At 51.4% G+C, this 288,358-nt stretch overlaps 2 protein-coding genes and 1 long non-coding RNA gene across 9 annotated transcripts; 1 reads left to right on the top strand and 2 right to left on the bottom strand.

Moving 5' to 3' along the window:
- Positions 1 to 24,974: 24,974 nt before the first annotated feature.
- AEBP2 (AE binding protein 2) lies at positions 24,975 to 60,801 on the bottom strand. 2 transcript variants are annotated; one of them, XM_069762761.1, is made up of 9 exons: positions 60,260 to 60,801; positions 46,526 to 46,733; positions 40,077 to 40,184; positions 39,076 to 39,262; positions 38,947 to 38,997; positions 37,515 to 37,639; positions 34,848 to 34,915; positions 27,835 to 27,948; positions 24,975 to 26,763 (listed from the first exon to the last, which is right to left on the bottom strand). In XM_069762761.1, the coding sequence occupies exons 1-9, from the start codon at positions 60,664 to 60,666 to the stop codon at positions 26,751 to 26,753; spliced, it is 1,281 nt and encodes a 426-aa protein (XP_069618862.1). In that variant the 5' UTR covers positions 60,667 to 60,801; the 3' UTR covers positions 24,975 to 26,750. The 2 variants fall into 2 exon arrangements, with proteins under 2 accessions (XP_069618862.1, XP_069618861.1); XM_069762760.1 differs by lacking the exon at positions 38,947 to 38,997 and having other exon boundaries at positions 60,260 to 60,778.
- A 5,110-nt stretch (positions 60,802 to 65,911) lies between these two features.
- PLEKHA5 (pleckstrin homology domain containing A5) lies at positions 65,912 to 205,590 on the bottom strand. 6 transcript variants are annotated; one of them, XM_069762759.1, is made up of 30 exons: positions 205,440 to 205,590; positions 205,287 to 205,363; positions 177,326 to 177,383; positions 150,937 to 151,020; positions 150,626 to 150,734; positions 149,360 to 149,464; positions 149,022 to 149,094; positions 147,353 to 147,453; positions 146,960 to 147,075; positions 128,891 to 129,367; positions 128,239 to 128,713; positions 117,236 to 117,319; positions 111,854 to 111,970; positions 107,892 to 107,945; positions 105,130 to 105,210; positions 101,120 to 101,182; positions 91,544 to 91,624; positions 91,321 to 91,470; positions 91,006 to 91,107; positions 90,783 to 90,888; positions 90,664 to 90,704; positions 80,955 to 81,146; positions 70,720 to 70,840; positions 70,530 to 70,645; positions 69,496 to 69,705; positions 69,271 to 69,417; positions 67,048 to 67,139; positions 66,800 to 66,936; positions 66,624 to 66,732; positions 65,912 to 66,196 (listed from the first exon to the last, which is right to left on the bottom strand). In XM_069762759.1, exons 1-29 carry the CDS (start codon positions 205,529 to 205,531, stop codon positions 66,644 to 66,646), a joined length of 3,750 nt encoding a protein of 1,249 aa, XP_069618860.1. In that variant the 5' UTR covers positions 205,532 to 205,590; the 3' UTR covers positions 65,912 to 66,196; positions 66,624 to 66,643. The 6 variants fall into 6 exon arrangements, with proteins under 6 accessions (XP_069618860.1, XP_069618855.1, XP_069618856.1 ...); XM_069762754.1 differs by lacking the exons at positions 105,130 to 105,210; positions 107,892 to 107,945; positions 111,854 to 111,970; XM_069762755.1 differs by lacking the exons at positions 80,955 to 81,146; positions 105,130 to 105,210; positions 107,892 to 107,945; positions 111,854 to 111,970.
- On the top strand, positions 185,493 to 186,166 carry LOC138674926 (uncharacterized). Its single transcript, XR_011320618.1, has 3 exons — positions 185,493 to 185,626; positions 185,853 to 185,963; positions 186,081 to 186,166. It is a non-coding gene; the product is annotated as an uncharacterized lncRNA (long non-coding RNA).
- Positions 205,591 to 288,358: the final 82,768 nt, after the last annotated feature.

The raw sequence follows: 288,358 nt of genomic DNA, 5'->3' as shown, positions 1-288,358 counted from the left end.
GTGCTGTATACTACGTGGACATGCATATTCTAGAATACCCGATGAGTTAGAATCGGGCCACCATCTAGTGTGTGTGTGTGTGTGTGTGTGTGTGTGTATATGTACATAGATATATACTGCGACTATACACAGCAGTGTCGCCTATATAACGTATATGCAGTAGTCTACACATTATATAGGCGATACTGCTACTGCTGTATATGATAGTATCACCTATATAGTGTATATACAGCAGTCTATATACATTATATAGGCAATACTGCTACTGGTGTGTATATACATTATATATAGGTGATACTGCTGTGTATATATGTACGTGTGTGTATATATACACACACACACACACACACACCAGTATCGCCTATATAACGATATACAGTATATACACAGCAGTATCACCTATATAATGTATATACACATCAGTAGCAGTATTGCCTATATATAGACTGCTGTATATACATTATATAGGTGATATTGTGATTATATACAGCAGTAGCAGCCAGTATCACCTATATAATGTATATATAGCAGTCTGTTTCTTATATGTGGGCAATACTGCTACTGATGTGTATATACGTTATATAGGTGATACTGCTGTGTATACAGTGGTGTGATATATACACACACACACACCCCAGTGTCACCTATATAAGGTATATACGCATCAGTAGCAGAGTGTCACCTATATAACATATAGACTGCTATACGTACATTACATAGGTGGTATAGTGATTATATACAGCAGTATCACCTATATAATGTATATATAGCAGTCTATACACATTATATAGGTGCAACTGCTGTATATAATCACTGTACCACCTATATAATTTACGTATAGCAGTCTATATGTTATATAGGCAATACTGCTACTGATGTACAGTATATATGTTATATAGATGATACTGCTGTTGTGTATACATGTACATATATATATATATACACACACATAAACACAACAGCAGTATCATCTATATAAGGTATATATGCATCAGTAGCTGTCACCTATATAAGATATAGATTGCTATATATACATTATATAGGTAGTATAGTGATTATACACAGCAGTATCACCTATATAATGTATATATAGCAGTCTATACACATTATATAGGTGCAACTGCTGTATATACATAAAAAAAATTCATCTTGGGACTCACTCAGGTCCCTGGTGAGGTCGGGAGGATGAAGGGCTGAGGTGGGACGGGTCCTGTCCAGCGTGACAGCGTCGGCGGTGAAGAGGATCCCAGGCATTGGTGAGCAGTTTTCTCTGACGCTGGTGCAGGCCGGCCAGCGTCAGACACACACACAGTCAGGTGGAGGCGCCGGACATTTCAAATCTTTCAATGCACGCGCGTGGTCTGATCTCCTGCGTGCCCACGCTGGCACAGGCAGCAGACGAGCACGCGCAGGACCTAGGAACGCGGCCGTGCTCGTGCACTAGCACGGCCGCAGCGGCGCTTCTCAGCGCCGGCAATGCGCGTGCACACACAGGACCTGACTTTACAAGATTTAAAGGGCCGGCTGGCGGAATGCGCTACGTATTAAAATCGCTGCCGGTCCTCCAGCGGCCCTGTCCAGCTGCTCAGGCACCGGCCCGGGGGGCATATGCATTCCTGCCACCCGGCCCAGTCCGCCCCTGACAGGAGGACTGGCCAGAGCTCAGCCTGCGATCGAACAAACACACACGGAGTATATATATATATACACACACACACACACACGGAGTATATACAGTGGGGCAAAAAAGTATTTAGTCAGTCAGCAATAGTGCAAGTTCCACCACTTAAAAAGATGAGAGGCGTCTGTAATTTACATCATAGGTAGACCTCAACTATGGGAGACAAACTGAGAAAAAAAAATCCAGAAAATCACATTGTCTGTTTTTTTAACAATTTATTTGCATATTATGGTGGAAAATAAGTATTTGGTCAGAAACAAACAATCAAGATTTCTGGCTGTCACAGACCTGTAACTTCTTCTTTAAGAGTCTCCTCTTTCCTCCACTCATTACCTGTAGTAATGGCACCTGTTTAAACTTGTTATCAGTATAAAAAGACACCTGTGCACACCCTCAAACAGTCTGACTCCAAACTCCACTATGGTGAAGACCAAAGAGCTGTCAAAGGACACCAGAAACAAAATTGTAGCCCTGCACCAGGCTGGGAAGACTGAATCTGCAATAGCCAACCAGCTTGGAGTGAAGAAATCAACAGTGGGAGCAATAATTAGAAAATGGAAGACATACAAGACCACTGATAATCTCCCTCGATCTGGGGCTCCACGCAAAATCCCACCCCGTGGGGTCAAAATGATCACAAGAACGGTGAGCAAAAATCCCAGAACCACGCGGGGGGACCTAGTGAATGAACTGCAGAGAGCTGGGACCAATGTAACAAGGCCTGCCATAAGTAACACACTACGCCACCATGGACTCAGATCCTGCAGTGCCAGACGTGTCCCACTGCTTAAGCCAGTACATGTCCGGGCCCGTCTGAAGTTTGCTAGAGAGCATTTGGATGATCCAGAGGAGTTTTGGGAGAATGTCCTATGGTCTGATGAAACCAAACTGGAACTGTTTGGTAGAAACACAACTTGTCGTGTTTGGAGGAAAAAGAATACTGAGTTGCATCCATCAAACACCATACCTACTGTAAAGCATGGTGGTGGAAACATCATGCTTTGGGGCTGTTTCTCTGCAAAGGGGCCAGGACGACTGATCCGGGTACATGAAAGAATGAATGGGGCCATGTATCGTGAGATTTTGAGTGCAAACCTCCTTCCATCAGCAAGGGCATTGAAGATGAAACGTGGCTGGGTCTTTCAACATGACAATGATCCAAAGCACACCGCCAGGGCAACGAAGGAGTGGCTTCGTAAGAAGCATTTCAAGGTCCTGGAGTGGCCTAGCCAGTCTCCAGATCTCAACCCTATAGAAAACCTTTGGAGGGAGTTGAAAGTCCGTGTTGCCAAGCGAAAAGCCAAAAACATCACTGCTCTAGAGGAGATCTGCATGGAGGAATGGGCCAACATACCAACAACAGTGTGTGGCAACCTTGTGAAGACTTACAGAAAACGTTTGACCTCTGTCACTGCCAACAAAGGATATATTACAAAGTATTAAGATGAAATTTTGTTTCTGACCAAATACTTATTTTCCAACATAATACGCAAAAAAAAGATAAAAAAACAGACAATGTGATTTTCTGTATTTTTTTTTCTCAGTTTGTCTCCCATAGTTGAGGTCTACCTATGATGTAAATTACAGACGCCTCTCATCTTTTTAAGTGGTGGAACTTGCACTATTGCTGACTGACTAAATACTTTTTTGCCCCACTGTATATACATACACACACACACACATACACAGGGAGAATATATATATATATATATACACATACACACACACACGGAGAATATATATACACACACACATATATACACAGGGAGAATATACATATATATATATACACACACGCATGCACACACACGGAGTATATATATATACATACACAGGGAGAATATATATATATATACACACACATGGAGTATATATACACACACACACATACATACACAGGGAGAATATATATATACTAGATGGTGGCCCGATTCTAACGCATTGGGTATTCTAGAATATGCATGTCCCCGTAGTATATGAACAATGATGATTCCAGAATTCGCGGCAGACTGTGCCCGTCGCTGATTGGTCGAGGCAACCTTTATGACATCATCGTCGCCATGGCAACCATTATGACATCATTGTCGCTGTGCCCGTTGCTGATTGGTCGAGGCCTGGCGGCCTCGACCAATCAGAGACGCGGGATTTCCAGGACAGACAGACAGACAGACAGAAAGACAGACAGACACATTGAGTATATATATACACACACATACATACACCGGGAGAATATATATATACATACACACGGAGTATATATATATATACACACACATACATAGACCGGGAGAATATATATATACACACACACGGACACACTCACAGGGAATATATATATACTAGATTGTGGCCCGATTCTAACGCATCGGGTATTCTAGAATATGCATGTCCCCGTAGTATATGGACAATGATGATTCCAGAATTCGCGGCAGACTGTGCCCGTCGCTGATTGGTCGAGGCAACCTTTATGACATCATCGTCGCCATGGCAACCATTATGACATCTACGTCGATACTGTGCCCGTCGCTGAATCAGAAAGTGAGATGTCTACGTCCTTTATGACATCATCGTCGCTGTGCCCGTTGCTGATTGGTCGAGGCCGCCAGAGACGTGGGATTTCTACGTTGATGCTGTGCCGGTCTCTGATTGGTCGAGGCCTGGCGGCCTCGACCAATCAGAGATGCGGGATTTCCAGGACAGACAGACAGACGGAAAAACCCTTAGACAATTATATATATAGATATATATATACACACACATACATACACACGGAGTATATATATACATACACACACATACATACACAGGGAGAATATATATATACACACACACGGAGAATATATATATACAAACACAGACATACACAGGGAGAATATATATATACACACACACACGGAGTATATATATATATACACACACATACATACACAGGGAGAATATATATATATACACACACACACACATACACATACATACACAGGGAGAATATATATATATACACACACACGGAGTATATATACACACACACACATACATACACAGTGAGAATATATATATACACACACACGGAGTATATATACATATACACACACATACATACACAGGGAGAATATATATATATATACACACACACACTGAGTATATATACACACACACACACACATACATACACCGGGAGAATATATATATACACACACATACATACACCGGGAGAATATATATATATACACACACACGGAGTATATATATATACACACACATACATACACCGGGAGAATATATATATTCACACACACGGAGTATATATATATACACACACATACATAGACCGGGAGAATATATATATATATACACACACACATACACTCACACGGAGTATATATGTTGATGGGAGCTATGTGTCGCAGAGATGGTTGCGCTCTGTGATGTAACCCGCGGTATTTTCTTCAGTGCACATTAGCACTAAGAGGTTCGTTTGTTGCACCTGGGTCCGGGTTGCGGGGAGCTCTGAAGTGGTCGGGTCTGGCTACCCACATCCCTCACCCCTGGGTGCGGTTACAGCCTATATAATGGAGGCTGTCGTTTGTTGCACCTGGGTCCGGGTTGCAGGTAGCTATGAGAGATCGGCGGGTCTGGCTACCCACATACCTCACCCCTGGGTGCGGTTACAGCCTATATAATGGAGGCTGTCGTTTGTTGCACCTGGGTCCGGGTTGCGGGGAGCTATGAAGTGGTCGGGTCTGGCTACCCACATCCCTCACCCCTGGGTGCGGTTACAGCCTATATAATGGAGGCTGTCGTTTGTTGCACCTGGGTCCGGGTTGCGGGGAGCTATGAAGTGGTCGGGTCTGGCTACCCACATCCCTCACCCCTGGGTGCGGTTACAGCCTATATAATGGAGGCTGTCGTTTGTTGCACCTGGGTCCGGGTTGCGGGGAGCTATGAAGTGGTCGGGTCTGGCTACCCACATCCCTCACCCCTGGGTGCGGTTACAGCCTATATAATGGAGGCTGTCGTTTGTTGCACCTGGGTCCGGGTTGCGGGGAGCTATGAAGTGGTCGGGTCTGGCTACCCACATCCCTCACCCCTGGGTGTGGTTACAGCCTATATAATGGAGGCTGTCGTTTGTTGCACCTGGGTCCGGGTTGCGGGGAGCTATGAAGTGGTCGGGTCTGGCTACCCACATCCCTCACCCCTGGGTGCGGTTACAGCCTATATAATGGAGGCTGTCGTTTGTTGCACCTGGGTCCGGGTTGCGGGGAGCTATGAAGTGGTCGGGTCTGGCTACCCACATCCCTCACCCCTGGGTGTGGTTACAGCCTATATAATGGAGGCTGTCGTTTGTTGCACCTGGGTCCGGGTTGCGGGGAGCTATGAAGTGGTCGGGTCTGGCTACCCACATCCCTCACCCCTGGGTGTGGTTACAGCCTATATAATGGAGGCTGTCGTTTGTTGCACCTGGGTCCGGGTTGCGGGGAGCTCTGAAGTGGTCGAGTCTGGCTACCCACATCCCTCACCCCTGGGTGCGGTTACAGCCTATATAATGGAGGCTGTCGTTTGTTGCACCTGGGTCCGGGTTGCGGGGAGCTATGAAGTGGTCGGGTCTGGCTACCCACATCCCTCACCCCTGGGTGCGGTTACAGCCTATATAATGGAGGCTGTCGTTTGTTGCACCTGGGTCCGGGTTGCGGGGAGCTATGAAGTGGTCGGGTCTGGCTACCCACATCCCTCACCCCTGGGTGCGGTTACAGCCTATATAATGGAGGCTGTCGTTTGTTGCACCTGGGTCCGGGTTGCGGGGAGCTATGAAGTGGTCGGGTCTGGCTACCCACATCCCTCACCCCTGGGTGCGGTTACAGCCTATATAATGGAGGCTGTCGTTTGTTGCACCTGGGTCCGGGTTGCGGGGAGCTCTGAAGTGGTCGAGTCTGGCTACCCACATCCCTCACCCCTGGGTGCGGTTACAGCCTATATAATGGAGGCTGTCGTTTGTTGCACCTGGGTCCGGGTTGCGGGGAGCTATGAAGTGGTCGGGTCTGGCTACCCACATCCCTCACCCCTGGGTGTGGTTACAGCCTATATAATGGAGGCTGTCGTTTGTTGCACCTGGGTCCGGGTTGCGGGGAGCTCTGAAGTGGTCGAGTCTGGCTACCCACATCCCTCACCCCTGGGTGCGGTTACAGCCTATATAATGGAGGCTGTCGTTTGTTGCACCTGGGTCCGGGTTGCGGGGAGCTCTGAAGTGGTCGAGTCTGGCTACCCACATCCCTCACCCCTGGGTGTGGTTACAGCCTATATAATGGAGGCTGTCGTTTGTTGCACCTGGGTCCGGGTTGCGGGGAGCTCTGAAGTGGTCGGGTCTGGCTACCCACATCCCTCACCCCTGGGTGCGGTTACGTTACAGCCTATATAATGGAGGCTGTCGTTTGTTGCACCTGGGTCCGGGTTGTGGGGAGCTATGAAGTGGTCGGGTCTGGCTACCCACATCCCTCATCCCTGGGTGCGGTTACAGCCTATATAATGGAGGCTGTCGTTTGTTGCACCTGGGTCCGGGTTGCGGGGAGCTCTGAAGTGGTCGGGTCTGGCTACCCACATCCCTCACCCCTGGGTGCGGTTACAGCCTATATAATGGAGGCTGTCGTTTGTTGCACCTGGGTCCGGGTTGCGGGGAGCTATGAAGTGGTCGGGTCTGGCTACCCACATCCCTCACCCCTGGGTGCGGTTACAGCTTGTATAATGGAGGCTGTTTGGCACATGGTCTGTGTGTCGGGAGGGTGAAGGCCTCCTGTGTGTTTGGCTCCAGAGCCTGAGGACCGGACATCACCCCAGCCTGTGTGCCCTCAGGCCTGGCGGAGCAGAGCCCTGCTATGGACATTTGTATTTAATTTGCCTGACCTGAAGGCTGTTTGTTTTCTGTTTGGCTTCTGGGGTTTATGAAGGAATAAACCCACATGAACTTTTAATGGAAAAGCCTCCTGTCTTCCTCTTGTTGCACCCAAGTGAGTACAACCCCTACAACTGGTGTTAGACCTGCGACTGCTACACGAAAGACTGTATGTCCTGGCTTAAGTCTGTTACAAACCAGCAAGCTCCACCACCAGGCAATATGGAGAACCTGCTGAAACACCTGGTCCAGTCACAGCAGCAACAGGAGACCAACAGGCTGTTATTACAGTAGAGCCAGCAGGAACAGCGGCAGCTCCTGGCAACCGCCATCCAGGGCAGGACGAGTACCCCAACCCCAAGTCCGGCTGATGATGCCCACGTCCGGAAGGCGATAAGACAGGCCTTGCAGAAAATGACTCCCGGGGATGATGTCGAGGCCTTCCTGACGGTGTTCGAAAGGGTTGTGGAGAGGGTGAAACTCCCGCCATAGCAGTGGGCAGAAGTACTGGCACCATACTTGATGGGAGAACCTCAGAAAGCGCACTGTGACTTATATTTGTAGGACGTCAAAGAGTATGGAAAGCTAAAAAGAGATTCTTGCATGCTTGGGGATGACAATAACTCTCAGGGCACAGCGGGTTCACTGCTGATCGTATCACCAAGACAAATCACCGGGCTCCCAAATGTTTGACCTGTTGCACCTGGTCCAGAAGTGGCTGTAGCCAGAGTCCTGTACGCCTGCGCAGATGGTACAACGGGTGGTGATGGACCGGTTGTGCACTCTCTGCCAAGCCCAGTACAGACTTGGGTTACCCAGAGTGATGCCAGGAATGCCGATGGACTGGTCGAGAGATACCAGATGGTTGAAGATTCCTTGGGAGGCAGCTAGATGCCTAGAACCTTCTATCATTACTAATGCTGCCTAGAACCTTCTCTCATTGCTAGTGCAGACTAGTGCCTTCTCTCATTACTAGTGATGCCTAGAACCTTCCATCATTACTAATGCTGCCTAGAACCTTCTCTCATTACTAGTGACGCCTAGAACCTTCTCGCATTGCTAGTGATGCCTAGAACATTCTCTCACTACTAGTGACGCCTAGAACCTTCTCTCATTGCTAGTGCAGCCTAGCGCCTTCTCTCATTACTAGTGATGCCTAGAACCTTCTATCATTACTAGTGATGCCTAGAACCTTCTATCATTACTAGTGATGCCTAGAACCTTCTATCATTACTAGTGATGCCTAGAACCTTCTATCATTACTAGTGATGCCTAGAACCTTCTCTCATTACTAGTGACGCCTAGAACCTTCTTGCATTGCTAGTGATGCCTAGAACCTTCTATCATTACTAGTGATGCCTAGAACCTTCTCTCATTACTAGTGACACCTAGAACCTTCTCTCATTACTAGTGACACCTAGAACCTTCTCGCATTGCTAGTGATGCCTAGAACCTTCTATCATTACTAGTGATGCCTAGAACATTCTCTCACTACTAGTGATGCCTAGAACCTTCTCTCATTACTAGTGATGCCTAGATCCTTCTCTCACTACTAGTGATGCTTAGAACCTTCTCTTATTACTAGTGACACCTAGAACCTTCTCTCATTACTAGTGACACCTAGAACCTTCTCTCATTACTAGTGACACCTAGAACCTTCTCTCATTACTAGTGATGCCTAGATCCTTCTCTCATTAATGACGTGGTCCTTTTCCTGCAGGTTCCTGTGCACATTTACTGCTCTGTGTATTGTGTGGAGTGGATGGGTTTGAGGGTGACTTGGATAGTGACCTCACATACCAGCGATGACATCACAGCGACCTAGGTCCTATTATGGGCCCTGTGCCCGTGACGCGCTCTCACACATTCCAGCATCCTGCACTCTCAGAATAACTTGCTTCTATAAATGGCACAAAGCTCCCCATCCGCAGTGCGGCCCTGAGAACAGGGGAAAAGACGCCCAATACTCTAGGGACCCCCCAAACCAGCCCACTATATCCACACACAGCAGAAAGCTGCTCGCTGGGCATAGGGTCATCAGAGCCAGGAACTGAGGGAACACTGAGATCATCACACCCAGGATGTCGCCCCCTGCTAGAAGACGGTCCACAGGGGCCGCCAAACTACAAGTCCCAGCCAGTCTGCCACACTGTAGTGCGTATAAAGTAAGCTTGTGAGGCTGCGGGCAGTGAGGGGGAGGGGGATGTGAGGCTGCAGGCAGTGAGGGGGGAGGGGAATGTGAGGCTGCAAGCAGTGAGGGGGGAGCGGGATGTGAGGCTGCAGGCAGTGAGGGGGAGGGGGATGTGAGGCTGCAAGCAGTGAGGGGGGAGGGGGATGTGAGGCTGCAGGCAGTGAGGGGGGAGGGGAATGTGAGGCTGCAAGCAGTGAGGGGGGAGGGGGATGTGAGGCTGCGGGCAGTGAGGGGGGAAAGGAATGTGAGGCTGCAGGCAGTGAGGGGGGAGGGGAATGTGAGGCTGCAAGCAGTGAGGGGGGAGGGGGATGTGAGGCTGCAGGCAGTGAGGGGGAGGGGGATGTGAGGCTGCGGGCAGTGAGGGGGGAGGGGAATGTGAGGCTGCAGGCAGTGAGGGGGGAGGGGAATGTGAGGCTGCAGGCAGTGAGGGGGAGGGGGATGTGAGGCTGCAGGCAGTGAGGGGGGAGGGGAATGTGAGGCTGCAGGCAGTGAGGGGGAGGGGGATGTGAGGCTGCAGACAGGGGGGAGAGGGATGTGAGGGTGCAGGCAGTGAGGGGGAGGGGGATGTGAGGCTGCAAGCAGTGAGGGGGGAGGGGAATGTGAGGCTGCAGGCAGTGAGGGGGAGGGGGATGTGAGGCTGCAGGCAGTGAGGGGGGAGGGGGATGTGAGGCTGCAGGCAGTGAGGGGGAGGGGGATGTGAGGCTGCAAGCAGTGAGGGGGGAGGGGAATGTGAGGCTGCAGGCAGTGAGGGGGAGGGGCATGTGAGGCTGCAGACAGGGGGGAGAGGGATGTGAGGCTGCAGGCAGTGAGGGGGGAGGGGAATGTGAGGCTGCAGGCAGTGAGGGGGGAGGGGAATGTGAGGCTGCAGGCAGTGAGGGGGAGGGGGATGTGAGGCTGCAAGCAGTGAGGGGGGAGGGGAATGTGAGGCTGCAGGCAGTGAGGGGGAGGGGGATGTGAGGCTGCAGACAGGGGGGAGAGGGATGTGAGGCTGCAGGCAGTGAGGGGGGAGGGGAATGTGAGGCTGCAGGCAGTGAGGGGGGAGGGGAATGTGAGGCTGCAGGCAGTGAGGGGGAGGGGGATGTGAGGCTGCAAGCAGTGAGGGGGGAGGGGAATGTGAGGCTGCAGGCAGTGAGGGGGAGGGGGATGTGAGGCTGCAGACAGGGGGGAGAGGGATGTGAGGGTGCAGGCAGTGAGGGGGGAGGGGAATGTGAGGCTGCAGGCAGTGAGGGGGAGGGGGATGTGAGGCTGCAGGCAGTGAGGGGGGAGAGGGATGTGAGGCTGCAGGCAGTGAGGGGGGAGGGGGATGTGAGGCTGCAGGCAGTGAGGGGGAGGGGGATGTGAGGCTGCAGGCAGTGAGGGGGAGGGGAATGTGAGGCTGCAGTCAGTGAGGGGGAGAGGGATGTGAGGCTGCAGGCAGTGAGGGGGAGGGGGATGTGAGGCTGCAGACGGGGAGAGGGATGTGAGGCTGCAGGCAGTGAGGGGGAGGGGGATGTGAGGCTGCAGGCAGTGAGGGGGAGGGGGATGTGAGGCTGCAGGCAGTGAGGGGGAGGGGAATGTGAGGCTGCAAGCAGTGAGGGGGGAGGGGAATGTGAGGCTGCAGGCAGTGAGGGGGAGGGGGATGTGAGGCTGCAGACAGTGAGGGGGGAGAGGGATGTGAGGCTGCAGGCAGTGAGGGGGAGGGGGATGTGAGGCTGCAGGCAGTGAGGGGGAGAGGGATGTGAGGCTGCAGGCAGTGAGGGGGGAGGGGGATGTGAGGCTGCAGGCAGTGAGGGGGAGGGAGATGTGAGGCTGCAGGCAGTGAGGGGGAGGGGGATGTGAGGCTGCAAGCAGTGAGGGGGGAGGGGAATGTGAGGCTGCAGGCAGTGAGGGGAAGGGGGATGTGAGGCTGCAGACAGGGGGGAGAGGGATGTGAGGCTGCAGGCAGTGAGGGGGGAGGGGAATGTGAGGCTGCAGGCAGTGAGGGGGAGGGGGATGTGAGGCTGCAGGCAGTGAGGGGGGAGAGGGATGTGAGGCTGCAGGCAGTGAGGGGGGAGGGGGATGTGAGGCTGCAGGCAGTGAGGGGGAGGGGGATGTGAGGCTGCAGGCAGTGAGGGGGGAGGGGAATGTGAGGCTGCAGGCAGTGAGGGGGAGAGGGATGTGAGGCTGCAGGCAGTGAGGGGGAGGGGGATGTGAGGCTGCAGACAGGGGGGAGAGGGATGTGAGGCTGCAGGCAGTGAGGGGGAGGGGGATGTGAGGCTGCAGGCAGTGAGGGGGAGGGGGATGTGAGGCTGCAGGCAGTGAGGGGGGAGGGGAATGTGAGGCTGCAAGCAGTGAGGGGGGAGGGGAATGTGAGGCTGCAGGCAGTGAGGGGGAGGGGGATGTGAGGCTGCAGACAGTGAGGGGGAGAGGGATGTGAGGCTGCAGGCAGTGAGGGGGGAGAGGGATGTGAGGCTGCAGACAGTGAGGGGGGAGAGGGATGTGAGGCTGCAGGCAGTGAGGGGGAGGGGGATGTGAGGCTGCAGGCAGTGAGGGGGAGGGGGATGTGAGGCTGCAGGCAGTGAGGGGGAGGGGAATGTGAGGCTGCAGGCAGTGAGGGGGGAGAGGGATGTGAGGCTGCAGGCAGGGAGGGGGGAGAGGGATGTGAGGCTGCAGGCAGCGAGGGGGGAGGGGGATGTGAGGCTGCAGGCAGTGAGGGGGAGGGAGATGTGAGGCTGCAGGTAGTGAGGGGGAGGGGAATGTGAGGCTGCAGGCAGTGAGGGGGGAGAGGGATGTGAGGTTGCAGGCAGTGAGGGGGGAGGGGGATGTGAGGCTGCAGGCAGTGAGGGGGAGGGGGATGTGAGGCTGCAGGCAGTGAGGGGGGAGGGGAATGTGAGGCTGCAAGCAGTGAGGGGGAGGGGAATGTGAGGCTGCAGGCAGTGAGGGGGGAGGGGGATGTGAGGCTGCAGACAGTGAGGGGGAGGGGAATGTGAGGCTGCAAGCAGTGAGGGGGAGGGGAATGTGAGGCTGCAGGCAGTGAGGGGGGAGGGGGATGTGAGGCTGCAGGCAGTGAGGGGGGAGGGGAATGTGAGGCTGCAAGCAGTGAGGGGAGGGGAATGTGAGCCTGCAGGCAGTGAGGGGGGAGGGGGATGTGAGGCTGCAGACAGTGAGGGGGAGGGGAATGTGAGGCTGCAAGCAGTGAGGGGGAGGGGAATGTGAGGCTGCAGGCAGTGAGGGGGGAGGGGGATGTGAGGCTGCAGGCAGTGAGGGGGGAGGGGAATGTGAGGCTGCAAGCAGTGAGGGGAGGGGAATGTGAGCCTGCAGGCAGTGAGGGGGGAGGGGGATGTGAGGCTGCAGACAGCGAGGGGGGAGGGGGATGTGAGGCTGCAGGCAGTGAGGGGGAGGGAGATGTGAGGCTGCAGGCAGTGAGGGGGAGGGGAATGTGAGGCTGAAGGCAGTGAGGGGGATGTGAGGCTGCAGGCAGTGAGGGGGGAGGGGGATGTGAGGCTGCAGGCAGTTTAGGAAAAGCAGGATAAGAGGCAGTAGCCGATGGGGGAGAATCGGGCCCAGATGCCGCTGCGTAACAATACAGATCTCACATCAAGGAGAGCCGCAGACTAAGTGTAGTGTAACAATACAAAACTTAGTCAGAATAGTGAGCGCAGCTCTGGAGGCGACTGACGGATAAGACATGATGTACAGTGGGTGCGGAAAGTATTCGGATCCTTGTATATTTTTCACTCTTTGTTTCATTGCAGCCATTTGGTAAATTCTATAAAGTTCATTTGTTCTCATTAATGTTCACTCTGCACCCCATCTTGTCTTACAAAAATTTCTACATTTCTGTTTTTGTTTCAATTTGTTAAAAAAGAGAAACTGAATTATCCCATGACTCTTCTTGGGAATAATGTAACAAGTTTTCCCCCCCCTGGATTTGGGGATCCTCGGCCATTCTTCCTTGCAGATCCTCTCCAGTTCCATCAGGTTGGATGGTGAACGTTGGTGGATGTCATTTTCAGGTCTCCAGAGATGCTCCATTGGGTTTAGGTCAGGGCTCTGGCTGGGCCGGTCAGGAATGGTCACACAGTTGTTCTGAAGCCGCTCCTTTGTTATTTTAGCTGTGTGCTTAGGGTCATTGTCTTGTTGGAAGGTGAACCTTCGGCCAAGTCTGAGGTCCAGAGTCTGGAAGAGGTTTTCATCCAGGATATCTCTGTACTCAACCGCACTTATGTTTTCTTCAATGACAACCAGTCGTCCTGTCCCTGCAGCTGAAGAACACCCCATAGCATGATGCTGCCACCACCATGCTTCACTGTGGGGATTGTATTGGGCAGGTGATGAGCAGTGCCTGGTTTTCTCCACACATACCGCTTAGAATTATCACCATAAAGGTCTATCTTCATCTCATCAGACCAGAGAATCTTATTTCTCATAGTCTGGGAGTCCTTCATGTGTTTTTTAGCAAACTCTATGCGGCCTTTCATATGTCTTGCACTGAGGAGAGGCTTCCTTCGGGTCACTCTGCCATAAAGGCCCGACTGGTGGAGGCTGCAGTGATAGTTGACTTTGTGGAGCTTTCTCCCATCTCCCTACTGCATCTCTGGAGCTCAATCACAGTGATCTTGGGGATCTTCTTTACCTCTCACCAAGGCTCTTCTCCCACGATTGCTCAGTTTGGCTGGACGGCCAGGTCTAGGAAGACTTCTGGTGGTCCCAAACTTCTTCCATTTAAGTACCCATGCCCTGTACACTGTGAGCCCTCGCGGGCAGGGTCCTCCCTCCTTCTGTAATTGTGTGTGCCTTGTTTTACTTATGTTTATTGTACTTGTCTATATTTGCCCCTTTCACATGTAAAGCACCATGGAATAAATGGCGCTATAAAAATATATAAGATTATGGAGGCCACTGTGCTCTTAGGAACCTTGAGCCCTACAGAAATTCTGTTGTAACCTTGGACAGATCTGCGCAATTCTGTCTCTGAGCTTCTTGGCCAGATCCTTTGACCTCATGATTCTCCTTTCATCTGACATGCACTGTGAGCTGTGGGGTCTTAGGCTATGTTCACATTAGCGTTTTGCGCGGTTGCGTCGGGCGCAGCCGCGGCGACGCATGCGTCATGCGCCCCTATATTTAACATGGGGGCGCATGGACATGCGTTGTGCTGCGTTTTGCGACGCGTGCCTTTTTTTTTGCCGCAAGCGTGGGGCGCAGGAAACGCAGCAAGTTGCATTTTCTGGCGTCCAAATTTCGGCAAAAAAGGACGCATGCGTCGCAAAACGCTGCGTTTTAGCGTGCTTTTTTTGCGTTTTTGTTTGCGTTGTGCGTTGCGTCTCCAACGCAACATCGCACAGCGCAAATGTGAACGTCGCCTTATACAGACAGGTGTGCGCCGCTCCAAATCACGTCCTAACAGTTTAATTACACACAGCTGGACTCCAATGAAGGAGGAGAACCGTCTCAAGGAGGATCACAAGAAAATGGACAGCATGGGACTTACATATGAGTGTCTGAGCAAAGGGGCTGAAGACTTATGACCATGGGATATTTCAGATTTTCTTTTTCATTAACTTTGCAAAAATTTCTACATTTCTGTTTTTTTTCAGTCACGATGAGGTGCAGAGTGAACATTAATGAGAAAAAAATGAACTTTATTGAATTTACCAAATGGCTGCAATGAAACAGAGTGAAAAATGTAAAGGGGTCTGAATACTTTCCATACCCACTGAAACAGCAGAATAGTGAGTGCAGCTCTGGAGGTGACTGGAGGATAAGACACCATGTAACAGCAGAATGGTGAAGTGACTGCAGCTCTGGAGGTGACTGGAGGATAAGACACCATGTAACAGCAGAATGGTGAAGTGACTGCAGCTCTGGAGGTGACTGGAGGATAAGACACCATGTAACAGCAGAATGGTGAAGTGACTGCAGCTCTGGAGGTGACTGGAGGATAAGACACCATGTAACAGCAGAATGGTGAAGTGACTGCAGCTCTGGAGGTGACTGGAATGTCAGACTGTCTGTGGGATCAGTAGACAGTTGTTGGACATTTCCTGCTTCTGCTACCTCCTATGAGCTCATGTCTACCATGGTTTTGGGGTCTGGCTGTGGGGGTCCTACCTCCCTAGAGTCTCATTGCACAGCGTCTGAGGAGGTGACGGGAAGCAGAAGTCGTTATCGGAGTTCTGGCCGGATGTGAATTCTACAAATTATCTTATAATAACACAAGCGAAAAATGACGTCTGTGAGGAGTGATGAAATATCTGCGACTGGGGAGGAAATCCTCCAACAGAACATTCCGAAGCCCCCCGATATCAGAGACGATGTCAGCGGGGTCCTCCGATACAAGAGCAGAATTGTGACTGCAGCTCTGGCGGTGAATGGAGGATAAGACATGATGTAACAGCAGAATAGTGACCACAGCTCTGGAGGATAAGACACATGGAGCTGTATACACTGTGTGCTGTGAGCTCCCCCTAGTGGTGACTGCAGGTAGAATGTATAATGTATCTCTATGGGAGCTGTACATATATGCTAGCCACCTTAGGGAGAGACCCAAGTTGGGCTAAATGTAGCGGGACGAAAGAGACCGAAAAGCCCTCTACTTAAGGAAATACATAGTGGATGCTTTCCTGAAACGGAAAGTACTTGCAAGCAGCATAATACAAAGATTCTTTGTATTATGCTGCTTGCAAGTACTTTCCGTTTCAGGAAAGCATCCACTATGGGAGCTGTATACACTGTGTGCTGTGTGCTCCCCCTAGTGGTGACTGCAGGTAGAATGTATAATGTATCTCTATGAGAGCTGTATACACTGTGTGCTGTGAGCTCCCCCTAGTGGTGACTGCAGGTAGAATGTATAATTGTATCTCTATGAGAGCTGTATACACTGTGCTGTGAGCTCCCCCTAGAATGTGCAATGTAGGACAGCACGGTGGTTAGCACTGTAGCCTTGCAGCGCTGGAGTCCTGGGTTCAAACCCCACCAAGGACAACATCTGCAAAGAGGTTGTATGTTCTCTCCGTGTTTGCGTGGGTTTCCTTCCGGTACTCCGGTTTCCTCTCACATTCCAAAGACATACTGATAGGGAATTTAGATTGTGAGCCCCATCGGGGACAGTGATGATAATGTGTGTAAAGCGCTGCGGAATATGTTAGCACTATATAAAAATAAAAGATTAATGTATCTCTATGGAAGCTGTATACACTGTGTACTATGAGCTCCCCCTAGTGGAGACTTCAGGTAGAATGTATAATATATCTCTATGGGAGCTGTATACACTGTGCTGTGAGCTCCTCCTAGTGGTGACTACAGGTAGAATGTATAATGTATCTCTATGAGAGCTGTATACACTGTGTGCTGTGAGCTCCTCCTAGTGGTGACTTCAGGTAGAATGTATAATGTATCTCTATGGGAGCTGTATACACTGTGCTGTGAGCTCACCCTAGTGGTGACTACAGGTAGAATGTATAATGTATCTCTATGAGAGCTGTATACACTGTGCTGTGAGCTCCTCCTAGTGGTGACTTCAGGTAGAATGTATAATGTATCTCTATGGGAGCTGTATACACTGTGCTGTGAGCTACTCCTAGTGGTGACTTCAGGTAGAATGTATAATGTATCTCTATGGGAGCTGTATACACTGTTTGCTGTGAGATCCTCCCAGTGGTGATTGCAGGTAGAATGTATAATGTATCTATGGGAGCTGTATACACTGTGTGCTGTGAGCTCCTCCTAGTGGTAACTGCAGGTAGAATGTATAATGTATCTCTATGGGAGCTGTATACACTGTGTGCTGTGAGCTCCCCCCAGTGGTGACTGCAGGTAGAATGTATAATGTATCTCTATGGGAGCTGTATACATTGTGTGCTCTGAGCTCCTCCTAGTTGTGAGTGCAGGTAGAATGTATAATGTATCTCTATGGGAGCTGTATACACTGTGTGCTCTGAGCTCCTCCTAGTTGTGAGTGCAGGTAGAGTGTATAATGTATCTCTTTGGAAGCTGCATACACTGTGTGCTGTAATAATAATAATCTTTACTAGTTTGCCCATGCAAAATTTTCACACATTGGTTGTCGGGGGCAGGCAATTTCAGGAAAATCAAGCTGGTCAAATGTTAATGTATTTAATGAGATGTTGAACACAGAGGTAGATGTGGTTTGTTTGGCTATTTTCTTGCTAAAGGGGCAAGTTTACCGTTCAAATGGTGTATCATTTGTGTGTGTGGGTGCAGTATGAACGGAGATACAAAGTAATCACCGAAAGTGTTTCGAAATATGTATGCTGTGAGCTCCCCCTTGTGGTGACTGCAGGTAAAATGCATGTCTATGGGAGCTGTATACCTTGTATGCTGTGAGCTCCCCTAGTGATTTCTGCAGGTAGAATGTATAATGTATCTCTATGGGAGCTGAATACACTGTGTGCTGTGAGCTTCTCCTACTGGTGACTGCAGGTAGAATGTTTATTGTATCTCTATGGGAGCTGTATGCACTGTGCTGTTAGCTCACCCTGGTGGTGACTACAGGTAGAATGTATAATGTATCTCTATGAGAGCTGTACACACTGTGTGCTGTGAGCTCCCCCTAGTGGTGACTACAGGTAGAATGTATAATGTATCTCTATGGGAGCTGAATACACTGTGTGCTGTGAGCTTCTCCTACTGGTGACTGCAGGTAGAATGTTTATTGTATCTCTATGGGAGCTGTATGCACTGTGCTGTTAGCTCACCCTGGTGGTGACTACAGGTAGAATGTATAATGTATCTCTATGGGAGCTGTATACACTGTGTGCTCCTCCTAGTGGTGACTGCAGGTAGAATGTATAATGTATCTCTATGAGAGCTGTATACACTGTGTGCTGTGAGCTCCTCCTAGTGGTGACTACAGGTAGAATGTATCTCTATGGGAGCTGTATACACTGTGTGCTGTGAGCTCCCCCTAGTGGCGACTGCAGGTTGAATGTATAATGTATCTCTATGGGAGCTGTATATACAATGTGCTGTGAGCTCACCCTAGTGGTGACTACAGGTAGAAGTGGCTAGCATATATGTATCGCTTGCTCACCGAGCCCCACTCCATACAGCCAACCAATTCCAGCCCTGTGCTGATGAGGGCCTAAAGCCCGAAACACGTGTCCACAGGTAGGAATTGGTTGGCTGTGTAAATTTAGAAACTAATCCGCAGCATTGCACGCTTGGCGGTTCCAAGCGCTGTGGATTAGACTGGGGTGGAAAGAGATGATTTGCATAGCTCCGCCTACTGCAAAGGATTCTGGGTAAACCTGCTATTCTTTGTATTATGCTGCTTGCAAGTACTTTCCATTTCAGGAAAGCATCCACTATGTATTTCCTTTAAGTAGAGGGCTTTTCGGTCTCTTTCGTCCCGCTACATTTAGCCCAACTTGGGTCTCTCCCTAAGGTGGCTAGCATATATGTACAGGTAGAATGTATCTCTATGAGAGCTGTATACAGTGTGTGCTGTGAGCTACTTCAAGTGGTGGCTGCAAGTATAATGTATCTCTATGGGAGCTGTATAGACTGTGTGCTGTGATCTCCTCCTAGTGGTGACTGCAGGTAGAATGTATAATGTATCTCTATGGGAGCTGTATACACTGTGTGCTGTGATCTCCTCCTAGTGGTGACTGCAGGTAGAATGTATAATGTATCTCTATGGGAGCTGTACACACTGTATGCTGTGAGCTTCTCCTAGTGGTGACTGCAGGTAGAATGCATCTCTATGGTAGCTGTATACACTGTGTGCGGTGAGCTCCTCCTAGTGGTGACTGCAGGTAGAATGTATAATGTATCTCTATGAGAGCTGTATACACTGTGTACTGTGAGCTCCTCCTACTGGTGACTACAGGTAGAATGTATAATGCATCTCTATGGTAGCTATACACACTGTGTGCTGAGCTCCTCCTAGTGGTGACTGCAGGTAGAATGTATAATGTATCGCTATGGGAGCTGTATACACTGTATGCTGTGAGCTTCTCCTAGTGGTGACTGCAGGTAGAATGCATCTCTATGGTAGCTGTATACACTGTGTATTGTGAGCTCCTCCTAGTGGTGACTGCAGGTAGAATGTATAATGTATCTCTGAGAGCTGTATACACTGTGTACTGTGAGCTCCTCCTACTGATGACTACAGGTAGAATGTATAATGCATCTCTATGGTAGCTGTATACACTGTGTGCTGAGCTGCTCCTAGTGGTGACTGCAGGTAGAATGTATAATGTATCTCTATGGGAGCTGTATACACGGTGTGCTGTGAGCTCCTCCTAGTGGTGACTGCAGGTAGAATGTATCTCTATGGGAGCTGTATACACTTTGTATTGTGAGCTCCTCCTTGTGGTGACTACAGGTAGAATGTATAATGTATCTCTATGAGAGCTGTATACACTGTGTGCTGTGAGCTCCTCCTAGTGGTGACTGCAGGTAGAATGTATAATGTATCTCTATGGGAGCTGTATACACTGTGTATTGTGAGCTCCTCCTAGTGACTACAGGTAGAATGTATAATGTATCTCTATGAGAGCTGTATACACTGTGAACTGTGAGTTCCTCCTAGTGGTGACTACAGGTAGAATGTATAATGTATCTCTATGGGAGCTATATACACTGTGTGCTGTGACCTCCTCCTAGTGGTGACTGCAAGTAAAATGTATCTCTATGGGAGCTGTATACACTGTGTGCTGTGAGCTCCTCCTAGTGGTGACTGCAGGTAGAATGTATAATATATCTCTATGGGAGCTGTATACACTGTGTGCCGTGAGCTCCTACTAGTGGTGACTACAGGTAGAATGTATAATGTATCTCTATGAGAGCTGTATATACTGTGTGCTGTGAGCTCCTCCTAGTGACTACAGGTAGAATGTATAATGTATCTCTATGGGAGCTGTATACACTGTGTACTGTGAGTTCCTCCTAGTGGTGACTACAGGTAGAATGTATAATGTATCTCTATGGGAGCTGTATACACTGTGTGCTGTGACCTCCTCCTAGTGGTGACTGCAGGGAGAATGTATAATGTATCTCTATGGGAGCTGTATACACTGTGTGCCGTGAGCTCCTCCTAGTGGTGACTACAGGTAGAATGTATAATGTATCTCTATGGGAGCTATATACACTGTGTGCTGTGACCTCCTCCTAGTGGTGACTGCAAGTAAAATGTATCTCTATGGGAGCTGTATACACTGTGTGCTGTGAGCTCCTCCTAGTGGTGACTGCAGGTAGAATGTATAATATATCTCTATGGGAGCTGTATACACTGTGTGCCGTGAGCTCCTCCTAGTGGTGACTACAGGTAGAATGTATAATGTATCTCTATGAGAGCTGTATATACTGTGTGCTGTGAGCTCCTCCTAGTGACTACAGGTAGAATGTATAATGTATCTCTATGGGAGCTGTATACACTGTGTACTGTGAGTTCCTCCTAGTGGTGACTACAGGTAGAATGTATAATGTATCTCTATGGGAGCTGTATACACTGTGTGCTGTGACCTCCTCCTAGTGGTGACTGCAGGTAGAATGTATAATGTATCTCTATGGGAGCTGTATACACTGTGTGCTGTGAGCTACTCCTAGCGGTTACTGCAGGTAGAATGTATAATGTATCTCTATGGGAGCTGTATACACTGTGTGCTCTGAGCTCCCCCTAGTGGTGACTGCAGGTAGAATGTATAATGTATCTATGGGAACTGTATACACTGTGTGCTGTGAGCTCCTCCTAGTGGTAACTGCAGGTAGAATGTATAATGTATCTCTATGGGAGCTGTATACACTGTGTGCTGTGAGCTCCCCCCAGTGGTGACTGCAGGTAGAATGTATAATGTATCTCTATGGGAGCTGTATACATTGTGTGCTCTGAGCTCCTCCTAGTTGTGAGTGCAGGTAGAATGTATAATGTATCTCTATGGGAGCTGTATACACTGTGTGCTCTGAGCTCCTCCTAGTTGTGAGTGCAGGTAGAGTGTATAATGTATCTCTTTGGAAGCTGCATACACTGTGTGCTGTAATAATAATAATCTTTACTAGTTTGCCCATGCAAAATTTTCACACATTGGTTGTCGGGGGCAGGCAATTTCAGGAAAATCAAGCTGGTCAAATGTTAATGTATTTAATGAGATGTTGAACACAGAGGTAGATGTGGTTTGTTTGGCTATTTTCTTGCTAAAGGGGCAAGTTTACCGTTCAAATGGTGTATCATTTGTGTGTGTGGGTGCAGTATGAACGGAGATACAAAGTAATCACCGAAAGTGTTTCGAAATATGTATGCTGTGAGCTCCCCCTTGTGGTGACTGCAGGTAAAATGCATGTCTATGGGAGCGGTATACACGGTGTGCCGTGAGCTCCCCCTAGTGGTGACTGCAGGTAAAATGCATGTCTATGGGAGCTGTATACCTTGTATGCTGTGAGCTCCCCTAGTGATTTCTGCAGGTAGAATGTATAATGTATCTCTATGGGAGCTGAATACACTGTGTGCTGTGAGCTTCTCCTACTGGTGACTGCAGGTAGAATGTTTATTGTATCTCTATGGGAGCTGTATGCACTGTGCTGTTAGCTCACCCTGGTGGTGACTACAGGTAGAATGTATAATGTATCTCTATGAGAGCTGTACACACTGTGTGCTGTGAGCTCCCCCTAGTGGTGACTACAGGTAGAATGTATAATGTATCTCTATGGGAGCTGTATACACTGTGTGCTCCTCCTAGTGGTGACTGCAGGTAGAATGTATAATGTATCTCTATGAGAGCTGTATACACTGTGTGCTGTGAGCTCCTCCTAGTGGTGACTACAGGTAGAATGTATCTCTATGGGAGCTGTATACACTGTGTGCTGTGAGCTCCCCCTAGTGGTGACTGCAGGTTGAATGTATAATGTATCTCTATGGGAGCTGTATATACAATGTGCTGTGAGCTCACCCTAGTGGTGACTACAGGTAGAAGTGGCTAGCATATATGTATCGCTTGCTCACCGAGCCCCACTCCATACAGCCAACCAATTCCAGCCCTGTGCTGATGAGGGCCTAAAGCCCGAAACACGTGTCCACAGGTAGGAATTGGTTGGCTGTGTAAATTTAGAAACTAATCCGCAGCATTGCACGCTTGGCGGTTCCAAGCGCTGTGGATTAGACTGGGGTGGAAAGAGATGATTTGCATAGCTCCGCCTACTGCAAAGGATTCTGGGTAAACCTGCTATTCTTTGTATTATGCTGCTTGCAAGTACTTTCCATTTCAGGAAAGCATCCACTATGTATTTCCTTTAAGTAGAGGGCTTTTCGGTCTCTTTCGTCCCGCTACATTTAGCCCAACTTGGGTCTCTCCCTAAGGTGGCTAGCATATATGTACAGGTAGAATGTATCTCTATGAGAGCTGTATACAGTGTGTGCTGTGAGCTACTTCAAGTGGTGGCTGCAAGTATAATGTATCTCTATGGGAGCTGTATAGACTGTGTGCTGTGAGCTTCTCCTAGTGGTGACTGCAGGTAGAATGCATCTCTATGGTAGCTGTATACACTGTGTGCGGTGAGCTCCTCCTAGTGGTGACTGCAGGTAGAATGTATAATGTATCTCTATGAGAGCTGTATACACTGTGTACTGTGAGCTCCTCCTACTGGTGACTACAGGTAGAATGTATAATGCATCTCTATGGTAGCTATACACACTGTGTGCTGAGCTCCTCCTAGTGGTGACTGCAGGTAGAATGTATAATGTATCGCTATGGGAGCTGTATACACTGTATGCTGTGAGCTTCTCCTAGTGGTGACTGCAGGTAGAATGTATCTCTATGGTAGCTGTATACACTGTGTATTGTGAGCTCCTCCTAGTGGTGACTACAGGTAGAATGTATAATGTATCTCTAGGAGAGCTGTATACACTGTGTGCTGTGAGCTCCTCCTAGTGGTGACTGCAGGTAGAATGTATAATGTATCTCTATGGGAGCTGTATACACTGTGTATTGTGAGCTCCTCCTAGTGACTACAGGTAGAATGTATAATGTATCTCTATGAGAGCTGTATACACTGTGAACTGTGAGTTCCTCCTAGTGGTGACTACAGGTAGAATGTATAATGTATCTCTATGGGAGCTATATACACTGTGTGCTGTGACCTCCTCCTAGTGGTGACTGCAAGTAAAATGTATCTCTATGGGAGCTGTATACACTGTGTGCTGTGAGCTCCTCCTAGTGGTGACTGCAGGTAGAATGTATAATATATCTCTATGGGAGCTGTATACACTGTGTGCCGTGAGCTCCTCCTAGTGGTGACTACAGGTAGAATGTATAATGTATCTCTATGAGAGCTGTATATACTGTGTGCTGTGAGCTCCTCCTAGTGACTACAGGTAGAATGTATAATGTATCTCTATGGGAGCTGTATACACTGTGTACTGTGAGTTCCTCCTAGTGGTGACTACAGGTAGAATGTATAATGTATCTCTATGGGAGCTGTATACACTGTGTGCTGTGACCTCCTCCTAGTGGTGACTGCAGGGAGAATGTATAATGTATCTCTATGGGAGCTGTATACACTGTGTGCCGTGAGCTCCTCCTAGTGGTGACTACAGGTAGAATGTATAATATATCTCTATGGGAGCTGTATACACTGTGTGCCGTGAGCTCCTCCTAGTGGTGACTACAGGTAGAATGTATAATGTATCTCTATGAGAGCTGTATATACTGTGTGCTGTGAGCTCCTCCTAGTGACTACAGGTAGAATGTATAATGTATCTCTATGGGAGCTGTATACACTGTGTACTGTGAGTTCCTCCTAGTGGTGACTACAGGTAGAATGTATAATGTATCTCTATGGGAGCTGTATACACTGTGTGCTGTGACCTCCTCCTAGTGGTGACTGCAGGTAAAATGTATCTCTATGGGAGCTGTATACACTGTGTATTGTGAGCTCCTCCTAGTGACTACAGGTAGAATGTATCTCTATGGGAGCTGTATACACTGTGTGCTGTGGTTTGTTTCTGGTCCTGTATTCTTCTAGTTCTGGCCTCTTGGGTGATGATAGCTTCGCTGGCACACTGTCACAATTCCCCAGTTGCAGGACTGATGATACATTTTTTGGCCCGGGGGCAATTTACGTTCCTTCCATGTTGGTTGGCACAGACGCGGTCTCCTGCTTGGTGTTTTTTGTGTGATCGGTAATTGCTGCTCCTCGCGGTCCAGTCTCCATATTGATTTTTGGGTGGTCACCCAGAACAGAAGGACTGGGCGCCTGTGATCTGCTCAGGTCTCTGCTCCAGACATCGCATTGATTCAAAATTCCAATTTCTGATATTTTATTTTAAAAAATGCACAGAAATAATAAAATATTTTGCGGTCGCTCATGATCAATGCTGAGTACAGCAGACAACAGCCAGGGCGGCCTGCAGGGGCAGTAGCGCTTCCGGCTGTGCCCATTCTATGCACGTCGGCATCACTATGGGGGCTCAGCGGTCACCCCTCCCCTGGTCATTATAGGCAGCAGTCACCATGGGGGAGGGGCTTCTGTGGACTTTGGCTCCTCCCCATCACCTTCATTTCTATTCAAGGTACAAGGGAATTTTCAGAATTCATTGGCGCCGGTGGCTGATCGTCTACATAATTCATATACGGATACAAGGTGCTTGTCGGAGGCATGAAGGACGTTTCTCACCGTTACATTATTTATAGGAATCTCAATACTAAAAGCAAATTTCTATAAGTGACTTCATGATACAAAAATATATTACAAATATGCAGTCCATAGATTGCAGGGCGCTGATGGCTGCATCCTCAGGGGCGGGCCACATCAGCAGGGCGCAGATGGCAGCATACTCAGAGGTGGGCCACATCAGCAGGGCGCAGATGGCGGCATCCTCAGGGGCGGGCCACATCTTCAAGGTGCAAATGGCTGCATCCTCAGAGGCGGGCCACATCGGCAGGGCGCAGATGGCGGCATCCTCAGAGGCGGGCCACATCGGCAGGGCGCAGATGGCGGCATCCTCAGAGGCAAGCCACATCGGCAGGGCACAGATGACGGCATCCTCAGAGGCGGGCCACATTTTCAAGGTGCAAATGGCTGCATCCTCAGGGGCGGGCCACATCGGCAGGGCGCAGATGGCGGCATCCTCAGAGGCGGGCCACATCGGCAGGGCGCAGATGGCGGCATCCTCAGAGGCGGGCCACATCGGCAGGGCGCAGATGGCGGCATCCTCAGAGGCAAGCCACATCGGCAGGGCACAGATGACGGCATCCTCAGAGGCGGGCCACATTTTCAAGGTGCAAATGGCTGCATCCTCAGGGGCGGGCCACATCGGCAGGGCGCAGATGGCGGCATCCTCAGGGGCGGGCCACATCGGCAGGGCGCAGATGGCGGCATCCTCAGGGGCTGGCCACATCGGCAGGGCGCAGATGGCGGCATCCTCAGGGGCGGGCCACATCGGCAGGGCGCAGATGGCGGCATCCTCAGGGGCAAACCACATCGGCAGGGCGCAGATGGCGGCATCCTCAGGGGCAGGCCACATCGGCAGGGCGCAGATGGCATCCTCAGGGGCGGGCCACATCGGTAGGGCGCAGATGGCGGCATCCTCAGGGGCGGGCCACATCGGTAGGGCGCAGATGGCGGCATCCTCAGGGGCGGGCCACATCGGTAGGGCGCAGATGGCGGCATACTCCGGGGCGGGTCACATCGGCAGAGCGCAGATGGCGGCATCCTCAGGGGCGGGCCACATCGGCAGGGCGCAGATGGCGGCATACTCCAGGGCGGGCCACATCGGCAGAGCATTGATTTCAGCATCCTCAGGGGCGGGTCACATTTCACAGCAGTTTCTAACTTTGGCGCAGGTTATGGTTTCCTATAGATCAATTACCATTGATTACAAGGGGGGCAGTCAAGTGACCGAGTCACAGCTACGGTCTGAGCACGTCGCACTTGGACGTTGCGGCACATATTACGGCAGACAGGACACAGAAGTCGCCATGCATGGGAAGCGGACATCACCCTACGAGACACGGACAATCACTGGAGAAGGAGGGGTCAGGGCGCCGCACACTCTCTGCCGCAGTCATCTCCTACTCCTAGGGAACGGCTCTGCAACAAAAGGACACAAAGCGTCAGCACACAACTCTTCCAGCATGCAAAGTGCAGACAACATGGCCTCCACAGCACAAACCCCGACAGTTCAGACGGCACATGCTCGACACTAAGAGTTATCACTGGAAATCTCTGTGTGCCGTCAGCGAAAACAAATATTAATACTAAACTATAAAAGTGCTGCACCCCAGTCCTGCGAAGAGCTGAGGAGCCGTTACTGTGTATATGGCAGAAGATAGTACACCACCACAACCAAGAGTGGTCCTCATGGTGCCCGTCCCAGCGGCCTTCGCTCGCTGTCCCTGCACTGCCGCAGCAGCCTCCGCTCTGCCCCAGCAGCCTCCCCTCTGCCCCAGCAGCCTCCCCTCTGCCCCAGCAGCCTCGCTGTCCCTGCACTGCCCCAGCAGCCTCGCTGTCCCTGCACTGCCCCAGCAGCCTCCGCTCTGCCCCAGCAGCCTCGCCGTCCCTGCACTGCCCCAGCAGCCTCCGCTCTGCCCCAGCAGCCTCCACTCTGCCCCAGCAGCCTCGCTGTCCCTGCACTGCCCCAGCAGCCTCCGCTCTGCCCCAGCAGCCTCGCCGTCCCTGCACTGCCCCAGCAGCCTCCACTCTGCCCCAGCAGCCTCCCCTCTGCTCCAGCAGCCTCCGCTCTGCCCCAGCAGCCTCGCCGTCCCTGCTCTGTCCCAGCAGCTTTCGCTCTGCCCCACTGATTAGTCACATGACAAGAATGCATCATAATACATGTCATACAAACCAGAGGATCCCCAGAAGTGATCCCCGGGGATCTGCTGGGAATAAGAATCTGTGCATTAATGAGAAGACGATCACTTGGGAAATTCCTTGTACTGGACGGCGCCCCCTCCACGCAATGATGCCGGCCGGGGCCCCCTCACTGGGGGTGGTAGCAATGGCCACAGGGAATCATTGAGCCATAAAGAATCTCTCTTTTTCGTGAAGCTGAAATGTTGTCACTTTTCTCTACCAATAAAGGGTCTGGGCCCCGGGGGTCCTGGACTTCTGCAAACACGAGAAATCAGCAACGAGTGAGAGGAGAGCGGCCCCCAAGATTACCTGTAGATGTTGGGGTCCAGCAGCAGGGCCGTGTCTTTAGGGAGCTTGGACAGATGAACAACCTTTGTCTTCAGCTGGTGCCAGTCGCCCTCATTCACCCAGACATCAGGAAGACTGTGGGGAGAAGGGGCACGTGAGGGGTACGCCAACGCAGGACTATGCCCCCCAACACCGGCAGACTCCAGCCCAGCCCCTACCATCCCCAACCCCGATGCCAGCCTCCACACCCCCAGCCCCTCCCTCCCAACCCTGGTACCAGTCTCCACACTCCCAGCCCCACCCCCCTCGGTGCCAGCCTCCACACTCCTAGCTTATCCCCCTGGTGCCAGCCTCCACACTCCTAGCTTATCCCCCTGGTGCCAGCCTCCACACTCCCAGCCCCTCCTCCCGGTGCCAGCCTCTACGCTCCCAGCCCCTCCCCCACCCAGCCTCCACACTCCCAGCCCCTACCCCCCTAACCTGGTGCCAGCCTACACACTCCAAGCCCATCCCCCGGTGCCAGCTGTTGTGAATTCTGTTGTCGAACTCCCTCCTGTGGTCGTGAATGGTACTTCGGTGAGTTCTGTCTATGGACTCCCTCTGGTGGCTATGAGTGAAGCTGCTGCTTCTGAGGTTCCTTACACAGGTGACGTGGTTTATCCTTTGTTTGGCTGCTCTATTTAACTCCTCTCAGATCGTTACTCCATGCCAGCTGTCTATGTTTTTGCATTTGTTCAGTTCGCTCCTGGATCTCTCTGGTGACCTGCCTTCTCCTGCAGAAGCTAAGTTCCTGATAGTCATTAATTGTTCACGGTTTTCTTGTCCAGCTGGTTATCATGATTTTGTCTTGCTAGCTGGAAGCTCTGGGATGCAGAGTGGCATCTCCGCACCGTTAGTCGGTGCGGAGGTCTTTTTGCACACTCTGCGTGGTCTTTTGGAGTTTTTTGTGCTGACCGCAAAGATACCTTTCCTATCCTCAGTCTGTTTAGTAAGTCTGGCCTCCCTTTGCTGAAACCTGTTTCATTTCTGCGTTTGTGACTTTCATCTTTACTCACAGTCAATATATGTGGGGGGCTGCCTTTTCCTTTGGGGAATTTCTTTGAGGTAAGGTAGGCCGGGTGCTCCTAACCACCAGGTCCATAACAGTACAGCTGCCCAAAGTATTAATGCATCTTAATAGAGGGATAAGAGAAGTTCTGAGACCATTTTTTTTCTTTGCACTGTGTTTTGTCTTTCTTTTCCCCTAAACCTTTGGGTGGTTCATGACACAGGTGTAGACATGGACATTCAAGGTCTGTCCTCTTGTGTGGATCATCTCTCTGCAAGGGTACAAAACATTCAAGATTTTGTGGTTCAGAATCCGATGTTAGAGCCTAGAATTCCTATTCCTGATTTGTTTTCTGGGGATAGATCTAAGTTCTTGAATTTCAAAAATAATTGTAAACTGTTACTAGCTTTGAAACCCCGCTCCTCTGGTGACCCCGTTCAACAAGTAAAAATCATTATTTCTTTGTTGCGTGGTGACCCTCAAGACTGGGCATTTTCCCTTGCGCCAGAAGATCCTGCATTGCGTGATGTTGATGCGTTTTTTCTGGCGCTTGGATTGCTTTATGATGAACCAAATTCAGTGGATCAGGCAGAGAAAATCTTGCTGGCTTTGTGTCAGGGTCAGGATGAAGCGGAGGTGTACTGTTAGAAGTTTAGAAAGTGGTCTGTGCTTACTCAGTGGAATGAATGTGCCCTGGCGGCAATTTTCAGAAAGGGTCTTTCTGAAGCCCTTAAGGATGTCATGGTGGGATTTCCCACGCCTGCTGGTCTGAATGAGTCTATGTCCTTGGCCATTCAGATCGATCGGCGCTTGCGTGAGCGTAAAGCTGTGCACCATTTGGCGGTATTCTCTGAGCATAGGCCTGAGCCTATGCAGTGTGATAGGACTTTGACCAGAGCTGAATGGCAAGAACACAGACGTCGGAATGGGCTGTGTTTTTTACTGTGGTGAATCCCCTCATGCTATCTCCGATTGTCCTAAGCGCACTAAGCAGTCCGCTAGGTCTGCCACCATTGGTACGGTACAGTCTAAATTTCTTTTGTCCGTTACTCTGATTTGCTCTCTGTCGTCCTATTCTGTTATGGCATTTGTGGATTCAGGCGCTGCCCTGAATTTGATGGACTTGGAGTTTGCCAGGCGCTGTGGTTTTTTTCTTGGAGCCCTTGCAGTATCCTATTCCATTGAGAGGAATTGATGCTACGCCTTTGGCCAAGAATAAGCCTCAGTACTGGACTCAATTGACCATGTGCATGGAGGATATTCGCTTTTTGGTGTTGCATAACCTGCATGATGTGCTCGTTTTGGGGTTGCCATGGCTACAGGTCCATAATCCAGTGTTGGATTGGAAATCTATGTCTGTGTCCAGCTGGGGTTGCCAGGGGGTACATGGTGATGTTCCATTGTTGTCAATTTCGCCTTCCACTCCTTCTGAAGTCCCTGAGTTTTTGTCAGATTACCGGGATGTATTTGAAGAGCCCAAATCTGGTGCCCTACCTCCTCATAGGGATTGCGATTGTGCAATTAATTTGATTCCTGGTAGTAAGTTTCCTAAGGGCCGACTGTTTAATTTATCTGTGCCAGAGCACGCCGCTATGCGCAGTTATATAAAGGAATCATTGGAGAAGGGTCATATTCGCCCGTCGTCGTCACCATTGGGAGCAGGGTTCTTTTTTGTGGCCAAGAAGGATGGCTCTTTGAGACCTTGTATTGATTACCGCCTTCTTAATAAGATCACAGTCAAATTTCAGTACCCTTTGCCGCTGCTGTCTGATTTGTTTGCTCGGATTAAGGGGGCTAGTTGGTTCACCAAGATAGATCTTCGTGGTGCGTATAATCTTGTGCGAATTAAACAAGGCGATGAATGGAAAACAGCATTTAATACGCCCGAGGGCCATTTTGAGTACCTGGTTATGCCATTTGGGCTTTCTCATGCTCCATCTGTGTTTCAGTCCTTTATGCATGACATCTTCTGAGAGTACCTGGATAAATTCCTGATTGTATACTTGGATGATATTTTGGTCTTTTCGGATGATTGGGAGTCTCATGTGAAGCAGGTCAGAATGGTGTTCCAGGTCCTTCGTGCGAATTCCTTGTTTGTGAAGGGGTCAAAGTGTCTCTTTGGAGTTCAGAAGGTTTCATTTTTGGGTTTCATTTTTTCCCCTTCTACTATCGAGATGGACCCTGTTAAAGTTCAGGCCATTTATAATTGGACTCAGCCGACATCTGTGAAGAGCCTGCAGAAGTTCCTGGGCTTTGCTAATTTTTACCGTCGCTTCACCGCTAATTTTTCTAGTATTGCTAAACCGTTGACTGATTTGACCAAGAAAGGTGCTGATGTGGTCAATTGGTCTTCTGCGGCTGTAGAGGCTTTTCAGGAGTTGAAGCGTCGTTTTTCTTCTGCCCCTGTGTTGTGCCAACCAGATGTTTCGCTCCCGTTTCAGGTCGAGGTTGATGCTTCTGACATTGGAGCAGGGGCTGTTTTGTCGCAAAGAAGTTCTGATGGCTCGGTGATGAAACCATGTGCCTTCTTTTCTAGAAAATTCTCGCCTGCTGAGCGCAATTATGATGTTGGCAATCGAGAGTTGTTGGCCATGAAGTGGGCATTCGAGGAGTGGCGACATTGGCTTGAAGGAGCTAAACATCGCGTGGTGGTCTTGACGGATCACAAGAATTTGACTTATCTCGAGTCTGCCAAACGGTTGAATCCTAGACAGGATCGATGGTCGCTCTTTTTCTCCCGTTTTGATTTTGTGGTTTCATACCTTCCAGGATCTAAGAATGTGAAGGCTGATGCCCTGTCAAGGAGTTTTGTGCCTGACTCTCCGGGTGTTCCGGAGCCAGCGGGTATTCTTAAAGAGGGGGTAATTTTGTCTGCCATCTCCCCTGATTTGCGGCGCGTGCTGCAGAAGTTTCAGGCTGATAGACCTGACCATTGTGCTGCGGAGAAACTGTTTGTCCCTGATAGATGGACTAGTAGAGTTATCTCTGAGGTTCATTGTTCGGTGTTGGCGGGTCATCCTGGAATCTTTGGTACCAGAGATTTGGTCGCTAGATCCTTTTGGTGGCCTTCTTTGTCACGGGATGTGCGTTCTTTTGTGCAGTCCTGTGGGACTTGTGCTCGGGCTAAGCCCTGCTGTTCTCGTGCCAGTGGGTTGCTTTTGCCTTTGCCGGTCCCGAAGAGGCCCTGGACGCATATTTCCATGGATTTTATTTCTGATCTCCCTGTGTCTCAAAGGATGTCGGTCATTTGGGTGGTTTGTGATCGCTTCTCTAAGATGGTCCATTTGGTACCCTTGTCTAAATTGCCTTCCTCCTCTGATTTGGTGCCATTGTTTTTCCAGCATGTGGTTCGTTTGCATGGCATTCCAGAGAACATCGTCTCGGACAGAGGTTCCCAGTTTGTTTCGAGGTTTTGGCGATCCTTTTGTGCCAAGATGGGCATTGATTTGTCTTTTTCTTCGGCTTTCCATCCTCAGACTAATGGCCAAACCGAACGAACTAATCAGACTTTGCAAACATATCTGAGATGCTTTGCTTCTGCTGATCAGGATGATTGGGTGTCCTTCTTGCCTTTGGCTGAGTTCGCCCTTAATAATCGGGCCAGCTCGGCTACTTTAGTTTCTCCTTTTTTCTGTAATTCTGGTTTCCATCCTCGTTTCTCTTCAGGGCAGGTTGAGCCTTCGGACTGTCCTGGTGTGGATACGGTGGTGGACAGGTTGCAGCAGATTTGGACTTATGTGGTGGACAATTTGACATTGTCCCAGGAGAAGGCTCAACGTTTCGCTAACCGCCGGGGCTGTGTTGGTCCCCGACTTCGTGTTGGAGATTTGGTTTGGTTGTCATCTCGTCATGTTCCTATGAAGGTTTCCTCTCCTAAGTTTAAGCCTCGTTTCATTGGGCCATATAAGATTTCTGAAGTTCTTAATCCTGTGTCATTTCGTTTGGACCTTCCAGCTTCTTATGCCATCCATAATGTGTTCCATAGGTCGTTGTTGAGGAGATACGTGGCGCCTATGGTTCCCTCCGTTGATCCTCCTGCCCCGGTGTTGGTCGAGGGGGAGTTGGAGTATGTGGTGGAGAAGATTTTGGATTCTCGTGTTTCAAGATGGAAACTCCAGTACCTGGTCAAGTGGAAGGGTTATGGTCAGGAAGATAATTCCTGGGTTTTTGCCTCTGATGTTCATGCAGCCGATCTAGTTCGTGCCTTTCATTTGGCTCATCCTGATCGGCCTGGGGGATCTGGTGAGGGTTCGGTGACCCCTCCTCAAGGAAGGGGGGGGGGGGTACTGTTGTGAATTCTGTTGTCGAACTCCCTCCTGTGGTCGTGAATGGTACTTCGGCGAGTTCTGTCCATGGACTCCCTCTGGTGGCTGTGAGTGAAGCTGCTGCTTCTGAGGTTCCTTACACAGGTGACGTGGTTTATCCTTTGGTTGGCTGCTCTATTTAACTCCTCTCAGATTGTTACTCCATGCCAGCTGTCAATGTTCCTGCATTGGTTCAGTTCGCTCTTGGATCTTTCTGGTGACCTGTCTTCTCCAGCGGGAGCTAAGTTCCTGATAGTTATTATTTGTTCATTGTTTCCTTGTCCAGCTGGTTCTCATGTTTTTGTCTTGCTAGCTGGAAGCTCTGGGATGCAGAGTGGCATCTCCGCACCGTTAGTCGGTGCGGAGGTCTTTTTGCACACTCTGCGTGGTCTTTTGTAGTTTTTTGTGCTGACCGCAAAGATACCTTTCCTATCCTCTGTCTGTTTAGTAAGTCTGGCCTCCCTTTGCTGAAACCTGTTTCATTTCTGCGTTTGTGACTTTCATCTTTACTCACAGTCAATATATGTGGGGGGCTGCCTTTTCCTTTGGGGAATTTCTCTGAGGAAAGGTAGGCTTTATTTTCTATCTCTAGGGCTAGTTAGCTCTTAAGGTACCGTCACACTAGACGATATCGCTAGCGATCCGTGACGTTGCAGCGTCCTGGATAGCGATATTGTCCAGTGTGACAGGCAGCAGCGATCAGGCCCCTGCTGTGCTGTCGCTGGTCGGGGAAGAAAGTCCAGAACTTTGTTTCGTCGCTGGACTCCCCGCAGACATCGCTGAATCGACGTGTGTGACACCGATTCAGCGATGTCTTCGCTGGTAACCAGGGTAAACATCGGGTAACTAAGCGCAGGGCCGCGCTTAGTAACCCGATGTTTACCCTGGTTACCATCCTAAAAGTAAAAAAAACAACCGCTACATACTTACCTACCGCTGTCTGTCCTCGGCTCTGTGCTTCTCTGTACTGGCTGTGAGCACAGCGGCCGGAAAGCAGAGTGGTGACGTCATCGCTCTGCTTTCCGGCTGCCCGGCGCTCACAGCCAGTACAGAGAAGCAGAGCACCGGGGACAGACAGCGGTAGGTAAGTATGTAGCGTTTGTTTTTTTTACTTTTAGGATGGTAACCAGGGTAAACATCGGGTTACTAAGCGCGGCCCTGCGCTTAGTTACCCGATGTTTACCCTGGTTACCCGGGGACTTCGGGATCGTTGGTCGCTGGAGAGCTGTCTGTGTGACAGCTCTCCAGCGACCAAACAGCGACGCTGCAGCGATCCGGATCGTTGTCGGTATCGCTACAGCGTCGCTTAGTGTGACGGTACCTTTAGGCTGTGAAGAGGCGTCTAGGGAGAGTCAGGAACGCTCCACGGCTATTTCTAGTTGTGTGATAGGATTAGGGGTTGCGGTCAGCAGAGCTCCCACATCTCAGAGCTTGTCCTGTATGAGTTTAACTATCAGGTCGTACCGGGTGCTCCTAACCACCAGGTCATAACAGCCAGCCTCCACACCCCCAGCCCCTCCCCCCCGGTGCCAGCCTCCACACTTTCAGACCCTACCCCACCCCCGATGCCAGCCTCCACACCCCCAGCCCCTCCCCCCGATGCCAGCCTCCACACTTTCAGACCCTACCCAACCCCCGATGCCAGCCTCCACACTCCCAGCCCGTTTCCTCAGGGGTCTTACATGTCCTCTGGAGTCCAGTGCAGCAGAAACTTTATCTTCCCAGAATCCTCCTTTCTCTTCGCAATCACCTAGAAATAATACAGTAATTGGTTACTGAGGTATCACTCCATACACTAAAGCCACAGCAGGACGAAGCGAGGGTGGGGCGACGGCTGTATAAGGCAGAATGAGGGTGGGGAGACGGCTGTATAAGGCAGGATGAGGGCGGGGCGACGGCTGTATAAGGCAGAATGAGGGTGGGGAGACGGCTGTATAAGGCAGGATGAGGGTGGGGTGACGGCTGTATAAGGCAGGATGAGGGCGGGGCGACGGCTGTATAAGGCAGGATGAGGGTGGGGAGACGGCTGTATAAGGCAGGATGAGGGCGGGGCGACGGCTGTATAAGGCAGAATGAGGGTGGGGAGACGGCTGTATAAGGCAGGATGAGGGTGGGGTGACGGCTGTATAAGGCAGGATGAGGGCGGGGCGACGGCTGTATAAGGCAGGATGAGGGTGGGGCGACAGCTGTATAAGGCAGGATGAGGGCGGGGCGACGGCTGTATAAGGCAGAATGAGGGTGGGGAGATGGCTGTATAAGGCAGGATGAGGGTGGGGAGATGGCTGTATAAGGCAGGATGAGGGCGGGGCGACGGCTGCATAAGGCAGGATGAGGGCGGGGCGACGGCTGCATAAGGCAGAATGAGGGTGGGGAGACGGCTGTATAAGGCAGGATGAGGGCGGGGTGACGGCTGTATAAGGCAGGATGAGGGTGGGGCGACGGCTGTATAAGGTGCGACGAGGGTGGTGCGACGGCTGTATAAGACAAGACGAGGGTGGGGCGACGACTGTATAAGGTGTGACGAGGGTGGTGCGACGGCTGGATATGGCAGGATGAGGGAGGGGCAACAGCTCTATGGGGCGGGATAAGGGTGGGGCGACGGCTGTATAAAGCAGGACGAGGGTGGGGTGACGGCGGTATAAGGCAGGATAAGGGAGGGGCAACGGCTCTATGGGTATGGGGCGACGGCTGTATCAGGCAGGATGAGGGTGGGGCGACAGCTGTATAAGGCGGGATGAGGGTGGTGTGACGGCTGTATAAGGTGGGACGAGGGTGGGGTGACGGATCTGAGGAGGGACATGGGTGGGAAGACGGCTATATAAGGCGGGATGAGGGTGGGGCGACGGCTGAATAAGGCAGGACGAGGGTGGGGTGACGGCTGTATAAGGCAGGATGAGGGAGGCGCGACGGCTGTATAAGGTAGGATGAGGGTGGGGAGACGGCTGTATAAGGTAGGATGAGGGTAGGGAGAGGGCTGTATAAGGTGGGACGAGGGTGGTGCAACGGATGTATAAGGTGAGACGAGGGTGGTGCGACGGCTGTATAAGGTGGGACGAGGGTGGGGCAACGGCTGTATAAGGCAAGATGAGGGAGGGGCGAAGGCTCTATGGAGCAGGATAAGGGTGGGGCGACAGCTGTACAAGGCAGGATGAGGGTGGGGCGACGGCTGTATAAGGCGTGATGAGGGTGGGGAGACGGCTGTATAAAGCGGAGCGTGGGTGGGGCGACGGCTGTATAAGGCAGGATGAGGGTGGGGAGACGTCTCTATAGGGCGGGATGAGGGTGGTGCGAAGGCTGTATAAGGTGGGACGAGGGTGAGGGGACGGCTGTATAAGGCGGGATGAGGGTGGGGCGACGACTCTGGGGCGAGATGAGGGTGGGGCGACGGCTGTATAAGGTGAGACGAGGGTGGTGCGACCGCTGTAAAAGGTGGGACGAGGGTGGGGCGATGGCTGTATAAGGTGGGGCGACGACTGTATAAGGTGGGATGAGGGTGGTGCGATGGCTGTATAAGGTGGGACGAGGCTGGAGAGGCGGCTGTATAAGGTGGGACGAGGGTGGAGCGGCGGCTGTATAAGGCGGGACGGGGGTGGGGCGACGGCTGTATAAGGCAGGATGAGGATGAAGCGACGGCTGTATAAGGCGGGACGAGGGTGGAGCGACGGCTGTATAAGGCAGGACGAGGGTGGGGATACAGCTCTATGGGGCGGGATGAGAGTGGTGCGATGGCTGTATAAGGTGGGACGAGGGTGGGGCGACGGCTGTATAAGGTGGGACGATGGCTGTATAAGGCAGGATGAGGGTGGGGTGACGTCTGTATGGGGCGGGTGGACGGCTGTATAAGGTGGGACGAGGGTGGGGCGACGGTTGTATAAGGCAGGATGAGGGTGGGGCGATGGCTGTATGAAGCAGGACGAGGGTGGGGCGATGGCTGTATGAGGCAGGACGAGGGTGGGGCGACGGCTGTATAAGGCAGGACGAGGGTGGGGCGACGGCTGTATAAGGCAGGACGAGGGTGGGGCGACGGCTGTATAAGGCAGGATGAGGGTGGGGTGACATCTGTATGGGGCGGGGCGATGGCTGTATGAAGCAGGACGAGGGTGGGGCGACGGCTGTATGAGGCAGGACGAGGGTGGGGCGACGGCTGTATGAGGCAGGACGAGGGTGGGGCGACGGCTGTATGAGGCAGGACGAGGGTGGGGCGACGGCTGTATGAGGCGGGACGAGGGTGGGGAGACGGCTCTATGGTGGACGTGGAGCACATGGGCCATGGCAGCAGTATGGGGGGAGCACAGGAGCAGTGAAGAGGCTTCGCTAGAGTCCTGCGGCCGCCGTGAGGCCACACTCACCGTGCTGTGGAATACCACACTGTGGCCGTTTCCTAACGACTCGATTTGAGCAGAGAGGTTGAAGCAGATGGCGCGATGGCGGATGGCGTCCAGAGTCTGTGCATCGAAGAAGTCGTGTGGCCGGGCTGTGGTGCAAAATACTGAGCATGAATATCTGCGGAGATGAAAAAGCTGCTGCAGCACCTCTTGTGCCTAAGAAAAGTCACAGCAGCAGCCAATTAGAGCCCCCTACAAACTCAGGTGACTGACATCCAAACTACTGACGCCGTTCCCACCAGGGACACCGCCAAGAGCTCGGACATGTTCCTGGAGGGGCTTCAGCTCTTAAAGAAAAGCGTGAAACTGGAGCAGAGCGTCACCACCATCCACAGAGCGCAGCGTCACCATCTGCAGAACACAGCGTCACCACCATCCGCAGAGCACAGCGTCACCATCCGAGCAGCGCGCACAAGGTGTGAGATGTGGCAGAAGGACATAAGGGAGACCCTAAACCAAACTGATGCCAGAACCCTAGTATCTGATAGAGGGGCAGGTCCCCAACAAACATAAAATCTAAACGAACCAATAGATCTCAGCCATCTGATGACATCATCCATTTACTAATTATTACACAATACAGATCTACACAGGTCGCAAAAAAAAAAAACACAAGACGGGCAAATGCTGTATTATACCCCAGAGCTGCACTCACTATTCTGCTGGTGCAGTCACTGTGTACATACATTACATTACTGATCCTGAGTTACATCCTGTATTATACCCCAGAGCTGCACTCACTATTCTGCTGGTGCAGTCACTGTGTACATAAATTACATTACTGATCCTGAGTTACATCCTGTATTATACTCCAGAGCTGCACTCACTATTCTGCTGGTGCAGTCACTGTGTACATACAGTACATTACTGATCCTGAGTTACATCCTGTATTATACTCCAGAGCTGCACTTACTATTCTGCTGGTGCAGTCACTGTGTACATACATTACATTACTGATCCTGAGTTACATCCTGTATTATACTCCAGAGCTGCACTCATTATTCTGCTGGTGCAGTCACTGTGTATATACATTACAGTGCTGATCCTGCATTATCTACCAGAGCTGCGCTCACTCCTCGCACACACGTCATCTGCAGAGCATTGCACACACATTACTTCCCGTGTTACAGGCCGTCTCTACCTGCTCAGGTCATCACTGCAGATGAAACTACAACTGCCAGCATGCCCCACAGAGCATCCATTATGCTGGGAGCTGTAGTTCTCCTTTGGTGGAGCCGACACTCTTATGTTACAGTCGCAGTGTATGGGGGATTAGACCATCAGTCACATGACCTGGCCTACATGGAGCCATAAGAGGGCGTCTGCTCCACAAAGGGTTAATGGATGGCGGGGCGGCAGATCTGCAGGTTAGAGAGAAGACAGAAGCGGGGTCTACCTTTCATCTGTACAGGGGCGGAGGAATAAGGAGAAGATCCCAGCGCTGCCGCTGAAGACAAGAGAGAAGGCAATTACCATGCGGAAATACCAGGCAGCGCCAGCAGCGCGCACACCACCGGCCACTTACGTAGGGAGCGCTTCCGCTTATTCTTCAGCTTCCGACGCTTGGTCAGACCGGCCTTCGATGGAGACTCCTCCTTGGACTTGGGGTGACCGGACAACTTAGAGGAGTTCTGCTGGCTGAAGTGAGTGGGAACATGACGGGCGAGACCACCCTGAGAGGCGAAGCTGGCGTTACACCCACCGACAACACACTGCGAGACAAGGGGGAGAAGTCAGAGAGTGAAGGCAAAGAGCCAGCGCCCGCAGGGAAACACCGGTCTGACGGGGGGTGTATACACTGTGTGCTTCACCTAGTGGTGACTGCAGGTAGAAAGTATAATGTATCTCTATGGGAGCTGTATACACTGTGTGCTGTGAGCTCCCCTTAGTGGTGACTGCAGGTAGACTGTATCTCTATGGGAGCTGTATACACTGTGTGCTGTGAGCTCCCCTTAGTGGTATCTGCAGGTAGACTGTATCTCTATGGGAGCTGTATACACTGTGTGCTGTGAGCTCCCCCTAGTGGTGGCTGTAGGTAGAATGTATAATGTATCTCTATGGGTGCTGTATAGACTGTGTGCTGTGAGCTCCCCCTAGTGGTGACTGCAGGTAGAATGTATAATGTATCTCTATGGGAGCTGTATACACTGTGTGCTGTGAGCTCCCCCTAGTGGTGACTGCAGGTAGAATGTATAATGTATCTCTATGGGAGCTGTATACACTGTGTGCTGTGAGCTCCCCCTAGTGGTGACTGCAGGTAGAATGTATAATGTGTAATGTATCTCTATGGGAGCTGTATACACTGTGTGCTGTGAGCTCCCCCTAGTGGTGACTGCAGGTAGAATGTATAATGTATCTCTATGGGAGCTGAATACACTGTGTGCTGTGAGCTCCCTCTAACGGTAACTGGAGGAAGATATTATGCATCTCTATGGGAGTTGTATACACTTGTGTAGGATGGAGGGGCACCCGCTAGGATGGAGGGGGTAGGGAGAGGTACCCCTCTAGGATGGGAGATCCCAGTACCTTAAAGGGCTTGTCTCCGCTGTGAGTCAGCATGTGCCGCTGCAGCCAGCTCTGACTGGTAGACGGACGATTATAAACCTTACATCCCTTCCAGAAACAAACAAAAACCTGCAACACACAGAGCGCAATGTAAGAGAAGGGTGAGGGACGGGCGAACACATAGAGGAGAGCGAGGGAGGGGCGAACACACAGAGGAGAACGAGGGACGTGCGAACACACAGAGGAGAGCGAGGGACGTGCGAACACATAGAGGAGAACGAGGGACGTGCGAACACATAGAGGAGAACGAGGGACGTGCGAACACACAGAGGAGAGCGAGGGACGTGCGAACACACAGAGGAGAGCGAGGGACGTGCGAACACACAGAGGAGAGCGAGGGACGTGCGAACACACAGAGGAGAGCGAGGGACGTGCGAACACATAGAGGAGAGCGAGGGAGGGGAGAACACACAGAGGAGAACGAGGGAGGGGCGAACACACAGAGGAGAACGAGGGAGGGGCGAACACACAGAGGAGAGCGAGGGACGAGCGAACACACAGAGGAGAACGAGGGACGTGCGAACACACAGAGGAGAACGAGGGATGTGCGAACACACAGAGGAGAACGAGGGACGGGCGAACACACAGAGGAGAAAGAGGGACGGGCGAACACACAGAGGAGAACGAGGGAGGGGAGAACACACAGAGGAGAGCGAGGGACGGGCGAACACACAGAGGAGAGCGAGGGACGAGCGAACACACAGAGGAGAACGAGGGACGTGCGAACACACAGAGGAGAACGAGGGATGTGCGAACACACAGAGGAGAACGAGGGACGGGCGAACACACAGAGGAGAAAGAGGGACGGGCGAACACACAGAGGAGAACGAGGGAGGGGAGAACACATAGAGGAGAGCGAGGGACGGGCGGACAGAGGAGAGCAAGGGACGGGCGAACACACAGAGGAGAGCGAGGGACGGGCGGACAGAGGAGAGCAAGGGACGGGCGAACACACAGAGGAGAACGAGGGACGTTCGAACACACAGAGGAGAACGAGGGAGGGGCGAACACACAGAGGAGAGCGAGGGACGTGCGAACACACAGAGGAGAACGAGGGACGGGCGAACACACAGAGGAGAGCGAGGGACGGGCGAACACACAGAGGAGAGCGAGGGACGGGCGAACACACAGAGGAGAAAGAGGGACGGGCGAACACACAGAACGAGGGACGGGCGAACACACAGAGGAGAGCGAGAGACGGGCGAACACACAGAGGAGAACGAGGGACGTGCGAACACAGAGGAGAACGAGGGACGGGCGAACACACAGAGGAGAGCGATGGACGGGCGAACACACAGAGGAGAACGAGGGAGGGGCGAACACACAGAGGAGAGCGAGGGACGGGCGAACACACAGAGGAGAGCAAGGGACGGGCGAACACACAGAGGAGAACGAGGGACGTGCGAACACACAGAGGAGAGCGAGGGACGGGCGAACACACAGAGGAGAGCGAGGGACGGGCGAACACACAGAGGAGAGCGAGGGACGTGCGAACACACAGAGGAGAACGAGGGACGTGCGAACACACAGAGGAGAGCGAGGGACGGGCGAACACACAGAGGAGAACGAGGGAGGGGCGAACACACAGAGGAGAGCGAGGGACGGGCGAACACAGAGGAGAGCGAGAGACGGGCGAACACACAGAGGAGAACGAGGGACGTGCGAACACAGAGGAGAACGAGGGACGGGTGAACACACAGAGGAGAGCGATGGACGGGCGAACACACAGAGGAGAACGAGGGAGGGGCGAACACACAGAGGAGAGCGAGGGACGGGCGAACACACAGAGGAGAGCGAGGGACGGGCGAACACACAGAGAACGAGGGACGGGCGAACACACAGTGGAGAGCGAGAGACGGGCGAACACACAGAGGAGAGCGAGGGACGGGCGAACACAGAGGAGAGCGAGGGACGGGCGGACAGAGGAGAGCAAGGGACGGGCGAACACACAGAGGAGAGCGAGGGACGTGCGAACACACAGAGGAGAACGAGGGACGTGCGAACACACAGAGGAGAGCGAGGGACGTGCGAACACATAGAGGAGAGCGAGGGAGGGGAGAACACACAGAGGAGAGCGAGGGAGGGGCGAACACACAGAGGAGAGCGAGGGACGAGCGAACACACCGAGGAGAGCGAGGGACGAGCGAACACACAGAGGAGAACGAGGGACGGGCGAACACACAGAGGAGAACGAGGGACGGGCGAACACACAGAGGAGAACGAGGGAGGGGCGAACACACAGAGGAGAGCGAGGAACGTGCGAACACACAGAGGAGAACGAGGGACGGGCGAACACACAGAGGAGAGCGAGGGACGGGCGAACACACAGAGGAGAGCGAGGGACGGGCGAACACACAGAGGAGAGCGAGGGACGGGCGAACACACAGAGGAGAAAGAGGGACGGGCGGACACACAGAGAACGAGGGACGGGCGAACACACAGAGGAGAACGAGGGAGGGGCGAACACACAGAGGAGAGCGAGGGACGTGCGAACACACAGAGGAGAACGAGGGACGGGCGAACACACAGAGGAGAGCGAGGGACGGGCGAACACACAGAGGAGAGCGAGGGACGGGCGAACACACAGAGGAGAAAGAGGGACGGGCGGACACACAGAGAACGAGGGACGGGCGAACACACAGAGGAGAGCGATGGACGGGCGAACACACAGAGGAGAACGAGGGAGGGGCGAACACACAGAGGAGAACGAGGGACGGGCGAACACACAGAGGAGAGCGAGAGACGGGCGAACACACAGAGGAGAGCGAGGGACGGGCGAACACAGAGGAGAGCGAGGGACGGACGAACACACAGAGGAGAGCAAGGGACTGACGAACACACAGAGGAGAGCGAGAGACAGGCGAACACACAGAGGAGAGCGAGGGACCGGCGGACAGAGGAGAGCGAGGGACGGGCGAACACACAGATGAGAACGAGGGACGGGCAAACACACAGAGGAGAACGAGGGATGGGCAAACACACAGAGAGCGAACAACTGTCATGGGTGTGTCAGAGGCTGTAGACAGTCGCACAGCATCTGGATGCAGAAGTTGTCTGCACTTGAGTTTGGAGACACCTTCATAGTCCTTCTGACTCCTGGACCCAGTGGCAACCTGCCCCCAGCACTAATTGATACACATGGACCTGGGTGTTTATAGACTCCCAGCCTGCTGCTGGGAGTTGCCTGAGATATTTCCATTTTACCTTGTTGAGGCTTGGAGCTACAGCAGTCGGCTTATCTTGTTCTTTGGTGTTTGGACGACGTCTGTGTTACCTCTGAGTCTACTCAACTTAAGTGTTCCCCTTGTTTGTCTATCCCATTTGTCTTTATCGGTAGTGGGGATTGAATAGTATCACCCTTCAGTCCTTCTCTAAGCAGGGCTTATCGCTAGGGTCAGGCAGGGATTAGGTTCCTGCTCGGCGATAGGTGTATGTAGTGAAATATGTATAGATATATTGTGTGACTAGCAGTAATTTAACATCTGTCCTGAAGGCTGCAGGTCTTATAGGGGTCACAGCATATGTTATCCTGAGAAAGCAGTCTACTGTCTTTAATCCCACCAGGGGGCCTTGCTAAGAACCAGGAAGGGGAAACGTTTCACACCTTTGGCTCTTTTGAAGGGAGATGTCAATTACAGCCTGACACTATCTATCTATGAGAAACTTACACAGAGAATTTAAGAGGAAATAATATATTCATTGGGGGAGTGGCCATGGTCCAGTCACAAGCAAGCAATTATAAATATTAACATGAGAGGCTGGTCTAGAAATATGACCTTCAGGGTGACTCTATAAATTAGACCTACACGGGGGTGTGTTCACAGATTGAGGGGCAGCCAACCTGATGTGTTCCAGTCCAGCTAAGCTGATGTGATCCAGTCCATATTCGCCCTTCCCCCCTCAGGGAGCAGAAAGCAGACTACAAAGTTAGTAGTTTCTCCCGTTTACTTTTATAACAGTTTTGCATACTTGTATGTCTTTTTATTACCATATTTTTAGACCCTTTTTATTGTAAGCAATGTACCTTTTATATTAAAGCATAAAACTTAACAAGTTGAACCTTGTATGTTCTAAAGAATCCATAGCCTTAAACTGTGTGATCCTTATGATTGGCGGACAGTAGTAGTCATATTTCCAGGACTCATCGCCCGTGTGTTTGGTGAGTGGTGGCAGCGTGTATGAGCGGGTGTGTGGCCTGGGTGATTTATGCTCCCATTATAGCATAGAACAGAGGTTGAATGCTGGACTGAGAGTGGGGAGATAGATTAACCCTTGCAGGCACAACCCCAAGTCGCGTGCTGAGAGTGGGGACGTGACCGTGTAGAACCTATATAAAGATGTTTAGGGCAGACAGGGTGACTTTAGATCTGCTTAGGGGTCTCCACTTCCCCCTTCGCTAGTGTTGGGATCCCTTCCCCTCATCCCTTTGTGTTGCACTTACTCTTTCCCAGACTGTGCGTGACAGGGACGGGCGACCACACAGAGGAGGGCTTGGGACGGGCGACCACACAGAGGAGGGTGTGAGGTACGAGGGAGACTCCATTTTGGATTTATAAATTCAGGCCACATAGATTATCCAGGATCTCTCTCCACTCCTAAAATGTGGCCCCCACCCTTGGGATAAGTACACATATTCCCAAAAGAGCAGAACTTTTCCATTTGGCCAGGGAATTAGAGGCCATGTGTTAATGAAGGCAGGGAGGAGCAGAGCTGGGACCCCCTGCTGTCTTTGTGCAAGTCTGCCTACTTCAAGGGAAACCTCTAGACTTTGGCACTGACATCTAGAGATGAATTTTGAGAGTACCGTGCATCTCAGGGTTCAATCCAATATAGCACCAGAACCCTGGGAGCCCTCAGCACACACCCCTGCGTCTCATATTTCTCCAGCAGTCCCGGATACTGAGCTATAGAGACTGGCCATCCAGAACAACTTAGCTGACCCAAGTTTGGACTCTCTGTATTGGTCCAGCCCTGACAAACCTGTTGAGATGTCAGTCGCCCCGTTTGGACCTCCCTCTATGGAGTTATGACCCATCCTAAATATTGGGAATTATTTTGGCTAGGAGGTCAAGGGAGAAGAATTCAGCCCAACCCAGAGGGGCGGTGGCAAATATGGGAGGGCACGAGCTAAGGGTTAAAAGCTAGCTACACACTTTTAGCCCGGTCTTTGTTCTGCCAAGGAAGCCATGTCACGTCACGTGTGGAGACGGACCAGGAACTAAGAAGGTTCCTGTGGATACGAGAGCTTCCCTGGATCCACATGCTATAAGGAATGGTAACGTGATACATACCGCTAACTGCTATCCCAACCTGTACCCTCCCTTTATCTGCACCTCTAGCTGTAATATCTGTATATTACCCTGTATATATTTGTATTATCTAGTGCGCCTTTCGGCAATAAAAATACCAATTAATTTTGGGCTGCTCTTTTATCTCGAAATCCGATTTCCCACGTCTGTGAGTCCGGCTAGTACGTACGTAAGCTGGGCTTATATCCAACGAGGAACTGGTGGCAGCACACCGTCCTGGTGTTATTGGGGGATCCTGGCAGTGACGGATCGGATATAGATTATATATATTCCTGGCCTGGGACTGGTGGTATATATACCGCCCTCACTGCAGAGTGCCCAGATAACCAGTACATGACAGGGCAGCCTCTCCGGCAACTACTTATCCTAGGTGCAGTTCCCTGACTGACCTGAAGGTAAGGGGAGCACCAGAGAGCTGCGACTGTGTAAGCTCCGTCACATATTAGTGACAGCGGGGGCATATCCGTATCCCCCGGTCCTCTCGTGTGTGTTGTTTTCATTACAGAGGACGAGGGACGGAAGACCACAGAGGAGGGACACAAATGGGTGGTCACACAGAGGATGGGCACAGACGGCCGGTCACACAGAGCATGGGCACAGACGGCCGGTCACACAGAGCATGGCAACAGTCGGTCACACAGAGGATGGGCACAGACGGGCAGTCACAGAGGATGGCCACAGACGGCCGGTCACACAGAGCATGGGCACAGACGGCCGGTCACACAGAGCATGGCCACAGACAGTCGGTCACACAGAGGATGGGCACAGACGGGCAGTCACAGAGGATGGCCACAGACGGCCGGTCACACAGAGCATGGGCACAGACGGCCGGTCACACATAGGATGGGCACAGACGGCCGGTCACACAGAGCATGGCCACAGACGGTCGGTCACACAGAGCATGGGCACAGACGGCCGGTCACACAGAGCATGGGCACAGACGGCCGGTCACACAGAGCATGGGCACAGACGGCCGGTCACACACAGGATGGGCACAGATGGCAGGTCACATAAAGGATGGGCACAGACGGCCGGTCACACAGAGGATGGCCACAGACGGCCGGTCACACACAGGGCACAGCGTGCTTGCGCAGGCCTCACCCCTCCACGCTGGCCGTCCACGTGCAGGCTGCGGAGGTGCTCGGCCAGGTCGGGGCTGGAGGAGAAGCAGGTCTGGCACTGGTCCCAGCAGCAGCTGTAGGAGAGGCTCTTGCTGGACGTGGCCGATAACCCCTGACCGATCATCATGGCCGGGGTGGAGCGTCCACTGGAGATGGTGCTGTCCACGTCCATCAGGGTGCTGCTGATACTGCGGAGACAGGAGGATAAGGGAGCTGCCAGTGTAGCCCATGTATGAAGAGGCGGAGCCACGGACTAGACATGTAGGCGGAGCCTGGCCCGTTACACAGTGCATTCTCAGGCCGGGTCCACGTGTGGCTCTTGGTGTAACTAGGTGGGACTATTAGTTGGAGGAGTCATCACCTGTCATGGGCATGGCTATAAGTGGAGAGGAGTCAGGGTGATGTGGGCGCTGTTATTAGTGTGGAGGAGTCAGGACCTGTGATGTCGGTGGGGTTATTAGTGGGGAGGAGTCAGGGCCTGTGATGTGACCAGGGTCATTAGTGTGGAGGAGTCAGGGCCTGTAATGTTGGTGGGGTTATTAGTGGGGAGGAGTCAGGACCTGTGATGTGGGGAGGAGTCAGGACCTCTGATGTCGATAGGGTTATTAGTGGGGAGGAGTCAGTGTGTGATGTGGGTGGGGTTATCAGTGGGGAGGAGTCAGGACCTCTGATGTTGGTGGGGTTGAGTCAGGGCCTGTGATGTGGGTGGGGTTATTAGTGGGGAGGAGTCAGTGTGTGATGTGTCTGGGGTTATTAGTGGGGAGGATTCAGGACCTCTGTGAGGGAGACTCCATTTTGGATTTATTAATTCAGGCCCAATATATTATCCAGAGATCTCCTTCTGCTCCCGGAACTGTAGCCCCCACCCACGGGATAGGTACACAAATTCCTAAAAGAACAGGAACATTCCATATGGTCAGAGAATTAGAGGCCACCTGTTAATGAGAGAAGAAACAGAGCTGGGACCCCCTGCCTTCTTTTGTGCAAGGTGGCCAACATCAATCAGCTATCAATTGAAGGGGTAGACAGTTGGGCACTGACACCAAGAGATTAATTATGAGAGTACCGTAAATCTCAGAGTGAAGACCAATATACCACCAGAACCCTGGGAGCCCCCTGCACGCTGTCCCGGATTCTGACCTATTGAGACCGGCTCTCCAGAACCACTTAGCCGACCCATGTTTGGACTCTGTATTGGTCCAGCCCCAACTAACCCGTTGAGATGTCAGTTGTCCCTTACGCTAGGAAGTTATGACCCATCCTAGATATTAGGAATTACTTTAGCTAGGAGGAAAAGGGAGGAGAATTCAGCCCGACGCAGAGGGGCGGTGGGAAATATGGGAGGGGGTGAGTCAAAGGTTAAAAGCTAGCTACACACCTTTAGCCTTTGTCATTGTTCTGCCATGGAAGTCATGTCATGTCAGGTGTGGAGACGGACCAGCAACTAAGAAGGTGCATGTGGACTTGAGCGCTTCTCTGGGCCCACATACTATAAGGAACGGTAACGTGACACATACAGCTAACTGCTATCCCCAACCTGTACCCTCCCTTTATCTGTACCTCTGGCTGTAATCTCTGTATATTACTCTGTATACATGTGTAGTATCTAGTTCGCCTTTCGACAATTTAAATATCAATTAATTTTGGGCTGCTCTTTTATCTCAAATTCCGATTTCCTACGTCTGTGAGTCCGGCTAGTACTTATACACTACCTGGGGTTGGTTTCTGACCCAACATTAGCTTGCTAACAGACCGGGCTTATATCTAACGAGGAACTGATGGCAGCGCACCGTCCTGGTGTTATTGGGGGATCCTGGCAGTGATGGATCGGAGAATATATATATATATATATATATATATATATTCCCGGCCTGGGACTGGTGATCTATATACCGCCCTCACTGCAGAGTGCCCTGATAACCAGTACGTGAAAGGGCAGCCGCTCCGGCAACTACTTATTCTAGGTGCAGTTCTGACTAACCTGTTAGTAAGGGGTGCGCCAGAGAGCTATGACTGTGTAAGCACCGCCACAGATTAGTGACGGTGGGGCAATATTCGTATCCCCCGGTTCTCGTTTCCTTAGTTTGTGATGTGGCAAGGATTATTAGCATGTAGGAGTCCGGGCCTGTGATGTGACCGGGGTTATTAGTGGGGAGGAGTCAGGGTCCATGATGTGACCAGGGTTATTAGTGGGGAGGAGTCTGGGCCTGTGATGTGACAGGGGTTATCAGTGGGGAGGAGTCAGGTCCTGTGATGTGACCGGGGTTATCAGTGGGGAGGAGTCAGGACCTGTGATGTGACCGGGGTTATCAGTGGGGAGGAGTCAGGACCTGTGATGTGACCGGGGTTATTAGGAATCAGCGTGTGATGTGACCGGGGTTATTAGTCAGGAAACTGCACCTAGAATAAGTAGTAGCCGGAGAGGCTGCCTTGTCACGTACTAGTTATCGGGGCACTCTGTAGTGAGGGCGGTATATGTATCACCAGTCCCAGGCCAGGAATATACCGTATTTTTCGGACTATAAGACGAACCAGACCTTAAGACGCACCCAGGTTTTAGAGGAGGAAATTAGGAAAAATTAAACTGAAGCAAAAAATGTGGTCAATTTTGTACTTAAGATGACCTAAATATGGTAAATATGGTCCCCTCATCCCTATCCTGGTATGCATGGATTCATCCTTATTCTGGTATGATTGATTGGCCCCATCCCTGCTGGTATGATTGATTGGCCCCATCCCTGCTGGTATGATTGATTGGCCCCATCCCTCTGCTGGTATGATTGATTGGCCCCATCCCTCTGCTGGTATGATTGATTGGCTCCATCCCCCTGCTGGTATGATTGATTGGCCCCATCCCATTCCTGGTATGATTAATTGGCCTTATCCCCCTTGCTGGTATGATTGATTGGCCCCATCCCAGTCCTGGTATGACTTGATTGGCCCCATTCCCCTGCTGGTATGAATTGGCCCTATCCCGTTCCTGGTATGATTGATTGGCCCCATCCCCCTTGCTGGTATGATTGATTGGCCCCATCCCAGTCCTGGTATGACTTGATTGGCCCCATCCCAGTCCTGGTATGATTGATTGGCCCCATCCCAGTCCTGGTATGATTGATTGGCCCCATCCCGGTCCTGGTATGATTGATTGGCCCCATCCCGGTCCTGGTATGATTGATTGGCCCCATCCCGGTCCTGGTATGATTGATTGGCCCCATCTCCGCTGGTATGATTGATTGGCCCCATCCTTTTCCTGGTATGATTGATTGGCTCCATCCCCCTGCTGGTATGATTGATTGGCCCCATCCCATTCCTGGTATGATTAATTGGCCTTATCCCCCTTGCTGGTATGATTGATTGGCCCCATCCCAGTCCTGGTATGATTGATTGGCCCCATCCCAGTCCTGGTATGATTGATTGGCCCCATCCCAGTCCTGGTATGATTGATTGGCCCCATCCCAGTCCTGGTATGATTGATTGACCCCATCCCAGTCCTGGTATGATTGATTGGCCCCATCCCAGTCCTGGTATGATTGATTGGCCCCATCCCAGTCCTGGTATGATTGATTAGCCCCATCCCAGTCCTGGTATGATTGATTGGCCCCATCCCAGTCCTGGTATGATTGATTGGCCCCATCCCAGTCCTGGTATGATTGATTGGCCCCATCCCAGTCCTGGTATGATTGATTGGCCCCATCCCGGTCCTGGTATGATTGATTGGCCCCATCCCGGTCCTGGTATGACTTGATTGGCCCCATTCCCCTGCTGGTATGAATTGGCCCTATCCCGTTCCTGGTATGATCATGGTTATCATGGGTGGCCGTACACTTCACCAATGTCCCAAGTCACATACAGTGCATACGACACTGGGTGGCGGTCTCTAAACACGCTGAACCTCACTCCGTTCAGTCACCGTGGGAGACCTGTTGTGATTAGGTAATTCAGTACCACAATGGACATAGAAGTCAGAGCACATACAGTGACCTGACAATAACCCAAAAACATAGAACGAGCTCTGAGACGTGGGAACTCTGCTGACCGCAATCCCTAATCCTCTCCAACCACACTAGAAGCAGTCGTGGATTGCGCCTAACGCTCCCTATGCAACTCGGCACAGCCTGAGAAACTAGCTAGCCTGAAGATAGAAAATAAGCCTACCTTGCCTCAGAGAAATACCCCAAAGGAAAAGGCAGCCCCCACATATAATGACTGTGAGTTAAAGGGAACCTGTCACCTGAATTTGGCGGGACTGGTTTTGGGTCATATGGGCGGAGTTTTCGGGTGTTTGATTCACCCTTTCCTTACCCGCTGGCTGCATGCTGGCTGCAATATTGGTTTGAAGTTCATTATCTGTCCTCCATAGTACACGCCTGCATAAGGCAAGATTGCCTTGCGCAGGCATGTACTATGGAGTGTGTGTGGCTAGTTTATCCCGCCCATCTCACACAACTAACCTAGTAAGTCTCCCTTACAACTACACCATACATATACACACTCTTGAGGGACTACAAGTCCCAGAACAACAACATTGCATCAGACTTACCACGCAGACTCCCTCTGCGACACATATCGGCCATTCACAACACAGCCAGTCACTTTCATCACGATTATCACAATAGATATGTCTCCATGCACATCCCAAGGAGCACTCACAGCGCCCCCTAGTGGTCACTGCATCACTAATATATATATATATATATATATATATATATATATATATATATATATATATATATATATATATATATATATATATATATATTGGACTATGTATATACAGTGGGGCAAAAAAGTATTTAGTCAGTCAGCAATAGTGCAAGTTCCACCACTTAAAAAGATGAGAGGCGTCTGTAATTTACATCATAGGTAGACCTCAACTATGGGAGACAAACTGAGAAAAAAAAATCCAGAAAATCACATTGTCTGTTTTTTTAACATTTTATTTGCATATTATGGTGGAAAATAAGTATTTGGTCAGAAACAAAATTTCATCTCAGTACTTTGTAATATATCCTTTGTTGGCAATGACAGAGGTCAAACGTTTTCTGTAAGTCTTCACAAGGTTGCCACACACTGTTGTTGGTATGTTGGCCCATTCCTCCATGCAGATCTCCTCTAGAGCAGTGATGTTTTTGGCTTTTCGCTTGGCAACACGGACTTTCAACTCCCTCCAAAGGTTTTCTATAGGGTTGAGATCTGCAGACTGGCTAGGCCACTCCAGGACCTTGAAATGCTTCTTACGAAGCCACTCCTTCATTGCCCTGGCGGTGTGCTTTGGATCATTGTCATGTTGAAAGACCCAGCCACGTTTCATCTTCAATGCCCTTGCTGATGGAAGGAGGTTTGCACTCAAAATCTCACGATACATGGCCCCATTCATTCTTTCATGTACCCGGATCAGTCGTCCTGGCCCCTTTGCAGAGAAACAGCCCCAAAGCATGATGTTTCCACCACCATGCTTTACAGTAGGTATGGTGTTTGATGGATGCAACTCAGTATTCTTTTTCCTCCAAACACGACAAGTTGTGTTTCTACCAAACAGTTCCAGTTTGGTTTCATCAGACCATAGGACATTCTCCCAAAACTCCTCTGGATCATCCAAATGCTCTCTAGCAAACTTCAGACGGGCCCGGACATGTACTGGCTTAAGCAGTGGGACACGTCTGGCACTGCAGGATCTGAGTCCATGGTGGCGTAGTGTGTTACTTATGGTAGGCCTTGTTACATTGGTCCCAGCTCTCTGAAGTTCATTCACTAGGTCCCCCCGTGTGGTTCTGGGATTTTTGCTCACCGTTCTTGTGATCATTTTGACCCCACGGGGTGGGATTTTGCATGGAGCCCCAGGTCGAGGGAGATTATCAGTGGTCTTGTATGTCTTCCATTTTCTAATTATTGCTCCCACTGTTGATTTCTTCACTCCAAGCTGGTTGGCTATTGCAGATTCAGTCTTCCCAGCCTGGTGCAGGGCTACAATTTTGTTTCTGGTGTCCTTTGACAGCTCTTTGGTCTTCACCATAGTGGAGTTTGGAATCAGACTGTTTGAGGGTGTGCACAGGTGTCTTTTTATACTGATAACAAGTTTAAACAGGTGCCATTACCTTTGGTGAAGACCAAAGAGCTGTCAAAGGACACCAGAAACAAAATTGTAGCTCTGCACCAGGCTGGGAAGACTGAATCTGCAATAGCCAACCAGCTTGGAGTGAAGAAATCAACAGTGGGAGCAATAATTAGAAAATGGAAGACCTACAAGACCACTGATAATCTCCCTCGATCTGGGGCTCCACGCAAAATCCCACCCCGTGGGGTCAAGAACTGTGAGCAAAAATCCCAGAACCACACGGGGGGACCTAGTGAATGAACTTCAGAGAGCTGGGACCAATGTAACAAGGCCTACCATAAGTAACACACTACGCCACCATGGACTCAGATCCTGCAGTGCCAGAAGTGTCCCACTGCTTAAGCCAGTACATGTCCGGGCCCGTCTGAAGTTTGCTAGAGAGCATTTGGATGATCCAGAGGAGTTTTGGGAGAATGTCCTATGGTCTGATGAAACCAAACTGGAACTGTTTGGTAGAAACACAACTTGTCGTGTTTGGAGGAAAAAGAATACTGAGTTGCATCCATCAAACACCATACCTACTGTAAAGCATGGTGGTGGAAACATCATGCTTTGGGGCTGTTTCTCTGCAAAGGGGCCAGGACGACTGATCCGGGTACATGAAAGAATGAATGGGGCCATGTATCGTGAGATTTTGAGTGCAAACCTCCTTCCATCAGCAAGGGCATTGAAGATGAAACGTGGCTGGGTCTTTCAACATGACAATGATCCAAAGCACACCGCCAGGGCAACGAAGGAGTGGCTTCGTAAGAAGCATTTCAAGGTCCTGGAGTGGCCTAGCCAGTCTCCAGATCTCAACCCTATAGAAAACCTTTGGAGGGAGTTGAAAGTCCGTGTTGCCAAGCGAAAAGCCAAAAACATCACTGCTCTAGAGGAGATCTGCATGGAGGAATGGGCCAACATACCAACAACAGTGTGTGGCAACCTTGTGAAGACTTACAGAAAACGTTTGACCTCTGTCATTGCCAACAAAGGATATATTACAAAGTATTGAGATGAAATTTTGTTTCTGACCAAATACTTATTTTCCACCATAATATGCAAATAAAATGTTAAAAAAACAGACAATGTGATTTTCTGGATTTTTTTTTCTCAGTTTGTCTCCCATAGTTGAGGTCTACCTATGATGTAAATTACAGACGCCTCTCATCTTTTTAAGTGGTGGAACTTGCACTATTGCTGACTGACTAAATACTTTTTTGCCCCACTGTATGTATATATATATATATATATATAGACTGGTGATGTATATCCCCCCTCACTGGAAGCGCCTCAATAACTTGTACCTATAAGAGAAGCCTTCCAGAGGCTATTTGCCCTCGGTGCAGTTCCCTGACTGATCTGGGGCAAGTGGTGGCGCTAGAGAGACGATCCCAGCTGCGTCCTTCTCTCCCCAGTGGTGAGTGGAGTCAAAACACCTCTTCCCCTGTGCGATCCGTCACTCCAGCTGTTAACCCTTAGCTCGCCCCCTCCCATATTCGCCACCGCCCCTCTGGGCCGGACTGAATTCTCCTCCCTTTTCCTCCTAGCTGAAATAATTCCCAATATCTAGGATGGGTCATAACTTCCTAGTGGGAGGTCCAAACGGGGCGACTGACATCTCAACGGGTTCGTTGGGGCTGGACCGATATGGAGAGTCCAAACTCGGGTCCGCTAAGTGGTTCTGGAGAGCCGGGCTTGATATATCCGGGACCGCTGGAGAGATATGAGAGGCAGGGGTGCGTGCGGAGGCTCCAGGGTTCTTCACCCTGAGATGGACGGTGCTCTCATAATTCATCTCTAGATGTCGGTGACGCTCTGTCTAGAGATTTCCTATGGTGTGGGCCGCCTTACACACAGGACAGCAGGGGGTCCCAGCGCTGCTCCTCCTCGCCCCCAATAACAGCGGCCTCTAGTTCTCTGGACAGATGGTAAAGTTCTGATCTTTTGGGAATTGGGTACTTATCCCAAGGGTGGGGGCCACTTCAGGAGCAGAGGGAGATCCAGGGTAATCTATGGGGCCTGAATTCAGAAATCTCCCTCACACACACTATATGGGCGGGGTCTGCAGTGGGCGGAGCTCTCCATCCTTGGGGTTATGTGGGTGGAGTCAGCTGTGATTGGTAATATATGGGCGGGGTCTGCAGTGGGCGGAGCTCTCCATCCTTGGGGTTATGTGGGTGGAGTCAGCTGTGATTGGTACTATATGGGCGGGGTCTACAGTGGGCGGAGCTCTCCATCCTTGGGGTTATATGGGCGGAGTCAGCTGTGATAAATCTACTATATAATTGTCTAAGGGTCACTTCCGTCTGTCTGTTTAGGATATTCATTGGTCGCGGCCTCTGTCAGTTATGGAAATCCAAGTCGCTGATTGGTCTCGCAAGCTGCCTGTCATGGCTGCCACGACCAATCAGCGACGGCCACAGTCCGATAAGTCCCTCCCTACTCCCCTGCAGTCAGTGCCCGGCACCTGCTCCATACTCCCCACAGTCAGCGCCCGCTCCATACTCCCCTCCAGTTACCGCTCACACAGGGTTAATGCCAGCGGTAACGGACTGCGTTATGCCGCAGGTAACACACTTCGTTACCGCCGCTATTAACCCTGTGTGACCAAGTTCTTACTATTGAGGCGGCCTATGCAGTGTCAATAGTAAAAACATCTAATGTTAAAAACAATTAAAAAAAACAAAAAACCTGCTATTCTCACCTTCCGTAGTCCGACGATGCGCTCGTGCCTCCCACCATCTTCCGGTCCCAGAGATGCATTGCGAAATTACCCAGAAGACTTAGCGGACGCGCGAAACCGTTAAGTGATCTGGATAATTTCGCAATGCATCCTGGGAACGCAAGATGGCGACAACCGAGTGCATCGCCAGAAGTTCGCTGGATCTACGCTGGATCCCGCCGGAGGGTGAGTATATAACTATTTTTTATTTTAATTATTTTTTTTAACATGGGATATGGTGCCCACACTGCTAAATACTACGTGGGCTGTGTTATATACCGCGTGGCTGCTATATACTACCTAGCCAGTGTTACATACTATGTGGGCTGTGTTATATACCGCGTGGCTGCTATATACTACCTAGCCAGTGTTATATACTATGTGGGCTGTGTTATGTACTGCATGGCCACTGTTAGATACTATGTGGGCTGTGTTATATACTACGTGGCTGTGTTCTATAGTGCGTGCTATATACTACGTGGCCACTGTTAGATACTATGTGGGCTGTGTTATATACTACATGGCTGCAATATAATACGTGTGCAGTGTTATATACTACGTGGCTGTGTTCTATACAGCGTGCTATATACTACGTAACCACTGTTAGATACTATGTGGGCTGTGTTATATACTATGTGGGCTGTGTTATATACTACATGGCTGCAATATACTACGTGGGCAGTGTTATATACTACGTGGCTGTGTTCTATACTGCATGCTATATACTACGTGGCCCCTGTTAGATACTACGTGGGCAGTGTTATATACTACGTGGCTGTGTTCTATACTGCGTGATATATACTACGTGGCCACTGTTAGTTACTATGTGGGCTGTGTTATATACTATGTGGCTGTGTTCTATACTGCGTGCTATATACTACGTGGCCACTGTTAGATACTATGTGGGCTGTGTTATATACTACATGGCTGCAATATAATACGTGTGCAGTGTTATATACTACGTGGCTGTGTTCTATACTGCGTGCTATATACTACGTGGCCACTGTTAGATACTACGTGGGCAGTGTTATATACTACGTGGCTGTGTTCTATACTGCGTGCTATATACTACGTGGCCACTGTTAGATACTATGTGGGCTGTGTTATATACTACATGGCTGCAATATACTACGTGGGCAGTGTTATATACTACGTGGCTGTGTTCTATACTGCGTGCTATATACTACGTGGCCACTGTTAGATACTACGTGGGCAGTGTTATATACTACGTGGCTGTGTTCTATACTGCATGCTATATACTACATGGCCACTGTTAGTTGCTATGTGGGCTGTGTTATATACTACGTGGGCTGTGCTATATACTAAGTGGGCTGTGCTATATACTACGTGGGCTGTGCGATATACTACGTGGGCTGTGCTATATACTACGTGGCCTAACGCATCGGGTATTCTACAATATGTATGTATATAGCAGCCACATGGTATATACCACAGGCCACGTAGTACTCCTCTATACTACGTGGCCTGTGCTATATACTATGTGGCTGCTATATACATACATATTCTAGAATACCCGATGCGTTAGAATCGAGCCACCATCTAGTAATAATATAATAATCTTTATTTTTATATAGCGCTAACATATTCCGCAGCGCTTTACAGTTTGCACACATTATCATCACTGTGCCCGTTGGGGCTCACAATCTAAATTCCCTATCAGTCTCTGGAATGTGGGAGGAAACCGGAGAACCCGGAGGAAACCCACGCAAACATGGAGAGAGCATACAAACTCTTTGCATATGTTGTCCTTGGTGGGGTTGAACCAAGGACCCCAGCGTTGCAAGGCTAGACCACTAACCGCTGAGCCACCGCACAGAGCTAACCGCTGAGCCACCGCACAGAGCTAACCGCTGAGCCACCGCACAGAGCTAACCGCTGAGCCACCGTACAGAGCTAACCACTGAGCCACCGTACAGTGTGAGCCACCGTACAGAGCTAACCACTGAGCCACCGTACAGAGCTAACCACTGAGCCACCGTACAGAGCTAACCACTGAGCCACCGTACAGAGCTAACCACAGAGCCACCGTACAGTGCTAACCACTGAGCCACCGTACAGAGCTAACCACTGAGCCACCGTACAGAGCTAACCACTGAGCCACCGTACAGAGCTAACCACTGAGCCACCATACAGAGCTAACCACTGAGCCACCATACAGAGCTAACCACTGAGCCACCGTACAGAGCTAACCACTGAGCCACCGTACAGAGCTAACCACTGAGCCACCGTACAGAGCTAACCACTGAGCCACCGTACAGAGCTAACCACTGAGCCACCGTACAGAGCTAACCACTGAGCCACCGTACAGAGCTAATCACTGAGCCATCGTACAGAGCTAACCACTGAGCCACCGTACAGAGCTAACCACTGAGCCACCGTACAGAGCTAACCACTGAGCCACCGTACAGAGCTAACCACTGAGCCACCGTACAGAGCTAACCACTGAGCCACCATACAGAGCTAACCACTGAGCCACCGTAGAGCTAACCACTGAGCCACCATACAGAGCTAACCACTGAGCCACCATACAGAGCTAACCACTGAGCCACCATACAGAGCTAACCACTGAGCCACCGTACAGAGCTAACCACTGAACACCGTACAGAGCTAACCACTGAGCCACCGTACAGTGCTAACCACTGAGCCACCGTACAGAGCTAACCACTGAGCCACCATACAGAGCTAACCACTGAGCCACCGTACAGAGCTAACCACTGAACACCGTACAGAGCTAACCACTGAGCCACCGTACAGTGCTAACCACTGAGCCACCGTACAGAGCTAACCACTGAGCCACCATACAGAGCTAACCACTGAGCCACCATACAGAGCTAACCACTGAGCCACCATACAGAGCTAACCACTGAGCCACCATACAGAGCTAACCACTGAGCCACCGTACAGAGCTAACCACTGAGCCACCATACAGAGCTAACCACTGAGCCACCGTACAGAGCTAACCACTGAGCCACCATACAGAGCTAACCACTGAGCCACCATACAGAGCTAATCACTGAGCCACCATACAGAGCTAACCACTGAGCCACCATACAGAGCTAACCACTGAGCCACCATACAGAGCTAACCACTGAGCCACCATACAGAGCTAACCACTGAGCCACCGTGCTGACACGGGGCTCTCTATCCTCGGCGATATAGGGGCGGAGTCTGCAGTGGGCGGGGGCGGGCTCAGTCCTAGCCTTGGAGTTACATGGCCAGTCAGCTGTAATTGGCACTATTTGGGCGGAGTCCCTGGTAGCTGTGGCCAGCAATGGGTGGAGTTAGCCGTGGTTGGCACTATGTGGGCGGTGTTCGCGGTAGGACGAACAGCAGCGATTTCTACTGTGGGCGGAGTCAGCAGTTACACTACATGGGTGGAGTCAGCGGCCAGTAGTAGGCGGAGTCAGTAGTAATATACACTATGTGAGCGGACTCCAGTAGTGGGCGGAGTCAGTCATGATTTGCACAATGTGGGCGGAGTCCAGAAGTGGGCGGAGTCAGTGGTGATCCCCTATGTGGGCGGAGTCCCGCAGTGGGCGGGGCCGGCAGTGATTTCAACGCAGTGGGCGGAGTCAGCGGTGATTCCCCTATGTGGGCGGAGTCCGTTGTGTGGGCGGGGTCAGTGGTGATTTGCACGCAGTGGGCGGAGTCAGCGGTGATTCCCCTATGTGGGCGGAGTCCGTTGTGTGGGCGGGGTCAGCGGTGATCCCCCCACGTGGGCGGAGTCAGTGGTGTGGGCGGGGTCAGCGGTGATTTGAACACAGTGGGCGGAGTCCCGCAGTCAGTGGGCGGCCCCTCTCCTCCCGCTCACCTGTCCTCCGAGTCCATGCGGCTCCCCGTCGCCCTCCCATGTGGGCGGAGTCAGTGGTGTGGGCGGGGTCAGCAGTGATCCCCCCACCGTGTGGGCGGAGTCAGTGGTGTGGGCGGGGTCAGCAGTGATTTTTTCCCCCATGTGGGCGGAGTCAGTGGTGTGGGCGGGGTCAGTGGTGATTTCCCCCCATGTGGGCGGAGTCAGCGGTGTGGGCGGCCCCTCTCCTCCCGCTCACCTGTCCTCCGAGTCCATGCGGCTCAGCGGCTCCCCGTCGCCCTCCCATGTGGGCGGAGTCCCGCAGTCAGTGGGCGGAGTCCCGCAGTCAGCGGGCGGCCCCTCTCCTCCCGCTCACCTGTCCTCCGAGTCCATGCGGCTCCCCGTCGCCCTCCCATGTGGGCGGAGTCAGTGGTGTGGGCGGAGTCCGTGGTGATTTTCCCCCCATGTGGGCGGAGTCCCGCAGTCAGTGGGCGGAGCCCCGCAGTCAGCGGGCGGAGTCCGTGGTGTGGGCGGGGTCAGCGGTGATTTCCCCCCATGTGGGCGGAGTCCCGCAGTCAGTGGGCGGAGTCCCGCAGTCAGTGGGCGGAGTCCGTGGTGTGGGCGGGGTCAGCGGTGATTTCCCCCCATGTGGGCGGAGTCCCGCAGTCAGTGGGCGGAGCCCCGCAGTCAGCGGGCGGCCCTTCTCCTCCCGCTCACCTGTCCTCCGAGTCCATGCGGCTCAGCGGCTCCCCGTCGCCCTCCCATGTGGGCGGAGTCAGTGGTGTGGGTGGGGTCAGCGGTGATTTCCCCCCCATGTGGGCGGAGTCAGTGGTGTGGGCGGGGTCAGCGGTGATTCCCCCCCCCCCCCCCCCATGTGGGCGGAGTCCCGCAGTCAGTGGGCGGAGTCCCGCAGTCAGTGGGCGGAGTCCCGCAGTCAGTGGGCGGAGTCAGTGGTGTGGGCGGAGTCCCGCAGTCAGTGGGCGGAGTCCCGCAGTCAGTGGGCGGAGTCCCGCAGTCAGTGGGCGGAGTCCCGCAGTCAGTGGGCGGAGCCCCGCAGTCAGCGGGCGGCCCCTCTCCTCCCGCTCACCTGTCCTCCGAGTCCATGCGGCTCAGCGGCTCCCCGTCGCCCTCCAGGCTGGTCCTGCGGCCGCTCTGCCCGGCGCTGCTGTAGCCGTCGTCGGCCCCGGAGCTGCTCCCGGCCGTGCTGCTGCCGGCGGTGCTGGGCGCGCTGCTGCCGCTGATGATGCTGCCCCCCGGGCTGGGCCCGTCCTCCGGCCGGCTGCTCCCCCGCTCCCCGTCCAGGCTGCTCCCGGCCGGGCTGTCCGAGCGCTCGGAGCCGCCGCCGCTGCTCTCCTCGTCCTCCTCTTCATCCTCCTCGTCGTCCTCATCCTCCTCCGCACGTCCCGCGGCCTCTTCCTCGGGCGGCTCCGGGGCTGCGGCCTGTGCGGGGCTCCCGGCGGAGGAAGGCTGAGGCTCCGAGCTAGCGGCGGCCATGACTACCGAGCGTGACGTCACAGGGGCGGGGCTGGAGACACTGGCGGCTACGGGGCGTCGGGAGGGACAGAAGAGCAGGAACCGCGAGCGGGGAGGAGCGGAGCACGTGGTGCGGACCGTCTGTGACGTCACAGGGCCGGGGGTGACGTCAGGGTCACGTGGCTCTCTGGGTTTCTGCTGAGAGACGGATGAGCCGGGGCCCCGATGTGTGACGGGGAGAGGGGGCGTCACCGGTCATGGTGGAAAAGGCTCAGAGGGAGGAGTCTGCGTGTGTGCGGGGACCAGAGCCTTGTGCTGGGGGAGGGGCCGGAGGACCAGAGCCTTGTGCTGGGGGAGGGGCCGGAGGACCAGAGCCTTGTGGTGGGGGAGGGGCCGGAGGACCAGAGCCTTGTGCTGGGGGAGGGGCCGGAGGACCAGAGCCTTGTGCTGGGGGAGGGGCCGGAGGACCAGAGCCTTGTGCTGGGGGAGGGGCCGGAGGACCAGAGCCTTGTGCTGGGGGAGGGGCCAGAGCCTTGTGCTGGGGGAGGGGCCAGGGACCAGAGCCTTGTGCTGGGGGAGGGGCCAGGGACCAGAGCCTTGTGCTGGGGGAGGGGCCAGGGACCAGAGCCTTGTGCTGGGGGAGGGGCCGGAGGACCAGAGCCTTGTGCTGGGGGAGGGGCCGGAGGACCAGAGCCTTGTGCTGGGTGAGGGGTTGGGGGACCAGAACCTTGTGCTGGGAGAGGGGCCGGAGGACCAGAGCCTTGTGCTGGGGGAGGGGCCGGAGGACCAGAGCCTTGTGCTGGGGGAGGGGCCGGAGGACCAGAGCCTTGTGCTGGGGGAGGGGCCAGAGCCTTGTGCTGGGGAGGGGCCAGAGGACCAGAGCCTTGTGCTGGGGGAGGGGCCGGAGGACCAGAGCCTTGTGCTGGGGGAGGGGCCAGGGACCAGAGCCTTGTGCTGGGGGAGGGGCCAGGGACCAGAGCCTTGTGCTGGGGGAGGGGCCAGGGACCAGAGCCTTGTGCTGGGGGAGGGGCCAGGGACCAGAGCCTTGTGCTGGGGGAGGGGCCGGAGGACCAGAGCCTTGTGCTGGGGGAGGGGCCGGGGACCAGAACCTTGTGGTGGGGGAGGGGCCGGGGACCATAGCCTTGTGCTGGGGGAGGGGCCAGGGACCAGAGCCTTGTGCTGGGGGAGGGGCCGGAGGACCAGAGCCTTGTGCTGGGGGAGGGGCCGGGGACCAGAGCCTTGTGCTGGGGGAGGGGCCGGGGACCAGAACCTTGTGGTGGGGGAGGGGCCGGGGGACCAGAACCTTGTGGTGGGGGAGGGGCCGGGGACCAGAGCCTTGTGCTCGGGGAGGGGCCAGGGACCAGAGCCTTGTGCTGGGGGAGGGGCCGGAGGACCAGAGCCTTGTGCTGGGGGAGGGGCCAGGGACCAGAGCCTTGTGCTGGGGGAGGGGCCAGAGGACCAGAGCCTTGTGCTGGGGGAGGGGCCGGAGGACCAGAGCCTTGTGGTGGGGGAGGGGCCAGGGACCAGAGCCTTGTGCTGGGGGAGGGGCCAGAGGACCAGAGCCTTGTGCTGGGGGAGGGGCCGGAGGACCAGAGCCTTGTGCTGGGGGAGGGGCCGGAGGACCAGAGCCTTGTGCTGGGGGAGGGGCCGGGGGACCAGAGCCTTGTGCTGGGGGAGGGGCCGGGGGACCAGAACCTTGTGCTGGGGGAGGGGCCGGGGGACCAGAGCTATGTGGTGGGGGAGGGGCCGGGGACCAGAACCTTGTGGTGGGGGAGGAGCCGGGGGACCAGAGCCTTGTGGTGGGGGAGGGGCCGGAGGACCAGAGCCTTGTGCTGGGGGAGGGGCCGGAGGACCAGAGCCTTGTGCTGGGGGAGGGGCCGGAGGACCAGAGCTATGTGCTGGGGGAGGGGCTGGAGGACCAGAGCCTTGTGGGGGAGGGGCCGGGACCAGAGCCTTGTGCTGGGGGAGGGGCCGGGGACCAGAACCTTGTGGTGGGGGAGGGGTTGGGGGACCAGAACCTTGTGGTGGGGGAGGGGCCGGGGGACCAGAGCTATGTGCTGGAGGCGGGACACCAGAGAGGTGCTCGGGGGAGGGGCCAGAACCGCATGCTGGAGAACCACAACCTTGTGCTGGAGGGGCCAGAGCCTTGTGCAGGAGGAGGGGACGGAGGACCAGATCTGTGCGCGGGGGAGGGGTGGCAGGACCAGAGAGGTGCGTGGGGGAGGGGCCAGAACGGTGTGGGGGAGGCTGGGGGACTAGATCTGTGTTCGGGGGAGGGGCCAGAGGACCAGAGCTGTATGCGGGGAGGGGCTGGAGGACTAGAGAGGTGCTTGGGGAGGAGCCAGAGCCATGTGCGTGGAAGGGGACCAGAGCCGTGTTCTGGAGGGGCCAGAGGACCAGAGCTGTGCCTGGGGGAGGGGCTGGAGGACCAGAGCTGTGCACGGGGAGGGGCCGGTGACCAGAGCCACGTGCGGGGGTCTGGACTCTGCAGGGGTCCGTCCTATATTGGAGGACTCCGGCTTTCTTTAAGTCCGTATTGGACCAGACATCACCAGCGCACACTGAACGTCACTTGCGTGGTCGGCTGGAGACAGGTGGGACTATAAACAGGTGAGTAATGCAGGGAGGGAGCGCCACCAATCAGGAGAGGGTTCCACTCTCCTCAGTGCTCCTACGGGAGGGGGAGTGTAGCGGCAGCTCCTGATTGACAGGTTTGATAGGTGACTGCTCGGCTGTGTGTCGCATCAGCCACATTCAGTCATCTGTGTGGCTAAAGAGAAGCTTACCAGTATTCTCTTCTTGTGAGGCGGCCCCCCTACCTTCCTGCCCCGCCTTGTGAGGCGGCCCCCCTACCTTCCTGCCCCGCCTTATGGAGCAGCCCCTCTACCTCCCAGCCCCTATGGAGCAGCCCCTCTACCTCCCCGCCTTATGGAGCAGACCCTCTACCTTCCCGCCCCCACCTTGTGAGGCGGCCCCCCTACCTTCCTGCCCCGCCTTATGGAGCAGCCCCTCTACCTTCCCGCCCCCGCCTTGTGGAGCAGCCCCTCTACCTTCCCGCCTTGTGGAGCAGCCCCTCTACCTTCCCACCCCCACCTTGTGGAGCAGCCCCTCTACCTTCCCACCCCCACCTTGTGGAGCAGCCCCTCTACCTTCCCACCCCCACCTTGTGGAGCAGCCCCTCTACCTTCCCACCCCCACCTTGTGGAGCAGCCCCTCTACCTCCCCACCCCTATGGAGCAGCCCCTCTACCTTCCCGCCCCCACCTTGTGGAGCAGCCCCTCTACCTTCCCACCCCCACCTTGTGGAGCAGCCCCTCTACCTTCCCACCCCCACCTTGTGGAGCAGCCCCTCTACCTTCCCGCCTCTCGCCTTGTGAGGCGGCCCCTCTACCTTCCCACCCCCACCTTGTGGAGCAGCCCCTCTACCTTCCCACCCCCACCTTGTGGAGCAGCCCCTCTACTTCCCCACCCCCACCTTGTGGAGCAGCCCCTCTACCTTCCCGCCTCTCGCCTTGTGAGGCGGCCCCTCTACCTTCCTGCCCCGCCTTATGGAGCAGCCCCTCTACCTTCCCACCCCCACCTTGTGGAGCAGCCTGTTGTGATTTGGTAATTCAGTACCACAATGTACATAGAAGTCAGAGCACATACAGTGACCTGACAAAACCCAAAAACATAGAACGAGCTCTGAGACGTGGGAACTCTGTTGACCGCAATCCCTAATCCTCTCCAAACAACACTAGAGGCAGCCGTGGATTGCGCCTAACGCTCCCTATGCAACTCGGCACAGCCTGAGAAACTAGCTAGCCTGAAGATAGAAAATAAGCCTACCTTGCCTCAGAGAAATACCCCAAAGGAAAAGGCAGCCCCCCACATATAATGACTGAGTTAAGATGAAAAGACAAACGTAGAGATGAAATAGATTTAGCAAAGTGAGGCCCGACTTTCTGAACAGAGCGAGGATAGGAAAGATAACTTTGCGGTCAACACAAAACCCTACAAACAACCACGCAAAGGGGGCAAAAAGACCCTCCGTACCGACTAACGGCACGGAGGTACACCCTCTGCGTCCCAGAGCTTCCAGCAGGCAAGAAAAAACAAAAAAGCAAGCTGGACAGAAAAAACATAACAAAAATAACACAAGCGAAACTTAGCTATGCAGAGCAGCAGGCCACAGGAACACGATCCAGGAGGAAGGAAGTCCAATACTAGAACATTGACTGGAGGCCTGGATCAAAGCACTAGGTGGAGTTAAATAGCAGCACCTAACGACTTCACCACATACCTGAGGAAGGAAACTCAGAAGCAGCAGTACCACTTTCCTCCACCAACGGAAGCTCATAGAGAGAATCAGCCGAAGTACCACTTGTGACCACAGGAGGGAGCTCTGCCACAGAATTCACAACAGCAGCCCCTCTACCTTCCCACCCCTCGCCTTGTGAGGCGGCCCCTCTACCTTCCTGCCCCGCCTTATGGAGCAGCCCCTCTACCTTCCCACCCCCACCTTGTGGAGCAGCCCCTCTACCTTCCCACCCCCACCTTGTGCAGCAGCCCCTCTACCTTCCCGCCTTGTGGAGCAGCCCCTCTACCTTCCCGCCCCTCGCCTTGTGAGGCGGCTCCTCTACTTTCCTGCCCCGCCTTATGGAGCAGCCCCTCTACCTTCCCACCCCCACCTTGTGGAGCAGCCCCTCTACCTTCCCGCCTTGTGGAGCAGCCCCTCTACCTTCCCGCCCCTCGCCTTGTGAGGCGGCCCCTCTACCTTCCTGCCCCGCCTTATGGAGCAGCCCCTCTACCTTCCCGCCCCTCGCCTTGTGAGGCGGCCCCTCTACCTTCCTGCCCCGCCTTATGGAGCAGCCCCTCTACCTTCCCGCCCCCGCCTTGTGGAGCAGCCCCTCTACCTTCCCGCCTTGTGGAGCAGCCCCTCTACCTTCCCGCCCCTCGCCTTGTGAGGCGGCCCCTCTACCTTCCAGCCCCGCCTTATGGAGCAGCCCCTCTACCTTCCCGCCCCTCGCCTTGTGAGGCGGCCCCTCTACCTTCCTGCCCCGCCTTATGGAGCAGCCCCTCTACCTTCCCGCCCCTCGCCTTGTGAGGCGGCCCCTCTACCTTCCTGCCCCGCCTTATGGAGCAGCCCCTCTACCTTCCCGCCCCTCGCCTTGTGAGGCGGCCCCTCTACCTTCCCGCTTTATGGAGCAGCCCCTCTACCTTCCCGCCCCTTAACTTGGGAGGCGACCCCTCCGCCTTCCTGCCCCCCACAGATCAGACAGTCGGGGTAAACAACGCTGATGTTTATTTGCTATAAAAGGCGGGGGTCCGGGCGTCTCATGTACAATGAACATAATTACATTTTTACAGCTCGTTATTGCTGGACGCCCCTGGAAGAATGGCAGCAGACATGGCGGCGGTGAGGGCGAGCGCAGAGGAGAGGAGCGAGGGTGTGCGGACCTCCTCCGCTCTGCCTCTTCATGTGCAAGAAGAATGTAGCAGCAAGCGGGAGTCACATGGGGGCGCCGATCCAGATTTGGTTATAAACTGTACAGTAACGATCATCCTCCGACCTGCAAGAGAGAAAGGAACGGGGGGTCAGAAACGAGACCACCACAACACACTGCGAGGGTGCACCGCATTAGGCCAAGGGCTTGTTACTGTGGATCAGTGCATGCAGAAAGCTTCCAACCTTATACTGAACAATGGTGGCAAACCCTCAGCTGTGCACAGGGCAGCATGATACACTGACAGCAATCAGAGGACCGAGAGCGGAGGGCTGCGGCAGAGCCAGTTTAGGATGGGTCTGTACAATGCGTTATGTGAGGTCATTAAATGGGGCGGAGCTCATGAATCAGGATACTCAGACTCTGCCCCAGCACAGCTGTGATGTCATCAGATGGGGTGGAGCTTATGAATCTGGAGAACCACAGTAGACTCCGCCCCTGCACAGCTGTGATGTCATTGGATGGGGTGGAGCTCATGAATCTGCACACTTACCAGAAAAGGCTGGGTGCCGGTTACACACACATGAAGTGCGAGCCCTCGGTCAGCTGCGCCGGCGGTGCTGGCATCACCTGGGCTTCAGAGTGGGAAGGAATATTTCCACCTGAAAGACGAGAGATCGGTAACTAGTGATCCAGCTGCGGGTGCCGCACTATCAGACGTCCTCCTACCATCCAACGCCGTCTGTCTCCTCAGAGTATCCGCAGAGAAGTCGTAGGAGAAGAGGATGCCGCTGCGCTCCGCCTCCCGCACCGCGCTCTCTCCGCTCTCAACCTTCAGTTTTGGGAGTGAGGATAGAACCTGTAAACTGAGAACCAGAGCCCCTATTACTCAGGGGTCCGGCGTCTGTGCGCAGGGCTCTCGTCTCCACCCATGTGATGCCATATTGTGGAGTCGCTGCATTCTGCTCAGTACTCACCAGCTTGTGCGCGTCTCCAGCACTGGATCTTCTGCTCTCTCATCTTTGGCTTCATGTGCAGGTGACCTCTCAGTAGTGATGGAATCTTCTACCTGCACAGAGAGGACAAGAAGTGTAGAGCATGGCGGCCACCAGTCACCCTCTATTCCTAACTGCACCCTGCTCAGAGCTGTCATTAATTGCAAATATTGTATTAATATTGAATACACCGCCCCTCCCACCACAGACTGCTCACCCCTCCCGCCACCGACTGCTCGTCCCTTACACCACCGACCGCCCCTTCCGCCGACTGCTCGCCCCTTGCACCACAGACCTCCCCTTGCCTCTCCCACCAAAACTGCTAGCCACTTGCCCCTCATATCTCATTGCTTGCTTCTAACACTGACTGCTCAGGCCCTCCTATAACTCACTGCTCGCCCCTTTCACCACTGACTGCTCGCCCCTTGCCGCTCCTATAACTCACTGCTCGTCCCTTGCCCCTCCTATAACTCACTGCTCGCCCCTTGCCGCTCCTATAACTCACTGCTCGCCCCTTGCCGCTCCTATAACTCACTGCTCGTCCCTTGCCCCTCCTATAACTCACTGCTCGTCCCTTGCCCCTCCTATAACTCACTGCTCGTCCCTTGCCGCTCCTATAACTCACTGCTCGCCCCTCCTATAACTCACTGCTCGCCCCTCCTATAACTCACTGCTCGCCCCTCCTATAACTCACTGCTCGCCCCTCCTATAACTCACTGCTCGCCCCTCCTATAACTCACTGCTCGCCCCTTGCCTCTAGTATAACACTGCTCTCCCCTTCTACTACTGACTGCTCGCCCCTTGCCTCTCCTATAACTCACTGCTCTCCCCTTCTACTACTGACTGCTCGCCCCTTGCCTCTCCTATAACTCACTGCTCGCCCCTTCTATAACTCACTGCTCGCCCCTTCTATAACTCACTGCTCGCCCCTTCTATAACTCACTGCTCGCCCCTTCTATAACTCACTGCTCGCCCCTTCTATAACTCACTGCTCGCCCCTTCTATAACTCACTGCTCGCCCCTTCTACCACTGACTGCTCGCCCCTTGCCCCTTCTATAACTCACTGCTCGCCCCTTCTATAACTCACTGCTCGCCCCTTCTATAACTCACTGCTCGCCCCTTCTATAACTCACTGCTCGCCCCTTCTACCACTGACTGCTCGCCCCTTGCCCCTCCTATAACTCACTGCTCGCCCCTTGCCCCTCCTATAACTCACTGCTCGCCCCTTCTACCACTCACTGCTCGCCCCTTGGCCCTCCTATAACTCACTACTCGCCCCTTGCCTCGCCTATAACACTGCTCGCCCGTTCTACCACTCACTGCTCGCCCCTCCTAACTCACTGCTCTCCCCTTCTACCACTGACTGCTCGCCCCTTGCCGCTCCTATAACTCACTGCTCGTCCCTTGCCCCTCCTATAACTCACTGCTCGTCCCTTGCCCCTCCTATAACTCACTGCTCGCCACTTCCACCACTGACTGCTCGCCCCATGCTCCTCCTATAACTCACTGCTCGCCCCTTGCCGCTCCTATAACTCACTGCTCGCCCCTTGCCGCTCCTATAACTCACTGCTCGTCCCTTGCCCCTCCTATAACTCACTGCTCGTCCCTTGCCCCTCCTATAACTCACTGCTCGCCCCTTCCACCACTGACTGTTCGCCCCATGCCCCTCCTATAACTCACTGCTCGCCCCTTCTATAACTCACAGCTCGCCCCTTCTACCACTGACTGCTCGCCCCTTGCCCCTCCTATAACTCACTGCTCTCCCCATATCCCTCCTATAACTCACCGCTCCTCCCTTGCCCCTCCTATACCTCACTGCTCGCCCCTTCTACCACCGACTGCTCGCCCCATGCCCCTCCTATAACTCACTGCTCGCCCCTTCTATAACTCACTGCTCGCCCCTTCTACCACTGACTGCTCGCCCCATGCCCCTCCTATAACTCACTGCTCGCCCCTTCTATAACTCACTGCTCGCCCCTTCTATAACTCACTGCTCGCCCCTTCTACCACTGACTGCTCGCCCCTTGCCCCTCCTATAACTCACTGCTCTCCCCTTCTACCACTGACTGCTCGCCTCTTGGCCCTCCTATAACTCACTACTCGCCCCATATCCCTCCTATAACTCACCGCTCCTCCCTTGCCCCTCCTATACCTCGCCCCTTCTACCACCGACTGCTCGCCCCATGCCACTTGTTTGTGCTTACCTCTTTATCACTGATTGTTGGAGACCCCAGCAGGCAGGTGGACCCCCTGAGTTTGGTGATGTCTGGGGCTGGTGGCTCAGTACCCTGTTCATGTAAGTTTTCGGCATCTCTGTTGTTACTAGAGGGTTTTTCTTCCTTCTTCTGTAGCTGTAATAGCAGAGCGGTGTTATCCGGCAGCTGCAGGCAGCAGTGTGCGGGTGCAGGATGACGATTTACCCCCATTACCTGTTTCAGTTTTATTGAGTTTTCTCTGGAGAAGGATGGAATTCGTGAGGGGGATTGTTCGGTGGACCCCAGGAAACCGAAGCCACGCTTCTTCTCCTTCAGACAAGCAGCCTGATGTCTGCGCATCCTCTCCAGCTGCTCCTCCACAGTCATCCGTGGTCGTGGGCTCTCCATGATGCAGAGATGTTCCACTGCACTGCGTGGCCGCTCCTGACTCCCAGGGAGAGGAAGACGAGGGGTTACTGGGACTGTACAGAGATCCAGGTACTACAACTCTATCTGGAGGAGGCGCAGTTCCAGCCATAACTCAGACCAGAGCCCAGGCTCGCAGCCCCAGGCTCATGAACCCTAACCCTGCTTTTTACTCTTGGTAGCTCCTACTGGGCCCCCTACTCTTGGTGGCCCCTGACTCTCACTGGATTCCTTGCCCTTGGTGGCCCCTGACTCACACTGAGCCCACTGCTCTTGGTGGCCCCTGGCTCACACCGAGCCCCCTGCTCTTGGTGGCCCCTGGCTCACAACGAGCCCCCTGCTCTTGGTGGCCCCTGGCTCACACAGAGCTCCCTGCTCTTGGTGGCCCCTGGCTCACACAGATCTCCCTGCTCTTGGTGGCCTCTGGCTCACACAGAGCTCCCTGCTCTTGGTGGCCCCTGGCTCACACCGAGCCCCCTGCTCTTGGTGGCCCCTGGCTCACAACGAGCCCCCTGCTCTTGGTGGCCCCTGGCTCACACAGAGCTCCCTGCTCTTGGTGGCCCCTGGCTCACACAGATCTCCCTGCTCTTGGTGGCCTCTGGCTCACACAGAGCTCCCTGCTCTTGGTGGCCCCTGGCTCACACAGAGCTCCCTGCTCTTGGTGGCCTCTGGCTCACACAGAGCTCCTTGCTCTTGGTGGCCTCTGGCTCACACAGAGCCCCCTGCCCTTGGTGGCCCCTGGCTTACACTGGCCATTCCGCTCATGCTGGCCCCTGGCTCACATCGAGCTCCCTGGTCTTGGTGGCCTCTGGCTCACACTGAGCCCCTGCTGACGTACTGACCGATTTGCTGTCCGGCTTCTTGCTCTTGCGTAATGTGACGTAGGAGGCGATGGTGCTGGACTCCAGAGGGGGAGATCTGGTCCTTGGGGGAACAACTCCCACAGGAAAGTGTGAACCTGCAGAACAGGAGGTTAGTGGCGCCCATCAGTGGATGCATCAGACACTGCGCAGTCACAGGACAGGTGGGAACCTTTATTCGCCGCAGACTCCACGTCCAGCATCACCTCCGCCTTCTCTTCACCATTGGACTCATCCACCTCGGCCACCGTGGTCAGCTCGGGCTCGCTCTTGTACAATCTGTAGTCAGGTCCCTAGGACACAGAAAAAGTGGGTGAAAAGGGTGAGAATAAAGATGGGGCGAAGCAACAAGGGACGGGCGAGGATGAGAATGGGCGCAGTGATAGACGGGGAAGAATGAGGATGGGTGCAGTGATAGACGGGCATGGAGGAGGATGAGTGCAGTGATAGACAGGAGAGGAGGATGGGCACAGTGATAGGTGAGCGAGGATGACGATGGGCGCAGTGATAGACGGGGAAGAATGAGGATGGGCACGGTGATAGGCAGGTGAGGATGTGCGACGGGTGAGGATGAGGATGGGCGCAGTGATGACAGGCGAGGATGAGCGCAGTGATAGACCGGCGAGGATGGGCGCAGTGCTAGACCGGTGAGGATGGGCGCAGTGATAGAGCGGCGAGGATGAGGATGGGCGCTGTAGTGAAATCTGAATAGGTATGAATGTGTGACTAGCAGTAATTTAACAGCTGTCCTGAGACTGCAGGTCTATCACTGTGCCCATCCTCATCCTCGCCCGCCTATCACTGCACCCATCGTCATCCTCACCCGTCTATCACTGTGCCCATCCTCATCCATCTATCACTGCGCCTGTAGTGAAATATTTATAGGCATGTGTCACGGATCCCTACTCCGTGGTGCCACTAATTCATCACGTGCTCGCTCTCACACGTGACTTGGGGTTGTGCCTGAAAAGGTTAATCTATCTCCTCACTCTCTGTCCAGCACTCAACCTCTGTCCTATGCTGTAATGGGAGCATAAATCACACACCGACCCAGGCCACACACCCGCTCATACACGCTGCCACAACTCACCGAACACACGGCGATGAGTCCCGGACTATTAATACTAATAATGTCTACCATTCATAAGGCTCACACACCTTAGGCTATGGATTCTTTTAGAACATTCAAGGTTCAACTTATTAAAGCTTTATACTTTAATACAAAAAGGTTCAGTGCTTACAATAAGAAAAAAGTATAAAAATATGATATTAAAAATACATACAACTTATGCAAAACAGTATCAGATAAAACAGGAGAAACTTACAGAAATTATCTAACTGGTAGTTTGCTTTCTGCTACCTGAGGGTAGGACAAATGTAGATTGGATCACACCAGCTCGGCCGCCCCATTATGTGAACACAATTCTCTGTATACAGCCATAATTTATAGCTTGGTCTGGAGGTCAGGTTTCTAGGCCAGCCCCCTCAGGTTAATATCATAACTGCTGGCTTTTTGATTGGGCCACGGCCGCGCCCCCCAATGAATATATATTTTTTTCTCTTGAGACACCCTGTGTAAGGCCGGGATCACACATACTCCGAGTCTCGCAGGTGAAATCCCTCCTCTGGCGCGGCACTCCGGAGTGGAGCGTGCAGCCGCACAGCAACACATGGAGCTTCACGCTCCGCTGCAAAGTGCCGGCGCCAGAGGAGGGATTTCGCCTGCGAGACTCGGCCGTATCTCGCGTATGTGTGATCCAGGCCTAAAGGTTTTCATGGATAGATACCCTCAGGTCACAATTAACATCTCCCCTCCAAGACCCAGGAGGTGCCAAATGTTCCCTTTCTTCTTGGCCCTAACTAGACCTGCTGGTGAGATTTGGAGACAGTCTACTTGTCCCAGGATAGATATATATATATATATATATATATTCCTGAGACTGCAGGTCTCACAGGGCTCGCAGCATATGTTATCCTGAGAGGGCAGTCTACTGTCTCCAATCTCGCCAGGGGGTCTGGCTAAAAGCCAGGAAGGGGAAATGTTTCACACCTTCTGGCTCTTTTGAAGAGAGATGCCAATTACAGCCTGACACTATCTGTGAGAAAAGTTACACAAAGAGTTTCAGAGAAAATAATATATTCATTGGTAAAGTGGCCATGGTCCAGTCACAAACCAGCAATTATAATATTAACCTGAGAGGCTGGTCTACAAATTTGACCTCCAGGTTGACTCTATAAATTAGGCCTACACACAAAGAAAGATGTTCACATGTGGGGGCAGCCTGGAAGCGGATGTGATCCAGTCCATATTTCTCCCTCCCCAGGGACAGAGAACCAGAATGCGAAGTTTGATATTTCTGTAAGTTTTCTCCATTTTATTTCGTAACTGTTTTTGCATATTTGTATGTCACTTTTTATATCCATATTTGTATACTCTTTATTGTAAGCACTGTACCTTTTCTATTAAAACTTAAAACTTTAATAAGTCTGAACCTCGTATGCTCCAAATAATCCATAGCCTTAAAGTGTGTGATCCTTATGATTGGCAGACAGTAGTAGTAATATTTCTGGGACACATCGCCCGTGTATTCGGTAACTGGTGGCAGCGTGTATGAGCGGGTGTGTGGCCTGGGTCGGCGGGGGGGGGGGGGGGGGGGGGTGGATTTATGCTCCCATTACAGCATAGGACAGAGGTTGAATGCTGGACTGAGAGTGGGGAGATACATTAACCCTTGCAGGCACAACCCCAAGTCACCTGCGCCACCAATTTGTCACGTACCCGCTTCTCAGCACGTGACTTGGGGTTGCGCCTGCAAGGGATCTATCTCCCCACTCTCTGTCCAGCATTCAACCTCTGTCCTATGCTGTAATGGGAGCATAAACCACACACCAACCCAGGCCACACACCCGTTCATACACGCTGCCTCCACTCACCGAACACACGGGCGATGAGTCCTGGAAATATTACTACTACTGTCTGCCAATCATAAGGATCACACACTGTAAGGCAATGGATTCTTTGGAGCATACAAAGTTCAGACTTATTAAAGTTTTAAAAGCTTTAATAGAAAAGGTACAATGCTTACAATAAAAAGGGTATAAAAATATGGGAATAAAAAGTTATACAAATATGCAAAAACTTTTACAAAGTAAAACTGAGAAAACTTACAGAAATATAAAACTTTGCATTCTCAGGATAACATATGTTGTGACCCCTGTGAGACCTGCAGTCTCAGGACAGATGCTAAATTACTGCTAGTCACACAATATATCTATACATATTTCACTACAGGCGCAGTCATAGACTGATTAGGATGGGCATAGTGATAGACGGGCAAGGATGAGGATGGGCGCATTGCTAGACGGGCAAGGATGAGGATGGGTGCAGCGATAGATGGGCGAGGATGAGGATGGGTGAAGTGAGATTGGTGCAGTGATAGACGGGCGAGAATGAGGATGGGTGAAGTGATAGATTGGTGCAGTGATAGACGGGCGAGGATGAGGATGGGTGAAGTGATAGATTGGTGCAGTGATAGACGGGCGAGGATGGGCGCAGTGATAGACGGGCGAGGATGGGCGCAGTGATAGATGGGCGCAGTGATAGACGGGCGAGGATGGGCGCAGTGATAGACGGGCGAGGGTGGGCGCAGTGATAGACGGGTGAGAGTGGGCGCAGTAATAGACGGGGAAGGATGAAGATGGGCGCAGTGATAGACAGGCGAGGGTTTGGGACAGTGATAGATGGGTGAGGATGGGCGCAGAGATAGGTGGGCGAGGAGGATGGGCGCAGTGAGTCGGGCGAGGATGGGCGGCACTGATGGACAGACAAGGATGGGTGTGGTGATAGACGGGTGAGGATGATCGCATTGATAGGCAGATGAGGATGAGGATGGGTGCAGTGATAGACCGGCGAGGATGAGGATGGGCGGCAGTGATAGACCGGCGAGGATGGGTGAAGTGATAGATGGGCGAAGATGAGGATGGTGAAAAAATAGATTAGCGCAGTGATAGACGGGCGAGGATAGGCGACAATGATAGATGGATGAGGATGGGCGACAGTGATAGACGGGCGAGGATAAGGATGGGAGCAGTGAATGACCATGATGAAGTTATCTGCAGGGAAAACACCACACATTGTCCCTCCCATCATAGATTGTGGAGTCCGCCCATCTCTCGCCTCGTGTGCTCCTCACAACCACCATCATATGTCCTCATCCATGGAGGTACAAGACCCACAGCCAGGAGGTGCCTGCCAGGTGATGAGATGGGGTGGAGCGACAGGCCCAGGGCACTTGAAAGTGGTGCGATGGGGTGAAGTGACAGACCCGGGCGGAGGGAACTACGGACAATGAGATGAGGTGGAGGGAACTTCAAAGTGGTAGGATGCGTTGGGGCGACAGGCCCGGGAAGAGGGAACTGTGGATGATGAGATGGGATGGAGTGACACGCCTGGACGGAGGGAACTGCGGACGATGAAATTTGGTGGAGCGACAGGCCTGGGAGGAGGGCACTGCAGGTAATAAGATGGGGTGGAGGAACAAGCCTGGGCAGAGGGAACTGTGAGCGTTGTATGAGGTGGAGCGACAGGCTGGGCCGAGGGCACTGCGGGTGTTTGGATGGAGCGATAGGCCAGGGACAGGGCAATGCGGGAGATGTGATGGGGTGACAGGCTGGGCCGAGGGCACTGCGGGTGTTTGGATGGAGCGACAGGCTGGGCCGAGGGCACTGCGGGTGTTTGGATGGAGCGACAGGCTGGGCCGAGGGCACTGCGGGTGTTTGGATGGAGCGACAGGCCAGGGACAGGGCAATGCGGGAGATGAGATGGGGTGACAGGCTGGGCCGAGGCCATTGCTGGTGGTTGGATGGAGCGACAGGCTGGGCCGAGGGCACTGCGGGTGTTTGGATGGAGCGACAGGCCAGGGACAGGGCAATGCGGGAGATGAGATGGGGTGACAGGCTGGGCCGAGGCCATTGCTGGTGGTTGAATGGAGCGACAGGCTGGGCCGAGGGCACTGCGGGTGGTTGAACGGAGCGACAGGCTGGGCCGAGGGCACTGCGGGTGGTTGGACGGAGCGACAGGCTGGGCCGAGGGCACTGCGGGTGGTTGGATGGAGCGACAGGCTGGGCCGAGGGCACTGCGGGTGGTTGGATGGAGCGACAGGCTGGGCCGAGGGCACTGCGGGTGGTTGGACGGAGCGACAGGCTGGGCCGAGGGCAATGCGGGAGATGAGATGGAGTGACAGGCTGGGCCGAGGGCACTGCGGGTGTTTGGATGGAGCGACAGGCTGGGCCGAGGGCACTGCGGGTGTTTGGATGGAGCGACAGGCTGGGCCGAGGGCACTGCGGGTGTTTGGATGGAGCGACAGGCTGGGCCGAGGGCAATGCGGGAGATGAGATGGAGTGACAGGCTGGGCCGAGGGCACTGTGGGTGTTTGGATGGAGCAACAGGCTGGGCCGAGGGCACTGCCGGTGGTTGGATGGAGCGACAGGCTGGGCCGAGGGCACTGCCGGTGGTTGGATGGAGCGACAGGCTGGGCCGAGGGCACTGCTGGTGGTTGGATGGAGCGACAGGCTGGGCTGAGGGCACTGCGGGTGTTTTTTGGATGGAGCGATAGGCCAGGGACAGGGCAATGCGGGAGATGAGATGGGGTGACAGGCTGGGCCGAGGGCACTGCCGGTGGTTGGATGGAGCGACAGGCTGGGCCGAGGGCACTGCGGGTGTTTAGATGGAGCGACAGGCTGGGCCGAGGGCACTGCGGGTGTTTGGATGGAGCGACAGGCCAGGGACAGGGCAGTGCGGGAGATGAGATGGGGTGGAGCGACAGGCTTGATCGGAGGAAACTGTGGGCGATAAGATGGCGCGGAGCAAAAGGCCCAACGGAGGGCAGTGCAGGCAATGAGATGAAATTCAGCAAAGGTGAGAATTAAAACATAACTTTTAATATGTACATTAAAAGATACCAAAAATAAAATGTGTCACCCCAAGTGAAATATAAAACAAGGGATGCAGCTCAGCATAGAGTGGCAGGACTATATGTCCCTCTATTTAGCACGTAGGCACTTTGTCTCCTAACACAAGGCAGTCCCCTGATGATTCAGCTTGGAAGAAGCGCGTTGGGACAATCCATGAGGCAGAGTGCAGGGCATGCTTAATACAGGGGTAGCTGTGGACTGCCCTTGTCAGGGCGGGAGTTTTGGGGATAGATTACTGCTAGCCCCATAGGGATTGACAGGGTATTGTCTTCTCCCCGCGTTGGCTGATGGATCATCCTTGACCCAGGAGAATCCTTTCTCCCACACTCAGCTACTGGATTTGGTGAGATGGTTCTTTTTTTTATTCCTCAGTCTCACATATTGCATATTTTGCTAAATCTTTAGGTCTATGATATTCATGTGATATATACAGGTCCTTCTCAAAAAATTAGCATATAGTGTTAAATTTCATTATTTCCCATAATGTAATGATTACAATTAAACTTTCATATATTATAGATTCATTATCCACCAACTGAAATTTGTCAGGTCTTTTATTGTTTTAATACTGATGATTTTGGCATACAACTCCTGATAACCCAAAAAACCTGTCTCAATAAATTAGCATATTTCACCCATCCAATCAAATAAAAGTGTTTTTTAATAACAAACAAAAAAACCATCAAATAATAATGTTCAGTTATGCACTCAATACTTGGTGGGGAATCCTTTGGCAGAAATGACTGCTTCAATGCGGCGTGGCATGGAGGCAATCAGCCTGTGACACTGCTGAGATGTTATGGAGGCCCAGGATGCTTCAATAGCGGCCTTAAGCTCATCCAGAGTGTTGGGTCTTGCGTCTCTCAACTTTCTCTTCACAATATCCCACAGATTCTCTATGGGGTTCAGGTCAGGAGAGTTGGCAGGCCAATTGAGCACAGTAATACCATGGTCAGTAAACCATTTACCAGTGGTTTTGGCACTGTGAGCAGCTGCCAGGTCGTGCTGAAAAATGAAATCTTCATCTCCATAAAGCATTTCAGCCGATGGAAGCATGAAGTGCTCCAAAATCTCCTGATAGCTAGCTGCATTGACCCTGCCCTTGATGAAACACAGTGGACCAACACCAGCAGCTGACATGGCACCCCACACCATCACTGACTGTGGGTACTTGACACTGGACTTCAGGCATTTTGGCATTTCCTTCTCCCCAGTCTTCCTCCAGACTCTGGCACCTTGATTTCCGAATGACATGCAAAATTTGCTTTCATCAGAAAAAAGTACTTGGGACCACTTAGCAACAGTCCAGTGCTGCTTCTCTGTAGCCCAGGTCAGGCGCCTCTGCCGCTGTTTATGGTTCAAAAGTGGCTTTACCTGGGGAATGCGGCACCTGTAGCCCATTTCCTGCACACGCCTGTGCACGGTGGCTCTGGATGTTTCCACACCAGACTCAGTCCACTGCTTCCTCAGGTTCCCCAAGGTCTGGAATCGGTCCTTCTCCACAATCTTCCTCAGGGTCCGGTCTCCTCTTCTCGTTGTACAGCGTTTTCGGCCACATTGTTTCCTTCCAACAGACTTACCATTGAGGTGCCTTGATACAGCACTCTGGGAACAGCCTATTTGTTGAGAAATTTCTTTCTGGGTCTTACCCTCTTGCTTGAGGGTGTCAATGATGGCCTTCTTGACATCTGTCAGGTCGCTAGTCTTACCCATGATGGGGGTTTTGAGTAATGAACCAGGCAGGGAGTTTATAAAAGCCTCAGGTATCTTTTGCATGTGTTTAGAGTTAATTAGTTGATTCAGAAGATTAGGGTAATAGGTCGTTTAGAGAACCTTTTCTTGATATGCTAATTTATTGAGACAGGTTTTTTGGGTTATCAGGAGTTGTATGCCAAAATCATCAGTATTAAAACAATAAAAGACCTGACAAATTTCAGTTGGTGGATAATGAATCTATAATATATGAAAGTTTAATTGTAATCATTACATTATGGTAAATAATGAAATTTAACACTATATGCTAATTTTTTGAGAAGGACCTGTAGATATATATTATATATATATATATATATATATATATATATATATATATATATATATATATATATATATATATATATATATATATATATATATATATAGCCAAGGTGAGAAGGATGTTTTTGTTACCTGCATAGGTTACTTGCATGGACATCTATATCCGGGATCTTACACCTTGGTTTACACCGATTTCTCTGTAGCCTAGAGAGATCGGTTTATCCTGAGGGGGATTGTTTCATAGTCGTTTTCTTACTCATGATTGAAACAATCCCTTGTTTGATATTTCACTTGGGCTGACATTTTCTTTTTGGTATCTTTTAATGTACATATTAAAAGTTATGTTTTAAGTCTCACCTTTGCTGTATTACATTATCGTTTGGTGGGATATTGATAATTAGTGGCATCACATTTTTTGCTTTCTTGGGCAATTAGATGAGAGGATGAGAATGGGCACAAAGACGGGCGAGGATGAGTAATGATAGACGGGTGAGGATGGGCGAGGATGAGGATGGGCGACACTGACAGACGGGCGAGGATGAGAATGGGCGCAAAGACAGACGGGCGAAGATGAGGATGGGTGTAGTGATAGACGGGTGAGGATGAGCGACAGTGATAGATGGGCAAGGATGAGTAATGATAGACGGGTGAGGATGAGCGACAGTGACAGACGGGCGAGGATGAGCGCAAAGACAGACGGGCGAAGATGAGGATGGTGTAGTGATAGACGGGTGAGGATGAGCGACAGTGATAGACGGGTGAGGATGAGGATGGGCGACAGTGATAGATGGGCGAGGAGGATGGGTGACAGTGATAGATGGGCGAGGATGGGCGACAGGGATAGACGGGCGAGGATGAGCGACAGGGATAGATGGGCGAGGATGAGCGACAGTGATAGATGGGCGAAAGTGATAGATGGGCGAGGATGGGCGACAGGGATAGACGGGCGAGGATGAGCGACAGTGATAGATGGGCGAGAAGGAGGATGGGCGACAGTGATAGACGGGCGAGGATGAGGATGGGAGCAGTGAATGACCATGATGAAGTTATCTGCAGGGAAAACACCAAACATTGTCCCTCCCATCATAGATCGTGGAGTCCGCCCATCTCTCGCCCCGTGTGCTCCTCACAACCACTGCCAGAAGTCCTCAAACATGGAGGTACAAGACCCACAGCCAGGAGGTGCCTGCCAGGTGATGAGATGGTGTGGAGCAACAGGCACAGGGCACTGCAAAGTGGTGGGATGGGGTGGAGTGACAGGCCAGGGCGGAGGGAACTACTTACAATAAGATGGTGTGGAGCGACAGACCCAGGCGGAGGGACCTGCGGACAATGACATGAGGTGGAGCGACAGGCCAGGGCGGAGGGACTGCAAAGTGGTGGGATGCGGTGGAGCGACAGGCGCAGCAGGAGGGAACTGTGGATGAGATGGAGTGACACGCCCAGACAGAGGGAACTGCGGACGATGAAATTGGGTGGAGCGACAGGCCAGGGCGGAGGGCACGGGGGACGATGAGATGGGGTGGAGCGACAGGCCTGGGAGGAGGGCACTGCAAAGTGGTGGGATGGGGTGGAACGACAGGCCCGGACGGATGGAACTGAGAACGATGAGATTGTGTGGAGCGACAGGTCCGGGCGGAGGGCACTGTGGACGATGAGATGGGGTGGAGCGACAGGCTCGAGCGGTGGGAAATGCGGACGATGAAATGAGGTGGAGCGACAGGCCCGGGCAGAGGGCACTGTGGACGATGAGATGGGGTGGAGAGACAGGCCAGGTCGGAGCGCACTGCGGGTAGTAAGATGAGGTGGAGCAACAGGCCTGGGCAGAGAGCAGTGTGGACATTATATAGGGTGGAGTGTTAGGCCCAGCGGAGGGCACTGCGGGTGCTGAGATAGGGTGGAGCGACAGGCCCGGGTGGAGGGCACAGCAGTCGATGATTTGGGATGGAGTGACAGGCCTGGGGGGAGGGCACTGCGGGTAATAAGATAGGATGGAGGAACAAGCCTGGGCTGAGGGAACTGAGCGTGTTATATGAGGTGGAGCGAGAGGCTAGGCATATGGCACTGCAGGCGTATGGATGGAGCGATAGGCCAGTGGAGGGTACTGCGGGCAATGAGATGGGGTGGAATGACAGGCTTGGGCAGAGGGCACTGCAGGCGATGAGATGGGGTGTAGTGACAGGCGCAGACAGAGGATACTGCGGGCACTAAGATGGGGTAGAGCGACAGGCCTGGGCGGAGGGGTGTTGCGGGCGCTGAGATGGGGTTGAGCGACAGGCCAGGGGGGAGGGCACTGCGGTAGATTAGATGAGGTTGAGTGACAAGCCCAGGTAGAGGGCACTGTGGGTGAAGAGATGAGATGGAGCGACAGGCCCGGGCGGAGGGCACGGCTCTTACACAGTGGGATCCGTTTCTCTGATAAGCCTGCACGTGATGGGCGGTCTTGTCGTCGGGGAGGTGGACGGGGCCCCTGCTGTAACACAGCAAGGACGAGCTGCTATCACTTGGTACATGGGGAAGAGAGGGAGCTGCATCAGCAAAGTCATAGGAGCGCGGGAGCGGAGGACGCGGAGGAACGCGCTCCTCTTCCTGCAGATTGCAGAACAGGTCATTACAGAGACGAAGGGAATGCGGGCGGCACATCGTCATCTCACCGGAATACAACATGGGCCAACAGGAGACCACACTGCCTGGCCCCACACAACTGCCAAACCCGCACTCAGCGTCCACCACCAAGAGGCACTCGCTACACACAGGGACATGTAATCGAGGCGTCCACCCTCATAGGCACCAGGGCCTGGAGCAGCCCACCATCATGATCACAGACCACCATCATGATCACAGACCACCATCATGATCACAACCCACCATCATGATCACATCCCACTATCATGATCACATCCATTCACGATATTATAACTATGCCATATTATAGTTCTAGAATGTTCCATGGCGCACACACGCTGCAGACTCGACCCCCTTCCTTTTTTCCTATGGCAGACACGCGCTGTGGGCTCTCCGACTCCCCTCTTCAGCTGCATAGGAAACTCTTCTTCTCACTACACACTCTGTGCAACTTGATACCAATGTGCAGCAGCCCCAGTGAGTAGTTTATGGCTTTAAGATGGCTAAAGGCAGCTGTAGTACTATGTGCTCTTTTGTTCATGTAAAGACTTCATAGGAAGGCATTACTTGACCCCAATTAGTGACAGAGATATGAAAGTTATATATTTGGTATGTGCAATAGGGCTACACACCAGTGCGTTTTCTAAGCGCAGCGCCCAGCAGAAACGAAGAAACGGGTTACTGCTCATGTCCACTTCGTTTGGGCTCAAATTAACGCCCAGCTCATGCACTGAAGAATGGTAGTTCCATGGTCACTATACAGGGTGCCATCCGCGAGCTACGATGGCAGAAGAGAGGAGTGCATGTCATACCTCAGTCTACTCAGTGATGCCCCGACCAGAGGGTATATCTTAAACCAGCTGTTATGAGTTAGCTTTTGCCCAGGAAAAGAGCTAACAGCAGCTCTGCAAGCTGCTCTGATGCACTGGGACATATGCTCCTCCCCAGCCGCATGGTCAGCCATGATATGAAAGAACCGCAAGTCTATTTTCTTCCGTTAATCCCTTTTTATTTGTAATCGATCTGTACATATACTGTACAGACCAAAAGTTTGGACACACCTCATTTAAAGATTTTTCTGTATTTTCATAACTATGAAAATTATAAATTCACACTGAAGGCACCAAAACTATGAATTAACACATGTGGAATTAAATACTTAAAAAAAAGTGTGAAACAACTGAAAATATGTCATATTCTAGGTTCTACAAAGTAGCCACCTTTTGCTTTGATGATGGCTTTGCACACTCTTGGCATTCTCTTGATGAGCTTCAAGAGGTAGTCACCGGGAATGGTTTTCACTTCACAGGTATGCCCTGTCAGGTTTAATAAGTGGGATTTCTTGCCTTATAAATGGGGTTGTGACCATCAGTTGTGTTGTGCAGAAGTCTGGTGGATACACAGGTGATAGTCCTACTGAATAGACTGTTAAGAATTTGTATTATGGCAAGAAAAAAGCAGCTAAGTAAAGAAAAACGGGTGGCCATCTTTACTTTAAGAAATGAAGGTCAGTCAGTCCGATAAGTGTCCCCAAGTGCAGTTGCAAAAACCATCAAGCGCTACAAAGAAACTGGCTCACATGAGGACCGCCCCAGGAAAGGAAGACCAAGAGTCACCTCTGCTTCTGAGGATAAGTTTATCTGAGTCACCAGCCTCAGAAATCGCAGGTTAACAGCAGCTCAGATAAGAGACCAGGTCAATGCCACACAGAGTTCTAGCAGCAGACACATCTCTACAACAACTGTTAAGAGGAAACTTTGTGCAGAAGGCATTCATGGTAAAATAGCTGCTAGGAAACCACTGCTAAGGACAGGCAACAAGCAGAAGAGACTTGTTTGGGCTAAAGAGCACAAGGAATAGACATTAGACCAGTGGAAATCTGCTTTGGTCTGATGAGTCCAGATTTGAGATCTTTGGTTCCAACCACAGTGTCTTTGTGCGACGCAGAAAAGGTGAACGGATGGACTCTACATGCCTGGTTCCCACCGTGAAGCATGGACGAGGAGGTGTGAAGGTGCTTTGCTGGTGATACTGTTGGGGATTTATTCAAAAGTGAAGGCATACTGAACCAGCATGGCTACCACAGCATCTTGCAGCGGCATGCTATTCCAATGACCTCAAACACACCTCCAGGCTGTGTAAGGGCTATTTGACCAAGAAGCAGAGTGATGGGGTGCTACACCAGATGACCTGGCCTCCACAGTCACCAAACTGAACCCAATCGGGATGGTTTGGGTGAGCTGGACCGCAGAGTGAAGGCGAAAGGGCCAACAAGTGCTAAGCATCTCTGGGAACTCCTTCAAGATTGGTGGAAGACCATTCCCGGTGACTACCTCTTGAAGCTCATCAAGAGAATGCCAAGAGTGTGCAAAGCCGTCATCAAAGCAAAAGGTGGCTACTTAGAAGAACCTAGAATACAAGACATATTTTCAGTTTGGGGTGAAATATGTGTGTATATATATATGTGTAGGGACATATGTCTAGGGTTCTATGTGTGACTAGTGATAATGTAACATCTGTCCTGAAGACAAGTCGCACCTAGGTGTTAATAGGTACTTCCATGGGACTAGTAGAAATTGTGTCTCCATATCTCCCCAGGAGGTCTAGCTAGGGCCAAGAAGAAGCCAACATTTGGCACCTACTAGGTCTTGGAGGGGAGGTGATAATTTCGGCCTGAGGGAATCTATTCCTGAGAACCTTTTCACAAGAGAAAATAATATATTCATTGGGGGCGCGGCCGTGGCCTAATCAAACAGGCAGCAATTATGATATTAACCTGGGAGGCCGGTTGAGAAACCTGACCTCAGACCAAAGTTATAAATTTAGGCTGCAGACAGAGAATTGTGTTCACATGTGAGGGCAGCCTGAGAAGCTGATGTGTTCCACCAACTCCATTCACCCCCCCTCAGGGAGCAGAAAGCAACTACCAGTTAGATGATTTCTGTAAGTTTTTCTCCTGTTTATTTTGACACTGTTTTGCATAAGTTGTATGTCTTTTTATTATCATATTTTTATACATTTTTCTTATTGTAAGCACTGAACCTTTTGCTATTAAAGTATAAAACTTTAACAAGTTGAACCTTGAATGTTCTAAAAGAATCCATAGCCTAAAGGTGTGTGACCCTTATGAGTGATAGACAGATTTTTATTAGTATTATTATTAGTCCGGGACTCATCGCCCGTGTATTCGATGAGTGGTGGCAGCGCATATGAGCGGGTGTGTGGCCTGGGTCGGTGTGTGATTTATGCTCCCATTACAGCGTAGGACAGAGGTTGAATGCTGGACAGAGTGGGGAGATAGATTAACCCTTGCAGGCACAACCCCAAGTCACGTGTGAGCAGGCACGTGACGAATAAGTGACGCCACGGAGAAGGGATCCGTGACACAGTTTCACACTTTTTTGTTAAGAATATAATTCCACATGTGTTATTTCATAGTTTTGATGCCTTCAGTGTGAATTAGTCATGTCATGTTAGTCATAGTCATGAAAATACAGAAAAATCTTTTAAAGAGAAGGTGTGTCCAAACTTTTTGTCTGTACTGTATATAATTATCTCATTTTATAATATCTTGCACCACTTGTGTAAACACACTAACTTTTGGAGTAAAATAAATAAAATGGCTAGCTTCGTTTCTCCTTGCTCTATAACGTACTGTCACGTCCTCTGAAGTAAATTACGCTACTAATTGGGTTGGCTCCTGACCCATTATTGATTTAGGTATAGGAGCTGGTGGCAGCAGACCGTACTGAGCTTGTTGGGTAAAGCTGGCAGCGACGGAAAGGGGTTTATAAGTGTATTGCTTGGCTGCGGCTAGAAATAATTATATCACCCTCACTGCAGTGTGTGCCCCACAGCCAGTAGATAGGATAATTAGTCGCCAGAAAGGCTGCCTAGGTGCAGTTCCCTGACTGACCTGAGGGTCAGGGGGGCTTCAGAGAGCTGCAAGTTCCAAGCCGGAACTAGCAAGTGGGATATAGATAAATCCCCTTCAGAAAAGAACCGAGGGCAACCAAACAACCCCGGTTCATGAGATATTGGTGTGAGTGGTGGGGATGATAAAAATAGAGAGGATCACGGAGGACACTGTGGGCCCACTAGCCATCCCCAGCAGCTCTGGAAAGCAATATGTCCTCACTGTGGTAGACTACACTACATGGTACCCAGAGGCAGTGGCTCTGTCCTTAACTAGGGCGGATAAGGTGGCGGATGCACTGTTGGCCATCTTTTCACGGGTAGGATTTCCCAAGGGGATGCTTACCGACCAAGGGACCCAATTCATGTCTTGTCTAATGGAGGCTCTCTGTAAGAGAATGCAGGTGAAGCGTCTGGTATTGAGTGCCTATCACCCAAAGACCAATGGTTTGTGTGAGCGCTTCAACGGTACCCTCAAACAGATGCTACGAATGCTGGTTGAGACCCAAGGACGCGACTGGGAGCGGTATCTCCCACACCTGCTATTCGCTTACTGAGAGGTTCCACAGGCCTCAACAGGGTTCTCCCCCTTTGAGCTCCTGTACGGCAGGCGAGTCCGAGGACCCCTTGGGTTGGTAAGGGAATCCTGGGGAGAGGAGCCAAACCCTTCTGAAGTGTCCATCGTAGAGTATGTCATTCGCTTCCGTGACAAATTACAGACCGTGACTCAGTTGGTGCATGACAACATAACAAAGCCTCAGGCTAACCAGAAGCACTTGTATGACCAGAACACCCGGGAGCAGACCTTCCAGGTGGGTCAAAAGGTGTAGGTGCTGGTCCCGTACCAAAGGATAAGCTTCAGGCAGCCTGGGAAGGCCCATACGTCGTCCACCAACAGCTCAACCCAGTCACCTACGTGGTCACACATGACCACGCTCAGGCAGGCCAGAGGCCTTTCACGTCAATATGATGAAGGCTCATAACGGAACCTGAAGCCTACGTCCTACCGGTCTGCAACCTGCCCAAAGACGGGGAGGAAGACCCCTTCCTGGACATGCTGGCCCAAGCCAAGGCAGGTGGGTCCATCGAGGACATGGAGGTAAGTGCCTTGTTAACCGAACCCCAGCGGTCGCAGTTGCGGACAATACTGGAACCCTTCTGGGCACTGTTCTCCAACCGACCTGGACTGAGTTATTGGTCCACGAGGTGGACACTGGGAATCATGCCCCACTACAGCGAACACCCTATTGGATCTCCGACGAGGTGCAGCAGGTTATGCGCCAGGAGATCGACACGATGTTACAGCTGGGGTTGATTCAATGGTCCAAAAACGCGTGGGCCTCACCTGTAGTCCTCGTGCCAAAGAAGGATCGGACCGCCCGGTTCTGTGTGGACTACAGGGGGCTCAACACCATCACAGCCTCTGATGCTCACCCAATGCCACGCATCAAGGAGCTGCTTGAGCGGTTAGCTGGTGGAAAATATCTGTCCATTACGGATTTGAGTCGGGGATACTGGCAGATTTCCCTGAGCCCCGAGGCGCAGGAGAAGTCCGCCTTTATCACTCCCTTCGGACTGTACGAGTCCACGGTCATGCCCTTCGGCATGAAGAATGCCCCTGCCACTTTCCAGCAAATGGTCAACCACCTGCTTCAGGGACTGGAGAGTACGCAGTGGAGTGCTTGGAAAACATTGCCATCTTCAGTTCCTCCTGGGAGGAACACCTGCAGCATCTACAAGAGGTGCTCAGGCGAATTCAACAAGCAGGACTGACCACAAAGCCAGGAAAATGCCAGATGGGCATGAGTGAGGTCCACTACCTGGGGCACCGGGTAGGGAGGGGGGTGGGGGGGGCTCCATGAGGCCAGAGTATGGCAATGCTGACAGATTGTCTCACCGCGGCGAACCTGCCGAAATGCGTATGGAGGAGTACCGAGAGGTCCTGCCTCCGCAGCGCAGTCCAAAATGGGGAGGTGTCACAATACTAAACTATGCCATATTATGAGTATAGTTCTAGAAGGTTCCATGGCGCACACACACGGTGTAGATTTGACCCCCCTCCTTTTTTTCCTATGGCAGACACACGCTGTGGGCTCTCTGACCCCCCTCTTCAGCTGCATAGGAAACTGTCTTCTCACTAGACACGCTGCAACTTGATACCAATGTGCAGCAGCCCCCACTGAGTAGTTTATGGCTTTAAGCTGGCTAAAGGCAGCTATAGTACCATGTGCTTTTTTGTGCATGTAAAGACTTCATAGTTAGGCTGGGTTCCCATTGCGTTATGGGACCGCGTTAAACGGACAGCGTTGCATAGCGAAATTAACGCCGTGCAACGCGTCCGTTAACGCGCCCATTCACGCTAATGGGAACGCGCTACACTAGCGCGTGCAATGATCGGCACGCGCTAGCGACGCGCCGGAGATTCCTGGCGCGCCGCGGACGCTGCTTGCAGTGTCCGAGGCGCGCCCGCGGTCCGTTCCCCGCTCTCGCAGATCGGGGATCTGCGAGAGCGGGGACGTTACCGCGACCCCGAACGCGGCCCCATAAAAAACATTGCGTTAGCGCAATCCGCTAGCGCTAAACGGATTGCACTAACGCAATGTGACCCTAGCCTAAGGCATGACTTGACTCCAATTAGTAACAGAGATATGAAAGCTATATATTTGGTATGATATCACAACCAGAGGGTATATCTTAAACCAGCTGTTATGAGTTACCTTTTGCCCAGGAAAAGAGCTAACAGCAGCTCTGCAAGCTGCTCTGATGCACTGGGACATTTGCTCCTACCCAGCCGCATGGTCAGCCATGATATGAAAGAACTGTAAGTCTATTTTCTTTCGTTAATCCTTTTTAGTTGTAAGAGTTCTGTATGTATGTATGTATATATATATATATATATATATATATATATATATATATATATATATATATATATATATATATATATATATATATACATACATACATATATACATACAGTGGGGCAAAAAAGTATTTAGTCAGTCAGCAATAGTGCAAGTTCCACCACTTAAAAAGATGAGAGGCGTCTGCAATTTACATCATAGGTAGACCTCAACTATGGGAGACAAACTGAGAAAAAAAAATCCAGAAAATCACATTGTCTGTTTTTTTAACATTTTATTTGCATATTATGGTGGAAAATAAGTATTTGGTCAGAAACAAAATTTCATCTTAATACTTTGTAATATATCCTTTGTTGGCAATGACAGAGGTCAAACGTTTTCTGTAAGTCTTCACAAGGTTGCCACACACTGTTGTTGGTATCTTGGCCCATTCCTCCATGCAGATCTCCTCTAGAGCAGTGATGTTTTTGGCTTTTCGCTTGGCAACACGGACTTTCAACTCCCTCCAAAGGTTTTCTATAGGGTTGAGATCTGGAGACTGGCTAGGCCACTCCAGGACCTTGAAATGCTTCTTACGAAGCCACTCCTTCATTGCCCTGGCGGTGTGCTTTGGATCATTGTCATGTTCAAAGACCCAGCCACGTTTCATCTTCAATGCCCTTGCTGATGGAAGGAGGTTTGCACTCAAAATCTCACGATACATGGCCCCATTCATTCTTTCATGTACCCGGATCAGTCGTCCTGGCCCCTTTGCAGAGAAACAGCCCCAAAGCATGATGTTTCCACCACCATGCTTTACAGTAGGTATGGTGTTTGATGGATGCAACTCAGTATTCTTTTTCCTCCAAACACGACAAGTTGTGTTTCTACCAAACAGTTCCAGTTTGGTTTCATCAGACCATAGGACATTCTCCCAAAACTCCTCTGGATCATCCAAATGCTCTCTAGCAAACTTCAGACGGGCCCGGACATGTACTGGCTTAAGCAGTGGGACACGTCTGGCACTGCAGGATCTGAGTCCATGGTGGCGTAGTGTGTTACTTATGGTAGGCCTTGTTACATTGGTCCCAGCTCTCTGCAGTTCATTCACTAGGTCCCCCCGCGTGGTTCTGGGATTTTTGCTCACCGTTCTTGTGATCATTCTGACCCCACGGGGTGGGATTTTGCGTGGAGCCCCAGATCAAGGGAGATTATCAGTGGTCTTGTATGTCTTCCATTTTCTAATTATTGCTCCCACTGTTGATTTCTTCACTCCAAGCTGGTTGGCTATTGCAGATTCAGTCTTCCCAGCCTGGTGCAGGGCTATAATTTTGTTTCTGGTGTCCTTTGACAGCTCTTTGGTCTTCACCATAGTGGAGTTTGGAGTCAGACTGTTTGAGGGTGTGCACAGGTGTCTTTTTATACTGATAACAAGTTTAAACAGGTGCCATTACTACAGGTAATGAGTGGAGGACAGAGGAGACTCTTAAAGAAGAAGTTACAGGTCTGTGACAGCCAGAAATCTTGATTGTTTGTTTCTGACCAAATACTTATTTTCCACCATAATATGCAAATAAAATGTTAAAAAAAACAGACAATGTGATTTTCTGGATTTTTTTTTCTCAGTTTGTCTCCCATAGTTGAGGTCTACCTATGATGTAAATTACAGACGCCTCTCATCTTTTTAAGTGGTGGAACTTGCACTATTGCTGACTGACTAAATACTTTTTTGCGTGTGTGTGTGTGTGTGTGTGTGTGTGTGTGTGTGTGTGTGTGTGTGTGTGTGTGTGTGTGTGTGTGTATATATATATATATATATATATATATATATACACAGTGGGGCAAAAAAGTATTTAGTCAGTCAGCAATAGTGCAAGTTCCACCACTTAAAAAGATGAGTGGCGTCTCATAATTGTTTAATTGTCTCATTTTATAATATCTTGTTCCACTTTTGTAAACCCTGCCTACCTTTTGGAGTAAAATATATAAAATGGCTAGCTTCATTTCTTTTTGCTCTATAACGTACTGTCACGTCCTCTGAAGTAAATTACGCTACTAATTGGATTGGCTCCTGACCCATTATTGATTTAGGAATAGGAGCTGGTGGCAGTGGACCGTACTGAACTTGTTGGGTAAAGCTGGCAGCGACGGAACGGGGTTTTGTAAGTGTATTGCTCGGCTGCGAATAATTATATCACCCTCGCTGCAGTGTGTGCCCAATAGCCAGTAAATAGCAGGCAGCCTTTCTGGCGACTAATTACCCTAGGTGCAGTAGCCTGACTGACCCAAGGGTAAGGGGGGCACTAGAGAGCTGCAAGTTCCAAACCGGAACTGGGAAGTGGGATATAGATAAAACCCCTTCAGAAAAGAACCAGGGGCAACCAAACAACCCCAAATCATGACATTGGTGTGAGTGGTTGGGATGATAAAAATTTCCACCGTGATTCGTTTGACATCCCTCCATCATTACCACATCTCACAATCATGATCACAGCTCACGATCATCATGATCACAGACCGTGCCATCATCATCACCACCAACACCAGACTGCCATCATCACAGCCGATAATTCACACCAAGCATGCAGCAGACGACACGTCTCCGGCTGGAGCACTGACTATGCCACGAGGACCCACGGTCAGGACTGCACAGCCCCCCTACACCGAAATGCTCGCGGACACATGCATCTTGCGGACCCTGCCCCTGAAGGCGCAGCACTCACCTCTCCAGAAGTCAGCCCTGATGACGGCTGCTTGGGGTCTCCTGTAAGACACAGTAAGTTAATCAGCCTGTGGCCGGCCTCCTCCATGCTTTACACTTCGGCTCAGCTCCAGCCCTCACCTGTCTGCAGCCTCCGCTGCTTGTGCTTACTGAGACCCTCCATCACGTCCTGGATCCTCCAGATCTCCTTCTGCATCTGCGCTCGCTGGATGCCGGCGGCCTCCGTCTACAAAGAGAACGAGATAAGCGCAGCCCCATATACTGCTGCTGCCCTCTGGAAGCAGCCAGCAGTACCGCATCCCTTAGGCCACTTCCACCCCGCAGAGGAGGCTGAGGCTCTTACCTGGACCTCCCCCAGACGTTCTAACCGCTCCCGCATCCCGTTTCTCGCGGTGGTGACCTCTCGTTCTAACTTGTCGTACTCCCTCCAGGATTGCTCCAACTCCTGCATTAACGGCAAGAGCCGAACGTTACAGGCGCGACATCCTGCACTGGCTGCGGCCACCACCAGGGGCGACAGCGCCGTACAGATCCCCTAGTGACAGTGATTGGGGATAGGCAGTGACAGCCTGCAGCCACCTTCATGGGGCGACAGCGCCGTACAGTCCCCCTAGTGGCAGCCGCTGGCAGTGCAGGAAGGTCTGTGTGCGGCACTCACCGCCGTGGCCCGGGACACCTCGCGGCAGGTACTCAGCAGTCCGCTCTGCAGATCGTCGCGCTGCAGTACCACACTCTGCACAGCGGTCGGGGTCTCCGTGTTCATCTCAATCTCTTGACTGGCGGACAGCAGCGCTTGCTCCAGTGTGTACTGCAGGAACACAGCAAGTCAGTGACCCGGGGAGGGTGGCAGCAGAGGACGACCACCACCGGGGCGCTCTCACCTTCTCCTTGTGCAGCTGCTGCAGCTTCTGCTCCAGGGCCTGCACCGCCTTGTCCTGCTCACACAGTCTGCTGAGCGTGGCCTAGAGGATAGAAATGCAGTCAGCTGAAAAAGGGGGGGCCGTCAGAAAGGAGGGAAACCGTCAGCAAGGAGGAAAAGAGAGGGAGGCTGAGGGAAAGAGGGAGGCTGTCAGCAAGGAGGGACAGAGGGAGGCTGAGGGAAAGAGGTAGGCCGTGAGCAAGGAGGGACAGAGGGAGACTGAGGGAAAGAGAGGGAGGCCGTCAGCAAGGAGGGACAGAGGGAGGCTGAGGGAAAGAGAGGGAGGCCGTCAGCAAGGAGGGACAGAGGGAGGCTGAGGGAAAGCGGGAGGCCGTCAGCAAGGAGGGACAGAGGGAGGCTGAGGGAAAGAGGGACGCCATCAGCAAGGAGGGAAAGAGAGGGAGGCTGTCAGCAAGGAGGGAAAGAGGGAGACTGAGGGAGGCCGTGAGCAAGGAGGGACAGAGGGAGACTGAGGGAAAGAGAGGGAGGCCGTCAGCAAGGAGGGACAGAGGGAGGCTGAGGGAAAGCGGGAGGCCGTCAGCAAGGAGGGACAGAGGGAGGCTGAGGGAAAGAGAGGGAGGCCGTCAGCAAGGAGGGACAGAGGGAGGCTGAGGGAAAGAGAGGGAGGCCGTCAGCAAGGAGGGACAGAGGGAGGCTGAGGGAAAGCGGGAGGCCGTCAGCAAGGAGGGACAGAGGGAGGCTGAGGGAAAGAGGGACGCCATCAGCAAGGAGGGAAAGAGAGGGAGGCTGTCAGCAAGGAGGGAAAGAGGGAGACTGAGGGAAAGAGAGGGAGGCCATCAGCAAGGAGGGACAGAAGGAGGCTGAGGGAAAGCGGGAGGCCGTCAGCAAGGAGGGAAAGAGAGGGATTCCGTCAGCAAGGAGGAAAAGAGAGGGAGGCTGAGGGAAAGAGAGGGAGGCTGTCAGCAAGGAGGGACAGAGGGAGGTTGAGGGAAAGAGGGAGGCCGTGAGCAAGGAGGGACAGAGGGAGGCTGAGGGAAAGAGGGAGGCCGTGAGCAAGGAGGGACAGAGGGAGACTGAGGGAAAGAGAGGGAGGCTGTCAGCAAGGAGGGACAGAGGGAGGCTGAGGGAAAGAGAGGGAGGCCGTCAGCAAGGAGGGACAGAGGGAGGCTGAGGGAAAGAGAGGGAGGCCGTCAGCAAGGAGGGACAGAGGGAGGCTGAGGGAAAGAGGGACACCATCAGCAAGGAGGGAAAGAGAGGGAGGCTGTCAGCAAGGAGGGAAAGAGGGAAACGCTATACAGTAATCCTGCTGTGCTCGCTGATGGACGCCCGAAGCTTCTTTTCTCGCTCATCTGAGGGTTTGTCACAATGTATGACATTGCCATCTCCGTGTGCGGTTCCACCATTACTCCAAAGCAACATGCCCGCTGCCTTGGGGTCATCCTTGATTCCGAGCTTTCATTCACCCCCTACATCCGATCACTGGTTCGCTCTTATTATCTGCACCTCAAAAACATTTCTAGAATTCGCCCTTTTCTTACTTTCAACTCTGCAAAAACTCTGACTGTTTCACTTATTCATTCTCGTCTGGACTATTGTAACTCTCTACTAATCGGCCTCCCTCTTACCAAACTTTCCCCGCTCCAATCTGTCCTGAATGCTGCTGCCAGGATCATATTCCTCACCAATCGTTACACCGATGCCTCTACCCTGTGCCAGTCATTACACTGGTTACCCATCCACTCCAGAATCCAGTACAAAACTACTACCCTCATCCACAAAGCACTCCATGGCTCAGCACCACCCTACATCTCCTCCCTGGTCTCAGTCTACCACCCTACCCATGCCCTCCATGGCTCAGCACCACCCTACATATCCTCTCTGGTCTCAGTATACCACCCTACCCATGCCCTCCATGGCTCAGCACCACCCTACATCTCCTCCCTGGTCTCAGCCTACCACCCTACCCGTGCTCTCCGTTCTGCTAATGACCTCAGGTTAGCATCCTGAATAATCAGAACCTCCCACTCCCGTCTGCAAGACTTTACACGTGCTGCGCTGATTCTTTGGAATTCACTACCCAGGTTAATACGATTAATCCCCAATCCCCACAGTTTTAAGCGTGCCCTAAAAACTCATTTGTTCAGATAGATTAATGCGTTGAGGCGGTAAGCCAAACTATCCCTGTGTGGCCCAGTCAAAAACCTTAAACCATAATCAGGTTCCTCGCATCATGTTCTCATACACTTTATGCAGTTCTTAGCCCTGTGTGTCTGTACTGTTACATATTTAGGCTGATAACTGGTTCATGCAGCTTTACATGAACACCCGAGCCTTACACTATAGCTGGTCCGAATAACTAAAGCAATTGTTACCATCCACCTCTCGTGTCTCCCCTTTTCCTCATAGTTTGTAGCTTGCGAGCAGCAGGGCCCTCACTCCTCCTGTATCTGGTGATCGGGGCCCTCGCTCCTCCTGTATCTGGTGATCGGGGCCCTCACTCCTCCTGTATCTGGTGATCGGGGTCCTCACTCCTCCTGTATCTGGTGATCGGGGCCCTCACTCCTCCTGTATCTGGTGATCGGGGCCCTCATTCCTCCTGTATCTGGTGATCGGGGCCCTCACTCCTCTTGTATCTGGTGATCGGGGCCCTCGCTCCTCCTGTATCTGGTGATCGGGGCCCTCGCTCCTCCTGTATCTGGTGATCGGGGCCCTCACTCCTCCTGTATCTGGTGATCGGGGCCCTCACTCCTCCTGTATCTGGTGATCGGGGCCCTCACTCCTCCTGTATCTGGTGATCGGGGCCCTCACTCCTCCTGTATCTGGTGATCGGGGCCCTCACTCCTCCTGTATCTGGTGGTCGGGGCCCTCACTCCTCCTGTATCTGGTGATCGGGGCCCTCACTCCTCCTGTATCTGGTGATCGGGGTCCTCACTCCTCCTGTATCTGGTGATCGGGGCCCTCACTCCTCCTGTATCTGGTGATCGGGGTCCTCACTCCTCCTGTATCTGGTGATCGGGGCCCTCACTCCTCCTGTATCTGGTGATCGGGGCCCTCACTCCTCCTGTATCTGGTGATCGGGGCCCTCACTCCTCCTGTATCTGGTGATCGGGGCCCTCACTCCTCCTGTATCTGGTGATCGGGGCCCTCACTCCTCCTGTATCTGGTGATCGGGGTCCTCACTCCTCCTGTATCTGGTGATCGGGGCCCTCATTCCTCCTGTATCTGGTGATCGGGGCCCTCACTCCTCCTGTATCTGGTGATCGGGGCCCTCGCTCCTCCTGTATCTGGTGATCGGGGCCCTCGCTCCTCCTGTATCTGGTGATCGGGGCCCTCATTCCTCCTGTATCTGGTGATCGGGGTCCTCACTCCTCCTGTATCTGGTGATCGGGGCCCTCACTCCTCCTGTATCTGGTGATCGGGGCCCTCACTCCTCCTGTATCTGGTGGTCGGGGCCCTCACTCCTCCTGTATCTGGTGATCGGGGCCCTCACTCCTCCTGTATCTGGTGATCGGGGTCCTCACTCCTCCTGTATCTGGTGATCGGGGCCCTCACTCCTCCTGTATCTGGTGATCGGGGCCCTCACTCCTCCTGTATCTGGTGATCGGGGCCCTCACTCCTCCTGTATCTGGTGATCGGGGCCCTCACTCCTCCTGTATCTGGTGATCGGGGTCCTCACTCCTCCTGTATCTGGTGATCGGGGCCCTCGCTCCTCCTGTATCTGGTGATCGGGGTCCTCACTCCTCCTGTATCTGGTGGTCGGGGCCCTCACTCCTCCTGTATCTGGTGGTCGGGGTCCTCACTCCTGTATCTGGTGATCGGGGCCCTCGCTCCTCCTGTATCTGGTGATCGGGGCCCTCACTCCTCTTGTATCTGGTGATCGGGGCCCTCACTCCTCCTGTATCTGGTGATCGGGGCCCTCACTCCTCCTGTATCTGGTGATCGGGGCCCTCACTCCTCCTGTATCTGGTGATCGGGGCCCTCACTCCTCCTGTATCTGGTGATCGGGGCCCTCACTCCTCCTGTATCTGGTGATCGGGGTCCTCACTCCTCCTGTATCTGGTGATCGGGGCCCTCGCTCCTCCTGTATCTGGTGATCGGGGTCCTCACTCCTCCTGTATCTGGTGGTCGGGGCCCTCACTCCTCCTGTATCTGGTGATCGGGGTCCTCGCTCCTCCTGTATCTGGTGATCGGGGCCCTCACTCCTCCTGTATCTGGTGATCGGGGCCCTCACTCCTCCTGTATCTGGTGATCGGGGACCTCATTCCTCCTGTATCTGGTGATCGGGGCCCTCACTGCTCCTGTATCTGGTGATCGGGGTCCTCGCTCCTCCTGTATCTGGTGATCGGGGCCCTCACTCCTCCTGTATCTGGTGATCGGGGACCTCATTCCTCCTGTATCTGGTGATCGGGGCCCTCACTCCTCCTGTATCTGGTGATCGGGGCCCTCACTCCTCCTGTATCTGGTGATCGGGGCCCTCACTCCTCCTGTATCTGGTGATCGGGGCCCTCACTCCTCCTGTATCTGGTGATCGGGGCCCTCACTCCTCCTGTATCTGGTGATCGGGGCCCTCACTCCTCCTGTATCTGGTGATCGGGGCCCTCACTCCTCCTGTATCTGGTGATCGGGGCCCTCACTCCTCCTGTATCTGGTGATCGGGGTCCTCACTCCTCCTGTATCTGGTGATCGGGGCCCTCGCTCCTCCTGTATCTGGTGATCGGGGTCCTCACTCCTCCTGTATCTGGTGGTCGGGGCCCTCACTCCTCCTGTATCTGGTGATCGGGGTCCTCGCTCCTCCTGTATCTGGTGATCGGGGCCCTCACTCCTCCTGTATCTGGTGATCGGGGCCCTCACTCCTCCTGTATCTGGTGATCGGGGACCTCATTCCTCCTGTATCTGGTGATCGGGGCCCTCACTGCTCCTGTATCTGGTGATCGGGGTCCTCGCTCCTCCTGTATCTGGTGATCGGGGCCCTCACTCCTCCTGTATCTGGTGATCGGGGACCTCATTCCTCCTGTATCTGGTGATCGGGGCCCTCACTCCTCCTGTATCTGGTGATCGGGGCCCTCACTCCTCCTGTATCTGGTGATCGGGGCCCTCACTGCTCCTGTATCTGGTGATCGGGGCCCTCACTCCTCCTGTATCTGGTGGTCGGGGTCCTCGCTCCTCCTGTATCTGGTGATCGGGGCCCTCACTCCTCCTGTATCTGGTGATCGGGGTCCTCACTCCTCCTGTATCTGTTTTGAACTGTATTTCTGTTATGCTGTAATGTCTATTGTCTGTACAAGTCCCCTCTATAATGTAAAGTGCTGCAGAATATGTTGGCAGCGCAACGAGGGGCAGAGACCTCAGTGGCAGCGCAACGAGGGGCAGAGACCTCAGCGGCAGCGCAACGAGGGGCAGAGACCTCAGCAGCAGCGCAACGAGGGGCAGAGACCTCAGAGGCAGCGCGACGAGGGGCAGAGACTTCAGCAGCAGCACGATGAGGGGCAGAGACCTCAGAGGCAGCATAGTAACATAGTAACATAGTTAGTAAGGCCGAAAAAAGACATTTGTCCATCCAGTTCAGCCTATATTCCATCATAATAAATCCCCAGATCTACGTCCTTCTACAGAACCTAATAATTGTATGATACAATATTGTTCTGCTCCAGGAAGACATCCAGGCCTCTCTTGAACCCCTCGGCTGAGTTCACCATCACCACCTCCTCAGGCAAGCAATTCCAGATTCTCACTGCCCTAACAGTAAAGAATCCTCTTCTATGTTGGTGGAAAAACCTTCTCTCCTCCAGACGCAAAGAATGCCCCCTTGTGCCCGTCACCTTCCTTGGTATAAACAGATCCTCAGCGAGATATTTGTATTGTCCCCTTATATACTTATACATGGTTATTAGATCGCCCCTCAGTCGTCTTTTTTCTAGACTAAATAATCCTAATTTCGCTAATCTATCTGGGTATTGTAGTTCTCCCATCCCCTTTATTAATTTTGTTGCCCTCCTTTGTACTCTCTCTAGTTCCATTATATCCTTCCTGAGCACCGGTGCCCAAAACTGGACACAGTACTCCATGTGCGGTCTAACTAGGGATTTGTACAGAGGCAGTATAATGCTCTCATCATGTGTATCCAGACCTCTTTTAATGCACCCCATGATCCTGTTTGCCTTGGCAGCTGCTGCCTGGCACTGGCTGCCCCAGGTAAGTTTATCATTAACTAGGATCCCCAAGTCCTTCTCCCTGTCAGATTTACCCAGTGGTTTCCCGTTCAGTGTGTAATGGTGATATTGATTCCCTCTTCCCATGTGTATAACCTTACATTTATCATTGTTAAACCTCATCTGCCACCTTTCAGCCCAAGTTTCCAACTTATCCAGATCCATCTGTAGCAGAATACTATCTTCTCTTGTATTAACTGCTTTACATAGTTTTGTATCATCTGCAAATATCGATATTTTACTGTGTAAACCTTCTACCAGATCATTAATGAATATGCTGAAGAGAACAGGTCCCAATACTGACCCCTGCGGTACCCCACTGGTCACAGCGACCCAGTTAGAGACTATACCATTTATAACCACCCTCTGCTTTCTATCACTAAGCCAGTTACTAACCCATTTACACACATTTTCCCCCAGACCAAGCATTCTCATTTTGTGTACCAACCTCTTGTGCGGCACGGTATCAAACGCTTTGGAAAAATCGAGATATACCACGTCCAATGACTCACCGTGGTCCAGTCTATAGCTTACCTCTTCATAAAAACTGATTAGATTGGTTTGACAGGAGCGATTTCTCATAAACCCATGCTGATATGGAGTTAAACAGTTATTCTCATTGAGATAATCCAGAATAACATCCCTCAGAAACCCTTCAAATATTTTACCAACAATAGAGGTTAGGCTTACTGGCCTATAATTTCCAGGTTCACTTTTAGAGCCCTTTTTGAATATTGGCACCACATTTGCTATGCGCCAGTCCTGCGGAACAGACCCTGTCGCTATAGAGTCCCTAAAAATAAGAAATAATGGTTTATCTATTACATTACTTAGTTCTCTTAGTACTCGTGGGTGTATGCCATCCGGACCCGGAGATTTATCTATTTTAATCTTATTTAGCCGGTTTCGCACCTCTTCTTGGGTTAGATTGGTGACCCTTAATATAGGGTTTTCATTGTTTCTTGGGATTTCACCTAGCATTTCATTTTCCACCGTGAATACGGTGGAGAAGAAGGTGTTTAATATGTTAGCTTTTTCCTCGTCATCTACAACCATTCTTTCCTCACTATTTTTTAAGGGGCCTACATTTTCAGTTTTTATTCTTTTACTATTGATATAGTTGAAGAACAGTTTGGGATTAGTTTTACTCTCCTTAGCAATGTGCTTCTCTGTTTCCTTTTTGGCAGCTTTAATTAGTTTTTTAGATAAAGTATTTTTCTCCCTATAGTTTTTTAGAGCTTCAATGGTGAGGGGCAGAGACCTCAGAGGCAGCATGACGAGGGGCAGAGACTTCAGCAGCAGCACGATGAGGGGCAGAGACCTCAGAGGCAGCATGACGAGGGGCAGAGACCTCAGAGGCAGCATGACGAGGGGCAGAGACCTCAGAGGCAGCACGACGAGGGGCAGAGACCTCAGCGGTAGTACGATGTGATGCAGAGACCGGGACCCAGGCATGTAACTTACTGGGCACTGCAGATAATCACAGGGGTGCAGCTAAGGACCGGAGGGGCATTTCCCCTGGGGCCAGCACTTGCTCATGCAGGCTCAAGTGGGATTCGTCTGTCCTCTGAGCCACTGGGAGAACATTTATAGAGCCTGCTCCCACTGATTTCCAGAAGCTTTGACCGTCGCTACAGGGGCAAAGGCTACCACTCCTGTGCGGCAGAGGAGGGGGATGATGCAGTCACCTGATCACACCACTGACCACTCCTGTGCCGCAGAGGATACGGCGATGAGGTCACCTGACCACACCACTGACATCACTTCTGTGCCGCAGAGAAGGGCAGTGATGAGGGGAGCGCCACAATGGACCCTTAGAGTTATAATGTGGGTAAGTGTGAGGGGCAGAATAGAGACTGCACAGAAGAAGAGGGCACGGTCTGTAAATGTACCTGGATGTAAATCTTTGTTTTCCTGCCTGTGTCTCGTCAGCACTGTGGTTCCTGTAAGGTCAGCAGTCTCATGATGACTGGCAACAACTCCCAGTATCTTCTTACCATTGTTAATGACATACTGGGAGGGCTGACCTGACAATTGATTGCTGTACTAAGCTCAATTCTTGTATTCGTGTACTGATGGTGGTTCTGGAGATGTATTCATGTATTGATGGTAGTTTTAATGAAATAGTCCTTTACTGATTGAAGTTCTGGTGACGTATCCCTCTACTAATGGCTGTTCGGATGCTGTATCCCGGTAGTGATGGTGGTTCCGATGACATGTCTCTGTACTGATGGTGGTTCCGGTGACACGTCCCTGCACTGATGATGGTTCCAGTGACGTCTCCCTGTACGGGTGGTTTTTGCTATGACAGATCTCAGTACTAATGGGGTTTCCGATACTGTATTCCTGTACTGATAGTGGTTCCGGGAAACTATTCCGGTACTGTCAGGTGATTCCGATGCTGTATTGATGGTGGTTTCGGGTATTTATGTATTAAAGGTGGTTTTCGTGATGTATACACGAACTGATGGGGATGTGTTCATGTACATATGATGTATTCATGTACGTATTTCAGTGCTGATGGTGGTTCTAGTGATGTATAGATGTACTGATGATGGTTCCGGTGCTGTATGATGTACTAATAATGGTTCTGGTTGTGTATTCATGTGCTTTTATTGGTTCTGATCCTGCACACATGAAGTATATAACTTGTCCGATACGCTGTTCCATATCTAAAACTATTGCGTCTGACAAGTTAATGTGAGCAACCATAATTATAAAATTCAGCACTATAGCATGCCAGATCCTAAACAAGTGTAATATACTCAGAGTCGTGCTGATGAGCCTCTCTTCCTGCTCCTCTCAATGAGGCAGCGGTTGTAGTTTTTCCTTGTGAACATTGTGAGCATTAGGAAGATCAGCTCGTCGGCATGTGTGCAGAGCGCATGTGAGCGGTAACTTAACGACTACTCAAACTGCTAAAACAGTGCACAGGAGGGTGCACCAAACAATATTTTCTGCCTATGCACAGTACACAGAGGCGTTAATCAGTGGTGGGGGCAGAGTTCTAACCAAATCAGCATTTAGAACACTGCCAGATCTTCAGCGACATCTTTGGGAACAGGATCTCTGCCCCGACAGCAGGCTGCTCTCAGATGGGGCAGCACAAACCTGCTGACAGACTCCCTGCAGCAGCTCCATCTGGGCGAGGTTCACACTGGGGTTGGAGCCTCATTAAAGACAGAGTGCTGCACGTATTTATCCATTAAAATGGTTTAGCCTGGACATATAATGCCTGAGGCCTGGACACGACGAAGCACTGAACGGCAGTGTGAACCAGTAATGATGAGAGTTGCGTTTGCTTGCCGAGGTCTCGCTCATTGTACGTGGCACTACTACACCCAGCGGCTGGTGGACTGGCTACTCACATCGACGTCCAGCTCCTCAGTCCGGTGCTTATACGTCGACGTCCTGCAGTCGTCCTGAGTCATCTGTAAAGGAAACAACACAATTACATGACTGACAGGCACATCCAGGGCTGAGGGGCGATAATGGAGGCCGGCAGCATCAGGACACACCCTGGAGGGGAGGAGGACCCCCAACGTTCACCACAGGGGCTTACGGTCCTATCGGTGTGTAAGGACAGTAAGCTCCTAGGGTCAGGGCCCCCCAATGTGTACGGCCCGTAGAGTACTAGGGTCAGGGACCACCGGTGTGTAAGGACTGTAAGCTCCTAGGGTCAGTGCCCCCCAATGTGTACGGCCCATAGAGTACTAGGGTCAGGGACCACCGGCGTGTAAGGACTGTAAGCTCCTAGGGTCAGGGCCCCCCAATGTGTACGGCCCGTAGAGTACTAGGTTCAGGGCCCCCCAATGTGTACGGCCCGTAGAGTACTAGGGTCAGTGCCCCCCAATGTGTACGGCCCATAGAGTACTAGGGTCAGGGACCACCGGCGTGTAAGGACTGTAAGCTCCTAGGGTCAGAGCCCCCCAATGTGTACGGCCCATAGAGTACTAGGGTCAGTGCCCCCCAATGTGTACGGCCCATAGAGTACTAGGGTCAGGGACCACCGGTGTGTAAGGACAGTAAGCTCCTAGGGTAAGGGCCCCCCAATGTGTACGGCCCGTAGAGTACTAGGGTCAGTGCCCCCCAATGTGTACGGCCCATAGAGTACTAGGGTCAGGGACCACCGGTGTGTAAGGACAGTAAGCTCCTAGGGTCAGGGCCCCCCAATGTGTACGGCCCATAGAGTACTAGGGTCAGGGACCACCGGTGTGTAAGGACAGTAAGCTCCTAGGGTCAGGGCCCCCCAATGTGTACGGCCCGTAGAGTACTAGGGTCAGTGCCCCCCAATGTGTACGGCCCATAGAGTACTAGGGTCAGGGCCCACCGGTGTGTAAGGACAGTAAGCTCCTAGGGTCAGGGCCCCCCAATGTGTACGGCCCATAGAGTACTAGGGTCAGGGCCCACAGGTGTGTAAGGACAGTAAGCTCCTAGGGTCAGGGCCCCCCAATGTGTACGGCCCGTAGAGTACTAGGGTCAGTGCCCCCCAATGTGTACGGCCCATAGAGTACTAGGGTCAGGGCCCACCGGTGTGTAAGGACAGTAAGCTCCTAGGGTCAGGGCCCCCCAATGTGTACGGCCCATAGAGTACTAGGGTCAGGGCCCACAGGTGTGTAAGGACAGTAAGCTCCTAGGGTCAGGGCCCCCCAATGTGTACGGCCCGTAGAGTACTAGGGTCAGTGCCCCCCAATGTGTACGGCCCATAGAGTACTAGGGTCAGGGCCCACCGGTGTGTAAGGACAGTAAGCTCCTAGGGTCAGGGCCCCCCAATGTGTACGGCCCATAGAGTACTAGGGTCAGGGCCCACAGGTGTGTAAGGACAGTAAGCTCCTAGGGTCAGGGCCCCCCAATGTGTACGGCCCGTAGAGTACTAGGGTCAGGGCCCACAGGTGTGTAAGGACAGTAAGCTCCTAGGGTCAGGGCCCCCCAATGTGTACGGCCCGTAGAGTACTAGGGTCAGGGCCCACAGGTGTGTAAGGACTGTAAGCTTCTAGGTTCACTGTACCCCAATGCATACGAACCATAAAGGCCTAGGGTCAGGGCCCACTGGTGTACACGGACCGCAAGCTCCTAGGTTCATTGCCCCAATGTGTATGGCCCGTAAAGTCAGGCCCCCCCCGCCCACCCCCCATCGATGTGTATGGACCGTAAAGTCAGGCCCCCCCGCCCTTCCCACCGATGTGTATGGACCGTAAGGTCCTAGATTCATTGCCCCCGTTGTGTACGGACCTTAAGCTCCTAGGGTCTCTAAATGAGATATATCAAAGGGAGGAGCCTCTACATGTGATATAGAGGGAGGAGCCTCTACATGTGATATAGTGGAGGGAGGAGTCTCTACATGTGATATAACAAAGGGAGGAGCCTCTATATGTGAGAGGAGGGAGGAGCCTCTACATGTGATATAGTGGAGGGAGGAGTCTCTACATGTGATATAACAAAGGGAGGAGCCTCTATATGTGAGAGGAGGGAGGAGCCTCTACATGTGATATAGCAAAGGGAGGAGTCTCTACATGTGATATAGTGGAGGGAGGAGCCTCTACATGTGATATAGTGGAGGGAGGAGTCTCTACATGTGATATAGTGGAGGGAGGAGTCTCTACATGTGATATAGTGGAGGGAGGAGTCTCTACATGTGATATAGCACATAGACCTTAAATCCAGGTCTAACTGATGCCTTGTAAGGCTGTACAAGCAGAAACACAAGTGTTGTCATGGGGGAAATTGGAAACAGAAAGCAAGCAATTCTTTTGTTATGATGGCAAATGAGCACAGCACTCCCCAATCTGTCAGCTCCCCCCAACCCTGCTCTATGGCAGACCACCAGGCTGGGGTAAGTGTGACATGGGCAGCGGGATCACACAGAGCGCACACCCGGGGAAGAGTGCAACACACAACCATGCAGGGCCAAGCATGAGGTCATGGGGAGGAGCCTTTACATGTGATATAGTGGAGGGAGGAGCCTCTGCATGTGATACAGTGGAGGGAGGAGCCTCTACATGTGAGATAGTGGAGGGAGGAGCCTCTGCATGTGATATAGTGGAGGGAGGAGCCTCTGCATGTGATATAGTGGAGGGAGGAGACTCTACATGTGATACAGTGGAGGGAGGAGACTCCACATGTGATACAGTGGAGGGAGGAGCCTCTACATGTGAGATAGTGGAGGGAGGAGCCTCTACATGTGAGATAGTGGAGGGAGGAGACTCTACATGTGATACAGTGGAGGGAGGAGACTCCACATGTGATACAGTGGAGGGAGGAGCCTCTACATGTGAGATCGTGGAGGGAGGAGCCTCTACATGTGATATAGTGAAGGGAGGAGCCTCTGCATGTGATATAGTGGAGAGAGGAATCTACAAATTATATAGCAGGGAAGGAGCCTTTACTTATGATATAGTGGAAGGAAGAGCTTATACATGTAAATAGAGCAGGGGAAAGGAGCCTCCACATGTGACATAGCAGGGGAGGAGCCTCCACATGTGACATAGCAGGGGAGGAGCCTCCACATGTGACATAGCAGGGGAGGAGCCTCCACATGTGACATAGCAGGGGAGGAGCCTCCACATGTGACATAGCAGGGGAGGAGCCTCCACATGTGACAGGGGGAGGAGCCTCCACATGTGACAGGGGGAGGAGCCTCCACATGTGACAGAGGGAGGAGCCTCCACATGTGACAGAGGGAGTTGCCTCCACATGTGACAGCAGGGGAGGAGCTTCTACATGAGAGAGGGAGGAGCCTCCACATGTGACAGCAGGGGAGGAGCTTCCACATGTGACATGGCAGGGGAGGAGCCTCTACATGTGATATAGGGAGGAGCCTCCATATGTGGCAGCAGGGGAGGAGCCGCCATGTGACATAGCAGGGGAGGAGCCTCCATGTGACATAGCAGGGGAGGAGCCTCCATGTGACATAGCAGGGGAGGAGCCTCCATGTGACATAGCAGGGGAGGAGCCTCCATGTGACATAGCAGGGGAGGAGCCTCCATGTGACATAGCAGGGGTGTCTTTTCTACATGTGAGAGGGAGGAGCCTCTTCATGTGATATAGTGGTGGGATAAACCTATACATGTGATATAGAGGAGCAGGGGAGAAGCCTCTGCATGGCACATAGCATGAGGAGGAGCTTATACATGTAAATCTAGCAGGGGAGAAGCCTCTTCATGTGATGAAAATACATATATCGCAGGGGAGGAGCACGCAACATATGATATAGCGGAGGGAGGAGCCACTGCATATGGTATGGCGAAAGGAGTACACGACACGATATAGTGGGGGGAACAGCCTCTACATATGATATAGCAGAAGGGACACATTGCACATGACGTCACTGTGGGAGAAACACTTGGCGGGTGAGGGTGCAGATGATGACTGAGCTTACTTGCTGAAACAGCTGCGGTCTGAGCGCGGAGTTCTCAATCATGGTGTGAACCATGCTGATTAGCGGCTCATTGTCTTTCATCTATGTCAAACATGGAGGAGCACAAGGTTTAATAGACGGCTGCAAAAATCTCACAGCGACATCACCCCACAAGCCATAACTGCCCCAGGAGACACTTATCTGACCCTGGGCAAAGACTACAGTCACCAGTAACTATGGGGTGGCTAGGTACTGGGAACAACAGCGCAAGTAAGAGGGCAGAGTCTGACAGCGCAGAGCTTAGTGAACTGACAGGAGCCTGGAGGCAACGGAGCGACGGCCAGAGGAGCCCGGAGGCAAAGAAACGACGGCCCGAGGAGCCCGGAGGCAAAGAAACGACGGCCCGAGGAGCCCGGAGGCAAAGGAGCGACAGCCCGAGGAGCCCGGAGGCAAAGGAGCGACTGCCCGAGGAGCCCGGAGGCAACGGAGCGACGGCCCGAGGAGCCCGGAGGCAACGGAGCGACGGCCCGAGGAGCCCGAAGGCAACGGAGCGACGGCCCGAGGAGCCCGAAGGCAAAGGAGCGACGGCCCGAGGAGCCCGGAGGCAACGGAGCGACGGCCCGAGGAGCCCGGAGGCAAAGGAGCGACGGCCCGAGGAGCCCGGAGGCAAAGGAGCGACGGCCCGAGGAGCCCGGAGGCAAAGGAGCGACGGCCCGAGGAGCCCGGAGGCAAAGGAGCGACGGCCCGAGGAGCCCGAAGGCAAAGGAGCGACGGCCCGAGGAGCCCGGAGGCAACGGCCCGAGGAGCCCGAAGGCAACGGCGCGACGGCCAGAGGAGCCCGGAGGCAAAGAAGAGACGGCCCGAGGAGCCCGAAGGCAAAGGAGCGACGGCCCGAGGAGCCCGAAGGCAACGGCCCGAGGAGCCTGAAGGCAACGGCCCGAGGAGCCCGAAGGCAACGGAGCGACGGCCAGACGAGCCCGGAGGCAAAGAACAGACGGCGCGAGGAGCCCAAAGGCAAAGGAGCGACGGCTCGAGGAGCCCGGAGGCAACGGCCCGAGGAGCCCGAAGGCAACGGCCCGAGGAGCCCGAAGGCAACGGAGCGACGGCCAGAGGAGCCCGGAGGCAACGGAGCGACGGCCAGAGGAGCCCGGAGGCAACGGAGCGACGGCCCGAGGAGCCCGAAGGCAACGGAGCGACGGCCCGAGGAGCCCGAAGGCAACGGAGCGACGGCCCGAGGAGCCCGGAGGCAAAGGAGCGACGGCCCGAGGAGCCCGGAGGCAAAGGAGCGACGGCCCGAGGAGCCCGGAGGCAAAGGAGCGACGGCCCGAGGAGCCCGGAGGCAAAGGAGCGACGGCCCGAGGAGCCCGGAGGCAAAGAAGAGACGGCCCGAGGAGCCCGAAGGCAAAGGAGCGACGGCCCGAGGAGCCCGGAGGCAACGGCCCGAGGAGCCCGAAGGCAACGGAGCGACAGCCCGAGGAGCCCGGAGGCAAAGAAGAGACGGCCCGAGGAGCCCGAAGGCAAAGGAGCCCGAAGGCAAAGGAGCGACGGCCCGAGGAGCCCGGAGGCAACGGAGCGACGGCCCGAGGAGCCCGGAGGCAACGGAGCGACGGCCCGAGGAGCCCGGAGGCAGCGGAGCCACGGCCCGAGGAGCCCGGAGGCAACGGAGAGACGGCCCGAGGAGCCCGGAGGCAACGGAACGACGGCCCGAGGAGCCCGGAGGCAACGGAGCGACGGCCCGAAGGCAAAGAAGCGACGGCCCGAGGAGCCCGGAGGCAACGGAGCGACGGCCCGAGGAGCCCGGAGGCAACGGAGCGACGGCCCGAGGAGCGCGGAGGCAACGGAGCGACGGCCCGAGGAGCGCGTAGGCAACGGAGCGACGGTCCGAGGAGCCCGGAGGCAACGGGGCAACAGCCCGAGGAGCCCGGAGGCAACGGCCCGAGGAGCCCGGAGGCAACGGCCTGAGGAGCTCGGAGGCAACGGCCCGAGGAGCCCGGAGGCAACGGCCCGAGGAGCCCGGAGGCAAAGGAGAGACGGCCCAAGGAGCCCGGAGGCAAAGGAGCGACGGCCCGAGGAGCCCGGAGGCAAAGGAGAGACGGCCCGAGGAGCCCAGAGGCAAAGGAGCGACGGCCCGAGGAGCCCCGAGGCAACGGAGCGACGGTCCGAGTAGCCCGGAGGCAAAGGAGCGACGGCCCGAGGAGCCCGGAGGCAAAGGAGCGACAGCCTAAAGATCGGAGGGAGTGCGTGATGGCCCAGAGATCGACAGGGAGGGAGCCAACGCCGGGAGATAGACAGGGAGGGAGGGAACCACCACCGAGAGGCAAGTCATTGCTTGGTGATCAGAGGAAGGCTGATGGCCGGGAGATCAAAGGGAGAAGGGGGGGGATGACCGCCTCGAGATTGGAAGAAGACAAATGATGATAATCGGGAGATCGACAGAAGAGAGGGGGTGAGAACCGGGAGATCGGAGGGAGAAGAGTGGGCGGAGGTGACAATGGAGAGAAGAGGAAGGTGCAGACAACAGTAGGTAGGATTAGTAGAAAGCGCAGTTGATCAAGTCCCGTTCTGGCTTCTCGCCCCTCTGATAACTGCACTCGGCTGGGGCAGGGGTTTCAATAGAAACAGGTGGACAATAGCTAAAGAAAAAAACGTATATTCTGAATCTAGCGAGGCCAAGTCTAGCAGACAGAACGAGCAAGGTGGTAATCATGCTTAGCCGCTGTTCAGCTCCAAGACTCAACGGCGCTAAAATCCTGTAAACACAAAGGAAAATATCCAAATCCCACCTGGCGATCCACACAGACGAGGGTCCTCTGCAGATGATGGGAGAGGATCTCATTCTACCGGCAGCGAGAGAGAAAGAGAGAAAGGAGAGAGCGAGCGAGAGAGCGGTCAGAGAGCAGAAGCATGGTCACACCGCCATCACTCGCGCCGCCATCACTCGCGCCGCCATCACTCACGCCGCCATCACTCACGCCGCCATCACTCACGCCGCCATCGTCAGCGGTGAGGACGCCAGTGTGAACAGGAGCACACTACCCACTATACCAGGCGCTACAGAGATGTAAAGGACTGTGCAGAAGCCAGAGACCCCCAGAGGAATATTACAGACATGCAGAATTATCCTACAAGTGAGTACACCCCTCACATTTTAGGAATTATTTTATATCTTAGCATTTGACCAAACTGAAGATCTGACAATGCACAGTAGTCAGTGCATGGCTTGTATAACGGTGTAAAATGCCCTCTAACACAGACATTAATGTCAAAGTGAGTACACCCCTAAGTGAAAAGGTCCAAATTGTGCCAAAAGCGTGACTATTTTGTGAGGCCACTCTTATTTTCTGCCTCATCTCTCTTGGGCATGGAGGTCACGAGAGCGACATCGGTGGTCCCGGAATCCTCCTCTTTCCTCCGGGACATCATGGAGCCGGTGAATGATGGAGAGCTTGCGCTCCAACACCTTCTGTTAGAGGCTTCCTTCTGGGATGACCGCCAGACAATGTGATGCAGTGTGGAGCTAACAGGTGGACCCCCCACCCGTGTATGGTCTGAGCGCCGATAGGCGGACCCCCCACCTGTGTATGGTCTGAGCGCTGACCGGCGGACCCCCCACCTGTGTATGGTCTGATCGCTGACAGGCGGATCTCCCACCCATGTATGGTCTGATCGCTGACAGGCGGATCTCCCACCCATGTATGGTCTGATCGCCGACAGGCGGATCTCCCACCCATGTGCGGTCTGAGCACTGGCAGGCGGACCCCCCACCAATGTGTATGGTCTGAGCACTGGCAGGCGGACCCCCCCCAATCCTACACCCTCTGCAGCAATGCTGGCAGCACTCATACGTCTCTTCTGACCAGGTGACCTCTGGTTATGATGCTGAGCATGCACACGTCTGTGGTCTTCTATGGTGAGGCCGGTCCTGAGCGGACCCAGTCTCGTTACACCGCTGTCTGGTCGTGGCCCCTGTGCTGCGGCTCAGTGTCAGGGTGTCGGCGGTCTTCTTATAGCCTCGGCCATCTTCATGTACAGTAACAATTCTTTCACTCAGATCCTCAGTTCTTTGCCATGATGACTCCAGTGACAGGTAGGGGAGAACGACAGCGATCACACCAAACCCCTGCACCCCATTCACACCTGACACTGGGGAGGGAAAAGGGCTAATTTTCATAGTGGTGTACTCACTTTTGTTGCCAGAGGTTTAGACATTAATGGCGGTGTTGAGGCATTTACGGGGAACACCACATTTACACTGTCACACAAGCCTTACACTGACTACTGTCCTCCATCACGGTCAGATCTTCAATGCAGTCCCATGAGAAGATAGAAATAAATATTTACAAAAATGTGAGAGGTGTACTCACTTTTGTTAGGTACTTTATGTACAACTCTCATATCCCCTCCACTACTAGACCAGCTGAGGCAGTGGACATTCAGTCCCTAATTTCCTCTACATGCTCCTTCCTTCCCAGCTCTGCTCCTCCAGCAGGCTGGACAGATACTTGTAGACCTAGCGTGAGCTCATCTAAGGCTCAGGTGGTGGACGTCTGGCCTCCAGTTTCCTCTACATGCTCCTTCCTTCCCAACTCTGCTCCTCCAGCAGGCTGGACAGATACTTGTAGACCTAGCGTGAGCTCATCTAAGGCTCAGGTGGTGGACGTCTGGCCTCCAGTTTCCTCTACATGCTCCTTACATCCCAGCTCTGCTTCTCCAGCAGGCTGGACAGTTTATTGTAGACCTGGTGTGAGCTCTTCTATGGCTCAGGTGGTGGACGTCCGGTTCCCGGTTTCCTCTACATGCTCCTTACATCCCAGCTCTGCTCCTCCAGCAGGCTGGACAGTTTCTTGTAGACCTGGTGTGAGCTCTTCTATGGCTCAGGTGGTGTACGTCTGACCTCCAGTTTCCTCTACATGGTCCTTCCTTCCCAACTCCTCCAGCAGGCTGGACAGATACTTGTAGACCTAGCGTGAGCTCATCTAAGGCTCAGGTGGTGGACGTCTGGCCCCCAGTTTCCTCTACATGCTCCTTCCTTCCCAACTCTGCTCCTCCAGAAGGCTGGACAGATACTTGTAGACCTAGCGTGAGCTCATCTAAGGCTCAGGTGGTGGACGTCTGGCCCCCAGTTTCCTCTGCATGCTCCTTCCTTCCCAGCTCTGCTCCTCCAGCAGGCTGGACAGATACTTGTAGACCTAGCGTGAGCTCATCTAAGGCTCAGGTGGTGGACGTCCGGCCCCCAGTTTCCTCTACATGGTCCTTACATCCCAGCTCTGCTCCTCCAGCAGGCTGGACAGATACTTGTAGACCTAGCGTGAGCTCATCTAAGGCTCAGGTGGTGGACGTCTGGCCCCCAGTTTCCTCTACATGCTCCTTCCTTCCCAACTCTGCTCCTCCAGCAGGCTGGACAGATACTTGTAGACCTAGCGTGAGCTCATCTAAGGCTCAGGTGGTGGACGTCTGGCCCCCAGTTTCCTCTACATGCTCCTTCCTTCCCAACTCTGCTCCTCCAGCAGGCTGGACAGATACTTGTAGACCTAGCGTGAGCTCATCTAAGGCTCAGGTGGTGGACGTCTGGCCTCCAGTTTCCTCTACATGCTCCTTACATCCCAGCTCTGCTTCTCCAGCAGGCTGGACAGTTTCTTGTAGACCTGGTGTGAGCTCTTCTATGGCTCAGGTGGTGGACGTCCGGTTCCCGGTTTCCTCTACATGCTCCTTACATCCCAGCTCTGCTCCTCCAGCAGGCTGGACAGTTTCTTGTAGACCTGGTGTGAGCTCTTCTATGGCTCAGGTGGTGTACGTCTGACCTCCAGTTTCCTCTACATGGTCCTTCCTTCCCAGCTCTGCTTCTCCAGCAGGGTGGACAGATACTTTTAGACCTGGTCTGGGCTCTTCTTTGGCTCAGGTGGTGGACGTCCAGCCTCCACTTTCCTTTATATGCTCCTCCTTCTCATCTCTGCTTCTCCAGACTGAACAGATACTTGTAGGCCTGGCATGAGCTCTGCTATGGCTCAGGTGGTGGACGTCTGCCCTCTGGTTGCCTCTACATGCTCTTCCCTTCACAGCTCTGCTTCTCCAGTAGGCTGAACATATACTTGTAGAAAAGACGTGAGCTCTTCTATGGCTAAGGTGGTGGACGTCCGACCTATATGCTCTTTTCTTCCCAGATCTCTTCCTCCAGCAGGCTGGACCAATAATTGCAGACGTGGTGTGACCAGCGGTGGGGGAAAGACGTGTGGCCTGTGGTCACCTCCAGACTACTAACTCCCCTACATCTGCATAGATCAGGAATCCAGTTTCTGCAGCGGACCTTCAGAGAGGTAAAACATGAACAACTCAACATTCATCAAAAGGAATATGGCTCCATCTTCTCAAAAAAATGAAAAGATGACACACAGGAGTGGTCTCCTTTAACCCTCCATGAATAGGCAGTTTGTCCTCATCCTACCCCATTTAGTCACCCCTACTGTAATAAAAGAGCCCTTGGTGCAATGTACAAGACTTGTCCATAACATCTCCATGAGCCCAGGTCTGAGGTCTCCAGCAAACCCCTGGATAAGGCTGGAGCGCCATCTGCACAGACCTGAACCTCACACGGTAGGCCCAGAAACATGTAGGTATGAGAATGTGGTGAAGGGGTGACACACCGGCACACATCCCAGGCAGAAGGAGAGAAACTTCACACATGGAGTCGGATAAATGTAGACAGTGAAGGGTGAGGGCGCCATTACTGACAGCGATCGGTGCTGACCTTGGGGCTGCACGACTGCTGGAAGTGCAGGAGCTGGGACAGTGTGTGCTCCCGGATGCTGCTCAGCTCCGCTTGCTGTCTCCGCAGTTTGATTAGTAAGAGTGTCAGCTCCTCAGGCTGGAGAGCAGCGGAGAGAAGAGAAGATAAGCTTAACATCAGGAAGCTGCCGCAGAGCTCTGGGCAGGAACACACTCCCCCGAAACATGCTCCTTACCGGGTGCATGGAATAACTCCACCAGGGCAGGACGGGTGCAAGGAATAACTCCACCAGGGCAGGACGGGTGCAAGGAATAACTCCATCAGGGCAGGACAGGTGCATGGAATAACTCCACCAGGGCAGGACGGGTGCATGGAATAACTCCACCAGGGCAGGACGGGTGCATGGAATAACTCCACCAGGGCAGGGCGGGTGCATGGAATAACTCCATCAGGGCAGGACAGGTGCATGGAATAACTCCACCAGGGCAGGGCGGGTGCATGGAATAACTCCACCAGGGCAGGACGGGTGCATGGAATAACTCCACCAGGGCAGGACGGGTGCAAGGAATAACTCCACCAGGGCAGGACGGGTGCAAGGAATAACTCCACCAGGGCAGGACGGGTGCAAGGAATAACTCCACCAGGGCAGGACGGGTGCAAGGAATAACTCCATCAGGGCAGGACAGGTGCATGGAATAACTCCACCAGGGCAGGACGGGTGCATGGAATAACTCCACCAGGGCAGGACGGGTGCATGGAATAACTCCACCAGGGCAGGACGGGTGCAAGGAATAACTCCATCAGGGCAGGACAGGTGCATGGAATAACTCCACCAGGGCAGGACGGGTGCATGGAATAACTCCACCAGGGCAGGACGGGTGCATGGAATAACTCCACCAGGGCAGGACGGGTGCAAGGAATAACTCCATCAGGGCAGGACAGGTGCATGGAATAACTCCACCAGGGCAGGACGGGTGCATGGAATAACTCCACCAGGGCAGGACGGGTGCATGGAATAACTCCACCAGGGCAGGGCGGGTGCATGGAATAACTCCATCAGGGCAGGACGGGTGCATGGAATAACTCCACCAGGGCAGGGCGGGTGCATGGAATAACTCCACCAGGGCAGGACGGGTGCATGGAATAACTCCACCAGGGCAGGACGGGTGCAAGGAATAACTCCACCAGGGCAGGACGGGTGCAAGGAATAACGCCACCAGGGCAGGACGGGTGCATGGAATAACTCCACCAGGGCAGGGCGGGTGCATGGAATAACGCCACCAGGGCAGGGCGGGTGCATGGAATAACTCCACCAGGGCAGGGCGGGTGCATGGAATAACTCCACCAGGGCAAGACGGGTGCAAGGAATAACTCCACCAGGGCAGGACGGGTGCAAGGAATAACTCCACCAGGGCAGGACGGGTGCATGGAATAACTCCACCAGGGCAGGGCGGGTGCATGGAATAACTCCACCAGGGCAGGGCGGGTGCATGGAATAACTCCACCAGGGCAGGACGGGTGCAAGGAATAACTCCACCAGGGCAGGACGAGTGCATGGAATAACTCCACCAGGGCAGGACGGGTGCATGGAATAACTCCACCAGGGCAGGACGGGTGCATGGAATAACTCCACCAGGGCAGGGCGGGTGCAAGGAATAACTCCACCAGGGCAGGACGGGTGCATGGAATAACTCCACCAGGGCAGGACGGGTGCAAGGAATAACTCCACCAGGGCAGGACGGGTGCATGGAATAACTCCACCAGGGCAGGGCGGGTGCATGGAATAACTCCACCAGGGCAGGGCGGGTGCATGGAATAACTCCACCAGGGCAGGACGGGTGCAAGGAATAACTCCACCAGGGCAGGACGGGTGCATGGAATAACTCCACCAGGGCAGGGCGGGTGCATGGAATAACTCCACCAGGGCAGGGCGGGTGCATGGAATAACTCCACCAGGGCAGGACGGGTGCAAGGAATAACTCCACCAGGGCAGGACGAGTGCATGGAATAACTCCACCAGGGCAGGACGGGTGCATGGAATAACTCCACCAGGGCAGGTACATGGAATAACTCCACCAGGGCAGGACGGGTGCATGGAATAACTCCACCAGGGCAGGACGGGTGCATGGAATAACTCCACCAGGGCAGGACGGGTGCATGGAATAACTCCACCAGGGCAGGACGGGTGCATGGAATAACGCCACCAGGGAAGGACGGGTGCATGGAATAACGCCACCAGGGCAGGACGGGTGCATGGAATAACGCCACCAGGGAAGGACGGGTGCATGGAATAACTCCACCAGGGCAGGACGGGTGCATGGAATAACGCCACCAGGGCAGGACGGGTGCATGGAATAACGCCACCAGGGCAGGACGGGTGCATGGAATAACGCCACCAGGGCAGGACGGGTGCATGGAATAACTCCACCAGGGCAGGACGGGTGCATGGAATAACTCCACCAGGGCAGGACGAGTGCATGGAATAACTCCACCAGGGCAGGGCGGGTGCATGGAATAACGCCACCAGGGCAGGACGGGTGCATGGAATAACTCCACCAGGGCAGGGCGGGTGCATGGAATAACTCCACCAGGGCAGGACGGGTGCAAGGAATAACGCCACCAGGGCAGGACGGGTGCATGGAATAACTCCACCAGGGCAGGACGGGTGCATGGAATAACTCCACCAGGGGAGGACGGGTGCATGGAATAACTCCACCAGGGCAGGACGGGTGCATGGAATAACTCCACCAGGGCAGGACGGGTGCATGGAATAACGCCACCAGGGCAGGACGGGTGCATGGAATAACTCCACCAGGGCAGGACGGGTGCAAGGAATAACTCCACCAGGGCAGGACGGGTGCATGGAATAACTCCACCAGGGCAGGACGGGTGCATGGAATAACTCCACCAGGGCAGGACGGGTGCATGGAATAACTCCACCAGGGCAGGGCGGGTGCATGGAATAACTCCACCAGGGCAGGACAGGTGCATGGAATAACTCCACCAGGGCAGGACGGGTGCATGGAATAACGCCACCAGGGCAGGACGGGTGCATGGAATAACTCCACCAGGGCAGGGCGGGTGCATGGAATAACTCCACCAGGGCAGGACGGGTGCATGGAATAACTCCACCAGGGCAGGACGGGTGCATGGAATAACGCCACCAGGGCAGGACGGGTGCATGGAATAACTCCACCAGGGCAGGACGGGTGCATGGAATAACTCCACCAGGGCAGGACGGGTGCAAGGAATAACGCTACCAGGGCAGGGCGGGTGCATGGAATAACGCCACCAGGGCAGGACGGGTGCATGGAATAACTCCACCAGGGCAGGACGGGTGCATGGAATAACTCCACCAGGGCAGGACGAGTGCATGGAATAACTCCACCAGGGCAGGACGGGTGCATGGAATAACTCCACCAGGGCAGGGCGGGTGCATGGAATAACTCCACCAGGGCAGGACGGGTACATGGAATAACTCCACCAGGGCAGGACGGGTGCATGGAATAACTCCACCAGGGCAGGACGGGTGCATGGAATAACTCCACCAGGGCAGGACGGGTACATGGAATAACGCCACCAGGGCAGGACGGGTACATGGAATAACGCCACCAGGGCAGGGCGGGTGCATGGAATAACTCCACCAGGGCAGGACGGGTGCAAGGAATAACTCCACCAGGGCAGGACGGGTGCATGGAATAACTCCACCAGGGCAGGACGGGTGCAAGGAATAACTCCACCAGGGCAGGACGGGTGCATGGAATAACTCCACCAGGGCAGGACGGGTGCATGGAATAACTCCACCAGGGCAGGACGGGTACATGGAATAACGCCACCAGGGCAGGACGGGTGCATGGAATAACTCCACCAGGGCAGGACGGGTGCAAGGAATAACTCCACCAGGGCAGGACGGGTGCATGGAATAACTCCACCAGGGTAGGACGGGTGCATGGAATAACTCCACCAGGGCAGGACGGGTGCAAGGAATAACTCCACCAGGGAAGGACGGGTGCAAGGAATAACTCCACCAGGGCAGGACGGGTGCAAGGAATAACTCCACCAGGGCAGGACGGGTGCAAGGAATAACTCCACCAGGGCAGGACGGGTGCATGGAATAACTCCACCAGGGCAGGACGGGTGCATGGAATAACTCCACCAGGGCAGGACGGGTGCAAGGAATAACTCCACCAGGGAAGGACGGGTGCAAGGAATAACTCCACCAGGGCAGGACGGGTACATGGAATAACGCCACCAGGGCAGGGCGGGTGCATGGAATAACTCCACCAGGGCAGGGCGGGTGCATGGAATAACTCCACCAGGGCAGGGCGGGTGCATGGAATAACGCCACCAGGGCAGGACGGGTGCATGGAATAACTCCACCAGGGCAGGACGGGTGCATGGAATAACTCCACCAGGGCAGGGCGGGTGCATGGAATAACTCCACCAGGGCAGGACGGGTGCATGGAATAACTCCACCAGGGCAGGACGGGTGCATGGAATAACTCCACCAGGGCAGGGCGGGTGCATGGAATAACTCCACCAGGGCAGGGCGGGTGCATGGAATAACTCCACCAGGGAAGGACGGGTACATGGAATAACGCCACCAGGGCAGGGCGGGTGCATGGAATAACTCCACCAGGGCAGGGCGGGTGCATGGAATAACTCCACCAGGGCAGGGCGGGTGCATGGAATAACGCCACCAGGGCAGGACGGGTGCATGGAATAACTCCACCAGGGCAGGAGGGGTGCATGGAATAACTCCACCAGGGCAGGGCGGGTGCAAGGAATAACTCCACCAGGGCAGGACGGGTGCATGGAATAACTCCACCAGGGCTGGAGAGACCCACACAGACTAGCGGGTAACCTCCAACACATGTTCCCAGGAGGGTAGAGGAGCGGGAATAATCCTCCTACACAGCCGCTGCCTTCACCTGGGGGGTCGTGCACCTCTCTACCTGGTGGGGGGGGGAGGTTTGCTCACCTCTGTACCTGGGGGTTGCTCACCTCTGTACCTGGGGGGGGGGGGGGGGGGGGGGGTGTTAGGGGTTTAAGGGTCGTTCACCTCTGTACCGGGGGGGGGGGGGGGGGGTTAGTGGGGTCGCTCACCTCTCTACTGGGGAGGATCACGCACCTCTGCATCTCGGGGGGTTGTCACGCACCTCTCTTCCTGGGGGGCTGTGCCAAAACTTTTCTATCTGGCTATCATTTCAGGAAGCGAAGAGGGGACCCCAAGTTCTGATTCTAATGGTGATGATGAGGTGCTAATGCCGACCATTCTGGCGTCAGAACAAGTGGGCAGCCATGTGACTGATCTGTGCCGGTCGCTGCACCCTCTGCAGTCAGTAGGGCTGTGCGGTACGGAGGCCGGGGATCGTGCACAATACAGAGAAATGCAGCACTCACCGTTTTGCCTTGAAGAACTTGCGGTGTAATGGGCGACACAGACAAACTCACCGCCACCGACCGTCTCTCCGGAGCAAAGCCGAGCTGCCGAAACAGAGGACAAGCCATGACTGGATGAGGGGACCCCAAAACAACAAACACAGACGTACTGCAGTATATATACTGTATACCCTGAATGCACGTAGTTGTACATATATTGCATAGCACAAGTCTGCATAGAATTCAGTCTGCAGTGTGATTCCTATACCTGTGTCCTATAAGTGTGAAGATTAATTTAGAATTAAAACCAGAATTGAACCAGAAGGGAACTGAAGGTAACTGGCCAGTCACTGCAATCAATGTTTGTTTGTTTTCACTTTCACCCCTATAATCCTTCACTTTCTGCAAACTCCCCTAATCCCTACTCCTAGTAAAGAACTGTTCATCTCCTCTTCAATCCTCCCCATCCATCTCACCTCCTCCTCAGAACTGTTACTTAACATACAATCCTCTGTCTCCAAGCACAGACAGCCCCTCATGCCCTCTCCTGCTCCCACCTGCTAACACTTTCTCTGCTCCTTCTTACTGCTGGTGATATCTCTCCAAATCCTGGTCCTCCTCACCACATTCCCACAGTCAGTTCTACCTCCCATCCACAATCTATCACAAACTTCCGTAACCCCTCTAACCTTATACCCATTCGCCCAGCCCCCGCTTCCCCAGTCCCACTAACGGGAGCTCTGTGGAACGCTCGCTCTGTCTGCAACAAGCTTTCTTACATCCATGATCTTTTTGTTACTACCAAACTTTCCTTCCTCGCCATCACCGAAACCTGGCTCACCCCTTCTGACACAGCCTCTTCTGCTGCACTTTCGTACGGTGGCTTCCACCTTTCTCACACCCCCCTCCCCAGCAGCAAACATGGCGGAGTAGTTGGTTTTCTCCTGTCAGATAACTGCTCCTTCACCCCAATCCCACTGCCACCTTCTGTTACCCTCCCTTCCTTTGAGGTGCACTCTGTGCACCTCTATGCCCCCACTTACCTCCAACTGGCTGTCATTTACCGCCCCCCAGGGCCAGCCACCACCTTCTTTGACCACTTCACCACCTGGCTACATCCCCACTATCATCATGGGCGACTTCAACATCCCTATTGACACTTCCCTCTCAGCTGCCACTAAACTTCTATCTCTCACTTCCTCCTTCGGCCTCACTCAATTGTCTTCTGCAGCCACTCACAAAGATGGTCACACACTGGACCTTATCTTCACCTGCCTCTGCTCCCTATCTAACCTCTCTAACTCACCTCTTCCTCTTTCTGACCTTAACCTTCTCACATTCTCTTCCCTCTCCACTCCATGTCTACAATCCCCACCCCACAAACTTTCACACCCTCGCAGAAATCTTAAACACCTTGACCTGCACTCATTCTCTGACTCCCTCCTCCCTCTCACAGATACAAGTTCCATACACAATGCGGATGACGCTGCCGCTCTATATAACACCACAATGGCTGTAGCTTTGGAATCTGCTGCCGCACTTACACATACCAAAGCTCGCAAAATCAACAGACAGCCCTGGCACACCAGCCTGACCAAAGAACTGAGGCGAGCTTCCAGGGCTGCTGAGGGCAGATGGAAATGATCCCACTCCAACGAGCACTTTATCGCATTCAAACAGTCCTTCACTACTTTCAAGGCCAGAATAGCCACAGCAAAACAAACCTACTTCTCATCTCTCATATCCTCCCTGTCTCACAACCAAAAACAGTTATTCAACACCTTCAATTCTCTCCTCCGTCCCCCAGTACCTTCTCCCTCCCCACTCATCTCAGCTGAAGACTTTGCCTCATTTTTCAAGCAGAAGATTGATAACATCAGAGACAGTTTTGGTCAACAACCCCCAGAGCCCTTCCTCCCGACTTCCCAGCCCTCCACCTCCAAAAACCAACTTCTCCACCATTACAGAAGATCGACTCTCCACTCTACTCTCAAGATCACATCTCACCACCTGTGCACTTGACCCAATCGCATCCCACTTCATCCCAAACCTCACCACAGTCTTCATCCCAACCCTAACCCATCTCTTCAACCTATCACTTACAACTGGTGTTTTCCCCTCAAGCTTTAAACATGCCTCCATCACACCTATCCTCAAAAAGCCTTCTCTTGACCCATCCTCTGTATCTAGCTATCGCCCTATATCACTTCTCCCCTATGCCTTCAAACTACTGGAACAACACATCTACCTTGAACTGTCCTCCCATCTCTCTTCTTGCTCCCTCTTTGACCGCTTACAATCTGGCATCCGGTCACACCACTCCACTGAAACTGCCCTAACTAAAGTCACCAATGACGGGCGTGGCCTGAACGTCCATGTGAGCGGACGCGTGACAGAGCGCTCCCGCTGCCAAAGTTAATATTATCCTTATAAGCCGCAGCTGAGCGGCGATTCACAGCGCTTACCGACTGCAGGAGAGTCCCGGGAGTGCGGCGGTGAATAGCGGCGGCCCCGAGGTCGGTGAACATGACCAGGAGGAGACAAAGACGCCGGAGCCGGCGAGGCAGGGACCAGCCAAGATGGCGCCGACGCCAGGGAGAAGGCGGAGAAGGACAACGCGGCATGCCAGAAGAGAATGTCGGCGGCGGCAAAGCTCCAGCAGTTTGCTAGAGTGGAAGCCGCAGGGAACACAGGAAAAGCAGAGGAGGACGACGGAGTGGACACAGACACAGAAGGAGAGGAGGAAAGCCCAGCAGAGGAGCAGGAGGTACAACAGGGGAGCAGGGATGGTGACATGGCGGTGGTAGTAGGGGGACCTGAAGATAAGGAGTCAGGAGCAGAGCCCACCCTTAGAGATGTCTTTGCACTGGTATCATCCTGCAAACAATCCCTGACCCAGCAGCTACAGGAGGTTAAAGGGGATACAGCCCAGATAAATGCAGCCCTGCAGAAGATTGACAAACGTGTGGGGGCTGTGGAGGAAAGAGTGAGCACGGCAGAAGACCATATAGTGCAGCTGCAGAAAGCGGAGAGGAAGTTTGCTCAAACAATATCGGAGCTAGCTGCAAAAAATGAGGATCTGGAGAATAGGTCCAGAAGAAATAACATTCGCATAGTGGGTGTCCCTGAAAAAACTGAGGGGAGGAATCCCACGGAGTATATTGAAAGCTGGCTCCTTGAGACTTTTGGTGATGCAGCACTGACAAAAGTATTTGCGGTAGAGAGAGCCCACAGGGTCCCACCGAAACCACCTGTCCCTGGAGCAAGTCCCCGTACCGTGCTTGCCAAAATCCTAAACTACAGAGACAGAGACATTATCCTGAGGAAGGCTAGAGACATGACGGATCTGACAATTGGAGGTCAAAGAATCGCTATTTACCCTGACTATTCCGCCCTGGTACAGAAACAACGGATGATGTTCACGGGTATCAAGAGACGGCTGAGAGAACTGGGAGTGCAATACTCCATGATGTTTCCGGCACGACTGAGAGTGGTAGCGATGGATAAGATTCACTTTTTCCAGACGCCGGAGGACGCTACCCAGTGGATAGATCTTAACGCTAAAAAACTTAAAGGGAAAGGAGATTGAAAATGTGGGGCGGGTTGGTCGGGAGGTATCTTAATTCTTTCAAAAAGGGAAAAAAAGAGATTGACTGACAGTACACTGGTAATTGAAATGTGAAGGTTGAAGGGTGGAGTTGGGTATTACTCAGGGAACGCACTGGGAGAGCTGGTGCGGCGGTGAAATATGAGGGAGGAAGGGTGTGCAGCGTACTAAAAAGTTTATTTAGTTTCTTGCAGTTGTAATATAATACAGGTTTAATTATACTGTTCTTCCAAGAATTGCGCCGAATTCTGTTATAAACGGTAGCGGGAGGCGGAAAGAGAAGGTTTAGCAAGAGTGTTTGCAACGGGTGATGGTGCCCCACTCTTGACAAGAGGCAGAATGTATAATATTGGGGGGTGTGGGGGAGGGGGGGGAGGGGTGAGGGTGGGGAGGGAAGTTAGACAGCTCAGAACCGGGAGTAACGACACAACTAAAGATGATGAGTCACATAATAGGGGACCGCTTTAAGATATTGAGCTGGAATGTGAGAGGCCTGGCGGATAAATCTAGGAGAGCTGCGAGCTTGCAGTATGCGAAGGATCAGCGGGCTTCTATGATATGCTTGCTAGAGACGCACTTGATACAGGAGAAAGTGGACGTACTAAATAGACGTTGGATACAGAAGGGGTATCATTCTACCTTCTCGACGTACTCAAGAGGGGTGTCAGTGTTGGTGCCGGTGGGAGTGCAGTATGAAGAGGTGAAAGTATGCGTGGATGCTGAGGGTCAGTATGTGGTGATACAATGTATATTGTATGGAGTGAGATTGTGTGTTGCGGCAATGTATATTCCACCTCCATATTCAAGTAAGAAGATCAGGGAGGTATTGGAGAGGGTGGAACGATGGGAACCACTGCCACTCTTAATTATTGGGGATTTGAACAATATATGCGATGACTTTTGGGATAAAAATAAGAACACCCAGAACAGGTCGGAGGGGCACACTACAACATTTGGAACCTATGTGCGTGAATTAGGCATGATTGATCTATGGAGAGTCAGACATGTTGGGGAGAGAGGATACTCGTGCTATTCGCCGGCTCAAGCTACGCTATCCAGAATTGATATGGCACTGGGTAACCGCCTGTTGGACACAATGGTGGGGGAGGTGCGTTATCTGCCGAGGGCCCTTTCGGATCATAGTCCAATTGAGGTGGAGGTTAGGTTGTTGGGGACACGGACTACAAGCGGGAGAGAATGGAAGATCCATCCTAACTGGTTACAGAGTATTGACTTGGACGGTATAGGGAAGGAGGTGACGGAATTCTTTGCGTTAAATGATGGGAGTACAGATGCTCTGACTGTTTGGGATGCAATGAAAGCGTACCTGAGAGGGTTACTATTTAGAGACATTAGTAGGTGTAAGAGGAGGACAAGGGAAGCGGAGAGAGTGGCATTGGAAGAGTTGAAAGCCGCGGAGGACGAGATGGTAGTACTGGGGACCTCCGAGGCAGAGAAAAGGTTGAGAACAGCGCAAAATTGTATGGAAAAGATTCTGCTGGGAAAAGCTGAAAGGAAGCGGGAGTTTCAGAGGGTGGCTTATTTTCAGGAGGGAGAAACAGTGGGACACATGCTATCGGTGGTAGCCGCGGCTCAGCGTAGTACCTCATATGTACACTCGTTGGTTTCGGATGGGGGGAGCAGGGTATCTGAAACACCTGATATTATAAAGGTCTTTGCGGACTTTTACGCGGACTTATATTCCTCCAGGGTCAATGAGTCAGCCGGAGATACGGAGACTTTCCTTGAGAGTCTGGGTCTTCCGAAATTGAGTGAGGAGGATAGAGTGAGCCTCGATGCCCCTATCACCGAGGAGGAACTGAGTCGGGCGCTGAAGTCTATGGCCAATGGGAAGGCACCTGGGGTTGATGGGTTACCAGCCGAAATCTATAAAAGTTTGGAGGAAGTGCTGATTCCCAGATTAAAGTTAGTACTGGAGGAGGCTGGATGTAAAGGGTATCTCCCAGCATCTATGAGGGAGGCTATTATAGTGGTTATTCCGAAGGAGGATAAGGATCTGGGGAAGCCTGAGTCATATCGGCCAATCTCTCTGTTAACCATTGATGTCAAACTCTTGGCCAAGGTGTTGGCTACCCGTTTGTCTAGTGTCATTACTAACCTTGTGCATCCGGATCAGTCTGGTTTTATGCCTGACAGATCTACAGCGGTTAATCTGCGGAGGCTGCATATGAACCTGCAGCTGAAGTCTGACAATTGTGGCCGAAGGGTTATTGCATCCTTGGACGCCCATAAGGCGTTTGACAGTGTGGAGTGGGGATATCTCTGGCGGGTGTTGAAATGTATGGGTATTGGCCCGCAATTTGTGGCGTGGACTCAACTGTTATACTCACTACCAACAGCTAGAATTAGAGTGAATGGGGAACTTTCTCAGCCTATAAAGCTGGCCAGAGGTACGAGGCAGGGTTGCCCACTGTCACCCCTTCTGTTTGCCTTAGCTGTGGAGCCATTGGCCGCCAAGATCCGACAGTCGGATGAAGTCCCTGGGTTCAGTTATGGGAGTGTTGAGGAGAAGATTGCGTTATATGCAGACGACATCCTACTGTTCCTAGCGGACCCGGATGAAGCCTTGAATGGGGCTATCGAGATCGTTGGGAAATTTGGAGACTTATCGGGATTGAGGATAAACTGGGATAAATCGGTCCTCTTTGAGGTGGATGGGGTGGAGGAGAGCAGAAGTGAGCCATTGGGAGAGGGGCGGCTTAGGGTAGTATCCCTTTTCAGATACCTGGGAATATGGATCTCGATGCCAGTTACAGAGTATTTGTATAGGAATTTGACACCTCTCGTGGGCGCCCTTAAAGCAAAAGTGGATGCATGGAATAAATTGCACTTATCGGTGGTGGGGAGGGTTAATCTAATTAAAATGGTTCTGATGCCCAAATTACTCTACGTCCTACATAACGCGCCAGTTTGGATTCCACGTGGGAAATTCCGGCAGATTAATGCTCTATTTAGAAGTCTGATATGGGGGAGGCGGTGCCCACGTATTCGCCTGGAGACGCTTCAGCGACCCAAGGAAGATGGAGGATTGGCTTTACCCAATCCTGAGTTATATTTTCTTGCAGCCCAGAGCCAACATTTGAAGGGCTGGGCACGGGAGGTGTCCTCCAGTGCGGTACAGCACTTGATGGAGAGGGTGACAGACCGACGACCGGTAGCGCAGTGTCTGGAGGATGGTTCCTTGGGAGTATTGGGGAAATTATACCCAACTATGTTTTTGATATATAAATTATGGACCAGACTGCGACAGATTCGGGGGGTTACGGGGCTGACTAAATTTACACCGATATGGTTTAATAATAATTTGGTTGAGTTTGCGGCCCTTGGAGTGCTGGCGGAGTGGAGGGCCAAAGGAATCCACTTGGTGGCTCAGATAGTTCAACAACGAGGATTAAAGTCCTTTTCGCAGCTGCAGGGGGAGTTTGGACTGAGACCGACTGGGGAGTATCAATATGCTCAGATGAAACATGCTTTTAAAGCTCAAAACAGGGGCGGTGGTGTTGAGATCCAAGAGGACATAGTTCTGGAATACGTGTGTGGGGAAGGGTCCACAAGGGGAGTCATTACCACCCTTTATAAGGACCTTCTACATGCATATTTGCTAGACTTCCCTTTAAAAGCGAGAGCGAAATGGGAAAGAGATTTAGGCCCAATGGAGGATGAAACCTGGGAGTCGGTGTTGGAGTCGGTTCCACGAGTGTCACTGAGCGAGCCGTATAGACTATCGCAGCTGTACATCTTGCACAGAGTCTATAAATCACCGGAAGTGTTGTGCAGAGCGGGGTTGCGTGCTGACTCTGAATGCCCGAGATGTAAGACTGGGAATGCAGGAATATACCACATGATGTGGACATGTCCAAGACTGGTTGCTTTCTGGTTGGTGGTAATGAGCCGTGTGGAAGGGGCGTATAAATGCAGAGTGCCGAGAGATCCGATAGTGTGTATACTGGGACATGTAGAGGAAATTAGAGTGGATAACATCTGGAAGATAGCAATAGCTAGGCTATTATACATGGCAAGGAAGGTAATAGCAAGGAGCTGGATCAAGGAGGAACCGCCTACAAGGGGAGAATTCCTGAATTATGTTAAACATGGTCTCAATCTGGAAAAGGGGGTCTATAAAAGACGTGGGAAAATAGAAACGTTTGACAAAATGTGGTCTCCGTGGCTCGAGCTGGGATGAGTAGTTATGGAAAATGGGAGAGTGAGAGCCTCTGAAAGGAAGAGAGTGCTAAAGAACAAGCGGACATAAGTGAGTCAAATGGCTCAAGGAACCATCAATACTGGTAACAAAAGTATAACTGGGAAGGAGCTGTCAGGGGAGGGGGAGGTTTGGGTATGGTTGGGATTGTTGGGGGTTTGGAAAATGTTAAAATTTTTGTAAAATACTGGACAGTGCATAAATTGTATTGTGCATGTTTGCTTTCAATAAAAAACTATTTAAACAAAAAAAAAAAGTCACCAATGACCTCTTAACCGCCAAGAGCAAGCGACACTACTCTGTCCTCCTCCTCCTGGACCTGTTGGCTGCCTTTGACACAGTGGACCATTCCCTATTATTACAGACCCTCTCATCCCTTGGCATCACAGACTTGGCCCTATCCTGGATCTCGTCATACCTAACAGACCGGACATTCAGCGTCTCCCACTCACACACCACCTCCTCACCTCGCCCTCTATCTGTCGGAGTCCCACAAGGTTCAGTCCTTGGGCCCTTGCTCTTCTCCATTTACACCTTTGGCCTGGGACAGCTCATAGAATCTCACAGTTTTCAGTATCACCTCTATGCTGATGACACACAGATCTACATCTCTGGACCAGATATCACCTCCCTACTAACCAGAATCCCTCAATGTCTGTCCGCTATTTCATCCTTCTTCTCCACCAATTTTCTGAAACTTAACATGGACAAAACAGAATTCATCATCTTTCCCTCATCTCACGTGACCCCCCCAACGAACCTATCCATTACAGTAAATGGCTGCCCACTCTCCCCAGTCCCACAAGCTCGCTGCCTCGGGGTAATCCTTGACGCTGATCTCTCCTTCAAACCACATATCCAAACCCTTTCCACTTCCTGCCGATATCAACTCAAAAATATTTCACGGATCCGTTCATTCTTCACCCAAGAATCTGCAAAAACCCTAGTCCATGCCCTCATCTCTCGCATTGACTACTGCAACCTCCTACTCTGTGGCCTCCCCTGTAACACTCTCGCACCCTTCTAATCTATTCTAAACTCTGCTGCCCCCGGAAGAAGGCACACGCAGCCGAAACGCGCGTAGGGGACCTGGCACCATCAGACCTGAGGTAATGTAGCTGGATTTGTGTTACTTATATTGCCACTTTAGAGACTCAGTATTGTGGGAATATTGCCAAACATGCCATCTGGCGTAATGATTTGTTATGACAAGGGAGATCTATATATGTGGCAGGAAGGACTATGGTTATAATATGTGCCTCAGGTCTATGGTGTTTTATACTGGTAGACATCACCATCATTGTTGTTTCTTACAATTGTACATCTAATAAAGTTTTGGTATCTCTTTGTACTTTGAGGTCTGATGTGTACATTTTTTTGTAGGTTTGTGCCCGACTAATCCACCTGTCCCCCCGCTATTCCCCGGCCTCTCCCCTCTGTCAATCCCTTCACTGGCTCCCCATTGCCCAGAGACTCCAGTACAAAACCCTAACCATGACATACAAAGCCATCCACAACCTGTCTCCTCCATACATCTGTGACCTCGTCTCCCGGTACTTTCCTGCACGCAACCTCCGATCCTCACAAGATCTCCTGCTCTACTCCCCTCTTATCTCCTCTTCCCACAATCGTATACAAGATTTCTCTCGCGTATCACCCCTACTCTGGAACTCTCTACCACAACACATCAGACTCTCGCCTACCATCGAAACCTTCAAAAAGAGCCTGAAGACCCACCTCTTCCAACAAGCCTACAACCTGCAGTAACCACCGATCGACCATGACCAGCTCTACCCTCACCCAGCCGTTGTAGATTGTGAGCCCTCGCGGGCAGGGTCCTCTCTCCTTTTGTATCCTCACCCATCCCTTGTAGATTGTGAGCCCTCGCGGGCAGGGTCCTCTCTCCTTTTGTATCCTCACCCATCCCTTGTAGATTGTGAGTCTTCGCGGGCAGAGTCCTCTCTCCTCCTGTATCCTCACCCATCCCTTGTAGATTGTGAGCCCTCGCGGGCAGGGTCCTCTCTCCTCCTGTATCCTCACCCATCCCTTGTAGATTGTGAGCCCTCGCGGGCAGGGTCCTCTCTCCTCCTGTATCCTCACCCATCCCTTGTAGATTGTGTGCCCTCGCGGGCAGGGTCCTCTCTCCTCCTGTATCCTCACCCATCCCTTGTAGATTGTGAGCCCTCGCGGGCAGGGTCCTCCATACAGCAGTGACATCACCGCTCCCCAGATATCAGTTATATTATACAGCAGTGACATCACCGCTCCCCAGATATCAGTTATATTATACAGCAGTGACATCACCGCTCCCCAGATATCAGTTATATTATACAGCGGTGACATCACCGCTCCCCAGATATCAGTTATATTATACAGCAGTGACATCACCGCTCCCCAGATATCAGTTATATTATACAGCAGTGACATCACCGCTCCCCAGATATCAGTTATATTATACAGCAGTGACATCACCGCTCTCCAGATATCAGTTATATTATACAGCAGTGACATCACCGCTCCCCAGATATCAGTTATATTATACAGCAGTGACATCACCGCTCCCCAGATATCAGTTATATTATACAGCAGTGACATCACCGCTCCCCAGATATCAGTTATATTATACAGCAGTGACATCACCGCTCCCCAGATATCAGTTATATTATACAGCAGTGACATCACCGCTCCCCAGATATCAGTTATATTATACAGCAGTGACATCACCGTTCTCTAGATATCAGTTATATTATACAGCAGTGACATCACCGCTCCCCACATATCCGTTATATCATACAGCAGTGACATCACCGCTCTCCAGATATCAGTTATATTATACAGCAGTGACATCACCGCTCCCCAGATATCAGTTATATCATACAGCAGTGACATCACCGCTCTCCAGATATCAGTTATATTATACAGCAGTGACATCACCGCTCTCCAGATATCAGTTATATTATACAGCAGTGACATCACCGCTCTCCAGATATCCGTTATATTATACAGCAGTGACATCACCGCTCCCCAGATATCAGTTATATTATACAGCAGTGACATCACCGCTCCCCAGATATCAGTTATATTATACAGCAGTGACATCACCGCTCCCCAGATATCAGTTATATCACACAGCTGGTATAGGTTATACGTAGGTCAGCCCCCCTGGCCAGCGCCACACACCGGAGTCGTTCTCACCTTACTGGACTGTGGCTTCGGCCTTCTCTCTATGGTCAGGTCGCCCCTCTGCACCGGGGAAGACACTTCGGAGCGGTAGGTCCGGTGGGGGGAGTACGTATGGTAACCAGAGATGGAGCCATGGGATGGTGACATTGGGATGGAGTGCAAGGTCTGGTCGGAAAGTTGAACCATGGTCTTGGGGCTGTTCAGAGACGAGTGCCGCCGCAGCGTGCACTGTTTATTGTAGAACTGTCTCTGCTGCCATTCATACAACTGCCACATGGTATCGTCCCGCACGGACCTCCGCTTCTCCTCTGCCGCGGGGGTCACTGGGATCAACGTCCGCTCATACAACATGCCTGTGGTGCTGCACACACTGTCTGGACGTGGCTTCAGGTTCCGTGGCAGCGTCTTGTATCCCTCAGGGTAACGTGGCACCACTGGAGCCCTGTAGCTGGGCATATTCCGGGGTAATGTCTGATAGGACATGACTCTGTGAAGAGAGAAAGTCATGGTAGGAGGTCACACACCAACTCTGGGGCAGGGGGCCACACCGACTCCGGGTGGGGGGAAGTCTCTGATACACCGACTCTGGGTGGGAAGTGAGGGAACACTGACTCCGGGGCGACAGACTCCAGGGTAGGGCTTTAGGGGACCCTCCGACACTCACCCGCCGGGGGCATCCTCCTCCGGGCTCTTCTCTCGCTGGCTCCGGATCCACTGCTCCAGCTGCAGCATGGAGTTGGTTCGCTGGATGACCCGGCTGGCCTCCCCCTGCACTGTCACAGAGACCTGCTGGACCCCCCTGGAGTCGGTCTCTGAGACGTGGCCCTGTCCATCTTGAATTCTGCTCTCAGGGCCATTGAGGTGGGCAGTCCGGCAATGCACGGCGCTGACCGCCAGGATGTCGTAGTTGGACACGCAGGACTGATGCCTGGCGCTGCTTATTTTGGTCAGCGGACGCTCCTGGCCGTCCTTCTGGAAACCGTACATCTCGGCCTCTCTTGTCACCTTCTCCTCCCCCCGGGAGAGAGTCAGCTCCCGATTTTTCTGATTGTTATTGGCCTCCGGTCGGATTAGCAGTCGGTGATTCGCCACGTGATTTATTTCTTGTGGAGGAGGATGATCCAGTCTGGTGACGTCCATTCTGGAGAGAAACAAGAAAAAGGATAATGAAAAGAGCTGAAAAATCACAGGAATCCCCCAACCCGGCCTCAACATCAAGCACCATGAGCCGCCAACCCGACCCCGCCTCAGCATCGCAGACCGCAAGCCGCCAACCCAGCCCCGCCACTGCCTCATCACCAAAAACCACAAACCACTAAACCGGCCTCACCTCAGCACCGGAGCCCCCGTGTCACGTACCCACTTCTCAGCACGTGACTTGGGGTTGTGCCTGCAAGGGTTAATTTATCTCCCCTCTTTCAGTCCAGCATTCAACCTCTGTTCTATGCTATAATGGGAGCATAAATCACACACAGACCCAGACCACACACCCGCTCATACACGCTGCCACCACTCACCGAACAGACGGGCGAGGAGTCCCGGAAATATGACAACTACAGTCTGCAAATCATAAGGCTCACACAGTTTAAGGCTATGGATTCTTTACAACATGCAAGGATCAACTTAAAGTTTTATGCTTTAATAGAAAAGGTACAGTGCTTACAATAAAGAAAAAAGGTATAAAAGTATGGTAATTGTTATTACCTCATAGTGTTTTGCATAATTGTATGTCTTTTTAGCCATACAAATATGCAAAACAGTATGAAAATAAAAGGGAGAAAACTGACAGAAATATCTAACTTTGTAGTTTGCTTTCTGCTCACTGAGGGGGGGGGGGGGTGGAGGGACGAATAAGGACTGGAACATATCAGCTTGGCTGCCCCTCAATCTGTGAACACACCCTTTGTGTATAGCTGTAATTTATAAAGTCACCCTGGAGAAGGACTTGGGGATCCTAGTTAATGATAAACTTACCTGGAGCAGCCAGTGCCAGGCAGCAGCTGCCAAGGCAAACAGGATCATGGGGTGCATTAAAAGAGGTCTGGATACACATGATGAGAGCATTATACTGCCTCTGTACAAATCCCTAGTTAGACCGCACATGGAGTACTGTGTCCAGTTTTGGGCACCGGTGCTCAGGAAGGATATAATGGAACTAGAGAGAGTACAAAGGAGGGCAACAAAATTAATAAAGGGGATGGGAGAACTACAATACCCAGATAGATTAGCGAAATTAGGATTATTTAGTCTAGAAAAAAGACGACTGAGGGGCGATCTAATAACCATGTATAAGTATATAAGGGGACAATACAAATATCTCGCTGAGGATCTGTTTATACCAAGGAAGGTGACGGGCACAAGGGGGCATTCTTTGCGTCTGGAGGAGAGAAGGTTTTTCCACCAACATAGAAGAGGATTCTTTACTGTTAGGGCAGTGAGAATCTGGAATTGCTTGCCTGAGGAGGTGGTGATGGCGAACTCAGTCGAGGGGTTCAAGAGAGGCCTGGATGTCTTCCTGGAGCAGAACAATATTGTATCATACAATTATTAGGTTCTGTAGAAGGACGTAGATCTGGGGATTTATTATGATGGAATATAGGCTGAACTGGATGGACAAATGTCTTTTTTCGGCCTTACTAACTATGTTACTATGTCTAATTTCTAGACCAGCCTCATGTTAAATATTTATAATCACTTGCTTGTGACTGGACCATGGTCACTCCATTAATTAATATATTATTTCCTCTTAAAATCTCTGTGTAAGTTTCTCACAGATATAGACTGTCAGACTGTGATTGACATCTCTCTTCAAAAGAGAAAGAAGGTGTGAAATGTTTCCCCTTCTTGGTTCTTAGCCAGACCCCCTGGCGAGATTGGAGACAGTAGACCGCTATCTCAGGATAACATATGCTGTGACCCCTGTAAGACCTGCAGTCACAGAACAGATTTTAAATTACTGCTAGTCATATTGCCGTAATATCAGACTCCATCTAAGCAATTTCCCGTTGTCCCCAACAACTCTGTTGAGCCAACTCAATGGGTAATGAATGATCTGTGATCACGGTGAAGTTGCGCCCATAGAGGTATGGTTGCAGCTTCTGCAGAGCCCACACAATTGCCAAACATTCCTTCTCAATTGTGGCATAAGCCACCTCTCTGGGCAGGAGTTTCCTTCTTAGGTACAGAATTGGGTGTTCTGTTATGATAAGGTAATTCAGTACCACAATGGACATAGAGGTCAGAGCACATACAGTGATCTGACAATAACCCAAAAACATAGAACGAGCTCTGAGACGTGGAAACTCTGCTGACCCTAATCCTCTCCAACCACACCAGAGGCAGCCGTGGATTGCGCCTAACGCTCCCTATGCAACTCGGCACAGCCTGAGAAACTAGCTAGCCTGAAGATAGAAAATAAGCCTACCTTGCCTCAGAGAAATACCCCAAAGGAAAAGGCAGCCCCCACATATAATGACTGAGTTAAGATGAAAAGACAAACGTAGAGATGAAATAGATTTAGCAAAGTGAGGCCCGACTTTCTGAACAGAGCGAGGATAGGAAAGGTAACTTTGCGGTCAACACAAAACCCTACAAAAACCACGCAAAGGGGGCAAAAAGACCCTCCGTACCGAACTAACGGCACGGAGGTACACCCTCTGCGTCCCAGAGCTACCAGCAAGCAGGAAAAAACAAATAGACAAGCTGGACAGAAAAAAACAGCAAACAAAATAGCAAAGCAGAACTTAGCTATGCAGAGCAGCAGGCCACAGGAACGATCCAGGAGGAAACAGGTCCAATACTAGAACATTGACTGGAGGCCAGGATCAAAGCACTAGGTGGAGTTAAATAGAGCAGCACCTAACGACTTCACCACATCACCTGAGGAAGGAAACTCAGAAGCCGCAGTACCACTTTCCTCCACCAACGGAAGCTCACAGAGAGAATCAGCCGAAGTACCACTTGTGACCACAGGAGGGAGCTCTGCCACAGAATTCACAACAGTGTTCCTCTCCTTGTTGGTTCAGCATCTCCTCTACCTGTTCCCTCATGTGTGCCTTCACCTCTGCTGACACGGTATGCAGACTGCCGTACTGGGGGATTAGTACCTGTGTCCACATGGTGAACTACTAAGTGTGTCCTCCCAGGCTCCCCTGTGAAGACTTCGGTGAACTCGCTGAGCGCCCCCATCAGCTCAGACCTCTGACTGTGGGATAGCTCAGGGTTAAACTCTGCTGACTCCAGGGACTCCATGTAGAGAGTCCCGGCCCCCACAGCCAGTAACAGATCAGCCTCCCCCTCTTCAGGCAGGCTACAGGCAGGTAAGACACAGGCCTCCCTGGCATGATGAGCCTTCAGCATATTTACATGAAACACTTTCTGACGCTTTGCATGCTCATCTAGGGTCACCACATAATTAACATCATTCAGCTGCTTATATACAGTATATGGTCCCTCCCATGTGGCCTGAAATTTATTCTGTAACATAGGGACCAACAGCCAAACCTTCTGTCCTTCCTCGTAGGCCCTTAGTCTGGCATTACGGTCGTACCAGACCTTCTGGTTGGTTTGGGCCTGGGTCACGTTCTCATGGGCCAGGTTGCTCAGTTTTTGCATTCTCTGAGCCGCAGTACATATTCGACCACAGACTCCAGTAGTGCTGGGGTCGTCCTCCCAACAGTCCTTAATCAAATCAAGTGGCCCCCTGACCCTCCTCCCATAGACCAGTTCAAAGGGGGAGAATCCAGTAGACGCCTGGGGTACCTCTCTCTAGGCAAACAGCAGATGGGGGAGGTACCGCTCCCAGTCTCTCCCTTCAGTCTCCACCAGCATTTTGAACATTTGCTTTAATGTTCCATTGAAGCGCTCGCAGAGTCCGTTGGTTTGTGGATGATAGGCGCTGGCCACAAGATGCTGTACTTGTATTCTTTCACAGAGGCTTTCCATCAGATCAGACATGAACAGGGTTACCTGATCGGTCAACATTTCCCTGGGGAAACCCACACGAGAACACAGTCAGTAAAGCATCCGCCACTTTGTCTGCTCGGATGGAGGACAGTGCCACAGCTTCCGGGTATCGTGGAGCATAGTCCACCACTGTGAGGATGTACTTTTTGCCAGAGCTGCTAGGGATTGCAAGTGGCCCTATGATATCCACAGCCCCTCGCTGGAAAGGTTCATCGATCACAGGCAGTGGTATCAATGGAGCTTTCTGTATATTCCCGGACTTCCCAACTCTCTGACAAACTACACATGATCGGCAGTAATTGGCAATATCTGTCCCCATCTTGGGCCAATAGAAGTTATGTGTCAGGCGAGCTTTAGTCTTTTGGATTCCAAGGTGTTCGGCCAAAGGAATTTCATGGGCAATCCTCAATAATTGTTCCCTAAATGGATAAGGGACGATCAGCCGCCGTTCATAGTCCCAAGATTCTGTAGTATCCGTGGGGATAGTCTCTGTATACAGTCTGAGCTGGACCCAGTATACTCTTTGCCAGAAGCAGCAGGGGGTTGGTCTGCAAGACATCTGAGCTCCTCCAGACTGACATCTGTCTGCAGGGCCTCCTGGAAGCTCTGACGGTCAGCCTGCAGGCCCCGGCCTAGTGTGACTGCCAGGCCCTGGTCTGAAGCGGAGTTTCCAGTGTCTGTTATCAGGGACCGTGGTGGGTCTGCCAGGTATGGAGGCTCTGGGACCACAGTATGTGCCTCCTGTTCTGGCAGTTCTGTCTGAGACTCATCCTCTAATCTCTGGGCCTGAGTCTGAGCCGCAGCCTGACTCCGGGTCACAGCTGCCACATAATTACAGTCCTGTGCATTGGGACATTTTCCCTCCTCGCACGGGATCTCAGGTGGGTCACTTTCTTCCACCTTCTCTGCATCATTCACTTGCAAGGGAGGAACATAGTGGGACACCATCCTCCCCAGGTCCGTGCCTAGCAACACATTGGTGGGAATAGCCTCTGATACTCCCACTTCTCTCAGTCCTTTCCCTGCTCCCCTGTCCAGATACACATGGGCCATGGGCACGGCTGACCCCTCCAATCCCGGTTATAGACATAGTCTTTCCTGGTATGATATCGGCAGGGGTTATCATGGCTGGACGCGCCAGGGTCACCTCTGCCCCAGTGTCTGAGACCAATGGTGACTTTATTGCCAACAGTGACAGATTGACAGTTTTCATTAGCCCTCGCATCAGAGCCGGCTACAAAGAGGACTGACGGTGGGGGCACAGTCGGCTTTGTGGTGGTAGTTGGGCGTTTCTCCCTATCAGGGCAGACAGCGCTAACATGTCCCACTTTGTTGCAGGAGAAGCACCGGCGTGCATCACCTAGAGAATGTCTATTCCCCGGGACACCATAGACGGTGGGCTTGGACAGCACTGGTGATCGGCTGGCAGAGGGAGAAAGGTCCCCGTTTGGCTTACCTCCCCTCCAGATGAATCCCGATGGCTTCCGCACCTCAGGCATCCTGTTAGCCACATAGTCCGCAATCCTTGCAGCCTGATCCGCAGTTTGTGGCTCCCGATCACACACAAATTGTCGTACATCCGTGGGGCACATGTGAAGAAATTGATCCTTGACCATAAGATCCGTTAAGTCCTCAAAACTGTTAACAGAAAGTCCCGTAACCCATTGGTGGAACGTGGTCCTCAAGGTGCTCACAACATCTGCATAGCTGTCAGTTGATCCACATTGTAGGTTCCGGAACTTTCTCCAATACACTTCTGGTGTTAGGTTGTATTTCCTGATCAGGGCCTCTTTTATGGCCTCATAGTTCCCATCTAGCTCTGGTGGGAGGCCAGCAAAAACTTCCAGGGCTTTGCCTCTCAACCCTGGGGTTAGATACTGGAGCCCACTGCTCACGGGGTAGATGGTACTGCCTGCAGGTTTCTTCAAATCCCCGAAGGAAAGTATCCAAGTCCGTATCCTTCTCCATCACAGGGAAGTTTTCTAGACGTGGTCTCCTTGGATTTATGTCCTGGCAGGAGGTTATCTGAGGATTGATACCAGTCTCGATTTGAGCCATCTGAAGCTGGAAAGCTCTCTCCTCCCGGCGTTCTGCAGCCTCTCTCTCAGCCTGTCGGTCCCGGCGTTCTGCAGCCTCTCTCTCAGCCTGTCGGTCCCGGCGTTCTGCAGCCTCTCTCTCAGCCTGTCGGTCCCGGCGTTCTGCAGCCTCTCTCTCAGCCTGTCGGTACTGTAGAATCAGCTGCATGCGCAGATTAGGATCACTTGTTCCCAGCCGTTGTAAGTCCATTTGCAAAGTACAGTCCATAGGCTCCTCGCACTGGCATTGCTGGCATTTCCATCAGGCATCTCCGGTGCAAGAGCTGGCATTGCTGGGTCTCTCTGAGGTGGGCTCTCTCCTTGCCCAGATGTTCCAGCACTTTGCTCTATGTCCTGCTCGACCAAGGCGCGTATCAGCAGCTCCTTGGATCTGTCGGCTGTCTCTACTCCTCTCTGCTCACAGAGGTCGGTCAGGGCTTCTTTGCTCGGCTTCTTGTACTGGGCTGCAATATTAATGAACAGCCTTTGCCAAATAAAAGACAGAAAAGAAAAACGGGGAGGGGAAACTGTTTACAAGTATATCTAAGTAAGCACCGAGGTGAACCTTGAAGAACTGGTGCACTCCTCGCAAGGATACCAATTCTTTAGTACAGGGAATAATTGCTTAACCCCTTCATGACCCAGCCTATTTTGACCTTAATGACCTGGCCATTTTTTGTAATTCTGACCACTGTCCCTTTATCAGGTAATAACTCAGGAACGCTTCAGCGGATCCTAGCGATTCTCAGATTGTTTTTTCGTGACAAATTGGCCTTCATGTTAGTAGTAAATTTAGTTCGATAATTTTTGCGTTTGTTTGTGAAAAAAATGGAAATTTGGCAAAAAAATTGAAAAATTAGCAATTTTCAAATTTTGAATTTTTATTCTGTTAAACCAGAGAGTTATGTGACACAAAATAGTTAATAAATAACATTACCCACATGTTTACTTTACATCAGCACAATTTTGGAAACAATTTTTTTTTTGCTAGGAAGTTATAAGGGTTAAAATTTGACCAGCGATTTCTCATTTTTACAACAAAATTTACAAAACCTTTTTTTTCTATTTTTTCAGTGACCACCTCACATTTGAAGTCACTTTGAGGGGTCTATATGGCTGAAAATACCCAAAAGTGACACCATTCTATAAACTGCACCACTCAAGATGCTCAAAACCACATTCAAGAAGTTTGTTAACCCTTCAGGTGCTTCACAGCAGCAGAAGCAATATGGAAGGAAAAAATGAACATTTAACTTTTAAGTCACAAAAATGATCTTTTAGCAACATTTTTTCCCCCCCAAGGGTAAAAGGAGAAACTGGACCCCAAACGTTATTGTACAATTTGTCCTGAGTACGCTGATACCTCATATGTGGGGGGGAACCACTGTTTGGGCGCACGACAGGGCTCTGAAAGGAAGGAGCGCCATTTGACTTTTTCAATGAAAAATTGGCTCCAATCGTTAGCGGACACCATGTCACGTTTGGAGAGCCCCTGTGTGCCTAAACATTGGAGCTCCCCCACAAGTGACCCCATTTTGGAAACTAGACCCCCCAAGGAGCTTATCTAGATGTGCGGTGACCACTTTAAACCCTCAAGGGCTTCACAGAAGTTTATAACGCAGAGCCGTGCAAATAAAAAATAATTTCTCTTTCCTCAAAAATCATTCTGTAGCCCGCAATTTTTTATTTTCCCAAGGGTAACAGGAGAAATTGGACTCCAAAAGCTGTTGTCCAGTTTGTCCTGAGTACGCGGATACCCCATATGTGGGGGTAAACCACTGTTTGGGCGCACGTCGGGGCTCAGAAGTGAAGTCGTGACGTTTTGGAATGCATACTCTGATGGAATGGTCTGCAGGCGTCATGTTACGTTTGCAGAGCCCCTGATGTGCCTAAACAGTAGAAACCCCCCACAAGTGACCCCATTTTGGAAACTAGACCCCCCAAGGAACTTATCTAGATTTGTGGTGAGAACTTTGAACCACCAAGTACTTCACTGAGTGTTATAACGCAGAGCCGTGAAAATAAAAAATTATTTTTCCCACAAAAATAATTTTTTAGCCCCCATTTTTTTATTTTCTCAAGGGTAACAGGAGAAATTAGACTGCCAAAGTTGTTATGCAATTTTTCATGAGTAAGGTTATGCCCCATATGTTTGGGTAAACCACTGTTTGGGCGCACATCGGGGCTCGGAAGTGAGGGAGCACCATTTGACTTTTTGAACGCAAGATTTGCTGCAATCAACGGTGGTGCCATATTGCGTTTGGAGACCCCTGATGTGCATAAACAGTGGAAACCCCTCAATTCTAAAGCCAACACTAACCCCCCCCACACCCCTAACCCCAACTCTAGCCATAACCCAATCACAACCCTAACCCCAACACACCCCTAACCACAACCCTAACCCCAACACACCCCTAACCACAACCCTAACCCCAACACATCCTTAACCCTAGTTCTAACCCTAACCCTAGTTCTAACCCTAACCCTAGTTCTAACCCTAACCCTAGTTCTAACCCTAACCCTAGTTCTCACCCTAACCCTAGTTCTCACCCTAACCCTAGTTCTCACCCTAACCCTAGTTCTCACCCTAACCCTAGTTCTAACCCTAACCCTAGTTCTAACCCTAACCCTAGTTCTAACCCTAACCCTAGTTCTAACCCTAACCCTAGTTCTCACCCTAACCCTAACCCTAGTTCTAACCCTAACCCTAGTTCTAACCCTAACCCTAGTTCTAACCCTAACCCTAGTGGAAAAATAAAAGTATATATATTTTCTTTATTTTATTACTATCCCTACCTATGGGGTGATAAAGTTGGGTTAATTACTATTTTTTCTATTTTAACCCCTTCAAGACCCAGCCTATTTTGACCTTAAAGACCTTGCCGTTTTTTGCAATTCTGACCAGTGTCCCTTTATGAGGTAATAACTCAGGAACGCTTCAACGGATCCTAGCGGTTCTGAGATTGTTTTTTCGTGACATATTGGGCTTCATGTTAGTGGTAAATTTAGGTCAATAAATTCTGCATTTATTTGTGATAAACACGGAAATTTGGCGAAAATTTTGAAAATTTCGCAATTTTCACATTTTGAATTTTTATTCTGTTAAACCAGAGAGATATGTGACACAAAATAGTTAATAAATAACATTTCCCACATGTTTACTTTACATCAGCACAATTTTGGAAACAAAATTTTTTTTTGTTAGGAAGTTATAAGGGTTAAAATTCGACCAGCGATTTGTCATTTTTACAACGAAATTTACAAAACCATTTTTTTTAGGGACCACCTCACATTTGAAGTCAGTTTGAGGGGTCTATATGGCTGAAAATACCCAAAAGTGACACCATTCTAAAAACTGCACCCCTCAAGGTACTCAAAACCACATTCAAGAAGTTTATTAACCCTTCAGGTGCTTCACAGCAGCAGAAGCAACATGGAAGGAAAAAATGAACATTTAACTTTTTAGTCACAAAAATTATCTTTTAGCAACAATTTTTTTATTTTCCCAATGGTAAAAGGAGAAACTGAACCACGAAAGTTGTTGTCCAATTTGTCCTGAGTACGCTGATACCTCATATGTGGGGGTAAACCACTGTTTTGGCGCACGGCAGGGCTTGGAAGGGAAGGAGCGCCATTTGACTTTTTGAATCAAAAATTGGCTCCACTCTTTAGCGGACACCATGTCACGTTTGGAGAGCCCCCGTGTGCCTAAAAATTGGAGCTCCCCCACAAGTGACCCCATTTTGGAAACTAGACGCCCCAAGGAACTTATCTAGATGCATAGTGAGCACTTTGAACCCCCAGGTGCTTCACAAATTGATCCGTAAAAATGAAAAAGTACTTTTTTTTCACAAAAAAATTCTTTTAGCCTCAATTTTTTCATTTTCACATGGGCAACAGGATAAAATGGATCCTAAAATGTGTTGGGCAATTTCTCCTGAGTACACCAATACCTCACATGTGGAGGTAAACCACTGTTTGGGCACATGGTAAGGCTCGGAAGGGAAGGAGCGCCATTTGACTTTTTGAATGAAAAATTATTTCCATCGTTAGCGGACACCATGTCGCGTTTGGATAGCTCCTGTGTGCCTAAACATTGGCGCTCCCCCACAAGTGACCCCATTTTGGAAACTAGACCCCCCAAGGAACTAATTTAGATGCCTAGTGAGCACTTTAAACCCTCAGGTGCTTCACAAATTGATCTGTAAAAATGAAAAAGTACTTTTTTTTCACAAAAAAATTCTTTTCGCCTCAATTTTTTCATTTTCACATGGGCAGTAGGATAAAATGGATCATAAAATTTGTTGGGCAATTTCTCCCGAGTACGCCGATACCTCATATGTGGGGGTAAACCACTGTTTGGGCACTCGGCAGGGCTCGGAAGAGAAGGCGCGCCATTTGACTTTTTGAATGGAAAATTAGCTCCAATTGTTAGCGGACACCATGTCGCGTTTGGAGAGCCCCTGTGTGCCTAAACATTGGAGCTCCCGCACAAGTGACCCCATTTTGGAAACTAGACCCCCCAAGGAACTTATCTAGATGCATATTGAGCACTTTAAACCCCCAGGTGCTTCACAGAAGTTTATAACGCAGAGCCATGAAAATAAAAAATAATTTTTCTTTCCTCAAAAATGATTTTTTAGCCTGGAATTTCCTATTTTGCCAAGGATAATAGGAGAAATTGGACCCCAAATATTGTTGTCCAGTTTGTCCTGAGTACGCTGATACCCCATATGTGGGGGTAAACCACTGTTTGGGCGCACGGCAGGGCTCGGAAGGGATGGCACGCCATTTGGCTTTTTAAATGGAAAATTAGCTCCAATCATTAGCGGACACCATGTCACGTTTGGAGAGCCCCTGTGTGCCTAAACATTGGAGATCCCCCAGAAATGACACCATTTTAGAAACTAGACCCCCAAAGGAACTAATCTAGATGTGTGGTGAGGACTTTGAACCCCCAAGTGCTTCACAGAAGTTTATAACGCAGAGCCATGAAAAAAAAAAAAAAAATTATTTTCTCAAAAATGATCTTTTAGCCTGCAATTTTTTATTTTCCCAAGGGTAACAGGAGAAATTTGACCCCAAAAGTTGTTGTCCAGTTTCTCCTGAGTACGCTGATACCCCATATGTGGGGGTAAATCACTGTTTGGGCACATGCCGGGGCTCGGAAGTGAAGTAGTGACGTTTTGAAATGCAGACTTTGATGGAATGCTCTGTGGGCGTCACGTTGCGTTTGCAGAGCCCCTGATGTGGCTTAACAGTAGAAACCCCCCACAAGTGACCCCATTTTGGAAACTAGACCCCCAAAGGAACTTATCTAGATGTGTGGTGAGCACTTTGAACCCCCAAGTGCTTCATAGAAGTTTATAATGCAGAGCCGTGAAAATAATAAATACGTTTTCTTTCCTCAAAAATAATTATTTAGCCCAGAGTTTTTTATTTTTCCCAAGGGTAACAGGAGAAATTTGACCCCAATATTTGTTGTCCAGTTTCTCCTGAGTACGGTGATACCCCATATGTGGGGGTAAACTACTGTTTGGGCACATGCCGGGGCTTGGAATTGAAGTAGTGACGTTTTGAAATGCAGACTTTGATGGAATGCTCTGCGGGCGTCACGTTGCGTTTGCAGAGCCCCTGATGTGCCTAAACAGTAGAAACCCCCCACAAGTGACCCCATTTTGGAAACTAGACCCTGAAAGGAACTTATCTAGATGTGTGGTGAGCACTTTGAACCCCCAAGTGCTTCATAGAAGTTTATAATGCAGAGCCGTGAAAATAATAAATACGTTTTCTTTCCTCAAAAATAATTATTTAGCCCAGAATTTTTTATTTTCCCAAGGGTTACAGGAGAAATTGGACCCCAAAAGTTGTTGTCCAGTTTCTCCTGAGTACGCTGATACCCCATATGTGGGGGTAAACCACTGTTTGGGCACACGTCGGGGCTCAGAAGGGAAGTAGTGACTTTTGAAATGCAGACTTTGATGGAATGGTCTGCGGGTGTCACGTTGCGTTTGCAGAGCCCCTGGTGTGCCTAAACAGTAGAAACCCCCCACAAGTGACCCCATTTTAGAAACTAGACCCCCCAAGGAACTTATCTAGATATGTGGTGAGCACTTTGAACCCCCAAGTGCTTCACAGACGTTTACAACACAGATCCGTGAAAATAAAAAATCATTTTTCTTTCCTCAAAAATTATGTTTTAGCAAGCATTTTTTTAGATTCACAAGGGTAACAGGAGAAATTGGACCCCAGTAATTGTTGCGCAGTTTGTCCTGAGTATGCTGGTACCCCATATGTGGGGGTAAACCACTGTTTGGGCACACGTCAGGGCTCGGAAGTGAGGGAGCACCATTTGACTTTTTGAATACGAGATTGGCTGGAATCAATGGTGGCGCCATGTTGCGTTTGGAGACCCCTGATGTGCCTAAACAGTGGTAACCCCTCAATTCTAACTCCAACACTAACCCCAACACACCCCTAACCCTAATCCCAACTGTAGCCATAATCCTAATCACAACCCTAACCCCAACACACCCCTAACCACAACACTAATTCCAACCCTAACCCTAAGGCTATGTGCCCACGTTGCGGATTCGTGTGAGATATTTCCGCACCATTTTTGAAAAATCTGCGGGTAAAAGGCACTGTGTTTTACCTGCGGATTTTCCGCGGATTTCCAGTGTTTTTTGTGCGGATTTCACCTGCGGATTCCTATTGAGGAACAGGTGTAAAACGCTGCGGAATCCGCACAAAGAATTCACATGCTGCGGAAAATACAACGCAGCGTTCCCGCGCGGTATTTTCCGCATCACGGGCACAGCGGATTTGGTTTTTCATATGTTTACATGGTACTGTAAACCTGATGGAACACTGCTGCGAATCCGCAGCCAAATCCGCACCGTGTGCACATAGCCTAATTCTAAAGGTATGTGCACACGCTGCGGAAAACGCTGCGGATCCGCAGCAGTTTCCCATGAGTGTACAGTTCAATGTAAACCTATGGGAAACAAAAATCGCTGTACACATGCTGCGGAAAAACTGCACGGAAACGCAGCGGTTTACATTCCGCAGCATGTCACTTCTTTGTGCGGATTCCGCAGCGGTTTTACAACTGCTCCAATAGAAAATCGCAATTGTAAAACCGCAGTGAAATGCGCAGAAAAAAACGCGGTAAATCCGCCATAAATCCGCAGCGGTTTAGCACTGCGGATTTATCAAATCCGCAGCGGAAAAATCCGCAGAGGACCAGAATACGTGTGCACATTCCTAACCCTAACCCTACCCCTAACCCTACCCCTAACCCTAGCCCTAACCCTAACCCTACCCCTAACCCTACCCCTAACCCTAACCCTATTCTAACATTAGTGGAAAAAAAAAAATTTCTTTATTTTTTTATTGTCCCTACCTATGGGGGTGACAAAGGGGGGGGGTCATTTATTATTTTTTTTATTTTGATCACTGAGATAGGTTATATCTCAGTGATCAAAATGCACTTTGGAACGAATCTGCCGGCCGGCAGATTCGGCGGGCGCACTGCACATGCGCCCGCCATTTTGGAAGATGGCGGCGCCCGGGAGAAGACGGACGGGACCACGGCTGGATCGGTAAGTATGATAGGGTGGGGGGGGACCACGGGGGGGGGGATCGGAGCACGGGGGGGGGAATCGGAGCGCGGGAGGGGTGGAACGGAGCGCGGGGGGCGTGGAACGGAGCACGGGGGGGCTGGAATGGAGCACGGGGGGGTGGAACGGAGCACGGGGGGGGGTGGATCGGAGTGCAGGGGGGGTGATTGGAGCACGGGGGGGTGATTGGAGCACGGGGGGAGCGGACACGAGCACGGGGGGGAGCGGAGCACAGGGCGGAGGGGAGCCGGAGCAGTGTACCGGCCAGATCGGGGGGGTGGGGGGGCGATCGGAGGGGTGGGGTGGGGGCACACTAGTATTTCCAGCCATGGCCGATGATATTTCAGCATCGGCCATGGCTGGATTGTAATATTTCACCCGTTATAATGGGTGAAATATTACAAATCGCTCTGATTGGCAGTTTCACTTTCAACAGCCAATCAGAGCGATCGTAGCCACGAGGGGGTGAAGCCACCCCCCCTGGGCTAAACTACCACTCCCCCTGTCCCTGCAGATCGGGTGAAATGGGAGTTAACCCTTTCACCCGATCTGCAGGGACGCGATCTTTCCATGATGCCGCATAGGCGTCATGGGTCGGATTGGCACCGACTTTCATGACGCCTACGTGGCGTCAAAGGTCGGGAAGGGGTTAATCACTGTGATATGTTCTATCACAGTGATCAAAATGTACCTGTAAAGAATCTGCCGGCCGACTCGGCGGACGCACTGCACACGCGCCCGCCATTTTGGAAGATGGGCGCCCATGCAGAAGATGGATTGACACCGGATGTTGGTAAGTATGGGGGGTTGGGATCGGAGCACGGGAGGAGCGGACAGGAGGACAGAGGGGAGCAGAAGACAGGAAGGAGGGGGGGGAGATCTGTGGCGGTGGCAGATCGTGGGCTCCAGCCATGGCCAATGGAAATTGCAGCATCGGCCAATTTTCGTTAGTGAAATATTACGATTGCTCTGATTGAAAGTGAAACAGTCACTTTCAACAACCAATCAGAGCGATCGCAGTCACGGGAGGGGCAAAGCCACCCCCCAGGGCTGAAGTACCACTTTCCCTGTCTCTGCAGGTCAGGTGAAATTACAGTTAACCCTTTCACCCGATCTGCAGGAACGCGATCATTCTGTGACACAGCATATGCATCACAGGTTGGATTGGCACAGACTTTTAGGACGCATACACTGTCACAGGTTAGGAAGGGGTTAAACCATGCACGAATGCTCTAATTGAAATCATTCTATCCCACCGCTCTGCCACCAATATGCCACGTACCCGCTTCTCAGCACGTGACTGGGGGCTGCACCTGCAAGGGTTAATCTAGCTCCTCTCACTCAGTTCAGCATTTAAACTCTGTCTTATGCTGTAATGGGAGCATAAATCACACACTGACCCAGGCCACACACCCGCTCATACACGCTGCCACCACAGCACAGGCCCTTGGGTACACCCTGCTATATACAGCACAGCTCCTTCGGTACACCCCCTTATACACAGCACATCACCCTGGAGACATGGGAGGTCACTGGATGTTTTCGTCCGCTGGCCGGAGACCGCATGGACCAGGGATCATCCCACTGAACGCCTGCTCTTTCCAGTGGGCAGAATACCATTCAGAAAGGGTAACAGTGTGGAAGTACTTTACTGAACCACAAAAAAGGCAGATAACACGTAGAAAGTCCCAGCACAATACCCAAGATGGTGCAAATCAGAGTCTCACCCTTCCGCTGACCCGTTGGGATAAAGCCAGCTGTTACGTCAGAGCTCCCAGGGTCGGTTGCTCCACCTGTGGTACACACACACACAGAGGAGGTAACAATGTCAAGTGTAGGAAGATGACAGGCCACTCGGGTACAAGAGCCAGTTGACCGGAGGGTCACAACCTGGCTTCATCTTCCAGTGCCGATTATCCCACCTGTGGTATACACAGAGATGAGGTAACAATGACAAGCGTAGGAAGAAGACAGTCCACTTGGGGGTAACGGCCAGTTGACCGAAGGGTCACAACCTGGCTACATCTTCCAGGGTCAATTACCGCACCTGTGGCACGCACACAGAGAGGAGGTAACGACAAGAGTAGGAAGATTGCAGTCCATTCAGATAGAAAGCCAGGTGACCGGAGGGTCACAACCTGGATTCTCCAAACGTCAATGGAGCACCTCTGTATTTTTCCAGCCGGGGCCGTGGTCCCTTCAGCTGGCATCTTGTAGAAAGAAAAATCTTTGTTCCTCTTGATGGAGCCATGTTGTCCTGGCTGTGATTTGGTAAAGTATCTCTCTGATTCCATAAAGATAGAAAATCCCTTTTTATACTCATATCTGTGGCTCAGATCATCATCAGCAGGTCAGGGGGGAGATGGGACGAGTTTAACTCTCATCGTTTGACTATTTAATCAATTTGCATAGTTTTTCCTCCTCTGTTATGCAAGTCAACAAACTAGCTTTCCTGGTACAATGTATAAACAACATATTAAACATCTATTGCTCAACTACCCTGTGTCCCTGTCATCCAAGGTAATAACTCAATATGCTGCAACAAACATCAATGTTAAAGGGTCATATGAACAGTGGCCTGTGTTTGAGCATCCAAAGAAAAACACAAATTCAAAAGTCAACAAATTTAAAAGTCTATGCCTCCACATCTACTAAAATTAGATGTCTGGATAATTAATATCACATGCGGTGTTGCCACATACCTCCCTCATCTTAATTAGCCAGACATAATAGGCTTACAATCATCCTTCTCCACTTATCGGGGACAGTCCACCAGCATGTCTAAGCACAGACACTAATGTAAAAGGTCTCACCTTCATGAGAAGTTTGTATCATCCAGTTTCCTCAAAGCATATTCCATGTCTTCCTTGTGAATTAACTCCACAATCACCATGCCATCCTTGTGCACATCAGCATGCATAAGGACAGACATCTCCAGCTTCGCTCATATAAGCTCTGAAATGAGGACTGGCTCCAGGCATGGGGCCCTGTAGATGATCGTTGGCCATGCATACAAGGTGCCCACAAGTATAAGAGCGGCTTGAATTGGGTAAATCAATGGTCCTGTTTGTAAACAGTTGTCCTGGTGGGGTTTCTGTTGGTTAGCTTGACAGTCCTGCTCAAATGACGTTAGGAAGATGACAGTCCACTGAGGTATAAGGCCAGGTGACCGGTGGGTCCAAATCCTGACATATCCATGGTTGAGTGATGATCAATGGAGCAGATCAGCATTCTTTCAGCCAGGGCCATAGTCCCCCAAGATGGCATCCTGTAAAATGTCAAATCCGTGTCCCTCGTGATATCTCACTTATATTATTCACAACTGTTGTCCCTCAAGCCATCATCCAGAGGTCAAGACGAAGATGTGATGAGATTAACAAGCATTGTTTGAGTATTTAATCAATTTGCATGGCTCGTCTTTTGTGGTTTTGCAGGTCACCAAACTAGCTGGCCTGGACAATGTGCATCTATTGTTCAATTAACGTGCATCTCTGTCATCCAGGATAACAGCACAATATGTTACAACAAACGTCAACTTAAAAGTCAATATTACAGGATTATATGAACAATAGTCTGTTTTCTTGAGGAACAAAACAACAAACACAAATTTAAAAGTCAACATATAGAAAGTCTACTCCTCCTGGCTTACTGAGAATAGACTTCTGGATGATTAAGACAAAATGCTGTGTCGTCACACCACCTATATACAGTACAGTTTTTTTTTTTTGAGGGGAAAAATGCATTCAGCTCTGCTAATACTGGCAGGCAATAAAACTCAGCATTCCAATCTGATCATTTTCTTGAAGGGCGGGGGAGGAGGGCTGTGGAAATTCACAAAGCGAAAGAGGGGCTGTATGTGGCATTTGGTCCTACAGAAACCATTGGTGGGTGGAGTAACAGAACAGCTCTGATTGTATCCCCAGAACAATGGAAACTAATTCATATTTTCCTGAGAACACCCAATACATAACAGCACAGTCCCCTGGGTACACCCCCCATACATACAGCACAGCTCCCTGGCTACACACCCCATATACAACGCAGCCCCCTGGGTACACCCCGTACACGCACCGTCTCACAGGCTCGGCGTGCACCAGGGATGCTCCGGTCATCGCTCTCATCCACAGCTCCATCTCCTTTATGGTGTCACAGTAGAAGTAATACGTCCGCATGTTGGAGTGCGCCGCCTGGTGGACACAAAGAGTCATCTGTGGGGAAGAAGAGCGTCCGTCAGTGGATGCCAGAGGGCAAGATATGTAGGTGTTATATTGTGAAGCCCCGAGGTGCGGCTGATGTGGGGCCCCTGAGATGCACATCTTACCAGGATAAAGGTGTTGATCTTCCTCCTCAGATGTGGTGGCACATCGATGCCAAGGAGAGAAGAGACAGAACATGAGACATCGTCAGACAAGGACTACTACCCCCATTATCAGAGCAGAGGCCCGGCGGCCGAGGAGCGTTCACCTTGAAGGCGTGTGCACGGTTAATGTGATCATCTGCCGTCACTGATGATATCTGAAAGCTCGGAAGTAAGATGCTGCCCAGGACGCCCTCCTCCTTGTCATCTGCAGAGAGAGAGAGAAGTCACCGGCAGCCCTCGCCATCACCCCGGGTTGTCTCGTCCCTCATGTATCCTGTCACCCCGGCTTGTCTCACCCCTATCGTGTCCCGTCACCCCGGCATGTCTCACCCCATCGTGTCCTGTCACCCCGGCTTGTCTCAATCCTATCGTGTCCCGTCACCTTGGCTTGTCTCACCCCATCGTGTCCTGTCACCCTGGCTCGTCTCACCCCTATCGTGTTCTGTCACCCTGGCATGTCTCACCCCTATCATGTTCTGTCACCATGGCTTGTCTCACCCCTATCGTATCCAATCACCCCGGGTTGTCTCACCCCTATCATGTTCTGTCACCCTGGCTCGTCTCACCCCTATCATGTCCCGTCACCCCGGCTTGTCTCACCCCTATCGTGTCCCGTCACCCCGGCTTGTCTCACTCCTATCGTGTCCCGTCACCTTGGCTTGTCTCACCCCTATCGTATCCAATCACCCCGGCTTGTCTCACCCCTATCATGTTCTGTCACCCTGGCTCGTCTCACCCCTATCGTATCCAGTTACCCTGGCTCGTCTCACCCCTATCATGTCCCGTCACCCCGGCTTGTCTCACCCCTATCGTGTCCCGTCACCCCGGCTTGTCTCACCCCTATCGTGTCCCGTCACCCCGGCTTGTCTCACTCCTATCGTGTCCCGTCACCTTGGCTTGTCTCACCCCTATCGTGTCCCGTCACCCTGGCTCGTCTCACCCCTATCATGTTCTGTCACCCTGGCTTGTCTCACCCCTATCATGTCCCGTCACCCCGGAATGTCTCACCCCTATCGTATCCAGTTACCCTGGCTCGTCTCACCCCTATCGTATCCAGTTACCCTGGCTCGTCTCACCCCTATCATGTCCCGTCACCCCGGCTTGTCTCACCCCTATCGTGTCCCGTCACCCCGGCTTGTCTCACTCCTATCGTGTCCCGTCACCTTGGCTTGTCTCACCCCTATCATGTTCTGTCACCCTGGCTTGTCTCACCCCTATCGTGTTCCGTCACCCCGGCTCGTCAAACCCCTATCGTGTCCCGTCACGTCACACCCCTATATCATGTCCCATCACCCAGGCTCATCCCACCCCTATCGTGTCCCGTCACCTCGGCTCATTCTCGCCCCTATCATGTCCCATTCTGACCTGTATCGTGTCCTGTCACCCCGGCTCGTCTCACCCCTATCGTGTCCAGTCACCCTGGCTTGTCTCACCCCTTTTGTGTCCAGTCACCCTGGCTTGTCTACTCCCTGTTGTGTCCAGTCACCCCGGCTCATCTCACCCCTATCGTGTCGTCACCCCAGCTCGTTTCACCCCTTCCATGTCCCATTCTCACCCGTATCGTGTCTCGTCACCCCAGCTTGTCTCACCCCTATCATGTCACATCACATCTCATCCCTATTGTGTCCCGTCACACCCACTCGTCTCTTTAGAATCTGCTGACTTCTCACTCAGAAGGCCAGCATGCACAAATCCGCTGGAGTCAGAAGACCACCAGTGAGCGTGGCCCGTGCCTGGTCAGTACGGGGTGGAGCGTGGGGGTCAGTGGCTCACCTCGGTAGTAGAAGAGACACAGGTCGCACAGCACAAACCAGCGTTTCTTCCATAACTTCATCCCCGAATTCGCCTGCAAAAAACATGAACTGGAGCTGAGAGAAGCGGGCGAGAAGCACTGTAAGTCCCAGCTTCTCAATCACATGTACTGGGGCCAGGTAGTGAAGGGGTCAAAGAGTCACGCCCCTTGTCTAGTGTCACAGACACATCGCGGGAACGTCATCACTGTAGACGCTGCTGGATTAACTCCCTCACAGCACCAGAACCTGAGAGTGCAGCAAGGGTCCGGAGCCCGGGGGGCCCTCCACCTACATACAGCAAACAGCAGGGGGACGCACCTTCTTATACAGCCAGCCGCGCATCGACACCGGGGCGTTCGGGTTCCTCTTTATGGAGTTTGATCTCTTCCCAAAGTTGTGCACCTTGCCAGAGGATCTGGAGGGCTGTGGAGGAGAGAGACCCTCAATGGCAACCACCCACGTTACACAGTAACCCCAGATGATTCACGGCCTGGCCGGAGGGCAAGGGGGCCGGGCTGGGGTACACGGCCTTGCCGGAGGGAGAGGGGGCCAGCCGGGGGACAGGACACGGCCTGGCCGGAGGGAGAGGTGGCCAGCCCAGGGGACACACTGACTGGACGGAGGGTGAGGGGACCAGCCGGAGTACAGGACACGGCCTGGCCGGAGGGAGAGAAGGCCAGCCAGGGGGTTGGACCGCCTGGCCGGAGGGAGAGGGGGCCAACCCGGGGGACACACTGCCTGGACGGAGGGTGAGGGGACCAGCCTGGGGGACAGACTGCCTGGACGGAAGGAGAGGGGGCCGGCCGGGGGGGCGGGGGGGAAACGGCCTGGCCTGAAGAGAGGGGGCCAGCCCGGGGGACACATCGCCTGGACGGAGGGTGAGGGGACCAGCCGGGGGACAGGACACGGCCTGGCCGAAGGGAGAGAAGGCCAGCCGGGGGTGGGGGTGGGTGGGTGGGAGAACGGCCTGGCCGGAGGGAGAGGGGGCCAGCCCGGGGGACACACTGCCTGGACGGAGGGTGAAGGGGCCAGCCCGGGGGACACACTGCCTGGACGGAGGGTGAGGGGGCCAGCCAGGGGGACACACTGCCTGGACGGAGGGTGAGGGGGCCAGCCTGGGGGACACACTGCCTGGCCAGAGGGTGAGGGCACCAGCCTGGGGGACACACTGCCTGGACAGAGGGCGAGGGGGCCGGCCTGGGGGACACACTGCCTGGACGGAGGGTGAGGGGACCAGCCCGTGGGACAGACTGCCTGGACAGAGGGAGAGGGGGCCAGCCTGGGGGACACACTGCCTGGCCAGAGGGTGAGGGCACCAGCCTGGGGGACACACTGTCTGGACAGAGGGCGAGGGGGCCGGCCTGGGGGACACACTGCCTGGACGGAGGGTGAGGGGACCAGCCCGTGGGACAGACTGCCTGGACAGAGGGAGAGGGGGCCAGCCTGGGGGACACACTGCCTGGACGGAGGGTGAGGGGACCAGCCTGGGGGATAAGACACGGCCTGGCCGGAGGGAGAGGGGGCCAGCCCAGGGGACACACTGTCTGGACGGAGGGTGAGGGGGCCAGGCTGAGGACCACTTACCCTGGATGGGGGGCTGGTGGGGTTGACAGTGGGCACGGTGTTGGAGCTGTCGCTCGTCACGCTGACCGTTCTGTCCTTTGTCTCCTGAGAGGTCATCGCTGCCGGGGGCCTAGAAGACATGAGACGACCACATGACCCCAATGATAGAGATGCTATAACCATGGGCCGGCTGATGGGATGTGACCCTTGAAATGGCTTTTTCTAGCCCCACACACAGTGGATAGCTGGACTTACAGGGAGTGAACACTTCTGCCCCACCCCATAGTGGCCCCCGCAGCGATGCCCCGGTCTGTGGCCCCCGCGGTACTCACTGGTCATTCACCACAAAGATGCAGTTGTCCTGGGAGGGCTGCCCGCTCACGGGGTGCTTACACGTTACCTTCCGCTCATTGTGACTGCAAGAGAGAACACAAAACAGTCAGAGGGGAGGAGCCAAGTGGGAGGGGGAGCAACATGCGGAGCCAAGGCAGGAGGAAAGGGGGGGGGGTCGCAAAGGGTGGAGGGATATGTGGTGCCAAGGCAGGGATATGTGGTGCCAAGGCAGGGAGAGGTGGAGCGCAAAAGATGGAGCGCAACATGTGGTGCCAAGGGGGGTGCAAAAAGGTGGAGCGCAACATGTGGCGCCAAGGAAGGAGGAAATGGGGGAGCGACAGATGGAGCCAAAGCAGGAGGAAGGGGGACGTGACAGGTGGCGCCAAGGCAGAGCCAAGCAAACCATGCCCAGAATTAATGTAACCACAGAGTAATGAGAACTGCAAGTTGTGGCCCCGCTGCCAGAGATGGGGCCACATCACATCCTATACCGTGGGCGACAAGACCAGCAGCCACGTGGTTTCCGGATGATCGGCCCCTTCGGCGGTCACCGAGGCGTTCGGTGTGAGGAGAAAAATCACGTAATTCTACGGCCTGGGCTCATTATCATCCAACAGGAATGGAGGCCGCCCCCCACCACGAGAGAGAGGGGCCTACGTGGCCCCCAGGGGTCTATGCATCACCTGCTGGACACCACACCCAGGAGACTCCCGCAGAGCGCAGAGGACCATGATGGGGGCCGAGGACCCCAATCCACCCCGCACACCATCATAGGTCCAAATCCACCCCGCACAGTATCGGGGGGCCCCCAGCTCCACCCCGCACACCATCATAGGTCCAAATCCACCCCGCACAGTATCGGGGGCCCCCAGCTCCACTCCCCACAGTATCAAGGGCCCTGGATTCACCCACCACAGTATCGGGGGCTCCCAGCACCACCCCGCACAGTATTGGGGGTCCCCAGCTCCACCCCACACAGTATCGGGGGCCCGAGCTCCACCTCGATGCCAGGAATATGATGCATTTGATTGTATATTATCACGCACACTGAGCTCTGCTACATCCATTAGGTCTGTGTACAGACACACGCCGTGGGCTTTCTGACCCTCCTCTTCCCCAGCTGCCTGTGGGTGAATACACTTCTCTGCCTGCCAGCTCTGTGTAATTCTAAACCATTCCCTCCTGCATGCAGCTGTGAAACCAAAAGTGAAGAGTAGCAACACATGGCAATCCCTTTGTTTAGCTACAGTGGACCAGATTATATCAACACATGATACTCACAGAAATAGGCAGTTCATATTTCTGGAAACCGCAGGGACAGGGCTCCCAGCTGGTGGGTTTGAGGAGCTCAGTGCTTAGCAGAAATTGAGAAACGCATTACTGCTTAACCGAGTCTCATAGCCAAGCCGTGTACGGACTTAAATGAAAGTCCGTTTTGTGCTGAGAAAAACGGTAATTGTGTTGTCCTTCTACGAGATTCATATGCCGATATATGTTTAATAGATTGTTTTCCATACCTTTCAAAAGGGGGTGTATCCAGCTCACCCAGTGATGTCACAATCAGAGGTATAAGTCAGGGAGAGCTGATTTTGAACTAGTTCTTGCCCAGGGAGCCAGCTAAAGAGAGACTCTGTGGTGCATTTTGATGTCACCTCCCACTCCCCCCCACCCAGCCGCATGGTCAGCCATGATATGAGAGAACCAAGTTTCTTTTCTTCCTTTTAATCCCTTTTTATTTTGTAATTGTCTGTATATAGAATTGTCTCATTTTATAATATCTTTTATATACTTTTGTAAACACTTGAAAAGTTCAAAGAGACGAACGGCACCAGGACTCAACATTGCAGTATTGGGAGCGCTGAATCAAACACACCTCTTTAGACCCACAGCGCGCGGTATCCATGCAGCACTGGGGCGTGGTGCTCAGCATCAACAGCCATAACAGCACAGTAAAACTTTGCACAACAAAGTGGAAAAATGCGGCACTCACCCAGGTTGCGAAGTGAATATCTTTAATCTGTCTTTAATCCATGTACAGACTTTGCGTAAAAGACAAGCGGAGACGACGAGGGTGCGGGGAGAGTGAGCTGGTCCAGCTCACTCTCCCCGCACCCTCGTCGTCTCCGCTTGTCTTTTATGCTAAGTCTGTACATGGATTAAAGACAGATTAAAGATATTCACTTCGCAACCTGGGTGAGTGCCGCATTTTTCTACTTTGTTGTGCAAACTTTTGTAAACACTGCCTAATCTTTTTGGAGTAAAAGTTATAATATTTGCTAGCGTTGTTTTCCTTGCTCTAAAACTTACCCTACAGCCTCTGACCTAAGTCATTGCTACTGTTTAGGTAGGCTCCTGACCTGTTATTAAATGAGAAACAGGAGCTGGTGGCAGCAGAAGTGTCCTGAGCTTTTGGGGACACTGGCAGCGACCGACGGCGTTGACAATTATTTTTCCTACCTGAGTGGGAGAAGTTATATTGCCCTGCCGCGTGCCCAATAGCCAGTACATAGCAGGCAGCCTTTCTGGTGACTAATTACCCTAGGTGCAGTACCCTGACCGACCTGAGGGTAAGGGGGCGCCAGAGTACTGCAAGTTCCAAACCGGAACTGGGAAGTGGAATATAGATAAATCCCCTTCAGAATAGAACTTGGCAACCAAACTCCTCTGATACATGACATATTAGTGTGAGCGGTGGGATAAGAAAAATATCCCCCCTGTGATTCTGGACACTCGCACAGTATCGGGGCCCCCAGCACCACCTTGCACAGTAATGGGGGCCCCCAGCTCCACCTTGCACGGTAAAGAGGGCCTCCAGCTCCACCTGGCACTGAGGACACGGTAGCTCTGTACGGTGCAGCACGCTGCGGTATGTAGGTCAGAGCTGCGCTCACTGATCAGCAGCCGCACACGCGTCTCACCGGCCTCGGGCTCTTCTGGGGCCTCAATTAAATTTCACAAAAAAAATAATGAAAATAAAAGGAGAAGGACCCCGAATGTAGGGGCTCCAGACACCGCCACAGCCATCATCGTAGACGTGTCTGGTGAGAGCAGAGGAGGAGCATGATGACGAGGGGCCACAACCACAGACCACCACCACGGAGCCTCAGATGAGCAGGACTTCTGAGCACCAAGTCAATTCACTGACAACAAGCAGAGGACAGAAGCCTTAGGCCGCTTTCACACATCAGTATTTTGCCGTCAGTCTCAATCTGGCGAATTTTGAAAAAAACGGATACGACGAATGTTGTCGCCGGATGTTTTTTCTCATAGACTTGTATTAGCGACAGATCGCCTCACGTTTCATCAGTCGTTCGCCAAATCTGTCGAAACTTGTTGATCCGGCGGCCGGAGAAAACGAACATAGTCTGTAGAAAAAACACTGGTGACGGATTGCGTTTTTTTTTTTTTACTGAGCACGCTCCGATTTTTTTAGGATCCAATTAGCCAAATCAGCTAGTTGGATCCTGCAAAAAAACAAAAACGGATCTGTTAAATCAGTTTTTCACAATCTGCAACGGATCTGTTTTTTTTTTGTTTTTTTCAACATTTGACGGATTGTTACTCACGGCAAAAAACTGATATATGAAAGCAGCCTTAACACATCTGTGTGGGTCGGGACCAGGTCTGCGGGGGTCGGGCCCTGTGCTGCTGATGGCTACCCTCAAGAAGATGACCATAGGACGAGGCGACACGCAGCCACTGCTCTGGACAGCCAAGAGTTAACGCGGCAGAATAACACCAGCTGCTGTGGAGCGATGAGTGGGCGCCTCCTGAGGAGACGAGAGGCATCTGCGCCTCGTTACCGCGCATCTCTGCACAATTAGCATGTCAGGAGCACGCACCACACCACAAGGGCCACGAGGGGCCCACATCCCCCAGTGCACGCACCGCCTCCCCACACCAGCAGCCTGCTCACCACCACAGGGCCCACATCCCCCAGCGCACACCGCCTCCCAGCAGCAGCGGCCTGCTCACCACCACAGGGCCCACATCCCCCCAGTGCACGCACCGCCTCCCCACACCAGCGGCCTGCTCACCACCACAGGGCCCACATCCCCCCCAGTGCACGCACCGCCTCCCCGCAGCAGCGGCCTGCTCACCACCACACCAAGGGCCCACATCCCCCAGTGCACGCACCGCCTCCCCACACCAGCGGCCTGCTCACCACCACAGGGCCCACATCCCCCCAGTGCACGCACCGCCTCCCAGCAGCAGCGGCCTGCTCACCACCACACCAAGGGCCCACATCCCCCCAGTGCACGCACCGCCTCCCCACACCAGCGGCCTGCTCACCACCACAGGGCCCACATCCCCCCAGTGCACGCACCGCCTCCCAGCAGCAGCGGCCTGCTCACCACCACACCAAGGGCCCACATCCCCCCAGTGCACGCACCGCCTCCCCACACCAGCGGCCTGCTCACCACCACAGGGCCCACATCCCCCCCAGTGCACGCACCGCCTCCCCGCAGCAGCGGCCTGCTCACCACCACACCAAGGGCCCACATCCCCCCAGTGCACGCACCGCCTCCCCACACCAGCGGCCTGCTCACCACCACAGGGCCCACATCCCCCCCAGTGCACGCACCGCCTCCCCGCAGCAGCGGCCTGCTCACCACCACACCAAGGGCCCACATCCCCCAGTGCACGCACCGCCTCCCAGCAGCAGCGGCCTGCTCACCACCACAGGGCCCACATCCCCCAGTGCACGCACCGCCTCCCCACACCAGCGGCCTGCTCACCACCACAGGGCCCACATCCCCCCAGTGCACGCACCGCCTCCCAGCAGCAGCGGCCTGCTCACCACCACACCAAGGGCCCACATCCCCCCAGTGCACGCACCGCCTCCCCACACCAGCGGCCTGCTCACCACCACAGGGCCCACATCCCCCCAGTGCACGCACCGCCTCCCAGCAGCAGCGGCCTGCTCACCACCACACCAAGGGCCCACATCCCCCCAGTGCACGCACCGCCTCCCCACACCAGCGGCCTGCTCACCACCACAGGGCCCACATCCCCCCCAGTGCACGCACCGCCTCCCCGCAGCAGCGGCCTGCTCACCACCACACCAAGGGCCCACATCCCCCCAGTGCACGCACCGCCTCCCCACACCAGCGGCCTGCTCACCACCACAGGGCCCACATCCCCCCCAGTGCACGCACCGCCTCCCCGCAGCAGCGGCCTGCTCACCACCACACCAAGGGCCCACATCCCCCAGTGCACGCACCGCCTCCCAGCAGCAGCGGCCTGCTCACCACCACAGGGCCCACATCCCCCAGTGCACGCACCGCCTCCCCACACCAGCGGCCTGCTCACCACCACAGGGCCCACCCCCAGTGCACGCACCGCCTCCCCGCAGCAGCGGCCTGCTCACCACCACACCAAGGGCCCACATCCCCCCCAGTGCACGCACCGCCTCCCCGCAGCAGCGGCCTGCTCACCACCACACCAAGGGCCCACATCCCCCCAGTGCACGCACCGCCTTCCTGCAGCAGCGGCCTGCTCACCACCACAGGGCCCACATCCCCCAGCGCACACCGCCTCCCCGCAGCAGCGGCCTGCTCACCACCACAGGGCCCACATCCCCCCAGTGCACGCACCGCCTCCCCGCAGCAGCGGCCTGCTCACCACCACAGGGCCCACATCCCCCCCCAGTGCACGCACCGCCTCCCCGCAGCAGCGGCCTGCTCACCACCACAGGGCCCACATCCCCCCAGTGCACGCACCGCCTCCCCGCAGCAGCGGCCTGCTCACCACCACACACACACACACACACACACACAGGGGCCCACACACACACACAGGGGGCCCACACACACACACACACACACACAGGGGGCCACACACACACACGGGGCCACACACACACACACAGGGGGCCACACACACACACAGGGGGCCACACACACACACACACAGGGGGCCACACACACACACACACACACACAGGGGGCCACACACACACACACAGGGGGCCACACACACACACACACACAGGGGGCCACACACACGGGGCACAGCGCAGACCGTCACTCACCAGAGATGAGAACATCCAGGCGACCGGCGGTGGCAGCTGCCTCCACTGACTGACAGATCGAGCGGGGAGGAAAGAGCAGAGCATGCTCAGTGCACACCGCTCCGCTCACTGTGCCGCCTCACCCAGCTCCACACCCCCCGAGAGCTGCACAGCACTGCACACTGCCAGATCTGTACTCAGCTCCACAACCCCCAGAGCTGCACACAGCTCCATTCACTGTGCCGCCTCATCCAGCTCCACACACCCCCAGATCTGCACAGCACTGCACACCCCCAGAGCTGCACACAGCTCCATTCACTGTGCCGCCTGCCTCATCCATCTCTACACACCCCCAGATCTGCACAGCACTGCACACCCCCAGAGCTGCACACAGCTCCATTCACTGTGCCGCCTCATCCAGCTCCACACACCCCCAGATCTGCACAGCACTGCACAGCTCCACACAAGCCCCCCCCGGGTAATTTCACTGTGCTATCAGGAGACCTCTGGGCGGTGGACCCTCTAGGTGGCGGCAGACTCTCTGGTTGGCAGCAGCGGACCCTGTGGGTGAAGGATGACCCTCGGTGGCAGCGGTGGACCCTGTGGGCGGTAGCCTCTCAGGGTGGCGGACTCTGGGTGGCAGCGTCGGACCCCGTGGGTGGAGGACCCTCTGGGCGGAGGATGACCCTCTGGGCAGCAGCATCGGACCCTGTGGGCGGTGGCCTCTCTGGGTGGCGGACTCTGGGTGGCAGCGTCAGACCCTGTGGGTGGCAGCGTCTGACTCTGTGGGTGGTGGACCCTCTGGGCGGCAGCATTGGACTCTGTGGGCGGTGGCCTCTCTGGGTGGCAGCATCGGACTCTGTGGGCGGTGGCCTCTCTGGGTGGCGGACTCTGGGCGGCAGCGTCGGACCCTGTGGGCGGCAGCATCGGACCCTGTGGGCGGTGGCCTCTCTGGGTGGCAGCGTCGGATCCTGTGGGCGGTGGCCTCTCTGGGTGGCAGCATTGGACCCTGTGGGCGATGGCCTCTCTGGGTGGCGGACTCTGGGTGGCAGCGTCGGGCCCTGTGGGTGGCGGACCATCTGGGTGGCAGCATCGGACCCTGTGGGTGGCGGACCCTCTGAGCGGCAGCATCGGACCCTGTGGGCGGTGGCAGCGGACCCTCTGGTCGTCCTGGCAGTAATGGCGGATCTCGTTACAGGCACAGGACTCATTGGCTGCGGCACCGGAAGACTAAAAAAGTCCAGAAAGGAGTCATGTGACCGGCTAAAAATAACGAGCACCGGAGGACGCGGCAGAGCCGGCGGGGGACGTGTCATTGGTTGCCATGGCGCCATCGTGGGAAAGAACTATCAGAAACGTGGGGGAGATTTAAAGAGACAGGAGCTCAGGAGACGCAGCAGAGGGAAAGGGCTCATCCACGGGGCGAACACCCGCTTATACCAAGGACTCATCCACGGGGCGAACACCCGCTTATACCAGAGGAGGGGAAGGGCTCATCCACGGGGCGAACACCCGCTTATACCAGAGGAGGGGAAGGGCTCATCCACGGGGCGAACACCCGCTTATACCAGAGGAGGGGAAGGGCTCATCCACGGGGCGAACACCCGCTTATACCAGAGGAGGGGAAGGGCTCATCCACGGGGCGAACACCCGCCTATACCAGAGGATGGGAAGGACTCATCCACGGGGCGAACACCCGCTTATACCAGAGGAGGGAAAGGGCTAATCCACGGGGCGAGCACCCGCTTATACCAGAGGATGGGAAGGACTCATCCACGGGGTGAACACCCGCTTATACCAGAGGAGGGGAAGGGCTCATCCACGGGGCGAACACCCGCTTATACCAGAGGAGGGGAAGGGCTCATCCACGGGGCGAACACCCGCTTATACCAAGGACTCATCCACGGGGCGAACACCCGCTTATACCAGAGGAGGGGAAGGGCTCATCCACGGGGCGAACACCCGCTTATACCAGAGGAGGGGAAGGACTCATTCACGGGGCGAACACCCGCTTATACCAGAGGATGGGAAGGACTCATCCACGGGGCGAACACCCGCTTATACCAGAGGAGGGGAAGGGCTCATCCACGGGGCGAACACCCGCTTATACCAGAGGAGGGGAAGGGCTCATCCACGGGGCGAACACCCGCTTATACCAGCGGAGGGGGGAAAGGACTCATCCACGGGGCGAACACCCGCTTATACCAGAGGAGGGGAAGGGCTCATCCACGGGGCGAACACCCGCTTATACCAGAGGATGGGAAGGACTCATCCACGGGGTGAACACCCGCTTATACCAGAGGAGGGGAAGGGCTCATCCACGGGGCGAACACCCGCTTATACCAGAGGAGGGGAAGGACTCATCCACGGGGCGAACACCCGCTTATACCAGCGGAGGGGGGAATGGACTCATCCACGGGGCGAACACCCGCTTATACCAGAGGATGGGAAGGACTCATCCACGGGGCGAACACCCGCTTATACCAGAGGAGGGAAAGGACTCATCCACGGGGCGAACACCCGCTTATACCAGAGGAGGGGAAGGACTCATTCACGGGGCGAACACCCGCTTATACCAGAGGATGGGAAGGACTCATCCACGGGGCGAACACCCGCTTATACCAGAGGAGGGGAAGGGCTGATTCACGGGGCGAACACCCGCTTATACCAGAGGAGGAGAAGGGCTCATCCACGGGGCGAACACCCGCTTATACCAGAGGATGGGAAGGACTCATCCACGGGTCGAACACCCGCTTATACCAGAGGAGGAGAAGGGCTCATCCACGGGGCGAATACCCGCTTATACCAGAGGAGGTAAAGGGCTCATCCACGGGGCGAACACCCGCTTATACCAGAGGAGGGAAAGGGCTCATCCACGGGGCGAACAACCGCTTATACCAGAGGAGGGAAAGGACTCATCCACGGGGCGAACACCCGCTTATACCAGAGGATGGGAAGGACTCATCCACGGGGCGAACACCCGCTTATACCAGAGGAGGGGAAGGGCTCATTCACGGGGCGAACACCCGCTTATACCAGAGGAGGGGAAGGACTCATCCACGGGGCGAACACCCGCTTATACCAGAGGAGGGAAAGGGCTCATCCACGGGGCGAACACCCGCTTATACCAGAGGAGGGGAAGGGCTCATCCAAGGGGCGAACACCGGCTTATACCAGAGGAGAAGGGCTCATCCACGGGGCGAACACCCGCTTATATGAGGACAGAAGAAGGCTCGCCTTAGTGGGGGTGGTGGGGCGACACGTCGCTGGGATCAGGGTCTCTGCCCCCACACAGGCTGCTGCCAGATGGGGTAACAGATTCCCTCTTTGACGTGTGACTTCCGCACTCAGCAGCAGCCAATGACACTGGGACAAAAAGTAGAATAACTGGGGCGAGGCACACCGAAAAGAACCCCTCCCCAATAACACAGGCCCCGCCCGCATAGCAAATACTCCGCCCACATAGAGGGAAACTCCCTGCTGGCGGTGCCGACATCACTGTAGCGCAACAACTCCTCACTAACAGCACAGAGGTGTCAGACGGCCGCGCACGTCTGTGTGACCGCTGATCCAACATCTACCAGGTCATCACCCCCTTATAACCACGCAGGGTCACAAGATCACAAAGCTCCACTGCCAGAAGCGCCGGGGACGGCAGCGCCAGAAGCGAGCACAGCGGCGCTGGGGACAGCAGCGAATGCAGCGCCAGAGGCGCCGGGGACGGCAGCGAACGCAGCGCCAGAGGCCGATGTATGTACATACAGTGAAAGCAGAATAGCGAGTGCAGCTCTGGAGTATGTCACGATATGGTATGAAATATCATATAAGTTGAGTTTCTCTTGTTAGCCAGGCTGCGGGCTAAAAAAGCCCCCCTTCCCTTTCACTCAGCCAAGAGCTTTCCTTTCCAAGGTATGGGGGAAGAGAGTTTTATTGAGCAAAGGAATTTACGATCGCTTTGGAAGGCTCCAACTCTTCTCCAGCTATAACTGGATTAGAAATCTCTAGAATCCATGGAAGTTCTTTGTTCTGTTTTTGTAAGATATTAGGCAAACCATTTAAAGTTAAGAACACGAAAATATACATTCTTAATCTCCCTCGGTGGATCTATCCACCACAGTAAACCTGAGTTTTTAACTCCATCTGGTAAAGAAGTAGGGATTTCTCTGTAAATATGTATCCCAGATAGGACATATTTGATCTCATTAGAATGCCCACGTTAATCCGAGATGAATGCTGGGTTTGTTATGACTATGACATGTGTGGTAGCGGAGTTATAGAAATTAGATAAAAGTTAGGGTAAAATTAGTTAACTGAAGAGGTAGGAGGGACGAGGTGATCCAACCCCTTTCTGGGATGTCACAGGCTGCAGCTATAACTGTCTGCCCAGATCTCAGCAGTCTCTTCTTGTCTTTTTCCTGGAGAGCCTGGAGCACGTCCAATGAACTGGGACGTATGGAAGCTCCACTAGCCTGGTTGCCTGCAATGCTCTGAGAACATGTGAGTGTTATCTTTTCTCCTGTAATCCCTTTATGTTATAATTACCTTGTACATATTTGCAATTATCTCATTTGTAACATCTTTGTAAAATATTTTGATAAAGCACTGCCTAAATTTTGTGGGGTATATTATTTAATATTAGTTCTTTCTCCATGCTCTAAAAACGTACCCCAAGTCTCCTGAAGGGAATTACGCTACTGTGTTGGGTTAGCTTCGGACCCATTTAATTGAAGCTGGTGGCAGCATACCGTGTGCAGGCTTTTGGGTGATGTTGTAGCGACTGCGGCGTTGATAATTATTGTTCCTGCCTGAGTGGGAGTGGTTTATCGCGTCGCTGCAGCGTGCCCAATAGCCAGTACATAGCAGGCAGCCTTTCTGGCGACTAATTGCCCCAGGTGCAATACCCAATCTGACCTGAAAATAAGAGGGGCGCCAGAGAGCTGCAAGTTTTAAGTGGAACTGTAAGCGGGATATACATAAATCCCTGCAGTTTGTGGTATATTGAAGAGCAGTGGGATACCTAAAATAAGCTCCTGCTGTAAACTAAGAGGTCAATAGCCCTGTGTGTGTTTTTTCATCACATTGTGGAGTGGAGGGATAACTAAGATAAGTCCCCCTGCACATGTGATAGCCGTCTGTTGGGCTAAAGTCACCCCAACCCGTGACGTAGGGGTGACGGTCACGGTGTGAATCGTGACAGAGTATAATACAGAATGTAACTCAGGATCAGTAATGTAATGTATGTACACAGTGACTGCACCAGCAGAATAGTGAGTGCAGCTCTGGGGTATAATACAGGATGTAACTCAGGATCAGTAATGTAATGTATGTACACAGTGACTGCACCAGCAGAATAGCGACTGCAGCTCTGGGGTATAATACAGGATGTAACTCAGGATCAGTATTGGCATGTATGTACACAGTGACTGCACCAGCAGAATAGTGAGTGCAGCTCTGGAGTATAATACAGGATGTAGCTCAGGATCAGTAATGTCATGTATGTACACAGTGACTGCACCAGCAGAATAGTGAGTGCAGCTCTGGGGTATAATACAGGATGTAACCCAGGATCAGTAATGTAATGTATGTACACAGTGACTGCACCAGCAGAATAGTGAGTGCAGCTCTGGGGTATAATACAGGATGTAACTCAGGATCAGTAATGTAATGTATGTACACAGTGACTGCACCAGCAGAATAGTGAGTGCAGCTCTGGAGTAGAATACAGGATGTAACTCAGGATCAGTAATGTAATGTATGTACACAGTGACTGCACCAGCAGAATAGTGAGTGCAGCTCTGGGGTATAATACAGGATATAACTCAGGATCAGTAATGTAATGTATGTACACAGTGACTGCACCAGCAGAATAGTGAGTGCAGCTCTGGGGTATAATACAGGATGTAACTCAGGATCAGTAATGTAATGTACGTACACAGTGACTGCACCAGCAGAATAGTGAGTGCAGCTCTGGAGTATAATACAAGAGGTAGCAATTCTTTGGCTTTCTTTTGCATACTCATATTTTGATAATTGAGCATTTTCTCGCCAGGGTTCAGCTTCTGTCAGCCATTTAACACACAGTACAACTTCATACACCCTGTCAGACTTTCACAACATGCTGGGATTTGTAGTAGTAAAAACAGGTTGAGTATTGGCATAATATGAAAGAGCAGACTGGTCAGGTGCTGTAATATGCCTCCGCTTCCTGTAGATGGCGCCAAGAGCAGAGAAATATGTAGATCCTGAGAGGTCACTGCAGGACAGGAGACAGCTGTGTGCAGACCACACACCCACCAGGGAGAAGGGAGGCAGGGGACTAAGGAAAGAGGGGCCGCAGACCATACACCCACCAGGGAGAAGGGCGGCAGGGGACTAAGGAAAGAGGGGCCGCAGACCACACACCCACCAGGGAGAAGGGAGGCAGGGGACTAAGGAAAGAGGGGCCGCAGACCATACACCCACCAGGGAGAAGGGCGGCAGGGGACTAAGGAAAGAGGGGCCGCAGACCACACACCCACCAGGGAGAAGGGAGGCAGGGGACTAAGGAAAGAGGGGCCGCAGACCATACACCCACCAGGGAGAAGGGCGGCAGGGGACTAAGGAAAGAGGGGCCGCAGACCACACACCCACCAGGGAGAAGGGAGGCAGGGGACTAAGGAAAGAGGGGCCGCAGACCACACACCCACCAGGGAGAAGGGAGGCAGGGGACTAAGGAAAGAGGGGCCGCAGACCACACACCCACCAGGGAGAAGGGAGGCAGGGGACTAAGGAAAGAGGGGCCGCAGACCACACACCCACCAGGGAGAAGGGCGGCAGGGGACTAAGGAAAGAGGGGCCGCAGACCATACACCCACCAGGGAGAAGGGCGGCAGGGGACTAAGGAAAGAGGGGCCGCAGACCACACACCCACCAGGGAGAAGGGAGGCAGGGGACTAAGGAAAGAGGGGCCGCAGACCATACACCCACCAGGGAGAAGGGCGGCAGGGGACTAAGGAAAGAGGGGCCGCAGACCACACACCCACCAGGGAGAAGGGAGGCAGGGGACTAAGGAAAGAGGGGCCGCAGACCATACACCCACCAGGGAGAAGGGCGGCAGGGGACTAAGGAAAGAGGGGCCGCAGACCACACACCCACCAGGGAGAAGGGAGGCAGGGGACTAAGGAAAGAGGGGCCGCAGACCACACACCCACCAGGGAGAAGGGAGGCAGGGGACTAAGGAAAGAGGGGCCGCAGACCACACACCCACCAGGGAGAAGGGAGGCAGGGGACTAAGGAAAGAGGGGCCGCAGACCACACACCCACCAGGGAGAAGGGCGGCAGGGGACTAAGGAAAGAGGGGCCGCAGACCACACACCCACCAGGGAGAAGGGAGGCAGGGGACTAAGGAAAGAGGGGCCGCAGACCACACACCCACCAGGGAGAAGGGCGGCAGGGGACTAAGGAAAGAGGGGCCGCAGACCACACACCCACCAGGGAGAAGGGCGGCAGGGGACTAAGGAAAGAGGGGCCGCAGACCACACACCCACCAGGGAGAAGGGAGGCAGGGGACTAAGGAAAGAGGGGCCGAAGACCACACACCCACCAGGGAGAAGGGAGGCAGGGGACTAAGGAAAGAGGGGCCGAAGACCACACACCCACCAGGGAGAAGGGAGGCAGGGGACTAAGGAAAGAGGGGCCGCAGACCACACACCCACCAGGGAGAAGGGCGGCAGGGGACTAAGGAAAGAGGGGCCGCAGACCACACACCCACCAGGGAGAAGGGAGGCAGGGGACTAAGGAAAGAGGGGCCGCAGACCACACACCCACCAGAGTGACAGTGGATTGTGGAGGAATGGTCCGATGAACAGAGTCTGCAGGCGATGACTATGACTTTATATTTCTGAGCGGCCGCTCAGGGGGAGGTTATAGGAGAGGAGCCGCTGTCCTTCACTGTCCTCCCCGACCGGAGGCACATTAATAGTCTGAATGCATTGTACGTCTCATTACAGCGCTGCAAACACTAATACCATGAAAGCGCCGCGGCCGACGACCACTAACCAGGCTGGAATTAGCAAATCAATACAAAACTGCGAGGACCTTCACACCTCAGAACCAAGCCAAGGACAAAGCCCCCAGAGGTGCAGAGACCCCAGCATTCAGAAAGTACCGCAACCTTTTATCCTGCACCAATCCAACCCAATAGACTGCCGTACATCAAGCAGAACCATACAGAAATACACAAGATCCTGTCTGCAGCCACCACTAGGGGGAGCTCCCTGTATACAGAGATACATGATAACATCCTGTCTGCAGCCACCACTAGGGGGAGCTCCCTGTATACAGAGATACATGATAAGATCCTGTCTGCAGTCACCACTAGGGGGAGCTCCCTGTATACAGAGATACATGATAAGATCCTGTCTGCAGCCACCACTAGGGGGAGCTCCCTGTATACAGAGATACATGATAAGATCCTGTCTGCAGTCTCCACTAGGGGGAGCTCCCTGTATACAGAAATACACAAGATCCTGTCTGCAGCCACCACTAGGGGGAGCTCCCTGTATACAGAGATACGTGATAAGATCCTGTCTGCAGCCACCACTAGGGGGAGCTCACTGTATACAGATACATGATAAGATTCTGTCTGCAGCCACCACTAGGGGGAGCTCCCTGTATACAGAGATACATGATAAGATCCTGTCTGCTGCCACCACTAGGGGGAGCTCACTGTATATAGATATATATAATAAGCTCCTGTCTGCAGTCTCCACTAGGGGGAGCTCCCTGTACACAGAAATACGCAAGATCCTGTCTGCAGCCACCACTAGGGGGAGCTCCCTGTATACAGAGATACGTGATAAGATCCTGTCTGCAGCCATCACTAGGGGGAGCTCACTGTATATAGAGATATATAATAAGCTCCTGTCTGCAGTCTCCACTAGGGGGAGCTCCCTGTATACAGAGATACATGATAAGATCCTGTCTGCAGCCACCACTAGGGGGAGCTCCCTGTATACAGAGATACATGATAAGATCCTGTCTGCAGCCACCACTAGGGGGAGCTCCCTGTATACAGAGATACATGATAAGATCCTGTCTGCAGTCACCACTAGGGGGAGCTCCCTGTATACAGAGATACATGATAAGATCCTGTCTGCAGCCACCACTAGGGGGAGCTCCCTGCATACAGAGATACATGATAAGATCCTGTCTGCAGTCACCACTAGGGGGAGCTCCCTGTATACAGAAATACACAAGATCCTGTCTGCAGCCACCACTAGGGGGAGCTCCCTGTATACAGAGATACGTGACCAGGGATTCAAGCTTCAGGAGGCTAATTTGCATATTCCAGGTGCCTTCTGGGAGAAGCGAAGTCTCCCTAAGCTAGAAGATCGTTGGGTACAGCCGGGACCAGCTGCTTCGAAAGCATCACCAAACCAGGGATTCAAGCTTCAGGAGGCTAATTTGCATATTCCAGGTGCCTTCTGGGAGAAGCGAAGTCTTCCTAAGCTAGAAGATCGTTGGGTACAGCCGGGACCAGCTGCTTCGAAAGCATCACCGAACCAGGGATTCAAGCTTCAGGAGGCTAATTTGCATATTCCAGGTGCCTTCTGGGAGAAGCGAAGTCTCCCTAAGCTAGAAGATCGTTGGGTACAGCCGGGACCAGCTGCTTCGAAAGCATCACCAAACCAGGGATTCAAGCTTCAGGAGGCTAATTTGCATATTCCAGGTGCCTTCTGGGAGAAGCGAAGTCTCCCTAAGCTAGAAGATCGTTGGGTACAGCCGGGACCAGCTGCTTCGAAAGCATCACCAAACAAGGGATTCAAGCTTCAGGAGGCTAATTTGCATATTCCAGGTGCCTTCTGGGAGAAGCGAAGTCTCCCTAAGCTAGAAGATCGTTGGGTACAGCCGGGACCAGCTGCTTCGAAAGCATCACCAAACCAGGGATTCAAGCTTCAGGAGGCTAATTTTTGCCTGTAGGACATTATTGCAAGAGAGCTTGGCTGAGTAGATTACACAAGAAGGAAAACACACAGCAAGTCAGCAGGATCTAGGAGCAACATGGCAGATGTGACAACCTACATGGTGAGCTGCAGCATGTGCTACATGTTCACAGATCGACCAGAAGAAGAATCAAATTTCACCTGTCAGAAGTGTAGACTAGTGGCCCTTTTAGAAGAAAAGGTGCGGGGTCTGGAAGAAAGAATAGCAACTTTGAAACTCATCAAAGAGAATGAAGACTTTCTAGACAGAACAGAAGCATCTCTACTGGTCACAGAAGGTGCAAAAAGTGTCAGAGAACCTCCAAAAGCAGATGAGTGGAAGCATGTGACCAAAAGAAGCAAGAAGACCATGGAGAAATCACCAACCACACAACTGAAGAACCGATATCAAATCTTTGTAGAGGATGAAGATGGCACACCTAAGAATGAAGCAATACCAGCAAGCAAAAAAGAAAAGGGCACACAGCAACAAGTGACAGCAAAAAGTACAGCCAAGAAGCAACGAAGAGTGGTGGTGGTGGGAGACTCACTACTGAGAGGCACAGAAGCAGCCATCTGCAGACCGGACATAACTGCAAGAGAAGTATGCTGCCTTCCAGGTGCGATGATCAAGGATGTGACCGATAGGATACCAAAGCTCTTCAGCTCCAAGGACGTCCACCCATTTCTTCTGATACATGTTGGCACCAATGACACGGCAAGGAAGGACCTACCGACAATCTGCAAGGACTTTGAAGAGTTGGGGAAGAAAGTAAAGGAACTGGATGCACAGGTAGTTTTTTCTTCTATCCTTCCAGTAGACGGGCATGGCACCAGGAGATGGAACAGGATCCTTGATGCAAACAACTGGCTAAGACGATGGTGCAGACAACAAGGATTTGGATTCCTGGACCACGGTGTGAATTACTGGTATGATGGACTCCTCGCCAGAGACGGACTACACCTCAACAAACCTGGGAAACACACATTCGCCAGAAGACTCGCTACACTCATCAGGAGGGCGTTAAACTAGAAGAAGAGGGGACGGGAAGAAAAGCATTAGACTCGAACAAAGACGACCCAGGAAAACATACTCAGAAGGGAGGTAAGAACATTTCTAAAACAATCCACAGTGAGGAGATTGGAACAAAACAAAATCCTCTAAACTGCATGCTCGCAAACGCCAGAAGCCTGACAAACAAGATGGAAGAACTAGAAGCAGAAATATCTACAGGTAACTTTGACATAGTGGGAATAACCGAGACATGGTTAGATGAAAGCTATGACTGGGCAGTTAACTTACAGGGTTACAGTCTGTTTAGAAAGGATCGTAAAAATCGGAGAGGAGGAGGGGTTTGTCTCTATGTAAAGTCTTGTCTAAAGTCCACTTTAAGGGAGGATATTAGCGAAGGAAATGAGGATGTCGAGTCCATATGGGTCGAAATTCATGGAGGGAAAAATGGTAACAAAATTCTCATTGGGGTCTGTTACAAACCCCCAAATATAACAGAAACCATGGAAAGTCTACTTCTAAAGCAGATAGATGAAGCTGCAACCCATAATGAGGTCCTGGTTATGGGGGACTTTAACTACCCGGATATTAACTGGGAAACAGAAACCTGTGAAACCCATAAAGGCAACAGGTTTCTGCTAATAACCAAGAAAAATTATCTTTCACAATTGGTGCAGAATCCAACCAGAGGAGCAGCACTTTTAGACCTAATACTATCTAATAGACCTGACAGAATAACAAATCTGCAGGTGGTCGGGCATTTAGGAAATAGCGACCACAATATTGTGCAGTTTCACCTGTCTTTCACTAGGGGGACTTGTCAGGGAGTCACAAAAACACTGAACTTTAGGAAGGCAAAGTTTGACCAGCTTAGAGATGCCCTTAATCTGGTAGACTGGGACAATATCCTCAGAAATGAGAATACAGATAATAAATGGGAAATGTTTAAGAACATCCTAAATAGGCAGTGTAAGCGGTTTATACCTTGTGGGAATAAAAGGACTAGAAATAGGAAAAACCCAATGTGGCTAAACAAAGAAGTAAGACAGGCAATTAACAGTAAAAAGAAAGCATTTGCACTACTAAAGCAGGATGGCACCATTGAAGCTCTAAAAAACTATAGGGAGAAAAATACTTTATCTAAAAAACTAATTAAAGCTGCCAAAAAGGAAACAGAGAAGCACATTGCTAAGGAGAGTAAAACTAATCCCAAACTGTTCTTCAACTATATCAATAGTAAAAGAATAAAAACTGAAAATGTAGGCCCCTTAAAAAATAGTGAGGAAAGAATGGTTGTAGATGACGAGGAAAAAGCTAACATTAAACACCTTCTTCTCCACGGTATTCACGGTGGAAAATGAAATGCTAGGTGAAATCCCAAGAAACAATGAAAACCCTATATTAATGGTCACCAGACTCTATAGCAACGGGATCTGTTCCGCAGGACTGGCGCATAGCAAATGTGGTGCCAATATTCAAAAAGGGCTCTAAAAGTGAACCTGGAAATTATAGGCCAGTAAGTCTCACCTCTATTGTTGGTAAAATATTTGAAGGGTTTCTGAGGGATGTTATTCTGGATTATCTCAATGAGAATAACTGTTTAACTCCATATCAGCATGGGTTTATGAGAAATCGCTCCTGTCAAACCAATCTAATCAGTTTTTATGAAGAGGTAAGCTATAGGCTGGACCACGGTGAGTCACTGGACGTGGTATATCTCGATTTTTCCAAAGCGTTTGATACCGTGCCGCACAAGAGGTTGGTACACAAAATGAGAATGCTTGGTCTGGGGGAAAATGTGTGTAAATGGGTTAGTAACTGGCTTAGTGATAGAAAGCAGAGGGTGGTTATAAATGGTATAGTCTCTAACTGGGTCGCTGTGACCAGTGGGGTACCGCAGGGGTCAGTATTGGGACCTGTTCTCTTCAACATATTCATTAATGATCTGGTAGAAGGTTTACACAGTAAAATATCGATATTTGCAGATGATACAAAACTATGTAAAGCAGTTAATACAAGAGAAGATAGTATTCTGCTACAGATGGATCTGGATAAGTTGGAAACTTGGGCTGAAAGGTGGCAGATGAGGTTTAACAATGATAAATGTAAGGTTATACACATGGGAAGAAGGAATCAATGTCACCATTACACACTGAACGGGAAACCACTGGGTAAATCTGACAGGGAGAAGGACTTGGGGATCCTAGTTAATGATAAACTTACCTGGAGCAGCCAGTGCCAGGCAGCAGCTGCCAAGGCAAACAGGATCATGGGGTGCATTAAAAGAGGTCTGGATACACATGATGAGAGCATTATACTGCCTCTGTACAAATCCCTAGTTAGACCGCACATGGAGTACTGTGTCCAGTTTTGGGCACCGGTGCTCAGGAAGGATATAATGGAACTAGAGAGAGTACAAAGGAGGGCAACAAAATTAATAAAGGGGATGGGAGAACTACAATACCCAGATAGATTAGCGAAATTAGGATTATTTAGTCTAGAAAAAAGACGACTGAGGGGCGATCTAATAACCATGTATAAGTATATAAGGGGACAATACAAATATCTCGCTGAGGATCTGTTTATACCAAGGAAGGTGACGGGCACAAGGGGGCATTCTTTGCGTCTGGAGGAGAGAAGGTTTTTCCACCAACATAGAAGAGGATTCTTTACTGTTAGGGCAGTGAGAATCTGGAATTGCTTGCCTGAGGAGGTGGTGATGGCGAACTCAGTCGAGGGGTTCAAGAGAGGCCTGGATGTCTTCCTGGAGCAGAACAATATTGTATCATACAATTATTAGGTTCTGTAGAAGGACGTAGATCTGGGGATTTATTATGATGGAATATAGGCTGAACTGGATGGACAAATGTCTTTTTTCGGCCTTACTAACTATGTTACTATGTGATAAGATCCTGTCTGCAGCCACCACTAGGGGGAGCTCCCTGTATACAGAGATACATGATAAGATCCTGTCTGCAGTCACCACTAGGGGGAGCTCCCTGTATACAGATACATGATAAGATTCTGTCTGCAGCCACCACTAGGGGGAGCTCACTGTATATAGAGATATATAATAAGCTCCTGTCTGCAGTCACCACTAGGGGGAGCTCCCTGTATACAGAGATACATGATAAGATCCTGTCTGCAGCCACCACTAGGGGGAGCTCACTGTATATAGAGATATATAATAAGCTCCTGTCTGCAGTCACCACTAGGGGGAGCTCCCTGTATACAGAAATACACAAGATCCTGTCTGCAGCCACCACTAGGGGGAGCTCACTGTATATAGAGATATATAATAAGCTCCTGTCTGCAGCCACCACTAGGGGGAGCTCCCTGTATACAGAGATACGTGATAAGATCCTGTCTGCAGCCATCACTAGGGGGAGCTCACTGTATATAGAGATATATAATAAGCTCCTGTCTGCAGTCACCACTAGGGGGAGCTCCCTGTATACAGAGATACATGATAAGATCCTGTCCGCAGCCACCACTAGGGGGATCTCCCTGTGTACAGAGATACATGATAAGATCCTGTCTGCAGCCACCAGTAGGGGGAGCTCCCTGTATACAGAGATACATAAGATCCTGTCTGCAGTCACCACTAGAGGGAGCTCCCTGTATACAGAGATACATGATAAGGTCCTGTCTGCAGTCACCACTAGGGGGAGCTCCCTGTATACAGAGATACATGATAAGATCCTGTCTGCAGCCACCAGTAGGGGGAGCTCCCTGTATACAGAGATACATAAGATCCTGTCTGCAGTCACCACTAGAGGGAGCTCCCTGTATACAGAGATACATGATAAGGTCCTGTCTGCAGTCACCACTAGGGGGAGCTCCCTGTATACAGAGATACATGATAAGATCCTGTCTGCGGCCACCACTAGGGGGAGCTCCCTGTATACAGAGATACATGTTAAGATCCTGTCTGCAGTCACCACTAGGGAGAGCTCCCTGTATACAGAGATACATGATAAGATCCTGTCTGCAGTCACCACTAGGGGGAGCTCCCTGTATACAGAGATACAAGATAAGATCCTGTCTGCAGTCACCACTAGGGAGAGCTCCCTGTATACAGAGATACATGATAAGATCCTGTCTGCAGCCACCACTAGGGGGAGCTCCCTGTATACAGAGATACATGTTAAGATCCTGTCTGCAGTCACCACTAGGGAGAGCTCCCTGTATACAGAGATACATGATAAGGTCCTGTCTGCAGCCACCACTAGGGGGAGCTCCCTGTATACAGAGTTACATGTTAAGATCCTGTCTGCAGCCACCACTAGGGGGAGCTCCCTGTACACTGAGATACATGATAATATCCTGTCTGCAGCCACCACTAGGGGGAGCTCCCTGTATACAGAGATACATGATAAGGTCCTGTCTGCAGTCACCACTAGGGGGAGCTCCCTGTATATATTAACACCTGATTGACAGATGTGGACAGTCTTACGACCTTACACGGACATGTTTTGCACCATTCATACACAGTGGTCCTGGTTAGTGACATTGTGGTCATTTATCACCATGGTGACAGCAGGGAGGACACAGCGAGTTCCAAGTAATCACATCCGTCACCTCGGATTTATCTTCACTTCCTGCAGCCACAGGTTGGGGAGAAGCTCAGCCAGAACGAGAGGTTAAATGAACTACAAAAACCAATGCGCTTGACGATCAGACCGGAGGAAGATTAATTAGTTAGCAGGTCATTACCCATGTCCAGGCCCTTGAGTCCCCGCCCCCAAGGAATAGAGTTTTCTGGAGAGTTCCTTTAAGAAAATATATTAGGCACGCATTGTCGTCAGAGCAGGGATCGCAAGATACTTCTGGAAGACGGCGCATCCGGTGGGAACACGGACCCTACGAACTGTCAGCTGTGTGTGATACATCAGAGCCTGGGAACGGGGGCAGCAGGATGCAGGAGAAACAGCAGAATCCCAAATATGAGCGAAGCTCCGGAGACGGACGACACCGCGCTCCCCACCCCCCCCAGAGAGAAGACACCGCAACCCCCCCCCACCCTCCCAAGAGGGAAGACACCGCAACCCCCCCACCCCCCCCAGAGGGAAGAAACCACAACCCCCCACCCCCCCAGAGGGAAGACACCGCAACCCCCCCCACCCCCCCAGAGGGAAGACACCGCAACCCCCCCACCCCCCCAGAGGGAAGACACCGCAACCCCCCCACCCCCCCAGAGGGAAGAAACCGCAACCCCCCCACCCTCCCCAGAGGGAAGACACCGCAACCCCCCCACCCCCCCAGAGGGAAGACACCGCAACCCCCCCCACCCCCCCAGAGAGAAGACACCGCAACCCCCCCACCCTCCCCAGAGGGAAGACACCGCATAACCCCCCACCCTCCCCAGAGGGAAGACACCGCATAACCCCCCACCCCCCCCCCCAGAGGGAGGAAACCGCAACCCCCCCAGAGGGAAGACACCGCAACCCCCCCACCCCTCCAGAGGGAAGACACCGCAACCCCCCCCACCCCTCCAGAGGGAAGACACCGCAACCCCCCCACCCCTCCAGAGGGAAGACACCGCAACCCCCCCCACCCCTCCAGAGGGAAGACACCGCAACCCCCCCCCACCTTCCCCAGAGGGAAGACACCGCAACCCCCCCACCCCCCCCCCAGAGGGAAGAAACCACAACCCCCCCCACCCCCCCAGAGGGAAGACACCGCAACCCCCCCACCCCCCCAGAGGGAAGACACCGCAACCCCCCCACCCCCCCAGAGGGAAGAAACCGCAACCCCCCCACCCCCCCAGAGGGAAGACACCGCAACCCCCCCACCCCCCCAGAGGGAAGAAACCGCAACCCCCCCCCCACCCCTCCAGAGGGAAGACACCGCAACCCCCCCCCCACCCCCCAGAGGGAAGACACCGCAACCCCCCCCCCACCCCCCCAGAGGGAAGACACCGCAACCCCCCCAGAGGGAAGAAACCGCAACCCCCCCACCCCTCCAGAGGGAAGACACCGCAACCCCCCCTACCCCCCCAGAGGGAAGACACCGCAACCCCCCCACCCCCCCAGAGGGAAGACACCGCAACCCCCCCACCCCCCCAGAGGGAAGACACCGCAAAACCCCCACCCCCCCAGAGGGAAGACACCGCAACCCCCCCCTACACGCCCCTAGAGGGAAGACACCGCAACCCCCCCACACGCCCCTAGAGGGAAGACAGCGCACTCCAACCCCCGAGAGGGAAGACACCGTAACCCCCCCCACACACGCCCCTAGAGGGAAGACGCCGCAACCCCCCCAGAGGAAAGACACCGCAACCCCCCCACACGCCCCTAGAGGGAAGACACCGCAACCCCCCTAGAGGGAAGACACCGCAACCCCCCCACCCCCCCAGAGGGAAGACACCGCAACACCTCCACCCCCCCAGAGGGAAGACACCGCAACCCCCCCACACGCCCCTAGAGGGAAGACAGCACACTCCAACCCCCAAGAGGGAAGACACCGCAAACCCCCCCACCCCCGAGAGGGAAGACACCGCAACCCCCCACCACCGAGAGGGAAAAACACCAATGCGGGCCCTGCGGAGCATTACGATGGGAGTAGCAAAGTTATAACCATGGACTCGGGGCACAGGAATCAGCTCAGAGCAGAGATCTGTCAGATCTCCATCCTCGCCCCACTACGGCTTATCCGACATGCAGTAACCTGACGGGATTACTCAACAAAGATTTGAGCTGAAGTCTCCATGAGTCACATCCTCCTCCCTCCAGGAGATCACAGAAAACAGAGGGAACCAGGTGTCGGAAAACCGGAAGAACAGGAGAAACCGGCATCGTGACCCTTATCACCTTAGTCCAGGAGCAGACAGCGGGGGGGCTATGGAATTGGAGAGGCTGCCCCCATGATTATTGGGTGCGACACCAGAGAGGAAGCAGCCCTCTCCCACAGGACGCAACAAAGGAGAGGATACCGTCTCCCTCCCACAGGACGCAACATCAGAGAGGATACTGGCTCCCTCCCACAGAACGCGACACCAGAGAGGAAGCAGCCCTCTCCCACAGGACGCAACAAAGGAGAGGATACCGTCTCCCTTCCACAGGACGCAACATCGGAGAGGATACTGGCTCCCTCCCACAGAACGCGACACCAGAGAGGAAGCAGCCCTCTCCCACAGGACGCAACAAAGGAGAGGATACCGTCTCCCTTCCACAGGACGCAACATCGGAGAGGATACTGGCTCCCTCCCACAGAACGCGACACCAGAGAGGAAGCAGCACCCCATGATCAGACGCGACATCAGAAGATACTGTCCCCCTCCCACAGTACAGGACACCGGAGTGGAGGCGGCCGTCTCACTACAAGACGCAACATCATGAGGACTTTCTCAAATATAGAGCACCGCTAGGCAGCAGAGGCCACTCTATAAAAGCATTAGGACTCCGGACAGAACAAGTGCAGAGGAGACACCGCAGATAGACGCTTCTTATGATGCACCATTGACTGCCAGCGAGCGCTAGGACACTGTGCAGATGTCATAATAGCCACGCGCTGCACAGTGTACAGCGATACCCTTCCTCGCATAGGGCGCCACGCCAACCTCCATACAGCACCGCCCCTTCCCTGTTAAGAGAAGCACAGAGTCTACATCACGTGAAGTCATTATTGCCCTCTACTCCTCTTTGGTCAGACCTCATCTGGAATACTGGGTCCAGTTTTGGGCTCCACATTTTAAAAAACACATCAACAAACTGGAGCAAGTTCAGAGAAGAGCGACCAGAATGGTGACCGGCCTGCAAACCATGTCCTATGAGGAGCGGTTACAGGATCTGGGAATGTTTAGCTGCAAAAAAGAAGACTGAGGAGATAATAGCAGTCTACATATATCTGAAGGGCTGTCACATTGTAGAGGGATCATCTTTATTCTCATTTGCACATGGAAAGACTAGAAGCAACGGAATGAAACTGAATGGGAGGAGATACAGATTAGATATTAGAAGGATGACAGTTATCAATGAGTGGAACAGGCGGCCATGAGGTGGTGAGTTCTCCTTCAATGGAAGTCTTCACACTGAGGCTGGACAGACATCTATCGGAGATGGATTAGTGACTCCCGCGCAGAGGGAAGGTGCTCGTGTGCGGGACGCACAGAGGGAAGGTGCTCGTGTGGGGGACGCACAGAGGGAAGGAGCTCGTGTGCGGGACGCACAGAGGGAAGGAGCTCGTGTGCGGGACGCACAGAGGGAAGGAGCTCGTGTGCGGGACGCACAGAGGGAAGGAGCTCGTGTGCGGGACGCACAGAGGGAAGGAGCTCGTGTGCGGGACGCACAGAGGGAAGGAGCTCGTGTGCGGGACGCACAGAGGGAAGGAGCTCGTGTGCGGGACGCACAGAGGGAAGGTGCTCGTGTGCGGGACGCACAGAGGGAAGGTGCTCGTGTGGGGGACGCACAGAGGGAAGGAGCTCGTGTGCGGGACGCACAGAGGGAAGGAGCTCGTGTGCGGGACGCACAGAGGGAAGGAGCTCGTGTGCGGGACGCACAGAGGGAAGGAGCTCGTGTGCGGGACGCACAGAGGGAAGGAGCTCGTGTGCGGGACGCACAGAGGGAAGGAGCTCGTGTGCGGGACGCACAGAGGGAAGGAGCTCGTGTGCGGGACGCACAGAGGGAAGGAGCTCGTGTGCGGGACGCACAGAGGGAAGGAGCTCGTGTGCGGGACGCACAGAGGGAAGGTGCTCGTGTGCGGGACGCACAGAGGGAAGGTGCTCGTGTGCGGGACGCACAGAGGGAAGGTGCTCGTGTGCGGGACGCACAGAGGGAAGGAGCTCGTGTGCGGGACGCACAAAGGGAAGGAGCTCGTGTGCGGGACGCACACAGGGAAGGAGCTCGTGTGCGGGACGCACAGAGGGAAGGAGCTCGTGTGCGGGACAAAGAGTGAAACACCCCCAAACAGCGGCGAGTTCCTCTTGTCCCATACAGAGCCCATTCAACCTCCTTCCCCGTACAGTGTGCCTCATCTCCTCCTCCTCCGGACAGCGCCTCCCTCCACCTCCTTAACCATACAGCGCCTCCCTCCACCTCCTTAACCATACAGCGCCCCCCTTCCTCGTATAGCACACTCCACTCTCCTTCCGATTTACAGTGCCCCCTGTTCCCCATATAGCACATCCCCTCCTTCCAATGTACAGCGCCCAGGACAGGAAAAAAAAAAAAAAAACAGGGACCAATGTGGATGGCTCAGGAGGGCAATCATCTGCGGCTACATTCCCCTTCTGGGGTCGTTGGGACACTCCTCTGCAGGGATTGTAATACCGTAATGTGTCCAGGATACGAACAGGAGGAGTGTACAAAAGGGAGACACAGGACGCACCGAGAAGAGACGCCAGCACTACAGCGGAGGCAGCAGTGGCACCAAGACGGTAGAATACAAGAAAAAGAACTTACTTGATGTAGTATCGGGCACCTTCAAACGTGTACGCCTCTTCCCAGCCAGTGGGCAAATCTGGAAGGAAAAAAGTCATCAGTTCACAAAACTGTGTACTATGTATCAGCTCCTGAGGCACGAGGGGGGGTATATGAACAGTTGGTCAACAATACTGTATATTCAGTATCATGGTCCAGGGTAGGTGAGGGGTGTCACGGATTCCTACTCCGTGCTGCCACTAATTCGTCACGTGCCCGCTCTCAGCACGTGACTTGGATTGTGCCTGCAAGGGTTAATCTATCTCCCCACTCTCAGTCCAGCATTCAACCTCTGTCCTATGCTGTAATGGGAGCATAAATCACACATCGACCCAGGCCACACACCCGCTCATAAACCCTGCCACCACTCATCGAACACACGGGCGATGAGTCCCGGAAATATTAATACTAATAATGTCTACCACTCATAAGGCTCACACACCTTAAGCTATGGACTCTTTTAGAACATTCAAGGTTCAACTTGTTAAAGTTTTATACTTTAATACAAAAAAGGTTCAGTGCTTACACTAAGAAAAGGTATAAAAATATAATAAAAAGACATACAACATATGCAAAACAGTATAAAAATTAACAAAATAAAGCGTCGGCTGCCCTCACATGTGAACACGTGTCTCTGTATACAGCCGTTATTTATAGCTTTGGTCTGGAGGTCAGGTTTCTAGAACTGCCCCTCAGGTTAATATCCTAATTGCTTGGTTTTTGATTGGACCACGGCCGCGTTCCCCAATGAATATATTATTTTATCTTAAGATCCTTTGAGTAACAGCTCTCCCAGATACCATCAGCCGTAATTAACATCTCTCTTCCAAGAGCTAGGAGGTGTCAAGTGTTACCTTTCTTCTTGGCTTCCAGCAGGACCCCCTGCTGATATTGGAGACAGAATTCTACTTGTCCCAGGAAAATACATATTAACACCTGGGTGCAAACCTGCAGCCTTCAGAACAGATGTTACATTATTGCCAGTGACAATATATTTACACATAGTCCACTACACATACATATTATATATATATATATATATATATATATATATATATATATATATATATATATATATATATACATACATATACATACATACATATATACACACACATACATATATATACACACACACACACACTAGATGGTGGCCCGATTTTAACGCATCGGGTATTCTAGAATATGCATGTCCACGTAGTATATTGCCCAGCCACGTAGTATATTGGCCAGCCACATAGTATATCGCCCAGCACAGAGCCACGTAGTAGAGAATTAAAAAAAAAAAAAAAAAACACAACAACAACAAAAAATATACTCACCTATAGCCCGTTGAAGTCCTGCTATACTTACCCTCCGCCGCCTGTCTCGCTCCTCTCCACGCTCCCGGGACCGCTCCATTGCGAGCGGCAGCTTCCGCTCCCGTCCCAGGGCTGGTGTGAGCAGGACCTATGATGACGTCGCGGTCACATGACCGTGACGTCACGGCAGGTCCTTGTCACACACCAGCCCTGGGACGGGAGCGGAAGCTGCCGCTTGCAATGGCGCGGTCCCGGGAGCGTGGAGAGGAGCAAGAAGGGCGGCGGAGGGCAAGTGTAGCAGGTTTTTTAAAATTATTTTTAACATGACATTTTTACTATTGATGCTGCATAGTAGACAATTGTGTATATATATATATATATATATATATATATATATATATATATACACACACACACACATAACATACATACACCTAGCTCCTTATGAACGTGCATGGGGGTTGACTTACAAGTGGAGCAGGTATCTGATTCTGCCCCATCTTGGTGAGACAGGCCATCAGTATTGCCATGATCGACTCCCTTCTTATGCTGAATTGTGAAATCATACTGCTGTAATATCAGACTCCATGTAAGCAATTTCCCATTGTCCCCAACTACTCTGAGCCAACTCAATGGGTTATGATCTGTTATCACAGTGAAGTTGCACCCATAGAGGTATGGTTGCAGCTTCTGCAGAGCCCACGCGATTGCCAAACATTCTTTTTCAATGGTGGCATAGGCCACTTCTCTGGGCAGGAGTTTCCTGCTTAGGTACAGACCTCTACTTAGGTCCATGATGGTGAGGTACGATGCTTTAGCTAGCTGCTCTAACAGCTCATCTATCCTCGGCATGGGGTAGACCTCACATGTAGTCAGTACATTTAATTTCCTGTAGACTACACAGAACCGGGTAGTACGGTCCTTTTTTGGGACAAGAACCACAGGCGAGGCCCAGGCACTCTGGGATTTTTGTATCACCTTGAGTTTCAGCATCTCCTCTACCTGTTCCCTCATGTGTGCCTTCACCTCTGCTGACACACGGTGTGCAGACTGCCGTACTGGGGGATTAGTACCAGTGTCCACATGGTGAACTGCTAAGTGTGTCCTCCCAGGCTCCCCTGTGAAGACTTCGGTGAACTCGCTGAGCGCCCCCATCAGCTCAGACCTCTGACTGTGGGATAGCTCAGGGTTAGACTCTGCTGACTCCAGGGACTCCATGTACTGAGTCCCGGCCCCCACAGCCAGTAACAGATCAGCCTCCCCCTCTTCAGGCAGGCTACAGACAGGTAAGACACAGGCCTCCCTGCCATGATGAGCCTTCAGCATATTTACATGAAACACTTTCTGACGCTTTGCATGCTCATCTAGTGTCACCACATAATTAACATAATTCAGCCGCTTATGCACAGTATATGGTCCCTCCCATGCGGCCTGCAATTTATTCTGTAACATAGGGACCAACACCCAAACCTTCTGCCCTTCCTCGTAGGCCCTCAGTCTGGCATTACGGTCGTACCAGACCTTCTGGTTGGTTTGGGCCTGGGCCACATTCTCATGGGCCAGGTTGCTCAGTTTTTGCATTCTCTCTCTGAGCCGCAGTACATATTCGACCACTGAGACTCCAGTAGTTCTGGGGTCGTCCTCTCAACAGTCCTTAATCAAATCCAGTGGCCTCCTGACCCTCCTCCCATAGACCAGTTCAAAGGGGGAGAATCCAGTAGACGCCTGGGGTACCTCTCTGTAGGCAAACAGCAGATGGGGGAGGTACCGCTCCCAGTCTCTCCCTTCAGTCTCCACCAGCATTTTGAACATTTGCTTTAATGTTCCATTGAAGCGCTCGCAGAGTCCGTTGGTTTGGGGAGGATAGGCGCTGGCCACAACATGCTGTACTTGTATTCTTTCACAGAGGCTTTCCATCAGATCAGACATGAACTGGGTTCCCTGATCGGTCAACATTTCCCTGGGGAAACCCACACGAGAGAACACAGTCAGTAAAGCATCCGCCACTTTGCTCGGATGGAGGATAGTGCCACAGCTTCCGGGTATCGTGGAGCATAGTCCACCACTGTGAGGATGTACTTTTTGCCAGAGCTGCTAGGGATTGCAAGTGGCCCTATGATATCCACAGCCCCTCGCTGGAAAGGTTCATCGATCACAGGCAGTGGTATCAATGGAGCTTTCTGTATATTCCCGGACTTTCCAACTTTCTGACAAACTACACATGATCGGCAGTAATTGGCAATATCTGTCCCCATCTTGGGCCAATAGAAGTTATGTGCCAGGCGAGCTTTAGTCTTTTGTATTCCAAGGTGTCCGGCCAGAGGAATTTCATGGGCAATTCTCAATAATTGTTCCCTAAATGGATAAAGGACGATCAGCCGCCGTTCATAGTCCCAAGATTCTGTAGTGTCCGTGGGATAGTCTCTGTATACAGTCTGCCCTGGTCCCAGTATACTCTCTCTTTGCCAGAAGCAGCAGGGGGTTGGTCTGCAAGACATCTGAGCTCCTCCAGACTGACATCTGTCTGCAGGGCCTCCTGGAAGCTCTGACGGTCAGCCTGCAGGCCCCGGCCTAGTGTGACTGCCAGGCCCTGGTCTGAAGCGGAGTTTCCAGTGTCTGTTATCAGGGACCGTGGTGGGTCTGCCATGTATGGAGGCTCCGGGACCACAGTATGGGCCTCCTGTCCTGGTAGTTCTGTCTGAGACTCATCCTCTAATCTTTGGGCCTGAGTCTGAGCCGCAGCCTGACTCCGGGTCACAGCTGCCACATAATTACAGTCCTGTGCATTTGGACATTTTCCCTCCTCGCACGGGATCTCAGGTGGGTCACTTGCTTCCACATTCTCTGTAGCATTTACTTGCAAGGGAGGAACATAGTGGGACACCATCCTCCCCAGGTCCGTGCTTAACACATTGGTGGGATTAGCCTCTGATACTCCCACTTCTCTCAGTCCCTTCCCTGCTCCCCAGTCCAGGTACACACGGGGCATGGGCACGGCACGGCTGACCCCTCCAATCCCGGTTATAGACATCGTCTTTCCTGGTATGATATCGGCAGGGGTTATTCTGGATGGACGCACCAGGGTCACCTCTGCTCCAGTGTCTCTGACACCAATGGTGACTTTATTGCCAACAGTGACAGATTGACAGTTCTCATTAGCCCTCGCAGAGCCGGCTGCAAAGCGGACAGACGGTGGGGGCACAGACAGCTTTGTGGTGGTAGTTGGGCATTTCTCCCTATCAGGGCAGACAGCTCTAACATGTCCCACTTAGTTGCAGAAGAAGCACCGGCGTGCATCACCTAGAGAATGTCTATTTCCCGGGGCCCCATAGAAGGTGGGCTTGGACAGCACTGGTGATCGGCCGGCAGAGGGAGAAAGGTCCCCGTTTGGCTTACCTCCCCTCCAGCTGAATCCCGATGGCTTCCGCACCTCAGGCATCCTGTTAGCCGCATAGCAGTCCGCAATCCTTGCAGCCTGATCCGCAGTTTGTGGCTCCCGATCACACACAGATTGTCGTACATCCGTGGGGCACATGTGAAGAAATTGATCCTTAACCATAAGATCCGTTAAGTCCTCAAAACTGTTAACAGAAAGTCCCCTCATCCATTGGTGGAACGTGGTCCTCAAGGTGCTCACAGCATCCGCTTAGCTGTCAGTTGATCCACGTTGTAGGTTCCGGAACTTTCTCCGATACACTTCTGGTGTTAGGTTGTATTTCCTGATCAGGGCCTCTTTTATGGCCTCATAGTTCCCATCTAGCTCAGGTGGGAGGCCAGCAAAAACTTCCAGGGCTTTGCCTCTCAACCCTGGGGTTAGATACTGGAGCCCACTGCTCACGGGGTAGATGGTATTGCCTGCAGGTTTTTTCAAACCCCCAAAGGAAAGTATCTAAGTCCGTATCCTTCATCATACGGAAGATTTACAGACGTTGTCTCCTTGGATTTATGTCTTGGGAGGAGCTTATCTGAGGACTGATACCCAGCTCTATTTGAGCCATCTGAAGCTGGAAAGCTCTGTCCTCCCGGTGTTCTGCAGCCTCTCTCTCAGCCTGTCGGTCCCGGGGTTCTGCAGCCTCTCTCTCAGCCTGTCGGTCCCGGGGTTCTGCAGCCTCTCTCTCAGCCTGTCGGTCCCGGGGTTCTGCAGCCTCTCTCTCAGCCTGTCGGTCCCGGGGTTCTGCAGCCTCTCTCTCAGCCTGTCGGTCCCGGGGTTCTGCAGCCTCTCTCTCAGCCTGTCGGTCCCGGGGTTCTGCAGCCTCTCTCTCAGCCTGTCGGCCCCGGGGTTCTGCAGCCTCTCTCTCAGCCTGTCGGTCCCGGGGTTCTGCAGCCTCTCTCTCAGCCTGTCGGTCCCGGGGTTCTGCAGCCTCTCTCTCAGCCTGTCGGTCCCGGGGTTCTGCAGCCTCTCTCTCAGCCTGTCGGTCCCGGGGTTCTGCAGCCTCTCTCTCAGCCTGTCGGTCCCGGGGTTCTGCAGCCTCTCTCTCAGCCTGTCGGTCCCGGGGTTTTGCAGCCTCTCTCTCAGCCTGTCGGTCCCGGGGTTCTGCAGCCTCTCTCTCAGCCTGTCGGATCCCGGGGTTCTGCAGCCTCTCTCTCAGCCTGTCGGTCCCGGAGTTCTGCAGCCTCTCGGGCCTGGCGTTCTGCAGCCTCTCTCTCAGCCTGTCGGTGCTGTAGAGTAACGACAGGCTCAGATTGGGATCGCTTGTTCCCAGCCGTTGGAAGTCCATTTGTAAAGTACATGCATGTAGAAAAGCTGCGGAGACACCATCACGTTTCTCAACGCAAGCAATAAATAGCCAGGTCTTTCACCGGGAAGGAGCAACCCATAAGGGATGGGGGCAGTGTTCTGGATCACTGCGTAGAGAAACATGTGATGGTGTCTCCGCGGTGTTGGATGTTTTGATCTCCCCGAGGTCATTCATCCTTATGTTTATAGTCCTTTTACTAGGCACTGCTTCTAATAGCCAGTGTCCTACTCCACACTGATGAGGGGCAAATAAACCGAAACAGCTGTCTGTGGATGGATACCATGTTTTGGCATAGGTGGTTTTCCTTTTTGGATGCTGCCCTTCCCGTGGTTGTTCCTTCCCGGTGAAAGACCTGGCTATTTATTGCTTGCGTTGAGAAACACGTGATGGTGTCTCCGTGGCTTTTCTACATGCATGTGCATATTTCCCATAAGGGATGGAGGCAGTGTTCTGGAGCACTGCGTTGAGAAACACGTGATGGTGTCTCCGCGGTGTTGGATGTTTTGATCTCCCCGAGGTCATTCATCCTTATGTTTATAGTCCATTTGTAAAGTACAGTCCATAGGCTCCTCGCACTGGCATTGCTGGCATTTCCATCAGGTATCTCCGGTGCAAGAGCTGGCATTGCTTGGTCTCTCTGAGGTGGGCGCTCTCCTTGGCCAGATGCTTCAGCACTTTGCTCAATGTCCTGCATGACAAGGCACGTATCAGCAGCTCCTTGGATCTCTCGGACATTTCTATTCCTCTCTGCTCAGAGGTCGGTCAGAGCCTCTCTGCTCTGCTTCCTGTACTTAGCTGCCATATCGATGAACAGCCTTTGCCAAATAAAAGATAGAAAAGAAAAACGGGGAGGGGAAACTGTTTACAAGTATGTCTAAGTAAGCACCGAGTTGAACCTTGAAGAACTGGTGCACTCCTCGCAAGGATACCAATTCTTTAGTACAGGGAATAATTGCTTAAACCATGCACTAATGCTCTAATAGAAATAATTCTATCCCACCGCTCTGCCACCAATTGTCACGGATCGCTGCTCCATGGTGTCGCCAGCTCTCAGCACGTGACTTGGGAGGGTTGGGCCTGCAAGGGTTAATCTATATCCCCACTCAGTCCAGCATTCAACCTCTGTCCTATGCTGTAATGGGAGCATAAATCACACACCGACCCAGGACACACACCAGCTCATACACGCTGCCACCACTCATCGAATACACGGGCGACGAGTCCCGGAAATATTAATACTAATAATGTCTACCACTCATAAGGCTCACACACCTTTAGGCTATGGATTCTTTTAGAACATTCAAGGTTCAACTTGTTAAAGTTTTATACTTTAATACAAAAACTGTTCAGTGCTTACAGTAAGAAAAGGTAAAAACATGACAAGACATACAACTTATGCAAAACAGTATAAAAATAAACAGGAGGAACTTATAGAAATCATCTAACTGGTAGTTTGCTTTCTGCTCCCTGAGTTGGGGTGAGTGGAGTTGATGGAACACATCAGCTTCTCGGGCTGCCCTCACATGTGAACACTTGTCTTTATACAGCCGTAATTTATAGCTTTGGTCTGATGATCAGGTTTCTAGACCAGCCCCTCAGGTTCATAACATAATTGCTTGGTTTTTGATAGGACCATGGCCGCGCCCCCCAATGACTATATTATTTTCTCTTGAGATCCTTTGTGTAACAGCTCTCCCAGAGATACCATCAGGCTGTAATTAACATCTCCCTTCCAAGAGCTAGGTGGTGTCAAATGTTACATTTCTTCTTGGGTTCCAGCATGACCCCTTGGCAAGATTGGAGACAAAATTCTACTTGTCCCAGGAAAATACTTATTAACACCTGGGTGCGAACCTGCAGCCTTCAGGACAGATGTTACATTATTGCCAGTGACAATAAATGTATAGATAGTCCACTACACACACACACACACGTAGGTGAGGGGTATAGGTACGGTCGATCCACAATGCTGTATATTCAGTATCAGGGTCCGGGGTAGGTGAGGGGTATAGGTACAGTCGATCCACAATGTTGTATAATAAAGGACAGATGAGGGGTATAGGTACAGTCAGATCACAATGCTGTATATTCGGTGGCCGGGGCAGGTGAGGGGTATAGGTACAGTCGGTCCACAATGCTGTATATTCGGCATCAGGATCCGAGGCAGGTGGGGGATATAGGTACAATCTGAGCACAATGCTGTATATTCGTTATCAGGGTCCAGGCCAGGTGGGGGAGTATAGGTACAGTCGGTCCACAATGATGTATATCCTGTATCAAGGTACGGGGAGGGTGAGATCCACAATGCTATATGTTCGGTTTCCGTGTCTGGGGCAGGTGACGGGTATTTTTACAGTCGGTCCACAATGCTGTAAATTCGGCATCAAGATCCGGGCAGGTGAAGGAGGTACAGTCTGTTCACAATGCTGTATATTCGGTATCAGGGTCAAGGGCATGTGAGGGGTATAGGTACAATCGGTACATAATGCGGTATATTCGTTATCCATGTCCAGGGCAGGTGGAAGGCATAGGTATAGTCGGTTCACAATGCTGTAAATTTACTATCGAGGTACAGGACAGGTGGGGGGTATAGGTAAAGTCAGTCCACAATGCTGTATATTCGGTATCGGGGTCCAGTGGGGATACAGGTACAGTTGGTCCACAATGCTGTATATTTGTTATCAGGGTCCAGGGTAGGTGGGGGGGTATAGGTACAGTCTGTCATGCTGTATAATCTGTATCGAGGTACAGGGCAGAAGAGGGGTATAGACAGTCGGTCCACAATGTTGTATATTCGGTATCAGGGTCCAGGGCAGGCGAGGGATATAGGTACAGTTGATCCACAATGCTGTATATTAGGAATCAGGGTCCGGGGCAGATGAGGGGTATAGCAACAATTGGTCCACAATGCTGTACATTCTGTATCCAGGTCAGGTGGGAAGTATAGGTACAGTCGATCAACAATGCTGTATATTCATTATCAGGGTTTGGGGAAGGTGAGAGGTCTAGGTACAATGCTGTATATTTAGTATCAGGATCCTGGCAGGTGCGGAATATAGGTACAGTCGGTCCACAATGCTGTATATTCAGTATCAGGGTCCTGGCAGGTGAGGAGTATAGGTACAGTCGGTCCACAATGCTGTATATTCAGTATCAGGATCCTGGCAGGTGAGGAGTATAGGTACAGTCGATCCACAATGCTGTATATTCAGTATCAGGGTCCTGGCAGGTGCGGAGTATAGGTACAGTCGATCCACAATGCTGTATATTTAGTATCAGGATCCTGGCAGGTGAGGAGCATAGGTACAGTCGGTCCACAATGCTGTATATTCAGTATCAGGATCCTGGCAGGTGAGGAGTATAGGTACAGTCGATCCACAATGCTGTATATTCAGTATCAGGGTCCTGGCAGGTGAGGAGTATAGGTACAGTCGATCCACAATGCTGTATATTCAGTATCAGGGTCCTGGCAGGTGCGGAGTATAGGTACAGTCGATCCACAATGCTGTATATTCAGTATCAGGGTCCTGGCAGGTGAGGAGTATAGGTACAGTCAATCCACAATGCTGTATATTCAGTATCAGGGTCCTGGCAGGTGAGGAGTATAGGTACAGTCGATCCACAATGCTGTATATTCATTATCAGGGTTCAGGGAAGGTGAGAGGTCTAGGTACAATGCTGTATATTCAGTATCAGGGTCCAATGCAGGTGAGGAGTATAGGTACAGTCGATCCACAATGCTGTATATTCAGTATCAGGGTCCTGGCAGGTGCGGAGTATAGGTACAGTCGATCCACAATGCTGTATATTCAGTATCAGGGTCCTGGCAGGTGAGGAGTATAGGTATAGTTGATCCACAATGCTGTATATTCAGTATCAGGGTCCTGGCAGGTGAGGAGTATAGGTACAGTCGATCCACAATGCTGTATATTCATTATCAGGGTTCAGGGAAGGTGAGAGGTCTAGGTACAGTCGATCCACAATGCTGTATATTCAGTATCAGGATCCTGGCAGGTGAGGAGTATAGGTACAGTCGATCCACAATGCTGTATATTCAGTATCAGGATCCTGGCAGGTGAGGAGTATAGGTACAGTCGATCCACAATGCTGTATATTCAGTATCAGGGTCCTGGCAGGTGAGGAGTATAGGTACAGTCGGTCCACAATGCTGTATATTCAGTATCAGGGTCCAATGCAGGTGAGGAGTATAGGTACAGTCGGTCCACAATGCTTTATATTCAGTATCAGGGTCCTGGCAGGTGCGGAGTATAGGTACAGTTGGTCCACAATGCTTTATATTCAGTATCAGGGTCCTGGCAGGTGAGGAGTATAGGTACAGTCGATCCACAATGCTGTATATTCAGTATCAGGGTCCTGGTAGGTGCGGAGTATAGGTACAGTCGATCCACAATGCTGTATATTCAGTATCAGGGTCCTGGCAGGTGAGGAGTATAGGTACAGTCGGTCCACGATGCTGTATATTCAGTATCAGGGTCCTGGCAGGTGAGGAGTTTAGGTACAGTCGATCCACAATGCTGTATATTCAGTATCAGGGTCCTGGCAGGTGAGGAGTATAGGTACAGTCGGTCCACAATGCTGTATATTCAGTATCAGGGTCCTGGTAGGTGCGGAGTATAGGTACAGTCGATCCACAATGCTGTATATTCAGTATCAGGGTCCTGGCAGGTGAGGAGTATAGGTACAGTCGGTCCACAATGCTGTATATTCAGTATCAGGGTCCTGGTAGGTGCGGAGTATAGGTACAGTCGATCCACAATGCTGTATATTCAGTATCAGGGTCCTGGTAGGTGCGGAGTATAGGTACAGTCGATCCACAATGCTGTATATTCAGTATCAGGGTCCTGGCAGGTGAGGAGTATAGGTAAAGTCGATCCACAATGCTGTATATTTAGTATCAGGGTCCTGGTAGGTGCGGAGTATAGGTACAGTCGATCCACAATGCTGTATATTCAGTATCAGGGTCCTGGCAGGTGAGGAGTATAGGTACAGTCGATCCACAATGCTGTATATTCAGTATCAGGGTCCTGGTAGGTGGGAGGTACAGTCGATCCACACTGCTGTATATTCCGTTTCTGTATCTGGGGTAGGTGGGAGGTATAGGTACAGTCAATCCACAATGCTGTATATTCGTTACTAGGGTGCAGGGGGTGGCAGGTGGACCCCGCACAGTCGTACGGCACAGATCGTTGCTTGCACTGGCAGCTCCACGTTATTTATAGGAGGAGGCGAATGCCATCTGTGCCCCCTAGAAACAGCATCCACAGAGATATGAGGAGCGGACTGGGGGCCAACCCTGCTGGCAGACAGTGCCAGTCTACACAGACAGCTCACTCCGCAGACAGACAACGGGCACGGGTCCAGGCCGTCACCTCTCAACTCCACGAGCCAATCTGGAGCAGAGCCAGATGGACGTCTGCTGCAGAACATTGCAGCCGAGAGGAAAGCTCTGCACCCTGTAAATATTTACACAGAGCTGTGTGTGGCGAGAGCTTCAGGGCGGCCGTACATCACCGCCAGCTGCACAGTGTGTACAACAGCCAGCAACTTCCCCTATAACTGCCTGGAAAACAGGAACTGGAGCAGCCAATCACAAAGCAGCTCTGGTCTCCTGAAACCGAAGTACAACACCCAACCTGATTGGATGTTACTGACTGCCAGCAACCAGAGGTCGAATCACCTGATGGTCAATACATGAGTTACACACCGCGGAGCTCAACCCTCTACAGAGCCATCACCACACCGCGGAGCTCAACTCTACACTAGACCCCAGAGCTCACCACCATACAATGCCACCAATAGTCCTCAGAGCTCACCACCATAGTGCCACCAATACACCGCTGAGCTCATCACCATACAATGCCACCACTATACCACCTCACAGTTGACCACCATATAGTGCCACCACTAGACCTCCGAGCTCACCACCATAGTGCCACCAATACACCGCTGAGCTCATCACCATACAATGCCACCACTATACCACCTCACAGTTGACCACCATATAGTGCCACCACTAGACCTCCGAGCTCACCACCATACAGTGCCACCAATAGACCTCACAACCATACACAGTGCCACCACTATACCTCACAGTTCACCACCATACAGTGCCACCACTAAACCGCAGAGCTCACGACCATACAATGCCACCACTAGACCTCAGAGCTCACCACCATACAATGACACCACTAGACCTCAAAAATCACCATACAGTGCAACAACTAGATCTCAGAACTCATCACAACACAATGCCACCGCTAGACCTCGCAGCTCACCACCATACAGTGCCACCAATAGACCTCACAGCTCACCACCATACAATGCCACTACTAGATCTCACAGCTCACCACCATACAATGCCACCACTAGACCTCAGAGCTCACCACCATACAATGCCACCACTATACCTCAGAACTCACCACCAGACAGTCTGGGTGTTCTCTCTACACACTAGAACGACTGTACACAGTAAACTCATGGAGTGGGCACATTAAAGAACTAAGCTTAAACCGGGTGGATGGAGCACCAAGCTGTATATAGGGGCAGATATCTACATAGTGTCCTGAAAAAGTCTTCACACCCAATTAACTTTTTCACATTTTTTCCATTTTACAGTCACAAACTTCTATGTATTTTATTGGGATTTTCTGTGACACAAAGTAACAAGTATTAGTGACGAGTAAAGGGAATGATACAGGGTGTACTAACTATTGTACAAATATAAATCTGAACATTGTGCTGTGCATTAGTATTCAGCCCCCCCTGTAGTAAGTACTTTATAGGACCACCTTTCTACCTTTCTTTGCAGTCACTGCTGCAGTCTTTTGGGGGTCTGTCTCTCCCATCTTTCTCTGCAGTCTTTTGGGGTCTGTCTCCACCTTTCTCTGCAGTCTTTTGGGGTCTGTCTCTCCAACTTTCTCTGCAGTCTTTTGGGGTCTGTCTCTCCTCCTTTCTCAGCAGTCTTTTGGGGTCTGTCTCTCCTCTCTCAGCAGTCTTTTGGGGTCTGTCTCTCCTCCTTTCTCAGCAGTCTTTTGGGGTCTGTCTCTCCTTTCTCAGCAGTCTTTTGGGGTCTGTCTCTCCTCCTTTCTCAGCAGTCTTTTGGGGTCTGTCTCTCCTCCTTTCTCAGCAGTCTTTTGGGGTCTGTCTCTCCTCCTTTCTCAGCAGTCTTTTGGGGTCTGTCTCTCCTCCTTTCTCAGCAGTCTTTTGGGGTCTGTCTCTCCACCTCTCTCTGCAGTCTTTTGGAGTCTGTCTCTCCACCTCTCTCTGCAGTCTTTTGGGGGTCTGTCTCTCCTCCTTTCTCAGCAGTCTTTTGGGGTCTGTCTCTCCTCCTTTCTCTGCAGTCTATTGGGGTCTGTCTCTCCACCTTTCTCTGCAGTCTTTTGGGGTCTGTCTCTCCACCTTTCTCTGCAGTCTTTTGGGGTCTGTCTCTCCCTCCTTTCTCTGCAGTCTATTGGGGTCTGTCTCTCCACCTTTCTCTGCAGTCTTTTGGGGTCTGTCTCTCCCTCCTTTCTCTGCAGTCCTTGGGGTCTGTCTCTCCACCTCTCTCTGCAGTCTTTTGGAGTCTGTCTCTCCACCTCTCTCTGCAGTCTTTTGGGGGTCTGTCTCTCCTCCTTTCTCTGCAGTCTTTTGGGGTCTGTCTCTCCACCTTTCTCAGCAGTCTTTTGGGGTCTGTCTCTCCTCCTTTCTCAGCAGTCTTTTGGGGTCTGTCTCTCCACCTCTCTCTGCAGTCTTTTGGGGGTCTGTCTCTCCTCCTTTCTCAGCAGTCTTTTGGGGTCTGTCTCTCCTCCTTTCTCTGCAGTCTTTTGGGGTCTGTCTCTCCCACCTTTCTCAGCAGTCTTTTGGGGTCTGTCTCTCCACCTTTCTCTGCAGTCTTTTGGGGTCTGTCTCTCCTCCTTTCTCTGCAGTCTATTGGGGTCTGTCTCTCCACCTTTCTCTGCAGTCTTTTGGGGTCTGTCTCTCCACCTTTCTCTGCAGTCTTTTGGGGTCTGTCTCTCCACCTTTCTCTGCAGTCTTTTGGGGTCTGTCTCTCCCTCCTTTCTCTGCAGTCCTTGGGGTCTGTCTCTCCTCCTTTCTCTCCAGTCTTTTGGGGTCTGTCTCTCCTCCTTTCTCTGCAGTCTTTTGGGGTCTGTCTCTCCTCCTTTCTCTGCAGTCTTTGGGGTCTGTCTCTCCCTCCTTTCTCTGCAGTCTTTTGGGGTCTGTCTCTCCTCCTTTCTCTGCAGTATTTTGGGTTTGTCTCTCCCCCCTTCTCTGCAGTCTTTTGGGGTCTGTCTTCACCTTTCTCTGCAGTCTTTGGGGTTTGTCTCTGCCACTTTTCTCTGCAGTCTTTTGGGGTCTGTCTCTCCCCTCTTCTCTGCAGTATTTTGGGGTCTGTCTCTCCCTCCTTTCTCTGCAGTATTTTGGGGTCTGTCTTCACCTTTCTCTGCAGTCTTTGGGGTTTGTCTCTCCCACCTTTCTCTGCAGTCTTTGGGGTCTGTCTCTGCAGTCTTTGGGGTCTGTCTCTCCCACTTTTCTCTGCAGTCTTTGGGGTCTGTCTCTGCAGATTTGCCCATCTAGAAGTGACATTTTGCTCTCTCAGTGACGTCTGTGATCAGTCATTTTCCCGTCTCGTCACAGATTCTCTGGGATTTGGGTCTGGACGGTGACTGCTCCTCTCTAAACCCTCTATGGTGGCTCTGGCAGGATGTTGAGGGCTGTTCCCATGCTGGAAGGTGAACCTACGCCCCAGTCTCAAGAATTTCGCTGTCTCTAACAGGTTTTCCTCCAGGATCGCCTTGTATTTAGCTACATCTATCGACCCATCACCTCTGACCAGATTCCCTGCCACTGCTGAAGAAAAGCCTCCCCACAGCATGATGCTGCCACCACGCAAGACGGTGGGGATGGTGTTTTCAGGGTGATATGCAGTGTTCGTTTTCCACCACATACTCACTGTGTCCCCTACATGGGACTTCTTGGGGCTTCCACAATGCCTTTCTACTTGCTCCTCTTCCATAAAGGGCAGATTTGTGGAGCACACGACTAATAGTTCTCCTGTGGACAGTTTCTCCCCCCTGTGGATCTGCGGCTCCTCCAGTGACCATGGGCCTCTCGGCTGCTTCTCTCATTAATCCTCTCCTTCCTTCAGATGTCAGGTTAGGTGGACAGCCATGTCTTGGTAGGTTTGCAGTTGTGCCATTCTCCCTCCATGTTTGGATGATGGATTGATGCTCTGTGAGATGTTCAGAGCTTGGGCTATTTTCTATAACCTAACCCTGCTTTCCTCCTCTCCACCACTTTATCCCTGACTTGTCTGGTGGGCTCCTTGGTTTTCATGATCCCTGATGTTCTCACACAAACCTCTGAGGCCTTCACAGAACAGCTGTCGTTATACTGAGGAGGAATCACACCCAGGGGGACGCAGGGTACTAATGATGTGACTTCTGGGGGCGATCGGTCACTCAGGATGTTATTTAGGGGCATCAGACTACAGGGGGCCGAATACTAATGCACAGTATTCAGATTTCTAGCTGTACAATAATTAGTACACCCCATATCATTTCCTTTACTCATCACTAATACTTGTTATATGTAGTACATGGGGGGGGCACACATACATACACAGCTGTATACGGGGGTGCACATACACAGCTGTATAGAGGGGGAACACGTACACACTGTATACTGGGGGAAACAGCTGTATAGAGGGGGAGCACGTACACACTGTATACTGGGGAAAACAGCCGTATAGAGAGGGGGAGCGCGCACACAGCCGTATAGAGAGGGGGAGCGCGCACACAGCCGTATAGAGAGGGGGAGCGCGCACACAGCCGTATAGAGAGGGGAGCGCGCACACAGCCGTATAGAGGGGGAGCGCGCACACAGCCGTATAGAGGGGGAGCGCGCACACAGCCGTATAGAGAGGGGGAGCGCGCACTCCTGTATAGAGAGGAGCGCACACACAGCCGTATACAGGGGGAGCACACACACACACAGCTGTATAGAGGGGGAGGACGCACAGCTGTATAGAGAGGGGAAGCGCACAGCTGTAGAGGGGAAGCGCACACAGCTGTATACGGGGGGCACACGTACACAGCTGTATACAGAGGGGGAGCGCGCACAGCTGTATACAGGGAACACGTACACAGCTGTATAGAGAGGGGGAGCGCACACACAGCTGTATACGGAGGAGCACACGTACACAGTTGTATAGAGGGGGAGCGCACTCACAGCTGTATAAAGAGGGGAAGCGCACACAGCTGTATACGGGGGCACGTACACAGCTGTATAGAGGAGCGCGCACAGCTGTATACAGGGGCACACGTACACAAAGCTGTATAGAGGGGGAGCGCGCACAGCTGTATACAGGGGGCACACATACACAGCTGTATAGAGGGGGGAGTGCGCACAGCTGTATACAGTGGGAACACGTACACAGCTGTATAGAGAGGGGGAACGCACATACACAGCCGTATACGGGGGGCACACACAGCTGTATAGAGAGGGGAGCACGCACATGCACAGCTGTATAGAGGGGAAGCACGCACATGCACAGCTGTATAGAGAGGGGGAGCACACAGCTGTATACAGGGGGCACACGTACACAGCTGTATACTGGGGAAACAGCTGTATAGAGAGGGGGAGCGCTCACACACAGCTGTATGGAGAGGGGGAGCGCGCACACAGCTGTATAAAGAGGGGGAGCGCGCACACAGCTGTATAAAGAGGGGGAGCGCGCACACAGCTGTATAAAGAGGGGGAGCGCGCACACAGCCGTATAAAGAGGGGGAGCGCGCACACAGCCGTATAAAGAGGGGGAGCGCGCACACAGCCGTATAAAGAGGGGGAGCGCGCACACAGCTGTATAAAGAGGGGGAGCGCGCACACACACACAGCCGTATAGAGAGGGGGAGCACACACACACACAGCCGTATAGAGAGGGGGAGCACACACACACACAGCCGTATAGAGGGGGAGCGCACACACACACAGCCGTATAGAGAGGAGGAGCGCACACACACAGCTGTATAGAGAGGGGGAGCGCGCACAGAGCTGTATAGAGGGGGAGCGCGCACACACAGCTGTATACAGGGGGAGCACGCACACAGCTGTATACAGGGGGAGCACGCACACACACAGCTGTATACAGGGGGAGCGCACGCACACACAGCTGTATACAGGGGGAGCACGCACACACAGCTGTATAGAGAGGGGGAGCACGCACACACACAGCTGTATACAGGGGGAGCGCGCACACACAGCTGTATACAGGGGGAGCATACACACAGCTGTATACAGGGAGAGCACGCAGACAGCTGTATAGAGAGGGGGAGCGCACACACACAGCTGTATAGAGAGGGGGAGCGCGCATACACAGCTGTATACAGGGGGAGCACGCACACACAGCTGTATACAGGGGGAGCGCGCACACACAGCTGTATAGAGAGGGGGAGCACGCACACAGCTGTATACAGGGGGAGCGCGCACACACAGCTGTATACAGGGGGAGCACGCACACACACAGCTGTATAGAGAGGGGGAGCGCACACAGCTGTATAGAGAGGGGGAGCGCGCACACACAGCTGTATAGAGAGGGGGAGCGCGCACACACAGCTGTATACAGGGGGAGCACGCACACAGCTGTATACAGGGGGAGCACGCACACACAGCTGTATAGAGAGGGGGAGCGCGCACACACATAGCTGTATAGAGAGGGGGAGCACGCACACACACAGCTGTATACAGGGGGAGCGCGCACACAGCTGTATACAGGGGGAGCGCGCACACACAGCTGTATACAGGGGGAGCGCGCACACAGCTGTATAGAGAGGGGGAGCGCGCACACAGCTGTATAGAGAGGGGGAGCACACACACAGCTGTATACAGGGGGAGCACGCACACAGCTGTATACAGGGGGAGCACACACACAGCTGTATACAGGGGGAGCACGCACACAGCTGTATACAGGGGGAGCGCGCGCACACAGCTGTATAGAGAGGGGGAGCGCGCACACAGCTGTATAGAGAGGGGGAGCGCTCACACACAGCTGTATACAGGGGGAGCGCGCACACAGCTGTATAGAGAGGGGGAGCGCACACACAGCTGTATACAGGGGGAGCACACACACACAGCTGTATAGAGAGGGGGAGCGCGCGCACACAGCTGTATAGAGAGGGGGAGCGCGCACACAGCTGTATAGAGAGGGGGAGCGCTCACACACAGCTGTATACAGGGGGAGCACGCACACACAGCTGTATAGAGAGGGGGAGCGCGCATAGAGAGGGGGAGCGCGCACACACAGCTGTATACAGGGGGAGCGCGCACACACACAGCTGTATAGAGGGGGAGCGCACACACACAGCTGTATAGAGAGGGGGAGCGCGCACACAGCTGTATACAGGGGGAGCGCGCACACACAGCTGTATAGAGAGGGGGAGCGCGCACACACACAGCTGTATAGAGGGGGAGCGCGCACACACACAGCTGTATAGAGAGGGGGAGCGCGCACACACAGCTGTATAGAGGGGGAGCGCGCACACACACAGCTGTATAGAGGGGGAGCGCGCACACACACAGCTGTATAGAGAGGGGGAGCGCGCACACACACAGCTGTATAGAGGGGGAGCGCGCACACACACAGCTGTATAGAGAGGGGGAGCGCGCACACACAGCTGTATAGAGGGGGAGCGCGCACACACACAGCTGTATAGAGGGGGAGCGCGCACACACAGCTGTATAGAGAGGGGGAGCGCGCACACACAGCTGTATAGAGGGGGAGCGCGCACACAGCTGTATAGAGGGGGAGCGCGCACACAGCTGTATAGAGGGGGAGCGCGCACACAGCTGTATAGAGGGGGAGCGCGCACACAGCTGTATAGAGGGGGAGCGCGCACACACACAGCTGTATAGAGAGGGGGAGCGCACACACACAGCTGTATAGAGGGGGAGCGCGCGCACACAGCTGTATAGAGGGGGAGCGCGCACACACACAGCTGTATAGAGAGGGGGAGCGCGCACACACAGCTGTATACAGGGGGAGCGCGCACACAGCTGTATAGAGGGGGAGCGCACACACACAGCTGTATAGAGGGGGAGCGCGCACACACACAGCTGTATAGAGAGGGGGAGCGCGCACACAGCTGTATAGAGGGGGAGCGCGCACACAGCTGTATAGAGGGGGAGCACGCACACACAGCTGTATACAGGGGGAGCGCACACACATAGCTGTATACAGGGGGAGCACGCACACACATAGCTGTATACAGGGGGAGCACGCACACAGCTGTATACAGGGGGAGCGCACACACACACACAGCTGTATAGAGAGGGGGAGCACGCACACAGCTGTATAGAGGGGGAGCGCGCACACACACAGCTGTATAGAGAGGGGGAGCGCGCACACAGCTGTATAGAGAGGGGGAGCGCGCACACAGCTGTATAGAGAGGGGGAGCGCGCACACAGCTGTATAGAGAGGGGGAGCGCGCACACAGCTGTATAGAGAGGGGGAGCGCGCACACAGCTGTATAGAGAGGGGGAGCGCGCACACAGCTGTATAGAGGGGGAGCACGCACACACAGCTGTATAGAGGGGGAGCACGCACACACAGCTGTATACAGGGGGAGCGCCCACACATAGCTGTATACAGGGGGAGCACGCACACACATAGCTGTATACAGGGGGAGCACGCACACACATAGCTGTATACAGGGGGAGCACGCACACAGCTGTATAGAGAGGGGGAGCGCGCACACATAGCTGTATACAGGGGGAGCGCACACACACAGCTGTATACAGGGGGAGCACGCGCACACACAGCTGTATAGAGAGGGGGAGCGCACACACAGCTGTATACAGGGGGAGCGCACACACAGCTGTATAGAGAGGGGGAGCACGCACACAGCTGTATACAGGGGGAGCGCGCACACAGCTGTATACAGGGGGAGCGCACACACAGCTGTATAGAGAGGGGGAGCACGCACACAGCTGTATAGAGGGGGAGCGCGCACACACATAGCTGTATACAGGGGGAGCGCGCACACAGCTGTATAGAGGGGGAGCGCGCACACAGCTGTATAGAGGGGGAGCGCGCACACAGCTGTATAGAGGGGGAGCGCGCACACACACAGCTGTATAGAGAGGGGGAGCGCACACACACAGCTGTATAGAGGGGGAGCGCGCGCACACAGCTGTATAGAGGGGGAGCGCGCACACACACAGCTGTATAGAGAGGGGGAGCGCGCACACACAGCTGTATACAGGGGGAGCGCGCACACAGCTGTATAGAGGGGGAGCGCGCACACACAGCTGTATAGAGGGGGAGCGCGCACACACACAGCTGTATAGAGAGGGGGAGCGCGCACACACAGCTGTATAGAGGGGGAGCGCACACACAGCTGTATAGAGAGGGGGAGCGCGCACACAGCTGTATAGAGGGGGAGCACGCACACACAGCTGTATACAGGGGGAGCGCACACACATAGCTGTATACAGGGGGAGCACGCACACACATAGCTGTATACAGGGGGAGCACGCACACAGCTGTATACAGGGGGAGCGCACACACACACACAGCTGTATAGAGAGGGGGAGCACGCACACAGCTGTATAGAGGGGGAGCGCGCACACACACAGCTGTATAGAGAGGGGGAGCGCGCACACAGCTGTATAGAGAGGGGGAGCGCGCACACAGCTGTATAGAGAGGGGGAGCGCGCACACAGCTGTATAGAGAGGGGGAGCGCGCACACAGCTGTATAGAGAGGGGGAGCGCGCACACAGCTGTATAGAGAGGGGGAGCGCGCACACAGCTGTATAGAGAGGGGGAGCGCGCACACAGCTGTATAGAGAGGGGGAGCGCGCACACAGCTGTATAGAGGGGGAGCACGCACACACAGCTGTATAGAGGGGGAGCACGCACACACAGCTGTATACAGGGGGAGCGCACACACATAGCTGTATACAGGGGGAGCACGCACACACATAGCTGTATACAGGGGGAGCACGCACACACATAGCTGTATACAGGGGGAGCACGCACACAGCTGTATAGAGAGGGGGAGCGCGCACACATAGCTGTATACAGGGGGAGCGCACACACACAGCTGTATACAGGGGGAGCACGCGCACACACAGCTGTATAGAGAGGGGGAGCGCACACACACAGCTGTATACAGGGGGAGCGCACACACAGCTGTATAGAGAGGGGGAGCACGCACACAGCTGTATACAGGGGGAGCGCGCACACAGCTGTATACAGGGGGAGCGCACACACAGCTGTATAGAGAGGGGGAGCACGCACACAGCTGTATAGAGGGGGAGCGCGCACACACATAGCTGTATACAGGGGGAGCACGCACACAGCTGTATAGAGGGGGAGCACGCACACAGCTGTATACAGGGGGAGCGCACACACAGCTGTATAGAGAGGGGGAGCACGCACACAGCTGTATAGAGGGGGAGCACGCACACACAGCTGTATAGAGGGGGAGCACGCACACACAGCTGTATACAGGGGGAGCGCACACACAGCTGTATAGAGAGGGGGAGCACGCACACAGCTGTATAGAGGGGGAGCACGCACACACAGCTGTATAGAGGGGGAGCACGCACACAGCTGTATACAGGGGGAGCACGCACACACACACAGCTGTATACAGGGGGAGCGCGCACACACAGCTGTATAGAGGGGGAGCGCGCACACACAGCTGTATAGAGAGGGGGAGCACGCACACACAGCTGTATAGAGGGGGAGCGCACAAACACAGCTGTATAGAGGGGGAGCGCGCACACACACAGCTGTATACAGGGGGAGCGCGCACACACACAGCTGTATAGAGAGGGGGAGCACACACACACAGCTGTATACAGGGGGAGCGCACACACAGCTGTATAGAGAGGGGGAGCGCGCACACAGCTGTATAGAGGGGGAGCGCGCACACAGCTGTATAGAGAGGGGGAGCGCGCGCACACAGCTGTATACAGGGGGAGCACACACACAGCTGTATACAGGGGGAGCACGCACACAGCTGTATACAGGGGGAGCGCGCGCACACAGCTGTATAGAGAGGGGGAGCGCGCACACAGCTGTATAGAGAGGGGGAGCGCTCACACACAGCTGTATACAGGGGGAGCGCGCACACAGCTGTATAGAGAGGGGGAGCGCACACACAGCTGTATACAGGGGGAGCACACACACAGCTGTATACAGGGGGAGCACGCACACACAGCTGTATAGAGAGGGGGAGCGCGCATAGAGAGGGGGAGCGCGCACACACAGCTGTATACAGGGGGAGCGCGCACACACACAGCTGTATAGAGGGGGAGCGCACACACAGCTGTATAGAGAGGGGGAGCGCGCACACACAGCTGTATACAGGGGGAGCGCGCACACACAGCTGTATAGAGAGGGGGAGCGCGCACACACAGCTGTATAGAGGGGGAGCGCGCACACACACAGCTGTATAGAGAGGGGGAGCGCGCACACACAGCTGTATAGAGGGGGAGCGCGCACACACAGCTGTATAGAGGGGGAGCGCGCACACAGCTGTATAGAGGGGGAGCGCGCACACACACAGCTGTATAGAGGGGGAGCGCGCACACACAGCTGTATAGAGAGGGGGAGCGCACACACACAGCTGTATAGAGGGGGAGCGCACACACACAGCTGTATAGAGAGGGGGAGCGCACACACACAGCTGTATAGAGAGGGGGAGCGCGCACACACAGCTGTATAGAGGGGGAGCGCGCACACACACAGCTGTATAGAGAGGGGGAGCACGCACACAGCTGTATACAGGGGGAGCGCACACACAGCTGTATAGAGAGGGGGAGCACGCACACAGCTGTATAGAGGGGGAGCACGCACACACAGCTGTATAGAGGGGGAGCACGCACACACAGCTGTATACAGGGGGAGCGCACACACAGCTGTATAGAGAGGGGGAGCACGCACACAGCTGTATAGAGGGGGAGCACGCACACACAGCTGTATAGAGGGGGAGCACGCACACAGCTGTATACAGGGGGAGCACGCACACACACACAGCTGTATACAGGGGGAGCGCGCACACACAGCTGTATAGAGGGGGAGCGCGCACACACACAGCTGTATAGAGAGGGGGAGCACGCACACACAGCTGTATAGAGGGGGAGCGCACAAACACAGCTGTATAGAGGGGGAGCGCACACACACAGCTGTATACAGGGGGAGCGCGCACACACACAGCTGTATAGAGAGGGGGAGCACACACACACAGCTGTATACAGGGGGAGCGCACACACAGCTGTATAGAGGGGGAGCGCGCACACACACAGCTGTATAGAGAGGGGGAGCGCGCACACAGCTGTATAGAGGGGGAGCGCGCACACAGCTGTATAGAGAGGGGGAGCGCGCGCACACAGCTGTATACAGGGGGAGCACACACACAGCTGTATACAGGGGGAGCACGCACACAGCTGTATACAGGGGGAGCGCGCGCACACAGCTGTATAGAGAGGGGGAGCGCGCACACAGCTGTATAGAGAGGGGGAGCGCTCACACACAGCTGTATACAGGGGGAGCGCGCACACAGCTGTATAGAGAGGGGGAGCGCACACACAGCTGTATACAGGGGGAGCACACACACAGCTGTATACAGAGGGAGCACGCACACACAGCTGTATAGAGAGGGGGAGCGCGCATAGAGAGGGGGAGCGCGCACACAGCTGTATACAGGGGGAGCGCGCACACACACAGCTGTATAGAGGGGGAGCGCACACACAGCTGTATAGAGAGGGGGAGCGCGCACACACAGCTGTATACAGGGGGAGCGCGCACACACAGCTGTATAGAGAGGGGGAGCGCGCACACACAGCTGTATAGAGGGGGGAGCGCGCACACACACAGCTGTATAGAGAGGGGGAGCGCACACACAGCTGTATAGAGGGGGAGCGCGCACACACAGCTGTATAGAGGGGGAGCGCGCACACAGCTGTATAGAGGGGGAGCGCGCACACACACAGCTGTATAGAGGGGGAGCGCGCACACACAGCTGTATAGAGAGGGGGAGCGCACACACACAGCTGTATAGAGGGGGAGCGCACACACACAGCTGTATAGAGAGGGGGAGCGCACACACACAGCTGTATAGAGAGGGGGAGCGCGCACACACAGCTGTATAGAGGGGGAGCGCGCACACACACAGCTGTATAGAGAGGGGGAGCGCGCACACACAGCTGTATAGAGGGGGAGCGCGCACACACACAGCTGTATAGAGAGGGGGAGCGCGCACACACAGCTGTATAGAGGGGGAGCGCGCACACAGCTGTATAGAGGGGGAGCGCGCACACAGCTGTATAGAGGGGGAGCGCGCACACACAGCTGTATAGAGGGGGAGCGCGCACACACACAGCTGTATAGAGAGGGGGAGCGCGCACACACACAGCTGTATAGAGGGGGAGCGCGCACACAGCTGTATAGAGGGGGAGCGCGCACACACACAGCTGTATAGAGAGGGGGAGCGCGCACACACAGCTGTATACAGGGGGAGCGCACACAGCTGTATAGAGGGGGAGCGCGCACACACACAGCTGTATAGAGGGGGAGCGCGCACACACACAGCTGTATAGAGAGGGGGAGCGCACACACACAGCTGTATAGAGAGGGGGAGCGCGCACACACAGCTGTATAGAGGGGGAGCGCACACAGCTGTATAGAGAGGGGGAGCGCGCACACAGCTGTATAGAGGGGGAGCACGCACACACAGCTGTATACAGGGGGAGCGCACACACATAGCTGTATACAGGGGGAGCACGCACACACATAGCTGTATACAGGGGGAGCACGCACACAGCTGTATACAGGGGGAGCGCACACACACACACAGCTGTATAGAGAGGGGGAGCACGCACACAGCTGTATAGAGGGGGAGCGCGCACACACAGCTGTATAGAGAGGGGGAGCGCGCACACAGCTGTATAGAGAGGGGGAGCGCGCACACAGCTGTATAGAGAGGGGGAGCGCGCACACAGCTGTATAGAGAGGGGGAGCGCGCACACAGCTGTATAGAGAGGGGGAGCGCACAGCTGTATAGAGAGGGGGAGCGCGCACACAGCTGTATAGAGGGGGAGCACGCACACACAGCTGTATAGAGGGGGAGCACGCACACACAGCTGTATACAGGGGGAGCGCACACACATAGCTGTATACAGGGGGAGCACGCACACACATAGCTGTATACAGGGGGAGCACGCACACACATAGCTGTATACAGGGGGAGCACGCACACAGCTGTATAGAGAGGGGGAGCGCGCACACATAGCTGTATACAGGGGGAGCGCACACACACAGCTGTATACAGGGGGAGCACGCGCACACACAGCTGTATAGAGAGGGGGAGCGCGCACACAGCTGTATACAGGGGGAGCGCACACAGCTGTATAGAGAGGGGGAGCACGCACACAGCTGTATAGAGGGGGAGCGCACACACACAGCTGTATACAGGGGGAGCGCACACACAGCTGTATAGAGAGGGGGAGCACGCACACAGCTGTATACAGGGGGAGCGCGCACACAGCTGTATACAGGGGGAGCGCGCACACAGCTGTATACAGGGGGAGCGCACACACAGCTGTATAGAGAGGGGGAGCACGCACACAGCTGTATAGAGGGGGAGCGCGCACACACATAGCTGTATACAGGGGGAGCACGCACACAGCTGTATAGAGGGGGAGCACGCACACAGCTGTATACAGGGGGAGCGCACACAGCTGTATAGAGAGGGGGAGCACGCACACAGCTGTATAGAGGGGGAGCGCGCACACACATAGCTGTATACAGGGGGAGCACGCACACAGCTGTATAGAGGGGGAGCACGCACACAGCTGTATACAGGGGGAGCGCACACACAGCTGTATAGAGAGGGGGAGCACGCACACAGCTGTATAGAGGGGGAGCGCGCACACACATAGCTGTATACAGGGGGAGCACGCACACAGCTGTATAGAGGGGGAGCACGCACACAGCTGTATACAGGGGGAGCGCGCACACAGCTGTATAGAGAGGGGGAGCGCGCACACAGCTGTATAGAGAGGGGGAGCGCGCACACAGCTGTATACAGGGGGAGCACGCACACAGCTGTATAGAGAGGGGGAGCGCGCACACAGCTGTATACAGGGGGAGCACGCACACAGCTGTATAGAGAGGGGGAGCGCGCACACACAGCTGTATACAGGGGGAGCGCGCACACAGCTGTATAGAGGGGGAGCGCGCACACACATAGCTGTATACAGGGGGAGCACGCACACAGCTGTATAGAGGGGGAGCGCGCACACAGCTGTATACAGGGGGAGCACGCACACAGCTGTATAGAGAGGGGGAGCGCGCACACACAGCTGTATACAGGGGGAGCGCGCACACAGCTGTATAGAGGGGGAGCGCACACACATAGCTGTATACAGGGGGAGCACGCACACAGCTGTATAGAGGGGGAGCGCGCACACACAGCTGTATACAGGGGGAGCACGCACACAGCTGTATAGAGAGGGGGAGCGCGCACACACAGCTGTATACAGGGGGAGCGCGCACACAGCTGTATAGAGGGGGAGCGCGCACACACATAGCTGTATACAGGGGGAGCACGCACACAGCTGTATAGAGGGGGAGCGCGCACACAGCTGTATACAGGGGGAGCACGCACACAGCTGTATAGAGAGGGGGAGCGCGCACACACAGCTGTATACAGGGGGAGCGCGCACACAGCTGTATAGAGGGGGAGCGCACACACAGCTGTATACAGGGGGAGCACGCACACAGCTGTATAGAGGGGGAGCGCGCACACACAGCTGTATAGAGGGGGAGCACGCACACAGCTGTATAGAGAGGGGGAGCACGCACACAGCTGTATAGAGGGGGAGCACGCACACAGCTGTATACAGGGGGAGCGCGCACACACAGCTGTATAGAGAGGGGGAGCGCACACAGCTGTATAGAGGGGGAGCGCGCACACAGCTGTATAGAGAGGGGGAGCACGCACACAGCTGTATAGAGGGGGAGCACGCACACAGCTGTATACAGGGGGAGCGCGCACACACAGCTGTATAGAGAGGGGGAGCGCACACAGCTGTATAGAGGGGGAGCGCGCACACACAGCTGTATAGAGGGTGAGCGCGGACACAGCTGTATAGAGAGGGGGAGCGCGCACACAGCTGTATAGAGAGGGGGAGCACGCACACAGCTGTATAGAGGGGGAGCACGCACACAGCTGTATACAGGGGGAGCGCGCACACACAGCTGTATAGAGAGGGGGAGCGCACACAGCTGTATAGAGGGGGAGCACGCACACAGCTGTATAGAGGGGGAGCACGCACACAGCTGTATACAGGGGGAGCGCGCACACAGCTGTATAGAGAGGGGGAGCGCACACAGCTGTATAGAGGGGGAGCACGCACACACAGCTGTATAGAGAGGGGGAGCGCACACAGCTGTATAGAGGGGGAGCACGCACACAGCTGTATAGAGGGGGAGCACGCACACAGCTGTATACAGGGGGAGCGCGCACACAGCTGTATAGAGAGGGGGAGCGCACACAGCTGTATAGAGGGGGAGCACGCACACAGCTGTATACAGGGGGAGCGCGCACACAGCTGTATAGAGAGGGGGAGCGCACACAGCTGTATAGAGGGGGAGCACGCACACACAGCTGTATAGAGAGGGGGAGCGCACACAGCTGTATAGAGGGGGAGCGCACACAGCTGTATAGAGGGGGAGCACGCACACAGCTGTATAGAGGGGGAGCGCACACAGCTGTATAGAGGGGGAGCACGCACACAGCTGTATACAGGGGGAGCGCGCACACAGCTGTATAGAGAGGGGGAGCGCGCACACAGCTGTATAGAGGGGGAGCGTGCACACAGATCCGCTCGCACTCACCGGGGCTCTTCCGGTGTCCGGTCAGCACGGTCTCCCCGGTCGCCGGGTGCAGCCAGGTCGTGCTCTGAGCTTCCTCACTGTGGGGAGAGCAGACACATGAGTGAGCGCGGTCCGGGCCGCAGTCTCCTCTCCTCCCCCCGGAGCCCCGGTTACTTGATGAAGAAGACTCTGCCGCCCGCGGAGATGCCGTAGCCCCACGCCCAGGGCAGGGAGCTGACCCACTCCAGGCTCGGATCCGCCGCCATGTCTGTCACGGAGCGGGGACGCGCACTGCCTGCTGGGACAGACCGCGCAGCGCGCTCCCGCTCACTGGCAGTAGCCGGCCAATCACAGAGCGCGGCTTTCACTGAGGGCATTCTAGCCACGCCCCCACAAGTATCACCCGCCTTCCCGCTCATTCTGAGGTGAGGTGACAGATCTGAGGAGGACGATGGAGCTGCGTGACCGTGATCTCACCCCACACCGACCGTGCCCCCCCCCCCCGCGCACACACCATGCTTCCTCCCACACCGACTGTGCTCTCCCCAACACACACACACCGTGCTTCCCCCCACACACCGACCGTGCCCCCCCCCACACCATGCTTCCTCCCACACCGACCGTGCCCCCCCCACACCATGCTTCCTCCCACGCCGACTGTGCTCTCCCCAACACGCACCGTGCTTCCCCACCGACCGTGCTCTCCCGACCACCACACACCGACCGTGCCCCCTCCCCCCACACCATGCTTCCTCCCACACCGACTGTGCTCTCCCCAACACACACACCGTGCTTCCCCCCACACCATGCTTCCTCCCACACCGACTGTGCTCTCCCCAACACACACACACCGTGCTTCCCCCCACACACCGACCGTGCCCCCCTCCCCCCACACCATGCTTCCTCCCACACCGACTGTGCTCTCCCCAACACGCACCGTGCTTCCCCACCGACCGTGCTCTCCCGACCACCACACACCGACCGTGCCCCCTCCCCCCACACCATGCTTCCTCCCACACCGACTGTGCTCTCCCCAACACACACACACCGTGCTTCCCCCCACACCATGCTTCCTCCCACACCGACTGTGCTCTCCCCAACACACACACACCGTGCTTCCCCCCACACACCGACCGTGCCCCCCTCCCCCCACACCATGCTTCCTCCCACACCGACTGTGCTCTCCCCAACACGCACCGTGCTTCCCCACCGACCGTGCTCTCCCGACCACCACACACCGACCGTGCCCCCTCCCCCCACACCATGCTTCCTCCCACACCAACTGTGCTCTCCCCAACACACCGTGCTTCCCCCCCCACCGACCGTGCTCTCCCGACCCCCACACACCGACCGTGCCCCCCTCCCCCCACACCATGCTTCCTCCCACACTGACCGTGCCCCCCCCGCGCACACACCATGCTTCCTCCCACGCCGACACTGCTCTCCCCAACACACACACCGTGCTTACCCCCCCCCCCCCCGACCATGCTCTCCCGACCCCCACACACTGACCGTGGTCTCCCGCCCCCACACACCGACCGTGCCCCCCTCCCCCCACACCATTCTTCCTCCCACACCAACTGTGCTCTCCCCAACACACACACACCGTGCTTCCCCCCCACCGACCGTGCTCTCCCGACCCCCCCCCACCGACCGTGCCCCCCTCCCCCCACACCATGCTTCCTCCCACACTGACCGTGCCCCCCCCCGCGCACACACCATGCTTCCTCCCACACCGACTGTGCTCTCCCCAACACACACACACCGTGCTTCCCCCCCCCACACCGACCGTGCTCTCCCGACCCCCACACACCGACGATGCCCCCCTCCCCCCACACCATGCTTCCTCCCACACTGACCGTGCCCCCCCCCCCCCCCGCACACACCATGCTTCCTCCCACACTGACCGTGCCCCCCCCCCCCGCGCACACACCATGCTTCCTCCCACACCAACTGTGCTCTCCCCAACACACACACACCGTGCTTCCCCCCCCCCACCGACCGTGCTCTCCCGACCCCCACACACCGACCGTGCTCTCCCGACCCCCACACACCGACCGTGCCCCCCTCCCCCCACACCATGCTTCCTCCCACACTGACCGTGCCCCCCCCCGCGCACACACCATGCTTCCTCCCACACCGACTGTGCTCTCCCCAACACACACACACCGTGCTTCCCCCCCCCACACCGACCGTGCTCTCCCGACCCCCACACACCGACGATGCCCCCCTCCCCCCACACCATGCTTCCTCCCACACTGACCGTGCCCCCCCCCCCGCGCACACACCATGCTTCCTCCCACACCAACTGTGCTCTCCCCAACACACACACACCGTGCTTCCCCCCCCCCCCCCACCGACCGTGCTCTCCCGACCCCCACACACCGACCGTGCCCCCCACACCATGCTTCCTCCCACACTGACCGTGCCCCCCCCCCGCGCACACACCATGCTTCCTCCCACACCGACTGTGCTCTCCCCAACACACACACACACACCGTGCTTCCCCCCCCACCGACTGCGCTCTCCTCTCCCCACACACAGACCGTGCTCTCTTCCCCCCCCACACCGACCGTGCTCTTCCCCCCCCCCCCCCACACCGACCATGCTCTCCCCCCATACTGGGTTCACATTAGCGTTTCTGTGCACAGCGTATGATCAGCATGCGTTATTTCGCTGTCTGTCGAACGCAATATGTTGCATTTTTTGATGCGTCCAATATTGCGCAATCGTCCGCATGCATAAGTGCGTTGAAAAACGCAATACTGTGGGAATGCATTGGTACGCAAGGACATGTGTTCGCTACGCGTGCATACATCAGACTACATAGGGTATAAGAGGGGGTGAGGGCAAAGGAAGTTCGGGACTCTCAAGACTCTAGATGCATGTATGCATCTAGATGTATACACGCTATGAAAATGTTACTGCAGTCTGTACTCGTGTCTCTCTTGCAGCCTTCTTCAAAGATGTCCTCCAGTGAAGAACAGAATGCCTCCCACAGCGGACAGGAGACTGATGAAGTGAGGACATTTGCTATACTGACAGGTATGTATGTCAGTATGACACGTGGTAAAATCATGTATTTTCTTTACAGAACAGTCCAGTGCCTTAGAGCAGGAGCAGTTGACTTGGGCCCAAGTTCCTCAGGTGGAAAGACGGCGGTTAAGTATTCTTGAATGTTTTTGTTTTACCGTATATACTCGAGTATAAGCCGACCCCCCCTAATTTTGCCACAAAAAACTGGGAAAACTTAATGACTCGAGTATAAGCCTAGGGTGGGAAATGCAGCAGCTACTGGTAAATTTCAAAAATAAAAATAGACACCAACAAAAGTAGAATTAATTGAGACATCAGTAGGTTACGTGTTTTTGAATATCCATATTGAATCAGGAGCCCCATATGATGCTCCATACAGTTCATGATGAGCCCCATATAATGCTCCATGCAGTTCATTATGGCCCCATAGATGCTCCATATACAAATATGCCCCATATAATGCTCCATACAGTTCAGTATGGCCCCATAGACACTCCATATAACAATGTGCAACATATAATGCTGCAAAAAAAAAAAGACATACCTCTCATCGCTGCTCCTCAGCGTCCCTTCTCTCCGCACTGACTGTTCAGGCAGAGTGCGGCGCGCACACTAATACGTCATCGCGTCCTCTGACCTGAACAGTCACTGCAGAGGGCGCGGAAGACGGAGCGGCGCCAACGCTGAAAGAAGGGACAGGTGAGTATTTAATACTCACCTGCTCCCGACGCGGTCCCTGGCAGCTTCTGCGGACAGATGGTCTCCAGGACCCGCAGCTTCTTCTTGTATTGAGCGGTCACTGGTACCGCTCATGAGGGTATTTGCACACGTCAGGATTTCTTGCAGAAATTTTCCTGACAAAAACCAGACATTTCTGCCAGAAATCCGCATGCGTTTTTTGTGCGTTTTTTCCCAAATGCATAAAATTGCGGGAAAAACACAGAAAATCCGCAAAAATAATGAACATGCTCATTTTTCGAGGAAAAAAACACACCCATGTGAACAAAACGTGCAGAATGCATTCTAAATGATAGAATGCGTAATGTATGCGTTTTTAATTAGTTTTTATAGCGTTTTTAGCGCGAAAAAACCTGAACATGTGCACATAGCCTTACAGTAATGAATATGCGGGTCTACCCATATGGGAGTGGAGTCCATATTCATTACTTTAACCCCCTTCCCGACCTGTGACGCTTATGTGGCGTCATGGAGGGATTGCGTCCCTGCAGATCAGGTGAAAGGGTTAACTCCAATTTTACCAGATCTGCAGGGACAGAGGGAGTGGTACTTTAGCCCAGGGGGGGTGGCTTTACCTCCACGTGGCTACGATCGCTCTGATGGGCTGTTTCACTTTCAACAGCCAATCAGAGCAATTTGTAATATTTCACCTATGAAATTTGGTGAAATACTACAATCCAGCCATGGCCGATGCTGCAGTATCATTGGCCATGGCTGGAGACCGCGATCTGACCCCCACCCACCGTCTGACAGCGGCGATCTGCTGCCGCTGTCAGTCTTTCCTCCCCTCCGTTTTGTACCCCCACCACTGTCCGATCCGACCCCCCCATACCGCTGGAGTACCGGAGACCCTCCCGGTGTCCGTCAGGCATTTTCGATGGGTGCCGCCATCTTCCAAAATGGCGGGCGCATGCGCAGTACGCCCGCCGAATCGGCCGGCAGAGTCGTTACAGGTACATTTTGATCACTGTGATAGGTTATATCACAGTGATCAAAACAAAAAAAATAGTAAATAAAGCCCCCCGTTATCACCTCCATAGGTAGGGAAAATAATGGAATAAATAAAATATATATTTTTTTACTTTTCCACTAGGGTTACGGTTAGGCTTGCAATTAGGGTTAGAATTAGGCTATGTGCACACGGTGTGGATTTGGCTGCGGATCCGCTGCGGATTCGTGGCAGTTTTCCATCACGTTTACAGTACCATGTAAACCTATGGAAAACCAAATCCGCTGTGCCCATGGTGCGGAAAATACCGTGCGGAAACGCTGCGTTGTATTTTCCGCAACATGTCAATTCCTTGTGCGGATTCCGCAACGTTTTACACCTGTTCCTCAATAGGCATACGCAGGTGAAATCCGCACAAAAAACACTGGAAATCCGCAAGTAAAACGCAGTGCGTTTTACCGGTGGATTTTTCAAAAACCGTGCGGAAAAATACGCTCACAAATCCGCAACGTGGGCACATAGCCTTAGGGTTAGGGCTGGAACTAAAGTTAGGGTTGGAATTGGGGTTAGGGGTGTGTTGAGGTTAGGGTTAGGCTTGTGGTTAGGGTTAGGGGTGTGTTGGGGTTAGGGTTGTGGTTAGTGGTGTGTTGGGGTTAGGGTTGTGATTATGGTTAGAGTTAGGGGTGTGTTGGGGTTAGTGTTGGAGTTAGAATTGAGGGGTTTCCACTGTTTAGGCACATCAGGGGGTCTCCAATCACGCCATGGCGCCACCATTGATTTCAGCCAATCTTGCACTCAAAAAGTCAAATGTTGCTCCCTCCCTTCCGAGCCCAGACGTGTGCCCAAACAGTGGTTTACCCAAACATATGGAGCATAAGCGTACAACAATTTTGGGGGTCTAATTTCTCCTGTTACCCTTGGAAAAATAAAAAAAATGGCTAAAAAATTATTTTTGTGGGGAAAAAAAAGATTTTTTTATTTTCACGGCTCTGCGTTATAAAATTCTGCGAAGCACTGGGGGGTTCAAAGTGCTCACCACACATCTAGATAAGTTCATTGGGGGGGTCTAGTTTCCAAAATGGGGTCACTTGTTTGGGGTTTCTACTGTTTAGGTACATCAGGGTCTCTGCAAACGCAACGTGACGCCCGCAGAGCATTCCATCAAAGTCTGCATTTCAAAACGTCACTACTTCCTTTCCGAGCCCCGACGTTTGTCCAAACAGTGGTTCACCCCACATATTGGGCATCAGCGTACTCAGGACAAACTGGACAACAACTATTGGGTTTCAATTTATCGTGTTACCCTTGTGAAAATAAAAAATTGCGGGCTAAAAAATATCATTTTTGAGGAAAAAACGATTTTTTATTTTCATGGCTCTGTGTTATAAACTTCTGTGAAGCACTTGGGGGTTCAAAGTGCTCATCACATATCTAGATGAGTTCCTTGGGGGGGGGGGGGGGGGGGGGGGGTATAGTTTCCAAAATGGTGTCACTTGTGGGGGAGTTCCAATGTTTAGGCACACAGGGGCTCTCCAAATGCGACATGGTGACCGCTAACGATTGGAGCTAATTTTTCATTCAAAAAGTCAAATGGCGCTCATTTCCTTCTGAGCCTTGCCGTGTGCCCAAGCAGTGGTTTACCCCCACATATGAGGCATCGGTGTACTCAAGAGAAATTGCCCAACAAATTGTAGGATCCATTTTATGCTGTTACCCATGTGAAAACAAAAAAATTGAGGCTAAAAAATTTGGGGGTTAAAAAAAAAAAAAAAAAGTAGGAATTTGGTCCTACCGGTAAGATTGTTTCCAGGAGTCCATCATGACAGCACCACCAGGAGGTTGTCCTTCTTATCCTTGATAGGGACAGGAAACACAGAAGAGGTTAAATAGCCCCTCCCCACTTCCACCCCTCAGTGATTTTTTTCAAGTACCACACCTGGATGGATGCAACTCTATTTTATTGAAATTCCTCTCTACACATGTTTACATCACATATCAGACAGGAACTCAAGGGAGGGTATATAAGGGGTGCTGTCATGATGGACTCCTGGAAACAATCTTACCAGTAGCACTAATTCCTACTTTCCAGGACGTCCCTCCTGACAGCACCACCAGGAGAAATACCAAATAACTCCTATTTTTTAGGGCGGGATTACAGCTTGGAGGACTTTCCTCCCAAATGTAGTCTGTTTACTGTTAAATCTAATTTATAATGTCTACAGAAAGTATTTGCTCTTGACCATGTTGCAGCTTTGCATATTTGATCCATAGAAACCCCGGAGCTTTCTGCCCATGAGGCTGAGATTGCTCTCAGCGAATGTGCCTTGAGGCTTTCTGGAGGGGTTCTCCCTGCCGAGATGTAGGCTGCCGTGATGGTAGACTTAATCCATCTAGCTAGAGTAGCTTTGGATGCTTTCTTTCCTTTATTTCTTCCAGCCATCTGGATGAAGAGGTTGGAGTCAATTCTCCAATCATTTGTGATCTCTAAGTAGTGTAGAATTGTCCTTTTGACATCTAAAGCGTGAAGAGATTGCTCTTTGACGTTACTGAAGTTTTGGCAGAATGTAGGCAGAACAATTTCTTGACTTCTATGGAAGTCAGAGACTACTTTAGGAAGGAACCCAGGGTCTAGTTTAACCTACGTCAGGCTGCATAATTTTACGTTAACAGGCTGCAGAGGTACAATTGTACCTTCATATATATTTTATTGAAATTTGGCCAATATATTCTGGACCAAAACTGCAGAGATGTCACAAAATTTCAGCCCTCTACGGCTTTTCGAAAAAAAAAAAGTTATTGCAATTTTAAAACGGAATAGTTACAATTGTACCTACTCAGCTGGACGAAGGTTAAGGATGATACAATCATCCTGGACCTTTAAGTATGGATCCTTAATGGATAAAGATTGGATCTCACTGATACGTTGCACTGAAGTTATTGCCACTAGGAAGAGAGCTTTAAAGGTTACAGTTCTTAAATCTGCTTGAGCTAGTGGCTCATATGGTTCCTTACAGAGTTCATTCAAGACCAGGTTTAGATCCCAGGGAGGCACTGAACTGCGAATTGTAGGCCTAAGTCTCTGAATGGCCTTGACAAACCTCACTATCCATGGATGGGAGGCTAGCTGGAAGTCATAGAAGGAACTGAGGACTGATATTTCTACCTTCAATGTACTAGGCCTTAGTCTTTTATCAAAACCCAACTGGAGAAAGTCTAGAATTTTTGGAATGTCTGGTCCTTGAGAGACCGATACAGGAGCCGTACTCTGGGAGCAGAACTTTTTCCATATTTTCCTGTATATTGCGGAAGTTACAGTTTTCTTACTGTTTTGGATAGTGGCAATGACTGGTACTGAGAGGCCTTTTGATCTTAGAATCTCTTTTTCAGGATCCATGCTGTTAATTGTAGTAGACCCGGGTTCTGATGAACTAGGGGGCCCTGAGATAACAGGTCTGGCACTGCTGGTAGATGGATTGGATCCTCCAAGGACATCCATTTCAGTAGAGGAAACTATCTCCTTTTGGGCCAGTATGGGACTATCAAGATAACTGATGTCTGGCTCTCCTGGATCTTTCTCAATACCCTCAGTATTAGAGCCAACGGAGGAAAAGCGTATGCCAATTTCATGTCCCAGTTTTGAGCCAGTGCATCTATTCCTGATGGTCTGTCTCCTGGATTCAGCGAAAAGAATCTTTGTGTCTTTGTATTCTTCCTTGAGGCGAACAGATCTACCTTCGGGAAGCCCCAAAGTTGGGTTAGTTGGAGGAAGATTTCCTCGTTTAAGGACCATTCTGTGGGACATAATTTCTGTCTGGTTAGAAAGTCGGCTACCTGGTTTTCGGTGCCTCTTAGATGAACTGCCGTTATTGATCTGCCCAGGAGAATATTGTATCTGACAGGTCCTGTAGGTAACGATGTTTTGGACCACCTTGATGAAGTAGGCTACTGTCGTTGAATTGTCCGAAAAGACACGGATGTGTTGGCCTTTTAATCTTTCCTGGAATGTTCTTAAGGCTTCCCAGACTGCCCTGAGTTCTCTGTAATTTGAAGACCTGCTTCATACTGATGCAGGCCAAGTCCCTTGAAAGTAGTTTTCTTCTATGTGGGCTCCCCAGCTGCTGAGGCTTGCATCTGTAGTGATTCTTATACACGGAGATGTTCTCCAAGGCTTTCCTTTCTCGAGATTTTTTGTTATGGTCCACCATGACAGTGCAAAATAGATATAGAATCACTGCACTCAATGGAAAAGTATGCTTTCAAGTGAGTAAATTTTATTTACGGTGGTAGGTGAAGCGACAGTTTTGACGTTTCGGCCGGACTCCGGCCTTTATCACATGGTCGCCTTTAAGGTCACCTAAAGATTATTGGCACCGTTTTTTTGGAATATCTCAAATTGGTGATAGAATCCCACCATGACAGTGAACGCTTTGCGTCTAGGGATAAGCACACTTTTTTGTCCAGGGTTACATCTCTGCCTTCCCAACGTGAGAGAATTTCTTGCCGCAGGGGTCTTGAGTGATATTGACTCCACTAAACACTGGAAACGCAGGATGTCATTAAGCCCAGTACCCACATGGCCTTTCTTATGGATGATTGCTAGGGTTGAGCGACTTTTTTAAGATCGAGTCGGGTTTCGCGAAACCCGACTTTCTCAAAAGTCGAGTGAAATCGGCCGATTATCACGTAAAGTCGGGGTTCAACCGAAACGCGAAACCCAATGCAAGTCAAAATTCTCTCTCCCTCTCTCCGAAAAGCTGGTGTTACACATTGCAAATCGCTACTACAGCACACAAGCGATAAGATGGCGATAGGCACACCCCTAAGACCCATGTCATCACTCTGCCCACGCTCCTTCATTGGCTGAAAAATGGCGCTAAATGCGTCATACGACACGCGACTTTGGCGCAAAGATCGCCGACCGCATGACCGATCCCACACTAGGGTCGGGTTTCATGAAACCCGACTTTGCCGAAAGTCGGCGACTTTTGAATTTGTCCGATCCGTTTCGTTCAAGCCTAATGTTTGCTTTTGCTTCTGTAATGTTAGGAACTCTTTTTTTTTTTTTTTTTTTTTTTTTTTTTTTTTTTTAATTAGTCCTGCTTGTGATGCGGGAGGTACTTATGTTCCTGAACTGAGTCTAGGATCACTCCGAGGAATAATTTCCTTGTTTCGGGTCTGAGGTCTGATTTTTTTTTTTTTCCAGGACGTCCCTCCTGACAGCACCCTGGAGGACGTCCTCCTCCCCCTTGCTGGGACAGGAAACACACGAGAGTTCAAAAGGGCATGTCCCACCCCCAATCCTCAGTGTTTTTCCTGTCCCTGCAAGGGACACACGAGAGAAGCTGCGCTAGCTTACCGGTGCTCGGGGATCGTGCGGCTCGTCCAATACCCTTCCCCCTGTCAAGAGGCTCAGGGCAGAAACCCTCCAGAGGGGGGTCCCTCTGCTCCAAAGAACAGGAAGGGCGAGTTCCTGTTGTGGGCCGCTCCTTCCGGGGGGAGGCTCTCGGCCGCTACGCGGTTCCATGCGGCGCGGCATCCAGAGCGGTGCGGCGTCTGGCAGAGCGTCTTCTAGCGGAAGTCCCGGGGAACCGCGTCACTTCCGGTTTCGCGGCATCTGTTACCGTCACTTCCGGTGGGACGTCACTTCCAGCGTGGGACGCACAAGCAGCTGAATCGCTCCTAATCCAGCGTGGACGCTGCGGGGACCTGCTCAGGATCGTCATGGAAGGCGCACCAGCGGAGGAAGGGGTGAGTGCGCATAGCGCTGTCCCCCCTATCCACGCACATATACTCAGGTATCCCATTACTTCTTCCTATCTTATGTCTTTTAAGGATAAGGGAACCCCCGCTGCCCCCCCTGCTCAAGTTAAGAAGTCCGGCAAATCATCTAGGAAATCCTATAGATGCCCCATATGCAACGTAAAGCTCCCGGACACTCATGCTAAAACCTTGTGTGCAGATTGCACTTCCAAGGTTATGAGGGATGAACAGCCGACACTTCTGTCAGAGATGAGGTCCCTAATACGGGAAGAAGTTCAGGCTTCTTTGTCCAGTATTGTGGAGAGGTCCAGCCCGGTTCCCAGCCGCAAGAGAGCCAGACGGGAACGAGACTTGAGAGAGCCAGAGTATAGCTCTGAGGACCTGTCTGCCTCTGATAACTTCACCTCTGAAGAGGAAGGGGAACTTCCTTCAGGGAGTCAGGACCACCAGAGAAAATACCTCTTCCAGGCTGAGGATACAAATGAACTTGTGCAGGCGGTGCGGAGCACGATGCAGATTGAGGAGACATCCAAGCCTCAATCCAGACAGGATCTGATGTTTAGGGGACTTATGTCACGTAGGCAGACGTCTTCCCAGTAAGCGAGCATATCAAGGCCATGATACTGGAGGAGTGGAAGGAGGCAGAACGTCGGCTGGTTTTGACTAAGGACTTCAAAGCTCGCTTACCTTTTGAGCCAGAAATAGTCAAACTTTGGGAGGAGATCCCCAAAGTGGATGTTCCTGTGGCAAAGGTTGCTAAAAAGACAGCCATACCATTTGAGGACTCTTCAAATCTGCGCGATCCCATGGATCGGAAAGCCGACATACTGCTAAAAAGGGCTTGGGAATCTTCCGCAGCCCTAATTAAGACCAACATAGCAGCTACCTCGGTAGCTCGGTCTATGTACCTTTGGATGGGTCAATTGGAGGAACACCTATCCAATAAGACCCCCAGGGCTGATATATTAAGCTCCCTTCCTATCATGAAATCTGCCACGGCCTTCCTATCTGACATGACTGCTGAATCAGTCAGGTTTTCAGCTAGAAATGGTTCCTTATCCAATGCGGCTAGAAGGGCTGTCTGGCTAAGATCCTGGTCGGGGTATAATGCCTCAAAAACCAAATTATGCTCTATTCCTTTCTCAGGGGCGAGAGTTTTCGGGCCTTCTCTAGATACTATCTTAGTCAGCCTCTGATAAAAAAAAAAAAAAGGTTTTCCAGAGGGCAAACCAAAAAAGGGCCAGTCCTTTCGGAGAGGTTTTCCCTTCAGGAGACAGTCCGATTACAGAGGGGGTAGATCCAATAGAGGATTCGGTAGAGGTTTCCGTAACAAGGGCAATAGAAACAGGAGTTTCTTCTTTAGCCCATCCTCAAAGCCTAAGACACAATGACGCCACCCTTATAGGGGGAAGGCTCCGCCACTTTGTGGAGAATTGGGCCCGAGTCACCCAGAATCAATGGGTTCTTCGGACTGTGTCAGAAGGTTACAGCATCGAGCTTTCCTCCCATCCTCCGGACAGATACATCGTTCCTACGATGGTCATGCAAAACTCTTCCATGATGTTAGACCTAGAGGACATGCTTTCCTCAGAGGTCATAATTCCAGTTCCACCACTAGAAGTAGGTCGGGGTCACTACTCTTCCCTATTTTCTATAATGAAGCCTTCCGGCGACTCGCACACAATAATAAATTTGAAACCTCTAAATGCCTGGGTCAAGTACAAGAGGTTTCGCATGGAGTCCATTCGCTCTGCAATCCTCCTAATAGATCGGGACGCTGTGATGTGCACTCTCGACCTGAAGAGTGCCTATTATCAGGTCCCTGTTCACCCATCATCTCAGAAACTTCTGAGGTTTGCGGTGGTGCTGCCGTCCGGGACCTGTCACTACCAGTTCCAGTGCCTTCCGTTTGGGCTTGCCTCAGCACCTCGTGTGTTTACAAAGCTGGTGTCAGAAATTGTCGCTTTCCTGAGAAGCCAGGGGATCAAGATAGTCCCATATCTAGACGATTTTCTCCTGATCGCAAGTACACAAGAGATTCTGTCAGATCACAGGAACCGATCTGTGTCAGTGATGGAGCGGTTAGGATGGATCATAAACTGGCAGAAATCCGACCTGACTCCGGAGTGCAAAAAGACCTTCCTGGGAGTATGTCTGGATTCGAGAAACAGGATATCCCTGCTACCCGAGAACAAGTTGGAGGCAATCCGGATCCAGATCAGGCTCCTATTAGAATGCAGAACATCAATAAGAACGGCCATGAAGGTACTAGGTCTGATGATGGCTTGCATACCGTGTGTAAGATGGGCTCAGTTCCATTCAAGACCTCTGCAAAGGTTAATCCTTTCCAGATGGGACCGTCGTCAGTCTTCTCTGGACAGTTCTTTAAGGCTGACGTATCCAGTACGCAGATCTCTACTCTGGTGGAATCAACCAGAGAAGCTAAGAGTCGGGGTGTTATGGTCTACCAATCCCTATGTGGTGGTAACTACAGATGCCTGGGGCTGGGGAGCCCACCTAAAGGGCAGGATCCTACAAGGGAGGTGGCCAGCAGATGTCGTTCACAGCTCCTCCAACTTCAAAGAGTTGTATGCCGTCTGGGAGGGGTTAAGAAGGAACCGACACACCCTCAGAAATTGTCATATCAGGATACTATCCGACAACGTTACAACGGTGTCTTTCCTGAAGCATCAGGGAGGCTCAAGACACTATCCGCTTCAGGAGCTTGCGGGAAGAATATTCCGTTGGGCAGAAAATTCGGTTCTATCCATCTCGGCAATCCACTTAGAAGGCTCGCAGAACGTCATTGCAGATTATCTGAGCAGGAGACGGGTGTTTGCAACAGAGTGGGAACTCAATCAGGAGATGTTCCAGGATCCAGAGAACCTCTCTCCTACGCATTCCCGCCTCTTGCGCTGATTCCAGCTGTTCTCAGAAAAATCAAAGAGGATCGTGCTCGAGTCATATTGATTGTACCATTTTGGCCGAGAAGGAGCTGGTTCTCTCTTGGTGGATCTGGCAATAGAGAGCCCAGTAGAGCTTCCTCTCAGAGCAGATGTAAGCCACCAGGGTCCGGTGTACCACCCGAGTCCAGAGAATCTCCATCTCTCTGCATGGATCCTGAAAGGAACATCTTGAAGGCAAGAGGGCTATCAGATCAAGTGATCTCTACTATAAAATCCAGCAGAAAGCCAGTCACATCGGCAATTTATTTGAAGATCTGGAAACGTTTCTGTCTGGAGGGTGGCAGGTCTGAGGTTACGGCAGGCGCTCCCAACTTACCCAGAATTTTAGATTTCCTGCAGGCTGGGTTTGACAAAGGTCTCAAACCAAGCACTGTGAAAGTGCAGATCTCGGCACTTAGCTCTTTTCTCGACTATCCCCTAGCATCCCACCCGTGGATAGTTAGATTTATCAGAGCCACCCAGAGGTTGCGCCCTACCATTAGACAAATGTCGCCATCCTGGGACCTTAATCTGGTCCTCAGATTCCTCTGTAAAAATGTTTACGCCTCGGCCGATAGTATGCCCATTCCAGTACGTAAAACAGCATTTTTAGTGGCAATTACTACAGCTAAGAGAGTGGGGGAGATCCAGGCCCTGTGCACCAGGGACCCTTACCTTCAGATTAGAGAAGATAGTCTAATCCTTAGATTGGATCCCTCCTTTGTTCCAAAGGTGGGATCAGTTAAAAACAGAAATCAGGAAATTGTGTTACCATCCTTCTGTGATAATCCGGCTAATGAGAAAGAAAGAGCTCTTCATTCCCTCGACGTCAGGCAGGCAGTTCTAGACTACCTAGCAGCCACCAACTCGTGGCGTATCGACCCAAATCTGTTTGTTTTATTTGGAGGGAAGAATAAGGGAAAAAGGGCCTCTATTGCTCGTTGGATCACTTCGGTGATCTCTGAGGCTTATCAGTCTGAAGGGCTCCCTCCTCCAAGGGGTCTCCACGCACATTCTACTCGAGGGATAGCTACTTCTTGGGCTGAGAGAGCAGGTGCCTCTCTTGAACAGATCTGTAAAGCAGCTACTTGGGCTAGTGCTAATACATTTTGTAGACACTATAAACTTGATGTTCTGTCTGGTCAACATACTGCATTTGGGAGAAAGGTTCTCCAGGCGGTAATCCCACCCTAAGGAGGTGCTTTGGTACTCTCCAGGGTGCTGTCAGGAGGGACGTCCTGGAAAATAGGTATTAAGCTTACCGTTAATTATGTTTCCAGGAGTCCATACTGACAGCACTGGTAGTTCCCTCCCTGTAATACTGTTATCCTCTATGTATGTAGCCTGACATAAGATGTATTATGTTTCTGGCATAAAATGTATTGCATATTATATTTGACATATGAGGAAATATGTTTTCTGACAAGTTGATGTATATATTTACTTTCTATTAAAAGTCTTTTCTGCATTTCTATGATGTGGTTCTTGTTACAACACTGAGGATTGGGGGTGGGACATGCCCTTTTGAACTCTCGTGTGTTTCCTGTCCCAACAAGGGGGAGGACGACGTCCTCCAGGGTGCTGTCAGTATGGACTCCTGGAAACATAATTAACGGTAAGCTTAATACCTATTTTTTTTAGATATATTAGCCATCCTAGGCTTTTTAAGAGTGACATCGTTGTTAAGTTCTGCTCCATCTGTTGAGGAGAGTCTGCTATAAGCAGGATGTCGTCCAGATAAGGGATGATGATCTCTTTCTCTTAAAAAGGCCATCACCTCCGCCATGGTGAATATTCTGGGAGCAGATGAGAGACCGAATGGTAGGCACGTGAACTGATAATGTAGAATGTGATCTCGGTCTTTTATGGCGAATCTGAGATACTGTTGGTGTGGAGCGGAGATGGGAACCTGATAGTAGGCACTTTTTAGATCTAATGTGCTCATTACTGATCCCTTCTGGATTAGAGGTATTAGTCTTGACGGATTCCATCTTGAACTGTTTGTAAGCTACTGATAGATTTAAAGGCTTCAGGTTTATAATCGTACGGTATTCCCCGCCTGGTATCTTTATGGAGAACAGACTTGAATAATGTCCTTTGAACCTCCTGGAATGGGGTACCGGAATGATGGCTTTTGTCTGGATAAGTTCCTGAATATCCTTTAGAAGTCTCTGATGAACTGATAATGACTGGGTCTGAGTTAGGCAAAATCTTCTGGGAGGTGTTTGGCTGAATTCTATTTTGTACCCCCGTTCTATCAAACTTAAGATCCATGGGTTTTGCGTGATGTTTTTCCAACCCTATAGGAAGTACTGAAGCCTTCCACCCACTAAGTTGGCGTCATTGTTTGTTGGCTCTTGACTTCTGATCCTGAAAGGTACCTCTGCCTCTACCCCCTTTCGGGTAGCTTCATCTTCCGCCTTTACCTTTCCCTCTATTGTCTAGGATGGGACCGAGTCCGACGAAAGGACGGTGTGTTCTTTGGTTTTTCTTCAGGGAAGCCCTTCTTATCTGCTGCTTTCTCAAGCAATTCGTCCAATACTGGACCAAAGACATGAAAGCCAGAGAAGGGTATTGAACAGTTTATTTTTTGACTGCGTATCACCCGACCATGATCTGAGCCATAGAGCTCTTCTTGCTGCGTTAGATAAAGCGTTGTTTCTTGCAGAGAATCGGACTGATTCTGCCGAAGCATTGGCCATAAAGTTGGTCGCCATCCTCAGGAGTGGTAAAGTCTTCAAGATTTTATCTCTGGAAGTCTTATTATTTATCTGGGTTTTTAATTTTTCTACCCACAGCGACATTGATCTGGCAACTGAGGTGGCCGCAATATTTGTTTTCATGATGGTGGCTGAAGCTTCCCAGGCCATCTTGAGGAGATCTTCCGATCTTTTGTCCATAGGGTCTTTGAGACCCGAGGAATCCTCAAATGGAATGGCGGTCTTTTTTGAGACCTTGGCTATAGGTATATCCACTGTAGGTACAGATTCCCAAATTTTGGTCTCTTCTGGATCAAAAGATAAACAATATTTAAAGTCTCTTGGGACTACTAGTTTCTTCCCTACATCGGCCCATTCTTCCAAGATCATTTGTTGAATATAGTGATTCACAGGAAACTCTGTTCCTGCGAGCTCTGAGCCCGCCAAACATCTCGTCTTGGACCGTAAGGGGTTCTGTGGCGTCTTCTACCTTCATGGTATTTCTAACGGCCTGCAGTAGTGTGTCCGTGTGCTCAGAAGAGAATAGATATTTATTTCTTTCTTCTGGGAGGACATTTGGAGAGCATTCGCCTTCCATGGAGTCAGATATGGAGTAAGCTGAAAGCTCACCCTCTTCTGAACTAAGATCCTGTTCCCACCTAGGTCTTTTAGGGTGGGGGGATTTGGCTGGTATTTGTGCCGATACTGTGGACTGTACTTCCTCCCTGATCATAGTTGTGATACTGTCCATAAAGGAGGCCTGCTCTCCTTTAAGCAGTCCTGCCATACAGCCATCACACACTTTCTTCGTATGTCCTTCTGGCAGTCTATTAGAGCATAGAGGGCATTTACTCGTCTTGCGTTTTTGGACTGTTGCTGGACACTTAGACGCTTCTTTATCCTGAAAAAGATACGGAAGCGCTATATAGCTTGTGTGTGACTGGCGATGTGAGGCGATCCCCTTATGTATAACTTACATGTACAGGGGCGAGCTCTGAGGACTGGATATCTGGACGATCTGCACCCTCCATCTCTATAGGATCAGTGTGCTGTCAGGTGTTTGAGGTTAAATAGGTTATCTTACCTGCCTTCAAATCATCTGACTCGTCCTCCTTCTGAGCTCAGCTGCAGGTGATCTCTTCCTGATGACTGCGGGTTCCAGGAACACCCACTCATCCATGGGCGGGAACCCCCACCGGGCTGCATATCACAGTCAAAGGTTGTGCTTCTTTCGGCGTCCCCGTCCATAACCACGAGGTCCACTGCCCAGGAACGTCACCGGAAGTCAACAGGCCGCTTAGCGCTGTGGCGCGCGACGCGGCGCACTTGATGACTCGGTGCGCCCCGATGATGCGCCGCGCCCCGATGACGCGCCGCGCACAGGGACACGACCTGCACGAGGACGCGGCTCTCTTAGGTCCGATCACCGCCGGCATGGACCGGGTACAGCTGGAGGTGTAGAGCCCTCTGGAGAGGGGTGCGCCGAAGACGGGAGCACAAAGCTCAACCCACGCTGAGGGACCTCCCTCGGTATCGGCGTGATCCTGCGGAGTCAGCGTCCTCCGCTGTTCAGAGCCCTCAAGAGAGGGATGAAGCCGCTCCGGGAGCCCTGCTCAACCGGCTATTGGAATCTTCGGTACGGTAAGCCGCGCCAACGCTCCTCTGCGTCTGTCCCTGATAGGGACAGGAAAAACACTGAGGGGGGGAGGGGCTATTTAACCTCTTCTGTGTTTCCTGTCTCTATCAACGATAAGAAGGACAACCTCCTGGTGGTGCTGTCAGGAGGGACTTCCTGGAAAGTACTTTTTCATTTTTACGAATCAATTTGTGAAGCACCTGGGGGTTGAAAGTGCTCACTATGCATCTAGATAAGTTCCTTGGGGGGGTCTAGTTTCCAAAATGGGGTCACTTGTGGGGGAGCTCCATTGTTTGGGCACACAGGAGCTCTCCAAACGCGACATGGTGTCCGCTAACAATTGGAGCCAATTTTTCATTCAAAAAGTAAAATGGCGCTTCTTCCCTTCCGAGCCCTGTTGTGAGCGCAAACAGTGATTTTCTCCCCCCCCCCCCCACATATGGGGTATCGTACAACAACTTTCGGGGTCCAGTTTATCCTTTTACACTTGGGAAAATAAAAAAAAAAAAATGTTGCTAAAAGTTCATTTTTGTGACTAAAAAGTTAAATGTTAATTTTTTTCCTTCCATGTTGCTTCTGCTGTGAAGCACGTGAAGGGTTAATAAACTTCTTGAATGTGGTTTTGAGCACCTTGAGGGGTGCAGTTTTTAGAATGGTGTCACTTTTGGGTATTTTCAGACATATAGAGCCCTCAAACTGACTTCAAATGTGAGGTGGTCCCTAAAAAAAATGGTTTTGTAAATTTTGTTGTAAAAATGAGAAATTGCTGGTCAAATTTTAACCTTTATAACTTCCTTGGAAAAAAAAAAATGTTGTCTAAAATTATGCTGATGGAAAGTAGACAGCGTTCTTGAGTTATTACCTCAAAAAGGGACACTGGTCAGAATTGCAAAAAATGGCCAGGTCATTAAGGTCAAAATAGGCTGGGTCATGAAGGGGTTAATGAGCGGTACCACATGACCGCTGAACGGAGGAAGAAGGTGCCGGAGACCATGGGACATGCAGGGACCGCGCCAGGAGCAGGTGAGTACGTGACCTTCGTCACTCACCCACCTAATCCCCCCCCCCCCCCGGCCTTCCATGACTATAAGCCAAGAGAGGCACTTTCAGCCCATTTTTTTGGGCTGAAAATCTCGGCAAGCACCCACTCTCATAACCATTTGGTGAGACTTGTAGTTCCTACACAGCCATGACTTATAAGGAGCTGACCTAAAAATTTCAGGGACGTTGCCCTGAATTTTTGGTTACCACTTGGGTGCCCTCTTGGATGTTTTGTTACCTCAGGGTTGTCCTCATAGATATTTGGTTACCTCAGGTGTGTTCTCTTGGATCCCCATGGCATCAGGGTTGTCCTTGTTCTCCAGTTACATCAGGGACATCCTCTTGTATCTCCGGTTACATCGGGGTGTCCTCCTAAATGTTTGTTTACCTCTGTGTCCACCTTGTTTTCCTTTGACATCCCAGGTGTTCTCTTGGATCCCTTACTACCTCAGGGCTGTCCTCCAGCATTTCCAGTTACATCAGGATTGTCCTCATTCTCTGGTTACATAAAGGTTATCTGTGGTGAAATATGTGTGTGTGTGTGTGTATATATATATATATATATATATATATATATATATATATATATATATATATATATATATATATATATATATATATATATATATATATATATATATATATATATATATATATATATATATGTGTGTAGGGACATCTGTCTAGGGTTATATGTGTGACTAGTGATAATGTAGCATCTGTCCTGAAGGCCAGTCGCACCTAGGTGTTAATAGGTACTTCCTTGAGAAGAGTAGGAATTCTGTCTCCATATCTCACCAGGGGGTCTAGCTAGAGCCAAGAACAAAGGAACACTTGACACCTCTGAGTGCTTGGAGGGGAGATGCTAATTTCGGCTTGAGGGAAGGTATCCCTAGGAACCATTTCACACATGTCTCAAGAGAAAAATAATATATATTCATTAGTAGCGCGGCCATGGGCCAATCAAACAGGCACCAGTTATGATATTGGCCTGAGGGGCCGTTCTAGAAACCTGACCTCAGACCAAAGATATAAATTTAGGCTGCAGACAGAGAATTGTGTTCACATGTGAGGGCAGCCTGAGAAGCTAATGTGTTCCAACTCCCTTCACCCCCCTCAGGGAGCAGAAAGCAAACTACAAGTTAGATGATTTCTGTAAGTTTTCTCCTGTTTATTTTGACACTGTTTTGCATAATGTCACGATATGGTATGAAATATCATAAGTAGTTCTCTTGCTAGCCTACGTGGGCTAAGCCCCCTTCTTGGAGTGATACTGCAAATTCCTGGCTTTCCTTGCTACGCTGGAGCCTTGCCCTTCAGCAGTTTGACTTCACCATTGAACACAAAACGGGCAAAGAGCATGGGAATGCAGATGGACTCTCCCGCCATGGTGAACCTATTGAGGTGCCCATGGAGGCATACCGTGGGGTACTGCCTCCCTAGCGCACACCAAAAGGGGGAGGTGTCACGATATGGCATGAAATATCATAAGTAGTTCTCTTGCTAGCCTGCGTGGGCTAAGCCCCCTTCTTGGCGTGATACTGCAAATTCCTGGCTTTCCTTCTCAGAGAGTGTGGGGGTTAGGAGAGCCAAAAGTAATTTACGACCGGCATTTCCTGTGTAAGCTCTTGTTCAGCTATAATTGAAGTAGAAACTGCGAGGATCCATGAAAGATTCTTTGTTTAGTTTTTGTTAGATATTAGGCAAACGATTTAAGCTAGACATACGAAAATATATATTCTTATTCTCACTCGGTGTACCTACCCATCCCTTGAAACTCGGGCTTCTAACTCCGTCTGGTAAAGAAGTAGGGTTTTCTCTGTAAATATGTATCCCAGATAGGACATATTTGATCTCATTAGAATGCTCACGTTAATCCGAGATTATTGATGGGTTTGTTAGAACTATGACGTGTTTTGTAGTGAAGTTATAGAAATTAGAGAAAATAGTTTAAAGTTTAGGCAGAATGTAGAGAGAGGAGGGTCTGGATAAGCCAGCCTTTCTGTGATGTCACAGCCTTAATGTTTTAAGTGTCTGGCAGGCTCTGAGGAGTCTCTTTCTGCTTGATTTCTTGTCTTCTCCTGGAAGAGCCCTGCACACGTCCAAATGAGCTGGGACGTATGGTTGCCTGTCATGCTTTAAACATGTGAGTGTTGCTTTATCTCATTTACTCCCTTTATGTTATAATTACCCTTGTACATATTTGCAATTGTCTCATTTGTAACATCTTTGTAAAATATTTTGATAAAACACTGCCTGAAACTTTTGATGGGGTATATTATTTAATACCAGTTCTTTCTCCTGTTCTAAACCGTACCCTAAGTCTCTTGAAGGGAAAATACGCTACTGTTACTGTTGTGTTGGGTTTGCTTCGGACCCGGTTAATCGAAGCTGGTGGCAGTGATACCGATAGTGTGCAGACTTTTGGGTGATGCTGAAGCGGCTGCGGGGTTTATAATTATTTTTCCTCCCTGAGTGGGAGTAGTTATCGCGTCGCTGCAGCGTGCCCAATAGCCAGTACATAGCAGGCAGCTTTTCTGGCGACTAATTACCCAGGGTGCAGTACCTAATCTGACCTGAGAGTAAGGGGGCGCCAGAGAGCTGCAAGTGTTAAGTGGAACTGTAAGCGAGATATACATAAATCCCTGCAGTTTGTGGTATATTGAAAGCAGTGGGATACCTAGAATAAGCCCCTGCTGCATACTAAGAGGTCAATAGCCTTGTGTGTGGTTTTTTCATCACATCGTGGAGTGGAGGGATAACTAAGATAAGCCCCCCTGCACATGTGATAGCCGTCTGTTGGCCTAAAGTCACCCCAACCCGTGACGTAGGGGTGACGGTCACGGTGTGAATCCTGACCAATTGGTGACAGCGGTCAGGGGAATCGTGACACATAAGTTGTATGTGTTTTTATTATCATATTTTTATACCTTTTTCTATTGTAAGCATTGAACCTTTTGCTATTAAAGTATAAACTTTAATAAGTTGAACTTTGAATGTTCTAAAGAATCCATAGCCTAGAGGTGTGTGAGCCTTATGAGGGATAAACATATTTTTATTAGTTATTTCTGGGACATATCGCCCGTGTATTCGATGAGTGGTGGCAGCGTGTATGAGCGGGTGTGTGGCCTGGGTCGATGTGTGATTTATGCTCCCCTTACAGCATAGGACAGAGGTTGAATGCTGGACTGAGAGTGGGGAGATAGATTAACCCTTGCAGGCACAACCCCAAGTCACGTGTGAGAGCAGGCACGTGACGAATAAGTGACTCCACGGAGAAGGGATCCGTGACAGTATCCATTTGAATCTCCTGTGACTCCAGGATTGTTCTGTTGGACCTCTGGTTAGGCCAGTCTCACACATCAAGATTTTTCCGGCACGTGAAGAAACGGTCCCGGAGCTGTCCGTGTGTGCACATAGGCCATCCGTGTCTCATCTGTGTGCTGTCCGTTTTCTCGTCCGTGTCCGTTTTTTTAAAAAATTGTTTTCCATTTTAACCCTATGAATTAAAAAACGCACACAGACAGCACACGGATGGCATCCATGTGCCATACGTGTTTACACGCACCCATTGACTTTAATGGGTCCCTGTTATCCGTGCGCTCCCACGAACACTGACATGTCTGTGTTTTGCACACGGACACATGGTCTGTGAAAACACACTGACATCTGCAGATACACATTCAATTTAATGTGTCTACGTGTGTCAGTGTCTCCGGTACGCGAGGAAACTCACCACACGTACCGGAGCCACTGACATGTGAAACCGGCCTTACATCGTGTCCTCGTTCTCTGGTGACATCAGGAGCATTCTCTGATGACATCAGCGATGTTTCTCTGACATCAAGGGTGTCCTCCTTGTCTGGCTACTGTACATCGGGTGTCCTCATTCTTTGGTGACATGAGGGGTGTCCTCGTTCTCTGGAGACATCAGGGGTGGTTCTCTGACATCAAGGGTGTCTTCATTCTCTGGTTACTGTACATCAGGGGTGTCCTCCTTCTCCCCTAACATCAGGGGTTTCCTCATTCTCTTGTTACATGAGGATGTCCTCCTGGATCTTCTGTGCAATCGGGGATTTCCTCCTGGTTCTATGGTTAAATCTGAGGTGTCCTCATTCTGTGGTTACATCGGGGATGTCCTCGTTCTCTGGGGACATCGGGGGCGCCCTCGTTCTCTGGGGACATCGGGAGCTGTCCTTGTTCTCTGGGGACATCGGGGGCGGTCTCGTTCTCTGGGGACATCGAGGGTGTCCTCCTTAAATGGGGACATCAGGAGCTGTCCTCGTTCTCTGGGGGCATCCTCGTTCTCTGGGGACATGGGGGTGTCTTCGTTCTCTGGGGACATCAAGGGTGTCCTCGTTAAATGGAGACATCGGGGGCGTCCTCGTTCTCTGGTGACTCGGGAGCTGTCCTCATTCTCTGGTGACATCGGGGGGCATCCTCGTTCTCTGGGGACATCGGGAGCTGTCCTCGTTCTCTGGGGACATCGGGAGATGTCCTCGTTCTCTGGGGACATCGGGAGATGTCCTCGTTCTCTGGGGACATCGGGAGCTGTCCTCGTTCTCTGGGGACATCGGGAGCTGTCCTCGTTCTCTGGGGACATCGGGGGAGCTGTCCTCGTTCTCTGGGGACATCGGGAGCTGTCCTCGTTCTCTGGGGACATCGAGGGTGTCCTCCTTAAATGGGGACATCAGGAGCTGTCCTCGTTCTCTGGGGGCATCCTCGTTCTCTGGGGACATCGGGGGCTTCCTCGTTCTCTGGGGACATCGGGAGCTGTCCTCGTTCTCTGGTGACATCGGGGATGTCCTCGTTCTCTGGGGACATGGGGGTGTCTTCGTTCTCTGGGGACATCAAGGGTGTCCTCGTTAAATGGAGACATCGGGGGCGTCCTCGTTCTCTGGTGACTCGGGAGCTGTCCTCATTCTCTGGTGACATCGGGGGGCATCCTCGTTCTCTGGGGACATCGGGAGCTGTCCTCGTTCTCTGGGGACATCGGGAGCTGTCCTCGTTCTCTGGGGACATCGGGAGCTGTCCTCGTTCTCTGGGGACATCGGGAGCTGTCCTCGTTCTCTGGGGACATCGGGAGCTGTCCTCGTTCTCTGGAGACATTGAGGGCATCCTCATTCTCTGGGGACATCGAGGGCATCCTCGTTCTCTGGGGACATCGAGGGCATCCTCGTTCTCTGGGGACATCGAGGGCATCCTCGTTCTCTGGGGACATCGAGGGCATCCTCGTTCTCTGGGGACATCGAGGGCATCCTCGTTCTCTGGGGACATGGGGGTGTCTTCGTTCTCTGGGGACATCAAGGGTGTCCTCGTTAAATGGAGACATCGGGGGCGTCCTCGTTCTCTGGTGACTCGGGAGCTGTCCTCATTCTCTGGTGACATCGGGGGGCATCCTCGTTCTCTGGGGACATCGGGAGCTGTCCTCGTTCTCTGGGGACATCGGGAGCTGTCCTCGTTCTCTGGGGACATCGGGGGCGTCCTCGTCTGGGGACATCGGGGGCGTCCTCGTCTGGGGACATCGGGGGCGTCCTCGTCTGGGGACATCGGGGCGTCCTCGTTCTCTGGGGACATCAGGGGCTGTCCTTGTTCTCTGGGGACATCGGGGGCGTCCTCGTTCTCTGGTGACATCGGGAGCTGTCCTCGTCTGGGGACAGCGGGGCGTCCTCGTTCTCTGGGGACATAATGATAGGACAGATGTGTCTGCGGCACAGTGGATGTATGTGATACCTATGAGATGTATATAGCTAGGCAGAGGAATGCGGCCGCTCAGTGATGGACTCCGTCCAGACTTGTCAGAAGAGAAGATGATTATCTCCTCTGTGCTCTGATTCCTTCTCAGCTCCTGTCAAATCTTAAGGTACTGTCACACTAGACGATATCGCTAGCGATCCGTGACGTTGCAGCGTCCTCGCTAGCGATATCGTCCAGTGTGACAGGCAGCAGCGATCAGGCCCCTGCTGGGAGATCGCTGGTCGGGGAAGAAAGTCCAGAACTTTATTTCGTCGCTGGACTCCCCGCAGACATCGCTGAATCGGCGTGTGTGACACCGATTCAGCGATGTCTTTGCTGGTAACCAGGGTAAACATCGGGTAACTAAGCGCAGGGCCGCGCTTAGTAACCCGATGTTTACCCTGGTTACCATCCTAAAAGTAAAAAAACAAACACTACATACTTACCTATAGCCGTCTGTCGTCCAGCGCTGCGCTCTGCACTCCTCCTGCTCTGGCTGTGAGCGTCGGTCAGCCGGAAAGCAGAGCGGTGACGTCACCGCTCTGCTTTCTGGCTGCCCGGCGCTCACAGCCAGACCAGAGAAGCAGAGCGCCGAGGACAGACGGCTGTAGGTAAGTATGTAGTGTTTGTTTTTTTACTTTTTAGGATGGTAACCAGGGTAAACATCGGGTTACTAAGCGCGGCCCTGCGCTTAGTTACCCGATGTTTACCCTGGTTACCGGGGACCTCGGGATCGTTGGTCGCTGGAGAGCGGTCTGTGTGACAGCTCTCCAGCGACCAAACAGCGACGCTGCAGCGATCCGGATCGTTGTCGGTATCGCTGCAGCGTCGCTATGTGTGACGGTACCTTTAGCCTGAAGTTTTTGGGCACTACACTCCTCCATCTTGTGGGGTACATTGTATCCGCAGCCCCCTCCTGGCAACAGTGTGACCGGCATAAGAAATGGCCATAGCAGAGTCTGCAGATGGGCGCCTCCATCCGCTGCGCTCCACTAGATTATGCTCCATGCAGCGTCGGGGGCGTCCTTCTCGGGTCCCATTGTGTCACTGCCGGCTCGTTCACAGGTCTACATCGTATCATGGGGCTCTAAGCCTCGTTGACTGCCCCAGTGGAGCTCTGCTCACACACCGGGGGGGGGGGGGGGGGGTGCGGCAATGACTACTGAAGTGTGATGTCATCTGCCTCTTCCCCATGCTTTATACTGCAGCACTGCTTGTTCAGGTTGGCTGGTGTGCCAGATGCCCTGTAGGGCCCTCAGTATCACCGCTAGTAGGAAGAAGTTTCTCTCTGCACTTCTCACTTCCTGTGCTATCCGTACAGATGGTGGACAATACCGTCTGATGATGGGGGTTCTGCCGCCTCTAGAGCTGACAGTCTGATGACAGACGAGACTGCTGGGCCCTGGAGCTGACAGTTTCCTGTCAGACGAGACTGCTGGTCCCCGGAGCTGACAGTCTGATGACAGACGAGACTGCTGGGTCACGGAGCTGACAGTCTGATGTCTGGCACTTTAGTTACCACTGTTTCCATAATAACCGCATTGTCTCGTAGCAGCGGCAGATTCCGTCTGGTGATGAGACATTCCTACACCTTGCGTCCGATGGGGGCTTCATCCTACCAGTAGTCAGATGGCAGATAACAGGATCACCAGGACGGGGTGCTGACAGCCTCACACATGTGCACACCCTGGTTGTCAGCAGTGATAGAGGAATAGTGGCCTTGTGGTCTGTTCACCAGTGATAACATTAGGGCCGTACTTTGGGGTTTCCGCTCTTGGACGGGTCACTATTGGGAGATGACGGAGTGTTATCAGTAATATTACTCATTTTGTCAGCCCGCTGCAGTAAAGGATAAGAATATATTGGGACTGTTCGTCCAGACTGAACGCCCTGCTGCATGGCCTGCCCTGGCAGTTGGGGTCAGGACGCACTAATATCGAGGCCATTGCTGGACGTCGGCAGCGTATATGTGGTAGCTCATTTCTTACATTGCTGAGACCAGTTGTCGCTTTTTCTGTCCACCTGTGTTTGGCTGCAGTGAGCTGGTATGTAATCAGCTCTCTGCTGGCAGCGATGGCATCTCCTCTCTATGTAAACCCCAGCAGAGTTGTTAGTGTTCCTAGACCTGCTCTCTCCCATCTTTTGCTCTTGTGTAACGATAGTCTGTGCATCCTGTTGTCTGACCTCAAATTGTATTTCGACCATAGGCTTGTCTCCTGATTTTGTCCCTGATGTAACTTCTTGGTTTTTACTTCACATGACGATCTCTCTTGCCTTTGGCTTGCTCCTCCGGCCAGCAGCCCTTCTGTGGGAACAATCCAAGGGTGACGTCCTGCTGAGGATGAGACTCCGGGCCACCGACTCACAGACGAATGGCCCAGCCCTGCACCATGTTTCATTCTGGATTCTCTGACCAAATGTTAGTTCCCATCTCTACCTCTGCCTATGTGAGACCGAGGATGTTCTGCAAATTGTTGTTACCTGTCTGTCTTATCTAGAAGAATCTGCGGCTTCAGGCCTTCATTGTTTGTGGTTCTGCCACCAAATTTGTTGATGCCCAAGTGTCTAAAGATCTGGGATCCCCCCGCTTTCCCGTACTAATATATTTCAGGCTCTGTAATGGCCGCCTGTTATTCTGAATGTCGAGGGGCGACCATGTGGTCCTCACTGGATGACTTCCAGATATTATGGCCACATCAGATAGGTGCATATTTCTGGGGTATATCTTGTCTGATAAATGGACCCATCTAAGGACTAAGTCATAAAGGCTTTGGGCTTGTGTTTCCACCACCCGCTTGCCTCCTGATTTTGCCCTGACATGACTTTTTAGTTTTGACCTTGTGTTATGACCACTCTGGCCTCTGGTTTGCTCCTCTGGCAGCAGCCCTTCTGTGGAAGTAATCAGATGGACCCTGTTATAAGACCTGATCCCTGTACGGTGGATAAAGGGTGAAGTATCAGGGTTCATCTGGAATCTGCCGAACGCAGTGCCCTGTGCCAAGTCTGCCTGAGGTAGCCTTTTTGAGCCTGTAACAGACTCTCCACTGTGTGTACACAGGGCGAGACCTGTCAATCACCTCTAGCAACACTAGGAAGGGCTGGACTAGATTGAGCTCCAGCCTTGGTCCCCGGCCGGAAGTCTCTTTTCTCTGAATCAGAGTAAACGTCATAACTTGTTTTGCATCTACAAGTTGGTAAAAAAATTGCGACATTTCAAATACTCCAGATTTCTTTGGTAAACTGTTGGCTAAATCCTAGTCTGGCTTCACACATCCTCGGTCTAAGTACAGATGGCGACGTACTGATGGGCACTGGGCATTGACGCAAGCTGCACAGCCGGGTCTATGGCTATGAGGCATGGCGGCATTGTATACCTTCAGCCCTTCGTGGTGAGGCCTCATCAGCTTGCCAGCAAGCATCACGCACCCATCTATAAACCTGATATGTAAGAGCCGGAGTGCGAGGCGTTCCCACATTATTCTGTCCCCTGAAATGTGATCAGTAATAATTACTGTATGTGTCAAAGCAACAAACCAGACGAGATCGTCCAGACTCCATATAAAGGCTCTGCTGATCCCAGCCGTCAATCCAGAAACTGGTTCCGCAGGTGTTCAGGCAGCGGCATCGGGAGGAAACTACCACTCTGACTGGTGTATGACTGATGTATGTGTGTATCACTAGTGTATGTGACTAATCTACGTATGTATCACTGCTGTATGAGTGTGTGTGACTGAGGTACGTGTGTATCACTGGTGTGTGTGTGACTGATGTACATGTGTATCACTGGTGTATGTGTGTGTGTGACTGATGTACGTGTATTTCACTGGTGTATGAGTGTGTGTGACTGATGTACGTGTATTTCACTGGTGTATGAGTGTGTGTGACTGATGTACGTGTATATCACTGGTGTATGAGTGTGTGTGACTGATGTACGTGTATATCACTGGTGTATGAGTGTGTGAGACTGATGTACGTGTGTATCACTAGTGTACGAGTGTGTGTGACTGATGTACGTGTATATCACTGGTGTATGTGTGACTGATGCACGTGTATATCACTGGTGTATGTGTGTGTGTGTGACTGATGTACGTGTATATCACTGGTGTATGTGTGTGTGTGACTGATGTACGTGTATATCACTGGTGTATGTGGCTAATCTATGTGAGTATCACTGGTGTATGAGTGTGTGTGACTGATGTACGTGTGTATCACTGGTGTATGAGTGTGTGTGACTGATGTACGTGTATCACTGGTGTATGAGTGTGTGTGAATAACTGGTGTATGTGTGTGCCACTGGTGAATCACTGGAGTATGTGTGTACCACTGGTGAATCACTGGAGTATGTGTGTACCACTGGTGAATCACTGGAGTATGTGTGTACCACTGGTGAATCACTGGAGTATGTGTGTACCACTGGTGAATCACTGGAGTATGTGTGTACCACTGGTGAATCACTGGAGTACGTGTGTACCACTGGTGAATCACTGGCGTACGTGTGTACCACTGGTGAATCACTGGCGTACGTGTGTACCACTGGTGAATCACTGGTGTACGTGTGTGCCACTGGTGAATCACTGGTGTACGTGTGTGCCACTGGTGAATCACTGGTGTATGTGTGTGCCACTGGAGTATGTTTGTACCATTGGTATACGTATGTGTGGTATCTGGGTCGACCCTCCTTTCCAGGGACACTGAGGTGTCCAACTTTTTTTATTCCTGTCTCCTGGACTCCAGGGGAATTTCCCCCTCCAGAAGGACGTACATCTTCTGGAGGATGGACCCCGAAAACCCCTCACATGTTGCCCCTGACTCCTTACTCCCATCCTCTCTCAGCAAAGTTGTCGAGGGCTTGGACTCTGTTGTGGAGGGCGATCAGAGGGGAGCCTTCCTTGGACACTCTCACGGTTGGGGGTTGGGAAGGTTTTTTTTTTACCCTCTCCTTACTTTTTTTATATTTAGTACTTCCACCTTTTTGTCTAGTCTGCTCCACAATCTCCTCTTCCAAACTTTCATATTGGGAGGAATTATCGGGATCAGCTAACTACTTCTACATCCTCCTGATCTCCTTGCATACCTCATCCTCATCATATTCTTCCTCTTGGTTGGGACTCTGCGACCCCTCAGGACTCCCACCAGTCAAGGTTCTAAACCAGTCATCTTTTTCCAGCTTTTTTTGGAAGGGGCCACTGCTGGCGAGGATGACCCACCCTCCTTTCCTCTAGCTTCTGGATGGACCCCTTCAGCCTCTTCACCATGGCGGAGAGCTCCAATCTCTTTGAGTCGGAGGCTCTGTTCGCTTTTGCTTTTCTCCCCTCAACTCCTCCCAGAGCAACTGCAGCTTTTTTGCAGCCTCTTCGTGCAGCGCCCCAGAGTCCTGGTTCATTGCAGTAATGTTATTCTTCCACCATGGGGAGTGATGTTACGTCTGAGGGCAATGAAAGAGATCTTCTGTCCAGGTATCACAGCCACACACACACACTTCACACACCAGTCCACCAGCGGGAGCTAAGGGTTCTATCAGGCCACTCCTCACACAGGGTAAAACTGGTGGGTTGGTTAGGAAGTTAGTCAGAACGAGGAGGGGAGAGTTCCTGGCTGGGGATCGACGAGGAAAGGTCTCCAGGTCGAGCTGGCTGGATTGTGGTCTGAGGAGGATGAGGGTACACGGAGCTGCGCCTGCATCCCATGCGGCAGCATCCCAGGAAGGGACACGAAGAGAATTGTGCTGTAGTGAGTGAGAAAAGAAGTCATAGCAACAGGAGTGAAACATCAGTGGGAGACCAGCTAGAAGCAGGCTGCCTCCAGCTGAAGCGCAGATCCGGTGGCCAGAACACCGAGGGAGTAAAGAGGTCTATGCCGTTACTTCAGAGACTGGCAGGACAGTTAATTCCAAGTTGGCTGTCCGACCTTAATACCTAAGAAGACACGGTGGCAACTTGTGGGGGCCGGGGCGTCTCTAGGGTCCCTATAAAAAAGCCTCAGGCCATCAGTCATACGGGTTTGTTCTATCCGACCACGGGGAACAGTGAGAGGAGTAACAACAGTGAGGAGCTTATGCAAATAGGGACCTACTGTGTTACTGTGCGCTAGGGGAAGGCTATTGAATTCCTCCTGGATAAGGGGACTCTGGATTTGCCTTCAGACCGGCCGGACTCTGCCTACCCTGTGGTCCCTACCCTGGACTGTGGATGCTGAAGCCTTCAGTAAAGGTAAAGAGACTACACCCTCGTGTCCTCGTTATTCACTGCGCCTTGCACCATCCACCATCTACACTCTGGGAAGCCCTGGGGACATACTTCACCTGTGGGAAGGTATACCATCTAGCTGCCATAACATCACCCCAGCGGACGCCTAAGCAGCGTCGTTCACCCTGACCGAATACCACAGGTGGTGTCACGAACACTACCATAAACTGTTGTCCTTTTATTGGATGCCCCTCAAAGGGCCACGGACCGGGTTCAGCCACCATGACATCCCCACCAACTACAGAAGGGGGCCCGGTACCGAGTAGCCCATTGCCCTGACGTGGGGGCGATCCATTCGCATCCGCAGAGATGTGTGTGAATGCAGGAACCATAGGTGACAGGCTCCCGTGCTCCCTTACCGACCCAGTCATGGGGCACTGCCAGTTCAATTTTGCCAGTCCATTGCTTACCTCCGGGAGGAGCCGCCACGGTCATGGATTCAGGGGTCATGAGGCCCCTCCGAGGTCCTTGTCTGGGGCCCCAGGCTTGCTCCATCCAGAGGCCCACCTGACCCGGTCGATTCCTTAGCCGGTTCTTGTGGCCTCCTGCCGGCCTTGACCGGGAGGTGGAAGTCGGGGGCCCAGCCCCAGGATCCAGTTCCATTAACTCCTCTTTACTGAGAAGAGGGTGGACAAAAAGTCCCGGGTGGTAGTTTCTTCCTCCCTTCCCAGCTCCTGCAGCACACATGCACCCGCAGCAGACTCTTCCTCCACACAGGACCTGCCGTATGCCAGGAGCACCCCACAAAACCTGCTGTATATTGGGATCACCCAAGTCAGGATGACTGTGCATGTTCCCGTCGCCACTCTGCCTGAAAACTAGAGTGCTAGTTCAAGGAATCGGCACCTGGTTGCAATGTGCACTCGTGGTCTCTGGCATCTCTCATCCTCACCACTGTAGCTTTATGACTTTGTGCTGGAAAGAGAACATAACTCACGGGATGCCGGTGCCGCCCGGTACACGTTCTGCCTGGTCCACATGTGCTGCCCAGATCAGTCAGGGCAGCTGGAGCATACAAAGGATCAAAAGTGCTGTGGAGCAAACTGGGGGTTGTCGGCACAACGAGCAACCTTTTCATATGGGAAGTCATAGTGTTAAATAGTGGCGCAGGATCATCAGCAGCACAGAGGATGTCAGGAGAGCAGTGAGCTGATCCTATATGTGGGTCTCGGAGAGTTAGGGCTCGCTCACACTGGAAAATCGGACCAACGTTATTCAATGAGGCCGCGCAGTTCTGCAGTTTTCGTCTGCTCTATTCAGCTACAATTTCACTCCAAGATCAGACAGTACGAGAAAAGCATTTCGCTCCGCACGGAGATCAGTGCCGTGTCCAGCAGTCACAGATACTGAATGTAATATGGGAAATGCTAAATGGTCGTGTAAAGGATTAATAGCTGCTGAGTAAAGAACCTCACTGTACACAGACGACGAGAGAGTGTCACTCCACTCCCCTCGATGAGAATGTGAACGTGCACTTACACGACGGTGTGAATGAACCCTAAGCGGAAGATGAGCAGGAGATTGCAGAGGTGCATGTATCCGGATACTCGGCCGCCTTCCCTGCCTTCTACCTACAGATAATTGAAGATTGTTCTCCCTGGTTTCGCCTGGAGCTCAGAGCAGATATTTTGTGGATGAGAGGGTCCATTGTGTGGAGAAGAGCATAACCCGGATCTGACGTGAGAAAGTCTTTGTTACGATAGTGGACGCACTGACAATGTTTGGCACCATGTCCTCTCCACCCCATGACCTCCTCTGCCCCTGGGGTCTATGTGTTATGAACATTTTTCCAGTGAGGACACAACAGGGAAGCAAAGTAATGGTCTGTATACTGAATATAGCTGTACTCCAGCCAACCAGGACCTCATCCAACCAACCATGCTACCAGAACCTCATCCAAAGAACCAAGACCTTGTCCAACCAACCAGGACCACCTCATCTAACCAACCAAGGCCTCATCTCTCCAAACAACCAGGAACTCATCCAGCCAACCAGGATCACATCCAATCAAGCATCCATAACTTTATTTAACCATGAAACCAGGATCTCACCCATCCAAGCAACAGGACCTCATCCAATCAAGCAACTAGGACCTCATCCAGCCATGCAGGATTTCATACAACCAATCAATATCTCATGCAACCAGCACCTCAACCAACTATGCAACCAGGATTTAATCTATTCAAGCATCCAGGACATCACCAAGCAACCAGGACCTCATCAGCCCTAACTCTTACCCTAACCTCATCCAGCCAAGCATACAGGACCTAATCCAATCGTACAACTAGGACCTCATCCAACCAACCAGAACCTCGCCAACCAATCAGGACCTCGCCAACCAACCAGGACCTCCTCCAGCCCACCAGGACCTCTATCCAGTCAAGCAACCAGGACCTTACTCAGCCAAGCAACTAGGACCGCATACAACCAAGCAACCAGGACCTCAGAGCCATTCAAGGCTTCATCTTACCAACCAACCACAACCTCACCAACCAACTAGGATCTCATCCAGCCAACCAGAATCTCCTCCAACCAACCAGAACCTCATCCAACCATCCAAGGCCTCATCTAAGCAACCAACCAGGACCTTATCCAGTGAACTGGGACCGGGACCTCATCAATCCAAGCAACTAAGACGTCATCCATCCTATTTGAGTCTTCCTTGTCCAGTGAGGGATACAACTGGGACAGCTGTCTCATGTGTCTACGTACGGTCACCAGCAGTGACTGGGCCCTGCTTCTGAGGGCCCCTTGTATCGTGATTCCAGCAGGGCTCCAGGGGTCATTTTGCCATTACTCTTTTATCATTCTTTGACAAATAATTCTTTAGCACCACAAGAGCTAAATGCGGCCAAGATCCTGAAAGATGCAGCGTCGGGAATAATGTGGATGATATGACAGCGGATATCTGTGATCGGCCTGACGAACAGTTGTGTTGTGTGGACACCCCGGCCCTAACGGGTCAGAAAGTGCAGGAACCTGGAGACTACAGAGGTCTGGACACCCCCTGACGGTCCGGTAGACATTCTGCAGGATTTACCCATCTCACGTTTTTGGCCTCGTCTTCAGGATGTGACAGTGATTTATAGGAAGATGGCGGCCGCACTGATAACTTTTCACCACTGTCGTTTAATAACCTTGTAAGGTGCAGATAACGGTGAGTGTCGTGTTCTCCACCATTTACATAGATTGATCATGGGTCCACAGGCTCATAAATTACAAGAATTCCACATGGAGGGAGGATAAACCACAGGAAACCAGGGAGATCTGTACACAAAACATACTCTTTTACATACTAAAAAACATTTTGAGGGAACAAAGAACAAAAGGATTTAAAAATAAAGTTTTTATTACTGTTTCATCTCTTATGAGGCTACAACAGAGAACTAATTATCACAGGCGCAAAACAAAATGACCAGTGACTGCCAGGAGGAAGAGGAGCGATACTAAGTGACCAGTGACTGATAGGAAGAAGAATCACAAAACTAAATGACCAGTGGCTGCCAGGAAGAAGAGGCTCAAATCTAAATGCCCTGTGACTGAGAGTAAGAGGCGCAAACCTAAGTGACCAGTGACTGCCAAGAAGAGGCGCAAAACTAAATGACCAGTGGCTGCGAGCAAGCTGTGGAGCGCAACTAAGTGACTGCGAGCAAGAAGAGGTGCAAAACTAAGTGACCAGTGACTGCCAGGAAGAAGAGGCACAAAACTAAATCACCAGTGACTGCCAGGAAGATCAATCACAAAACTAAATGACTAGTGACTGCCAGGAAGAAGAGGCACAAATCTAAATGACCTATGACTGAGAGTAAAGGTACCGTTACACTAAACGACTTACCAACGATCACGACCAGCGATACGACCTGGCCGTGATCGTTGGTAAGTCGTTGTGTGGTCGCAGGGGAGCTGTCACACAGCTCTCTCCAGCGACCAACGATCAGGGGAACGACTTCGGCATCGTAGAAACTGTCTTCAACGATGCCGAAATCCCCGGGTAACCAGGGTAAACATCGGGTTACTAAGTGCAGGGCCGCGCTTAGTAACCCGATATTTACCCTGGTTACCATAGTAAAAGTAAAAAAAAAAACACTACATACTCGCATTCCGATGTCTGTCACGTCCCCCCCGCCGTCAGCTTCCCGCACTGACTGTCAGCGCTGGCCGTAAAGCAGCACAGCGGTGACGTCACAAAAAGCGTGACGTTGCAACGATATCGTTAAGGTACCTTCACACATGACGATTTCGTTAAGAGGCGCAAAACTAAGTGACCAGTGACTACCAAGAAGAAGAGGCACAAATCTAAATGACCTGTGACTGAGAGTAAGCTGTGGAGCGAAACTAAGTGACTGCGAGCAAGAAGAGGTGCAAAACTAAATGACCAGTGACTGCGAGCAAGCTGTGGAGCGAAACTAAGTGACTGCGAGCAAGAAGAGGCGCAAAACTAAATGACCAGGGTCTGCCAGGAAGAAGAGGCGCAAAATAAATTAAATGACCAGGGACTGCGAGCAAGCTGTGGAGTGAAACTAAGTGACTGCGAGCAAGAAGAGGCGCAAAATTAGATGACCAGGGACTGCAAGGAAGAAGAGGCTCAAAACTAGATGACCAGGAACTGCGAGCAAGCTGTGTAGCGAAACTAAGTGACTGCAAGCAAGAAGAGGCACAAAACTAAATGATCAGGGACTGTGAGCAAGCTGTTGAGCGAAACTAAGTGACGGCGAGGAAGAAGAGGCGCAAAACTAGATGACCAGGGACTGCCAGGAAGAAGAGGCGCAAAATGTGACCGAAAAGGAGATTGTGCAGAAGGATTCTCATATGACAAATGTAGCGGGATGGAGACTGTCCTGCAGAAACTGATCCGAAAAACAGGAGCTACCCTCCAGTCACCTCCAGAGCTGCACTCACTATTCTGCTGTTACATCATGTCTCGCTGGCTCCAGGGCCCAGTCAGTAGCAGCTCTGGGATGTTCTGGTGTCAAGATCTTGTTCGGGTCACCTCGTGGTTGCAGTTCCCAGTGTATGGTCTGCACCGCGCTGTATCCGACTCCTTTCTGATTACTTTAAATTGTTGATAGAAGCTGCAGCGTCTAGAGATTCCTGGCAGCCGCAATGACAGCTGAAGGTGAGCGCTGACAACCTGACTCCTCGCCTGCGGAAACAACTGATCGGAGCTGATGAGCAGATGATCGGAGACTTTGTTGTCTGCGCGGAATCTGACCAGAATGAATATTCAGCAGCCGCCGCTGAGCCGAGGGACTATCACCCCCCTCATCCTCCACACAACCGCTGAGAAGAGGAGGAGGATCACTACTGTCTGGTCACTCAGAGGTTAATAGTAAGAACTTTCCCAAAACACAAAGCGCCAATCTTGTCTAACAAGTATAGAGTATATATTACTGCAGCTGCATCAAATCACTACTTGATTAACAGAAAAAACTAGGGGACAGTATTATAATTCTACATTGGCTACAGGCACCTGACAGCAAGTCGGAAAATTGCAGAAAAGCAAAAATAAAGTATAAAATTTGCAAATATATTTAACTTAATAGCACGAGCAGCAAACTCCCCAGTAAAGCAAAATTGAAAAAATATAAAATAAAACTGCAATATAAAGCAGATCGTTCAGCTATCTGGGTGGTCCGCTCAATCCTCTGAGCTCAGTGATTGGCTACTGATTGCACTACATGACGTCACCGCCACAACACTGAGAACGGAGCGGCGGTGGCAGGGAGTCGGCACTGGACACAAGGAAGGCAACAACATCCTGTTATTTTTGGCATTTACAGCATTTGGGATGCTTTACTTTAAGTGGAATAGCCCTATAATAGTGAATTTTCGCTTAAATTGAAATAAAGGGGAATTAAGTAATGATGTATGTACACCCATCTCACATCCTCCTTGTGTCCATTGCCGACTCCCTGCCACCGCCGCTCCCTTCTCAGTGTTGTGGCGGTGGCGTCATGTAGTACAATCAGTAGCCAATCACTGAGCTCAGAGGATTGAGCGGTCCACCCAGATAACTGCTGAACGATCTGCTTTATATTGCAGTTTTATTTTATATTTTTTCAATCTTGCTTTACTGGGGAGTTTGCTGTTCGGGACAGCAATATAGTAGTTATATTCTTGTACAGTGCCTTGCAAAAGTATTCAGCTCCCTGGAGCATTTCAACCTTTTCCCACATGTCATGCTTCAAACATAAAGATACCAAATGTAAATTTTTGGTGAAGAATCAACAAGTGGAACACAATTGTGAAGTTGAATGAAATTTTTTGGTTATTTTACATTTTTGTGAAAATTCAAAAACTGAAACGTGGGGCGTGCAATATTATTCGGCCCCTTTACTTTCAGTGAAGCAAACTCACTCCAGAAGTTCATTGTGGATCTCTGAATGATCCAATGTTGTCCTAAATGCCTAATGATGATAAATATAATCCACCTGTGTGTAATCAAGTCTCTGTATAAATGCACCTGCTCTGTGATAGTCTCAGGGTTCTGTGTGAAGACCAAGGAACGCACTCAAACAAGGAGAAGACTGATCAGAGATGCAGCCAAGAGGCCCATGATCACTCTGGATGAACTGCAGAGATCTACAGCTGAGGTGGGACAGTCTGTCCATAGGACAACAATCAGTAGTACACTGCACAAATCTGGCCTTTATGGAAGAGTGGCAAGAAGAAAGCCATTTCTCAAAGATATCCATAAGAAGTGTTTAAAGTTTGCAACAAGTCACCTGGAAGACGCCAAACATGTGGAAGAAGGTGCTCTGGTCAGATGAAGCCAAAATCAAACTTTTTGGCAACAATGACAAACAATATGTTTGGCGTAAAGGCAACACAGCTCATCACCCTGAACACACCATCCCCACTGTCAAACGTGGTGGCAGCATCATGGTTTGGGCCTGCTTTTCTTCAGCAGGGACTGGGAAGATGGTTAAAATTGATGGATGGAGCCAAATACAGGACCTTTCTTGAAATACAGGACCTTTCTGTTGGAGTCTGCAAAAGACATGGGACTGGGACGGAGATTTGTCTTCCAACAACACAATGATCCCAAACATAAAGCAAAATCTACAATGGAATGGTTCACAAATAAACGTATCCAGGTGTTAGAATGGCCAAGTCAGAGTTCAGACCTCAATCCAATCGCGAATCTGTGGAAAGAGCTGAAAACTGCTGTTCACAAACTATCTCCATAAAACCTCACTGAGCTCGAGCTGTTTGCCAAGGAAGAACGGGCGAGAATTTCAGTCTCTCCATGTACAAAACTGATAGAGACAAACCCCAAGCGACTTGTAATCACAGCAAAAGGTGGCGCAACAAAGTATTACGTTACAGGGGCCGAATAATAATACACGTCCCACTTTTCAGATTTTGAATTTCCACAAAAATGTAAAATAACCAATAAATTTCGTTCAACTTCACAATTGTGTTCCACTTGTTGTTGATTCTTCACCAAAAATTTACATTTGTTATTTTAACCCCTTCACGACATGCACCGTACTAGTACTGCGCATGCCGTGTCACCCCCTTGGATGTGGGCTCCGGCGGTGAGCCCACATCAAAGTCGCAACATGTCAGCTGTTTTGTACAGCTGACATGTGTGCGCAATAGCGGCGGGTGAAATCGCTATTCACCCGCCGCTATTAACCTGTTAAATGCCGCTGTCAAACGCAGACAGCGGCATTTAACCGGCGCTTCCGGGCGGCCGGAAATGATGTCATCGCCGACCCCCGTCACATGATCGGAGGGTCGGCGATGCATCAGGAAGGTAACCATAGAGGTCCTTGAGACCTCTATGGTTACTGATGCCGGCCTGCTGTGAGCGACCCCCTTTGGTCGGCGCTCACAGCACACCTGCATTTCAGCCACATAGCAGCGATCTGATGATCGCTGCTATGTAGCAGAGCCGATCAGGCTATGCCAGCTTCTAGCCTCCCATGGAGGCTATTGAAGCATGGCACAAGTAAAAAAAAATGTTTTTAAAAATACTAAAAAAAATATAAAGTTTAAATCACCCCCCTTTCGCCCCATCCTAAATAAAACAAAACAAAAAATAAACCCTACACGTATTTGGTATCGCCGCGTTCAGAATCGCCTGATCTATCGATTAAAAAAAGCATTAATCTGATCGCTAAACAGCGTAGCGAGAAAAAAATCCGAAACGCCAGAATTACGTTTTTTGGTCGCCGTGACATTGCATTAAAATGCAATAACGGGTGATCAAAAGAACGTATCTGCACCGAAATGGTATCATTAAAAACGTCAGCTCGGCACGCAAAAAATAAGCCCTCACCCGACCCCAGATCACGAAAAACGGAGACGTTTCGGGTATCGGAAAATGGCCTTTTTTTTTTTTTTTTTTAAGCAAAGTTTTGAATTTTTTTTCACCACTTGGATAAAAAATAACCTAGACATGTTAGATGTCTAGGAACTCGTAATGACCTAGAGAATCACAATGGCAGGTTACTTTTAGCATTTAATGAACCTAGCAAAAAAGCCAAGCAAAAAACAAGTGTGGGATTGCACTGTTTTTGCAATTTCACCGCACTTGGAATTTTTTTCCCGTTTTCTAGTAAAAGACATGGTAAAACCAATGGTGTCGTTCAAAAGTACAACTCGTCCCGCAAAAAATAAGCCCTCACATGACCATATTGACAGAAAAATAAAAAAGTTATGGCTCTGGGAAGGAGGGAAGTGAAAAATGAAAACGCAAAAACGAAAAAGGGCCGCGACTTGAAGGGGTTAATGCGTGAAGCCTGATATGTGGGGAAAGGTGGAATAGTTCCAGGGGGACGAATACTTAGGAAAGGCACTGTGTATAGGGGCAGTATTATAATAGTTATATTCTTGTACATAGGAGCAGTATTATAGTAGTTATATTCTTGTACATAGGGGGCAGTATTATAGTAGTTATATTCTTGTACATAGGAGCAGTATTATAGTAGTTATATTCTTGTACATAGGGGCAGTATTATAGTAGTTATATTCTTGTACATAGTAGCAGTATTATAGTAGTTATATTCTTGTACATAGCAGTATTATAGAAATTATATTCTTGTACATAGGAGCAGTATTATAGTAGTTATATTCTTGTACATAGGAGCAGTATTATAGTAGTTATATTCTTGTACATAGGAGCAGTATTATAGTAGTTATGTTCTTGTACATGGGAACAGTATTATAGTAGTTATATTCTTGTACATAGGAGCAGTATTATAGTAGTTATATTCTTGTACATAGGGGCAGTATTATAGTAGTTATATTCTTATACATAGGTGCAGTATTATAGTAGTTACTTACTTAGGCAGTTAACTGGTTCATGCAGCTTTACATGAACACGATATGACCTGGCCGTGATCGTAGGTAAATCGTAGTGTGGTCGCTGGGGAGCTGTCACACAGACAGCTCTCCAGTGACCAACGATGCCGAGGTCCCTGGGTAACCAGGGTAAACATCGGGTAACTAAGCGCAGGACCGCGCTTAGTAACCCAATGTTTACCCTGGTTACAAGCGTAAAACTAAAAAAAAAACAAACAGCAGATACTTACATTCTGGTGTCCATCAGGTCCCTTGCCGTCTGCTTCCTGCACTCAGTGACTGCCGGCCGTAAAGGGAAAGTGAAAGCACAGCCGCTGTGCTCTGCTTTCACTTTACGGCCGGCAGTCACAGTGCGGGAAGCAGACGGCAAGGGACCTGACGGACACCAGAATGTAAGTATGTGCTGTTTGTTTTTTTTTAGTTTTACGCTTGTAACCAGGGTAAACATCGGGTTACTAAGTGCGGCCCTGCGCTTAGTAACCCGATGTTTACCCTGGTTACAAGCGAACGCATCGCTGGATCGCATCGCTAGATCGGTGTCACACACACCGATCTAGCGATGACAGCGGGAGATCCAGCGATGAAAGAAAGTTCTAAACGATCTGCTACGACGTACGATTCTCAGCAGGATCCCTGATCGCTGCTGCGTGTCAAACACGGCGATATCGTAGCGATATCGCTGGAACGTCACGAATCGTAAATGAAACAGAGAAGCACATTGCTAAGGAGAGTAAAACTAATCCCAAACTGTTCTTCAACTATATCAATAGTAAAAGAATAAAAACTGAAAATGTAGGCCCCTTAAAAAATAGTGAGGAAAGAATGGTTGTAGATGACGAGGAAAAAGCTAACATATTAAACACCTTCTTCTCCACGGTATTCACGGTGGAAAATGAAATGCTAGGTGAAATCCCAAGAAACAATGAAAACCCTATATTAAGGGTCACCAATCTAACCCAAGAAGAGGTGCGAAACCGGCTAAATAAGATTAAAATAGATAAATCTCCGGGTCCGGATGGCATACACCCACGAGTACTAAGAGAACTAAGTAATGTAATAGATAAACCATTATTTCTTATTTTTAGTGACTCTATAGCGACAGGGTCTGTTCCGCAGGACTGGCGCATAGCAAATGTGGTGCCAATATTCAAAAAGGGCTCTAAAAGTGAACCTGGAAATTATAGGCCAGTAAGTCTAACCTCTATTGTTGGTAAAATATTTGAAGGGTTTCTGAGGGATGTTATTCTGGATTATCTCAATGAGAATAACTGTTTAACTCCATATCAGCATGGGTTTATGAGAAATCGCTCCTGTCAAACCAATCTAATCAGTTTTTATGAAGAGGTAAGCTATAGACTGGACCACGGTGAGTCATTGGACGTGGTATATCTCGATTTTTCCAAAGCGTTTGATACCGTGCCGCACAAGAGGTTGGTACACAAAATGAGAATGCTTGGTCTGGGGGAAAATGTGTGTAAATGGGTTAGTAACTGGCTTAGTGATAGAAAGCAGAGGGTGGTTATAAATGGTATAGTCTCTAACTGGGTCGCTGTGACCAGTGGGGTACCGCAGGGGTCGGTATTGGGACCTGTTCTCTTCAACATATTCATTAATGATCTGGTAGAAGGTTTACACAGTAAAATATCGATATTTGCAGATGATACAAAACTATGTAAAGCAGTTAATACAAGAGAAGATAGTATTCTGCTACAGATGGATCTGGATAAGTTGGAAACTTGGGCTGAAAGGTGGCAGATGAGGTTTAACAATGATAAATGTAAGGTTATACACATGGGAAGAGGGAATCAATATCACCATTACACACTGAACGGGAAACCACTGGGTAAATCTGACAGGGAGAAGGACTTGGGGATCCTAGTTAATGATAAACTTACCTGGAGCAGCCAGTGCCAGGCAGCAGCTGCCAAGGCAAACAGGATCATGGGGTGCATTAAAAGAGGTCTGGATACACATGATGAGAGCATTATACTGCCTCTGTACAAATCCCTAGTTAGACCGCACATGGAGTACTGTGTCCAGTTTTGGGCACCGGTGCTCAGGAAGGATATAATGGAACTAGAGAGAGTACAAAGGAGGGCAACAAAATTAATAAAGGGGATGGGAGAACTACAATACCCAGATAGATTAGCGAAATTAGGATTATTTAGTCTAGAAAAAAGACGACTGAGGGGCGATCTAATAACCATGTATAAGTATATAAGGGGACAATACAAATATCTCGCTGAGGATCTGTTTATACCAAGGAAGGTGACGGGCACAAGGGGGCATTCTTTGCGTCTGGAGGAGAGAAGGTTTTTCCACCAACATAGAAGAGGATTCTTTACTGTTAGGGCAGTGAGAATCTGGAATTGCTTGCCTGAGGAGGTGGTGATGGCGAACTCAGTCGAGGGGTTCAAGAGAGGCCTGGATGTCTTCCTGGAGCAGAACAATATTGTATCATACAATTATTAGGTTCTGTAGAAGGACGTAGATCTGGGGATTTATTATGATGGAATATAGGCTGAACTGGATGGACAAATGTCTTTTTTTGGCCTTACTAACTATGTTACTATGTACCGTCGTAGCGATCGAAATGGTATTGTGACGGTACCCTTACACTATGGCTGGTCCGAATAACTAAAACAATTGTTACCATCCACCTCTCGTGTCTCCCCTTTTCCTCATAGTTTGTAAGCTTGCGAGCAGGGCCCTCATTCCTCTTGGTATCTATTTTGAACTGTGATTTCTGTTATGCTGTAATGTCTATTGTCTGTACAAGTCCCCTCTATAAATTGTGAAGCGCTGCGGAATGTGTTGGCGCTATATAAATAAAATTATTATTATTATTATAGTTATATTCTTGTACATAGGAGCAGTATTATAGTACTTATATTCTTGTACATAGGAGCAGTATTATAGTAGTTATATTCTTGTACATAGGAGCAGTATTATAGTAGTTATATTCTTGTACATAGGGGCAGTATTATAGTACTTATATTCTTGTACATAGGAGCAGTATTATAGTAGTTATATTCTTGTACATAGGGGCAGTATTATAGTAGTTATATTCTTGTACATAGGAGCAGTATTATAGTAGTTATATTCTTGTACATAGAGGCAGTGTTATAGTAGTTATATTCAGTCTGCAGTGTGATTCCTATAATTGTGTCCTAGAAGTGTGAAGATTACGTAGAATTAAAACCAGATAGAAGTATACTGACTGTGCCCTGCTACCTGCCACCATCGCACTCTAACAAGTATCTCTGTTCTTCCGACAGGTATGTTCATCCACCCAGCTCTCCTGCTGTCTGTCTATGAAGTTCACATAGTACATCACCCAGCTTTGCACATAGACTTGCCTCTGCACCTAGCATTCACATGGTATGTTCATCCACCCAGCTCTCCTGCTGTCTGTTTATGAAGTACATATAGTACATCACCCAGCTTTGCACATAGACTTGCCTCTGCTCCTAGCTTTCACATGGTATGTTCATCCACCCAGCTCTCCTCTCCTGCTGTCTGTCTATGAAGTGCACATAGTACATCACCCAGCTTTGCACATAGACTCACCTCTGCACCTAGCATTCACATGGTATGTCTTTTAACTAACCCCAGCTCTACCCTAGTGTTATTTATGATGTTGTTTACTCTGGCTTGATTGTATGCATCTGGTCCACCCGTAATTCTCTGACCAAGAAGAACAGAGACCACTCCGCTCTGCTTCACACCTGAATGCACTTAGTTGTACACATATTGCATAGCTCAAGTCTGCATAGACTTCAGTCTGCAGTGTGATTCCTATAAGTGTGTCCTAGAAGTGTGAAGATTATGTAGAATTAAAACCAGAAATGAACCAGAAGGGAACTAAGGGTAACACTGGCCAGTCAATGTAAACAATGTTTGTTTGTTTTCACTTTCACCCCTATAATTCTTCACTTTCTGCTAACTCCCCTAATCCCTACACCAAGTAAGGAACTGTTCATAACCTCTTCAATACTCCCCATCCGCCTCACCTCTTCAGAACTGTTCCTTAACATACAATCCTCTGTCTCCAAACACAGACAGCCACCTCATGCCCTCTCCTGCTCCCACCTGCTAACACTTTCTCTGCTCCTTCTCACTGTTGGTGATATCTCTCCAAATCCTGGTCCTCCTCACCACATCCCCACAGTCAGTTCTACCTCCCACCCACACTCCATCAAAATTTCTCTAACCTTATACCCATTCACCCAGCCCCCGCTTCCCCAGTCCCACTAAGAGGAGCTCTGTGGAATGCTCGCTCTGTCTGCAACAAGCATTCCTACTTCCATGATCTTTTTGTTACTACCAAACTTTCCTTCCTCGCCATCACCGAAACCTGGCTCACCCCTTCTGACACAGCCTATCCTGCTGCACTTTCGTATGGTGGCTTCCACCTTTCTCACACACCCCACCCCAGCAGCAAACATGGCGGAGTAGTTGGTTTTCTCCTGTCAGATACCTGCTCCTTCACCCCAATCCCACTGCCACCCTCTGTTACCCTCCCTTCCTTTGAGGTGCACTCTGTGTGCATCTACTCCCCCTCAAACCTCCAACTGGCTGTCATCTACCGCCCCCCAGGGCCAGCCACCACCACCTTTGACCACTTCACCACCTGGCTACTTCATTTCCTTTCCGCAGACATCCCTACTATCATCATGGGCGACTTCAACATACCCATTGACACTTCCCTCTCAGCTACCACTAAACTATCTCTCACTTCCTCCTTCGACCTCACTGAATGGTCTTCTGCAGCCACCCACAAAGATGGCCACACACTGGACTTCATCTTCACCTGCCTCTTTTCCCTATCTAACCTCTCTAACTCACCTCTTCCTCTCTCTGACCACAACCTTCCCACATTCTCTTCCCTCTCCACTCCATGTCCACAATACCCACCCCACAAACTTTCACAACCTCGCAGAAATCTTAAACACCTTGACCTACACTCATTCTCTGAATCCCTCCTCCCTCTCACAGAAATAAGTTCCTTACACAATGCGGATGACGCTGTCGCTCTATATAACACCACAATAGCTGTAGCTTTGGAATCTGCTGCCCCACTTACAGATACCAAGCTCGCAAAATCAACAGACAGCCCTGGCACACCAGCGTGACCAAAGAACTGAGGCAAGCTTCCAGGGCTGCTGAGCGCAGATGGAAAAGATCCCACTCCAACGAGCACTTCATCGCTTTCAATCAGTCCCTTACTACTTTCATGACCACACTCGCCACAGCTAAACAAACCTACTTCTCATCTCTCATATCCTCCCTGTCTCACAACCAAAAACAGTTATTCAACACCTTCAATTCTCTCCTCCGTCCCCCAGCACCTCCTCCCTCCCCACTCATCTCAGCTGAAGACTTTGCCTCATTTTTCAAGCAGAAGATTGATAACATCAGAAACAGTTTTGGTCAACAACCCCCAGAGCCCTTCGTCCCGACTTCCGAGCCCTCCACCTCCAAAACCAACTTCTCCACCATTACAGAAGATCGACTCTCCACTCTACTCTCAAGATCACATCTCACTACCTGTGCACTTGACCCAATACCATCCCACTTCATCCCAAACCTCACCACAGTCTTCATCCCAACCCTAACCCATCTCTTCAACCTATCACTAACAACTGGTGTTTTCCCCTCAAGCTTTAAACATGCCTCCATCACACCTATCCTCAAAAAGCCCTCTCTTGACCCATCCTCTGTATCTAGCTAATGCCCTATATCACTTCTCCCCTATGCCTCCAAGCTACTGGAACAACACGTCTATCTTAAACTGTCCTCCCATCTCTCTTCTTGCTCCCTCTTCTACTGCTTACAATCTGGCTTCTGGTCACACCACTCCACTGAAACTGCCCTAACTAAGGTCACCAATGACCTCTTATCCACCAAGAGCAAGCGACACTACTCTCTCCTCCTCCTGGACCTGTCGGCTGCCTTTGACACAGAGGACCATTCCCTATTATTACAGACCCTCTCATCCCTTGGCATCATAGACTTGGCCCTATTTTGGATCTCATCATACCTAACAGACCGGACATTCAGCGTCTCCTTCTTCTCCGCTAGATTTCTGAAACTTAACATGGACAAAACAGAATTCATCATCTTTTCCCCATCTCACGCGACCCCCCCCAACGAACCTATCCATTACGGTAAACGGCTGCCCACTCTCCCCAGTCCCACAAGCTCGCTGCCTCGGGATAATCCTTGACGCTGATCTCTCCTTCAAACCACATATCCAAGCCCTTTCCACTTCCTGCCAACTTCAACTCAAAAATATTTCACGAATCTGTTCATTCCTCAACCAAGAATCTGCAACCCTAGTCCATGCCCTCATCATCTCTCGCCTTCATTACTGCAACCTCCTGCTCTGTGGCCTCCCCTCTAACACTCGCACACCCCTCCAATCTATTCTAAACTGCTGCCTGACTAATCCACCTGTCCCCCCCGCTATTCCCCAGCTTCTCCCCCTATCAATCCCTTCACTGGCTCCCCGTTGCCCAGAGACTCCAGTACAAAACCCTAACCATGACGTATAAAGCCTTCCACAACCTGTCTCCTCCATACATCTGTGACCTCATCTCCCAGTACTTACCTACACGCAACCTCCGATCCTCACAAGATCTTCTCTACTCAGCTCTTATCTCCTCTTCCCACAATCATATACAAGATTTCTCGCGCGCATCACCCCTACTCTGGAACCCTCTACCACAACACATCAGACTCTCGCCTACCATCGAAACCTGCAAAAAGAACCTGAAGACCTACCTCTTCCGACAAGCCTACAACCTGCAGTAACCACCGATCGACCAAACCGCTGCATGACCAGCTCTACCCTCACCTACTGTATTCTCACCCATCCCTTGTAGATTGTGAGCCTTCGCGGGCAGGGTCCTCTCTCCTCCTGTACCAGTTGTGACTTGTATTGTTTAAGATCATTGTACTTGTTTTTATTATGTATACCCCTCCTTACATGTAAAGCACCATGGAATAAATGGCGCTATAACAATAAATAATAATAATATTTCTTGTACATAGGGGCAGTATTATAGTAGTTATATTCTTGTATATAGGAGCGGTATTATAGTAGTTATATCCTTGTACATAGGAGCGGTATTATAGTAGTTATATTCTTGTATATTGGAGCGGTAGTATAGTAGTTATATTCTTGTACATAGGGGCGGTAGTATAGTAGTTATATTCTTGTACATAGGGGACTATTTAGTAGTTATATTCTGTATATAAGGGCAGTATTATAGTAGTTCTATTCTTGTACATAGGGGCGGTAGTATAGTAGTTATATTCTTGTACATAGGGGCGGTAGTATAGTAGTTCTATTCTTGTACATAGGGGCGGTAGTATAGTAGTTATATTCTTGTACATAGGGGCGGTAGTATAGTAGTTATATTCTTGTACATAGGGGCGGTAGTATAGTAGTTATATTCTTGTTCATAGGGGACTATTTAGTAGTTATATTCTGTATATAAGGGCAGTATTATAGTAGTTCTATTCTTGTACATAGGGGCGGTATTATAGTAGTTCTATTCTTGTACATAGGAGAGGATAGACGTGTGTTTTTGAGCTCCCAGCAGGGTGGTGGTCTCGGCTTTTGACCCAGGTGGAGGGGAGGGAAGCTGGGTTGATGATCCAGGGGAAGCTCCCAGCCTGGAGTGTGGCCTGCAGCATGGACCTGATGGTAATGGAAAGCTGGAAATGGTGGCTGGTGAGTCTTCTAAACCTGCTTGTTATGTTGCTGGATTGAGTGCTAAAGTTACAAGGCAAAGCATTTTTAAGCTGAAATTGCAAATCGGCAAATTAAATGATGAAATTAAGAATGAGACTGATCCAAAGCTAAAACTGATGAAAAGTGAGAGCCTGGATGACTGCAGACCAGAGCTGGCCATTCAGAAAGAAAACTTGGAGAAAGATGTAAACTCTGTGCCCAGAAAGGTAACTTGGGCTATGGAGAAAAAAAGGGGATCCAGAGCCCAGAAGGAGAGTAGAAAAAGCCTCATTGGTAAAAAAAAGGACATTAAAAATAAAACTGCACGGTGCGGAGCAAGGAAGTCTGGAAGGAAATGCAGAACTTATATCAGCCGCAGAATGTGAGGGGTCTGAGGCAGCAGACAATGCTCCAGAGGAAAGTGTGTCAGCAAACAAGGGGTTAACTGCAATGGACTCTGTGCAGCAATGGAGTGAGCACAGCTCCTGTGTGTGATAAAGAAAGTGCCCCTTGTACTGACACTGTGTGTGAGACCCCGGTCACTGGTGCTCGCCTGTCTGCAACAGATTCAAACATTATAATGGAGTCTGGACCCTCCATGTCAGTGAATGGAGACAATGTTGTAATGGAGTCTACAGGTATGTTATGTATGTTAGTGAATGAAGACCACACTGCAGTAATAATGAACTCTGAACAGTCAGTAGTAATGGACTCTAAACCCTCCATGTCAGTGAATGGAGACCGCATTGTGCAACAATCAGTAGTGGATCTGGATGTTTTTGCAGCACAAACAGGTGTTAGTAATCATGGAGCTGGGGTAAGCTTCAGCACTGATCCACCTGTGACTGGGGAAAGCTCCAGCACTGATCCATCTGTGACTGGGGAAAGCTCCAGCACTGATCCATCTGTGGCTGGGTAGAGCTTCAGCACTGCTCCACCTGTGACTGGGGAGATCTCCAGCACTGATCCTCCTGCGGTGGTGGAGATCTCCAGCACTGATCCACCTGTATCTGGGGAAAGCTCCAGCACTGATCCACCTGTATCTGGGGAAAGCTCCAGCACTGATCCATCTGTGGCTGGGGAAAGCTCCAGCACTGATCCATCTGTGGCTGGGGAAAGCTCCGGCACTGATCCACCTGTTGGTGCAGAAAGCTCCAGCACTGATCCACCTGTGGCTGAGGAAAGCTCCAGCACTGATCCACCTGTGGCTGAGAAAAGCTCCAGCACTGATCCACCTGTGGCTGAGGAAAGCTCCAGCACTGATCCACTTGTGGCTGAGGAAAGCTCCAGCACTGATCCATCTGTGGCTGGGGAAAGCTCCGGCACTGATCCACCTGTTGGTGGGGAAAGCTCCAGCACTGATCCACCTGTGGCTGGGGAAAGCTCCAGCACTGATCCACCTGTGGCTGAGGAAAGCTCCAGCACTTATCCACCTGTGGCTGGGGAAAGCTCCAGCACTGACCCTTCTGCTGACCAACATCAGTTCAGGAGACTGTTGTCCAATGTCACAAGACTGGTGAACCCTCCACCTCAGAGGAGGAACGCTGTCAGGATAAAGTACACGGGACCAGAGGAGAAGATCCCATCCAGAATCTATATTGGAAAGGTTCTTCTGAAAGAGTTTATGAAGTTTAAGGCATCTGAGGTCTACGCTCTGATCCATGTCCCATCCAGCAGGATCTATGACATCAGCTTTAAGCTCCAGTGTGATCTGGATCTGTTCTGGAACATCTATAATAACACCAGAGGAGATGAGATCTGGGATCATCTCCATTGTATCCAGCTGTCTAAGCCGCAGGAGATAACGGCCACTGTTCTGTTCCAGTCTGAGGTGCTGGCGCTGGCGGATCTGCAGCCCTGGCTGAGCCGGCAGTGCATGGTGAGAAGTCATCCCGAGAAGATCTATGATGAGGAGCAAATATGGAATGGAGGATATTCTGTGAAAATCCAGCTTCTACAAGAGAATGGTATAACCAGACATCTGCCGCACTCCTTCTACCTGGGCTCAGAGAGGGGGATATGCTACTACCCCGGTCAGCCACGTCTGTGCCATAGATGTGGGGGCAGGCACCTCACCATGAACTCTCGTATCACGTGCTCATTATGTGGACAGTCCGGGCATACAAAGGACAAATGCACAGGACCCGTCATCTGTAACCTGTGCTCAGGACTCGGGCATACGTTCCGTGATTGCCCTCATGCAGAACATAATAAATATGGCCAGACCTCCTTGGAAATTACAGAAAAAGATGTCACCAGAGATGCAGATGTTGTCCAAGAAGCTGGCACTGATGAGGTGATAAGTCATAGTAGCAGTCAACATGCTTCAAAGAGTGAGATATTACTAACGGATGCTGCACTACTAGGACCACCAGCCACTGAAGAAATGCCTAAAGTACCACCATCAGCCATTAAAGTAAGATCTAAGCACTGGTTAGCCACTAAAGTAAGGCATAAAATGCCAGTTACTAAAAAGAGACTTAAGGTGTCCAGAAAACCTGTTGCCAGACTGTCCAAGCTTCAGCCCAGCTCATCTGTAGAAGCAGATAAACTGTCCGCAGTGTCCAGTGTGGATGAGGAAGGTTTTGTGACTATAAAAAATGCCTTTGTGGATTTTTCCAGAAAATTCCCAACAGTCCAGAAAACCTCTGAGCCTCCATTGTTGGCGATAAGTCCTGGACGTTACAATGTACTGGGAGAAGAAGACAAAGAAGAAGAGGCACAAATGGAGCAAGGTCCTTCATACACCATAGAAAATGTCTCTGATGAGGTGGATCCTGATCCTCCCGTGTCCACAAAGAGATGGGGCACTGCAGGTGACAGCAGTGGAAGGAGGAAGAAGACCAGAAAGTCTAAGTAATCAGGATGCGGCTAAGAATAAGCTCCATTAATGTGAACAGTGTGAGGACTGGTAGCCGGCGGCAGGCGATTTACCAGCGTTTGTCTGATGAGAGATCAGACGTCTTCTTCTTGCAGGAGACGTATCTGAAGTGCAATGCCCAGGTGTATGCAGCCAAGAGAGATTGGAGACTGGGTCCATCATTCTGGTCCTTCAGGCTGGAGAGAAATGATGGTGTGGGGATCCTCTTTAATACCATGGATGTCCAGGTGGACAGAGTCCTGGAGATCTGTCCGGGCCGCTGTCTGATGCTGGACTTTATATTAGATTCTATGCATTATAGAGCAATAAACATTTATGCTCTGCAGACGAGGAAAGAGCGGAGGCAACTGTTTGATCATATGAAGCCATATTGCTTTACCTCTAAAGTGTTTATATTGTGTGGGGATTTTAATAATGTATCTAGTAATGTGGACAGATCCAGCAGTCACAAGAAACTGAGATATGATGAGACGTTTCTTAATAATATAATCCAGCAGGCCCATTTAGTAGACCCTTATGGTTCCTATTATAGCAGGAAGACATACACATACCATAAGGGGGGTAATGCCAGCAGAATAGACCGGGTGTATATAAAGAGGGAGGCGAGATGTTCCCAGTACAGGATCAGCCCTCTGGAGTTCTCTGACCATTGTATGGTGAGCGTGACGCTTGATCTGGCCCAAGCTATGGTCTGTGGAAAAGGGTACTGGAAGGTGAATAGCTCTGGGATCCAAGATCCAGGGTTCAGAGAGGCCTTCACCACCTTCTATAATGATCGTAGGACCACCCAATGTATGTGTGATGACACAGCCGAGTGGTGGGAGACCATGAAAAGTGATATTAAGCAGTTTATTATACGAGCAGCCAGGAAACAGTAATATGGAGTATATGAGATATTCTGCCCTGAGACTGCACCTGAGCCGGCTATATAGCAGGGTGAATGGCGGTGAGGAGGTGGACGGACGGAGCGTCAGCCATATAAAGCAGCGAATGAGGGAGCTGCAGTACGATCGCCTCAAGGCAGAGGGACAGTTTGATAATTGGGGCGTTCATAACCCAGATCCCTTTATTGCCTGTAAAAGCAGGGTCAGTAAGAAGCTAATCACTGGCTTGTTGGATGAGAATGGGGTGGAGCAGTCACAGCAGGAGAAAGTCCACAAGATCATTGGTGATTATTATAGAGATCTTTATAAAGGGTCTCGTATCAATAAGGAGGACATTAAAGCCTAACTCAAGGGGGTAAAATACAAGTGACTAGCACACTCCAAAAGCGTTGTGATGCAAAGTGGGGGTTTTATTTACATACAGTATTCACAAACGTTTCGGTCGTTACTGGACCTTCATCAGTGTGCTAATATACTTGTATGCTTAGAGAAGCCCCGAGTAGTAAGATTAGATTGCATCAATAAAAAGCCTGAAGATATATAGGTCGCGGGGGTAGGCACAAGCCGCAGAGATACAATGGTGTGTCACAAGTGACACTAACTGCTGGATGGAGCAGGAGCCACGTGGAATATACCGCCAGTATGGGCTGCAAAATAGTGCTCATGAGGTAGACACAAGCTACTGAGATAGTGTAATGTCTCACGGACTGACACTATCTGCTGAATGAAGCAGGAGGCACGTGGTATGTACCGCCAGTATGGGCTGCAAAATAGTGCTCAAGGGGTGGACACAAACTATGGAGATAGGATAGTGTGTCACAAACTGAAGGCGGATAGTGCGCACTATTCTTGCAGCCCAGACTGGCGGTGGATACCGTGTGGCCCCTGCTTCATTCAGCAGATAGTGTCAGTTTGTGACACACTATCCTATCTCCACCTGGATAGGATAGTGGCCACCTTAGAAGTCTCCAGTGCTTTCTCTCAAACCATTTTCTAGTGCTTTTTGAAGTGTGTTTTGGGTCATTGTCCTGCTGGAAGACCCATGACCTCTGAGGGAGACCCAGCTTTCTCACACTGGGCCCTACATTATGCTGCAAAATTTGTTGATAGTCTTCAGACTTCATAATGCCATGCACATGGTCAAGCAGTCCAGTGCCAGAGGCAGCAAAGCAACCCCAAAACATCAGGGAACCTCCGCCATGTTTGACTGTAGGGACCGTGTTCTTTTCTTTGAATGCCTCTTTTTTTTCTCCTGTAAACTCTATGTTGATGCCTTTGCCCAAAAAGCTCTACTTTTTTCTCATCTGACCAGAGAACATTCTTCCAAAACATTTTAGGCTTTTTCAGGTAAGTTTTGGCAAATTCCAGCCTGGCTTTATGTCTCGGGGTAAGAAGTGGGGTCTTCCTGGGTCTCCTACCATACAGTCCCTTTTCATTCAGACGCCGACAGATAGTACGGGGTGACACTGTTGTACCCTCGGACTGCAGGGCAGCTTGAACTTGTTTGGATGTTAGTCGAGGTTCTTTATCCAACATCCGCACAATCTTGCGTTGAAATCTCTTGTCAATTTTTCTTTTCCGTCCACATCTAGGGAGGTTAGCCACAGTGCCATGGGCTTTACACTTCTTGATGACACTGCGCACGGTAGACACAGGAACATTCAGGTCTTTGGAGATGGACTTGTAGCCTTGAGATTGCTCATGCTTCCTCACAATTTGGTTTCTCAAGTTCTCAGACAGTTCTTTGGTCTTTCTTTTCTCCATGCTCAATGTGGTACACACAAGGACACAGGACAGAGGTTGAGTCAACTTTAATCCATGTCAACTGGCTGCAAGTGTGATTTAGTTATTGCCAACACCGGTTAGGTGCCACAGGTAAGTTACAGGTGCTGTTAATTACACTAATTAGAGAAGCATCACAGGATTCTTCGAACAGTGCCAATACTTTTGTCCACAACCCTTTTATGTTTGGTGTGGAATTATATCCAATTTGGCTTTAGGACAATTCATTTAATTTGTCTTAAATGAAAAAACACCAAAAGAAGATAATAATACCAAAGAATTTGTGTTTGCAATCATTTTCAGGAAGAAACTGAGTATTATCTGACAGAATTGCAGGGGTGTCAATACTTTTGGCCACAACTGTACATCGGAGCAATATTATAGTAGTTATATTCCTGTACATAGGAGTAATACAAATCCCAAAATCATATTAATAGTCTGGGAGAAAACACAAGTGTGTTATATGTAACCAGACAGATCAAATCCGCTCCATAGAATATGCATAAAAATAGGAGAACCCGGAGCATGTGGTAAGAATATAAACAACTTCTTTATTAGTACAAACATTTAAAAATTACATATCAGTAATACATAAGGTGCATAAATTCCAATAGATAACAAAAGTAATGGGGAAACCCACTCCTCTATAGTCCCCATACTGAGCAGTTACCACATACAGGAGATGGAATCACAAGCACTAAATGTGCTATATCCAAATGGTATGGCAAGCCGGTCAATGGTAAGTAATACAGTGATCCAGTCAGATCACAATAGAGACAGTCATTACAACCCAAATAAAGTGTCACAGGTCAGCTTACCAGCACAGGGGGGAGGCAGAGGTGGAGGGTCCCGCCGGAAAAAGACCCCGACGTGCGTTTCGCGGCTCTGCCACGCCGCTTCCTCAAGGGGATGTGGAAAAGAGCGACCAGGACCTGCTGATAACCTTCCTAACCCAGTTAGGAAACTTTATTTGGGTTGTAATGACTGTCTCTATTGTGATCTGACTGGATCACTGTATTACTTACCATTGACCGGCTTGCCATACCATTTGGATACAGCACATTTAGTGCTTGTGATTCCATCTCCTGTATGTGGTAACTGCTCAGTATGGGGACTATAGAGGAGTGGGTTTCCCCATTACTTTTGTTATCAATTGGAATTTATGCACCTTATGTATTACTGGTATGTAATTTTTAAATGTTTGTACTAATAAAGAAGTTGTTTATATTCTTACCATATGCTCCGGGTTCTCCTATTTTTATCCTGTACATAGGGGCAGTATTATAGTAGTCATATTCTTGTACATAGGAGCAGTATTATAGTAATAATAATAATAATTTTTATTTATATAGCGCCAACATATTCCGCAGCGCTTTACAAATTATAGAGGGGACTTGTACAGACAATAGACATTACAGCATAACAGAAATACAGTTCAAAGCAGATACCAGGAGGAATGAGGGTCCTGCTGCTCGCAAGCTTACAAACTATGAGGAAAAGGGGAGACACGAGAGGTGGATGGTAACAATTGCTTTAGTTATTCGGACCGGCCATAGTGTAAGGCTCGGGTGTTCATGTAAAGCTGCATGAACCAGTTAATTGCCTAAGTATGTAGCAGTACAGACACAGAGGGCTAATAACTGTATAAAGTGAATGAGAACATAATGCGAGGAACTTGATTTTTTATTTTTTTTTTTTTAAATAGGCCACACAGGGATCGTTAGGTTAATGCATTGAGGCGGTAGGCCAGTCTGAACAAATGAGTTTTTAGGGTACGCTTAAAACTGTGGGGATTGGGGATTAATCGTATTAACCTAGGTAGTGCATTCCAAAGAATCGGCGCAGCACGTGTAAAGTCTTGGAGACGGGAGTGGGAGGTTCTGATTATTGAGGATGCTAACCTGAGGTCATCAGCGGAGCGGAGGGCACGGGTAGGGTGGTAGACTGAGACCAGAGAGGAGATGTAGGGTGGTGCTGAGCCATGGAGTGCTTTGTGGATGAGGGTAGTAGTTTTGTACTGGATTCTGGAGTGGATGGGTAGCCAGTGTAATGACTGGCACAAGGTAGCGGCATCGGTGTAACGGTTGGTGAGGAATATGATCCTGGCAGCAGCATTCAGGAAAGATTGGAGCGGGGAAAGTTTGGTAAGAGGGAGGCCTATTAGTAGAGAGTTACAATAGTCCAGACGAGAATGAATAAATGAAACAGTAAGAGTTTTTGCAGAGTCGAAAGTAAGAAAAGGGCGAATTCTAGAAATGTTTTTGAGATGCAGGTAAGAAGAGCGAGCCAGTGATTGGATGTGGGGGGTGAATGAAAGGTCAGAATCAAGGATGACCCCAAGGCAGCGGGCATGTTGCTTTGGAGTAATGGTGGAACCGCACACGGAGATGGTAATGTCAGGCAAAGGTAGGTTAGTAGAGGGAGAGAACACGAGGAGTTCAGTTTTTGACAGGTTTAGTTTCAGATAGAGGGAGGACATGATGTTAGAGACAGCGGTAAGACAATCACTGGTGTTTTCTAAAAAGGTCGGCGTGACAAAAGGAGAAGAGGTGTATAATTGGGTGTCGTCAGCATAGAGATGGTACTGGAAACCAAATCTACTGATTGTTTGTCCAATAGGGGCAGTATACAAAGAGAAGAGGAGGGGGCCTAGGACTGATCCTTGAGGAACCCCAACAGTAAGGGGAAGGTGAGAGGAGGAGGAACCAGCAAAACATACAGTGAAGGATCGTTCAGAGAGATAGGAGGAGAACCAGGAGAGAACGGTGTCCTTGAGGCCGATGGAGCGGAGCATAGTGAGGAGGAGCTGATGATCCACAGTATCGAATGCTGCAGAGAGATCCAAGAGAATTAGCATGGAGTAGTGACCATTAGATTTAGCTGTTAGTAGGTCATTAGAGACTTTAGTGAGGGCAGTTTCAGTAGAGTGTAAAGAGCGGAAGCCAGATTGAAGAGGGTCGAGAAGAGAGTTATCTGAGAGATAGCGGGTAAGATGGGAGTGGACCAGGCGCTCGAGGAGTTTAGAGATGAAGGGAAGATTAGAGACAGGTCTATAATTAGCGGCACAGTTTTGATCGAGGGATGGTTTTTTAAGTAATGGATGTATGATGGCATGCTTAAATGAGGAGGGAAAAATACCGGAAGTGAGGGAAAGGTTGAATATTTTTGTTAGGTGAGAGGTGACAGCTGGGGAAAGGGACTGGAGGAGATGTGACGGAATGGGGTCACTGGTGCAAGTGGTCGGGCGAGAAGATGCAAGGAGCCTACTTCTTCTTCTGTAACTGCTTCAAAGTCAGAGAGTGAACTAGATGCAGTGGGGGAGGGAGGACAGTGCATGGTATGAAGAGATTGGGAGATGATTTCCTGTCGAATGTGGTCAATTTTTTCTTTGAAGTAATTGGCCAGATCGTCAGCACGGAGATCCGTGGTTGGGGCCTGCTCTCTTGGGATGAGTAGGGACTGGAACGTGTCAAAGAGACGTTTAGGGTTATTGGACAGGGTGGTGATGAGGGTGTTGAAGTAGGTTTGTTTGGAGAGGTGAAGGGCAGAATTGTATGTCTTTAGCATGAACTTATAATGGATGAAATCTTCGGGTAGATTAGATTTTCTCCACAGACGTTCTGCACACCTGGAGCACCTCTGCAGGAAACGTGTTTGCAGCGTGTGCCACGGTTGTTGCCGTCTGTGCCGAGTTGTTTTATGTATAGGAGGTACAGCTTCATCCAGGGCACTTTGCAGGGTTTCATTGTAATGCTTCAGAGCAGAATCAGGACATGAGATGGAGAAGATTGGGGCCAATGAGGACTGCAAGTTCTTCATAAGTTTCTAGGTGTTAATGGCCTGTATGTTTCTATAAGTGTGGAAAGTGGAGGTGACCTGAGCGGGATGGCAGTTCTTGATAGAGAATGAAAGAAGGTTGTGGTCAGAGAGTGGGAGAGGGGAGTTTGTGAAATCATCCACTGAGCAAAGCCTGGAGAAGACCAAGTCAAGGGAGTTTCCATCTTCATGTGTTGGAGAGTAAGTATGCTGCGAGAGGGCCGAAAGAGGAGGATAGAGATAAAAGGTGAGAAGCAGATGGGGAGAGGCAATGGGGATGTTGAAATCACCCATGATAAGGGTGGGGGTGTCACAGGAGAGAAAGTGTGGAAGCCAGGTGGCAAAGTGATCCAGGAACTGATGAGAGGGGCCGGGAGGACGATACACCACCGCCACTCGCATGGAGAAGGGGACGTAGAGTCTGACCACATGGACCTCAAAGGAAGGGAAGACAAGTGAGGGTACTTGGGGGATAACTTGGAAAGTACATTTGGGTGAAAGGAGCAGACCAACGCCTCCACCTGCTCTGTTGTCTGATCTTGGGGTATGAGAAAAATGTAGTCCACCATATGAAAGAGCAGCAGCAGCGGTGGTGTCTGACTGCTGGATCCAGGTTTCAGTAAGAGCCAGGAGATTAAGAGAATTAGAAAGGAAGAAGTCATGAATGAAGGAGAGTTTATTACACACAGAGCGAGAATTCCAAAGGGCACAAATCAAAGAAACAGAAGGCATGCAGGGAATATTAATAAGGTTAGAGGGGTTTCTGGGTGTAGCAGTTGGGAGGTTTGACTAGCTATAACATGGGGGGCCGGGGTTTGGAGAGATGTCTCCAGCGACTAGGAGAAGAAGGATCGAAAGAGTGAGCAGATGGTTAAGTGATTTGTGAGAGTGTCTCTTGTGTTGGATGGTGGGACTGAATGGATCTGTGCTATTAAGCAATGTGAACAGAGCATGAGTGCTATACATAGGAGAGGCAAGGACAGAGGGGCCGATATGGATGGAGTGCAAAGAGTTAATGCAAGGGCGGTGAATGTGAGTGAATGCAGCAGCCAGGATATAGATTATACAAATAAATATGGTGAGTATTTGTTCTGTTTCAAGGGAATAGTGAATATATTTAGTTTTTCTTACCTGTCTCCTGCCCTGTCTAACTGCCATGTTATAACTGCCGAGTACTTAGAAAAAAAGTACTTTGAATAAAAATACACGAATACTAGTGCACGAATGCACCCCTGCACGAATGCATCCCCAAGCTAAGTCTACATTTATAGAAGGCTAGCCCTTAGATCACCCTTTTTTTTTTGTGTGTGTTAAAGCTCGTTAGCAATCAATCTAACTCAGTTGAGACAACAGTATATAGTAGTTATATTCTTGTACATAGGAGCAGTATTATAGTAGTTATATTCTTGTACATAGGGGACAGTATTATAGTAGTCATATTCTTGTATATAGGAGTATTATAGTAGTTATATTCTTGTACATAGGGGCAGTATTATAGTAGTTATATTCCTGTACATAGGAGGAGTATTATAGTAGTTATATTCTTGTACATAGGAGCAGTATTATAGTAGTCATATTCTTGTATATAGGAGTATTATAGTAGTTATATTCTTGTACATAGGGGCAGTATTATCTATATATATAATTGTCTAAGGGTTTTTCCGTCTGTCTGTCTGTCTTTCTGTCTGTCCTGGAAATCCCGCGTCTCTGATTGGTCGAGGCCGCCACGCTGATTGGTCGAGGCAACCTTTATGACATCATCGTTGCCATGGCAACCATTATGACATCATCGTCGCTGTGCCCGTTGCTGATTGGTCGAGGCCTGGCGGCCTCGACCAATCAGCAACGGGCACAGCGACGATGATGTCATAATGGTTGCCATGGCAACGATGATGTCATAAAGGTTGCCTCGACCAATCAGCGACGGGCACAGTCTGCCGCGAATTCTGGAATCATCATTGTCCATATACTACGGGGACATGCATATTCTAGAATACCCGATGCGTTAGAATCGGGCCACAATCTAGTAGTAGTTATATTTCTGTACATAGGGGCAGTATTATAGTAGTTATATTCTTGTATATTGTAGCAGTTTTATAGTAGCTATATTCTTGTATATAGGGGCAGTATTATAGTAGTTATATTCTTGTACATAGGAGCAGTATTATAGTAGTTATATTCCTGTACATAGGGGCAGTATTATAGTAGTTATATTCTTGTATATAGGAGCAGTATTATAGTAGTTATATTCTTGTACATAGGGGGCAGTATTATAGTAGTTATATACTTGTATATAGGGAGCAGTATTATAGTAGTTATATTCTTGTACATAGGAGGAGTATTATAGTAGTTATATTCTTGTACATAGGAGCAGTATTATAGTAGTTATATTCCTGTACATAGGGGCAGTATTATAGTAGTTATATTCTTATATATAGGAGTATTATAGTAGTTATATTCTTGTACATAGGGGCAGTATTATAGTAGTTATATTCCTGTATATAGGAGCAGTATTATAGTAGTTATATTCTTGTACATAGGAGCAGTATTATAGTAGTTATATTCTTGTATATAGGGGCAGTATTATAGTAGTTATATTCTTGTACATAGGAGCAGTATTATAGTAGTTATATTCTTGTATATAGGAGCAGTATTATAGTAGTTATATTCTTGTATATAGGGGCAGTATTATAGTAGTTATATTCCTGTATATAGGAGCAGTATTATAGTAGTTATATTCTTGTACATAGGGGGCAGTATTATAGTAGTTATATTCTTGTACATAGGGGGCAGTATTATAGTAGTTATATTCTTGTATATAGAAGCAGTATTATAGTAGTTATATTCTTGTACATAGGGGGCAGTATTATAGTAGTTATATTCCTATATATAGGAGCAGTATTATAGTAGTTATATTCTTGTACATAGGGAGCAGTATTATAGTAGTTATATTCTTGTACATACGGGCAGTATTATAATAGTTATATTCTTGTACATAGGAGCAGTATTATAGTATTTATATTCTTGTATATAGGGGCAGTATTATAGTAGTTATATACTTGTATATAGGGAGCAGTATTATAGTAGTTATATTCTTGTACATAGGAGGAGTATTATAGTAGTTATATTCCTGTACATAGGGGCAGTATTATAGTAGTTATATTCTTGTATATAGGGAGCAGTATTATAGTAGTTACAGTGCCTACAAGTAGTATTCAACCCCCTGCAGATTTAGCAGGTTTAATAAGATGCAAATAAGTTAGAGCCTTCAAACTTCAAACAAGAGCAGGATTTATTAACAGATGCATAAATCTTACAAACCAAAAAGTTTTGTTGCTCAGTTAAATTTTTATAAATTTTAAACATAAAAGTGTGGGTCAATTATTATACAACCCCTAGGTTTAATATTTTGTGGAATAACCTTTGTTTGCAATTACAGCTAATAATCGTCTTTTATAAGACCTGATCAGGCCGGCACAGGTCTCTGGAGTTATCTTGGCCCACTCCTCCATGCAGATCTTCTCCAAGTTATCTAGGTTCTTTGGGTGTCTCATGTGGACTTTAATCTTGAGCTCCTTCCACAAGTTTTCAATTGGGTTAAGGTCAGGAGACTGACTAGGCCACTGCAACACCTTGATTTTTTGCCTCTTGAACCAGGCCTTGGTTTTCTGGGCTGTGTGCTTTGGGTCGTTGTCTTGTTGGAAGATGAAATGACGACCCATCTTAAGATCCTTGATGGAGGAGCGGAGGTTCTTGGCCAAAATCTCCAGGTAGGCCGTGCTATCCATCTTCCCATGGATGCGGACCAGATGGCCAGGCCCCTTGGCTGAGAAACAGCCCCACAGCATGATGCTGCCACCACCATGCTTGACTGTAGGGATGGTATTCTTGGGGTCGTATGCAGTGCCATCCAGTCTCCAAAGGTCACGTGTGTGGTTGGCACCAAAGATCTCGATCTTGGTCTCATCAGACCAGAGAACCTTGAACCAGTCAGTCTCAGAGTCCTCCAAGTGATCATGAGCAAACTGTAGACAAGCCTTGACATGACGCTTTGAAAGTAAAGGTATCTTACGGGCTCGTCTGGAACGGAGACCATTGCGGTGGAGTACGTTACTTATGGTATTGACTGAAACCAATGTCCCCACTGCCATGAGATCTTCCCGGAGCTCATTCCTTGTTGTCCTTGGGTTAGCCTTGACTCTTCGGACAAGCCTGGCCTCGGCACGGGAGGAAACTTTCAAAGGCTGTCCAGGCCGTGGAAGGCTAACAGTAGTTCCATAAGCCTTCCACTTCCGGATGATGCTCCCAACAGTGGAGACAGGTAGACCCAACTCCTTGGAAAGGGTTTTGTACCCCTTGCCAGCCTTGTGACCCTCCACGATCTTGTCTCTGATGGCCTTGGAATGCTCCTTTGTCTTTCCCATGTTGACCATGTATGAGTGCTGTTCACAAGTTTGGGGAGGGTCTTAAATAGTCAGAAAAGGCTGGAAAAAGAGATAATTAATCCAAACATGTGAAGCTCATTGTTCTTTGTGCCTGAACTACTTCTTAATACTTTAGGGGAACCAAACAGAATTCTGGTGGGTTGAGGGGTTGAATAATAAATGACCCTCTGAAAAGACTTTTCACAATTTTAAAAAACAAAAAACAAAGAAATAACATTCTTTTTTGCTGCAGTGCATTTCACACTTCCAGGCTGATCTACAGTCCAAATGTCACAATGCCAAGTTAATTCCAAATGTGTAAACCTGCTAAATCTGCAGGGGGTTGAATACTACTTGTAGGCACTGTATATTCTCGTATATAGTAGCAGATTTATAGTGGTTATATTTTTAGGGGATGGTCTGTTCTGGAGATATTGGGGTTGGGGTCAGATTGGTAGTTTTTGTTTCTGGTTGACTTTCAGGAGCAGGATGACAAGGACCATACTAAGGACCAGAGGACGCTCATTACGGTTGTAAGAAAGGCGATTCTGGCCGCTGACTATGAAAGGGCTCTTCACAGTTAGAGCAGTCAGACTGTGGACTGCCGACCACAGGAGTTAGTAATGGCCGACACTATAACAGCTCTTACATAAGGGCCGGATGCTCTTCTTACAAGAAATGTTAGTGTGGTTTGTAGACAATCCAGAGACAGAGGATGTAGGAAGTGAGAGCGTTCTTGACCTCCATGGTTTCATCCTATGTGACCGTGTTTGGGTGAGGTGGGGCCGGGTGCGTCGCTCCTCGTGTTTTATGAGGCTCTGGTCGCTTGTCTTCAGATGTGGCCTATAATTATGTTGTAGATGAATGTGTTTTTGCTCTTGGTGACGCTTTGTGTGAAGAGCAGTAAATCCGTTCTCTGGGTCCTGTATGACGCCACTTGGAGGCACCGAGATTCCCATTATTAATGCCGCCACTCACAGGGAGTTTACAATGTGTGGCCCTAATCAGTAGGTGGAGACCAATATTGTGGAGCATAGAAAATATGAAGGGCCACATGGGCCCCCACAACATGCTATGTATTGCACATACAGTGGCATGTAAAAGTTTTGGCAACCCTGGTCAGAATTAATGTTAATCCTAGACTGTCAGAGTTGGAAGGGACCCCCGGGGTCGTCGTGTCCAACCCCCTGCTCAATGCAGCAGTCACTAAACCATCCAAGACAGATGTCTGTCCAGCCTCAGTGTGAAGACTTCCATTGAAGGAAAACTCACCACCTCTCATGGCCACCCGTTCCACTCATTGATCGCCCTCACTGTCACCCTTCTAATATCTAATCTGTGTCTTCTCCCTTTCAGTTTCCTCCCATTGCTTCTCGTGTTTCCTTGTGTAGATAAGAATATTGATGATCTCTCTTCACTGTGACAGACCCTCAGATATTTGTAGACAGCTATTAAGTCTCCTCTTAGTCTTCTTTTTTAAGCTAAGCATTCTCAGATCTTAATTGTTCCTCAATACTTTGCAGTCTGCTCACCATCCTGGTCGCTCTTCTCTAAACTTGCTCCAGTTTTTTTATTTCATTTTTTAGAATGTGGTGCCGAGAACTGGACCCAGTATTCCAGATGAGACCTGACCAAGCAGGAGTAGAGGGGGATAATTACTGCACATCATCTAGACTCTGTGCTTTTCTTAAAACTGTATTTGCCTTTTTTACTGCTGCATGTTGACTGATGTTCAGTGTGTGTGATCTATTAGTGTACCCAAGTCTTTTTCACACGTGCTGTTGCTTAGTTCTATTCCTCACATTCTGTAGATATAATTTTCGTTTTTCTTGCCCAGATGTAGAATCTTGCATTTTTTTCCCTGGTAAATACCATTCTATTAGTCTTTGCCCCTTGTTCAAGCTTCACTAGATCATTCTGAATCCTTCCTCTGTCTTCTCAAGTGTTAGCTATCCCTCCTAGCTTTGCATCATCTGCAAATTTGATTACGGTAGTTTACCTTCATTTTTCTTATCTAGATCATTTATAAAAATGTTGAATAATAGTGGGCCCAGGACAGAGCCTTGTGGTACCCCACTTGTAACACTGGGGCCAGGACAGAGCCTTATGGTACCCCACTTGTAGCACTGGGGCCAGGACAGAGCCTTGTGGTACCCCACTTGTAGCACTGGGGCCAGGACAGAGCCTTGTGGTACCCCACTTGTAGCACTGGGGCCAGGACAGAGCCTTGTGGTACCCCACTTGTAGCACTGGGGCCAGGACAGAGCCTTGTGGTACCCCACTTGTAACACTGGGGCCAGGACAGAGCCTTGTGGTACCCCACTTGTAACACTGGGGTCAGGACAGAGCCTTGTGGTACCCCACTTGTAACACTGGGGCCAGGACAGGACCTTGTGGTACCCCACTTGTAACACTGGGGTCAGGACAAAGCCTTGTGGTACCCCACTTGTAACACTGGGGCCAGGACAGAGCCTTGTGGTCCCCACTTGTAGAACGGGCCAGGACAGCCTTGTGGTACCCCACTTGTAGCACTGGGGCCTGGACAGAACCTTGTGGTACCCCACCTGTAACCCTGGGACAAGGACAGAGCCTTGTGGCACCCCACTTGTAGCACTGGGGCCTGGACAGAACCTTGTGGTGCCCCACTTGTAACATGGGCCAGGACAGAGCCTTGTGGTACCCCACTTGTAACATTAGGGCCAGGACAGAGGCTTGTGGTAGCCCACTAGTAACACTGGGGCCAGGACAGAACCTTGTGGTACCCCACTTGTAGCACTGGGGCCAGGACAAAGCCTTGTGGTACCCCACTTGTAACACTGTGGCCAGGACAGAGCCTTGTGGTCCCCACTTGTAGCACTGGGGCTTGGACAGAACCTTGTGGTACCCCACTTGTAGCACTGGGGCCTGGACAGAACCTTGTGGAACCCCACCTGTAACCCTGGGGCTAGGACAGAGCCTTGTGGTACCCCACTTGTAGCACTGGGGCCAGGACAGAGCCTTGTGGTACCCCACTTGTAACACTGGGGCCAGGACAGAGCCTTGTGGTACCCCACCTGTAGCACTGGGGCCAGGACAGAGCCTTGTGGTACCCCACTTGTAACACTGGGGCCAGGACAGAGCCTTGTGGTACCCCACTTGTAGAACTGGAGCCAGGACAGAGCCTTGTGATACCCCACTTGTAACACTGGGACCAGGACAGAGCCTTGTGGTACCCCACTTGTAGAACTGGAGCCAGGACAGAGCCTTGTGGTACCCCACTTGTAACACTGGGGCCAGGACAGAGCCTTGTGGTACCCCACTTGTAGAACTGGAGCCAGGACAGAGCCTTGTGATACCCCACTTGTAACACTGGGACCAGGACAGAGCCTTGTGGTACCCCACTTGTAGAACTGGAGCCAGGACAGAGCCTTGTGGTACCCCACTTGTAGCACTGGGGCCTAGACAGAACCTTGTGGTGCGCCACTTGTAACATGGGCCAGGACAGGACCTTGTGGTGCCCACTTGTAATACTGGGGCCAGGACAGAGCCTTGTGGTCCCCACTTGTAACACGGGCCAGGACAGAGCCTTGTGGTACCCCACTTGTAACATTGGGGCCAGGACAGAGGCTTGTGGGGTAGCCCACTAGTAACACAGGGGCAAGGACAGAGCCTTGTGGTACCCCACTTGTAGCACTGGGGCCTGGACAGAGCCTTGTGGTACCCCACCTGTAACACTGGGGCCAGGACAGAGCCTTGTGGTGCCCCACTTGTAGCACTGGGGCCTGGACAGAACCTTGTGGTACCCCAGTTGTAACATTGGGGCCAGGACAGGGCCTTGTGCTACCCCACTTGTAACACTGGGGCCAGGACAGAGCCTTGTGGTACCCCAGTTGTAACATTGGGGCCAGGACAGAGACTTGTGGTACCCCACTTGTAACAATGGGGTCAGGACAGAGCCTTGTGGTACCCTACTTGTAACACTCGGCCAGTACAGAGCCTTGTGGTACCCCACATATAACACTGGGGCCAGGACAGAGCCTTGTGGTACCCTACTTGTAACACTGGGCCAGGACAGAGCCTTGTGGTACCCTACTTGTAACACTGGGGCCAGGACAGCGCCTTGTGGTACCCTACTTGTAACACTGGGGCCAGGACAGAGCCTTGTCGTTCCCTACTTGTAACACTGGGGCTAGGACAGAGCCTTGTGGTACCCCACTTGTAACACTGGACTGGGGCCAGGACAGAGACTTGTGGTACCCCACTTGTAACACTGGGGCCAGGACAGAGCCTTGTGGTCCCCACTTGTAACACTGGGGCCAGGATAGAGCCTTGTGCTACCCCACTTGTAACACTGGGGCCAGGACAGAGACTTGTGGTACCCCACTTGTAACAATGGGGCCAGGACAGAGCCTTGTGGTACCCTACTTTTAACACTCGGCCAGTACAGAGCCTTGTGGTACCCCACATATAACACTGGGCCAGGACAGAGCCTTGTGGTACCCTACTTGTAACACTGGGGCCAGGACAGAGCCTTGTGGTACCCTACTTGTAACACTGGGCCAGGACAGAGCCTTGTGGTACCCTACTTGTAACACTGGGGCCAGGACAGAGCCTTGTGGTACCCTACTAGTAACACTGGGGCCAGGACAGAGCCTTGTGGTACCCTACTTGTAACACTGGGGCCAGGACAGAGCCTTGTGGTACCCTACTTGCAACACTGGGGCCAGGACAGAGCCTTGTCGTTCCCTACTTGTAACACTGGGGCCAGGACAGAGCCTTGTGGTACCCCACTTGTAACACTGGGGCCAGGACAGAGCCTTGTGGTACCCCACTTGTAACACTGGACTGGGGCCAGGACAGAGACTTGTGGTCCCCACTTGTAACACTGGACTGGGGCCAGGACAGAGACTTGTGGTACCCCACTTGTAACACTGGGGCCAGGACAGAGCCTTGTGGTACCCCACTTGTAACACTGGACTGGGGCCAGGACAGAGACTTGTGGTCCCCACTTGTAACACTGGACTGGGGCCAGGACAGAGATTTGTGGTCCCCACTTGTAACACTGGGGCACTGACGTCACCGCTCTGCTTTCCGGCCGGCGCTTACACAGGGCAGAGAAGCAGAGCGCCGAGGGACAGACACCGGAATGTAAGTATGTAGTGTTTGTTTGTTTTTTTTACTTTTACGCTGGTAACCATGGTAAACATCGGGTTACTAAGCGCGGCCCTGCGCTTAGTACCCCGATGTTTACCCTGGTTACCAGTGAAGACATCTCTGAATCGGCGTCACACATGCCGATTCAGCGATGTCAGCAGGGAATCCAGCGACGAAATAAAGTTCTGGACTTTCTGCAGCGACCAACGATCTCCCAGCAGGATTCTGATCGCTGCTGTGTGTCAAACTGAACGATATCGCTAGCCAGGACGCTGCAACGTCACGGATCGCTAGCGATATCGTTCAGTGTGACGGTACCTTTACCTTTAGTAGCAATTCACACCCATTTGTGTCAACTTCAGTGCATGTTATCAGGCCAAAATCACCAGGGAATGTGAACTTTATATCAGGGTCATTTGGATGTTTTGGGTTGTCATTACGATTTCTAAATAGAAAACAGTAGTCTGACAATAAATGGCTTCACCCAACCACTAATCATGAGTGGAGACAAATATTATTCATATTCTCTGAAAAAAGACCAAGAAAGCAAAAATTCTGCCGGGGTATGTAAACTTTTCAGCACAACTGTATATATGGGGGGCAGGACAAAGGACCAGGATGCATATATATGGGGGGCCAGGATCGATGTATGGGGGGCCAGGATGGCTATATGGGGGAATCAGGATGGATTTATCGGGCGGAGGCTAAGGACCAGGATGGATATATGGGGGTCCAGGAGATATATATGAGGGGGCAGGACAAGGGACACATGAGGGCCAGCATTGATAGCTGGGGGCAGAATGAATATCTGGTGGCCAGTCTGCACAAGGGACATGGGGGGCCAGGGTGGGGCCTATTATAAAATAAAGGGGGGCCAGGCTGGACGAGATTATTAAATAAAGGGGACCAGGATGAGGGACTTATTTACTGTTTGGGGGCCAGAATGAGGAACATGCTATATTTGTTTATGGTGACAAGTAGGGAGCATAATTTCTTTAGGGTCCAATTAGGGACATTATTACTACTGTAATATCATTTGCTTTTAGTAAACTGTTTTCCAGGAAGGGAACAAAAGGGAGGTCCTGTTACTGTGCAGGGTGGCACTACGTCACTTTTCTTCTTCTTCTGATGTAGTGTAGAAGTCAGGGAAAAAGTGGGGAAAGTGCTCTGGAAGCTATCAGCTATTGATGACTGTGTGTTATTTTTTGCAGAGATGAGTCCTGGTTGGAAGAAGTGATGGCAGTCTGTGCTGGCTGAAGAAGAAAAGCGAATTAGAAGGACTTCAACTAGAGATGTCACTGGTAAGTCAGTGTATTACATATACACACACACACACACACTATACACTATATACTGTGTACAGAGCTCCTGTGTATAATGTCACTGGTGATCCCTGTATTACCTGTACACTATACAATGAAATACTGAGCTCCCGTGTATAATGTTACTGGTGGTCACTGTATTACCTATACACTGACACTATATACAGAGCTACTGTATATAAGGTCCCGGGTGATCACTGTATTACCTGTACACTGACACTATATACAGAGCTCCTGTGTATGTCACCAGTGATCACTGTATTATCTGTACACTGTATACAGAGCTCCTTTGCATAATGTCACTGGTGACCCCTGTATTACCTGTACACTGACAGTTAATACAGAGCTCTTGTATATAATGTCACTGGTGGTAATAAGGCTAGGTTCACACTAGCGTTGCGCCGCCCTGCGTCGGCGACGCAACGCGCGACGCACGTAAAAACGCGCGCAAAAACGCGCACGTTTTGCGACGCGTGCGTCGTTTTTGACGAAAATCGGACGCACAGAAAATGCTACAATGTAGCGTTTTCTTGCGTCCGACGCTAGCGTCGGAAACGACGCACGTGGCGAAAAACACCACCAAAACGACGCACGCGTCCCCTATGTTAAACATAGGGGCGCGTCGCCGCTGCGTCGCCGCTGCGTCGCCGGCGCGTCGCCGGCGCAACAGCGACGCACATTGGCGGAACGCCAATGTGAACGTAGCCTAACAGTGTTATTAGTATTATGGTTTGTACTCATGATCAGTATTGTAGTATTCAGTCACTATGTGATGGTAATATGTGACCTGGTCACGGTGTAATGGTATTTATTACTATTATTATTATTTATTGTTATAGCGCCATTTATTCCATGGTGCTTTACATGTGAGGAGGGGTATGTATAATAAAAACAGGTACAATAATCTTGAACAATACAAGTAACTGGTACAGGAGGAGAGAGGACCCTGCCCGCGAGGGCTCACAATCTACATTTATCCCCTATATGTTGTATTATTCGGTCACTATGTGGTAGTAATTTGTGATCTGGTCACGGTATGGCGGTGTTTATCCCGTGTATGCGGTATTATTTGGTCACTATGTGGTGGAATATGTTTTCTTGATAGGGCGTTGATCCAGAGAACTAGTCTGATTGCCGTATGTGGAGTCGGGAAGGAATTTTTTCCCCCAAAGTGGAGCTTACGATTTGCCACAAGGTTTTTTTTTTGCCTTCTTCTGGATCAACATGTTAGGACATGTTAGGTTAGGCTGTAGGTTGAACTAGATGGACTTAAAGTCTTCCTTCAACCTTAATAAATATGTTACTATGTAGTGTGGCGGTATTTCTCCTTGTATGTGGTATTATTTGGTGCCGATATGCTGGTATTATGTGGTACTATTCGGTCACTATGTGGTCTGGTTCGTGATGTGGTGCTATTTCTTCCCAGTATGGGGTATTATTGATCTTGGTATAGTGGATTGTGTTGTATATAGCAGTCATCTGTTCTCTCTTATATTAGGAGAAGATTCTTTATTTCCATTAAGAGATTAGATACTTGGATCACAGCGTCAGAGATGTACTTACAGGGGGTTTCCTGTGAAAAATGTAATCACCTCTCCACAGGATTAGTGATAACTTATTGATTGGTGGTGGTGGGGTCTGACTGCTGGGACCCAGTTGGCATAATGTGGAACTTTTATCCCCGTTAGACTAGAGCGGTTTGTGCGACTTGACCATTGATCCATTCATTCACTCTGTGGCTGCGAGCGCTGCTCTTGTTTTTTTCTGGAAGCCCCAAAGAGAATGAATGGAGCTGCAGTCAGACATCTGAACTGCTGCTGCATTTTAAAATGGGTATAAGTGTCCTGTCATGGATAACACTTCCCCATTCTTCCGATCGGTGCAGTTTCTAATGGTCAAACGTAAGCGATCACCTCTCCTGTCAGGCCCATGGATCGGTGATAACTTGTTTTAACCATAGAATCTTTCATGTAAAATACCGTAATTGTACATCCCATTTATGGGAGCATACAATAGATGTGCAGGAGCCCCCTTTGTTTTACAGTTGATGCTCCACTATAATGGGGATAACGACTGACAGATATTTGCATATAGCTGTAGGGTGGGCCCCTAGAGTCCATTCCCCTTGTGAACCCCAGACACTCCAGTCTGACACTGACTATATCTACCGCATTTCCCTGATCCACCCAGTCAGTGATTCCATCATAGAAGAAAATTAAATTAGTCTGGCATGATTTGTTTGCTACAAGCCCATGCTGGCTCTGGTTAATTACTGTATTCTTATGCAAGTACTTACAGACATGTTGATTAATAATTTGTTCTCAGTTCTTTCCTGGTATAGACGTAAGGCTCACTGGCCTGTACTTTTCTGATATAGAAGTAAGGCTCACTGGCCTGTAATTTACTGGCTCCATCTTCCTCTTTTTTTTTTTGAAGATAGGGACAACATTTGCTCTTCTCCAATCTTCTGGGACATATCCTGTTTTCCAGGATTTTTCAAAGATTCTGGCTATTCTGCAATTTCCTCTGCTAACTCTTTCAGATCCGTTTGGAGAAATCCAGGATTGGGACCCGCTGGTCACATGGCTCCATGGAGAAGTTAGGAGAAGCCAGGTTGTGACCCTCTGGTCATCTGGCCTTGTAACTCAATGGACGGTCATCTTCCTACGCTTATCATTACCTCCTCTCTGTGTGCGTGCGACAGGTGGGGTAGTCGACCCTGGGAGCTCTGAAGTAACAGCTGGTATTATCTTGGCGAGTCAGCAGACTCTGTAGTGTGCACCATCTTGGGGTATTTTGCTGGGACTGTTCTATGTGTTATTTGCCTGTTTTGTGGTTCAATAAATTATTGCCACACTATGTTACCCTTAGGCCGGCGTCACACTCAGCGTAAGACAATACGGTCCGTATATTACGGCCGTAATACGCTGAAAAGTCCCCAAAAAAGTGGTCCGTAGCTCCTCCGTAGGCAGGGTGTGTCAGCGTATTTTGCGCATGGCATCCTCCGTATGTAATCCGTATGGCATCCATACTGCGAGATTTTCTCGCAGGCTTGCAAAACCAACACACGGCTATACAAGGGATCCATGTGTTAAAAAAAAAAATTATATATATATACTGTCTATATATATATATATATATATATATATATATATACAGTGGGGCAAAAAAGTATTTAGTCAGTCAGCAATAGTGCAAGTTCCACCACTTAAAAAGATGAGAGGCGTCTGTAATTTACATCATAGGTAGACCTCAACTATGGGAGACAAACTGAGAAAAAAAAATCCAGAAAATCACATTGTCTGTTTTTTTAACATTGTATTTGCATATTATGGTGGAAAATAAGTATTTGGTCAGAAACAAACAATCAAGATTTCTGGCTCTCACAGACCTGTAACTTCTTCTTTAAGAGTCTCCTCTTTCCTCCACTCATTACCTGTAGTAATGGCACCTGTTTAAGCTTGTTATCAGTATAAAAAGACACCTGTGCACACCCTCAAACAGTCTGACTCCAAACTCCACTATGGTGAAGACCAAAGAGCTGTCAAAGGACACCAGAAACAAAATTGTAGCCCTGCACCAGGCTGGGAAGACTGAATCTGCAATAGCCAACCAGCTTGGAGTGAAGAAATCAACAGTGGGAGCAATAATTAGAAAATGGAAGACATACAAGACCACTGATAATCTCCCTCGATCTGGGGCTCCACGCAAAATCCCACCCCGTGGGGTCAGAATGATCACAAGAACGGTGAGCAAAAATCCCAGAACCACGCGGGGGGACCTAGTGAATGAACTGCAGAGAGCTGGGACCAATGTAACAAGGCCTACCATAAGTAACACACTACGCCTCCATGGACTCAGATGCTGCAGTGCCAGACGTGTCCCACTGCTTAAGCCAGTACATGTCCGGGCCCATCTGAAGTTTGCTAGAGAGCATTTGGATGATCCAGAGGACTTTTGGGAGAATGTCCTATGGTCTGATGAAACCAAACTGGAACTGTTTGGTCAGAAACACAACTTGTCGTGTTTGGAGGAAAAAGAATACTGAGTTGCATCCATCAAACACCATACCTACTGTAAAGCATAGTGGTGGAAACATTATGCTTTGGGGCTGTTTCTCTGCAAAGGGGCCAGGACGACTGATCCGGGTACATGAAAGAATGAATGGGGCCATGTATTGTGAGATTTTGAGTGCAAACCTCCTTCCATCAGCAAGGGCATTGAAGATGAAACGTGGCTGGGTCTTTCAACATGACAATGATCCAAAGCACACCGCCAGGGCAACGAAGGAGTGGCTTCGTAAGAAGCATTTCAAGGTCCTGTAGTGGCCTAGCCAGTCTCCAGATCTCAACCCTATAGAAAACCTTTGGAGGGAGTTGAAAGTCCGTGTTGCCAAGCGAAAAGCCAAAAACATCACTGCTCTAGAGGAGATCTGCATGGAGGAATGGGCCAACATACCAACAACAGTGTGTGGCAACCTTGTGAAGACTTACAGAAAACGTTTGACCTCTGTCATTGCCAACAAAGGATATATTACAAAGTATTGAGATGAAATTTCGTTTCTGACCAAATACTTATTTTCCACCATAATATGCAAATAAAATGTTAAAAAAACAGACAATGTGATTTTCTGGATTTTTTTTTCTCAGTTTGTCTCCCATAGTTGAGGTCTACCTATGATGTAAATTACAGACGCCTCTCATCTTTTTAAGTGGTGGAACTTGCACTATTGCTGAATGACTAAATACTTTTTTGCCCCACTGTATGTATCAGTAGACACATATATGTATATATATTATTACTTCATACAGCGCTAGATAGCTTTAAAGCCGGTAATTCAATTGCCGGCTTTTGCTATCTCCTTCCTAAACCCGACATGATATGAGACATGATTACATACAGTAAACCATTTCATATCACCTTTTTTTCCGCATATTCCACACTGCTAATGTTAATAGTGTTAAAAGGGGGTGTGGAAACTACACGAAAAGACGGCCATTATTGGGTATATTACAAATATGAAAAATCTTTATTGATACAAATACGAAAAAAGAGAACATACAGATCCCTGGACTACAATAGTACAAGGTGAGAAAATGGTGGCGGCTACTGCAACAAACCGCCACTATACAAAAAAGGACGCGCAGACCGCAAAACCCAGACTATCATATAGTGTAGACATACGCTAGTAACTATGCCCATATATAAAAAAGTAGCTAGCTAACGAATACATAGTGCACCTGCATAAAAGTGAACAACACATGCAGCAAATTATGTACATAACAGGACTATATACCACCGTGGGTTATTGTCATGCTGCACTATATTAGGCAGGGCCCCAATATGTCAATGTGCTGAAAAAACAGCAACTAAACCAAATATATGAGAATTACCGCTTCTTGTGTAGATGTCTCATTCCCCTGGTCACACACTACCATCCAACTAATAACGTAAATGTAACTGTTAGAAATATAACCAGGCAAAATAGCCGTGAGCTAGGCTCATAATTACCTGTACACGGGGGCTTAAAACGTAGCTGGGTCCGGTGCACACGTCTGCCCGACGCGCGTTTCGGAGCGGAAGCTCCTTCATCAGGGGACGTGCCGGCTAGTGCTGATAACGGAGTTTAAATGCAGGCGAGACTAATGATTGCTGGGGCGACTGCCGGAAATTACGTAGGCGCCGCCATGGTAACTGGCAACCCCAGGCGGCGTCATGCACAGGCGTCACCAACCATGGCAACCGTCCATGCATAATGACGCCACAGGCCGCCTTTTTTGTCCTTCTGTATAAATTCTTACTTACGGGTATGCACTGTCTTGCTCTGCGTATAGATTTACCTTCATTACGATGCGCTTGGTCTGAAGGCTGGTGCGCTGCCTGTACGCATGCGCGCCTGGATCGGCTACCCCCGGCGGCCTGTGGCGTCATTATGCATGGACGGTTGCCATGGTTGGTGACGCCTGTGCATGACGCCGCCGCCGCCTGGGGTTGCCGGTTACCATGGCGGCGCCTACGTCATTTCCGGTAGTCGCCCCAGCAATCATTAGTTTCGCCTGCATTTAAACTCCGTTATCAGCACTAGCCGGCACGTCCCCTGATGAAGGAGCTTCCGCTCCGAAACGCGCGTCGGGCGGACGTGTGCACCGGACCCAGCTACGTTTTAAGCCCCCGTGTACAGGTAATTATGAGCCTAGCTCACGGCTATTTTGCCTGGTTATATTTCTAACAGTTACATTTACGTTATTAGTTGGATGGTAGTGTGTGACCAGGGGAATGAGACATCTACACAAGAAGCGGTAATTGTCATATATTTGGTTTAGTTGCTGTTTTATCAGCACATTGACATATTGGGGCCCTGCCTAATATAGTGCAGCATGACCATAACCCACGGTGGTATATAGTCCTGTTATGTACATAACACTGGGGAACACAATTTTTTAAGAGTTAGGTCAGACAACTGTTCTTAACTAATTTTTGGATGCTGAATCCAGAAATGATCTCAGTTTTTCTCTATTACGTCAAGTTTTTGAACTATAGGACTTTTGTCTTCTCAAAACTATGTAAACTACTGTACCTAAAAAGTGTTTTTTTTTTTTTTTTAAATAGTACAAATATGAAAAAAAAATGAAATGTATAAGAAATAGGCATGACAAAGTTGTGACTACTCTTACAAGTTGCCACGTAGCTCTATATGAGTCGAATTGTAATCAGATAACAAGTCTTATTACAGAGATCAGTGCAATTGTGCTTCTCTGGCAGGTAAGTTGTGGAGGAAAAACTTGACGTGCTAGAAAAAAAACTGACTACATTTTTGGAATCAGCATGCCAATTTTAGTATAAATCAGCTCAAACACCGAACTCAGCAGAAATTTGTTTTCAAATTGTTCCATGTTGTTCACTTTTATGCAGGTGCACTATGTATTCGTTAGCTAGCTACTTTTTTATATATGGGCATAGTTACTGGCGTATGTCTACACTATATGATAGTCTGGGTTTTGCGGTCTGCGCGTCCTTTTTTGTATAGTGGCGGTTTATTGCAGTAGCCGCCACCATTTTCTCACCTTGTACTATTGTAGTCCAGGGATCTGTATGTTCTCTTTTTTCGTATTTGTATCAATAAAGATTTTTCATATTTGTAATATACCCAATATTGGTCGTCTTTTCGTGTGGTTTCCACACCCCCTTTTACTATTAAGTCCTTAACGACTGGGTGCATTTATATCCAATACTTGGCAACAGAGATATTATATTGGAGATGTTTTTGATGTTGCTATTTAATACCTTTACCATTCTAATGTTAGTAGTGTGTATATGCAAAATTTGGGCGTTCTATCTACTAAATTAAAGGGTTAAATGGCGGCAAAAATTGGCGAGGGCTCCCGCGCAATTTCTCCGCCAGAGTAGTAAAGCCAGTGACTGGGGGCAGATATTAATAGCCTGGAGAGGGTCCACGGTTATTGTCCCCCCCCCCGGCTAAAAACACCTGCCCCCAGCCACCCCAGAAAAGGCACATCTGGAAGATGCGCCTATTCTGGCACTTGGCCACTCTCTTCCCACTCCCGTGTAGCGGTGGGATATGGGGTAATGAAGGGTTAAAGCTCCCAGGCTTTCTAGGAAAGTTCCCACGATCTATGAACATCCATGGGGTAATGAAGGGTTAATGTCACCTTGCTATTGTAAGGTGACATTAAGCCAAATTAATAATGGAGAGGCGTCAATTATGACACCTATCCGTTATTAATCCAATAGTAGTAAAGGGTTAAATAAAACACAAACACATTATTTAAAATTATTTTAATGAAAAAATCACGAAGGTTGTTGTAATATTTTATTCTACGCTCAATCCAATCACTGAAGACCCTCGATCTGTAACAAAGTCAAAATAATAAACCAACAATATCCATACCTTCCGAAGATCTGTAATGTCCAACGATGTAAATCCATCTGAAGGGGTTAAAATATTTTGCAGCCACGAGCTTTGCTAGTGCAACGTTGTTCGTGGCTGCAATACCCCGGAGTATGAAGGTAAAGTAGGTCAATGACCTATATTTACCTGCATTTGCAGTGAGGCGCCCTCTGCTGGTTGTCCCTAGATCGTGGGAACTTTCCTAGAAAGCTCCCAGGCTCGAGTTCATAAGAGAACAGCCAGCAGAGGGCGCCTCACCGCAAATGGAGGTAAATATAGGTCATTGACCTACTTTACCTTCATTCTCCGGGGTTTTGCAGCAAGGAGCAACGCTGCATTAGCAGAGCTCCTGGCTGCAAAATATTTTAACCCCTTCAGATGGATTTACATCGTTGGACGTTACAGATCTTCGGAAGGTATGTATATTGTTGGTTTATTTATTTTTATTTTTTTGGTACAGATCGAGGGTCTTCAGTGAGTGGATTGAGCGTAGAATAAATTATTACAACAACCTTTGTTATTTTTTCATTAAAATAATTTTTAATAATGTGTTTGTGTTTTTTTTTAACCATTTACTAGTATTGGATTAATAATGGATAGGTGTCATAATTGACGCCTCTCCATTATTAATTTGGCTTAATGTCACCTTACAATAGCAAGGTGGCATTAACCCTTCATTACCCCATATCCCACCGCTACACGGGAATGGGAAGAGAGTGGCCAAGTGCCAGAATAGGCGCATCTTACAGATGTGCCTTTTCTGGGGTGGCTGGGGGCAGGTGTTTTTAGCCAGGGGGGGGCCAATAACCATGGACCCTCTCCAGGCTATTAATATCTGCCCTCAGTCACTGGTTTTACTACTCTGGCGGAGAAAATTGTGTGGGAGCCCACGCCAATTTTTTCCGCCATTTAACCCTTTAATTTAATAGCTAGAACCGCCAAATTTTGCACATACACACTACTGACATTAGTAGTGTGGAATCTGCAAAAAAAATGGGGATATGAGATGGTTTACTGTATGTAACATGTCTCATATCATGTCGGGTTTAGGAAGGAGAAAGCAAAAGCCGGCAATTGAATTACCGGCTTAAAAGCTATCTAGCGCTGGATGAAATATTAATATATACTGTGAATATATATATATATATATATATATATATATATATATGTGTGTCTCACTGACATATATACCGTATATACTCGAGTATAAGCCGAGATTTTCAGCCCAAATTTTTGGGCTGAAAGTGCCCCCCTCGGCTTATACTCGAGTCACGGTAGCGGTGGGGTCGGCAGGTGAGGGGCTGAGGGCGCTGGGGTATACTTACCTAGTCCCAGCGATCCTCGCGCTGTCCCTGCCGTCCCACGGGCTTCTGTGCTGCAGTTTCTTCCTCTCTTCAGCGGTCACGTGGGACCGCTCATTACAGAAATGAATAAGCGGCTCCACCTCCTATAGGGGCGGAGCCGCTTATTCATTTCTCTAATCAGCGGTGCCGGTGACCGCTGATAGAGAAAGAAGCTGCGGCACCGAAGACAGGAGGGGACAGCGCGAGGATCGCCAGGACTAGGTGAGTATAGCATATTCACCTGTCCTCGTTCCAGCCGCCGGGCGCCGATCCATCTTCCCGGCCGGCGCCTCCATCTTCCCGGCGTCTGCGCTCTCTGACTGTTCAGGCAGAGGGCGCGATGATGCATACAGTGTGCGCGGCGCCCTCTGCCTGATCAGTCAGAGCAGAGACGCCGGGAAGATGGAGGCGCCGGAACGAGACGCCGGGAGCTGCAATCAAGGGAGGTGAGTATGTGGTTTTTTTTCTTTATTGCGGCAGCGGCGGCACAAATTTATGTGGAACATCTATGGGGCACAGTGAACGGTGCAGATCACCGTATATGGCACAGCACAGCTATGGGGCACAGTGAACGGTGCAGAGCACCGTATATGGCACAGCACAGCTATGTATGGGGCGCAGAGCACCGTATATGGCACAGCACAGCTATGGGGCACAGTGAACGGTGCAGAGCACCGTATATGGCACAGCACAGCTATGTATGGGGCACAGTGAACGGTGCAGAGCACCGTATATGGCACAGCACAGCTATGGGGCACAGTGAACGGTGCAGAGCACCGTATATGGCACAGCACAGCTATGGGGCACAGTGAACGGTGCAGAGCACCGTATATGGCACAGCACAGCTATGTATGGGGCGCAGAGCACCGTATATGGCACAGCTATGGGGCACAGTGAACGGTGCAGAGCACCGTATATGGCACATCTATGGGGCACAATGAACGGTGCAGAGCACCGTATATGGCACAGCTAGGGGGCACAATGAACGGTGCAGAGCACTATATGGTTCACACCTATGGGGAAATATGAACGGTGCAGAGCACTATATGGCACAGCTATGGGGAAATAATGATCTATTTTTATTTTTGAAATTCACCGGTAAATGCTGCATTTCCACCCTAGGCTTATACTCGAGTCAATAAGTTTTCCCAGTTTTTTGTGGCAAAATTAGGGGGGTCGGCTTATACTCGGGTCGGCTTATACTCGAGTATATACGGTATATATATATATATATATACCTATTCTATGTGTACACATTTATTCTACTAGAAGCTGTCAGTGTGATTTTACTGTACACCGCACTGAATTCCCGGCTTTTCTCTGTAACAGTGCTGCGTATTTCTCGCAAGTCACACTGCTGGTCCGTGTGTAATCCGTATTTTTGGGGCTTCCATAGACTTTCATTGATGTTTTATTTGCGCAGTACGGTGACAAACGCAGCATGCTGCGATTTTCTACGGCCGTAGAAAGCCGTATAATACTGATCAGTAAAATACGGGAGATAGGAGCAGAGGCATAGAGAATAATTGGGACGTTTGTTAGGCGTGTTTTACGGACGTAGTTTCTGCGCTCTTACGTCTGTAAAACTCGCTAGTGTGCCGCCGGCCTTACCCTGCGTTGTCTGAGTAGCATTATGCCCACGTTAAAGGGAGAGCACGGCATAACGCTGTTTCGGCTCGCGGACTAGGGCCCCCTTGTAGAATTGTGTGCTCAGATTTCTATGTGTATTAGAAGGAATGCATCAGAATAAGTTCTTGGTAAAATCCTCACTCTGCTCTTTCGGCCACTGGCATCCATGAGCGCATGCGTAGACAGATCCTAACATAGTAACATAGTAACATAGTTAGTAAGGCCGAAAAAAGACATTTGTCCATCCAGTTCAGCCTATAATAATAATCTTTATTTTTATATAGCGCTAACATATTCCACAGCGCTTTACAGTTTGCACACATTATCATCACTGTCCCCGATTGGGCTCACAATCTAGAATTCCTATCAGTATGTCTTAGGAATGTGGGAGGAAACCGGAGTGCCCGGAGGAAACCCACGCAAACACGGAGAGAACATACAAACTCTTTGCAGATGTTGTCCTGTGTGGGATTAGAACCCAGGACCCCAGCGCTGCAAGGCTGCTGTGCTAACCACTGCGCCACCGTGCTGCCCACTGATCTAGTTCAGTGCCGGCCAACACTGTCAGCATCAGCTTGTGTCCCCCAGGATACAGTTCCCAGGAGCCCCCGCGCGTTCCGACGGCAGTCCCGGGGTGCGGTGCATCGTCTCCAGGTGGAATGCCGTCAGCCATGCGCAGCTGGATTCTCATTGGTCTGACATGGCGCTACATGGGAGACGCGGTTCCAGGTTTCTTCATGGAGGTGGTCGCCCTCACATAGTGTGACGCTGTCGCACCTTTAAATGGGCGGATGGTGGGAGTTTGTGATAACTAAGCCACGGCGTACAACATGGGTCATGTGCACACACCCTTCTGACACTGAGCAACTGTTGGCCCGGCAGTCAGTGGCAGGGGAGCGCACACATTGTATTCATGTGCAAATCTCCTCATAGGCTACTGAAATTGATTACAATAATATCTGTCACGGGATTGGTGGATGTAGGTGACAGATGTGTGTATGGTTCCTCTGATTGGCTGATGCATCTTGCACACAAAAGTCAGGCTGTTATTGGCTATTTAGATCAATTAGCATATACAATTACCTGTATATACCCACCTGTCTGTGCCCCCTGATGAAGCAAGGGTGAAACATGTGTCGAGGTACCAGGACCACAACTTACATCAGCTGGACAAATATGTGTTTCCTCATTCTTTGATCGTGGTTTGGATGAATATGAACTACAAACTCTGTGCTACAAAAGCTGTGCCCTGGTTGCTATGGACAAAGACAGCAGTGCTCTGGTTGTAATGGGCAGTCGCTCCTGTGCTCTGGTTGTAATGGGCAGTGGCTCCTGTGCTCTGGTTGCTATGGGCAGTGTCTCCAGTGCGGTGGCTGCTATGGACAATGACAGCTGTGTTCTGGTTACTATGGGCAGTGGTTCCTGTGCTCTGGTTGCTATGGGCAATGGCTCCTGTGCTCTGGTTGCCATGGGCAATGGCTCCTGTGCTGTGGTTGCTATGGGCAGTGGCTCCTGTGCTCTGGTTGCCATGGGCAGTGTCTTCTGTGCTCTGGTTGCTATGTGCATTTGCTCCTGTGCTCTTGTAGCTATGGGCAGTCCCTCTTGTGCTCTGGTTGCTATGGGCAGTGGCTCCTGTGCTCTGGTTGCTATGGGCAGTCGCTCATGTGCTTTGGTTGCTATGGGCAGTGGCTCCTGTGCTCTTGTCGCTATGGGTGGGTGATTACAGCTGTGCTGTGGTTGCTAAGGACAATGGCTCCTGTGCTCTGGTTGCTATGGGCAGTGGCTCCTCTGCTGTGGTTGCTATGGGCTGTGGCTCCTGTGCTCTTTGCTATGGGTAGTCGCTCCTGTGCTCTGGTTGCTATGAGTGGGTGATTATAGCTGTGCTGTGGTTGCTGTGGACAATGGCTCCTGTGCTGTGGTTGGTATTGGCAGTGGCTCCTGGGCCCTGGTTGCCATGGGCAGCGGCTCCTGTGCTCTGGTTGCTATGGGCAGTCGCTCCTGTGCTCTGGTTGCTATGGGCAGCGGCTCCTGTGCTCTTGTTGCTATGGGCATTTGCTCCTGTGCTCTGGTTGCCATGCGCAGTGGCTCCTGTGCTCTGGTTGCTGTGGGCAGTGGCTCCTGTGCTGTGGTTGCTATGGGCAGTGGCTCCTGTGCTGTGGTTGCTATGGGCAGTGGCTCCTGTGCTCTGGTTGCTATGGGCAGTGGCTCCTGTGCTCTGGTTGCTATGGGCAGTGACTCCTGTGCTCTGATTGCTATGGGCATTTGCTCCTGTGCTCTGGTTGCTATAGGCATTTGCTCCTGTGCTCTGGTTGCCATGGGCAGTGGCTCTTGTGCTCTGGTTGCAATGGGCAGTGGCTCCTTTGCACTGGTTGCTATGGGCAGTGGCTCCTGTGCTGTGGTTGCTATGGGCAGTCGCTCCTGTGCTCTGGCTGCTATGGGCAGTCGCTCCTGTGATCTGGTTGCTATGGGCAATGGCTCCTGTGCTATGGTTGCTATGGGCAGTGGCTCCTGTGCTCTGGTTGCCATGGGCTGTGGCTCCTGTGCTCTGGTTGCCATGGGCTGTGGCTCCTGTGCTCTGGTAGCTATGGGCAGTGTCTTCTGTGCTCTGGTTGCTATGGGCATTAGCTCCTGTGCTCTTGTAGCTATGGGCAGTCTCTCTTGTGCTCTGGTTGCTATGGGCAGTGGCTCCTGTGCTGTGGTTGCTATGGGCAGTGGCTCCTGTGCTGTGGTTGCTATGGGCAGTGGCTCCTGTGCTCTGGTTGCTATGGGCAGTGGCTCCTGTGCTCTGGTAGCTATGGGCAGTGGCTCCTGTGCTCTGGTTGCTATAGGCAGTGGCTCCTGTGCTCTGGTTGCCATGGGCTGTGGCTCCTGTGCTATGGTTGCTATGGGCAGTGGCTCCTGTGCTTTATTTGCTATGGGCAGTGGCTCCTGTGCTCTAGTTGCTATGGGCAGTGGCTCCTTTGCTCTGGTTGCTATGGGCAGTGGCTCCTGTGCTCTATTTGCTATGAGCAGTGGCTCCTGTGCTCTGGTAGCTATGGGCAGTGGCTCCTGTGCTCTGGTTGCTATAGGCAGTGGCTCCTGTGCTCTGGTTGCCATGGGCTGTGGCTCCTGTGCTATGGTTGCTATGGGCAGTGGCTCCTGTGCTCTATTTGCTATGGGCAGTGGCTCCTGTGCTATGGTTGCTATGGGCAGTGGCTCCTGTGCTCTATTTGCTATGGGCAGTGGCTCCTGTGCTATGGTTGCTATGGGCAGTGGCTCCTGTGCTCTGGTTGCTATGGGCAGTGGCTCCTGTGCTCTGGTTGCCATGGGCAGTGGCTCCTGTGCTCTGGTTGCTATGGGCAGTGGCTCTGGTTGCCATGGGCAGTGGCTCCTGTGCTCTGGTTGCTATGGGCAGTGGCTCCTGTGCTCTGGTTGCTATGTGCAGTGGCTCCTGTGCTCTGGTTGCCATGGGCAGTGGCTCCTGTGCTCTAGCTGCTATGGGCAGTGGCTCCTGTGCTCTGGTTGCTATGGGCAGTCGCTCCTGTGCTCTGGTTGCTATGGGCAGTGGCTCCTGTGCTCTGGTTGCTATGGGCAGTTGCTCCTGTGCTGTGGTTGCCATGGGCAGTGTCTTCTGTGCTCTGGTTGCTATGGGCATTTGCTCCTGTGCTCTTGTAGCTATGGGCAGTGGCTCCTGTGCTGTGGTTGCTATGGGCAGTGGCTCCTGTGCTGTGGTTGCTATGGGCAGTGGCTCCTGTGCTCTGGTTACTATGGGCAGTGGCTCCTGTGCTCTGGTTGCTATGGGCAGTGGCTCCTGTGCTCTGGTTGCTATGGGCAGTGGCTCCTGTGCTGTGGTTGCTATGGGCAGTGGCTCCTGTGCTCTGGTTGCTATGGGCAGTGGCTCCTGTGCTCTGGTTGCTATGGGCAGTGGCTCCTGTGCTCTGGTTGCTATGGGCAGTGGCTCCTGTGCTCTGGTTGCTATGGGCAGTGGCTCCTGTGCTCTGGTTGCTATGGGCAGTGGCTCCTGTGCTCTGGTTGCTATGGGCAGTGGCTCCTGTGCTCTGGTTGCTATGGGCAGTGGCTCCTGTGCTGTGGTTGCTATGGCAGTGGCTCCTGTGCTCTGGTTGCTATGGGCAGTGGCTCCTGTGCTCTGGTT

This window comes from Ranitomeya imitator, chromosome 4 (assembly GCF_032444005.1).
Source record: "Ranitomeya imitator isolate aRanImi1 chromosome 4, aRanImi1.pri, whole genome shotgun sequence".
NCBI lineage: Eukaryota > Metazoa > Chordata > Amphibia > Anura > Dendrobatidae > Ranitomeya > Ranitomeya imitator.
The sequence above is the reverse complement of the archived record's forward strand: the minus strand, read 5'-3'. Positions and strand labels throughout refer to the sequence as shown.

Bases quoted from the DNA above. Each gene is read 5' to 3' on its own strand.
- AEBP2 (XM_069762761.1), bottom strand. From the start codon at position 60,666: ATGGCCGCCGCTAGCTCGGAGCCTCAGCCTTCCTCCGCCGGGAGCCCC. The intron at 46,734-60,259 runs GTGAGCGGGAGG...CTGTCTCCGCAG, and splicing joins CGCATGGACTCGGAGGACAG to TATCAGCAGCACCCTGATGG. The intron at 37,640-38,946 runs GTAGACCCCGCT...TTTGCACCACAG, and splicing joins CGCCCCTGTACAGATGAAAG to CCCGGCCACACGACTTCTTC.
- PLEKHA5 (XM_069762759.1), bottom strand. From the start codon at position 205,531: ATGGCGGCGGATCCGAGCCTGGAGTGGGTCAGCTCCCTGCCCTGGGCG. The intron at 101,183-105,129 runs GTAAGCTCAGTC...TTTCCTTTACAG, and splicing joins GACCGCAGCTGTTTCAGCAA to ATGACTCAGGACGACTGCAG. The intron at 70,841-80,954 runs GTAAGAGCCGTG...TCTGTGTCCTAG, and splicing joins AGAGAAACGGATCCCACTGT to GGACCTGACTACAGATTGTA.